At 41.1% G+C, this 288,358-nt stretch overlaps 6 protein-coding genes across 19 annotated transcripts; 3 read left to right on the top strand and 3 right to left on the bottom strand.

The window, feature by feature from the left end:
• Nucleotides 1–50,650: 50,650 nt before the first annotated feature.
• Nucleotides 50,651–63,746, top strand: LOC118320385 (insulin-like growth factor-binding protein 5). Its single transcript, XM_035651084.2, has 4 exons — nucleotides 50,651–51,364; nucleotides 59,585–59,799; nucleotides 60,013–60,132; nucleotides 60,365–63,746. The coding sequence occupies exons 1-4, from the start codon at nucleotides 51,031–51,033 to the stop codon at nucleotides 60,497–60,499; spliced, it is 804 nt and encodes a 267-aa protein (XP_035506977.1). The 5' UTR covers nucleotides 50,651–51,030; the 3' UTR covers nucleotides 60,500–63,746.
• Nucleotides 63,747–67,699: 3,953 nt separating this feature from the next.
• LOC118320384 (insulin-like growth factor-binding protein 2-B) lies at nucleotides 67,700–86,857 on the bottom strand. Its single transcript, XM_035651082.2, has 4 exons — nucleotides 86,447–86,857; nucleotides 75,155–75,306; nucleotides 72,284–72,424; nucleotides 67,700–68,164 (listed from the first exon to the last, which is right to left on the bottom strand). Exons 1-4 carry the CDS (start codon nucleotides 86,805–86,807, stop codon nucleotides 68,006–68,008), a joined length of 813 nt encoding a protein of 270 aa, XP_035506975.1. The 5' UTR covers nucleotides 86,808–86,857; the 3' UTR covers nucleotides 67,700–68,005.
• A 3,067-nt stretch (nucleotides 86,858–89,924) lies between these two features.
• Nucleotides 89,925–100,711, top strand: LOC118320386 (receptor activity-modifying protein 1). Of its 4 annotated transcripts, none has more exons than XM_035651085.2 (5): nucleotides 89,925–90,144; nucleotides 95,274–95,747; nucleotides 97,368–97,413; nucleotides 97,854–97,992; nucleotides 99,090–100,711. In XM_035651085.2, the coding sequence occupies exons 2-5, from the start codon at nucleotides 95,655–95,657 to the stop codon at nucleotides 99,313–99,315; spliced, it is 504 nt and encodes a 167-aa protein (XP_035506978.1). In that variant the 5' UTR covers nucleotides 89,925–90,144; nucleotides 95,274–95,654; the 3' UTR covers nucleotides 99,316–100,711. The 4 variants fall into 4 exon arrangements, with proteins under 4 accessions (XP_035506978.1, XP_047192969.1, XP_047192967.1 ...); XM_047337011.1 differs by having other exon boundaries at nucleotides 89,927–90,144; nucleotides 97,839–97,992; XM_047337013.1 differs by lacking the exon at nucleotides 95,274–95,747 and having other exon boundaries at nucleotides 89,926–90,144.
• A 1,096-nt stretch (nucleotides 100,712–101,807) lies between these two features.
• Nucleotides 101,808–146,747, bottom strand: slc4a3 (solute carrier family 4 member 3). 2 transcript variants are annotated; one of them, XM_035651080.2, is made up of 23 exons: nucleotides 146,596–146,747; nucleotides 138,075–138,481; nucleotides 134,468–134,636; nucleotides 129,258–129,508; nucleotides 128,844–129,031; nucleotides 127,669–127,886; nucleotides 118,840–118,982; nucleotides 117,709–117,889; nucleotides 117,011–117,146; nucleotides 113,127–113,310; nucleotides 112,352–112,457; nucleotides 111,506–111,690; nucleotides 111,166–111,385; nucleotides 110,622–110,837; nucleotides 110,375–110,523; nucleotides 110,053–110,247; nucleotides 109,674–109,865; nucleotides 108,546–108,635; nucleotides 108,279–108,445; nucleotides 107,911–108,164; nucleotides 107,230–107,399; nucleotides 105,824–105,997; nucleotides 101,808–104,550 (listed from the first exon to the last, which is right to left on the bottom strand). In XM_035651080.2, the coding sequence occupies exons 2-23, from the start codon at nucleotides 138,126–138,128 to the stop codon at nucleotides 104,473–104,475; spliced, it is 3,720 nt and encodes a 1,239-aa protein (XP_035506973.2). In that variant the 5' UTR covers nucleotides 138,129–138,481; nucleotides 146,596–146,747; the 3' UTR covers nucleotides 101,808–104,472. The 2 variants fall into 2 exon arrangements, with proteins under 2 accessions (XP_035506973.2, XP_035506974.1); XM_035651081.2 differs by lacking the exons at nucleotides 127,669–127,886; nucleotides 128,844–129,031; nucleotides 129,258–129,508; ... (1 more) ...; nucleotides 138,075–138,481; nucleotides 146,596–146,747 and adding an exon at nucleotides 123,141–123,775.
• A 22,240-nt stretch (nucleotides 146,748–168,987) lies between these two features.
• Nucleotides 168,988–205,064, top strand: col5a2a (collagen, type V, alpha 2a). The gene is made up of 54 exons (XM_035651357.2): nucleotides 168,988–169,235; nucleotides 186,143–186,364; nucleotides 186,637–186,656; nucleotides 186,776–186,808; nucleotides 186,929–186,961; nucleotides 187,215–187,268; nucleotides 188,216–188,308; nucleotides 188,699–188,770; nucleotides 189,654–189,698; nucleotides 189,825–189,878; nucleotides 190,079–190,132; nucleotides 190,615–190,668; nucleotides 190,807–190,860; nucleotides 191,037–191,090; nucleotides 191,221–191,265; nucleotides 191,456–191,509; nucleotides 191,612–191,656; nucleotides 191,883–191,936; nucleotides 192,134–192,232; nucleotides 192,447–192,491; nucleotides 192,575–192,673; nucleotides 192,770–192,823; nucleotides 193,006–193,113; nucleotides 193,501–193,554; nucleotides 193,679–193,777; nucleotides 193,878–193,931; nucleotides 194,075–194,173; nucleotides 194,270–194,323; nucleotides 194,599–194,652; nucleotides 194,838–194,891; nucleotides 195,029–195,082; nucleotides 195,240–195,284; nucleotides 195,358–195,456; nucleotides 195,544–195,651; nucleotides 195,791–195,844; nucleotides 196,086–196,139; nucleotides 196,445–196,498; nucleotides 196,612–196,665; nucleotides 196,762–196,869; nucleotides 197,106–197,159; nucleotides 197,346–197,399; nucleotides 198,283–198,444; nucleotides 199,192–199,299; nucleotides 199,507–199,614; nucleotides 199,707–199,760; nucleotides 199,837–199,944; nucleotides 200,185–200,238; nucleotides 200,463–200,570; nucleotides 201,300–201,353; nucleotides 201,494–201,601; nucleotides 201,709–202,015; nucleotides 202,454–202,635; nucleotides 202,742–202,984; nucleotides 204,083–205,064. Exons 1-54 carry the CDS (start codon nucleotides 169,139–169,141, stop codon nucleotides 204,227–204,229), a joined length of 4,491 nt encoding a protein of 1,496 aa, XP_035507250.1. The 5' UTR covers nucleotides 168,988–169,138; the 3' UTR covers nucleotides 204,230–205,064.
• Nucleotides 205,065–206,128: 1,064 nt separating this feature from the next.
• Nucleotides 206,129–287,689, bottom strand: gulp1a (GULP PTB domain containing engulfment adaptor 1a). Of its 10 annotated transcripts, none has more exons than XM_047337071.1 (13): nucleotides 287,320–287,689; nucleotides 248,235–248,320; nucleotides 229,236–229,319; nucleotides 219,217–219,278; nucleotides 215,143–215,214; nucleotides 211,883–211,981; nucleotides 211,656–211,793; nucleotides 211,440–211,556; nucleotides 210,270–210,356; nucleotides 209,386–209,616; nucleotides 209,019–209,157; nucleotides 208,773–208,867; nucleotides 206,129–207,039 (listed from the first exon to the last, which is right to left on the bottom strand). In XM_047337071.1, exons 3-13 carry the CDS (start codon nucleotides 229,261–229,263, stop codon nucleotides 206,827–206,829), a joined length of 1,281 nt encoding a protein of 426 aa, XP_047193027.1. In that variant the 5' UTR covers nucleotides 229,264–229,319; nucleotides 248,235–248,320; nucleotides 287,320–287,689; the 3' UTR covers nucleotides 206,129–206,826. The 10 variants fall into 10 exon arrangements, with proteins under 10 accessions (XP_047193027.1, XP_047193028.1, XP_035507253.2 ...); XM_035651359.2 differs by lacking the exons at nucleotides 248,235–248,320; nucleotides 287,320–287,689 and adding exons at nucleotides 207,523–207,533; nucleotides 234,545–234,894 and having other exon boundaries at nucleotides 206,818–206,975; XM_047337072.1 differs by lacking the exons at nucleotides 248,235–248,320; nucleotides 287,320–287,689 and adding an exon at nucleotides 234,541–234,905.
• Between the last annotated feature and the right edge of the window lie 669 nt (nucleotides 287,690–288,358).

The raw sequence follows: 288,358 nt of genomic DNA, 5'->3' as shown, positions 1-288,358 counted from the left end.
AAAGCTAAAAAAAAATGCAAAGTACATGCATTTCAATTAACTGGAGCGAATTAACTAGAGCAGTTTTGTCAGAAGTTGGTGAAACAGGCTGTAAAGGAACAGTAGAAGAAGAAGAGGGAGCAAACCGGAAACAAAACAACGAAGTTTGCCTTTTCCATCAACTTTTTCTAATACGAGCATAAAACTTGATGATGGAAACAACAACTGCCTTCATTTAAAGAATGTGAAAACAAATCTCAAGAATAGGCTGCAAGAAGAACACTCTGCTTTGCATCGATAAATGGGCCCCTGGCAAAATCTCAATATGATGATGCCATGGGGAAATTTTGTCCAAGTTAAGGAAGATAAAAGACAGCAGTGAATCATGCTCACTGTGTTCGTGATTATTTTCCATTTTTTGCAAAGGACATAGGTTACACAACTTATTTTAATACAATGACATTTTTCTGTGATTGTTTTAAATGATAGTGAAGTTCCTGTTTTTATTGTGGGCTGCCTTTCTAAACGCTTTGCATTGTTCCATTATATGAGCCTCATGATTTTTTTTTTGGTGAGTAACACACGCTGAAACAAATTCTAGGGGAAAACACTGCTGAGCAATAAACTTTTATTGTTTGAACCAACTTTGAGTCAGGTACTTGGTTTGTATGAGCAAATGGAATGCAGTCCTCACTTGTCCTTGGAAGTACCCTTGTTTGAGTCAGGGATCCTTAGAGCAGTTCATTTAAGTTCACCCTGCTCGGAAGAAATCTTAATCTCTCTTTTTCTTCGAGTCGGTTTCAGTGATGGCTCTTGCCTTGATCATTTTATTCTATTGCAAAGGAAGGAGGAGGGGAAGATCCTTCAACATCCTGGTCATGGATAAGCTTCAAAGTGGATGACATCATTTTCTGGGGCTTTACCCTGCTATATAGTATTGTACTGCCCCTGAATAAGGGGGAGCTCTGGCAGGGACACATGCAGTTCACGAACAATATCAGTCTGTAACAGAAAATGCCAAATCTCAAATTTTCCATTCAACATATGGGGAGTGGCCAGCAGGTTTTAAATTTATATTAATTTTCCTCAAATTACTTTGCTTCTGAAACGAAAAGATTTTCCTTATGTGTTCTAGTCTATGCTAGACTATATCTTCACTATGTCACTATTCATGGTGGTAACCATTTGGATTTGCATGGATTTCTTGATTACCAGAGGATTAGTTCCAACGTGAGTGCTGCATTTAAAAAAATTTTGGGTTAAAACTCAGCCGTTCACTTACAGATGCATCGATCCATTACTGATTAGAGAAAGTTAAGACACTCTGCTACAGTGAAAAGTTAAGTGAGTTTAAGACTAACTGAAAGGTAAAAGGCTAAAGCTGAAACATTAAAATCAACATTGAGTATTTCTGTTTTTCAGACCTTAGTATGAGGACACTGTCATTGTTAGGAAGAGCCACTTGATGCAAATCTCAAAGCTTTAGAAACACTCTGAACCCTCAAACCTTGTCCCAACAATGAGCTGCCATGAGCTCCTGATAGCAGCAGCCTAGCACTGAAAATGAAATGACAAAGCAGAAGAAGATAGCAAAAGATTTCCAGGTTTCCATTTCCTCAGTCTGTAATGTAATAAAGTACTGGCAGGAACATAACAGGAACGGGGGAGGTCAAGTTAAGGTCTGGAGGACATAAAAAAAACATTCAAGGAGAACTGCTCGTAGGATTCCTAGAAAGGCAAGTCAGACCCTCGAAGATTTATCAGGCTCTGGAGTAGTGGTGCACCGCCACACCTGCAGAAACATGGCCTTCATAGAAACCTTTGCTCTGTCCTCACAGCAATCAGACATTTGCAAAGGGGTTTGCATCTCAACAAGCCTGATGCACGACTGAATTAGAAGCCTTTTGCAGTAAAGAATGGGAAGACACTTGGCCACAAAAATAACATACATGCTGCGATACTTGCTGGGTGGGTATTAAGTATCAGACATGGATGAAATTGAAAGAGATATAAATGAAAAAGTAATCTTATTTAAAATATTAAATAAATTTAAAAACTTTTGCATACTCTGTGTGTGTGTGTGTGTAAGTAATTGGTTTCAACATGGCACCTGTGACATGCCTGTGCAAATGCATCACTTTCCCCAAACAGACAGAGATCTACAGACTTCTGCTTTCTCACTTTGGGGAGCTCGTGCATTTCACCGGAGGAAGAGCAAAAAATCAGGATATCTGCAAATTGCAGGATTAGTTTTAAGCCGCCGGTGAAGTCCTGTTGGCCAGAGCTTTGCATGTTTCACTATTTGTAGCAAGAAGTAGCTAATGAAATAACCCCTGTGAAATTATCTTTCAACCTGCAGGTCGTACTGAGTCAGGAGTTGGACTTTAGCTCTATAGCCACTGAAAGATGATGTCATTTCAGAAGTTTCAACGTTACCTTGTATTGGCATTTCGTCACATGCTCTAATGTAGTTTACAAACAAATGTTCATTCATTTACAAATTCACTTATTATGCATGACACAGGAACAATGTTGAAAAAACTCTGATATATGGCAGATCATTCCCTATGTATGTACATTTTACAGTCACTACTTCACTGAAAAAAGGTCAATATGTACACTATGTACAACCATACAGCTATGGTGCTAACACAACATTTTAGACTGAGCAACCTGATATCAGAAATATTTGTCCTCTAATCTTCATTCATATTTTTTTAAACATTAAGCAGTGACTTTGACTAAGATGGAAGAGAGAGAGACAGTTTACTTAAGCTACCAGAATGGGGAAATTACAGGGCTATGCTTCCCTCTTTTTAAGTTAGATGTTTTTTAAGATTATACTTCATGAATAATAAAGCGGGCGGCTCTTTTATGAAGTTGCGCTGTTTCTAGTCAAATCCTCTTGCGATTTGTGGATGTTTTACTCCAAAGAGAACAGTAGCAAGCACAAACTGATATAATTGTTGACATTCCGGTCAGAACCTTTCGATATTGGGCTTTAGGTTTGGCACACATTACAAACCGAACGATTCAAAATATAATCCTAAAAAATTGACAGCGTTCTTTTCATTGGCCAACACTAGAACTAGAATCCTACTGCTTGAGGATTTTTGATAGGGTTGTCACCCAAAAAATCCAAGCGCACAGCAGAAATCCGTTAGCAGACCAGTCGAGAGCGCACAGAAGAAGTTCGAGGAGAAGAGTTGAAGCTGAGAGCAGAAAATCTGTGCAAGCAACAACATAAACTAAGTGCGAGCAACAATATATTTGCGCACAACCGTACAGTTTGAGCAGAAGCAGAATAAATGTGAACGGAAGAAGAAACAATTTGAGCACAAGAAGGAGCTATTTGAGTGCGAGGGCAGATTTTGAAGGAAAGAATGACAAATCTGAACGTGAAATCACTAAGTAATGCGCACAAACCGAAAGACCACGCTCTTGAATAAAGATAGTAAAAAGACTCCATGACAGTAAAGGCACATTACACAGTAAGGCTGTTACTTGGCTGTGAACGCCTGTCCCTACTGAGAGGGTATTTTCCAATGCAGGTGACATTGTCACATCAAGCAGATCTGTGGTGTACAGAAATGTGCACATTCTCATCTTTCTTCTGAAAAAACTTGAGTAAAAATACAGTGAGTTCCATTAAAAAAGATGTTTCTTTTGTACTTTTCTTTTGTTTGTATTCGTTCATAACTACTACAATAATATACATGATTTTTTTATAGGGAGCTGCTTTTGTATTGTATGCTGCTGAGAAGACACCCCAGAAGATGGGTCAAGTATAGCTCCATCATTGTTTAAAGTAAAAAACAAACAAATATCATACGTTATGTTATGTTTAATAAATAAAATAAAAAATTTAAATCAAAGAAATTTCTCTGGCATTTCTTTTTTGTTGTATCGAAAAAACATACCAAACCGTGACGCCACTGTGTCTTATCGAACCGAACTGTGAATTTTGTGAACTGTTTCACCATGTTTATTACACTCACAATACAGCCACAATCACCCCTGGAACAAACCCAGCCCCCCGGCTTGCAAGTTTCAGCAAACTGTGACTTGACTCCATTGTGTGACCTGAGTGGGCCACTACCTGCACAATGTTGCCCTCAAAGATATGGTTTGATTCAATTCAACATTACATAGTGAGGTCAATATTACAATATTACAGGGAAAACCCAACGAATCCAACAATGAGCAAAGCACTTGGTGACGGTGGAGAGAAAAAACTCCTTTTTACAGCAAGAAATCTCTGACAGAACTGGACTCAGTTGTGCGCGGTCATCTGTCTCGACTGGTTGGGGTGAGGAGAGAAATGGGAAGGAGAGGAGAGGTGGGCAGAAAGAGGGTGAGAGGAGAGACAGTAGGAGAGCAGAGAGAGAGAGAGGACAGTTGTACAACCACCGCTTTAGTCTCTACCAGACTGATACTTTTAATTACAAACAATTACAATCATGTTGTTGTTGTTATTAGTGATAATAATAATAATAATAATAATGATAAGCCAATGCAGAGATGCTAACACTGGAGAAATATGATCTCTTTTTCTAGTTCCTGTCAGAACTAGTGCTGCTGCATTTTGGCTTAACTGGAGGCTTTTCATAGACTTTTCATAGACTTGGTTGAAAATGTCTAAAGCAGGTCAGCAAATCTTGTGAGTCAAAATCACAAGATTTGTGGTTGTATTTCTTTTCTTACTGTTTATTTTTGGGGTTAGATTTTCTAACAGAACTGATATGCATCAACCTCATATTTAAAGATTTTATTTATTTTTATTAGATGCAGTATTATGCAGATCCCAGCGAGTACAGAAGTCCCAGCAGCTGTTATAATGAATTCTGCACATGTTCAAAGAATGTCAAAAGGAATCAAATCAAAAGGAGTTCTAGGATATGATGGTTTTATATTAGGTATCAGACTTACCCCTAGTTTAAGTAGAACTTTTTTCATGCCGAGAAGTGCAACACTGCGATATGTGAAGGAGCCAAGTCAAGCCGCAAAGGCTTGTCGCTGAAACATCTGCATTCGTTTGCATATGGTTACTATTTATAACCATTTATTTGATATACCACAGTATATTTAAGGATTTGTGTTCAGCCAATTCCAGATTAATCTCTGTTTTGAAAAACACTGAGACTATGAACCTCATTCAAACAAGGGAGGGGACTTCTGGAATTGTAATTGCATATATGCAGTGCCTGACCAAAACACATAAGAACACATATAAATTTAAATTTGAGGCCCAACACATGGCAGACGATGCACTCCACTTCCAAATCTAACTTCATTAACAAATGGTCGTTGCGTTTGATTCCAGGCAGGAACAGGACAACCTGACTCTTCCAGGCTGTAGTTGCTGCATTTGGTAAATGGCTCCTGAGCTGTAAAGCGCAGCCCTGGAGACTCATATGTAACAGGTTAAAGTTGGGGCGGCAGAGTGGTAGAATGGGGGGACGGGAAAACTAAGTTCCGAGGTTGGGGAGAGAACAGAGCATCTGTGTTTGTGTGTGGGGAAAAGTACATGATGAGAGAAGTGTGTGCCTTTGTGTGTGTGTGTGTGTGTGTGTCTCTTTGTCTGTGTGTGTATGTTTAACATGAGGACTGAAAGAGCAGACAGCAGTCACTAAGGCACAAGAGGTTACAGATGTAGGGAGAGAAAGTGCACATTCAACATTTCTCAGGAAGGGGGATGAGTGGTTAGACAGTTGGAGAGTCAGAAGATGCAGGTGGTGCCGCTGAATGTGCTGGTAAGCAGCAAACCTGACAAGTCTAATCAGGTCTTATCAGGCCCTCGCACAATTTCATGGCTGTTTGAACCAAGTGGGCCATGTTCCTCAGATTTTAGGATTTTATCTGAGGGAAAAGTTTCCATAAAGCATCCTGATGCTATGTGGAGAAAAAGGGAGTCCGGTATGGCTGCAGCCCTGAAGCTCCGGACTCATGCCATCCCATCTTAAAGACAAACTAAAAATCCGTTCTATGGCTACAGCCTGAAGACTCCCATCTGATGCCATCTCTTATGGTGCCGTCCCCAAGCTACTTTTCAAAATAAAAGCTTGCATCTGGTCCACTATGTCTTCTTCGTGCTAATCATGCTAATGAATAAAATACTTTACTTTTACTTTTAAATATGTCCGTCTATAAGATAAATACAGATGGAAGATAGACTAAAAATCCATTCTGTGATCGTTATTATTTTGTATTTTCATCTGGTAGAAAGATTGTTTTAAACTCAGTATTTAATCCCACGGAGGTATCCACTGTTGTTACAGTATGTTGTTTTGCATAATTGCCGTTACTGTTTAGTTCAAAAACACCAAAGTACGAAGAACGCATAGCAGACCAGATGCAAGCTTTTATTTTGAAAAGTAGAAGCTTGGGGAAGCTTGCTTCGGGAAAACACATGGGAACTTCACCTCATCTTGAAACGATGCTGCGTTGTTGACAGACACACAGGACATTACACATATAAAAATTAATAATTTGACAGTCTGCTCTACATTGATAAATAAATACGTAAGCGATGAGTGCATTTGCAAATTCAGTACGTGACTGTAGCCACTGGGAATATCGACACGGTATGGTTACAGAGTGCGGCAATAACATGGAAAATACAAGATAAATGAAATGGATGATTACCAGTCAAGCAGAACGCATCATTTGTGAACCCTTTTGGTCTCGCTGCTTCTGTGGATCTGCTCGATCGGCTTCCTTCTTTTAAGCTTGTTTTTTCTTGTGGTCTTTGTCGTATATGCAGTTTCTGGCAAAGAAACTAACTCCGCTTCTGCGGCTAGCTACTAGCTGCGAAGACGTGAGCTTGGTCTTGGCCGAGTGAGTGAGTCTGTGCACAGGGAATGAGCAGCGCTGAGCAGGTCATACCCGGATTATTGACAGAGCAGTGAGACGCCCCCTGGCTGTGATAGGAGGTTTTTCTTCGGGCGCGGTGGATTCTGGCAAATGGCATTAAAGGCAGTAGGGGGAGATAAATTACCAAGATAAATCCTTACCAAGCCATGCACTTGGTTGGGTTCATGTTGAACAAGGCCAACCACAACACAGTATGTTTCAACACAGAACTTAAACTCAGATTAAAGCAGTATTAACACTCACATGCAACAATATAATCATATAAAGTTGATAGGGTTAAAATACTTTTTTGCATCATTATCCAGTGGACACATAACTGCATTTGGTGTCATATTTTTGGCCACCTGATGAATGTAAGTCCAGTATTCATTCTCTCTGTTTTGATCTTCACAAACACTTGATGTAAATGTCTGTCTCCTTAACTGCCCAATGGTCCACTCTCTAACTTTGTCTGTCTGCTGTTTGGTGCAGGCCAGGTTGTTTTATTCAAGCTTTTTTACTGAGAACTGATGCCTGTGAACCAGAACAGTCAAGGTCTGCAACACCAAAAGAATACGCTGAAAGATACTAAAACATCTGTCAGAGCTGAGAGGAAGTAAAGAGTTTACTGTTAATGATGATATAAAGTTAATTGGCAGGTTACATGTAGCAGGCGTTTTAATAAATTATACCTGTATGAAGTTGATAGCGATCAGTTTTGAAACAGAGGTTTTGGCTGTATGATAATTTTGAAGGCTTTGGAGGCATTTTAATTGAAAATTTCAGTGACCCAAACAAAATATTAAAAGATGACAGAACTAGGCTCCCCAGCACTTTTTAAAAAATGCCTTTAACGCTGTTAAAGACCAGAGGTCACGAACATGATCGACAACCGTGCTTCTGATCGACCGAAATCACAACAGGCAACCGAAGGGTGAACTTAGCCATCATCTCCAACTTTGAGGCAGCAACAGAAATCCCCTTCAAGACCACTGATGCAATAAAAATCTGAGCTTTTTCAACCTATTAAATTTCTGACCACTGAAAGAAAAATTGCACTCAACACAACGTGTAATTCTCTCATATTTGTTTTTTCAAACCAATTTGAACCTCCAAATGACAACTTCTTGGAATTAACTGTGTCTATCTGTCCACACACAAAGTCTTGATTCTTGGTATGGTGCGGTCAGCAAGGGGTCAGAGCAGAACCCAAGCAACCCTCCGCATTGTGTGCTCAACTGAGCACTAAAAAGACATGAATCATTTGTTCTGCATGTTTGCTTTTTTTCCACTTGATTTGACCACTTTGGATTATTGTTATGGTTTGCCTGGTCATTTTTCAAGTAGAGTGTGCACATAAACTAACCCCCAACAACATGAACTGGTTGACTTCAATTGTTCAAGGGCCTTTCATTTTTTTCCGACAAGCCACATTCATATCTGGAGGTCAGCTTAATAAATATTACACATATTCAGATACTCCCTGAACTTACCAGACGGTGGGAATTAACTGTCTGCTTGTGCAATGCTCGCCTTGCAATAAAGTATTCTGAATCTCTGATCAGTGCATAAGTGAGTGCACAAGTACTCTCCTCATGTGTTTGCACTAAAATTTCATGACCTTGCCTCCCCCATGTAATCTTCTGACAACCTTCTGACAACCTTGATAAAAGGTTCATGCGGGAATGAATGTGTCTGGACTCCAAGGCATATTTTCATTGCTGCCTCCTCCAAGTGGGACTCATATCCACACCCAAATCTATAACGATGTAAACCTAACATTCCTGGAGGCCAAGTGAAATAGAGGTGCAAGCAACAGGTGCTTCTTAGGAGAAGCATTGGGCTCCTTCTTGGGGAAATATTTAAGCAATCTTGCAATATTTCCTGACATGTCAAATAATGATGCTCCTACAACGTAGCTAAAAGCTCCCAAGACGCCCATAGAAAAGGTATGCTGTGCTCTCAGCAAAATTCTGATTTCAAAAACAAATAACTCTCTCCCTGTGCATGTTCTGCCAAAGAAAGGTTTGCTGTAATGTCACAAATCCGGTTTGGGAGAATAACACTAAAGTTATCAGAGGAAGCAATCACAATGGCCTTGGCTTTGTTCAGCTATCAGTAAAATCATAAGAAGAATCAGTAAAATCATAAGAAGAATCGCCTTCTAGTTGGTGTTGATGAGTTTCTATCAATCAACAAGACAAATACATACTTTATGTTTTTAACCTTTGTACAGGCAGGGATTCTTAAAGGGATAGTTCAGTGATTTTGAAGCAGGGTTGTATTAGTTACTTAATATGTTATCTTATGGAGATGCTGATCAGCGATTTCATTTAACGGAGTTTAGAGGTGAAGTGGAAGTAACGTAAGTCCCACTGTTGCAGAGGGGACCACCGAAAAACGTCACCTTTTTTTAGGTAAGCATTTAAAAATGTGGCGAAAAATACGTATTTTTTTCCGGTGGACCCCTCTCCAACAGTGGGACTCTGACTTACGCTACTTCCACTTCACCTCCAAACTCCGTTAAAGGACATCGCTGATCACCATCTCGATAAGGTAACATATTAACTATTCATAAGTAACTCATACAACCCCACTTCCAAATCACTGAACTATCTCTTTAAGCCTGAAGAATCCCTGCCTGTACCCAAGCGTTGAGCATCTCATCATGGGTACACTGTAATTGTCATAGCTGTGGATACCAAGCCCTCCAGAACTGTGCTTGGCTCCCAGGTATTTGTGGCCTAAAGTGCCTTATTCCTTAGACATTGTTACAACAGAAACAGCTGTAAATTAATACAAATGAGCCAAGTTCAAGTTTGATTGGTCAGAGTACAACAAAGTTAAATACCCCTGCAATTTTTCAAAGAAAAACTGCCTAAGTGAAACTAAAATTAGTCTTCATTCTTATTATTAGACGATATACAGATATGTATCCTATAGCTGATACATGTGGAGATGTGGTCAACATAATGAATCTTGTACATGCTGTTATTTTTCAGAACTGCTTTTGTGCCGTCTGTTTTTTAACCACCTCATCCTATAAACTTTGATGACACAGCTACATTCTCCTGAATACTGTGCTCTAATTAAACAGAGCAGGAAAAATATCTGTTATGGGAGGGTAACGATAAATAATACACAATGTTGGTGGTCTCTTTTTAATCCAAATTTGTGTGATCTCTGCTTTGTAAAACCTTCAAACCCCAACAATCAGCCCTGTTTATGAAGGTGACATCATTATGTAACTCATTAATTCCAGCAAACCGCAGGATGTACCAATAAGGACAGGACATGTTTTACAAGGCAAAGGAGGGAGGGCTGCAAAGCCTGTTAATAAAATGTGACTTGTCCAGATAAGTAATTGCTGCTGATTTTGCCAATGTCACAACACAATAAACACAGCATCCAAATTAAATTCACACACACACACACACACACACACACACACACACACACACAGGGCGGCTGTGGCTCAGGAGGTAGAGTTGAAGGTTTGTGGTTCGATCCCAGCTTCCGCCAGTCCACATGCCGTTGTCTTTGGCAAGACACTTAACCCTAAATTGCCTCTGATGACTCTTCCGACAGTGTATGAATGTGTATGATTTTGACAAAAAAATGCGCGGTAAATAGCAGCGCTGTATGAATGTGTGTCAATGGGTGAATGTGACTTTCCTGTAGTGCTTTGAGTGGTCTATATGACTAAAAAAGCGCTATATAAATACAGTCCAGTCCATTTACACACACACATCACCCCCCTAAAAATATGAAAAAGTAAAATCTTTGTTTGCAGGACTTTAATACATACACAAGGTGGTAATAAATGCAAGAATAGTTAATGCATTTGTGGTACCAGCCCATTCTCTTCAATCTGCATATGTATAACACAACTTTACACTTTGAAGGCTTAATTCCAATTCATGTTCATGTGACACATTTTGGACGAGCCTCAGTTTTACTCCGTCAGTTATTTTAAATAATATGTATGGGAACATAGGACTATAGGAACCCAGTCAACTGACAACCTGCGCATGACAGGGCCTTCAGGTGGCTCCTTATTCCTTGATGTTGTGCGCCACTGTCAAAAGCTTTCTTTACTGTAATAGTTCCGCTGCTACTGTGATTACATTGATTCAAAATGAGTTTGTGTTTTATCATGTCACAGCAAATTTGGACCAATGTCATATCCCAACAGGGAAGGCTGTGCATATTTCACAAAAAGGGAAAGGAATGGGTTCTTAATGGGGACCCAGAAGCTCACTTCTGGCAAATCACCCCATTCATATATTAGTTTTGCGCCTGCCAGCTTCAAAACATTAAGGACGATTGCAACTTGCTTTTGACTAAGCAAGTTGTTACATTGTAATTAGAGTAAATAAGTAGATGCCAACAGTAATTTGGATCATTAAGTACCTCAAACTGTCATACACTTGTCCTTAAGAGCATATTATATAATTTATTTATATTATGCACTTAGCAACATGGATGGTTTAAGCATTGGGAGTTCAATGTATACTGTAAGTCCTGTCTCTGTACACAGTTAATCTATCTCGGATCTGGCCACTGTACGCATGACACTGCTGAGATGTTCCTACTGTATGTCAAAATGTTAATAGCTGCACTAAACCTCTGTGTGAACACTGATACACTTGTGCTACTCAAAAAGAGATAAGATAATTAATGGGGCAATACATTTCTCTTAAACTTGGTGTGTTTTTTGTGTTCTAGAAGAGGAATATTCACTTGGTTTTATAGAGCTTAGAAAAAAATTGATTAACTGTCTCATCTACTTCACTGTCTCTCATTTCTCATCTATACAATATGTAGAAAATAGCTTTTACAGACCAAAACTCACATGCTGTTATCTGCTGCCATTAATCTGTCAGTTTCAATTCAGAGCCTTATCATCAACCCTGGGCCTTATCATCAATTCAGAAGAGTTTTACGAAGTAGCTGATGATGGATGGGAGCAAACAGCAGAAATGGACAAAATAACCTCATGCTGCAGTCCGTTTCTAGTAAAAGTTTTATGTGCGAATCTTCTCCCCCCATTGATGTCATGTCCAGTGCTGCGACACAAAAACTAAAAAACTGAAATCAGTCATGTGACACCTATGAAAGGAAGTGGCCTAGGCTCTGAAGCTGACAGGTTGACATATATGCAAAAATGGGGGGGGGGGGGGGGGGGGGGGAATCATGGTGGAGATTGATGCTACACAGATTACATTTCACGAGCGGTCTGGGAAATATCAGTTGGGTTTTTCATTCCAAGAAAAGGAAGAAAAAACAAAAGAAAATGACCCACATCTGTATTTTTTGTTATGGCAGCGTTGTGTTATATGAACAGCTGGGGGAAAAGGAAAACAAACCAGCAATTCAATAAATGAAAATGAATTATCTTTTCAGTAAACATTTCAATGGAAAATTTGACATCAGTATTAACGTGTGGACTAACAAGCACAAAACAAGAGTAAAAAAAAAATTGGGACATAACCAATGTTTATCGGGAATCATGCAGTTTTAGTAATTCAGGACCTTTTCATTCAGGTTCACCTTTTGTTTGTGTGGATTATAAAGGAACAACTGTTTCCTGGTTGGCTTGTGCCATGCAGGGATGTCTCATTGTCGGAATTCAAAGAACTTCTCCTGCTTTTCTCGAGCTGGCAAAGTTTAAGAATTTTCCATGTGTGTCTAAGTCTGATTCCAAATTAGTGGGAAGCTGTATATTAACACAGAAGGGTGGATCAGAAGGCCTACATAGCCATGTCCTCACCACACAGCAAATCCAGACTTAAAACTGTGACAACACATCACTGGTTTCACTAAAGTCTCGAGAAGCTGTGAGAGCTTTCAGAGTCCAAGTGGTCTTGACATGGTCCCCGGTTAGAAGCGATGGATGACGTGCAGAATATTTGACTTCGTCACTCCCCTGCTGTCCCTAGGCTTTGTGTTGTCCAACCCCTGCTTCAGCAAGAGCTTGTTAATTCTTGCAGGTTGGTTCCACATGATGCCACACCATCGGTCCAACATAAAAACAGTCAGGTTTTGTTCTATCCGACGGCATTTTAGGAAGTCTGTGTGTGGGCTGGTTAGCTATCTCAGTGCACTGCTCTTTCTTTAACCATTTACAAATCATCAGCAACATTTTTACAACCAGGCTTCATTGTGTCCATTATCTTTTGTATTGCAGCTTGTAAAGAAAAGCAATGCCATGACGTTGCCTTAATGACCAAATTGTAGCCTTGGCCTTTGCTGGTGGCTTTGTTCGGCTCCTTTGCCACATTGTGGTGAGTATAAATGACTAACAATAGCCCTTTTTTCAATCACATCCCCAGAATTGTAAACCTATGAATCACTGTGGCTTTTTCTTGTGCTTCAACGAGAGACATTTGGGTACAAGGAATTCAGGCCTTGGCAGCTCATGTTGTTGTTTTATTTTCCTACTTTTTTAACAAAAGCCGACACTTCAGTGAAGGTTGCCATTCGTGCTCATCACAATGCTACCCTCCCAAAGCATCCCCAAACCTTCATCAGTGCTTGATAATGATGATCTTGTCTTCACCTGTTTATCTTTGCTCCATCACTTGATTTGCTCTCAGTCTGGTATGCACAATGGTTCGTTGTGCACACACAGAGACAGGCAATCATGACACAGCCTCTATCCAGCGATGCCAAGACAAATTCCCACTCAAAGATGTCAGCTCGAAAATTGTATTTACTGCCTGTTATTCCAATGACACATACCCATGGCTTTTTGGCTTCTTTTCAAGGATTTGCACTATGTATAGGCAGTTCACATAGAAATTAAGGAAAAATGTGGTCATACATATTGTTTGCATAGAAATCCTCCAAACTGATAGTCATTTAAAATGTGCATGTGTCTTTTACTTATCTTAACTTGCCTCTTACCAAATTTACACTGACACCATAACTGATGACTGTGCAGACACTATTAACTCCTCCTACCTGTAAGCATGTAGACAAAGTTACAGCTATATCTTATTACTATAGGGCTCCAATAATGAGCCACGTCATCATTCTCATGGTCGGCACAGAGGTGCAGTGGTTAGCACTCTTACTTCATTTGTTAATGCCTTGGTTTGAACCTACCAGTTGGCCTTGGCCTTTTTGTGTCAAGTTTGCATGTTTTTTTCAGATTGGCGACCTGATCTGGGTGTACACTGTCTCTAGCCCAGTGGCAACTGGGTCCCCACATCAACTTCAAAACATGAGCGGTACAGCTAATAGATGGATGGATATCAATCTCATATAAACCGTTCAGATACCGTTAACAGTAGCACCAAATTTGTATTAATCGGCAGCTGATAATAGTTCCACTTTTGCTAAAAATACAGAACCCATCGGTTTCAGGGAGTGACTGAGCCTTTTTTATATTTGGGACCTATTTTTTAAAGTTATGGTTTTTAAGTCAGAACCAATGAGTTCACATACACATAATTTCTCACTAACTCATAACTAATTCACGTTTGGCACAACTTAAGTTGAATCTTACCAAAAATACAGAATAAACATTATACGTTTAGAACTGCACAGAGGCTATCCTCACACTGTCACGCACGCAGAGAATGGACCCACAAATGCACAACTCAGGTACGTAAAATACAATGATTTATTAGCAAGCTAATAAAGCAAGGCAACAGTGTCCAGTAAGCGGCAGGCAAAAGGGAAATCCAGGAAAACAGGCAATGGTCAAAATCCAAGGGAAGACTCGGATAACAGGGCAAACCACTTGAAGGCTGAACACAGGGAAGCAGACAATCTCGCGCTGGGGTAAAGGGAAGACAGAACTTAAATACACAAGACAATGAGACACAGGTGCAACACATTAGGGCAGAGACAGGTAATCACACAGTTGGGTAAATATAAGACAGGAAGTAAAACAAGACATCATATGGGAGAACAGAGAAGCTACAAAATAAAACAGGAAATGTAAAAGCTAACAGAAAACATGAAACAAACTAAAAACAGAAACTTGACAAAGGAACGAGACATGACACACGTGGTCTGGAATTACATCAACCCCCTTCCAGCTGCCTTGTTTAAAAACTTTTAGTTGGGACAAATGTTTCTAAAAGCATTGATTCAAATGATCACACTGTGATTCTCATCAAACGCACTCACACTTTTTCATATTTATGCTCGTGCACAGCCTGTTCTGCATGACTTCCAACATGGACTTATGCAGAGAGTATAACCATTTCAAGACGGCATTTTCAAAGTAACGGCTAAAATCGCATGGCATGAAAGGTCTTCTTTTGTTCATCCTACAGTACTATGTACTCTTGTTTTTTGGGAAATGTGATTGCAGCGGAATTAACTAAATCACATTTGCTAAAATCCTTAAGGGAAACGATGAGTCTTGGCTCTGTGTTTTGAAGCTGTTTCCCCCCCAGGGAAGAGATGTGAGAACGCCCAACTTGACTTCAAGGAAAGACAACATAGTTACTCACCCCGCTTCGGCGAGATGCACACGCATGCTCTCCTAAAACAATACAGAGGAGCAGTCAGCTTCATTTACCGTGATGAAGGAAAACACAGCTTTTTCTCTTATGGTGGGTGAGCAATTTTCTGAGAATGTGGTAGTAGATGTTTTCACTCAGTGTTTCCGTTATTAGTTATAATGACTAACAGTGGTTCAAGGGTGTCAGTGTTGTCATCTACTTGGAACTGACAAAGACTGGGCCTTATCACCACGCTACTTTGACTCTACGTTGTCCAAATATCCATTCCTCTCCTACTACATCTTTTTGTTTTTCACTCGTCACGATGTTTCCTTGTCTGCCTTCGGCCTTCATCATCTCCTATACTGTGTCTCTGCTCGTCATTGTACCCACAGGAAGTATCAGGCTTCTAACCTCATTGAGGTGGAACTTCTCCCTGAACCAAGAAAATCCTGCGTCTGTCAGGACACAAAAGTGTTAGAGTCATAAACATAAACCTTAAAATGAGTAAGCCCTTGGATCAGGGTTGTGGAATGTGCTGCCTCCAGGCGGTATATGGCTCGAAACAGCTTGATCTAGGTCGCAAAATTTTTTTATAAGGAAAAAAGGCAACTCAGAAATGCAAAAGATCTCATGACAGCAATACATTTTTGAAGCTGTTACGTTTCATCACTGACAGGCATCATGGGTTAAAGAAAAGGAAAGTATGCGGAATGTTGCACTTTTCAAGAGAAATGGACAAATTATTTTATTGTTGTTGTTGAATTGTTGAAAGTCAAAACACTGTGTTTAGGTTATGGAGACACACTTGCAGTGATGGAAAAAAGGGTTGAGAAACAATCTCAAGTGTCCTTACAGAGGGGAAACACGGAACTTAAGTGGATGAGTTGAGAGGACTAATGCTTTTGGATAAAGTTAATGCTCTTTGGCGGAGTTTGTGTGACCAACAAGCAGCTTTCACAAGATCACATTCTGACAATGTAACACACACATTTTCTGTTATTTTGGCCAAAACCAGCAGTGAGTAGCATTATCATCATCACTACCATCTGACATCAGCCACCTTGCATTTCCAAACATCGAGTCAGAGAGGTTAGTGTGATGTGTTCAATTATTTAGTATGGCCCTGGAAGGATAAATATAAAAACTTAAATGGCCCGTGATAGGATAAAAGGTTCCCCACCCCTGCCTTAGATCATGATATAATTAGTTGACTGTTTTCTCTACGATTAAGAGCCAAGAAATTGCAACCATCCTCAGAGTTTTGAACTTCCTTTATTCAATTTAGAATCCCTCAATCTGTCACTTAAAAGTTGCAGTTTCATCATTCATGTCTGCCTTGTGAACTTACTCACTCACTAACCATATTCCAAAGGTCATTATTATTGTTGGTTTGTAAACTCTATCCAGAAGTTTTCTGTTACCAGAATGACTATTAGATTTTAGATCTTCAGATAGTAGCAAGCCTTTGATAATGCTAATAAAAAAACTCTCTTGTGTGCTGTTAAAGAGAAGGCCCAGTGATGTTCTATGTTGTTTTTTTATTGCCAAAAAATCCCATTGATTCCCAAGTATTGCCTGCAAAGCCTGATACCGCAGTGTTCAATCCAATTCAGTTAGACACAGTGTTTACATTTTTACTACAGTTCGAGAAAGGGTCGCTAAAACCTACAGTGAAACAAGGCTATTTATTGAAATCACAGAGCCTTTTAAAAAATGTAGCTTTGAGAGATTACTGTCCCCAGTACGAATCGATTGGCTTGATGTTAAGTTCTGCAGATAAAGTAGAGGAATGTTAAAAAGTATTGTGCGTCAGACTAACACATTTGGTTTTGAGTTGTCTAAAATTTGGTTTTGTGTCTCTCCACTGGATATGTTGACAATAACAAAAGCTCTGTAGTATATGGTAAGTGGGACAGCAAACCCAAGGATCATGATGCTGCACTGAGACACAATACTTCCCTGAACAGCCTGGAGGCTGAAGATGAACTAAAACAAAAAACAACTAAAGGTGCAAAGAGTTCTCTGTACTTTTACAGCAGTATCCCCCTTTAAACAGACATAGACTTAATGCTAACGTTTAAACATGAATTTAAATATGGTTCAAATATATTACACATCAAATGTTTAATTGTTAAAAACTAAACTGTTTAAGAAAGCTGGTTAAGGCTGCTTTTATGCGTATATTGTGATTGTTTGTTGTGTTTTGTCCTTCAGAAAAGGTTTCACGATTGCTCTGAGATAGTTTGTTGTATGTCTCACATAAACTAGAATTTTGTTTCAAATACTCCCCCAAAAAGGGCCTAATGTGGGCAACAGTAGTGTCTGAAAGGTATTTAAAGCTTTTAGATGGCTTTTCAAGTTACAGGATTTGTCTAACCCCAAGTTATATTTGATGGCCAATGAAAACATGGACTGAAAAATACATATTTTCTCCTTACACTTTCAACCACATTCAAATGTCCATTCAATTTACAGGTGTCTTTCATCTAAAAAGCTGGAAAAAACTGTATTTTCATTAATTTTTTTTCGACATTTTGCTAGTGGGGCTTTATTTATTTATTTATCTACATATTTTTCCTAGTGTCTACTTTTGGATCAATGTGTTACATTTAACATGAATCAGAATCTAACAGCATCCTCATCAAAATTAAAAATTCAATTACAGTACTGGCCTCAATATGAGACACTCATTATAATACATCATTATAATACATCGTTATTAGAACCACTTCATGTTTCTAATAAATTCTCCCCTCTCGACACACCCGCTGAGGAAACAACTCTGATCATTGGTGACTCTGTTTTGAGGAACGTGAAGTTAGCGAAAGCAGCAACCACAGTCTGTATCCCAGGGGCCAGAGCAGGCGACGTTGAATCCCACCTAAAACTGCTGGCTAAGGATAAATGTAGATATGGTAAAATTATTATTCACGTCGGCAGTAACGACACCCGATTACGCCAATCGGAGGTCATGAAGATGAATATTGATTCGGTGTGTACTTATGCAAGAGCAATGTCGGACTCTGTAGATTTCTCTGGACCCCTGCCCAATTTGAACAGTGATGACATGTATAGCCGTACATCATCACTAAACCGCTGGTTATCGAGGTGGTGTCCAGATAACAATGTGGGCTTCATAGGTAACTGGCGCACCTTTTGGAGAATTCCTGGTCTGATGCGGAGAGACGGCATTCATCCAACTTTGGATGGAGCAGCTCTCATTTGTAGAAACCTGACTCGGTTACCTAGACGGTCAAACCCATGACATTTCAGAGTTGGGACCAGGAAGCAGAGTTGCAGTCTTACACGCTTCTCTGCGCTTCTTTTACACCAGACGCCCCCACAAAACCCCATAGAAACTATTTATGCCCCATGACCACTTCAACTATCTAAACCAAAGGTAAATAAAAGAGGTGTAATTCACACAAATCTCATAAAGATCAACACAAAGCCAATAAATGAACCTAAGAATAGAACAATAAAAAGTGGATTATTTAATATTAGGTCACTCCCATCTAAATCTTTGTTAGTCAATGATCTGATAACTGATCAGCACGTTGATTTATTCTGTATGACTGAAACCTGGCTACAGCCAGAAGAATATGTTGGTCACGTAGGTTAGAAAGGAAGTGGCGTTCCAGTAGTCTAGATGATTCTCACCTAGACTGGAAAAATAGTTTAATTACATATAAGAAAGCCCTCCGAAATACCAGAACCAATTATTATTCTTCACTAATAGAGGAAAATAAAAACAACCCCAGGTTCCTCTTCAGCACTGTAGCCAGGCTGACAGAGAGTAAAAGCTCTACTGAACAGTCTATTCCTCCAACTCTAAGTAGCAATGATTTCATGAGCTTCTTTACTAATAAGATTATTACCATCGGAGAAAAAATGTACCAGCTTCTTCCCACTAATAGCACAGACACACTGTCCAGTACAGTAGCTTCTGAACCAATAGTATGGCTTAATTTATATTTAGAATGCTTCTCCTCTATAGATCTGGCTGAGCTGACTTCACTTCATCCAAGCCATCAACCTGTCTTTTAGATCCTATTCCATCAAGGCTATTTAAGGATGTATTACCTTTAATTAATAATTCCATATTAGATCAGATCAATTTATCTATATTAACAGGCTATGTATCAAAGGTGGCAGTAGTTAAACCTCTGCTCAAAAAACCGACTCTAGGCCCAGATATCTTAGCTAACTATAGACCCATATCAAACCTCCCCTTTATCTCTAAAATCCTTGAAAAAACTGTTGCTAACCAGTTATGTGACTATTTACACAGGAATAGTCTGCTTGAAGACTTTCAGTCAGGGTTTAGAAAACATCATAATACAGAAACAGCTCTACTGAAGGTTACCAACGACCTTCTCATGGCCTAAGACAGTGGACATGTTTCTATTCTCGTCCTTTTAGATCTTAGTGCTGCATTTGATACCATCGATCACAACATTCTTTTACAGAGACTAGAACACATTGGGATTAAAGGAACAGCACTAGAGTGGTTTAAGTCCTACTTATCTGATAGATTTCAGTTTGTTAACGTTAATAACAAAGCTTCCATTCATACAAAAGTGAGACATGGAGTACCACAAGGTTCTATACTTTTCACTTCATATATGCTTCCTTTAGGCAATATTATAAGAAAACACCACATCAATTTCCTTTGCTACGCTGATGATACCCAGCTGTATTTATCTATAAAGCCAGGTGAAACTAATCAGGTAGACAAACTTCAGGACTGTCTTAAAGACATAAATGCCTGGATGACATAATTTTTTACTTCTAAATTCAGAAAAAACTGAGGTCATTATACTCGGCCCTAAACACCTCAGAGAAACATTATCTGATCATATAGTTACCTTGGATGGCATTACCTTGGCCTCCAGCTCTACTGTGAGAAACCTTGGAGTTACCTTTGACCAGGACAAAACACGTCTTTAGGACAGCCTTCTTTCACCTGCGCAATATAAAGAACATTAGAAACATCCTATCTCAAAAGGATGCTGAAAAACTAGTCCATGCATTTGTTACTTCTAGACTGGACTACTGTAATTCAATACTGCTAGGATGCCCCAATAAGCCTGTGAAAGCCTCCAGTTGATCCACAATGCCGCAGCACGAGTTCTGACAGGAACTAGAAAAAGAGATCATATTTCTCCAGTGTTAGAATCTCTGCATTGGCTTCCTGTAAAATTCAGAATATAATTCAAAATACTGCTCCTAACCTACCAAGCCCTTAATAATCAAGCTCCATATTATCTTACAGAGCTCATAGTTTCATATTATCCCAATAGATCACTTCGCTCTGTAAATGCAGGACTACTTGTGGTTCCCAGAGTCTGTAAAAGTAGAATGGGAGGCAGAGCCTTCAGCAACCAGGCTCCTCTCCTCTGGAACCAGCCCCCAGTTTGTGTCAGGGAGGCAGATACCCTCTCTGCATTTAAAGTTAAATTAAAAACCTCTTTGATAAAGTTAGAGCTGCTCAGGTGTTTAATAAACCATTTCTTTATTATGCTGCTATAGGCCTAGACTGCTGGGGGATCTTATATCATGAGCATCTTTCTCCCTCTCCCATTCTCTCCTTCTCCCTCTGTCTCTCTTTATCTCTCTCTCCTTCTCCCACTTTTTCGATCTCTCTCTCTCTGTCTCTCTGCCCCCATGTATCTACATTACATGTCACTAACTCTGTTTTCTCTCTCTCCTAGTAGATCTGACCCCAGAGCTGCAGGATCCAAACCTGTCATTATTATTTTTATTATTACTATTATTATTATTATCAATAACATCATTGTATTTATAAGTGTCAGGTTTCACAAATTATAAGTATCAGTCTGGTAAAAATTAAAGCAACTGTTATACAACCCCCCTATCCCCCGATATGTTTACAGTACATGTCACTAACCCTGTTTGTGTTTTCTATCTCTCCTAGTGTATCTCTGACCCCAGAGCTGCAGGACCCAAACCCGTCATTATTATTATTATTAATATTAATATCTCACTAATAATAACAACATCATTTTATTTTTTTACTTATAAGTATCACTCTCGAGAGATTAAAGCGGCGGTTGTACAACTGTCCTCTCTCTCTCTCTTCTCTCCTACTGTCTCTCCTCCCAACCTCTTTCTGCCCACTTCTCCTCTCTTCCCCATTTCTCTCCTCACCCCAACCAGTCGAGACAGATGACCGCCCACAACTGAGTCTGGTTCTGTCAGAGAGTTCTTCCTGTTAAAAGGGAGTTTTTTCTCCTCACCGTCGCCAAGTGCTTTGCTCATTGTGGGATTTGTTGGGTTTTCCCTGTAATATTGTAATATTGACATCACTATGTAAAGTGCCTTGAGACAATGTATGTTGTGATATGGCACTATACAAATCACCCTCACTCTTTCCACACCCTGTTTTAAGCAAACTACTTAATGAGATATACAGCACACTTTCATGTTGGGAAAGGTACTATTCATCTGAGGCAAAGATAGTTCTCATCTGTAAAGCATTTTCTTCACATTTATGGAGCTTGCCTCTCCTGTCAGAATCTTGGAAAGGGTTCAAAATTATGTTTTCTGGCAGTAAGCAGCAGTTAGCGTTTTTTTGAGCATCTCATTATGTGACAGAAGTGATTTTGAGCAGCTTGACAGATATTCCATTTTTCCATTAAAGGCTTGGTGAGACACTTAAGATAATTTTTTACTGATCATGCATTTATTTCGTCTGTGAGAGCAAAACCTCTTGCAAGTGGTTAAACTGGCCTAACAAAACCCTTTTAGGGCTGACTAACACTTAAAACTATTAGTTCCTGGAACTACTCTTCCAGGAACTAAAAGGATCCTGTGGCCCCTTGTTGTCGGTGTTTCCAACGCAGCCTGAAATTTATGCAAATCAGGCAGATGACGTATTTTTCGTTTGGTGTCGCCGTTTCGAACTCCCACTGGATCGAACAGAGTTCCTCCTTTAGTTCCTAGGTATAGTTCCTGCGGTGGAAATGAGGTCTCAAAGACCTGCTGTAAACATAGCTGAAAAAATTTGCTGGCCTAGCAACATTGAAGCTACACACAGACCATAATGCTTTGCTCTGTAGGAGCCAGTGTTACAGTCTCCATTAAAAAAAAAAAAGATCTACCATTATGAACATGGGACACTATAGAAGCAATCACCCATCACCACATGTAATCGGGTTCAAAGCAGCACTGCTCCTTTAAGCACACCAGTTTTTGTGGATGGGAAGCCAGTGGGAGATTGTGAACTGTACACTGCATCAGGATTTCTATACAGGAGGACCTCACTAGGATGTTGTGTCTCACGTGGTGTGTCTAAGAGGGTAGCATTAAAGTCCATGAGCATAATAAAGTCTGGTTGAAGTCCCTGACTGGTTTCCCATTGTGACTGTGACAACATTAAAACCAGTTATAATATTATGACTGGTCAGTATGAGTAAAAAAGTCTTGACCATTTTTACTAAATCAAAAAACGTTATTTGTAGATTGGAGTGAAATAGTGCAGTGTATCTTGTGTTTTTGGATTACCCATACCTCTATTTTTAAATCACACATCAATCTTAATGTGTCAATCTTTCAACTTATTGCACAGAATGAGTTTTCGTAAACCTGGCCATGTGTCTGACAAAACACAACAATAATATGGGGGGGCAGAGAGAAAAAGAAAACCTTTGTCTTGCGATGTTGTGTTCCCACTCACTACAATGTGTATCATGTTCTTGCATGATTGTGACATTTAGCGCCACACAATGAAAGATTGATTTGCGTAGACAGATTTGCCCTCAGACTCAGAAATACAATCCGGGAATGTCTGACCAAGAGAAAGGAGCAAGAGACAGAAAATGTAAAAAGAAAAGAAAAAGAAAAAAGTATTGTATTTAACTTCAGGTTATACTTCGAATAATGTAAGTTTTTTCCCGAATCTGCAGGACAAGATCTTCCTTGGCTTGTCTGTGTTACCAATAAACGTGACGGTAAACATGATGTTCTATTCCGGGTGTGTTTGTGTATAACTATACTCTGATACGGAAAAAGGGAGTGCAGTCTCGGACAACATGTTTTACCTTTTTTATGATTAGTTGCACGGTACATGAGCATTATCAGATTGAGATTACTATCCACCGCCAACTGTTCCCTTTCACACTGGCCCCCGCATCCCCCTTACTATCATTTTTACTGCCACCGACCATCCCATTCCTCTCTGTTCTTTGTCTTAACTGAAAAGCAGAGAAGCAGAAAGGCCCAGTGTTGTCAGCAATGTGTTGCTTATTCTCATGGCTTAATCGCACTATTCTTACATCACAGCACAAAGATGGTATCCAGAGCGTGTTTAAGCCTGTTCCTTACATTTTACTAGAAAAGATGGAAGGATACACATTGAGGCCGTTTTCACACCTATAGTTTGTCTGCTCGGGGCTGATTTAATGAATCAGTTTGTGAACTTGAAACACTTTTTCTTTTGATTTTGTTTTCTTTATACACAATCCAAGTGAACCAAACCAACCATTGCGACAAACCAGGTAAGAATTGTTATTCTGCTTATTTGTCAGAGGCCGGTTGCACCAAATGGTATTTACTAAGACTGGTCTTAACTAAATCTGTCTTAGTTAAGACCAGTCTTTAGATTGGACTTGATGTTGGTTGCACCAACCGAACTTACGACTCATCTTATATACGCCTGGTCCTAGTGATGCATTTTCAAGTGAATGCCCAATTTTTTGTTGATAGACAAGGATCACCGTGACTGATGATGGTCAGAGAGATCGGCGTTGGCTATTAATTAATATTGAATTGTATTTGCCCCGTCACACATGCCAACGTCACTGACTGCACACGTTGTCTCCTCTGATACAGAAACAGTGCATAAGAGGTACAGCATATGTCTTTGTCTTAGCCTGTTGGTTTTAGAAATAAAATTAAAACATTTAAATTAAAATTATCCTCTTGAAGAAACAAGGGGAAAGACAACGAGAGAGCACTGCAGTCCTTAATCAGCTTCTCTTTAATGCTGCAGTCGGCAGGATTGAGAGAACTGTGGAGAACTTAGTCTCAGAATTCAAAATCCCACGACTCCTGCTCCCTCCCCCTCCCCAGCACTTTGGTTCTGCCTCCACAGCTCCTCCCAGCCCATCGTGCCTGTGCAGGCTACCAAGGCAACTGAAGCCAGGCAAGGTACATAACATGATGTTCCCACCGGTAAGAAGCTAACACGCACTACTGTTGACATTGTAGACTATAACACTTTTTTAGTTACCTCACATCATTACCTGTGACTTTTTGTGAAAACAACATTGTCAGTGTTTTTGAACGTAGGCTACTGTAAATCAGTTTGTATTAGCTCGTTTACCTACCTAGCATTAGCTAGCACGTTAGCTACTACACATTGTTACATGGTAGGCCTGTAAATTAACAGCTTTATCTTCACATACATCATTTGTTGCTTTGGATTACTGACGCTTTTCATCTGTATTTTATAACATTAAAGGGCCCATATTATGCCCCCTTTTACACAAGTTACACTGGTTTTCAGGTGTGTGCACTACATGTCTTTGCCATTCCATGTCAAAACACCTCAAGGATCAAGCCACACAGCACCCTCCTCTTTCTGTATAAACAGCCCTGTGAGACTATGGTCGATTCCAGCGCTTTCCTGCTTACTCCTCGCCCCACTCCCTTCGTGTTCCGCAAAGCTCCGCCTCGCTCCTTTCCGGGTCTGCTGCGCAACTACGGCGTTGCGCTGCCATGACAACAGTCGCACGTGACAAGGCACAAACACGACGTAGAGACCCTGGAGGCACAGCGAACACGTTCTCCACAGAGCACGAGGGGCTGGGAGATTGAACGTTAACGATATCCCGGCCGGCCGCGAGCCTAGCTACGCCGGCCGGCTGTGAGTCTAGCTTGGCCATGCCCGTGGTCGTCGTTCGCTTGCAGGGAGAAAATTATGGCGTAGACGCGATCTGTTTTTCCGCACTTCAAGGGGGGAGGTGCTGCTCAGGTTGGGGGCGTGGTTGCCCCAGTAGCAGGAGTCAACTTACGTCACTTGACGGCCGGGCTGTGAATGACTCGTTTACAGACCGTCTACACGGCAGACCCAAACCACGAATAAACGACTCATTGTTTTCTGTTCATTCTCCGTGGGCTGGCAGACACCCCAGATAACCAAATATACCTGGAGGCAGGCATGCCTGGAGCATAATATGGGCCCTTTAATAGAGCTTTGAGACTGGTACACTGGACTCCGATGAGGCGTTCACACCCATGGCTGCATCGACAAGCAGTCGAGCGAGGGGAAGAGGGAGTCGCCTGCGAGGCGCACCGGGCATGGGCCGTGGGGAAACGGGGCAAAGGTTGGTGTTTTGTCCCGACAACTGAGGACCTGGGAGCCAAAGACATAGCTGATCTTCATGTGATGAGCCTGTTAGTACCTGCTGCTTCCACTGGTTTCATTCAAAGATGGTGTAGCTTCAGATGTCTTTGCTAGATGTAAATAGTGTGCTGTGCAAATGTTTTAAATTTATTTCCAAGTTATATTTTAATATTCATGCAACGTCAGTATTTGCCTTGCAATGAGGTGTATTTTTTGAAAGTGATTGGTTTCTCATTGCATAAATATATAACAATGTGAACAATGCTTCAGGAAAACACACAGGAACTTCACCTCATCTTGAAACGCTGCTGCGTTATTGATAGACACGCATGAGATTACACATATAAAAATAAAGAATTTGACAGTCTGGTCTACAGTGATAAATAAATACATAAGTAATGAGTGCATATTCAGTAGGCCTACGTGAACGTGACTGTAGCCGGGAATATCAACACATTCTTAGCATTTAGCATAGCACGGGATGCTACGTTTGGTGATAAATAGTGATGCTAACTAAACAGTACGACACTGATGGGGGAAGATTTAGCCGCGAAAGCACAGGCAACAACACACACACGTCTGAAAAACTGTCAAAACCAATTAGACCTCTTGGTCTAAACACCCCTTACCAATAGCCATAGCACTGTGAACCTAGCAACTAGCAGTCTGATAAACAGCACAATAGCATACAGTATGGTTACAGAATATTACAATAACATGGAAAATAAAAGATACATGAAACAGGGATAATTACCGATCAAGCAGAATGCATCGTTTGTGAATCCTTTCGGTCTCACAGCTCGGTCGTCTGTGGAACGGTGATGTTTACATCTGCTCGATCTGCTTCCTTCTTTTTAGCTTGTTTTTGCTCGTGGTGTTTGTCGTATATGCAGTTTTTGGCAAAGGAGGTGGTCATTTTTTTCGATGCTTGATGTTCTCTGCCACGTGTTTTCAAACTAACTCCGCTTCGCAAGTTTGTGTGTGAAGTATCCAAAAATGGAAAGCAAACCTGGTTACAGGTGTCATTTAGTTCACATTTGTGGAATACACCTGGTATTTGGATCGGATCAAAGTTGGTTTGTGTTTTCAGAGGGAACAAGATGCTCCTGAGATTTTCAAGGTGTTTATGCAGTTGTTTTGGTCCGCAACTGAGGGCAGTTACTCTGCCCAAACCTCCACACATCAAATTATCACATGCCATCTCGTCCTATTGAGGGAGATGAGGCTTACAGTCATGTTTAGTAATTGATAGATAATCTACATTCACAGCTTTGATTGGACACATCAATTCTCCTGTTGCAGACATACTAGCACACAACAATGCCGTTCATTTTCAGTACAATGGGTTTCAACACATTTTTTGTCTTCAAATCCTGTCAGCTAACTATTTCTAACATACAGCATTGGGGAAACTGCTGACCTTGGCAATTAGTTCTCCACCACTTTGTTTGAGATAAACTTACATGGTTGTTGACATGGAGAAGAAAAACAGCTGTTTCTGTGTTTCTCAAAGGATTGAGAACAAGGACAAATGGTTGTTTTGTGGGCTGTTGCCTCCATGTGTCAGGGGTGATTTGCATAAAGTAGATCCTTTCTTAAGACTTTGGAGTCTTGAATTGTCGTGGGCATCACCAGGATGTTATTTGGAGGCTCAATTCACAATGAATGGCGAAATGTCGTACCCCTAGAGTTTTAATACAATTGTCTGAACACAGTGTTGCCGTTTTCCCATAATTATAGTTATATCTCACTCTGAGACCATTAAACTGAGAAAAGCCCAGAAAACATTGGATTGGCCCGTTATTCCTTATCTATGTGAGAAGGAGTTCTGGAGGTCTCTGTAGTGGAAAATAGGGAGCTACGCATGGAGAGGAAAATCGTTATTAGTCAGTTGACTTTAAGTGTCTTTCAACCCTCACCTATGGTGATGAGCTTTAAATAATGACCATAAGAAGGAGATTGCGGATAATAATTTGTTCAAGTTTTTTCCGTTCTTTGCTGTATGTCCATTTATGTACATTGAGAGCAATATTAAACCTGAGTTGAATTCATTGGGTGTCTACATGTACCAATAAAGGCAATTCTGATTCTAAGATTAATTACCCCGGCAGGGTGATAAGCCTTGCCCTAAGGGACACAAGGTAGAGTAGATGGGACATACAGAGGGACCTTGTAGTTATACTGTTGCTCCTTGAATGTAACCAAAGAAGGTGGTTTGGATATCGGTTTTGGAAGCCCCATAGGCGCTTCTACGTGGAGTTATTTCAGGGTATATCCAACTGTAAGGATACCCTGGGGTGGGCCCAGTGCATGTTAGAGGAATTATCCATCTGACCTGGGAATACTTTGGGATCCATGCAGCAGAAGCTGGAGGAAGTAGTTAAGGCAATCTGGCATCTGGACTGTGTTTGCTTCGCTTGCTACATCACAACCCAGACAAACTACAGAAATAGTTGAATGAATGGACAGTATAACACGTTTCATGAACACCAACAAGACTTGTCAGCTCAACAAATGACTTAACCTACGAGTCAAATAAATAACAAAACTCTGAGACTCTCATTTTTGGATTTCTGCCATGGCAGCATACGTGAAGTCCATTTCACCAGGGTACTACCACCAAAATACGTCCCCAGTGGTTTGGATCATAATATGATCCAATTTGTTCAAGTTTATCAAGCACGGTTGAAGAGAGAGAATGGCTGTCTCAAAATGGATGCTGTTGAACCAGGTGAATATGTCAGGTAAGTTGACAAACACTGGTTGCTCCAATCATATGTTGAGACATAAGGGAAAAATAGGAATGTTAAATAAGGAGAAGAGCGCATTAAGCATAACAGCAGTGCAGTTAATACAAATAATTGTATCGATATGAATAAATCAGCATGTTGTGAAAAAGTGACATGCATGCTCAACATACCCTCAAAAATCAAAATACATTTTGATTTTTTTTGTTACAAATTAAATTATGAGGCTTTGCATCATGCTTGTAAAACTTTTACTGCATGCATCACATCATCCAATAGCTACCTGGCAAGTATGTTGAGCTTAACCAGAAAACCAGAGAGGCTTTGGTTACTGTTAGTACCGAAAGAGAAATAAAGCACACACTCCGCTTCAAACGCGTTTTGAAATAATTGTTTATTAAAACATGATTTTAGCCAAATGGAAAACAAATCAGATTATTCTCGGGGCAATCTCTTCAAGTATGATTAGCACGTCATTGCGATACGCCTCCCGTACCTGTGCATCATTGCACTTGATGAAAGGCCTTTATGAAACTTCCAACACATGGAACATTTTACCATAAAGACGCCATCAGCAAAGACAGTGTAATATGCTTATACTTAGCAGAAATACAATACTGGTATTACCTCATGCTGGCTTTCACACACACAAGCACAGCACACATTACAAATGCACAATCTCTCACACAGATACAGATTGTACATACACCAAGATATCAATTAAATAAACTTTATTTAAGCCGACTTTTTTATTTATTTATTTATTTTTAAATTATTTATTGAATCTGTAAACTTCAAAGCTTTATTTAATTCAATTAAACTCAATTTTATTTGTATAGCAGCAAATCACAACATACATTGTCTCAAGGCACATTACAAGGTAAGGTCAAAATTAAAATATTATGGGGAAAGGAGAAAAAAATCCCTTTTAACAGGAAGAAATCTCCAACTGAACCGGACTCAGTTGTGGGCGCCCATCTGTCTCGACCGGTTGTGGAGAGATGAAAGGTGGGCAGGAAGAGGGGGATAGAAGAGAGAAAGAGAGAACAGCTGTACAACCACCATTTTAATTTCTACCAGACTGTTACTTATAATTACAGAAATAATACTGGCAACTATAAATGCAATGATTATATTATTATTATTATTAATAATAATAATAATAATAATAATAATAATAATAATAATAATAATGACGGGTTTGGATCCTGCAGCTCTGGAGTCAGGGAGATACACTAGGAGAGAGAGGAAACACAGATTAAATTGCTGCAGCATTTTTCCTAACAGTAAGGAATAAGAGGAGTCCAGTCTAGAAGAGACAAATACATGGACTAGATTTTCAGCATCCTTTCTAATGTTCTTGATATTGAGCAGGTGAAAGAAGGCTGTCCTAGAGACTTGTTTGATGTGCGAGTCAAAGGACATGTCCTGGTCAAAAATAACTCCAAGGTTCATCACAGTAGAGCTGGAGGCCAAGGTTATGCCATCTAACGTAACTCAGATAATGTTTGTCTGAGGTGTTTAGGGCCAAGTACAATGACCTCAGTTTTGTCTGAATTTAGAAGTAAAAAATAATAAGTCATCCAGGCATTTATGTCTTTTAAGAAAAACCTGAAGTTTTTCTACCTGATTAGTTTAATCTGGCTTTATAGATAAATACAGATGGGTATCATCCGCATAACAATGGAAATGTATGTGGTGCTTTCTTATAATATTGCCTAAAGGAAGCATTTTTCAAGTAAAACGTACCCGTCCCAGCCCAGAACCTTGTGGAACTCCATGACTAACTTTTGTATGAATGGAAGATGTGTTGTTAACATTTACAAAATGAAATCTATCAGATAAGTAAGACCTTAACCATTCTAATGATGTTCCTTTAATCCCAATATATTCTAGTCTCTGTAATAGAATCTTGTGATCAATGGTGTCAAATGCAGCACTAAGATTTAAAAGGACGAGAATAGAAACATGTCCACTGTCTGAGGCCATGAGAAGGTTGTTGGTAACCTTCAGTAGTGCTCTTTCTGTACTATGATGTTTTTTCTAAATCCTGACTGAAAATCTTCAAGTAAACTATTCCTGTGTAAATAGTCACATAACTGGTGAGCAACAGATTTTTCAAGGATTTTATAGATAAAGGGGAGGTTTGATATGAGTCTATAGTTAGCTAAGATATCTGGGTGTAGAGTGTTTTTTTTGAGCAGAGGTTTGACTACTGCCACCTTAAAGGCCTTTGGTACATAGCCTGTTAATAGAGATACATTGATCTGATCTAATATCAAACTGCTGATTAGAGGTAATACATCATTAAATAGCCTTGATGGAGTAGGATCTAAAAGACAGGTTGATGGCTTGGATTAAGTGACCAGTGAAGTCAGCTCAGCCAGATCTATCAGGGAAAAGCAGTCTAAATATAAATTAGGCAATACTGAGGGTACTGTATTAGACAGTGTGTCTGTGCTATTAGTGGGAAGAAGCGTATTAATTTTTTCTCTGATGGTAATAATCTTATTAGTAAAGAAGCCCATGAAATCATTGCTACTAGGAGTTGGAAGAATAGACTGTTCAGTAGAGCTTTTACTCTCTGTCAGCCTGGCTACAGTGCTGAAGAGAAACCTGGGGTTGTTTTTATTTTCCTCTATTAGTGAAGAATAATATGTGGTTGTGGCATTTCAAAGTTTTTTGTTTTTTGTAATTAAACTATTTTTCCGGTCTAAGTGCAAATCATCTTGATTATTGGAACGACGCTCCTTTTCTAACCTACGTGACATCTGTTTTAAAGCATGAGTTTGTGCATTAAACCATGGAGCTATCCTCCTGTTTGTCCTGTCTCGAGTATTGAAGGTGGCTGCTGCACAATCAACATCATCAATCTTCATCTATGAACAACTGAAAAATATATTTTTTAAACTAATGAACAGATGGACAGGTTGGTCAGAAAACTCAATGCTTAATATCATTAATGACATTTGATTAGGCTCCATTGCTGTGGACCTGAATGCTCTGAAAGAGACAAATTCAAGTGTATCAGCAGTTTTTGTGAGAATGGCTCAGCACTTCTTGTTGTGGCTTGCCAACATTGCAGTGCCTAAGGTGCAATGAGTCTGTCACGAGAGGAGAAGATAGTGGCTCACATGTGTAACTGGATCTGAGTACTGCTCCAACTGCTGCTACTGCTGCTGGTTGAAAACATGCATCTGCAATAGCAGATTTGCTAGGAAGGACAATGTAATATCTATTTTTACATGTATTTTTAATGAATAAAGTTCAAACAGGTTTAACAGGTCTAGTCAAATCTGAAAAAGAACCTCTTACCTGTCGTGATAATGGAGCATTTATTTAGCATCTGTTTCTTATATGTGAGGGGTGCAATTTGTGATTTCATTTATACATACCAATGCTTCTTTGCATCACCAACCAAATATATGTCAATATCTGTTAAAATATTGCCTGAAGATTTATAGGCAAGCGCTCTGTATCTACTTAGGCATAGCACATCTGGATCATATAAAACAATAGTAACTCTACATTTGAAGATTGCATTAAGTGCAAATTCATAAATGTCACTCCTTAAATGCAAAGCAAAGAAAAAATAGGGAAAACTTATTCTTCACTCAAGACAAAGAGCCAACTTTGTGACTTCGCAGGACAAGGTTGCCATACATCATCCAGAGCTCAGATTACCAAAACCAAAACAATAGTTTTACAGTGCAAGATGAGCAGTCCTTATCAACTTATAAGTTGATAAGTTATATAAACTTATAAAGTTAAAGAAAGTCCGGGCGGGTCGCAGCAGCCTTCAACCGGGATACCGGGGTTTTTGTGTGTATCCTTGGGGATACAGAAAGTGAGGATTTCAGCTCGGCCAGCGAGTGGAGATCCTTTAAAGCCAAATTACTGTGCACGTGGTAACTTCTGCTAAGAAGATACGGGTCCTTCTGTCTACAATGGTCCAACTACTTACAGTCTTCTCACGGTTCAAAAGGGCTGAATGAGAGTCCGTTCTTCGCTTATATGGTTGGCCTTAGAGGACCCCGCCCACCGGTGAGCTGGGGGTTTACGGCAGTCCTGTACTTGGGCTGTGCCGGGCATTATGGATAATGCAGTCTTTGCCTCTGATTTTGGACAATGTTCTGTGCTTTGTTAGAGAAGAGGCTTTCTCTGGTCAGAGTCTGTATGGTGAGGCACAACGGGTATCACAGAGCTTGTCTCAGGTTCACCACTTAACATTTGTACCAGATGTTTTTGGGCACAATCCAAGACAGCGCGAGTTTTCAGACTTGTGAAGGACCGGCAGGATGATGCTAAGGTGAATCGTCTCATTCAATTAAGACGTATTGTACAGGTTCAGCACACAGGCCTTAATGTTTTTAGGCTACACCTCCAATGGCCCTTACTACATAATTGAAACAGGACGTCTCTACAGAAATGGCTGCAAAATGATTGTTGTCTAAGCCAAACAGAAACCAGTACACAGAGATGTCTTTTACATTTAAAAGGTTAATACTGCAAGCTTCTTTCTCTGCCAAAAGAAGGTTGCATTTTTAGTTTGTAAAAAGCAGCTTTTCTTTTCCAAAGTCAATGTCACAGCAGTATTTTACTGAGCAAGAAGGTGCATAACCACTGAGGGATGTGCTAAATATTTACTGATAAATTATCTGCACACCCACTCCTGTGTTTTTAATTACTTAAGGATGATTAGACCTGTTCAGGTTGAAAATGGGTGAAGCAGCAGTGGGAAATTTATGATTTTACAAATAGGGTGTACCAAATAACAACGATGACGGGTAAACAAGTCATCCCGCCCAACCGGTTTCAGTCAAATCCTGTTTGTCCACTCTCACATAGTCCTGAGAAGAGGTGAAATCAGACAATGCCTCAGAACACCTATAGTCCACCGAGGCTTCAACACAAAACAGAGCACAATGCTCCTCAGTCACAGTCACATTATGATTAATGCAGCCGTCCAGTTAGCAGATGTGCTAATAAGGACCAACAGTGTGCATTCAGACTGCATTAAAGCACGGTAACTTACATATGATATGTGGATTCCATACGATTATACTGCATATATCATTCATTCATTCATCGTCTACCGCTTTATCCATTTAAGGGTCGCGGGGGGTCGCTGGAGCCAATCCCAGCTAATATAGGGCGAGAGGCGGGGTACACCCTGGACAGGTCGCCAGCCTATCACAGGGCCACATACAGAGACGGACAAACATTCACTCTCACATTCACACCTACGGTCAATTTAGAGTCTTCAATGAACCTAACCCCTACTGCATATATGTTACATGAAAAAAAATTGTTGAATTCGATTTTGTGCAGAAGATAAACCAAAAGAAAAGCCACACTTTTATTATCATTATGATTTTTTCTAAGATAACATACCATCTTTATATGACACACCACCTGCCATCATAACATCAGTGCTTCAGTGTCTTCCTGTATTTATTACCTTATTCGTTGTTGGTTTAAGTGTTTTTGTGGGGTTTGTTGACAATAAGAAAAATCTCCAGAATTTCTCCAGCCTTATCTTTACAGTAAAATATCCATTGGCCCATTCACACTGGTGACGATTAGGTACACATGTGAGAATGTTTCTACTCTATACCCTCCAACATAAAGAATGGACAAACAAATTCCACATTTTGAATAAATTATACCGTCATCATATGAACTGTAGTGTGCCTCCAGCCAAGGCTCTATGAAAGCATCCACTGGTCAATTAAAACTTTGAACAGATGGAAAAAAGACAAAGATGATCCACAGCTGGGGGGAAAAAAACTGATTAGTGAGCATCTACCACTCACGCACACCTATACACACTGCATTGCGTTACTCAAAAAGCAAAAGCTCTGAAAAATGCTGTTCTTTTCATAAAAAACTTCACTGAAAATAGATGAATTGCTACTGTAGATTGAAGCAAGTACAAGTACCATGCAGACCAACATGATATAAGAACACTAGTTGTGTGCAAATGCATTTGCAACATGAGAACACAATGAATTTTTGCCATTCATTTGTCAATTAGGAACCATTTAAACTGGTTTTCAATGTCTGTTTAAAGACAGAATTTGAATAAATACTGTGTGCACATTGTGCACGGGACATAAATCACATCTAAATCTACATTTTGCACCTCAAACGCAGCTTCATCTGGTCTTTTCCCCCAATTTGCCCTCTAAAGGAAAGATAGATTTTTCTGATAAAGCAGTACCTACTGCCAACTCACTCCCTTACTGCTGATCTATGCTCTGCTCCAGGCCACAGAAACAGATGTTCTACAGTTTGCCCCTGTGCTGAATGGGTCCTATTGTTAGGGATTCAAACTGAGCAAGTGTCCACACCAGGTCAAAGGTCGGGTTGGGCAAAAGGCACCAGGTTTCACAAATCTTCACCTTTTAAATGAGTGCAATGTGATACAATGCACGGGTCAGCAGTCACATGCTGAAAGCAGGCCCACATGTTGATGGAGACCCTCTGACCCTACTGCCTCAGTCCAGCCCCTGCCACAGCCATGACGTGTGGCAACTAGGACTTACTGGGATAACAAACCCCTGAGGCTTCTGGGTAATTAGGAGACCCAATTAAGCAAGCCCGGGACCTGGAACTTGGATTGTAAGGAGACTAATTTTAGCCAGGGGCTTCTTGGTCATCTCTGATTTTTATAATGGTAATATACTTGCTGTATTTATACTATTCAGTTTATAAAAGAGAATGTACTTTACCAATCCATACTCATTTAACAAAAAAAGTCCAAGGCGCAATTGAGCTATACAACTACTGCCCTGCAAACATAATTTCATAATATACCTACGCTAGGTTTTGACAAAACCTAATGATATTTCATTAGAGAGGCCACAGGCTCTCTCACTTGTTGTAATATATTATCCCCGGTTGTAAATTCTATGGTTGCTTGGTTGAGAATACAAAACTTCCCTTCTCAATTGGGCGGGAATGACATTTACCACTAATTGGGGACTGTGTGATGACGTATGATGAATTTTTTGGTACCCTGTGACATATCTATTGCGTTGGTTTAACGCTGAAGTAGTGCAGATGCACTGTGGACAGTCCAGAATAGCCACACCACACTGGAGGCATTTCTGCCTTAATAATGTCAACACCAGGGCCCACGCAAAACCAGATGGAGCCACTTTATTTTTTGGACTGATTGCACCTACTCAAGTTTATTGCCAGCCGTTGCACGAGGGGAGAGAGGTCTGGTCCAGTCAGTGCTGCAATTTATGAAGTGCCTTTAAACCCACAACGCTCCTTGTAACAAAGCGCATTAATGCAAGATAACAACATCAGAGGACACTGCATACATTTTAACATATGCGGCCACATATTTTCCTCCTCCTCTCTCTGTCTCTTGCTCTGAATGGAAACACATGAAAGAATAACTATTAACATGCAGAAAGATCAAGGAGAGGCTGATTCAGTATGTTTTCACCAAGAATGAAAGTAATATTTCTTATATTGTACTTTACACTTTTCACTACATTTAGCTGACAGTGGTGCCAGTTGCCAGTAAATTAAGATGGAGCAATCTTACAAAATGCAATGCAAATCATACACTACTTACAGCTCGTTATGTTTATTGAGTTGTTAGCAGTTCCACCTAAACGACATTAACAACTCCTCACATGGTTTCATTTAAACAGTTGTTTGAGGTACAAGGATGGGAAATTATTCAATATTTTTTTTTTAAATCGCAAAGATTAGATATATTTTTTTAAGAGATCCCCCTTTTTTGTTTTTTTTGTTTTGTTTTTCTTCCTCCTCTTGCGTTCGTCATCTCACAATCCCTCAGATTTATTGGGTGACCTTTTGGAAGACTCTGACTCTCTAGGTTGGGAAACAGTAGACCAAAATGTGCATGAAATAGTTTAAATCCGCGGCACCTGGAACAGCTACAACAGAAAAATGCAAGTTGCATTTAAGCTAACAATCTAATAATGAGATAAATTATTAGTTATTAGTCACAGGAGCCAAGCATTTACCCTTTGAAGCTACATTTATCTGACCAGCATTATGTACTCTTTCTTCTAGTACACATTTGAAAGCAGGATGTTTACTTATAACGAGAAGTTTTACTATGCAATTCTGGTACTATACTTTTCCAGAACTAAAGGTTTTGAGTTTGTCTGATATGTGAGTTCTGAGAATCGGAGAGAGATCAAAGAGCAATATACACATTTTTTGATGAATCTAAGCTGACTCAAAGAAAGTCAATGGTAAAGCTAATGAGAGCGTGATATCATGCATTGCAAAGGGGAGAGTGGGACTCACTTTCAACTCATAAAGAAATGTAGACCGGCCTGTCAACATAGGGGGAGTCAGGGAAAATATTTGTGTGCAATAGGAGGGGAGAACATGCTCCTACTCATTTGAAGTATTGTGATGAAAGCCAACACAATGTAAAATGGAATCTGGTTAAAACCCTTACTTTGAAATTAGACAGACATCCTGCTTTAAGAAAGAGTAGAACTAGGTAGGAAGGTAGGTCTCTGTACGGGCAGGAGAGTACCAAACTGGACATCCTCGCCATGAGAGTAAGCCGCTGTTCCACCTGGTATTAGCATCCCTCCGTGAGACCAGATCTCAAGTGGACAGCTCTAGGTACGTCAGTTCACACCTGACAGCAGATAGAGTCTCTGCACACGTCTCCAGTGACCACTTGTGATTGGGTCTCATTTCCCTGCTCTTTATGCAAATACACACCATGTTATTTCTGTTCCTGAAGACCAAACAATGTTGTTGTTATTAGCCAGTCCAATTGTACAGATGTTTCCCGTTGCAAATGAATGCTCTGCACGCGGCTTTAAAAGACAATCAATATGTGTCGGTCAATGTTGATATTGTGGCGGTGGCCACTAATAAATCAATTCTGTGTGAATCATTGAGAAATGCTAAAAAAAACCCGTTCCATTCATTATGAAACTGTAGTTGGTCATTGGATGTCAGCTTCGCAGGCTGTCCTTCATCTGTGGCCAAGGACACAATTGCATTCACACACAAAAAATTTGGCTACATGTGTCCCAGACCCCTCTTAATGTGGTCTGAACAGGGCCTGAGACTCAGGTAAAGAGAAAATTAGGTTGTGTTTCAGGGAGAGAATATGTTAAGTCAACCTCAGGAAAGCTGGCAATGTGATAATGAATACATAATTCTGTTTCCTCACAAAATCTGCAAATTAACTAATTACAGTAGGGTTTCTAAAACTGACTAGACGGTGAATGAAAAGTGAAAATTATAACAAAGATCAGAATGAAAATAACAGGTTAACTGAGTCAAGGCATTACACAGGATTTAATCCCCATTCAGCAGAGGCGTTGTTAGGATCTTGAAACATCAGGGGAAACATCTTTAGATTCTTGATATTTCAGAGTAAAATGTATATAAGGTGAGACACTGCTCATTTTGAACTGTGATTAATTGTTTTGAAACTGTGTCTATTCTCTGTCTGATGCTCACCTCTTGTTCAATTGTAGTGGCTCTCTCTCTCTTCATCTGACCGACACTCTCCTCTGCTCTGCTCTCTCCTCTTGTTCACCTCTCATCTCTCCTGTCCTGCTCAAAATAAGGATCAGAGCAGCATTTTCCACCTAAAACTCCCATTTTTTTCAACATATTCAATTTATTATTGTATTTTACACAAATATTTATCTGTTGAACATACTAACCAATATCAGACGATGCAAAGTGAACCATTAATGCACAAGTCTACAAACAACACAGCAACACAACTAGATGTCAGTTAGGAGCAGATAATCAAACAGATGTAGATCAATCAGTATTACATTTCTATTTACTACTCAGTGAAGTGTAATCAGTGGATTCTGTGCTCTGATAATATCTATCTTCCTTTACATCATCTAACTCTGTCTCTGTTACATCCCTTAGCATTGTTGGTCTTCTCTTCCATTGTACAATGGTGTGTCTACTCAATCTAAGTCATGATTAATTACATACGATATTTACGAACGAGCTTGTGACAAAAAAGGAGAACACTGAGCTAGCAACAGGAGAAAACGCTTCAACCACCTCCTCCAGCTTCACCTGCACCTGTTGCCTCAAAAACGCTTCTTATATCCACAGACTTCAAGTCTTGCCTCAGTGAATTAGCTCACTAGTTACCTCCAAATGCAAACAATTTCTGCATGGTCTCTCTCCATCTCTCTCTCTCTCTGTGGCTGGGAATACCCAGGACTAATGATGCCTGTGCCGTCCAATACATATGCTTCTGTTTGTGAACTTTGTTGCTCTAGTATCTCACCATGAGAAATAGGGCGAACTTAGCAGGATGCAGGAGCAAAGCATAGACTGTATGTAAAGATGGACGACGTGACAGCTAACCTAACCCAGAAGTGAGGACATATCATCTTGATCGCCCCCTGGTGGCTGGCTGCAGTATGGCTAATAAAACCCGCCTTCGCCATGTTAGCAGACGGGACATGGACCAAACTTAAAAAACCAAAGTTCACTTTAAATAAAATTTTCTCAAAGAAGGTTTCTGCCATTATAGGTAGTTCTCATCCCACGGATGTTCAAGTGTTCAATTTTGTGGTAAGTTTGGTTTTAATAAGTTTTTGATGCTATAAAAATTCAGTAAAACGTCATGTTTGACAGCTGAGGCTTCCTGTTCCCCAAATCTCCATGCTTTATGCTAAGCTAAGCTAACCATCTAACTCCAGACAGTACTCATCACACTGTCAATGTATTACCTTCAATCTTGATCTGATAAACCTGAGCTTTATAGTATCTTTCCACTTTCCACCCTTCACCATCACCCTTCACACCCATAAAGAAAGGTCCACAAGCCCAATTAATGCAAGGAAGAAAAATGTAACTAAGCAGTAGAGGTTGTCTCAAAGGTCAGACATTACAAGTATAACCACAGACCCTGAATTCTCAGAGGCATATGATGAACTTCTTATGCTGTCTATGAACAATATCCTAACGCATGCATCATATTTCAGCAATGGGCCTCGAAAACCAGTAATTCCATCATGCCTTAATTATCGCATTAGAGGATGTTCCACTTGTAGAGGTATGCTCAACTCTTCACAAGTCGGTTGTGGTTTGTATTAAGTTTTGAAGACACAAGATCAATGGGATATTTTATGCTAACACACCAGTTGGCGTTGGTTACAACAAATCAAAGTCATGGCCCAACCCTTCACAGTCATATGTTTCCCTCTCTCTCTGTCATCACTGAGTTCCTACTTTCACGTTTACAGTGAGCATCTTGCTGTGTGAAATACACTTGTTGTTAAAATTTTCTCAAGTCAGGGGTAATATGAATTAATCAGAATTATCATGCTGGGCCACAATGGTTCGACCAGTGTAATTTCACAAAAAAACTAATAACCGTTTCTGTGCATGATCAGCGAAAAGGGTCTCTAATATGTAAAGTGAGACAGAGAGGGACACGGCTAACAGAGGCAATACAAAGTCACAATATCATGAGAGTCTTTGAGATTTAGAGATTCCTGACCAATCCCTGGCTGGCATGAACAATGTCACTGGTCACATCCAATAGGGATGCGATGTCCAGCAAAGGCCAGATGTTACATACTTTTTTTGATAACCATACTTTGTTATTAAATAACTACAATGAAAACTGATCTGGTAGTCTGATGCACAGGTGATTGTAACAACACCAAAACAGCATTGTCCGTAATGGAAATATTAATACAAGGCTAAGAACACAAATATACACATTCAACAGCTAAGAAGAATATTAAAGTGATGGCCTTACAACACTCCAAGACAACATATTTTCTTGCTCTTTTGTGTAAAGAGTTTGGAGAGTGGCTGAGGAGAGGGAATCAGAAGGCGGGCAGCTGTTGGGAAGAAGTTGCTCTAAGTGAATATGTGTGCAGACAGCTCCTAGCTTGACCATTTCTGTCAAGGAGTGAAGTGAAGTTTCCTTTTGTCTTACATGTGTCTATGAAGGTACAGAGGTGACATCGGGGCAGAGACCCCTGCCGCCAGCAGTGCCAGTGTAGCTGCAACAGCAGCTCTTAAAGGCTGCTGGTTGTTTGCTGTTCATTTCAGTCTAATCTTTCTGTGTCCTCCACAAGGTCTTTGAATGTAAATGTGGTTCGACGTTTCACATCTCTTTTGCGCAACCAAATGTCCTAAACAGCCGATGTGAAACTGTCGAAATGCATCGCACCTCAAGATATGCCGATGTGATCCTAAACACTCACTCCTTTACCACCCATTGGTCCCTCCAGCTGATATTCACTTTATATTTATTGACAATGCTTAACTAAGGCCACATGCAAAAATTTGCAAAGCTTCATTCTTCTTTACAAAAACAATAAACCACTTCCAGCATACATCGAAGGTCTCCTTTTTAAAAAAAACACAAAAAAACAGTTTGGCTCTGTGCTGTCGGAGGCTTCCTTGTAAGCTGGTTTTGAAAATGAATGCCTTTATGTTTTGGTTTGGACCCACTGAATAATTTACTATGTAATTACATACTCTGCAAAAGCCTCTGTGTCCACTCGGGCCCGTTTGGGATTCTCTGCAGCAATGCAGTCACAACCAGAGCCTTGACCAAATCAAAATTCAAACCCACCCTCTAATCAAAAAACTGGAAAACTCACATCCAGAGGCAAAGTTTTATGTCTGCAGTTTGCTAAATACCCTTACACCAACAAATGGGGTGTAATTTCTGATTTGCAGCTTGGCCAAATGTTTTTTTTTCTTCTTTTTTTTCATTTGAGCCACTGCAAAATAGCCCTCGTCTGAAACGCTGCACTCTCTGCTGCACTCGTGCAAACCTTGTCCCATCATTATGGTTGGCAGTGGTTCACTGAGAAAAAATGACAATACATTGCAGAATGGACACCACTGTGGCTGTCGGGGGAAGAGTTGGATAATTTTGAAAAAAAGGGAAATGGTCACTGGCACAGATTTTCGAAAAATTATTTCAGATCAGGGGAGCCGTAAATATTATCCAGCGACTGATTCTTCCTCTTGAAAGCATCTCTGTCATTAATACTGGTTCTACTATTAATTGGAGTCACAACGGAAACAGTTGTGTAGAACTGCCCACAGCTGGTGTACACTTGTCTACTGGTGTGTGAATTTTCTTTAACTCTAATTCTCAGCCATCTTTAAAAAAAAATAAAAATAAAGGACTTTGTACATCCAGCATAACACGCAGCAATTGGTAATTATCTCTAAACCTGCACAAAAATTGGTTAAGACGAAACACTACAGGTGAATTGAAGTAATACTGAAGTGGAGATTTCTGGCTCAGATTATGAGAAAAACATTTTTTTGTATGTATTGAATGTACCAATTGTAATTTACATCTACTGACACCAACAGACAAAGTGAAGTGAAATGTGTATTTGCGTTGTTTTCTTAGCTGTAATCTGACAGAAGACAAAAAAAATACAATATCTCAAAATTGAAAAATTGACCAGTGCCTGTAGTGTCTTGCTAAGAATGAAAGAATTAAGAAATAGCCCTACTCTTGATTGCAGGTCAAAGGGGTTACCATGTAGTAATTAACCTACTGACCCCTCAACCCCTTTCTCTCCTGTGCAAACCAGCGAGTTAATGTGTTGTGCTGTGTGTGTATGTGCTGCTATTTTGGAGTTGCACCTGGCCTGCAGATCCCAGTCTAATCACAAGCCAAGGACAGCGGATGTAAAAATTAACCAAACAGTTGCGTTTTGCACGGCTACTACTTGATTATACTTTGACCGATTGTATAACACCTGACATGGCTGCGGCCGTGTTATATATTCACCTCAGTTTTTGGCAGCTGATAGGTGGTTTAAATAAAATTTTAAAAAGTGTTGTAACCTCTCAAACCCGCTGACCCGTTGCAGGGTCAATCATTACAGACTCATGCCGTGCAGCCAAAACTTTGCTCAAACTCACAAACCTTTATTTTAAAAAATCAAGTGTGAAATCCCAGAGTTCTCAAAGATCCGAATCATGCCAGGGTGAATTTCAGTCAAGTGTGAATTAATTGATGCAGACGACAACATGGATATTTTCATTTGATGGAATAGTGCAGTCATCAGCCAACATCTTGGGGTCTCGGGTTAGAACTATTCCCATGGTGTACACAACATTCCCATGGTGTACACAACATTCCCATGGTGTACACAACCTAGTTGGAGTTGGAACGAGCTAATTCGGAATATATACTGTTGGAATGATGTTGTGTAAATAATATTTTCAACTTTATAGCTATGCAAGGGGAAGTGAAAATAGCAGTTTATTTTCAGGGATCAAAACGTGTAGTGCCCCCTTTGTCTTTCTAGTGATGTCATTGTCTAATGCTAACTGCTACGAGAGATGTCAGATAAAACAAAAATAACGCTCAGGCCCTCACCCAGTGACATCCAATCAAACCAACGGCTGTCCCTTCAAACAAAGAAGGAAAATTACTCAAATAATTTGTGGTCTGTAGCAGAGCAGGACGTTTAATCCATATTTTTATTTGTTTGTTTTTATTGTTTGTCCGAGATCCCTTGCTGTGATTTGGAAAGCTGCCGTGTAAAGGACACAACACAAAGAATAGGTTGATTTAATTATAACAGTAATATCAGACTCAATTATTCCTTATTTAGACTCACTGAAAAGGAAAACAACAACCATCCTCCTGTTCAACAAAGAATCACAGTTTGGATTTTATTTAGTCTCAAAATTTGCGCATATAAGTGCACAGAATGGTATTTGGGGAAAACCATATTTGCGACGGAGTATTTCGACTCTGCAAGCGAACAAAACTAGCCTGGCTTAGCCACACTAATACTAAAATATGTATTAGTCTGGAACGTCTTGGTTCCTTTTCGATTTCCAAGAGGCGTTACCAACGGCAAAATGCCCAAAAATTGGATAGCAACGAATCATGAGATGTCTGTTGAGCAATGCGAAAATGTCAACAGACTAGAGCTTACCGAGAGGAGATGCCTGTGAAGATGATTCCACAATGTCTGTGAAGGAGTGTTGCCCGGTTTTGTTGGAGACGTGAAAATATCAGGTACTTTGTCAAATGTCGTTCATCAGCGGCAGCTTTAGTTGTTAACAAAAGTCAGTTCTGTCTGTGTCATGTTATAAACCCCACCCATTGTCAGATAATCGGTTGTTATTGGACCGGCAAGTTCCATCCAGACCGCAGAGCAAATTTAAATGAGCTCCCTGGGTCCCAGTCTAGAACAGAGCAGTATCTGCGAGCAGACTCACTCACAAGCATTTTGGCCCCAGCCACTGTCGACGCCTCCAAAGTCTCAAAATTCAACTTTACGAGCGGGGGACTGACATAGGGAATCTCTCGTCTCGGCCCCGAGCAGAGCAGAAATGGTCGCTCACACTGGATGTGATTGGTTTATCGCATGCTACACCCAAAACACACCCATAATTAAGTACAACTCTTTTGAACCATGTCCTTAGCAAGGCAACATTTTTTTCTGTTGTTGAGCTAGCAAACATGGATTTTTTTGGACACCATGCACATAAAATGTTCGTTGTTGAAATTGTTGTTCCATAATGTAATTTAGATTTCCTTTTTTCTGGCCCCTAATTCACACACAAGGCCTGACATTAATGTGTTTCTGTCCTGGCACTAAGGTTTAGCCTCTGGCAGATTGTCTCTTACTGTCCAAAAGGCCAATCATGTATAAAGGTTGGCACATACTGTACCTGAGCTGAGTTTTTCCCCCGGAGCTATTACTGTACCATGCAGCATCTGGCACTGAAAGGGGCATGTTGGCATGGCCTAGGTAAAAGTAGTAGGCACAAGCATTGGCCCCAAAATGGTATGACAAGAACACATTGAAAATGTCTTATTTTCCCCCGTTTATTCAAATGGTTTATATAAATTATATTTATTCATCTGTGTCTGTCATTTGCCGATAGCTAATCTTTTTTTTTCTTTTTCTCCAATTAATTTTGGCATTGCACTTCTTTAATACTGATGATAAATGAGGATTTATTCTTGTTTGTTTTACTGTGTCGCTGTTCAATGTTCCGTGCTTACTTGAAATATTGACAGTGAAGGAATTTGCTTTAATTTATAGCCGAGAAGTATAATGTTGATCTTAGGTTAGGACATTCTGGATCTGCAGCATTAGTTGAATACCTACAATGAAAACTTAAAGACATTGTTTGAAAGTGTTTAAAGAAAACTTGAGGCATACTTGATATAAAAAAAAAAATTCAAATATCTGTGAGCATATTTGTAAGAGCCTTTTGACCTGGCCTGTGGCCCTCAACACACACACACACACACACACACACACACAAACACACTAACATTAAAAAACCTGACATTTCTTTTGTCAGGTTGATTGCGTGAGGTGGCTTATCACTTACAAGCATGACGAATGAGATAGTAAAATATGCGGGAGGTGAAGAGAAATAAAGGTTTAGGTGAATCATCCTTAGGGCTGAAGAGCTGACACAGCACGGAGGAGAAACCACAAATACATCACCTTTTAACAAATCCTGGTGTTAGCCATTTCAAGCTAAATGTTTGGCCAAGGACCAGGCCATGAAGCAAAACCATCCCGCGGTGCCCCCGCGTGCCCCGCCTCCTCAGCCTCTCCTTGGTTCCATGCACATGTTTGAATGGGCTTTGTTTTGGAAATGTTTTAGGCCAACCATACCTTAAGAGACTATAAAAGGACTGCCACTTGTGCAAGGTTTTACATTTAACAGCCAGCTTATCTTGATCTGCGGAGTTTCCATTGCCATCTCGCACCATCTCGTGTTACGACACCATGCAGGTCCCCTCATGGTCACATTGAGCCGATTTGACGTTAATGGAAACCCACAGGGCGCACGACACCACAAAGTTCACCACGCTGCTGACAGGGCCACCGTGGCAACACCGTCGAGATACTGTATCAGTATTTAGTGAGTTAAAAGCTTTGTGCACATTTCCAAGTGATCTGGTGTTTTTACAAAATAAACCACATTTGTGAGACTTATTCATTTCTACCAGAAATTAGTTGGGAATTTGCTTTCGGTCGAGCCAACGCACATATACAGCTAAAACCACTGACTTCTCTTTCCAGTCATTTGCAAAATGAGATCTAGTCTGGTAATGTGGATTTAAAAATGTTGCAAAGCTGATTGAGATATCAGTGTTTTTGCACTGGGGCTATCAATACCTCATATTTTGCACAGATATCCAATACGGTTCATTAAAATATGACCATATTGATGCACTAAGTCAATATTTTTATTATTGACCGCAAACAGCATTTCTACCATAATAATATATCAAAGGTCTCCAGTGAAACCCAGACAAATGAAATCATTTTAGGAGCTCTTTGCAGCACAAAGATCCAATGTTTTCACGTTGTATAAAACCACCCATGCCATTTATTTCTGTAAATGGATCAACACACTTGGCAGTGTGTTGATCCAATATTAGTCTTCCGCACTTTGAATCATGCACACTCACATTTGCACGTCCATGTGTCTTTTCGGACACTTTTATAGACGTCACTGACTCTGCCGCCTGTCGTTTTATTCCATAGTTTCAATGACACAATGCAGACCACTAACAGGTTTATTCCTGGAACTGTCTGGTCTTAAACAGATACACACAACAACACCTTTCTGTATGTCCTTGGAAATGGGACTGTTTGTGAGCCCCGGAGTGTTTGTGTATCACGCACTTCTCTTGTGTATATGAAGAGTGATGACTTGACAAAGTGGAACAGGAAAAATAACAGGCGGCATTCTCTGGCATTCGTTATTTTCCATCTGTTGGGGAAGGCAAGGACATTAAAAACACAAATACACCTGAACACACAAACCGTTTACAGCACATTGGAACACATAAACACAAAAGTGCCATTTGTTTCACACACAAATAAACACGCAATTAAAACCATACCGATGCATATAGTAAGTATTCACGCGTTTACACAAAGTTTTGCTCTCTGAGCACACCTGGTGTGAGAGTCAGGCATGGTTGCTGTATGAGGCTGACATTATGGTCAGTAGTTTCAAATTTGTTGTTTTTGTGCTCGCTAAACTGTGTTGGTCTGAAAAACCTCTGGATTACACCCACACTTTTCAAAAACTGCATCTACAGTCATGAAAACAAATCCAGCAACCAAATTATTTGCTTTTGGTGATTTTTGGAATACTGATTCTATAATCAGTTTGTTGCATGAGCCAAAGGGATAACATTCTTTTGGGAGATGGTGAAGCCGCTGATGTGCGAGATTTGCATAAAAAAACATGGCTGAACTATTCGTGAACCGATCCTAGGTAACTTTTAAACAAACTAACAGCCCACGGTCTGGGGGATTATTTTCTTACTGGACACCTGTGTCGTGACTTATGTCCAGTAGCAACATCCGGTGCCACTGCAGGAAGCAGTTTCCCTTTCATGCAACAAGGGGGAAAGCAATGTCCTGGACAATGGGCTCAAGAATAGACGTATGTGAGGCAGGTTCCCGATGTCTTGCTGGATAAAAATAATTTTGCCCTGTCTCAGACCAACAGTTTACATTTGCCAGTTTGTGCAATGCAACTAAGTACATTTACTCAGCTATGTCAACTTTGTGCCACTATACTTCTACTTTACTACAATTGAGACAAATGTTGCCCTTTGATCGCGTTGAACTACCCAACGTGATCTAACAGTTAATATTAGCTTTCCTCAACCAAATCCAAAAATGTAACTACACTTACACATTAATACATCAGTAATAACAATCTAATTATAAAATTGCATACATTAATTAAGTATTAATTAATAATTGCAGAGTGGTTTTGTTCTGTTCTGACAACTTTTAAGTATGATATATCTATATTTGTCAATAATTCTAATTTCTTCAATACTGTGTGATACGGTGTGAAGGTGGCACTAATGTAAGTCAAGTCTTGCAGAATAGTCCAGTATCCAGGTTCTGTCTATACTGATGGATGTTGATTGGATGTCAAGAGTGAAGCCAGGCTGGCCATCAAAGATATCGCAAACTTAAAATCAGAAACTGTGAGATGCTAGTTATTAGAACTGTCAACTTTTTTGTCAGATGATATTTCAGTTTTCCACCAGACTGATGTCACGCTGCAGCATGTCACGCAATAACTTTTTGTTATGTGAACAATTCAACCACTAGATGGCAACAAATGCAGGATTTCTATAAAGCTGTGACCTTTACTGACCCTGACTTGTTTCCAGTTGGAACTGCAACAACAATGATAGAACTAAATATATTGAAATCAATTTTGATTTCAGAACAACATCTCTGGTATATCCTGTCATAAAATCACAAAAAATCATGTTGTTGGAACACTGACTTGTACTAGGGAGAATGTTGCCTCTGTTGTGCACTCGGCGCCTCAAACACCTGTTCTTGCACTTCAAAACTTTCGCAAACGGGTACGATCTTCTGTGGCGAGTGCGTTAGTTAGCGGCTTCTGGAATCTGACCACGCAAGTTCAAAAGTAATGCTGAACTGTAGAAACGTTTTATACATTTTTTAAAAACACTTCAAAGTCAGTGAAAACCTTTGTACATCTTTGATATTCAGCGAGGAGAAGAAGAATTCTAAACCAATGTTGGCGTGTCCGAGCTCTGGTCAAGCAATTGATTGACTTTGTTTTCTCTACATTAAAACCACTTAACTACTTTGACTCTGAGCCCAGAATTAATTACTATGTGTGAACGCAGAGGCCAAGTAGTCCAAGTGATGTTCACCCAGTTTTCAGTTTTAACATTTGCACTTGGTGCATCACAAACTGTTGTTATTGTTCCTTTAAGTCAGATTGATGCATGGACAGAGAGGAGGGTGAGCCCAGAGGGAGGAGCAGATGGATGGATACAGATCTTTGAGTAATTGATATTTGCATTGCACAAAATATGTGTCAACAACATATATAATGCACATCTTATACATCCTTATGTGAACCTTGTCCTAGGAGCATATCCTCCTAGTTGTTGTCAGCCTGACTTGTCATCCACCGTCTCTTGCCCAGCTGAGATTTGGTGGATGCACCATTAATCCGTGCCGCTTTACTGTCTTAATCCCATTCATTATTGCTGCTCGGGTTTGGCCGAAGCAGCCCAGATTTATGTCTTAGCTCGCTCTTGCAGGGTTTCGCCGCTCCTGTTGGTTTTGGAGGGAACACTGACTCACCGCAGCTCTTCGCTCAGGAGCTGGCCGGTGAGACGTTGAGCCATCATTGTTCACTCTGTCCAGTTTCTGTGGCTGCTGAATTAATGTGTGACCTCTTTTTTTAATAATTTGTCCATGTGTGTCAAAACTTTATGCCCGTTCCAGATGTTTACAGTCCAATGCAAAAGATGGGATGTGATAGCATGGATGGAGGTAAGTAAGGGAAATCAGAGAGGGAAAAAAGCCATGGGGAAAGAAAACAGTCCAGATATGTAAACAGTGGTTATGGAAGCCTTCAACATCCTCTGTAAACCGAGTTTTAAACAATCATGGCTGAATTGAAGTAATGGAAACACTAAACATGTGCCATACGAAATTCTGTGTTGAATCACAATTTTTTCAGAGCCATGCCAAAGAAAATTTAGAAATGCCCATTTGAATTTGATTTCATATAAGTGAGATTGTGTGTGTTTTTGGTATGAAATAAACACTTCAGCAGCTCTATTTTTAGACTCCTGTGTACACCATCCAATAGCTGCTAATACTCTTTGAGTCCACGGGACAGAGTTGAGCACTGCACCACAGACAGTTTTCTGGTAAAGGTGTCTTTAACGTGTTAAATTCTTTGCTTTCTAACGTGCATATCCAGAGGTCACGAGGATGAGCGCCTCAATAGTTTACCATTGTTAACAGCGCCTTCCAGTGGTCGTCGGCTGAACCAGCGTGAGTAAATCACCTCTCCAAAACATGAGGGAAGGCAACTGATAGATAAAAATGATAGCCACGTTTAGGATATGAGTTTTTGCAGTTTATCAAGCAGTGAATGGATATGGTAAGGAAATCCGATACCACTGTCTGACACTCTGCTGTTACCGAAGGAAGGGGAGAAAAAAAAAATATCAGCCTTCAAACCTGCAGAGATGGAAAGAGCAGAACCCTGACTGCCGCTGATTTAGAGCACATATGTGGCGCAAGAAGAAGCACACGCTGAAACAATCAGGCGTTATTCTGCGTGCAGGCTATAAAATAATAGAGCCCAGTTGCACTTAAGTTGTCAGGCCGTTGCCTCAAATCCCAGAGTTCGTGACATATTTCCCTTCTTTTTTTCTCCCCCCCTCTCCGTCTCCCCTTTTTTTTTCCTGCACATGACGTTCTATTTTTCAGTGTGTGTGTGTGTGTGTGTGTGTGTGTGTGCGTGCGTGCGTGCGTTTGTGTGTGTGAGAGAGAGAGAGAGAGAGAGCAGGCGGTGGATTCCCCTTCCGGCTACATTTGGAACAAACATTATTGTCCAATGGCAGCAACAGGTGCAACAGGTGACTTGCAGACTGGAGCAGGTATCACTGCGACTGGCGTGTGACCCAAACGTTTCAGCGTGCATCGCTTTGAACTGGACCAAATGTCAATCCAGTCTTTATTTCATCGTCGAGTCATATCTGTATGTATTTATTCTGTTCCCACCGTGTGCGCAGAGCAGCGCAGCACCACTTTTCTTTACTAAGGCTGTTCCATTCAAGCAGTGGGAATGAGACACTTTACGACGTGTGTGCGCGCGCCCGCGCGCGCGTGTGTGGGTGTCCTTACATTGTACATTGTTGTGTACAATGTAAGTGATATAAGGAATAGTTTTTCATTCAGATCCAAACAAATGTTTCGAAAGGTTTTCGAAATGTGATCCAGTGAAGTGTCAGAGCGGGAGAGACGAGGCGCGCGTTATTTTAAGACTCTTCTTGAATTTGTGAGAAGGCTTTTTAATCTTCAACGATTTGTTTCTATGGGTGTCCGGGGCAATTATCTCACCCACTGTAAAATGAATTTTTAAAAAAAGGAGGTTGTGTGACGTCAGATTGAGATTGTACTGCTGAATATGAGTGTGGATGACTTGTTGGTCGTGTTTTTGCAGCCTCTTGTACCTCGGCATCGGCTCAGCATTCGGGGTGAAAGAGCGATCCTCCTCCTGCCGCCGCTGCTGCTGAAGGAGAAGAAGAAGAAAAAAATGTTTGGCCGCCTGCAAGCCGTGGAACAAGTGCGCCCCCCCCCCCCCCCCCCCCCCCTTCCCTGCTGTTTAGCGTATTCATAGTTAGGGGTTTGGGCTCGGCTGTTTTTAAAAAGGCAAGGCAGCTCTCAAGTTGATCAGTCTGCTCAGGAAAACCTCTGGTGGAGAAAGTATTGGAGTCCAAGCTGAAGGGGAGAGAACATTGAGATTTTGTGCAAAGAATTATTTTTGCTCCTGCAGAGGACAGTATATCTCGGGGGGAAAGAGCACATGTATATTTGAAATTGGTCATTTTGACTCTTTTTTGCACGGTGCACAGATCTTTTTTTTTTTTTTATAGATAGCAACACTCCTGGATAAAGACTCTTGGCTTTAGCTTTAAAAAATCGGATTATCTGACTGAGGCATTGTGTTCATTAGACCAGTCTACTTTTCCCCCCCCTCCTCTTCGCATTTCAGGTTTTTATGCCATAACTGCAGAGAACACCCAACAATGATTCTGAGTTTTTGCCTCCTGGTGACATTTATCTTGGGGCTCTCCGGGTGCTTGGGCTCATACGTGCCGTGCGAGCCGTGCGACCAGAAGGCGCTGTCCATGTGCCCTCCGGTGCCGGTCGGCTGCCAGCTGGTCAAGGAGCCGGGCTGCGGCTGCTGCCTAACGTGCGCCCTGTCCGAGGGGCAGGCGTGCGGCGTTTACACCGGGACGTGCACCCAGGGCTTCCGCTGCTTGCCGCGGAGCGGGGAGGAGAAGCCCCTGCACGCCCTTCTCCACGGCAGGGGAATGTGCACCAACGAGAAAGGATACAAGCCCGCTCACCCGCCCATAGGTAAGAGCCGCGCCGGCCGCCCGGCTGGCTGCACGCATGCTGGGGAACAAAACGGATGAGTTGGAAACGAGTGCAGTTGTAAACGCATCAGTGCAAACACATCGGCCGTGGGTCCGTGTTTAGTAACACCTTGTCCCATGTGGGAATCTGCTGTGTGCTTCTGTGCGGGGTGCTAAATAAAAAATAAATAAAAATAAACGCTAAATAGAATAATTTTCACCATAAATCGGTTTTCAGTTAAATAGATCTTTTTTTTCTACCTCGTTATTTTTCCTCGCATACCCTGTGCGGTTCTCTTCCATCACCACAACACGCACTGTTGTGGAGCATGTGTGCGGCGCCAGTGCTCTCTGACAGACCGTTTGTTTGACAGATGGTTTGAGGTGCCATCTGATTAACTTCTATCCACTGCCGCGATTAAACTGGCTGCAGGAGCTTACTCCTCTCCCGTCGGCTCTCTGCGGAGATGTACACTGAGCGCACCTTGATGGTCGCACGCACCTTGCTGCGCAATATGGTTGACGCTCCGCTGCGGTCAACGCGCACAGCGTGTCCCCGCGTGCTGGAGTTTTTTCGTGCGGGACGGTGCTGTCAAGCTGCGGTTCAGCAGGACCCAGAAGGGGTAGACATGGATCCAAGCAGCCCCACCCCCTTCTCAATTTCAAAATCTCTACACATTTGAAGGCAGCGTGGTTTATTACACGCAATTTATTTTGAAGGATTTCTCTGTTGATCTTGGTAGCAAACGGCTTCAAGCGTGAAGCAAACTTTTATCAAGAAAGTGGTCTTTCTATTAAAGTGAGGTGCGCGGAGCGAGGGCGAACGTGGATCCTGTTCTGCAAATTGACGCCTTTAATAATCCAGCGCTTTAACAAGTGCCTGTCAAGCGCGTAGAGCGCATTAGTCCTCTGCACCTTTCGTTTCCAATCCCGTTCGCACCTATAACCATACTTGATATGTAAAAATTAATCCAGGCGCAGGGGGGAGAGAGCAAAGCCCCGCGTTTATGCACTGAAGGAATGAGGTGCCGCTCCACAAACTGTGCTTCCAGTTAAGCAGAATTTGGATAGATTTAGGTCTTCGGGCTGCCCCAAGGGTGGCGTTTAGAGTCGGATTACCACTTAATCTGTAGCCCCTGCGTGAGAGAGAGAGAGAGAGAGAGAAGGGGAGGGAGGGAGAGAGACAGAGGCTGTGAACAGAGGGAGAGAGAGAGAGACAGAGTGACGGCGGGAAGGAGAGGCGCGCCGAGCCAGAAGCCCTGGGTGATTTAAGACATTTCCCGGTGCAGCAGATAGGTCCACTGTCACTCAGAGGCTTTAGCAGCTTGTCAACAACTAGATAAGTAGGTGGCAACCACAAAGGTTTTGGCCACACGCCCCATTCTGTAAAACAGGCTACAACCACCGGGCTCATTTTGGCTGCTGACAGAATCATTAGGCCGTTTTGCAGACAGTGGGCCGCCCTCACCTCTCCTCTGCTCCTGGTGATGTTGGAGCAGAATGTGTTCTGTTTCTGAAGAATAACCATTGATCACTGACTGTGTGTGTGTGTATGTGTGTGTGTGTGTGTGTGTGTTTCAATATTATGTGTCTGTTTGCTCTCAGGTATGCCTGGGCGGGGCTATGTGGGTGTCTGGGTGTGCATTGTGTGTGATTGTTGTGAGTGATGGCACCTGAGGCAGTTTTGTCTCACTCTGGCTTTGCACACACACACTCACGCACACAGAAACACACACACTCACACACACAGAGAGCGAGAGCCTAACTTCTTTGTTGGCCCACAGAGGTAATCGGAGCATCTTTTGCTGCCGCAGTGCACTCACTCACTCACTGCATGGGCGCTCAGTCACAACGCAGTGATTCAGCAGAATGCCTCCGGCTCCCTCTTTCCTCTGAAGGGCCTTCTGTCAAACAGCTCGACGGATGGGAACTGTTGAGGTGAACTCGCTGGCTTCCTGTGGTGTGGGGTTGCAGCTGTCTGTGTGCTCCACCAGCTGAGCAAGGCAAACACAGGGAGGAGGAGCTCATGTGTCCGCCACACTCAGGAGGCCATGAGAGCTCCAGCCTACTAAATATTGACTGGGGCAACCAAACAATGGGAGAGAAGAATCTTCGCTATCCTGCTGCCCCCCACCCCGAAAAAAAAAAAAAAGGAATCCTGGTCGTCACTGCATCTGGCCTCATGTCCCAGCAGTGCATTCATTCATGTTTTTGCTAGTGCGTTGATCCCAGGAGTTACGTGGATTGTAAGGCACAGGAGGTGGTATTTGCTTTGGGGGGCACTTTTTGATTTTGTTCGTGAGTGAATCAGACCCCGGAAAGCTTGCCAAAAGATATGACTTCATGGCCTTCAAGCTTCTGAAGGGGCCTTATGTTTGAACAGATTGCTCTTTGCCAAGAAACAAAAGATGATTAGGGAGTGGCTCCAAATCCAGAAATACTCCACTCTCACATGGACAGAAATGCTGTGCTGCTCATTAGCATAGCAACAGGAAACCACGGTGCCTTTACCGAACACTTGAATTCTTTACATTTGTCTTGGCTCTTCAGATACAGTTTTAACCTGTTCCCAGACAGTTTCGGAGCTATTTCTCAATACTTTGTGTTTTTTTGTGTCATGAATATTTACAATCATCGGTAAGTCAGTGCTTGCCAGCGAGTGTATGGTAACACTGTTGCGGTCACATACAGAATTATTTGTCCTCGCATACTTCTAGAAATTCAACTTTGAGAGTCACCATCTGCTTTTCCCATGTCCACAGCTGGTTTACTGGGTCGCCACCGAGAAACCGAGGCTCTGACCATACACTTTTGTCTAATGACAACCAGCCACCGTACTCCTGCTGCTGCGGCCGTTTGCGTGCTTATACAGACATGCCACGTTCGATATAGCTCCAGTCACGTGCGTGTGTGTGTGTGTTCCCTGCTGCCTGACAGCTTCATGATGGGCTCATGTGAAAGGAAAGAGTGTATGTGGGCTTTCCAACCCGTCTCACCTTGAACATCTGAGACAGCGCAGTGAAAGCTTAGCATGCAGCAACTGATCTGTTGCAGGTGCTGGGGAGAATTAGTGGAAAGGTCATTTTGTCAACATATCACACAAGGACTTTTTGAGGAAAAAGCACACAATTCATGGGGAAGGAGTTGCAGGAACAAATAGGTAGACAACATGTTTCTTAGATGTCACAATGACACTTTATTTTGAAGCACAATCAGATTTTGGGGGTCACTCTGCAGCATTGCAACTGCCTAGCGAGCAAATAACCTCTTTGGCACGCTTGCCTGATTTCTCCCTATAAAAATTTTAAGAGTGATATTTGTAAAGCTCATTGGTCTCCGACACCTAAGGCTGCTGGAGGCAACAGCTGTGAAAGAAATCAACGCTCACTGCAGTTGTTCTATACCACAAGCATGCGATTTTAAACAAATTAAAAAAATTAAAGTGGCAGGGATGACTGCATGCTGGTCTCTAAAATGATGTCACATGTGTTCAGACATGACCAGTGCACTGTGATCTCACCACTGACACCTGGTTACAGGCCAGTATGGCACAAGAGAGGGCTCCACGGGGAGTTGCTGAAAACTCTAATCTCTAGCAGGACTAAAACAGATTCTGAGGATTTGAAAAAGCAACGGCGGCTCCTGCAGTGACTCCTCTGACACATTGGTGCTGCTCAGAATGTGAGAAAGGTTAACATTTCTCTGTGCCTCCCAGCCAGAAAACACATCTTACTAGTGCGTCCTCCTAAATGCTAAATGATTACTGGAATTGTATAATTTTTTATTCTAAGTTGTGGTTACCTCAAATGGTGTAGGTGTTATCTGCTGATATTTTTGGGCGTGCTTGGTATCACCATCATACTGTAAATCCAACCCCCAAAAAAGTGTGAGTGTTAAATGCAAACTAAACTTGAAGCCAGCTTTTTCACCCACTGTGATGTTTCGCTTTCTGCTTCTTGGAGATCTGCCTTGTTACAGTGCGCTCGACACTCGCCAAAATAGCATGCTTCAGCCGCCTCGGGGCAAGAACATCGTCACACCCAGCAATTGTGTTGTGGTGATGGTGACCCAAAAAGAGATTGCCTCCGTCCGCGCGGCTCGTTAAAAAAACCCAAACTCAGATGTGGGATGAGACCTCAGACCAAAATTAGGAATGTACAGTAAAAGGGCCATGCGCCTTACTCTGATAATGTACTTTTCACATGACCGCTTGCTGCATGAGCCGAGTTTTTGTTGACACTGTGGAAGTTGTAAACAGCTCAGAAAGTTTGCTTACCTATAGGAGCGTTTCCCACGGTGGAGGATTTTGCATTGCCCTCATAAATCCTGTTATGTGATTTATATTCCTTGAATTGTTCTTGTCGCTATTTATACTGTGCATTCAGAAAAGCAGGAAACTTTTTGATTGCAACCAACATATTCTTTGTGCACAATACCATGGGAAGAGTTATTTCCTGTACGTTCAGGAGCGGATTGAGAGCGTGCACGGTGCCGAACAACTTGAAATTCCACTGAAACAACAGGACACAGGGGTCAAAACATAATTCCATTTGATATAGTCCATATTTTCTTTCTATATACAACACGTTTGGAATGAAGCCATTTTCAGTCATCAGTCTCATGTGACCGGGCTTTGTGCAATGCTGGCAAGTCTTGTTTGCAGAGCATGTAACGTAATGGCTTTTTGGATGAAAAGCACTGTCACCTTACGAAGGTGCTACTGACTAACCATGCTATTTTTTTAGTCAAAGTTTGCTTTACTCCAACAATACTGACTCTGTCACTTCAACTGCAAATTCTTTTGCCACCGAAACGGTCTAGTGGTGGTAACTGGGCCACAAATTTCAAAAGCGTCTCAGACCCATTTCTTTAGGTCATCCTCAGTGCCTTACACATCTCCACTGGGTTGTTCACACCTCCCTTTCTGCTCTAGAAACAGCGGGGTTATCAGGCCATGGCCTTCTTTCAAATATTAAGTAGCTGAGGTTGAAGGATGGTTTACTAACGTCTTGCTTTATAAGGCGCAGGCCCTCGGCTCATTTATCCTCACAATTATCTTGTCATACCCCCCGTTGAAATTAAACAGCACCCCTATTCTCTACCCTCTTACATCTTGTAAAGATGTAATTTCAGAGGCGGCACAGAGACTGACTCGATCAAAGGCCCGGCCGAAACATAGGTGATGTAATGCTCGGAAATCCAACGAAAGGTGGGAGAATCTATTGTCCAGTCTTTTTGTTCTTCCTTTTGCTATCTAAATGGTATTATTATAGTCTTAAAGATCCAGTGGAAAGAAAAATCCAAAGAAGGGTTAGCTTATCTTTCATGCTTTGGACTGCTGCCTGTAAGAAACTTGGGATATTCATGAAGCATAATTGTGTGCAGATGTTAATTTTTAAACAGAGAAGTATCAGGTGCACCTCCTTTGGCTCCTCTGCTCCTCTTGTCTTAATGAAATGTTTAGCTCGAGGAGAGGGGGAGAGAGATAGCGGCGCGGCTTTGGGCTCGGCTGAATGGAAGAGCTGCACATGACTTGGCTCACTTGGCTCCAGTCCAGCGTCTTGGCTGAGTTTCAGGAGTTAAACACAGACCCTCTAAGCCTCCTTTACAAGCTGGATACCGTGAGCATGGAAAAACTGAGTTTTTGTGGCTGCACTGAAGAGCCCACTTCAGAAGAGATGATTTTAGAGATTTTGCGAGTGGAGGAGAAAAGAAGTCCGACTCTATTGTCTTGACAAAAGCTACACAAAATTTCAAATAGCAGATTGCAAAACCTTTTCTAGTTTCTCACAATGGTCTCAAAAGACAGATATATCCAGAAAGTGACTGACTTGTGAGGTGAGCATAATTGATGAGCAATGGCTCAAACCTTTCTTTGTCTTAGCCATTTGTATGCCCAAATGAGATTACACATGAAACAAGAATGTATTTTTTTTTTAAGTCAGTTTTTTTCAACAGCGTATTCCTTTGCCAAATATGCGGCATTTTAAATGAAGTGCCCTGAGAAATCCAAAAATTGGACTGAACTGCAAAAATGAAGAGTTTTTCCACAGTGGTCATATGCGTGGTGTACATAGGAATGCTTGTTTGACATATTTATTTATAGCAAGTAATAGCTTCGGAGTCTGAGCAGAGAGACACAAGGACATATCTAAACACAAACCAAGGCCTGCCAAGTCATGAGTTGTGAGATTAATTTCAAAGAGACGGCAGTGCAGCACAGAAGCCAAAGACCCAATTCTGGTAATCACCCTGCCCCCACCCCGCTCCCCTCCCAGAGACTCCAGACGCTCATGCTGTGTCAGGCTCTTCTAACATCAGTTTCTCGGTGCTTGTGTCCTTGTTACATCTCAGTGCCTTTCTCCATGGTGGCTGTGTCAGACATGCCAGTCGGCGAAGTTATGGCAACTCGTTAAATCATATTTTTTCCAACGCACTCTCTATGCAAGCACACAAGTATGGAAGTTGATTTGGCTTCCGACAGCAGTTGGCTTGTAGGCCGCAGCCAACATTCCTCTCTAGTTCACTGCGTCTGGCCCTGTGCACCACGGCGGGTTTCCTTGTCAGATAAATATAACCAGGGTCATCCACTGGCACCATCACTTCAGCCAGTTGGGGCCTGCCAAAGTCCCCACAATAACTCTGTACTTATGGTACAGCTAAGCCAAATGGTGGTGGGGGGCAGAGGCCTTCTTTCTGTGGCCTCAAAGAACCTCTGGCTGGGGGTCCAGGCTTAAGAGGCTGAGTCCCAAAGATAGGAGAGCGGGGGTGGGGAAGGGCAAGGTTGAGGATAAAGGACCTCAACCTGTGAGTATCCTATCAAGAGGGACATCCAGATTTCTGAGACTTGAGTGCCCCCTGGGGGAGATGAAACCACGTCTGAGGACTGCATAAAATGTGACAGAAATGTACAAGCATTTATACGAGTCACAGGGCAACTGGATTTTCCTTAGCTTGACATTTCCATCAGTTTAATGTGGGACACGTTGCTGTAAAAACTCAGTCCCTGTTGCTGTTTAGCAGTCCAGATAATGTGTTTGCACAGTTTTCCCCAAGTGAACGAGGTCTTTACACTCACACATACCCCGTGTGAGTGCATCAGTAAATATGTCTATTGTCAACTGATTGTAAGGTAAACATTTCTCACTGATAAGGATCTTTAGAGATATTGGAGGAGGTGTTTGTAGATTACCTAATTACAAATATCTGGAGTGTTTCATGTGCTTATGGATGCAGATCAGTTATAATTTGACGTCTCAGTAACTGTTAAAAGAGAATTTGGGGACTGGAAGGCGGTGGTGGGTGAGAAAAGACGAGTTAAGCGTGAGTTTTACTGAAGCTGTTCATCAGCTGTTGAGGGGAGGCCGGACCCCTCCCCTGTAAACAAATGTTAGGCAACATGTGGTGGCACAAACCCTGGGAAAGGCACCTGGTATTGCATTCATGTTGGTAGGACTAATAAGCTGCAGAAATTTTACAATTTGCGATCATGGATCCATAATGACTGTATTGGCCTTTGTGGAAATGTTGTTCATTCCTGAATCTTCAATTCTGTTTAAAGGAAAATAAAAAATACCCCTGGGGATTAAATAAAACATGTACTTTTCAGAAACAACTACTTTTTTTTGAGAGCTGCGGTGGTGAAATTCCTGTTAAAGCTACACTTTATATTAACAATGGATCAATGAGAAATGTGAAACGGGAGGAACTATATAAACTTTGCAGCTCCCCTCAGCTCTGTGGGCCGTTTAAGCGCCTCAATAGTTTTGTTTGAGTCACACGCCTCCAGCTGTGGAACATTGTTCGCAGTGAAAATGCTCTGATGAAATCCAGTATGTTGCACACCAGAACCAAGCGACAGACAGACAGACAAAAATAGATGCGAGCCTGTGACCATAATAGATCATTTAGCAGCCAAAGTGCTAGTTGATAGAGACAAAAATAGAGCTAGAAAGAGAGTGGACATTTGACTTACATCCACCAAGTGGACAGAACAAGTCTAATGTCAATATTATATGTGCACCACGACAAGGGAAAAATGTAAAAAAAAAAACTGTTTCAGACACGTCCTCATATGTTATATTTTGTTTTATGATATGTAAGCTCTCAGTGTTGCTTACACATTTTAGATGCCAGTACATGAACCCATGGCTGCATCTTTGCTATACTGAAGGTTTAAGCGTGTGATATTAATCAACCCTCTTGTGTTCATACGGTATAGATCGAGACTCTCGAGAGCAAGAGGACACCATCACCACAGAGATCACAGAGGAGTTCCAGCCAGCCAAAGTGCCACTCCTTCCTAAAGACATTGTGAACAGTAAAAAAGTCCATGCACTGCGCAAGGAGCAAAAGAGGAAGCAGGGCAAGCAGCGCTTCATCGGCTCTCCCATGGACTACTCCCCTCTCCCCATCGACAAGCATGAGCCAGAATTTGTAAGTATTCAACATTGCTTTCATCTTGAAAGCCAACTGAGTGTTGAACATTTATGACTCTGGGAACTCCTGTAAGGCAATGTTAAAGACAACTGCTCCCTTGTAACCACTACCTACATTGCGGCATCTTAATTCATGTTTATTTGGAGAGCGATGTGAGTGGAGAATGGTAGTGCTGCTTGATCGTAACCCTGTGATGTCTTCTCTCCAAAGGGTCCATGCAGAAGAAAATTGGATGGCATCATTCAGGGGATGAAGGACACTTCTCGCGTAATGGCTCTCTCTTTGTACCTTCCCAACTGTGACAGAAAAGGCTTCTTCAAGCGCAAGCAGGTGAGTTTGCACAAAAAAAAAGCTAAACATTTTTCAAAGCCTTCCAAATGCTGTATCTTGTATTTCGGCCTCGCCGTTTTCTCCTTTCCCCCTCATTCCATGTACTTAAACCTTCGAGTCACTCTAGAATTGAAAATGGCAAAAATTGTCAAAGTCCACTGATATCAGTGGAATATCAATTGATATCAATCACCACCCTCTGTAACCCATTTACCTGTCCTCTGCCCCACAGTGTAAGCCATCTCGTGGCCGCAAACGAGGCATCTGCTGGTGTGTGGACAAGTATGGCGTTCAGCTCCCCGGCACAGACTACAGTGGAGGGGACATTCAGTGTAAAGACCTGGAGAGCAGCAACAACAACGAGTGAAAAGGGGAGGAACACCGACCCCTATTCCCCACCCCCTAACCACCACGTGACCCAGGGTCCACGCCTCCTCTCTGAATCACACCTGTATGCTTCGCCCTCCGTTCACTTCAAGATTTTTGTTTTTTCAAATAGGAAAAAAAGGAGAGAAAAAAATCCAAACGAAAGAACAGGCTGAAAAAAGGACACCTGTAATTTCTTTCTTCTTTTCTGTTGTTGACCAAGCACTCATCTACGAATGAGGGAACATGTCCCAGAAGATTTAATAGATCCCTTGACTATTGCTCATGGGACCCCTTGAGCCGGGTGCCCTGATTGCAGATCCATGAAAATATATGCACACAATGGATATATTTTTATAGAAGCTGGGGGTTTCAGTGCAACACTTTGTAAAATTGTAAAATTGACACAAAATCATTTTTAAGACAGAAAAAGCATGAGGCACATTGATTTGAAAACATTTAGGCTGTGGAACACGATGCTTCTGTGGAACTGACAATTGGCTGTTGAGTAATCTTTTTTTGGTCTCTTTTCCAAAAGAAAAAAAAAAGAAACAAGCAATAGGGATATGCTGTAACAGTTGACTCTATCTGGGTATGTGGTCTGTCAGAGCACTTATAAATAGGGGAACCTGCTATGTGTTAGATAACTTCACAAAACGATGCATGCATGAATGTGTGTATGTATGTATACAGTGTGAGTGCATGGTATGTATCAGCCTATATGTTGGCGAATGATGGAGTGAGCCTTTTACAAAAAAAAGAATGTCCTAATGTCCTAATCTCTCTCTCTCTCTCTCTCTTTCGTTTGATTTGTCACGACGAGTATTGCTAGCGCTTGAAGTGGTCTTGGGGGCTGGCCTTCTCTTTATTGTAAAGTATGTCTCTGGACACAGAGCGTTCACAAACAAAAGAGTGAGCAGATCGTCTCAGATGAACCTATGTAAGTGGCTCTCCGACGATGTAGCTAGCCTGATATGCCAACTGTGCCTATTTGAACGGACAATGCCATGCAGGGCGACACAGAGCTTAGAGAGCGCTGACTCTACTGGGGAGGTAAAGATTTCCAGCTGCAGCGACGGCACTCAAGTTTAACTTCCGACCTTTTTTTGAGTTCGGTGCGCAGGTCAAACTTGCCAGTCGGGCCGCTTGCTTCTCCGACCCAGTTGTGTGAAGTGTAGTTTTGTATGGTTTTTGTTTGTGCTGTTTTCTTTGCCTTCAGTGAAGTAAAGACCGCCCACTTTTGAGCCATGTTCCTTTACCAAGTGGTTTCCCCTCAGTACTGCTACTACAGTGTAACCATGGTGTATTACATTACTTTTAAATATAGTTATTGAATGTTGATTTTTTTTTCCTGTAGAAACAAAGTATGACAACAATGTAATTGTGCTTGGGGGGGAAAAAAAAAAGATTTTTAGCCTGTAAAGAATTTGAATAGGACCTTGTAGCCTGTCAGGAGACAGTTATTTGACTACAGGGCAGTCAAAGAAGCTAACCCTCTGGAACCCTTCTGCTTATATGCCTCCAGGAAAAGGTTATCTACCGACGTCTAATGGAAGCGTGACGGAAACGAAAACGTTACAGGTTATAACAGGGTCATTTAATAGAGTCATTCTCTCTCTGTGTGCAAATCACAGTGCCTTCCTACATGCAAATACATTAAATAGTGACGTGAAAGTGACATGGATATCACACGGGGCAATTGACTTTGTCGGACTGCCCCCCGCCAGGGCTGATACTTGATACGACGATGGAGAGGTTTAGTTCTGATTAAGAGGAGAACAAAAGAATGTGGTAGGTTCTGTAAATGGTGTCAGCGACGCATTGCAAATCTGTGTGTAATATCTGCATGTACCTCGGGGGCTATTCTGGACAAGAACGATGTGTGAGGAACCGCTACGTAACCGCAGCCAGTTAGACCTCTGTCTTTGACAACCAATAAGCTAGGATTCTCGCTTTCTCATGTGAATGCCAATGTATATGATTGCCAGAGAGTGGAAGCCCGTTTGGACGTAATTCAACCATTTCCTTTGCTGCAACAAAAAGGGAAAATGATATGTGCATCCTAAATGGCTTCTGGTTGTATACTATCAAGGTTTCTTGCCCCTCTTGCAACACCAAATCCCCACTAACACTTTCGAAAAAAAAAAAGCAGCTTGCACTTATTTCAGTTACTCACTATTGATATTGACACACAACGACGTCCTAAGATGTGGTGTCATGAAGTTAGTGGAACAGATGAAAAAAAAAAAAAAACAGCCACAAAAGCTAATTGTTGTGATTTCTGGTGCTTACCTTGTAAAGGTGGTGCTTTGAGGTAATGTTTGTCGACAGGGGCTGTGCAGCCCATGCCTGGGCCCTCCAGTACACAAACCTATTTTAGAAAAACATAGATTGACAAAGTAACATGCAGCTAGAGATGTTCTCATGGCGTATTTCTGAGAGGAGAGAGACGGAGGGGAGAGGAAGAGCGAGCGCCATGTGCGGTGGTCATAATCAGGGCCTATCCACTTCCCCGCTACAGGGGTCACCAACTGCATGATCTTACAGTAGATACAGCTAGCAAGACAGTTATCAGGTCTCAGAGTCACTGAAATCTGGGGAATACAATACTGCAACCAGGAGTAGAGTACCAAGTTCCTCTTTGATTGGGGAGTCTCTCAAGTTGTTGAAATATAACATATCTGATATCTGGGATCATTTAATGTCTGGATCAGTCAAGGTTGTGAATACTTAAATATTCCAGTTATTTGTTTCTTTGTGTGGATTGCAGGTTGAGGTTCAGGATTTAAAATACAACAACAACTCTATCCTTTGTTTTGTCAGCAGCTCCCTGTTTCCCCACACCTGCTTGCGAGTAGTGACTTCCTCAGTTTTCTCATCTCCTACTTGGTTTGAATTCATATTCACATTTCATACTTCAGTAGTACAGTAATGACAGTACAGCTTTTTTTCCTGAATACATAACACTTTTTGGATGTAATGAGTCAACACAATTGATCTTCATAATTTGGTGTTCACTGGCTTGTGAAATAGACCCATCGGTGGCAGGAGGATTGTGGGAAATAAAATGGTCAGTATTTGGAACTACATAAGGCAAATAAAAAAAAATAAAGACAAAAAAACTCAAATTATTAAAGTGAATATCACTGTGTAATATTTATTCAACTTGTAATTTATGTACTCTTTTAACCTTTGTCTTTTTTGTTATGACAAAGCATTTATTTAAATAAAGTTATGTATTCATTTAAGCATCCTGGTGAGGTTTTCATTTCCGCCGTTGCATTTTTCGAGAGGATCGAGTGGCCACGAAAGTTGGCTTGAAATGTGCAGTTTGAAGTGGAATCACCCTGATAGTAAACTCCGACTAATCTCCAGGGCACGAGCTGATAAACCTCTTAGACATAAGTCTGAGACACCCAGGGAAGCCCATGGGATCTAATGCAGCATGCAGGATGTGACTTTATAAGGCCTCGCCCAAGGGCAAGTCACCTGGTTTTCAACACCACAGTGAAAAAGATTGCACAGGATTTTGAACTTCAAGGGGGGGGGCAAGATGGACCAGATCACTATTCAAATGACTGGGAAGAGGATATTCATAGGCTGGAGGAAGCTTCATCGTGTTATGGAAAACCTACATTTATTACCACTCCAAGGGAGAATGGACTTCCATGAGACACACCCATTAACAAAGACATCCACATGCTGCGAGAACACAAGTGCACACACAGACACAAGATGTGGACAGAATGCATAGTAAAAAAAATGTTGAAGGGGGGGGTCTAAGGATCTGTGTATGTCTCCCATGAGGGGTGTCTGGTCATTTTTATCCCCTCATGGATTCCAGGAAGCGACAGAATGGGACTATTTTCTTTTTGGGGGGCCACCAAAATCTTTCCCTGGAGACCTCTGGGCTTTGACCAACTGCAGATGTGGGTAGATTTGAAGCAGGGCATGAAAGGGGTGGAAGGCCCAGCAGTTCCTGTATGGCAGATCAAGGATGCCATAAAGGTTTTGTGTGTGTGTGTGTGTGTGTGTGTGTGTGTGTGTGTGTGTGTGTGTGTGTGTGTGTGTGTGTGGGTGGGTGTGTGTGTGCGTGCCTGTGTGTTTGACTTCAAGGAGGAGGGAACACGTGTTCAAGATTTGATTTGTGAGGCAGTGAACATGACAATTACTTTTTGCCTTCAAAGAAACTGACAACTGCACTTAAGACTTCAAAGCATTTATGCCCCTTTTATTACATAATTAGGCCAACAACGTTGGATGGCTTCATCTAACGTCAACTCACGCACCTCACCCCATCCCAAACGCAGTCCAACTGCTGTGTGGAGCACTTCTGTAATTCTCAGACCTCGAAGCTCTGCAGCAAGGTTGGATTCTCTTCCTCTCTGCACGTCTGTGTACACAGTAATGTGATTAAACAAATGATCAGCGCTTTAAAATCACAAACAACAGCCCCAGAGAAGCTCTCAGTCGCCTGTGCATCGATTTGCCCGTGGTTGATTATCATTAGAAGTGACTTTCAGAAATGATAATGGGGCTTATTTAAAGACAAATGCTTACAAATGGCATGCAGATGTTTACACTGCATAATTGGGATCTGTGCAAATCACCACTTGTGCTCTGATATAATGCTATCTCTCTTTTCATCGCCGGGGCAGAGATGAAAGGAGATTTTGAAAGAATTTACAGCCGTTGGGAGAAAATCACATGACTCAGGAGGGGAATCCTCCGATGCTGGTGGTAGAAGACGGCAGACAAGTGTCTGCTGGTTTTCATCCAAGCCCTTTCATCAAAGACGGACTTAGACCCGTAATCCCAAATGACGGGTTCCACAGCGCGGATCGGATGTGACTGTGAGAATCACAACTGCATGTTAAGTAAACTAACCTAGAGACGGATATTTTTCATCCTACGAGCTAAAAGGAGCATTTTCAGGCACCGTCAGAGAGCCTCTGTTATGGCTGCCTTATACTGGACACTTCTCTGGCTTGGTTCTAAGAACTTCGTACTCACCAAAGTAATTTAAAAACATGACTATGGAGTAATGAGAGTAATTAGAATGCAGCTACATCACTAAAAATACTTCAAACTAGAGTACAAACTCAAGCGGTGAAGACACACTGTGAATAAATCCTAGGTTAGGCCAAATTATTTGTTAGAGAAGATGAAATTTCCATCTCAGATTACAGGCCAACCTTCTGAAATAACTTTGAGCCACATCTTAGGTGCGCTTCTCTTTGGGTTTTACCTACTTTTCAAAATGTGTGGCGTTTTTTGTTTCCCCATTGAGGCTATTTTAAGCAATGTTACAGTGCTTTGAAATCCATGCTATTTCCATGCTGGGTACAACATTTTTTTAACTAATGGCCAGGATAATTAAAGTCAAACCCAAATCATAATAATCCGCAATTTTCAAGGTTTTTATCTTCAAATCAGTCTCTGCATGTACTTAACCACATAACCACATCTGCACATATTCGCTGCACTGTTACACTCTTAGTATATAAAGTTGTTACATTACCTACGGGTTAGCTTGAGCTCCGTTGCACCCGTTTCCAAATGAAGGTTTTTCTTTCTGCGATGGTGACACATAATAGTTTGCATTTTTTATTTTTTTTTAAATTTTCAATGATAAATATCTCTATTGTTGCACTTCCTGCTAACATTGCAGCACCATGTCATTTCAACAAAGAGAAAACAACAATTATTTTGTTAACATTCCACAAGTACAGCTTCCGTGAGTCTTAGACACAGACCGACCATCAACATTTCAACGGAAGTTGTTGAATGCTAATCCAAAGAAATATAAGTCTGAATGTAGGGTGGAAGCACACACACACACACACATATGCATACACAAACAGAGAGACACATTCACTCAAGCAGATACTCACCCCTACTACTATTCCCACTGCTAAACTACACTCCTCCACCCATTGTGCCTGATCCACTAAACCCAAGACAAAAGACACTTGTTTTGATTTGTTCTCAGGAAAAGGGCAGCCTCAAATTACCAAAGACACCCAGGATCCATGTATGTTTCCAAGCCAAGCTGTCAACATTTTTAAAGCCAACCTCTTGCCAAAAAAACCCAGCCATTAATAAGACAAAAACAAAAAGAAATTAGAATGAAAAACAACAACAATGTGTCACAAAAAGCTGTAGCTTCTGTAGTGTTCATATTTTGCACATAATGATTAATTGCACGCATGCACTGGTGCTCAGCCTGGCATGTATATTAGGTTACGAGGCCAAAGCCAGTTACGAGCGGTTTCATATGATGCACTGCTGGTCACGACCTTGAAGAAAGTCTTTCTTTACACACAGGGCTTGAATCATTCTGACGGCAAATCAGTGTTGACTTTTGTTGGGGCTTGGCACAGACGGTTCTCTGTAATACAGACTTTACATCGTCTTAAGTCTTCCACAACATCTATTAGAAATACTATTTCATATATTTTCAAGATTACCTTAATACAGGACTCGCATGCTCCATATGTACTCTGAAAGAGTTATGGGTAAATGTAATCATTCTGCTCTTCCATCCTGTATGTGAAGTGATATGAAGTGGGCATCTTCTGACTGCAGGTTTTCTGCCTATTTCGTCTCCCAGCAACAAACCTCCCTGTGACGACGGTTATATACCCTTCCACCTCAACTCAACAGGGAAACACTGTGTATAGGGGATTCCGTGTAAAAATGTCAGAGAATAGTGTGAATTGTGAGTCCAAGATGACACATTACGTGTGTCTGAGTGTGTGTCTCTGTGTGCTCAGGTTGGTTGGTTTATTCATAGACACCTTTACCACTAAGTATCACATTTGTCAATGTCAGCCCTCCATTCTAATCCCTCCTCATGTCAACACTTCATTAGTAACCCCAGCAACACGCGCGCACACACACACACACACACACACACGCAAAGCAGGGATAGGAATAGTGATGCCACCTAGCAGTTTCCAGTGTTACAACTCTCAGTGTAATTTAACTTTACTGACACATTTGGAATTGATGTGATGTGTTGAAAACGGCTCACAAATAACAACTCTCTACAGCTTTTCAAACTGGTATGTGTGGGTTCATCGGAGCAACGTGACACTTTTACTCTGAATTGTCATAAAAAATTACAATAAAAAAAACGAGCGATTTTAGACCTGTTTTTCACTGAATGTCAAAGTAAAATACACAATCAGTGAAAACATGGGTTTGATAAAACCTTTAATTATCTACTTGCAAAGAATCATGAAAACAAGGCTACATCAAGCCACTGAACATTTAATGAGAAATGACACTTTATATTTGTTCCTCTTTTTTTTTTTTAAGTGTACATTTTTGGTATAGAATGAATGGGATTGGGTCAGAGTCCCGCAGACAAAGTAGGGAAGTCACTAGTCATTGATAGATGGACTAATTGTCATTCCCTTTTTTTTTTACATGTTGATAGAACCATCCAATCAATAGAAGTTGGAAGAAAACCCAAATCTGTCCCGATGTTTGCTGAGCTGTGCTAGAGTGATGTGGCTGCAGTGGGCATTTCTCTGAACTCCTCTTGAAACTGGTTACAGTTGGGGTCCCCTCTGACTTTAGGTGACGCTGGTATCTGGACCCCAGTTAAGGGGTTAACGCACCAGCACTCGCCCCGCTGGCCGTGGGTGGACATGTTGCACTGGAGAGAGAGAGAGAAGAAAAACACAAACTCTAAAAGTTGGAAAACACTGGAAAAAAACGAGGGAGGGGTAAGGATGCACAGTGGGAAGCAGGGGGTGCACTAATGAGGCATGGCGTATGGTGGCTCAAGATGTGTTTGTGTGTGTGTGTGTGTGTGTGTGTGGCTTCCGGTGGCAGGGGGCCATTGGATGAAAGTGAGGGCTATGGTTAGGGTGGGACAACACTCACCCAATAACAGCCCATCGTCAGGTCATGCCCCCAACGCACAGCCCATCCACTGCCACACATGCTATCACAGACACACACACACACACACACACACACACAAACACACAGACATGCCAGTAGACCAGCCCCCCCGCAGAGCCCCCCTCTACTCAGAAATTAGGTCGTAATTGAAGTGGACACAGTTTACGCTGCGCACACGGGGCAGCTGAGTAGGGGACGGCGGAAAGAACGAAGAACTGGGGGTAGAGAAAAGACTTTCCATTTTCTTCCTTCGCTGAAAAAGAACAAAAAAAGTGACAGTTACAGTAATTACCGCGCAACGAGGAGGGAAAACTCCAAAAAGGAGCCGAGTGTTGAGGAGGTACAGTGTTCCTCCCTGGGAACCGAAGACTCCAGTGCGAAGACAATGCTGTTGTTTGTGACCAGTGATGAAAATTGGCTGAGTGGTTGAGAGCCCTGCTTTAAGAAACTGTGGCACCTATTCAAGTCTTCTTTACTGCTCTACTATCCCCATAAGACAACACTAGATATGTGACCTTGTTTGTCCAGAATTCAGACTCACGCCTCCAGTCGGAAGCTCGGTTCGTTCCTCAGCTTAACAAAAGTCTTCCCATGAAGTACGCCACACATTTTATTGCCTTGTAACCTTGAGCTCAGAAACTTGTTGCCTCATTCTCGATGACAACATCTCTCACGCATGTGTGTGTGTGTGTGTGTGTGTGTGTGTGTGTGCGCTTCTAAGAGCACACTGCTAAGGATGATGAGGAGGAGGGTGTGTGAATTTATGAAAAAAGAGGGAGGGGTACTTGTGTGGAGAGTGGTGGCAGGAAGGGGGGGTGTATATTTTGCCAATTTATGTGTGTGTGTGTGTGTGTGTGAGTGTATGTGTGAGCATGTGTGAGTCAGACGTCAGACTATGAAAGAACGGAGAGGGGAAATCCACGGAAGAACTGCAACAAATGATATGTACAGTCTGTGTTAGTGTGTGGGAGAGACAAGCACAGAGAGAGGTCAGGAAAGGAAAAAGAAAAAGGTGAAAAACAAAGAATGGGGGGAAAAAAAAAGAAAGATCAAACTGGGCCAAAACGCAAATGTGTTACACGTGTTGGCATAATAATTCTCAATGCTACTGCTCACACCAAAATGTTTTTTCTTTCATCGGAGTGACTGGTCACAATAATTCTACTCACAACAACTACCAGAACAACCTGATGACATCTGCAACCACTTGAGTCTCTCCGTGCTCTTGTGTTACACTTCATAATGAAACAGTAAGTGGCCAATGGATTGCGTGGAGCAGAAAACTGCCGCTGCGCTGCTCTCTACGGGCCGTGGCTGTCAAACACCAAGCAGCCGGGGCCAAATCCTAATGAGTGATGTCACAGCAGGTGTTTTGTCTTTGACAGTGGATGGAAAACACCTGCTGTGACATCACGTACTACGGGTGTGGCCAGCATTGTGGCATTTGTTAAGGTTCCCACTGTAATGGTAAATTTGATACCTTATATGCACATATCTATGTATTCTGCCAAATCAACCAGAATGGAAAAGTACCAGACGGCATGTACCCTTTCACCTCCTGACCTCTGCTTGTATGTCTGTATATTTTGATCTAGACAGCTGTCATCTGAAAGTTCCGTTTCCCCTCTGTACCAGACAGATGCTGTCTGAAAACATCCAACTAAGAATCCAACAAACTTCCTGTTTTGTGCGCCTTCTCTGCTCCATAAAGCTCGATGTGAGACAACTCACTTTTGAACACTTTTGCAGACCATCTTGATGCTCTGTAAAACGTGTTCCTTCTACTTGCAAGAGAATATAAACACAAAGACAAAACTCGACTCTGAACAATCTTTATTTTGCTTCTCCACCGGACACTCACGAAACTGTCCACAACACCACCCATAGAGAGAAAGTTTTGTTGGTTCTTGGTGAGTCTTAGTTCATTTTTATTTGGAGAACCAAAAAAATGCTTTGCAGAGAATGTGATATGGATAATCCATCATATGAGCTGAATTTCAATAAGCTAGTCCATTTTTTCACTATCAGGAGGCGAATGTTTATATATTTTTATTTGTGCCCCATCTTGTTTTAAAGTGTCTCTGGAAATTAGGTTAGGAAGTGTAGCCAATAGCTCAAGTGAGACGACCACAAGGAAGAAATTTCATTTCCTCTGCGACTGACAATACGGTACTGTCAACACGATGAGAATGAAGTCGTTCATTGGATCACCACTTGCAAATTTAATTCAATTCAACTCAATTTTATTTGCATTGCGCCAAATCACAACATTCATTATCTCAAGGCAATTTGCATTGTATGGTCGAGACCTCACAATATTACAGAGAATACTAAAGATGGCAGACAATCGACATAACATTCCATGCATTTACCGTGATTTTATATCAATTTTAATGCTGTCGGCTTAGGGTAAGGGTCAGGTTAAGGGTTTGTTGTAGTTGCAGACCGCAGTGATCATCAAGCGACAACTTTTCTACCAACTGACAAAAATTTAATTCAATTCAACTCAATTTTATTTGCATTGCGCCAAATCACAACATTCATTATCTCAAGGCAATTTGCATTGTATGGTCGAGACCTCACAATATTACAGAGAATACTAAAGATGGCAGACAATCGACATAACATTCCATGCATTTACCGTGATTTTATATCAATTTTAATGCTGTCGGCTTAGGGTAAGGGTCAGGTTAAGGGTTTGTTGTAGTTGCAGACCGCAGTGAACATCAAGCGACAACTTTTCTACCAACTGACAAAATTAAGAATATATTGGTTTCAAAAACAATCACTAAATCTTTATAACGTCATCAGAGGTACCTCTCTTCTTTTGCTTTTCCACCATATCTAAATGTCTGCCACTGCAGAGACAACAGAAATACGAATCCACTGTACAACCAATCACATTGCGATCTTTGCCTCACAACACAGCCGCAACCATAGCTCACTTTGCGAGTTGATAAGAAAATTACAAACACTGCCGGCATTCCACAGATTCTAAGATTCTAAGGTAAGGGAAGGTGGAATAAATAAAATATATTTTTTTTTCTGTTATTAGTTTTATCAATCAGTCCCCCCAATGTGGTGTGATGCTATGATTCCTTTAAGCCTTTAGTTGTTACTTACTGTTGGGTGTTGATTTCTAGTCAGAGTATAGCCACAGTACTTAATGGTCTTCCCTTTTAGACACTAGGACTCGTGAACTTTTAAACTCTATGAGGTGACTCTAACCCTTTAATTTTTATGTTAATCGACAACAGTTCTTGGTTGCAAGTCTTGTGAGGTCCTTTTGTTTCGAGGTGGTGATGGCTCACACCATCAGATGCTTTTTGACATTTGAATCCAAGTGTCCTTCACCACACCTCCAGCTGTGATGTTTTCATCGTGATGTATTCAGTATGGACAAGAGCAACATGAATGATTTGTGTCTGTTTTTTCAGTATCGTAACACACTTGAATACCTGACTAGATTAATGGAAAAATGTATACATGTAGATAAAGGACAGGTTCATGTACTTCTTTCTTGCCAAGTTACATATGTTTATAGGCCGCAATGTGATTACATTATGCAGACCATAACACTCCTGTGGATGCACTGTAAACATATCAACCATAACAAACAGACATTGATTGGGACATGGTGGAGGGGTTAACATGATGTGGGAAAGATGGATAAATGGTGTCTTCAACATCTTTCTTGATTTATTTCCTAAAAAATAAATTTCTCAATACACCAAATACTAGATTTTTCTCCATTTTAGGGGCACATTTGTGTTTCTACTGCAGCCCCTTTAAAACAGCTAACCCGACGAACAAAGTTAACATTTGTGTAAATGAGTGCGTTGAGACCAGGGCTATGTCCGGGGCTCACCTGTTTGAGGTTGTACAATCCATGTCTCTCACAGTTTGGAAATTTGAGCCCGTACAGGTTCTCCAGTGGGCCTCTGTTATCCTCAGAGGTCATTTTGGAGATCTCCTCTAAGGCATGGTCCAGCTCCTGCTCACAGACACCCTGAAAGAATAGGAAATGAAGGTTACAGTTATTCATACCGATGATGATAATTCACACGAATGATGACAACAACAACAACTACTGTAACTCAACCAGATTCACAAAAACATTTACAGGGCAGTGTTAGGGGAGGAGACAAGAAATACAGTAAGGGTACATACAGTAAGTTAGAGTTGGAATTTCAGGCCAGAATGTGCTCTGTCCAAGAAAAAGAATGGCAGGAGTAAAATACTGTACTTCTGTGAGTCCAGTAAAAATGTCACAAACACGAACATTTATAGCTAACGTTTTTTACGAGGTGCAATTAGGAAAGCAGAAAGTTCGGCCAATATTATTGATGTGAGTCTGGTGGAGTGGAGCATGAGTGGCTAGACTGCGCGACTCAGCAGGTGGGCACGGCCACACACACACACACACACACACACACAGTATATCAGGCTGCCAGTGGGATCAAAGGGGTACAGTCTCATGATTAGTTGGCTGAGGATGAGAGAGAAAAGCAGGAGGAGGCACAGTCTGCCACAAACCTTATCAGACATCTGAACATATGGATGAAAAGTATTCTCTCGTGCGCGCGGACTCTTTCACGCTTTCTCATACAGTCTTTGACTCCATGCTCCTCTCTGTCTCTCATATTAAAGACACATTACTGTAATCCAATCCTCAGTATTTGCACACGCAGTTTCGCTGTTGCCTACTTGCTCCCATGTATTCAAAGTTGGCAACATCAAAAGAGTTATTGGGTGCTGTTTTCATTCCTCCTTCTGGCCTTAAAGAGATCCCTTTACGATGCCACTAGAGCGTTTCATTGCTGATTGTTTGCTGGATGTAGCCTATGTTAGATTTGGCTACATGTGTATTTAGTGTTCTATCTCTAATAGTGCAGTCTACAATTCTCACCATGCATAATACAATGTGATCTCACCTTGAGAAAGAAAATCGCGACGCTCTGCAGGTAAAGTGGCTCCCTAGCCAACATAAAACAAACCAGTAGCTGGTGTGCAGGATGGTAAATTAGCTCCACCATCACCTGCATGACGCTATTATGCAACTGTATCTTTACATTAAATTGTTTTTTGCAGTTATATTATTGTTTAAAACTGTATAACGCTCAAGGTTCTCTGCTTTAAATAGAATCTGCTGTCTAAGAACAAAGAAAATACAATGCTTGGATTTCGCTTGATTACCATGTAGACATATGCAATTGTCAAAAAAAGTTTGAGGAGGCCAATGGGGAAGATTATATTTAAACTTAAAGTCAGGACAACTGAAATAACAGCATCTTTACATGGAAACATCAATGTAAATCAAAAAGAGGCTTATGATTATCTGAAAAAAATCTGTATAGATTTAAGGCATTTGTGTTACAAATCTGACATGACCCCAGCTCTGACAGCAAGGTATGCATTCTGTGTACAGTATTTGACCTCGTATGGCCACCCACAATGAAGTGCATCCATGCTTGACACCAGCTGTCTGGAATCCCTCCCCCTGCCCTGCTGCACGACTCCTTTTGCTGCATTCTCTCTTTTGTTGCTTCTAATGATCTTTACTATTGTTTTGTATCCTGCGGCCTATGATTTTTTTTTCTTGTTTTGTTTTGTTTTGCTGCAACTGAGTGAGGTAAGTGAGGGAGAAAATGAGCAAATGCATATCATTGTTCACCAAGCTGAGATGTATGTGGGCCTCCCTTGCGCCCAAGCTCATTTGCATGAAACAGAAAGAATATCCGTTTTTGTACGCCACCCCATTAAGGGTGTTCCAGGAACTGTTTTTATTTTTGTGAAGCTGCCTTTGAGACTGTGAAATGTTGGGTGAATGTTAGAGAATGAGGGCCTATAATCTACTGTATAGATTTGCGTTAAACTGCCAGCAAGCATCCCACTGTGGAGAGCAAAACAACATCACTTTACATCATGAAGATGCTCATTATGTGCAGTTACTGAAGCTAAGACGAATACCGGTTGAATGCAGCGCATCTTCCTCCTGGATGCCTACATAATTAGAAACTTGCCAATAAATGCACAGTGTGTGTGTGTGTGTGTGTGTGTGTGTGTGTGTGTTTAGAAGCTGTAACCTTCCTATGTGGCATTTTCAGAATCTGACTCATTATATCCACTGATTTGAGCATAGTTGCATGTTTATTGTTATTTTCACAAATTCTTGCATTTCAGACTCACAGTTGGATGCATTAACATATACATTTTGTATACAGTTGTAAGTCGGCGCATAAGTTTGTGCTATGTCAAACTTGGCTTTTGCTCAAAATGAGGGTTGAGTTGGGGTATGATTTGGATAAGCAGTGGGTATTATTAAGGTGAGGCTACAGTAAGTCTCCAAAAAGTCCATGGATTGTCAATAAGATAAGACAAGAAGATAAGATCATGATAAGAAGCGCGTGTGTGTGCACATGAACGTGCTTGTTTGATTGAAAGAGTACCCAGAGGAGGGCAGTGTTGTAGCAGACACTGTTGGCACATTATTGACCTTTTGTGATGCTTTCCATATGCAGACTGAGCATTTCACTGCACTTTACCATGTACTGTAAAACTGCAGTGTATGAATAAATAAAAGTTGGAATCCTGCTGTTGGGGAAAGATTAACAATTTTTAGATAGCAACCGGGGTCCAAGTCCATTTTCACCTTATTTAGCTACTTACAATGTGTAATAAGTTGTTGAGGAAATCAATCCTAAATTGTCACTGGTGGTTCAAAGGTTTTAGTCCTGACCTGAGGCATTTTGGGGGTCCGTGGGTCCTCCAGTTGGTTTGTCTTCATCTTGGTTTTGCGCTCGTTCAAGTGCTGCTTCCTGGCAGACTCTTGCCAAAGCCAAGAATCAATGGCAGGTCTCTTGGTGAGTGGATTCTCCGTCCCATGCACCTCTGCAGCGAATAAACACACAAATGAAAGTCAGGCATGCAAAACATCTGCCTGTGCATCCTCGGAAACAAACTTTATGACTGGGTCCAAAGAAAGCTTTTCAAAGCTAATTCAGCATTTCTGGTTTTAATCCCAGTGTGACATTTGATAATTGTAGGTTCCTAGAAGTCCTTTTCAAGAGACAGTTTTTTGAGCCTGACAATCTGTATCGGACTTTTAGGTCTGTATTTAGTATTTAATTGGCAGATGTTACACACAAACACACACACACACACACACACATACACCTCCACCACCAAGCACACACACATTATCTAGATTTACCTATTCTTTAATCACAAGCTGCTATTAAAAGTAAATATTTTTCTAATAACAGACCTTTTTCTTTTTACGAGTCATCTTAATCCTGGAATTAGAAGACTAAGTCACTCCGTATCCTCAAGGCATCCTGTGTCCATTATTATGACTGATGCTATGCTGGACAGTCAGGCGTTGAATGGCTGTAATTACTATGGTGACTGTGTGAACAGACCTGCTAAGATCTTTTCTGTGAAATAGCGATGTGCTACATCCGCACCATTTAGGTTTATAAACCTGGGCTAATGGCACAGGTCTGCTCAGTGGGCTCACTCTCTGCTTTTCCTGCCGCTTGTTGTAACAAAGTATGTTCAGTATTTGGTGGAGAGAGCAGAGACAGAACACAAAAAAGTTGAGGTTAAGAAATCAATTCAGAGCAGAAGCAGTCACAGTACGACGCAAATGGATTCAGAAGGGTCACCGTGCCACCGATGATTGTAATTGTGAAACATAAATACACGGAGGGCTACACACGCACAATTATCTGCATTATCTGTATTGCGAAACAGGATTCTGAAGTGTTAAGTTTCCTATGAAGCTGGTTCACTTGTTACCAGGGTAAATAAATACATAGGCTAATAAATATCATAGCTGCACTCAAATTCAACAGAGATTATTTGATTGCAGAGAGTGTTGATAATTTTACTGCAAATAGAAATAATACGCTTAAAAAAAAATTCCTGTGCTTATTGACAGGATGTCAAACAATAATTAAAATCATTTCTAGAGTTTCTTTTGTAGTTATGTGAACTTAATTAAGAGTTCCCTCTGTTGAATTTCACTTTTGGATCTTGCAACAACCAGCTTGACTGGCAGGTATCAGCGCTTCTTCTCATATCATATCAAAAACTTTATTCCCGGTTCTGATCATCCATCCATCATCTATACCGCTTTATCCATAAAGGGCTGCGGGGGGGGGGCTGGAGTCAATCCCAGCTGACGTTGGGTGAAAGTTGTGGTACACTCTGGACAGGTTGCCAACTTATCACAGGGCCAACATACAGAGACAAACAAGCCTTCACTCTCACATCTAGGGTCAATTTTAGAATCTCAAATCCACTCTCACCCCAATTTGTCTTTGGACTGTGGGAAGATGTCGGAAAACCTAGAGAGAAACAACACATACACGGGGAGAACATGCAAACTCCTCACAGAAAGACCCTGTATGGGTTGTTTGAACCGGGATGGAAACCCAGAACTTTCTTGCTGTCAGGTGACAGCACTACACCACCGTGCAGCCACCGGTTCTGGTGATGTTGCTCCACATGAACACATTCGTAACCGTATATGAAAACCCAGTGTTGACTGAGACAGTTGATAGCCAGCTTCATAGTACAGGTTACTGGGACGGCTGATGTTAGGTTCAGTGGCGCTAGATATAAAAAAAAGATATCCTGAATATGTTTAGCTTGTTTCTTAGAACAGGCCCCAGGTGTTACTCATGTCAACAGGAGGCAAAAAGCCGTTAAAGAGCATAATCTGACTACCAGTCACAGGAGGTGAGTCCAGACTCGTGATGAAGCACTTCTGATGAAAGCTTTTTTCTTGCTGAGCAAGGATTTATTTTTGGAGGGGTGGGCGTGGGGAAATAACCTACCTGCCAGAGGCTTCGTGTGTGTGTGTGTGTGTGTGTATGCGTGTGTGTGTATAATAAGCGCTGTCAAAACCAGAGAACTCGAAGGTTGTAAATCTCGCCTTAGAGAGAAAGGCCCCGCGGCAAATCTTTAGAGCTCCATACACATGCTATGACGCTGTCTGAAATACTCACACAATAAGTGCGTGTTAATGCGCGTCTGTGCACGTGAATATCAGTGCGCGTCCTGCCAGGTGTTAAGACCAAGTAAGTGTGGCTTCGACACTGCAACAAAAAAAATTGTCTCACAAGTCATGTTAAGCCTTTAACACAATTACTTCTCAGCATTGCCAAAGAGTTGAGAAAATGTATGTGTTGTCGGTGGAATTATGATCATTTCGAGAAATTTGGCCACAGGAGGGGTTATTGTTAGTATTTTACAGGAAATAAATATTTTAGTAATCAATGATAAAAAAAATGTCATTTTAGCAATGTACCCATCAAACAGTATGCCTACCTCATCTATCTGTGATGTCACATTTTGCTAACCACATACATCGGTGATGTCACAGTATGCTAACCTCACATACAACTGTGATGTCACCGTATGCTTACCAAAACCAAATGTGACACAGTGTGCAAACATCATCATAGATTGGTAACCCATATCGGTTAGGTTCCATTATGTGCACATTATGACAGTAGACATAGGTACTGGATTCAGATATGTCAGCAGTTTAACTCTGTCAACCTACTGTTTGGACTAGATAAAAAGATTAGTTGTACGATACGTTGAACGATACGTTGTACAATACGTTGTACGATACGTTGAACGATACGTTGTACAATACGTTGTACGATACGTTGTACGATACGTTGTACGATACGTTTCCGATACGTTGTACGATACATTGTACGATATGTTGCTCAATGGTTCCATTGGACAAACTGATTGTCAAAATGTACCATCCCCAAGCTGACTAACCATAACAACAGTCCTGTTTTTTAGTGACTATAGCCACACAGGGAAATCTTACAATGAAGCAGAAAGGCCACGGGCAGAGAGTTGAAACTTTGTAGCCACAGAAGTCACACTATAGTCACAACAGTGTTTCTGCGATAAATTCCAGCCTCTGGCCATTTACACAAGCAAAGAATTATGATCCATCCAAGTCCTGTTGAAATATCCCCTCATACATAAACAATGGAAGAATCTCTCATATGAAGAGTCAATATGCAAGAGAGAGCTTGACTTTTTAATTTTTTTTTAATGTTAGTCTGGCTAATGTTCCTTTCCCTTCAGAGGTATGTGCTAGTAAAGTATATTACATGGAAAAGTGTATGTATGATAAGGCGATGGTGAATGGAGGTGCGCTGTATTGTTGTCAAGCTAACTGAGGCGTAAATATAGACAGGTAATAAAGGTTTTTCTATAGTTGTGTTTCAGACCTTGTTTTCTATAGACACTTAGAAAAACCCATGACAGCATGTTCCGTGGAGAAGAAAAAACATGTCTTAAGCCAACAGCTGTCATCTACATACTGTGTTGTTGATTCTGTCTTCAGTGCCATAGAAACTACCTGTCTCGAGCTGTTGGGAGTGTTGGCTTTTAGTATATTGCCTTTGAGCAATGCTTTCACAGTTCTCTTGCAGCACAGAATGAGTAATGTATTTCCACAGTTGCTTAGCATTAATGTATTTGCCCTGTTATCTTACATGCTGGAGCTGTGCCTCAAACAATCCACTGAACCTCCATGGCCGAGAGAGAGCGAGTGGCCTCACAGTACTTCAAACCATTGTCAGTGCAAACGGTTCCTCTCAAAGGCTCGACCACTTCAAACACTTTATACTGCTGGCAACCGACAGAAAGAAATTGAATAATGAAGAAGATTTTAGCCAGAGATTCCCCTCAAACCTTCTCACTGTTTGTGGCTGTGTTTGTGTGTGTGTCATTCGAACAAAATGAAGTGGCCTTTGTAGTTTAAAGGAACAAATGTTGCCAGTTGGCACTGCTACAGTGTTTGTCAGACTTGAAAAACAGTAAGTGTACTCTAAGGTCAAGGTGAATTATTTATAAAAGAATAAATAGAATTATTTACTCACTATTAAAATAATTTGTCTTTTCAAGTTTTATTTCTACATAAATAAATGATATGTGCTGATGCATTAACACCGATTAAAATGTTTGATGTAGAAAAGGTGGCTGAGATGGAATTTATCTGTGCATTTATGAGGTTTCCTCTCAATATGTTAAGTTTTAAATGTTGATATTATATATACATAATCTTTATCTGAATCTACCTAACTGTTAATCATTGTGGCGAAAATGTATTGTATTTAAAAGTGGAATATTTCCTTCTGAAATGTAGCACAAAGTGATCCTCAAGTTTGTCAGAATGGCACAGATTAAATGTCCTTTATGCATTCTTTCCCCATTCTGATTTTACATTGTAATCATAGTATAAAACATGTGACTCTACATTTAACCATTGGACTTCCTACTTACACCTCAGGGGGAGGAAATTTCTAAGAATTGTAGGCGCTAACATGCAGCTCCTACCTCGAGTGAACTCTTATGGCTTCACTTTTTCAGGTGGATGTGTGATGCCCACATACTATGTGCACTGACATCTACATAAAGTAATTAAAGACATTAGGGGGCGAATAAAGGAGGGAGAACAAGTCTCAGCTAGGAATCACCTGCAGGGTAAAAAATGGACAAAAGTGCAAAAAGGATTATACAGGAGAGTGATATGGTAGTTTTGATTTTTTTGCATAAGAAATTTATTGACAAACCACATGACAGTGGTTTTAGAATATGTTCACGCAAAATACAACATTAATAATTGCTTTAATGACAAATAAAGAGCCAATATGCTCCTTGTATGCATGCTCATAAGCAAATAGTAAATGGTAGATAGATACGTGATGCCAAAATTCAATGAGAGAACATTCTAAACGAGAAAAGTCATTCTGCCTTGGTCTCTACAGTGTCCACATCTTTAACCCTGGTCAGGAGGCAAGACACATCTGGAACACCACCGAGAATCATGTCAAACACTGTCAGGAGGTTAAGTGTTGGAGATACCAAAAGCCACAAAATAAAAGATAACAATATTTCAGCTTGTGTGGAGGGTTTTGACCTTCAGTGCCCACATTCCTACAGCAATAAGACGGACCCAGAGGAAGTCACACACACTCAGGAGCTTCAGAGAAGTGAGAGCGCTGCTTCAACAGAACAACCAACAGATCCCACAAGAGAGCGCTCATGCTCCACAGATAGCAGAGCATCCAGCAGCCAGAACCGGACTGGAGCACAGAGCTGAGGGATTGGCTATAGGTAGAGAGTCGCAGACAGTTTTCGTAAGAGAAGGCAGAGGTCAACAGAAAAATGGCTTCACCGCAGCTTCAAAGAGAGAAGCCTTGGCACCTGGGGAACACCAGCAGTGGGCCCAGCATCTGCAAATAGGATATCAGAGAGACAGTTGTCAAAAGCCAGCAGCAGCAGCAGCAGCAGCAGCAGTATTGGTGGAAAGAAACAAAGAGAGAGATGGAGTCCATGCTGGCTGCTGACTTGAGTCTGCCCTCCTCTTCCTCCTCTGATCCCTCTGACAAGGGAAAAGAGGAAGAACTGGAGGGGTGGATGGTGAATATGACTTAATGCAAGTGAAGAAGCACATGCAGGCTTATTGTAACATAGTCTTATCTGAATTATTGTTAGTTTTTTTATACCTTATTTAGTGGACCCAATTGTAGCCCACAATGCAGCGCAAAAATTAGTGTACAACCGATGGTCGCTAAACGGAGCAATTTATACCATCATGCATTGCGCTCGGGGTGCTGAAAACAAAATTGTCCAAGTTTCCCTAAGAGAATTCAGATGATGTGTGTGTCCACAAGTCTTTTCTTATTTTGCAGATGAGTTCACCATATAGTCCACTTCACAGATTAGTGAGCAGGGGGGAGTAAATGAATGATCGATTTCCGACACAACCTTGGATTTCTGTGCAAATATTGCATCAGCCATTAAAAGAAAGGCAATATGGATTTGCGAAGTTAGAATATGTTCTTTTACATTTTGAAATGAATTGTATGATGGTATCTTCCTATTCAACAACATGGGTGCCGCTCACTCTGTATTAAAAACCTTTTTAGTAAAAATCTTGCAGAAAATGAGACTTTATCTTTTGTCAGATTTGCAGTCCGAGTAGTCCTCCCAATAACGGCTTAACACCTACTTTCAAAATAAAAAACATTTCTTCAATGACTTCATGTTTGGGGGAACATGGCTAATATTGGTTTCAATATTCATGGAAGTTACAATGCAGTGATGTATGGTGTCTGGAAGAAAGGAAAAGTCAAGTTTTCACCTCTACTTTTTTTATTAGCTCCACCAAAGAGGTTATGTTTTCACCCCTGTCTGTTGTTTTTCCATTTGTTGGTTTGTTTATCAGCAGGATTTCGCAAAAACTACCAATCGGATTTCCACAAAAACTTGGTTGAAGGATGGGAGATGGGCCAAGAAAGAATCCGTTGATGATCCAAAGGGGTGGATCCAAGAATAGTTTTTTTTCTTTCATAACAATGATTTTCACAGATTTCCCAGGAGATTATATATGAAAAAAATCAGTCATAAATAGAGGACTGGTCTACGAGCGTGAGCAAACAAATAATAACTGAATAATAATTCAAGTCCTCTAGCTCATAGTACAAACTATGTCATATGTGGTGAAAACTACCAATGTTGACCGTTTCCTAAAATAACGCTTCTAGGCCACAAATATTTTTTCACCTTAAGAGCATTGTGGCTTTTCAGCACATGGTTAATGAGCTTGTAAAGGTAAGGGTGATGGTTAGGGTTAGGGTGACATAGCAGAGAATCAGCACAATTATAGAATATAAGAAAAATTTATTTAGTATACAAACTTGACGGACATACCAGGTCCACTGCTGACCTCTAGTGGTCATTTGCATAACTACCGCTAGAGGTCTGGTGTCTTTAAAACGACCACGTACTTTGTAATACGCAGTTTCAAAACTCTGATTTAAAGTTGATGATGATTTTTACTTTTGTCATTGCTGTTCCTGATTCAATTTTATGGAATGTTTTCCTTTCTGTTTAAATTTATTTGTGTAGATAAAAAAAAACCAGAATGCTTTTGAAAGGCTCAGTTATTATTCCCTTGAACTCTGTTCGGGTTCAGGCAGAAATATGCGTCCCTCTAGACAGGACGTAGACTCCGGTTTCCTGCATGAAAATCTGACTCACTCCAAACCCCATCCACACAGACTTCCACAACCTTACGTTTTGCCTCAATACATAGAGGGCAGACACCTTCCTGAATCAGTATCCAACTGAATATAGGTGCTGGATTTGTATGCAATTCCCTGATAGACTAGTTTGATTTGCAGAGTTTCAGACTCCTCCTTAATCGTTTCATTCACCCATTCATTCATTCCATTTGTTGGAGTGCACGGTACATGTTCGGATTGTGTTGTCGCCTCTGACCCTGCCACTTGTCTCTCACTTGCTCACGTTTCCCATTCCCTCATTAGCCCCCACTAGTATATACCTGCTCCATTTCCACTTGCTCTCTGCCACATTGTCTTTGTGCCATGTGCACCTTTGCTCTTCGCCTGCCTGTTTCCTGGATCTTGTAGAGTACAGACTGGCTGACTTTAACTTGCACCTCCTGAGTCGAGCTCTTGGCTCCCTTTTCTGAGAACCGTGGCACATCGTGGATCAAGTGCCAGATTGGCTTTGGACTGTGAACTTTTAACATGTCAACTCGCTAAAGTCACTGTCAAACCGCTCCCAGTCCGTGATTCAATGGTAACATTCCATGGTCATCATTAAAAAAAATCATTTGAGTCTAGACTTCCTGAGCTTGAGAATTTAACCTTAAGTCTGGCTACTAAAGTTTGCGATTCCCACACACTTAAACACCTTCACTGCAGTCTTTTTTCACAGTGAACACTTGGATATGTTGAAGTTGGAATATAACAAGTAAATTATAAAATGAAATGGATTCAGCTACTTCAGTTTCAGGGTTCTAAAAATGTCACACAGAGATACTTAAATTTAACAGAACCATCAGTAATGTTATTTCTAACACTTGTTTCCGGACTATGCCAAGTCAAAATGCTTCGAAATAGGCTAAATTTGTGTTAGCAATATTTCTTATTTAGTTACAGCAACCTCTGGCCGTTGTGGAGTGTAACTGCGTATAAAGTTAAAAAAAACAAACAGGAGTAAACAGAAATATCTGAAGGAGAAAAATGTTATGGTTTTTTTTTAAGGAAACTCTCTTGGTGATATACAGTGGAGACCACTGGCTCTGAGAGTGATCAGACTCATATCTGTTATTCAAAGTGCGAGTCACTCCTTCACTAACGGTGGATTAAGCCCAATATATAAACGGAAATGATATATTTGTTTGTATACAGCACATATTTTTTCCCCCATATTTTGCTTACTTGTCAAGAGGCAGCAAGAGCTGAAGACATTTTATGTTTAAGTCCCTTGCACACTTTTCCTGACCTTGAAACAGAGTTTTAGTTCAAATAAAAAAGTGTTTAAGTCTGGACAGAGGGTATTGGAGACTTTTGGGGAACGATGATGATAACTACCGGCAGTGACTGCAACATGTATGACGAAATATAAATGTTGCAAACCCGAACTATTCTCAACAGTTTCACCTTGTCGTCAGTTCAAGAAAAGAAATCCCTGGTCTTACTTTTCACCTTTGCTGTTGCTTATTTATCATTTTTATGCAACTAACTACTACAAACTACACAAACGTCCCGTTATATGCGTCTTCCGGCGTGTTAGTATGGATGGAGATAATTCTGATGCTGAGCCTAAATACTCGTCTGGACAGTGATCATTTTTTTTTTTAAAGGTATTAGCGTGGACGTAGCCCAAGTTTAGCCCAACCGCTGCTTTGTCCAGGATTCGAAGGAAGGGAAATGTTTTTGGATTCATTTGGGGATTGAAGCTAACTCTAGACATGTGTGGACCATGACTGCGAGTCCACTCCCATTACAAAAATAGCTGTAATGGAATCACTGACGATGGTGTGTGATTTAAAATATTACATGCGATTGGAAGATATCAAACTATGGATTTCAAACATCAGTGTTACCATTTTCGGTCACCTTTGCCATGTGGAAATTGGTAAAATTACAGGAGGTGGAGCAGGAACGCAGGTGGTAAATGCTACATTGATGACATCAGCAGTATTAAAAGCACAAAATAATGGCAACATTTTAGAGAGGATATAAAGTGTGTAAAAGCTGCAGAGGTTTGTATGAACTCTGGACTGTTTACTCTGGCTGCCGTGGTGTTTACTTCAGTTTAGTGAAGAATATTTCCATCTGAACTCAGAATCACACCAAATAACCACAACTGAAGTCCTATAGTACAATCACAATGTTCATTTTACAAAAGAGACAGATGTTGACGTCTGACAGCCAGCAGTTACTCATGCTTGAAAAGCCAAGCACAACACAGTGAACTAAGGGTGAACCACAGTCCCAACTGACACTCATTCTCCATTTTTTCTTTATGTGTTCTAACTGGTTTAAACACCGAAGGCGGTAAATCTCAGCAGAGAGCACAGACAAGTCCATCAGACCGAGCTTAAGTTACAGAGGATGGAATTAGGTTTGTTTTCACTAGCCTCTCCCACCAAAAGTCTGTGTTTACTCAAACCAAATGCAAGGGAAAACAGAAAATCACCTCTGCTCAGTCTTCTCTTGTCAGAAAATAATTCGGTATTTCGAGCGCATTCCTCATGGAGTTGGTATGAGATGTGAACGAAAAGAGCCCGATTGACAAATCAGACGGCACCTGTTGCCATGGAGATCTGTAACTTTTCTCAACACACTTCTCAGGAGAGTCTGCATGTGTGTGCATCTTCCATAATAATTGCATGTTGAGACTGCAACATTTAAGTGTTAAAGTTAATTTTAATTGCCTGTCTCAAGTACCACAAACATAATCCTACATCAAAATGACAGGCTCCCAATGGGAGAGCTTTGAGGATATAGACATGTTACGGGTTCATCGCACGGGTACTGCTTGTTTGCGATCACAGATGTGGGCCTCCCACCTCCTGCCAAACAAATTGGATATGTCAACATTCAGTTTCAGGAATCAATAGTAACCTTTTGTCCCTAATAACTATTATGTGGGAGAGAGAAGCATAAAATGTCTATGTCCCCACAGAATTTCTGGGTCATTTCTTTTTGGTACTTGGTTGTGATCGAATTGCATTTGATGTAGAGGTGTTTTTTCTTTATCTGGCATAATAAGAGGCCTTCTGTGAAAAATAATGTTTTGACTCAGTGGGCAGCTTTTCATGAATATCCCTTATTCAGAGGTTTGAATAATTTTGCATGGTATTCAATTGTTTGAACATCATGCCCAGCTTTGGTGACACGTCAAAACTAGCTGTTTGGCTGATGCTGGTAGAGAACTATTAATCAATATGTTCCCTGACAACCATGGAAGAGTCTATATTAAATTACAGTAAGCAAGTACGTGGCAGAGGACCAATCTAACAATCTAAAAAACAAGTTGATACAGATCCTAAACATATACACTATTCTAGTACTATATCACTTTTATGCTATGGCTTTTATATGCTGTATCATCATCCAAAAATTAATACTTCTTGAAACAAGCTTTGGTGCTCATCCTTTCATCAAAAAGTTACAGACTTCCAATCTAACTGAAATAAGTAGCAATGTCTACAAGAGAGTCAAGGCATTGATTCAGCTGTTACATAGCATTCAAAGGTTTGGTCATAAGTTTTTTTTTATCTTAGTTCTATCCACAGTTTGCATGTGTATTAAACTTTAAGGCAAGTGATCCAACAATAATAAAAGCCTACTTGCATCTTGACCCTGACCAGTCTTGTTTCTGGCTCTCTGTTAGTCACATGTTTGTTGTCCTTTTAGCTCTGTTTTGGTCTCCACCAACTTCCGAGGAAAATAGCTTGCTCTATTGTTGCCAAATGCGGTTCATGAAGCCAATAAACTAAAAGAGACTAAAATGGTTAGAAGAGCTGAGGGAAATGCAGAGTTGGGAGACACATGTTATACAACACATGGTAATTTGACCAACTGCTAATATAAAATAAAAAACACGAGCAGCTTAAATACTCCCTTTTCTCTACCTCTCTGTAGTTTTCCCTCAGGAAACTTACCATTTGTTGCTTGGTGATCCAGACTTGTCGATACGTCTAATTCCACTTTTTGCCCACATCGACCTAAACCCTGGATGAGCTGCTGCAAAGGGAATTCAGCCCCTGTGCTTGGGTAGCACCTCAGGCCACTGGAGCACCTCGGCGTGTAAACCCCGCAGAGCTGCCCCTCCAATCTGGCACACATGGGACAGCAACCACAGCCCGGCTCCCTCACTATTTCTACACATTCGGCTGTGACTTTGGGGCACGTAGCCAAGTGCTCAGCGGTGCAACTCGGACATCGGAAAGCTAAATTTCCAAGTAAGATTCCAGGAAATGCCATGCATGCAAACAGCAACCCGTATGTAAAATATATGACCATTCTAACAAGCGCTCGGTTTAGTAGTGACCGAAATCCGAAATGACCCTTGGAAGGCAAGTCTGACTGTGTTTGGGTAAACATTATGATTCCAAAGGCAGGGTCCTATCTGCTGCCATGTTACGCGCTGAATCAGAGACAGGAGACTACTCTCCATCCGGAAATACTGATTGATTTTGATTCGGTTTATTTGAGTGTTTCACTTAAAAATACATGTGAGTTTAAAATACTTTTGGAAGATGTGCAGTGGAATCAGAAAAAGTAACTAAGGTTGATATTCAGTGTTATTTTCATTCTTTATTACACCCATACTGTATACTTCATGCTTCCAATTCCTATATTCTGTTAATAGAAGAAGGTAGATTGTACGATGAGCTAAAATGACAAACTGACTCAGCACCATACACTGTACCATCGAATAAATTGGCTTTACTTAAAAAAAAGAAATAAACTCGTTGCCTCAAAAAAATTAAGTAAAGTAAACTTAAGATGGTTAGCAAAAAAACCTTTTTTATTCTGAGTGTGCAACCCTCTTGTTGTGATTTTCCTGCTCTGGCCTTGCTTGGAAGCCAGGTCCTTAGTGTGGGAGACCGACCTGCAAACCACTAGGCCAAAGCTGCGGCATGCATGTCCCGCCAGCATGTCTCTTAAGGTGTAGACGAGCGATTGACTGCACACAGTGAGCCATTTGTTTTGTTTTCGATTTACAGAACCAAGGCTCAGCCGAAAACCCGGATATTTTTTTCTGTGCACACAGAATCGACAGCTAGAGGACCTCGAGGAAATATTTGCTGATTTTTACAAAACATGTTTAAGCTGTAATGATATGTAATGCAATGAAATATAGGCTACTTTAGCATGAGAGTAAATGTACTTAGTTACACTGAAAAAGGCACTTTTTCTAAGGACTTCTAAGTGAATCCAACTCGAGCATACCAAGTAAACAAGCCTTTTCAACCCAAAGTTACAGTTAACTTGTTTAAACCAAGTGTTTAGAACAGGTTGATAAAACTGAGTGAGGTACACTTATTATGTCTTATTAAAGCTGCTGTTGGTAGGATTTGCAAAAAGAACTTTTTTTCATATTTGCTGAAACTGTCGCTATATGCTGGTAGTAAAATGTGAGACAGATCGTCTGTGACAGACTCTGGGTCATTCAGCTCCCCCTACTGCCTTTAATGCCATTTGCCAGAATCCACGCGCCCGAGCAAAAATGTCCAATCACAGCCAGGGGGGCGTCTCTCCGCTCTGTCAGTCATCCGGGTATGAGGCTCAGCGCTGCAGAACCTGTGCACAGCCTCACTCGCTCGGTCACGACCAAGCTCACGTCTTCACAACGAGGAGCTCGCAGCAGAAGTGGAGTTAGTTTGAAAACACCGCGGCAGAGACACGCCAAGCATCGACAAAACTGCCCGGCTCCTTTGCCAGAAACTGCATATACGACAAAGACCACAAGCAAAAACGAGCTAAAAAGAAGGAAACAGATCGAGCAGATGCAAACATCGGAGCAGCTCCACAGAAGCAACGACACCGACAGAGTTCACAAACGATGCGTTCGGCTTGACCGGTAATTATCTCTGTTTCATTCATCTTTTATTTTCCATGGTAGTCGCACTCTGTGACCGTGTGCTACTGTGCTGTTGTGATCAGGCTGCTAGTTCTAATCAGGCTGCTAGTTGCTAGGCCCACAGTGCTACGGCTATTGGTTAGCGGTGTTTGTAGCATAATAGCTGAAAATATGTTCGTGTCCAAGCGGTCTAATCTGTTTTTGAGAGTTTTCCAGACGTGTGTGTGTCGTTGTCTGTGTTCTCACGGCCAAATGTTCCCCCGTCTGTTTCTGACTGTTTAGTTAGCTTCACTATTTTATCGACAACGCAGCATCCCGTGCAATGCTAAATGCTAAGATGCGTGATACATTTGTGAGGAGGAATATTTTTTCCTGGATCAGTTTCACATACTCATGTTGATACTCATGTTGCTTTTCTCCACAGATGCTGACTTTGCTGGGGGGGACAGCTGAGGAAGGAATATTCAACACAACTACTGTATTTTATTCATGCAAAATAAAGCTTGACAATAATACATCATTGTACTTTGATAAATGTTTTATGCTTTTCTTTGAGCTACTGCATCGGTAGTACTGAACCAGTGAATCTGATTACCCCAAATTAATATATTTGTAATGCCTTGAATTGATTGAAAAAGTATATTGATAGTAGTAAGTAATCTTCCCATTGTTGTATATTTATGCAATGAGAAACCAATCACTTTCAAAATACACTTCATTGCAAAGCAAATACTGAGGTTGCAAACATATTTAAATATAACTTTGAAATAAATAAATGAAATGAAAATAATATATTGCACAGTATTTACACATAGCACAGTCTTTGAAGCAAAACCATCTTGAGATGAAACCAGTGTAAGCGGCAGGGACCAACTGGCTCATCACATGAAGATCATCTGTGTCTTCGGCTCCCAGGTCCTCGGGTGTCGGGCCACACGACGACCTCTGCCCCGTCTCCCACGGCCGCTGCCCGGTGCGCCTCGTATGCGACTCCCTCTTCTCCTCGCTTGACTGCTTGTCGAAGCAGCCGTGTTCACTTCCTCATCGGAGTCCAGTGTACCAGTCTCAAAGCTCTAATAATGTTATAAAATATAGATGAAAGTGTCAGTCATCTTGCAAAGCAACAAATGATGTATGTGAAGATAAAGCTGTTCACTTACAGGCTTAGCATGTAACACTGCAGTAGCTTATGTGCTAGCTAACATGCTAGCTAACACTAGGTACGTAAACAAGCTAATATAAACTGATTTAAGGTTAACTACGTTCAAAAACACTGACGATGTTATTTTCAAAAAAGTCACAGGTAATAATGTGAGGCAACCATAACTAAAAAAACGTCTTATAGTCTATCAATGTGAACGGTAGTCCGTCTTAGCTTCAGGTTAGCTTCTTAACGGTGGGAACGTCATGTTACGTACTTTGCCTGGCTTCGGTTGCCATGGTAGCGCGCACGGGCACGGCGGGCTGGGAGGAGCTGTGGAGGCAGAACCGAAGTGCAGCGGAGGGGGAGGGGGAGGGGGAGGGAGCAGGAGTCGTTGGGTTTTGAATTCTGAGACTATGTCCACACTTCTCTCAATCCTACCGACAGCAGCTTTAAACCAAATGTGTGTATTTACAGTTTACACACGCCATTATGTATGGTGGAAAAAAAAAGTTCAACTTAAAGCAAATCATAGAAAACCAGATCTTTCCTTGGGAGTATTGAAGTCTGTGCTGAGTGTCAGTGACATGGCCCACTTCATTTGCTGCGTGGGAGTTGGCTCTCAGTGAGAGGTGAGGCCGGGGGGGTAATAATTACTCTGCTTTTCTACTTACCCCAATTATTTTACCTTGTGGTGTTAGTCAACATAATGTTTTGTGTCGCCACATGCATCTGGAAAACCAAGTGATTATGGCCTGATGTACCGCAGCAAAAGTCACTGTTGACTTACACTATGACGTAAGGCTGACCTCACTGTGGTGTTTGCTTTCCCATGCTTTATTTATTCAGTTCAGCTGGTGTTGTTGTTTTTTCCATTCTTTCGACAAAAGATACAAGAATTATAGCCATGTTGCATTTTTACGTTGACTAGCAGTCCAGTTGCTCCTGATTCAACACCCTGGTGTATACCAGAGTCAGTTAGTGATCTACCCCTTCCTCTCAATTCCCTGTATTTAAACTTTTGTTTTACGAGCTGCAGCAAAGCAAAGACTCTTTGTATATTCAGGAAAAAGCTACCGTAACCATGGATTCAGTGCCAGTGATAACAAGTTAATGATTTCCATCCCCTGTAAACAGAGCACTGTGTTATCTTTCTGTTGCTTACTGGTGAAAAGTCTTTCAATTTCGCCAAATTAATCTCATTGCCATGGAACTACAAAAGTTATATAATATAAATAAAATAATAATTTTATAATTTTAAAAGGCACCACGTCGCTGTACCTTCTTGAGGAATAGGACCTGCATGATTATTGTAAAGGTACTAAATGTTAGAAAATCTATCTTTTAACATGTTTGTGTGCTTACTTGAGTGTGAAAAATGTATATTTATAGCAAACATATTGCAATCGCTAAAAAAGGCTTTACTGTAACTTTCTTGACCATGAGTATCAATGTGATGTACACAAATAATTTGAGTTGCATAGATGTTCACATAACATGGTGGGAACGATTTCTTTTCTGAAAGAAATAAGAATATCCACATTGAAATCAGATTATACACTTATCAAAATAATCATGAAAGATAATTCTTGACCTTGGAAATATAGTTTGACACAACATTCCCATCTCAAGTTTCCCTGACTAGTCTCCAGTATTATAGGATTTAACTTTCAGTACTGTCAGACCCATAGGTGCATGTAAGGGTTTCCAGCCCTGTGGTGCAGGTCCACTGTGAGTTCAGTGTAGCAGCTATATAAGATGCTTCAACTTAGATGGTCTGAGACTATAAAGTCAGGGCCGTCAATCCTCACTTTGCCTGATTCTGCCACTGCACAAGGTTTCTGGATTGAAAAAAAACAGTTTGCTACAGAACCAATGTTGGGGGAAAAAAGAAAAGCTTCTGTTTGGTAATGTTTTTGTAGGGATTGAACTGACAAGACTGCATTCTATAAGTCCAGATCCATGAGATAATTTTCTGAAAAATGAAACTGAAATCTCTGAATGCCACGCCTAAAAAAAAAGTTGACTTAAGTTAAAATCTTTTATTATGAAGCCCCAAAGCTAGTAAGGCATTCTCCTCATTAATGTCACAGATAATTGTCCTTCTCTCCCGTCTCTGTTTAGAGCTGTAGTGTGCACAGTATGTGTCCCTGCTCTGTTATGTGTTTAGGGATTCATATGGATAAAATTTTAATGAAATAGATGAATGTCAGAAAAAAACAGCCCGTGCTCATAATATATAATTGTTACAGAATCATTGTAAGGAATAGTGTTTTGGCAATAGTGTTTTGGCAAATGGTGCTTATTTGGTTGTGATTCAGTGTTGAGCTGGATCGGCCAACCTGTTAAGTAGCAAGGCAGGATCTGAAACTACACCTATTACAACCCTAAAACTTACTATTAATTATGTTTTTGTTTACTTTTATTTTTTGCAAATATTGGCCAGATACAACATCTGTCAGGTCAATGTGATGCCAGGATGTCACTATGAAGAGCTGCTGTTTGCCTACATTTCTCCGCAAAGCAGATTTCAAATGTATAAGAAATGTAACCTGAAAAGTGGAGATTCTCAGTTTGCAGGCGGGGTTACCCCAAAATAGTCCAACTGTGACATCAGAGTGGGAGAGAAATCTGAACCAGTTGTTCAGAGCCAGGCTGTATAAGGTTTAGCCAGCCCACAAACTTTGAAAAAAGACCACCCTGTCGTTTTTTTGCTGACAGGCACACATTTATGTGCACAATGAAATTTTGCATAATATATCACCTTTAATATTTTTCATATTTATTGCATTTGAAACTTGGACACTATATTTAAGTTACTAAAAGTTTGCTCTGTTTACTTACCTGAAAAGAGTAGGGGTGTAACAATTCTGAATCTAAAGCCGCATTTCCACCAAAATACCTGGAACTACTCCTCCAGGAACGAAAAAGGATCCTGTGGCACATTGTTGTCTGCGTTTCCACCGCGGCCTGAGGTCTTGGTAAGCTTATACAAATCAGGCCGACGACCTATGAAAAAGGAGTTTTGTTTTGCATCGCCGTTTCCAAATCCCGCTGGATATCGGCTAAAAAAGTTACTCTTTAAGCATGTTGGCTTTTCTGTAAATACACAGATGATGGTGGTGATCTGCATGGTGGAAAAGCAATGACTGTAAATGGAGCTGTGTGTGTGTGTGTGCAAGAGAGGGAGAGAGAGAGAGAGAGAAGGGAGCGTGTGTGATGACTCGCATATTTTATTTTAAGATTTTATTTAAACACTGGCCTTGAAAGTTGGTTTAATTTAAGACTACGGGGCAAAAGTGCTCTGCTTTATGTGTTCTGCAACATTAAATTTGTCTCTTTTATTTTTTTGTTGTTCATCCAAAAAAAGATCTGGCTGGAGAGGCATGGTTCACAGATAAACAGAGACAAAAAACCATTCACTGTCACAATCACACCTATGGTTAATTTCCAACAACATCTAGACTCTCCATGTCTTTGGACTGTGGGAGGAACCCAGAGAGAAGCCACGCAGACACGGGGAGAACAGGAAGACCCTGGGTGGTTCGAACCAGGATTTTGTCCCATGAACCTTCTTGCTGTTAGGCGACAGTATTAACCACTACACCAACATACAGCCTACTCTACGCATGTCAGAAACTAGTTATTTTATCAAAAAGGAGCTTTAGCTGTATATTTTATAAATATTACACTTTATTAAACTTATTTTATGGCCAACTACATGTGTCACGTGACACACATTTGTAAACTACCCCCACAGAGTGGATTATGTCCACCTTTGTGAGGCCAGTGTTTACAGAGCATGGCCTCCTATTTCAGCTCTTGTTCCTAGCTGAGAAAATATTTTCCATTACTAAACCGAGAGACACTGTCCAGACAGCACGTGCATTGACTCTCTCAGAGGATCAGCATTCACTAACTGTCTATCTGTCATGTACTTTGTTTGCTCTTATACTATTATGCCTTTAGAGAAATGGAATTGTTTCCTATGACCACACCTCAAAATGTCTCCGCTCAGAAATGCCTTATGATTTTATGATGTGTATGTGTTGATTAGCAACGCCAAATGAATGGGCACCAGCTGTAAATGTTCAAAGGTTTAATTTGACCCTAAAGTAGAACAACTTGATAGCTCTGCACTCTGAGATGTTTTAACTAGGTTCCTGAAAGATCCATCTTTCAAAGTCATTTAGTCGACATGAATGGAATACCACAAAGAGGTGGTCACATTTTCCAGTCTGTCATTTTCCTCTGTCATAGGTGTGAATCAAAGGAGAGACGGGAAGAGAAAGACTCTATTTGAGATTCCACCACTTACCGCTGTAATAGGAGATTTAGGAGATTTGTAAAGAAACAGCAGGATTGTTTTTTAAAAACATTGTTTTTTTTGTACAGTTTAACTTAATATGTGTGATTGTTAAAAGACCAGGTTTGTACATCCCTATAAAACAATTAGAATTAGGAACATTCCTGTTTTATCGCTAATCACAAATATTAAAGAATAATATAGCTAGATACAGATACACATATACACACAAAAACCTTTTGTTCTTAAGAGTTTGCATAATCTTGAAAAATGTGGCTGTTTGTAGTAAATATATACAATGCATAGATCATTATAGAAATACTTTTGATATTCTGAGAATGACAAGCAAATGATTGTTAATGCCAGTGGTATTGTTGGTTATAAAATAACCCCCTAAAAGGACGATGAAGTAATAATACAAAATTATGAGAAAATTGCAAATTAGCTTCTTTTTTTTTGCCTGTTACCTTTAGTTATGGGGTCGTAATGCCCGGTAGCACTCTTACGAAGGTGTTGTAACATACAATACGTACAGTTGTCAAAAAATGACAACCTTAATCCTTGAACCTAATGTGAAATATCACCTGACTATGTATTCCCCCTTAGTGTGGATTGTTTTAGCATCTTTCAGCATTGTTTTGGTTTTTGACTTTACTTATTGCCACTCACGGTCTGTGCTGCAGGTAATGAAAAAAAAGAGACTAAAGCAGAGCTAAGAGAAGTGTGAATATTGAAATTACAGAAACACAACTCCAGATGAGTGCTACCTTGCACCTGCTAAATGTGTAAATTCGCAAGTGATTACAAACACATTCGCTAAAACAACATATTAAGGTGACAATATTTCAGTGTTATTGTTCACAAGTTGTTCTAGTGACCCAACATGGCCAAAAACTGAATTACTGCTGCTTTTAGTCATGAGGATGTAGCCTATTGATTATGTTTGTGATGAACTAACTGCGATCTGCCTGTCATCAGCAATAATGTTATTTTGACTTCAAGATGTTTTCCAAGGGCCTTTGAGGCCCACCTTTACAGTCCTGACCCACCAGGATAATCAGTCTGGTGCGAGTGTCTGATCAGATGTCTGATGTTTCTCTGCACCGTAGTCAGCCATGCCATAATTCTTAGCCTTATGATTCAATTGGGCTCAAATTTGGCGGTTATATGTGACAAAATACACAAAGTAAAAGTCTTTGGATTTGGATTTATGCGTGGTATAGTGTCTGAACTTCAGTTGCCTGTTTTGCATTTGGGAATAAAATCAATTTGGTTTCATTCCAGTTGCATTTAGCATCTCTAAATGATTTCTAACTCGAATTGGGTCAAATACAAGTAGACCCAGACTTGTGTGTATGTATTCATGTTCACATGTGAAAATGTGCATGTATAGTCAGTGGTGCAAGTGCTGAGTGTGGCTAGAAACATTGAAGTCTCTGTCTGTTTCCTTTACAGGAGGATCATATGATGTGGAAATGGCCCCTGGTTGTTGTTTTGTAATAAGAGCCTGGCAACCCTCTGCTGAGTGTGTGCTGGGATTGCATTATATAGACCATTCCTCTGATCCTGAATAGGAACAGGGGGTAAGAAAATCACACCAGCAATGTTAAATATATATTTGAGATACCACCATACAGGCTTGTTGACACTGAGGCCTCTTAGTTCAAGTGTGTCTCTGGGGGGGAGCATGGGGAAGCATGGGAACAGCCAGGCTTAGTCTGGGAAAGGAAGCAAGCTGTCTGTTTCTGTTACACAATCCAATTATCTCTAAGTTGCACCAATGAGAAACTGGACCAGATCACCACAGAAGCTTTTTGTGACCATGCAGTTGTGCACATGTTAGTTGGCTGGTGCGCAAGCACAGGTTCCATTCAAGACATTAACCAGGGATCTAAAAGGGAAAATAAAAGCAGTTGCCAAAAAGCTGAGGTATGTACCTGCAGAGCATTTTCCTCTCAGTTTTGGAGATTTGTATTGTACATTTTTTATAGTTATGTATTGAGTTAAATATCTGATTTTTTTATTAGTGTAAATAATGAATACATAAAACACATTTGTTTCAGGCAGCCTGCTAACATTTCAAATGTTTAATATGGATCTGTAACTGTAACATCATAGAATCATCAACAATACACATTACATGACTAAATGGGGGCAGTGTCTTCCTGCCGCATACCTGTGTGGCATCTGTTTTCAGGCCACGAGATAAATGCATTAATTTGTGGGAATGTTGGGAAGCAGATGGCCATCACGTCCGTTTCACGCTGAACTTATTGTTATTGTTAAATATTTATTCTTTTTCAAAATGTGAGGCTGGACTTGCAGTTGAAAAGGTTTAAAAAGTGTTGGGTATTATTTTTCATAATTTTACATTCAAGGAGAGGTTGTATGAGCAAGAAGGCCTTCTCGTTCAGTCTAAACATGAGTCCCTTTTCTCTCTCACTCTAATTGTGTATCAGCACTATAGCAAGACATCTTGCATTATTTATGTGATTTGGTTATGCATTCGATTATTGCACACTCGCCAGTGTGGGTGGGAGGACACTGATAAAATTATATTTTTGAGTGTGCCTGTTAGCCAAGGACATGACCGATACTCCCAAACAAGAAATATTTTGCAGGATTAGTTTGTTTACATAGGCGGTGAATAGAACTCATTCTATCCCTTGTAACTCTTTAGTTATTGTTGATTCCCTGGCTGTATTATTTCTTGTGTATCTGTTATATTAGTTTCTTGATCCCTGGGTTGTTGGTTCGTTTTATTCTGTAGTTTCCGTTGTGTCTAGGTGTTAGTTAAGTTACCCTTGTTATCCCCTGCGTTTATCCCAGGGTGTTGTTCATATGCAACGGTAATTTACATGATGACGTGCGTCTCTTTTCATATTCATACTCTTCTACTTCATCTACTTCTACTTTGGATTGAATCGTTTACTTATTAAATATCCCTGCCGCAATGAATTATGGGGCGTCAGTATCTCTTTTCCTTTCGCTAGACATAATCCAATCGCATAAAATAATATTTATTTTATGCTAAAGGAGATAGGAAAGGAAGCATTGAAGCTCCTTTCCTATGCATTTAGAGAATCCGAACAGCTCTTATAATGTTTGCTAATCAAATACTTCAAGATTTAGGAAACTTCCCAAGCCAATTTGACAATTCGACCTCACCCTCTGTGTCAGTTCATCTGTTGATTTTCCCACCCAATCTGTTTCCTTTGAGTTTGCGTCTGTTTCCAGCCTGTTCTCTGAGGTTTGAGTTTTGCATACCAAGCTGTTCATTTGCCTTTTTGTTTGGATTGAATTTGTTGCACTCTGCATTTGGGTCCCTTTCTCTTAACATCCCTCACACAATTACCAACTCATTTAACTTCTTTTTATTAGTAACCCCCCACCGTGCGCTGCTGGTTAAGAACATGCACACTATTTATCACTGCTTTTTTGCAGAATTGTGATGTCATGAATTCATTTCAAAAATATGTACAAAAAAAAACATGGATTAAAAATTCATAAATTTATCAATTTTCATCGCAATTGTTTTTTTGCAACCAGATGGTGTTGACGGCATGTTTGTTGGCTCTTGTCTTCATGTGGACAGGTAAGCCATAGCACTGACAGTCAGTTTCATATTCCACTGAGGCTCAGCGAAATCAGTCATGTGTTTGCTGGGTCAATGGGTAGCTTTTATTATACAGTACACAGGAAAATTACCTTTTTATGCTAATTAAGCTGAGAACATATGTTGTTAACCGAACCGAGACTGTGCGGCTTTTGTAGTTTGTATTAAGTACGATACCGTTCTCTTCTAAATGTGATCACATTATACTAATGAGACGCAATACCATTGGCAAATATGACCTTTTAATTTACCATTTTCCACAAACAATTTCTTTGATATACTAACCACACAAACATGAACACCATTGTGATTTCTAATTCGAGAGAGCTTTGTCATTTTTTGGATTGTTATCTAACCGACATTGAGCAACCAATGATCATGATGGCTAAACCCTCTCTTTCAAGTGTCGTCTTCTCCAGGAATGGCTGCAAAATCTGTTTCTCCACCATGTGACCAGCACATGTTTGATAGCGATGTTGACAACTGCCTGTCAGAGTTCAACAACAGCATGGACACAAGTAGCTATCGGGACAGTTGCCCATGGCCTACTGTAAAACAGTAAGTTTTAGATTCTTTTATCATTGAGCTAATGTAGTTTTCCTTCCCTGAGAACAGGTCTGACTCACAGTAGTTGCGGTTGATTGGACAAGTAATCCACACAACACAACTGAAATGATAAATCTTGTGCGATCAGCAAACACATGCAACTGTTTTGTAAATGCTTGTGGCATCCATGTGTCTGTGTCAGTGGTTGCTGCTCGAGCCACAGCATGCTGCTGTTCCTGAGCTCGACGTTGCAGCGCACAGTGAGTGAAAACACAGGGAGGGCTGTGTAAAGTGGCACATTACACACTTTTTATGGGATTTTCAGTTAAGATATATGACATTTAGTCTCGGGAAAGTCACATATTTTCCCAGTTCCTGGCTACATTTGGTGCAGGTCAAAGTTCCAGCCAATTAGTCGCCAGTTAATGAATGGTGCTAGACTGGTGCACCTGGGCTCATATTTCCAGATGGCAGCTGTTTGTGGAGCCTTTCGCTCTTGCCGTGCTGCCTATGGTGGGCTTTAATTATGGCTGTAATAATCCATATTTTACTGTTAACACGGTTTGAGGCTGTGCTCTCATACAGCTCAATTTTTGTGCGAGGGTGGAGCATGTATATCAGGCTTCCAGCTGTCCCGCTCAATTGATTCGGTTTCGTGTTTTCTACCCTGACATCGAGATTTGTGCTTGTTCAGTGAGGCTATGGTGGTTTTCCCTGCACATATGGCGTGACCAATCAAAACTGAACAGTGAAACATAAGCTGCCTCCTGAACATCAGTGGGTGATTGTTCCATTCATAAAAACCTCAGAGTCACCATTGCTAGATGATTTTGACTGATGTCACTTTCATCTCAAAGTGGGCAGCCTATATGATCTGCCTCTACTGAAGTTGCCGAAATGTAAAGCCGGATTGTGCCACTTTAAAGAACTGTGCTGGCCTTTTTGTTTTCTACTCCATTTGTTTTCATATGAATTTAACCTCCCAGTTGCATGGAAATTCAGTTGCAGTAGCTGTAAGGTCAATATTTGCACTGCTTCATGCAACTGTAATGACTTACTCCTGAGCAATTATGAGACACTGCCCTTTGACTTATTGTCCTCCTTTACAGCATCTACAACCAACTGAAGTTTTGTGTGGACGACTTGGCCAAAGTGTCTTGGTGCAAGAGTCAGACGTTTCTGGAAGACAAGGTCTTCTTGGGGGTCCACCAGACGTACTTTTCACTGTGTGGTCAGGTCCAAGACCCCCCACTCACCACTCTTATCATGTTAATAACACCTGCTATCATTTTCACACTCTCTCTGCCTCTTTTGTGTATCCATCTCACCACCTGACGCTTTTCAAAAAAGAACATAAAGGTACCCTCCAGGATTAACCTAGCTTAACTTTATTGGCTAATCAAACTAGCTACTTGCTTTAAATATTTGTCTTTGCTACATGTTACTGTCGATTCACTGTTGTGTGTTTGTCAGAACAGCCACAATTAAAAATATAAAACGTGAAAAGTACACATATATATAAAACACACCAATATACAATATACCACCATCAAAGAGCCCATTTATAGGCAGCATTTGGTGAACCATATCTTAATCTACATAAGTTTTTCAGCGTTTTTTTGGCCCTCTTGTCCTTCAAGATTTCAACCTAGAAGCTTCATTCAAATATCAAAACGTTCAGCTCAATTAGGACATTCTGGCTTTTTCGCAAATTTCATACTTTCCGAAATATTCAATGTTTTTGTGATCGTTCTATTAATTACAAACACTGCCCATTTCCTACTCTTCATCCAAATTCAAGCCAGCAATCCAGTTTAGTGTTGGCCTTTCAGCAGCCATCATTCACACTGCAATTTCTTCACAAATTGCCTTCTCTGGTTTTTATTATTACCCAATGTTCAAATCTTCAAAAGAGCACCGCATGATACCGCTGATATTTCTTCTACAGCAACTGTCAAGCTATTATTGTTGTAGTAGTATTTATTTTTCTTCTTAAATTTCAAATGTTCCCTCATGTCTGGCTGTGCCATGCTCTGTAAATCAAAATGTTCTTAGCATAGACGTAAAAGATTTAGCTTGACTGTCTAAGTACACTGCTGTGAATGTATGATCTTTCTGGCTGTCATTATTTTGTTTTCCAGTTAATCCTACCTATCCGACGACGATACAGCAAGTATACAAAACCAAACTTTTAAGATTTACTGCAATGTTTATTACCAATTTCAAAAAAACGTATATGATAAAAAAAATGTACATAACATTTTAAAGATGACAAAAAATTAGGATTCTGTTTGTATTTGAAACGCATAATAAATATTTATTTCAGACAAAAAAATAACATTTTACAGTTTTTTGAAAACCTCTTCACAACAATAGCAAGCTGCTTTTCGAGTGCCGTGTCAGCCTGTGCATGAACAAACTGCATTTCATAATTTTGTACGAATCAGTTGATTGTAGTGTAGATCTCATGATGGCCAATCTGTCATCAAAACAGTGCAAAGCACAACTAAGCAGTGTGTTTAACTGTAACATAGCATATTGAGGTGTGTTGCCGTGTTTGTTGAAGAATGGCTGTCTGTGCTTATTGCTGCTTAAACAGTGTTTTGAGATGAATACTAATATTTCATGAAAACTAACTATTGATAATTGGTGTGGATGTTAAAACTTAAAATATTATTGTGGCATCTTTACAATTGTCAAAATAATGATAACAATAAAATCATAAAATATATAAGGACTTAGTTTTTTATTTACATCATAGATGACCGACAATGAAAACAAAAATAAGGACACTAAACCTAATATTGAACTAGTGCAATTGAAGAAAAAATGGCATTCCCGTGGTTTAATTCTTTTGGTCTTGAGAAATATCAGCAGAACATCTAATTTCTAGTCAAATAATGGCTGAACCTTCTACACCATTCCACATGACAGAACTCCAGAAGTTGTCTTCACTCAAGCCAATGAAGTTAAATTAAGAGGTTCAAAACTAACAGAACCTTAGATTTGGGTGGCTGGTCTGTCCTACTACCGTGGTCGTATAACGTGACGAAATGTTGTGAACTCAGAACATTGACAAGGGAAAACATTTCAAGGGTAAAAACACCAACCTATTTTTCTTTTCATATCACATGTTCCAACATCCTGCGGCCAGAAAGGGTCGAGTGGCAGCGCCACACCTTTTATTATCTGAAATAATACCCACAATTCCAACTTCTTCCCTTGTGTAAATACTGAAAGGATGTTTAGCTAAGTGTACTCCGGCCGGCTCAATCTGGGCTATGGCCTACTCCAACACACCGAAGCACTTGGACGTGTTGAACAGTCTAAGCAGGCTTGTATTCTCTAAAAACAAAGGACACGGACCCTTGTGACTCCTTCACTCGGCTGGATTGTGATGGTAGCAACTACAGTCTTAAAAGTTAACGGTCTGTAGGCACAAAGCAGATGTTAATGGGGTTTAATCTAGAATCAGTTAAGAAAAAATAACGCCTGCACAATTATTCTACCCTTAATTCAATAAATAAGATTTATTTCAATTGTGTGAGCCATATCGTATCAAAAGGGTTTTGACCAAAATATGGTTCTCATAACACTACATTTGTAAGTGTTTATCCCTGGAAGTTAATTCATGTTATATTACAGGTTCATTCCAAGGGACTGCTTATTCAAGACCTGAAGTTTAGTTAACATTTTCAAATTTAGTGTTAAATTCTGCATAGTTGCATTTTATAAGCTGATACCAATGTTTTTTTTTTATACTCTTTTTGGACCAAAATCTAAATTAAATTCCTGTTGAAGGAAAAAAAATTAAAAAAAATTAGGGATATTGTGACAGACGTTTTTAATGAATTAATACAAAAAACAAAAAAACCCCACCAAAATTAATTAAACTTGTGACAATCTTCATATTCATTCATTCCTATTATTTGAACATTTGATAGAGCATGTTTTTGGCAGCCTTCGGCTGGCCAGTTTTTCTTTTATCGACACGTAATCCTTCTAGTGTGCTCGAAGCATCTTTAACCCTGAAAGGTTGCTTCAATTTGTTGGGGGTCACCCAGTTGCTTTTTCGTAAAGACTTCCATAAATTGGAATCAGCTTTGCTAAATCTGACAAGGAAAATCATGTGCCTGAAAACATAGGCAGCCATGCATTAGCATTCAAAATGTCAAAAATACAGTGGGGCCAAATATAATGGGAAAAAAATTCCTTGCTTTGTAAAAGCATAAACAGAAACACGTGGTTGAAAAGCTCAATCAACAGCAAGGCCAATTCTAAACGAAACTGCTACAGAGCGCTAATGTAAAGCACATTCAGCAACTCATTAACTTTTTGAGCAGCAGAATTAAATACAGACTCCGGCAGGTGGATGCGTCACATCAGTGAGGCCTAATTTACATTTAAATTCCATGTAAATGGACTGGACTATATTTATATAGCCAGTCCACATGTCACTTCAGCGGAGTAAACACATTCTCTTTTCTCCACCTTTTTTTCTTTCTTTTGTGCAACACAAAATCCTGGAACGTATGCCCCTTATTTTCACATTGCACATGTTGGATTGCCTTGACTGCGCTATGTACACAAAAGAAAACAACAAACTTAAGGCTGGGAAGCAATATTTACAGATCAAAGGTCAGTTTCCCCTGAGACACAGTTCTTGCATGGCTTGTAATGAAGGACATGGTTATGTGAAATGACATATACTAAGTCTTAGTATACATAAATCCATATATAATAAATTCACTGCTACACTTTTACTTTTAGAATGTCACAATCAGTGCTTCACTTTTAAGCACCTCAGTGTTTGTTTTTTAATTTTAGTTGGTTGTGAACAAAACCATCTGCTGAATAGACAAATGTAGCTATTTATAGAAACCCCTGCAGCTGCCACACAGTGTCAGAAGTCAACCTGAACAAAAATGGAAGCTGTTTGAAGCTTGAGGAATTCTGCACACAATTTCCTCAGACATTTTAGTTTGTCGACTGAATATGTTCATCAGAAGAGTGACAGAGAAGTACAAAAGGCTTCTTTCCCTTTGAATTTTCTAATCCTTTGTGTCCGGTCTTTAATCTGATAACATTCTTGGGATGCCCTTCCAACATGAAGTGTTTTGAGTGTTGAGAATGTCAGAACATACTGGTCTCAGTAAAACCACATATATTTTCAAAACGCCTTATTAAAAACTTAAGAACAGTAGCTCTTACAAAACGGGGCTCGCTGTGTGGCAGACGTAGGGTTTCAGAGAATCATTTCAGTTCTGTAATGGGTTCGCAGATTGGGAGGTGTAAACTAAATCTCATGGTATTTCAAAACAACTCTGAGCACAGACGGTACATTATAATTCCAAGTTCACAGTCTTACTGTACAAAGCATCATTCATAAATTCTGCCGACACTCAACTGTTCCCCATCAATTTTAGCACTTCAGTATGTTTGCTGAGTTTCTATACTTTTTCCAGTCAAGTGTGTTATTTTAAAATGCACAACACTGTTGAGAGAAGATGAAAGAATGGATGAATCATTAACTATTTTTCTGTTTGAGCACGTCAGTCTACACAGTGTTATTTTAATTTTTATCTTAACTCTTATAGCGGTTGAAGCTATCTGGAGTATACACATTACTGAGGATCAATGACCAGTGGACACAAAATAAATAATAAATAGGAAAAAGTAGAAAAATAAGGTTGAGACCATGTTAGCTATTTAGTTATACTTCCAGGGTCAAAATAATAAGGTCAGTGGACTGGTATGTAGGGTATTAAACACCTGACAGAGTACAGTATACCCCTAGAAGGCTTGCAGTCTCTGCAGAGCTTTTATTTCCAGGGGAGACTTCAGAGACAACAAAAGTGCTCATTACTAAAATTCTGCAGAGAAAGGAACATTGACTACTTAACTCCTTGTTTGCACTTCATTGCAACCTAAAATAAACTAAGAAGGCAGTGTGATTTTTTTTTTTTTTCAGTTTAGAGTCACATCACCTGAACAATAATACATTTTGATGAACGTCCACTTCCTGAAATGAGAGGAAATTGACCAGATATCCCACATTCAGTGGCAAAACTAGCCTAAATCATCCTGCTGCAGTCCCAAGAGGTCACCATCATCATTGCACTTATGCCCACAACCTGCGCAGTAGTTAAAGTGATAGACAGGGGTCAAAAGTTGGATTAGTGTTAATGTTAGTTAGGTGTTTTCATCTTCCACTTCAGCTAGGGTGTACAGAGCAACTCACTGGTCTCTGACAGAACATCTTCAGGGAGGTTAACACAACACCACTACTACGACCACCACCAAATAGATCTAACATTAGGTGTGCTCTTTAAAAAAAAAATGGAAATAAACAAAGCTAAGAAGTATAATCCAGCTATAGCTTTTGCATTTTTGTTTTACAAACTCCTCTCTCTGCGGTTTCCAAAGAGGTTCTCTCTGATTGTTCAGGGCTGCAGGATGCAGGACGTCCGGTCGACTGGGTCCAATTTGAATTCACACAAGCATGTGGATCTCGTTGTACTCGTCTCGTCCGTCTTCATCAAAGTTGGGGGAATCTTCGTCACAGTCCAGCTGTAAAAAGACAAATGATCTTCGATCAGTTTTATAAAAAAGGTCAAACTTTCGGACACTGAGCATTTGAAACAGGTCCCAGCGAACCTGTTTGTTTTTTTGGTGTTTGGCTGCGAACTGAACTCTGTTAACTAAATATCAGATCGAGACCATTTGAAGAATTTGGCCTGTCAACTTCAAGGCAAACTTTTTGCAAAAATGTAATGACAGTTGATATGTTATTTTAGCAGGAATTCAACAGAGAAACGACAATGTTAAAATCTGCCACTAATGAAAGTGGCAATATTCTGGGTGTAGAATCTGTGTGTAGTAGCAATTTGTTTTTACTTGTTTCCACCTTTTTAACATTTTCTCCCAATCTTTCAGGTTGATAGTCTGTAAGGAGCGTCGCCTTGTTCAGTTCAGCATCTTAGAGATACACTTATTTGCTTTCTTGCCAACAATGAATTGAGGTAACAGCTAGCGTGGCTCTACTACACACAATCCACCTATCAGCACTTTGAAAGCTAACTAATTAACACGTTATATCTCGTGTTTAATTCAACCAAAAAACAATAAATAGATATCTTATACACAGGGTTTAGGTGCTGGCAGTCGCTACATAGTCAGCATACATAGAGTTTTATACTGACATACATCCTATATTTATGCAAAAGAAGATAAAAAGAACAACAATGTATCCAAATGAACAGTGGGTAGGTGCCAAATAATAAAACAACCAACCAAGGAATTAAATAACAAAACTGATATATGCCATATACAGAGTTGTGTATATAAGAACTAAGTTCAGAGGGTTGAGGGATCTAACTTCATGGAGGTCCAATAATAGGATATTTTCAAGTTTAACTAAATTTCTTGGTGGTTTGGACAAACTCAACGGTGCTTTGGGTCCACATGACCTTTGGATGAACACAACACGCATGGTGGTCAAGCTGAGAACAAAGCTGTTGATATAATCTCATGAAAAAAGTGGAGGTTTGAATTTGACAGTGATGACACGTGGTTTTAGGGGATCCGACCAGGAAAACAGGAGCCACGGCTTCATGATGGGCCGTGGGTCTTTTCCTGGTAAGAACCCAGCGCAAAAAGAAATATTAGCATATCACTTGAAAACATTTGGATGAGGAAGCTGTCCCTGATCACACAGGAGAAAATCTTCAGGAATATCAAGTAAATGCCCACGTCTGTCTAATGTTAAATTTGCAGTAAAAATAAGTTTGAGCTGTCAGAGCAGATTATTGTGGCCCTGGAAGGCCTCTGCTGCCCAACTTACCGCCTGGAGCTCACGCTCCTCAAAGATCCTAGAGAGGACGAGGCGGCGCAGTGGCACCGTCATGATGAGGACGAAGGGGAATGCCAGGGAGGCCACAGTCGACTTCACTACCCACAGAGCCACGATGCACAACAGCTGGATGATGGTGAACAAGTTCATCCGCCATGTCTTCACCTGAAGCGGCACACGTGTGGTTGGTTAATCAGTAGAAAACCAAAAGACCATAGACCATAGCACACTCACATGGGCATACACTCAGATCCCCAAAGACGTATGACACACGTTCCCAAACTGCTCCCCTGCAGAATGAAAACCTTACAAGGTTTCGGCTCCATCTAGTGGTAATTCCTGCATCGAATCATTTCTGTAAACTGTTCCGAGACTAACTTTTTTTTTGGCAAATAAATGAATACATTTAATATCTTCATCCTGCTATGTCAAATTATGTAAGTCATTATTATATGTTGTATCTCAATTGTATAATAATAAACCCACACTTTTACTCATCAATGGTCTAGTTTTCTCCCTTAAACTAAGCCTAATTCTGATCTTGAACATATAGCTGTCCGGATTTGTGTGGTATAGGTTAGTGGGTTACACCGCTGTCTTTGGTCGATTCAAGGTCAACCCATGCCACCTGCCTCGATGATTGTAAGTCGCTTTGGACAAAAGCATCTGCAAAATGAATGTTATTTTTATATTCGATTTTTTGTATTTTAATTTTAATTGTTGATTTATCTTGGTATTAGTTGTGTGACTTATCACGTTATCCTGGTTTCAGAAAGAAGATTTAGCCTTTGTTCCAGTAAATACAAATATACTAGTATTTAATACTACCAATGAACAAACACCATATCCCGATTTTTGTCCATTCTTTTGCATGTGTGCCGGTGAGCCATCAACTCAAGTTAGATATTAAGTCGGTAAAACATGAATTCAAGGACATGGACTGAAACTTTTTCATTAGTAAAGATGCAGCAGTGGCCAGGCAGCAACAACCTCAACTGGTATCTTGAACATTTGAATGATGTCTTTAAAATATGGCAATTTCTTTTATTACTGTGTACATTACTCCTCTCAGGATGCCAGTTTTTTAATGTTTTATTTTATTTTTCTATGATTTATAGATAATGACAATGCATTTTTGTTTGTTTTGTAAACGCTGAATATGCCAAATGTATTTTATGTGTTGTGAATGTTTCCGATGATTATACTGTGTTAAAGATTCATTTCTGGAACACAAAATTTTGTGGTTGCGTAACTCAAAAGTTAGGGATGAAGCCCCTTTGGTCTGTGGCTGCCTGGACGCTGCAGCAGCAGACACTCTGCTGGGTCTGGCTTCTCCGCATCATCATAAATAATGCAAGACGAGGGTTACTGTTAACATTCAACGCTGCTTGTGTCACCTTGGTGACGTAGATGTGGTCAGGGTGATGCTTGGCGGGCGTGACCATTAGAGTGATGCGTTCGTACAGCTGGATGCCCGTCAGAGAGGTGACCCCCATGTACAGGAAGATACCAAAGAGCACAGCCAGGGGGATGAGGCGGAGCACATCCGTCATCACCATGGACATACCTAAAGGACAGAGACGGGTTAAAAGTGAGCTTTTGAACTGATATTTGGGTTATCGAAACACACACGTGCACAATAATTTGCAGGTGCTGAGAGTCATTGGACAAGGGAGAAGCCCTTGTGACAAACACACTGCCAGTGCTGTTTATTTGAAACACATCCACTGTTCAGATGCCTTGGTTAAGACTCAAACAACAACAATCCAAACGACTGCTGCCTCATCCAAACGTCATTTCAATCAAAGTTAAGCTCACCAATCAAACTTTCAGAACTGAAAACAAGATATTCAGATTTCCATGAAACCTGGTGGAAGAATGGTACATGGGCTAAAAAGAAACCATTTTTAGTGCAGGTCCAGACAAAGGGGCAGCTCCAGGATTATTTTTTAACTTTAACTTTTGTCAAACATGTGTAGAAGTCCTGCATGCCAAGCTAGGTTCACTCTGCTATGATTGGACATTTGACAGTGGTCAACAGGCACGCCCATCCTTACCACCTTCCCCTTTCCTCTTACCGACAAGCACGGCCACGAGAAGCCCGGTCAGCCTCTGCTCTTTCACCTCCTGGATCATGGGCTTTTCGCCAGGCGCCGTGGCCTTGCTCATGACCGTGAGTGCATTGACATGAGTGACGGAGCGAACAGTGGCCGCAGTGAGCCACGGCAGGCCGAAGAGGGGGCAGATGGCACCCAGGATGACGATGAGCAGCAGATCCAGGTGGAAACCTGAGCCTTTAACCAGGCGACGCTCCTTCTTACAGACTATCAACCTGAAAGATTGGGAGAAAATGTTAAAAAGGTGGAAACAAGTAAAAACAAATTGCTACTACACACAGATTCTACACCCAGAATATTGCCACTGTAGTTAATCACACTGTACGTACGAAGTAATCTGCGTTTCCATGAAGATGAGGATAAAGACAAGAAGGGCAGGTCCGATACTTGCTACCATCATCCAGGTTGGAAAAGGCCGCTTATCACCTAGGGGACTGATGACCCAACCTCTCTTGTCAGGGGACGTGACCGAAAAGCCTGATGGCACATTGAGTTTCTGAAAATCAGAATAAAGTTATGTTTAAGTGGCCAGAAAAGACACTGACTTTTTACAAGTTTTAAAATAATGTGGCTGAAGTGATTGACAGTGCAGTTACCTGTGTGTACGTATTAGTAATGGAGTAATCCACCAACACTGAAACCAAAATTGAGATAGGGATGCCGAAGTCACCGATGATTCTTCTGGCCTGGGGACAATGAGAAAGTAAACATAAGTTAAAGGTGCTAGATGTAAGTAAGTTTTCTCTTCCACAGATTATGGTGATGGTCGCTTGCCAACAGCATCAGCCATCGTTGAGTTCACGTTGAGTTTACAAGGATACAATATTCCCCACAGTGACTTGCTGAGAAGGTAACAAGGTGGGATGACCAGGCCTTAACTTCAGTAAAAGCAGTGACTGTATATAAAGATGGACATAACAACTCCCCAAATGTGAAGCCATAACATCTGGGTCACACACTGGTGGCTGGCTACAGTACAGCTCATAACCCCCGCCTCTGCATGATAGTCGATTACACATGGGCCAAACTAAAATTTTTAATTTTAGTTGGTACACACTGGTGTATGTTCAAGTGTTCATTTCTCTGAATGATAATTTGACGCTATATAAATTGACAGCTGAGTCAGTGTATATGAAGGTATAGTGGCATTAAAATGTAAGAGAGGCACAACCTTTTTTTTCTCTCTCTCTGAGAGCTAGCCCCTCCCCCGCAGCTGCCTACTTTTTCCACTGGCTTGCTGCTCCATATCTCCGTGGAATGCCATGATTAGCAGGTAGTCCAAAACCGAATTTGTTCAGGAGTCAGTTTGGTACACCATTCAATAAAACAATTATAGTGGTTTTACAGAAGTTCACATTAGGGCTATATAACTGCCAAATTATATCAGTATCGTAATGTTTTTATTCCCTAATATTGGTATTGGTATCAGCCCCCAAAAATCCACATCAGTCTGGCTCTACTATGTAGTGATTGCAAATACAACATGTATTCTTTGAATCAAGTCATGTTCAGCACAGCTTTATTAAAAGCTCATCTTCATTTAACACACCGTCTTAAATACAACCTTCAAGTTCTTCAATAAAACCAAAATTGTGAATTATATTATTGACATGCTCACTTTTCCTCTACATAGCATCATATTTCCAGAAGAAAGCTCGACTGGTTACTATTAAAATGTACATGAGAAATACAGTGTAAGTTAAAGTTTTTTTTTAAACGCTTACCTTGCCACCTAAAAAGCGACTGTTCCTGAACTTCCTGAGGAAGAAAGCGACCAAGAAAGTGCCGATCATGAGAACCAGAGAGAGAAGAGCAGTGTTGGGCTGGTTGATGATGTGATCATCGGCATGTCCAGGCCCAGTAACTGGGTTGGGGCCACTGGGGTATATTGCCAACAGTGGATGTTCCTTGAACACCTGGAAACAAGATGGGAGTCACATTTTATCCTCCACAGCATCAGCAATAGAAATCCTAAAAAATGAATAGTTGAGGAAATATTCGGGCGTATATCTTTCTCATGGAGGGAGCATGCATATATAGACTCTTATGCTGTACAAAAATCTTATGGCGCTCAGTCAGCCGTGTGATGTTGCTGGAGATAACCTTGATTAGCTTGGAGAAGGTCTCATAGATGAAGATGAGGGAAATGAGGAAAGCGAAAATCTCCTGGGTAAAGGGCGAGATGTAGCGGACGAGGAAGCTGCCCTCCGCCGCCACCATCACCAGGACGATTGCAATGAGCCAGAAACCAATCCACACCCGACCGGTCAGGTACTCAAAGTCGTAAGACTGACAGAACTGAGAGGGAAGATGCAGACATTAGTTACCTGTTCAGGCTACTACAGTCACTGAAGTGTGTGATTATATACTGTATGGATGCTATTGTAGGTTGAAAATATACAAATTATTTCTAATGGCTAAGTACCTTGTAGTAGGCTTCTTCAAACACCAGTAAGGGTCCTGAAAAGCCAATGATGAGGAGGGGCTGACCAGCAAGCAGCGAGAATATGACTCCAAGAGTTGCGGTCGAAACAATAAGCTCAGTCACTCCCATCATCCCCTCTGTTTTCTCTCCTGCGTGGGGAAAAAAAAAGCACATTGGAAAAATGCAGCTGTATTCATCAAAAGGGACAAATCCAATTTTCCTCATGTTGCTAAGAGTTTCAGGTTACCCAGCAGGCCGCCAAAGGTTATGGTGGGCGACAGTGCCGCAAAGTAGATGAAGATGACGGCCGCGACGCACTGTATGTCAAGGGAATCTTTCAAATCACTGACATAGTGAGGGTAGCGACGGCGGATGTCATGGATCAGGCCTCCGAATGGGATCCCTGAGCGCTTTAGCGGGTCCACCTCCTGGTCTCCCTCTCCACCCTCCTCTGGGCTCACCTCTAGGGGGTTTGTTACAGTCTCCGTTACATAAAGAAGCTATGACTAATAACAACAACAATAATAATAATAATAAAATAATAACAATATACAAGTCAAAAGTGATCATTAAAGGCACAATCTGTGATGCAAAGCAAACACCAAAATCTAAAAGTTGAGACTGCACCTTACTATCACAATATGAGAAACATTGGCAAATGTATATATTTATATTTTTCTTATTTTCAACAAAGTGTGTGTGTGTGTGTGTGTGTGTGTTCAAAGCCTCATCTCATTCCTTTGTGCCTGGCTGTAACTGGAGGTGTGGTGTGGAAAGACTTGACCGAGCACCTTTGTGTTTCGGCACCATTCCGCACGTGGAGAGTTTCTTGTTTAGCTCTCGCTCCTTCCGCTTGGCAAGCATCTGCTTCTGGAAGTCAGCCACCGTGTTCAGGAGGTCTTTGCCCTCCACGTCCGAGGGTGGAATGACGATGCTGCAGTCCAAGAACTCGTTGATACCGTTAAGGAGGTCCTGTCTGTCGTCGGCAAAGTAGGCCACCTCATGGAAGTTCTGCAACAAAATGTTAACAGATGTCAGCAGCGGAATGCCAAAGGATGGATATTCAAAATACACGTGATTGATAAAATAAAATATCCCTTGTGGGCAGTGGTTTTTTTCATTTTTATCTACCTTGTCAGACATTAGAGTAGCGAAAGAACGGCCAATCTCATGATAGTCCATGTTGGACTGAGTGGGACCAAGCAAGACGAAAATAAAGCGAACAGGGACGGGGACCTCCAGCACTGACTCCAATAGAGTAGCCTCGTCCAGCCTGACGAAGGCCATTGCTGGCTGCTCCAGAAACTCCACACAGCCTGGAAGGAAAAAAAGGAAAGAAAAAGAATAAAATCACTTTTTCAGTGTTGTGTAGTGTGCACATAAATGTTTTTTTTTAGTTAACTTAACCTTACAGCCTGGCTCGGAAAAACTGGTTCAGATTTCTCTCCCACTGTGATGTCACAGTTGGACTCATTTGGGGTAACATCGCCTGCAATCTGAGAATCTCCACTTTTTCTGGTTAAGGTGCGTGACATTTCCTTCACATTTTGAAAGAGGTTGACCAATCACAACAGACTGGACCAGCTGGCTAATCAGAGCAGACTGGGGTTTATCTGGAGGCGGGGCTAGAATAAATCCAGGCGTTTCAGACAGCGGTTGAAAAGAGGAGCTGCAGGAATGGGCAGTATGAGAACACTGATGCCTTTTCTGAACATTAGAGCATGAAAACCTTTTCAAGTGGTGACATAATGTCAACTTTAAGAGTTTTCCATGTCCACGGGGAGTGTTAAATTACATTACATTAACAGCAGTGGAACACTACAATTACCGCAAAGCTGATCAGAATGTGAAGGACACCAGGATACCATTAGTGGTGAAATGATTACGGTATTATTCTGAAGTAATTTGATACATTTGCTTTACATTTGTGGCCTAACCGAATGGTGAATTTTACAATAAACACATTACCAAGCTTACCAACTAAAACAATGACAGCTTCAGCATCTTTGGGAATCTTGGCGAGCAGTTTCATGGATCGGGCTGCGAGTGGATGGCTCTCGGAAGGCAGAGGGTGGAGAGATTTCTTGGAGAAAGACCAGTACAGAGATTATCCTCATGATTGTTCCGACCAGTGTGATACGACATCATGATGAGGGTATAAATCATGAGGTTTCAACAATATAGCAATACTGCTTCTTCGTGTATAAAATATAATTTTGTCGATAGGCTTAGGTTTAGGAACATTAGGTTTTCAGTTAATGCATCAAGAAGTTTTCAGTAGAAACATCTCTAAGATGACTGACAACATAACTCAACATGTGACCCAGGGAGAGTGGCCCCCTCTGACTTTTAAGACCTACCTACGCCACTTCTGACCTCATGGAGGTTTGTTCCAAAGAACAGCGCGAGAGCCACAGGCCTCACATCATGACTTTGTGCTCCTATCTATGCTTACTGACGATTCTTAGAGCTTAATGCAAACCATATACTTGAGCAAGACAGCTCAGAGTTGCTTTTATCTCTGCCTGTTTGGATAGCTGAGCTCAGTTATCCACGTGGGTTCTTGTCAAAAGTAGTTACTCATTTTGGCTTTGGGAAATTGTATATAGTGTAGTGTGTGCCCTGCACTGTTACAACTACATCACATCATCTGTCATCACCCAGACCTTGGATCTCTGTCACATGTCTCATATTGGATAAGGACTGCTTTACAGCAAAGTACAAAAAAATGTCAATTACAAAAACAACTTACTAACAGGCTGAAAAACACTTCTTGTTTGGGGTCGTATATCGGCCCTTTGTTATCCGGTTGTTCATCGTGCTCCTCAGCCACTGGTGGCAGATTGGTGTCATGGCCGTGGTTGTGATTGAAGCTGCCATGAAGACTGCTGGATGAGTGGTGGCGGTGAAAACGAGGTTTGAAATCACTTGGATGGCTGTGGGGGGGAAAAAAAGTTCAAAAATGTAAAAAAAAAAAGAGTACAGCCATACTAGAAACTTTGTAAACAACCAAGGCTGCCGCTGATGAATGAGCAATTGACTAAAAGTACCGGATATTTTCAAATTTCTCCCACAAAAACGGCAACACTGGTTCACAGACTTTGTGGAATCATCATCACAGGTATCTCCCCTCTGTATGCTCTAGTCTGTTGACATTTTTGCATGACTAAACAGTCACATGATATCTCTGCGTCCGTTGGTAACGCCTCTTGGAAATTGAAATTGAACCGAGAGGTTCCAGACTAAAACGCATTTGAGTATTAGTCTGACTACCCCAGGCTACCAAAGGGGAACATAATAAGAATTGTCCAGACATATTTTTTTGATCCAATGTCAACGGGTGGCGCTAGAGAAAATGTCACAATTACATTATTTGTGTCCACCTTCTGGTGCCAGTCCATCTTGTGCATGTTGAGATTCTTCAAGGATGATTGAAAACTTTGATCTGCTGCTGACATATGCGAATGACACAAATTTCCAATGATGCGACGGAAATAATGAAAAGACGTAAAAATTTGCATCTACTTGGGTCTTGCAATGACTTAGTATGCAACCTCATCGCAAGGAAAATCCACCTGGCATTTGGTGAGAATGCACCATTACACTCCGATCAAAGCAACATGCTGCTAACACGTGCTTCTGCAACTGTTTGACAATATATGACTTTACTTCATTGACATTTCAACACATACAGTATATGTTCCTGTATATCTAAAAGTACGCTCGCTAGCATTTTTCTGAGCTTTCAATCGAAACTGAGTTTTCATCTGTGAAAGGAGTTTGCTCACTTGTCATGGAGTTGGTTCAGTTGCTATTAAAAGTAAATGAAGTAAAGTTTACAACAGTCAAGAATGAACAGTCAAGCTTTTTTTTCCCTCAACAATATCAGAAAATGGAGAGACAACCACCCGTTATCTTCCCAGATGGAGGATGCTGATGATTATGATTACAATATAATGACATGTTGCAATTGTCACTTTTTTGAGAGAACTCTGGAGGATACTTTGGATTCTGCAAATACCCAGCCCGACTGTGATTCTTGGTCCCTTAATCCACCGTTTCCATTCGACATGTTGAAAAGCTTTACTTCATGCAGCAGAAATGCAGCTAGTGAATTTACATAAGTCATCAGCAAAATCCTCCCAATTCTAAACCATTTTTTCAGGTCAAGCTAATTTTAAAAGCTGGTGTGAGTAAAATCAGAGTTGACCTGGTCCCAGTGTGACATTTGCATTCAAACATCACTGAAACAGCCGGAGGTGAATTTGTGGAGCCTCACTATCAGTTCATTTTCTCCATCTGAAAGAGAGCAACTCAGTGTGTTACACAAGCCAAGGTTTTAAACACAGCTTCATCATATCACTACACAAGCCACTGGTGACATCACCTCACTCATTACGCCCGCATGGGCCAATAAGACGGCACCCAAATTGGACGCGAAAGTACACCGAGACAAAAGAACTAGGTGTGATGCCAAACTGGATGTGCTTGACATGTTTCCAGAGAATCTTAAAGCGATGAGGTCAATTTAAGCAGCACTTCAGTGTGTTTCTTTTCACCCCATAAATCTGTTATCTCCAACTGGTGACGACTCTTTTGTCCTGTGGGTTTTTTTTTCCTGTGGAAGCAGCCAGTTGCTGGGAATTTATGGATGTGGAAGATAGAAGGAATGCATAATGGCCTGCTGCTATAAGAGGCTGGCCAGCAGAACTCATATGCATCTGTTGTGTCACTTTGTCAGTAAATATACACATAATCCAACATGAGGTTTCAGCGAAATGGCATATCTGGTGACCATAATATTAGTAATATAAATGTATTTGCTGCAATCACCAAAACGCAGCATTGTTGATGCAAGATTACTGTTACTCCTGTACCACTTTGGCTTGACAAAGGGTTAGACAGACAGAGCTGCACACAGACACAGAAGGACAGGATGAATTTCTGGGTTTATTTTTCACCTTGAAAACAGCAGCTGACCAAAAAACAAAACATCACACTCCAAAGCCCATGTATTCGCTCTTCTGAATCTTTCAATCTAATCACACAACAAAGGTGAGGAACTTTTAAGCAAACATGAATGAGGAGACATTCAAGAAAAATGAACAGTGCTACAACACTTTTTCTATCGAACATCATTCATACACGTTACACTTTGGCACGCGGACTGGAGGAGCCAGGGATCGAACCATTGACCCCACTGGTTAGTGGACGACCCGCTCTAGCTCCTGAGCCACAGCCGCCCATAATCTATCAATTTATCTCTCCTCTGGTAATTCAGTCTGACAGCCGACATTTAGTGAACTTGTCATTTTTCATTATGTAACTCTGAAGAATCTATAATGCTGGATGTGTAGCGCACTGTTCCATTGGCCATGTGTTACGTTGGTTTAGCTGTTGTGTCAATACAAGTGCCAATCAATAAGTTGGGAAAGCTAGATATAGAGCCCATGATATTTATTCGATGTATATTTAGCTGTGCACATGATCTGATTAACTAATCCCTGTGGTGTTTTGTGAAGAAAAAAAAAAAAAAATTAAGGACCCACTGTGGAGATTTGTGTCTGTGAAGAGGTCAGGTGGGCGAGTTGTGGTGTACCGTGGTGTAACCCTCTCCAAACCAACTCAAATCCACTCCCACTGGTTTAAAGCATCACACCCAATAGCACCACTCACTAACTGGGTCGTCTGGAAACAACCTGCTCATGTGGGGGAAAAAAAACAAAGCACCAAAAATCTGTTGGCAAGAAGTTAACTTTTGGAAAGAACAGTTTTTTCTGTCTTTTTCCGAGTCTTATTAAATGTTTGTTTTTGGAAATTCCCCTCACAGTCACCACAACAGAACAATGATTGATGAGGAGGAGGAAGAAAGCCGAGGTGTGCTTCCACTTGCTGCCATACTTATGATCCATGATCAACATGTAAACAAAGCTTCATCCACACTAGAATGCACTGACGGGCTAACAGGGTCAAGGCTTAGTTACAACCTTTTCTGTCATGGTAACTAGCACAATCTGAGTCTGTTTACTAGGCTAAGAGATCAGATCAGTAAAATGTGTAAAAGAAGCACATCCAAATCAACCAACTGTGAAGCTGAAAACACAATGCTCTCGCAGCGTGGGAACCCGTCACACAACTAAACCTGACTGCACCAATAGAAAGCGTTGTGTTGTTGGGCGCCAACTGGAAGTGAAATGTGCTGCCAGCCTGGAACTAGGATGGTGGCATGAAGTGTCACGAGGCGGCACATTGACACAAGAGTGTACATTAAAATCCTGTTGTGACATGCTGTGTTTACAATCTAGTAGTAAGACTTTCCATGATTTTATATGAATCAATGAATTCCACTTGCTTGATTAGGCAGCATTAGCTACTGTAAACGATTTGGTTTGGATTTAGAGTTGTCATGTTGTAAACACGGAATAAAAGGGCCTGTCCTATCAATTCTGAGCATCTAAGATGAGCACATACGCAGTTTTCCACCTGTTCCTAAATAAATGTTATAGATTTGGCTTTTTAAATCCCCATACCTTCTCCTGTCCCGGGGTGCCAGGACAAAATGTTCTGTTTGGGGAAAGAACGTGAAATTAGATGTCTCCTAAATGATTACGTTTTGTCCGAGACTGATTTACTGACCTGTGTTTGAGGAGCAGAGCCCGTAGGACGCTGGGTCTGTCCTCAGCTCTGATCTGATCAGAGATGATCATCGTCTCCACCACCAGATGAGCAATGCCAGGCAGAGTGTTCTGCTCGAGGTCCAGAAGGATGGCACCTGGGGAATGCACAAGAAGACAAGAGGTGAAAATGGCTGCAAAGACAAGTTTGCCTAAAAAGTCCTTCAGTGCAAAGAGGATTTACCTGCATGCCTGCTCCACCTGTTCCCTGACTGGGGCCCGTGGTTGTGCTACGCGGAGTTCTGAGTGTTTGCGAGGTGACCCTTGTCCACCTCCCTGGGCCCTGTCTAGCCTTCCATTATTGATAACTATTATTGTTATGATCAATGGTATTCTATTTTTTTTTTTTTTACAATTTTAGTATTAACATTACAGTAGGCACTGTTATTGATTTACGCTATAATTAGCACTATGCCCTGCTATCTTTTCTCTTCATTCTCTCCCCCACCCATTTCCAATAATTATTTAATTTAATTGAATTCTTTCGTAATAACAAACATTAACAACATATCACCAATACTTTATTCTTTTTTTAAAAGTCCTTCAGTGCTTGTTTTGTTGCTTTTGTTTTGCGGTCTATGTGAAGCTGCATGTGGAAACAAAACATATCACTGGCCCCGTGAGCATCTGCATTGCCATATTCATGCGGGAGCTTTTTACCGTGCGTGATGGTGCGACGAAGCTCCAGCAAGCTGCGGAAGGAGAGCGAGGCCACGTGAGGTTTGCCCCATCGCTCAGTCTCCTCCTCCACATCCTCTTCAAACTTGATCCAGCGAGCCCGCTCCTTCCAACGCATTTCATGATCCTTCTCCACGATCAGCTCGTTCAGCTCCACGAACAACTGGAGAGGAAACAGGACACAAACAAAAGCATTATACACAAGATAGGCTGCTTTTCACCCAATATGTAGTTGTCAGATATTACTTTTGGGGATACGTTCACCAACTGAATATCATTAATATCCAACATGTCTCTCCTACTTCTTTCAATGCAGCTTGTTTTTTCTTTTCTTTCTTATTCTTACGAATCCAACACAGTTGGCACAAGTTTGTGGGGCCTGACTATGCATAACCACATGGTTTGGAGGGAAGTTGTTCAATTTTTAACAAAGAAATAATTTGAAGCAGACGAACTCATAGCAACACAAAATGACTGATTTTGGGGGTGAAATGATGAACAATATGATGGTTTCCTCTGGTCTGGTGAGTGGCCTTCAGGTCCATGAGGAGGAACCAGCATAAACTCAGATTACAATCTGAGAGCTTTGGAGTTAGGTTTTGATAAAACAGTGAACAAGAATGACTGCTGTAATGTGGAAGAGGTTGTTTGTGGTGCAATATATGCCGAATTATCACACAAATCTACAGTTCCACGCTTTAGCATTTATTAGCTCTATTTTTTCATTTTATGAGCTTTTTGGTTTTTAATCTTGCCACCTTCATCCTCCTTGTTTCCAGCAGCTGTTTTCAGCAAAAAAACACTGATAAAGCCACTGCCTACAAACCAGAGCAATTAGCTAGTGATAATAGAGGAGCATTTAGCAGCTATAGAGCCTGACCCAACCAGGAGACAAGCAAGGGTGAATATTGAACATAAATCTCACTTTGAATCAAAAAGAATGTTGCTCGATGTGCAAATAGGTAATGTTTAGCAATCTCAGCCATTATAATGACTTTATAAAGTGATCTATAACAAAAGAAACTTGTTTAAATTGTATGTTTCCTACAAATTGAAGTATTCATCCAGTGGTTAATATGTAGATTAATGGAGATGGGTGACTGTGCTGCAAACCTCATGAGTTTTCTTTTCGGCTCTCTTCCTCTTCTTCAGGCTGGATAGCGGCGTGGTGCTGTTGCTGGTGCGGGTCACCTGACTTCGGGACGACTTCTTCACCAGGTGTCGTCTTACCCCGGGGTTGTCCTCAAGTCTGTGGCCTGGGAGCAGAAGGTCAACATGGCTGTGATGAGGTCTAGATGTGATGAGGCATTCAGAAACCTAACCTACCAGGGAGCATTTTATAGGCAGTAGAATGTGAATGCTTTTTATTCAGAAAATGTCCTCCATGTTTGCCAGCAGACAGAATCCTCCACCCAGCAACAGAAACGTCATGGATGAATGATTCTCTACGTGTGCCATGGGAAACTACAGAGGTGGTTCTACCTCCACATTCCCTTGACCTGCAAATCATATTTTATTGATGAAACATAATTAGTAAACTAATAATAAATAATCTTCTCATCACAGCGAGGACCTGTCTACCATCTGGGAAACTTGAGTGGTCAATTATTTTGAATAGAGGAACTGGAAAATGAAAAAGGTCAAGACCAACCACCTGGGTGGAAACATGTTTAGAGAAGGATTTTTGGTGATGCAATAATTTTGAAAAAATTATATCTAACTTATTTATATGAGGTCCAGTATTTTTTTTGTAAAGAAAGGACTAATTAGGGGTATTTGGTGACATTTAAATATAATAAGCATAATTTAACAATTACATTTGAGACTATTAGAGGAAAATACACGACCAGTGTCATTTCATATTTATATAACTATAAACTATTTTCTAAAGTGTTTAGATTAATTTCTCACTTTCCAGGCAGACAAATTAGTTGATGCTCATCCAACTTGTAAGGCCTACAAATGCATGATCCAATGCAATAAAGAATTATTTTCTTGGCATCAATTTAATTATGATCTTTTTTAGAAGGCGATGCTGATGCCCTAGGGATTATTCTAAAATCTCACCCTTCTGATATTTCCATCGAGGCCCTTAGCTTCAGGATGGGAGAGTGGAAGTGTTTAGAATATTATCTGTAACTATTACACTGCAGCATACACAAACACACATGTGGACAGTGTGCTCAAGTTCAGGGAAAAGCTCCTGGCACAGTTCAGATACCTACATTCCTATTCAGTGAGGAGCTGCTGCCAACCATTAATTTCTTATTAAATAAACACTGACTTTTTCCACCTTATACACAAGCACACAGAGGCAAGCAAGGTGAGGCGATAGAGAGAGACAGGGAGTGAGTGAGAAAGAGAAAGAGAAAGAGAGGGAGAGAGAGTGAGAGAGGTCGATAGATTCTGCCGAGTCATGCCTTCCACAGGGAAGCGAAGAGAAATGGAACTGAAGATTAAATCAGGCTGTATTTCATTTTGTCAAGACTCCCAGGGGGAAAGCTTTAAAGGTTGTCCTTGAATCAACTTGATTTGGACGCTCCCCTTTTTTTTCCACCACAGGGAATGACAGGGTAAACAACTGTGGGTAAAGGGAAACAGATTCCTGCTTTAAAAGGCAAAGCCAAGTCCCGGATTTCAAACAAAATTTCATGTTTATATTATATTAATGTCTGACCATAGCTCACTGTGGCACAATAATAAACCTTTTGTAGTGAGCTGAAAGACAAACCCTCAGCTCTTTTCCATGGGGGGACGTTTGCAGCCTCATGCCCACTCTTGATTGTGCACTTGGGCCAATGATAAGATACCACATGTACATGATTATACTTATTCTAAGGAAAATGAAAGTCAGCTAAATAATCCCTTTGTAACCGACCATCTCATTTTCATAAATACTTATCTATGTGCATTATTGAAATCCCTTCAATATCAAAAATCACAATGCAATATATTTGCTTGTCAGGTACCATGCTGTCCACATATCTGTTTTTCTATTTCTTTTGGCCTGAGTGAAATTCAATTGTTGCACAAATCTGATGTACCACATTTGTAATCAAAACTCTGGCTTCATTTTACTTAAAACAATAGGGATCCCAACATTTTTTTTACGTAAAATAAAATTTTATTTAATGTATTTGGTTGCCGCAATCTGCAAGACCCCAAAAAACAAATGAATGTTGAAAAGGATTGAGCTTGTGAACAAAATTAAATGGGAAGAGACAGCCATTCAGAACCTCTGAATTTAAGGGGTAGTGCTCGAAAGCGGTGTTTTTTTAATTCTTATTTTGTTTTCTTACATCATAGCAATATATGAATTATATCAATTTTCATCATCTTTCTCATAATTGCACAGAACGTCAATGGAACTAACACGAAAACGGGCACTGTGATAATGATCGGTGTGCATTGGTTAAAGTGCATTTAGGGCATGTCCAGAACCACTTTTAAAGTTTAGCAGTGGGGGAAAAAGTTTTCTACCCCAGGCGTATGGTTTAAAAGGCTTGTAATTAGTCTCTTAGTTTGTCATGTTTTTTTGGGTGGAGAGAGACATGCAATTAACCAATCAGAGTGCCATCGCCCATCCTCTTTTAATCCTATGGGTGCACTTGCACGTTGGTGGGTTAAGGGCGGATTAGCCAGATAATAAGAAAGATTGCTTTTCTGCATGGGAAACATTCATTTAGTGCACAGGCAGGTCATCTGTGTGTGTAACAAGCAGAGTGTCAGTGTATCATGCACCTTCCTATTTGAGATTATAACAGGCCAGGGTTAGGGTCAAAAACACAGTCGCTTTCCACTGCCTCAAGATGGCTATGCACTAACAATACCCTGACCACATTTCACATTAACACCATTATTCCCATGGATACTCATTGTGCATTTGCTATTAAAACAACACGGCTGATAGGAAGATGACAACTGCATCAGTCTCAAACATAGACTGTATATAACAATGGACGTAGTCACCGGGACCAGACTAGAAGCCAATAAGGAAGTGCCTAAAGCCTGCATTCTCTGGAATCACCAGCAGTTTGCAAATATTAGTCAATTTCTATAGAAGTCTATGAGGAAATGACTCTACTTCTCATTTGGTTTATAATGTCAGTAATCATTTTCCTGGAGAGTTTATGGTTCAATCTCTACCTTCAAGTCTTCTTCAATACAGCATGATGCTCAATTTGTAAATTAAGGTCTCATTTAGAGTAAAATAGACAATAAAGCACTGTACTGTTGATACAGCGTGATTGTGCTGGTCAAAATGCTAAACTCAAGGGTTAAAAACGGCAGCTCCCAAACCAATGGGTGACGTCACGGTGTGACCCTGGGTAGAGCACCCACTCACTCACCATGATTCTTGCAGAGATTTTCCTGCTCTAAATTTTACCAGGTCTGAATGAAGCTATAGGTATAAATTGTGGGGAATCATAAACACTGTATCTCTATACAAAATTAAGTGCCAAAGACTACTAGATGTGGAGATACTTCATGCGCCAATTTAAAACCTTTGGGGGGTTCTAGATGAAATGTCACCAGAGAGATTAGGATTCGTTGTCTTTGAATGTCTACCAAATTTCTGGGCAATTCATCTAGCAGTCAACATGACACAAAACCTCAACCACAAAAACATCAAACTCAAGGTTGTACTAAAGAAAATGCAAGAGGGTCACCAAGTCATGACGATTCATCCTCTGGGGACCACAAATCTTCCTGTGAAAAAAACCTAACAGCAATCCATTCAACATGAAAATGTTATACTGCTGGTTTACTGGTTCAACTGGCCAACATCACCACCCCGAGTTCCAAAAATTAGACTTCAAATGTAATCATCAATAAGTTCATGTTATTAGTTTGATATACAACCAATAATACATTTCTAACGTTTTATTAAAAAACTCAGAAGAAAGTGTAAAGTTATAATCAGATACTTTTATAATTACAGTATCTAGGTGTACTCTTATTAACCCAGTTGAGTGCGAGTTGTTTTCAGCTAAAATTTAACCTGAACCATCAATTAGGTATAAAAATAGCAGAACCACACATGGTTTGTCAATGAAATGTCTTTCTGCTCTAGCTGTGGCCAAATGGGTGCCACTGGATCAATAAAAAAGCAGGAAACAGCACCAGTTGAGCACTGTGTCAATTCGCTCAATACTGTGGACAACCTTGTCCTGTTTGTGGCCATGAATGAGCCCCTTATTGCCATTAATTAAGCTAGCAGTGGGCTACAATCAATGGATATTCATGAACTCCCATCCATTGAATAACTGTGTAAAATGTGAAAAATATGAATTTTTTGAACTTCTTTCTGATATGCACGATTTAAAGCCCTTCTCTAAATGGGTGGAAACGTAATGCTACGCAGCAAGAGGTGGAGGTGAATCTCCACAGACACACAGCCACACAGGACTTACGGATCGGCTCGAGTGGTGACCCCAGCTGAGTGTGGATTGACTCAAGCAAGTCATAGTCATCAAAATCCAAAACAAACTCCTCAAACTCCCCACTTCCTTCCACATTGGACAGAGAGCTATGGTGTTCGTGTTGGTGCTGCCGTGGAGTGCCAAAGCCTTTTTGGACGCTGCTCCGACGATCAGGTCCATGGTGGTCAGTGGCACGCTTTTTGTCAGAGGACTCGTGCCCCCGGTTCTCCTGTCCCTCAATGTCTGTCATCTCCACGGGCGGTACCTCCTCCTATCCTCCTCTTTCCGAGCGGACACACTGCTCATCCAGGGCTTCCAACCGTTGAACGCCGTTGCTCACCCTGGGTCACTGTTCCAGAGAGCCTGGGTCCAACAGCGTGCTTCTTTGTACTGGTTGTGCTAAAGAACGTTCGTCCAAACTAACTAGTGCCTCAGGAGCACCCCAGGCAACCAAGAGAGATGAAGAACCTGTGATTGGGTACTTCAACTTCTGAATATTAAATTGTATGAAGGAGAAATCACAACATCCCCAAAAAAAGATTTGTCTTTGTCAGAGGATGGAATATGTTCCCCTTACAGTCCAAATATTTACATCACAAGATCGTCAAAATCACAAAAACTATTTTCCCTTAAGACAAAGGCAAACCACAAAGTTGGAGCTACACCCTAAGGCAGATTTCCCCTGCTGGATCCAAGATCAGAAATAGGCTGAAATGGTACAAATATTCCCTGCAACTCTTAAAGCAAATATTGCAAAAGGGATGGTCTACTTTGTGGGACACGCCTGTCAGCTGAACAGTGGCACCGCCCATTTTTATTGACATCCACAGCCCATTGATCCTCTGGGCTTTTGGGAAACCAACATAGAGTGGAGTTGATGCCTTCTGTTTCCATAGTACCACCATCACTCCCTTATCATGTGATACGTAGGGGGACTTAGAGTCAGGATTCAAAGGTTGGCATCTCTACCCAAATTGCATAACATAAAAAATTAAAAACTTTGACACCATCTGGACACATGCATGAAAATATATACTGAGTACTGAACCGAAATTAAACCTAGAGAGAACAATGCCCAGGAGTCAGCTTACGCACAAACGTCTAGAGAGATATCGCATCGGTCATTATCACAGCATGGAAACCATGTGTGGCCTGAGGTGTTGTGGTCTGACTTGCCTCCAACAGGTGCCCCAGTGTGAGCCACACAGGATCCCCCTAACACCTGCTCAACAGGCAGCACTAGAATATTGTGCATCTGAATTGCATCTTTCATGTGCTGCAACAAAAAAAAACTGCAAGCGCATTTTGTTTTAACGGATGAACCAATGATAACATGAAGCCTTTGCTAAGAGCACAGACAAAGAACAGAATAACCAGAATGGAACAAAGGGACATACAGCAGTGATATACACAGCCTGTCAATGTTCACTCTCTACAAATCCGATAGCTGGTATGGAGCGACTCTGGGTGCCCTGTTTTGTGTTTCCAGATCCTAAAGAGTCAATGATTACTCTGCTCTGGTAAAGCAGGAAAGGCCAGGGGCAGGGTCGCCGCTGAAGGGGAATCGACTGCAGCCGCTGTCAATTAATGCCCCTGGATGCTGGGGGAGAGAGTTTTTCTCCGACCACACAGGCTTTTGACTCATTTTTTTTTTCTTTAAATTTTACGCTTCCCTTTCTTGTCATTCTTACTTTTTAATTGTTTTGTTTTTTTAAATTAATGTGGCAGATCAACAGTTATAACCTTGCAAAAACATGATACTTCTGACTGCCACTTGGTAAGATAAAGTCTTTATGTGTAGAATTACATTTTCGAAGAGGAGATGAGAACAGAAACTAAATGTAGCTGACATTCACTGACCTAATGGTGCCACTAATCACCTTATTAACATTCACAGCTGCAGTGGGCTAAGTGGCAATACACCGTTATGAAGCATTTGATGCATTTAGATATAAATTTAGACTTTGTGATAAACTTCGTTTTTTAATCTTTGTTAAAAATCTAGCAAATTCAAGTAGATGGCTCGATCCACGTCCTTCCAAAATGTATATTAGTATCACAACAGTTAGCAAAGTGCTGTTTTAAACAAACAACTCAATGTCTCTTTCTCTTTTAACAGGACAAAACAACAAATTGTTCTAAGTCAAATGATAAAACACAGTAAGCATTAGAAAACAGTAAGTATCTATGTTTTAGATTCTTTATATTAAATAGCGAATTGGTCCTACCTTGCAGGCTTACAGGGAGCTGCTTAGTCATGATCAGACAGGATAACAGGCAGCCAACTGATTTAAATAAAAATAAAAGAAAAGCCTGTGTGTGTGTTTAAGAGGTCGTCTTTTAATACATATATGCCAAACATGTCCAAAAGAAGACATGGATTTAGGTTCAAAAAGCTGCAATTTTTCAGTTGTAATATTCTATAAACCAAGACTAGACAACTGTGTGGTGATACTTTTTACTGCCAGTAGAGGGAACTGAACTGTATCTACAAAAACACCAGCACAAAAACAAAAACATCATGTGTTATATCTCGATATATTTAGCCACTCAAATTGTGTGTAATAGTTTTTTTCTTCTTTTTTTCTTGATTAATTGTCTGAAAAGAATCCAATATCAACTGATCAATTTAATCTTGCTTTAATTTATCATTCCTCAGTTATGAATTAAGTCTGTAAGCATAAAATGTTCAAATGAATACATATACTAATAGAATACATGTAGTAATGATTAAATTAAAGACGATATGAGCCTGTGAGATTTGGGGAAATAAATAACCTGCCTAAAAACACACAGGCTGGACAACATGAAAACATGTTTTAATGCATGACTGCCTTAGCTTTCTATAGAGACTTGGCAGTTACATCATAAATACTGCAGCAACCCCTTTCAGGCACTGTAATGGAGGTCTGAAGGGGAACTGGTAGAGCTCCGTCACTGATACATAACAACTAGGCTAGAAAAAGTCATCCCACAAAGATCCCCCCACAGCGTTGTTGAGGCGTGGGTGAAAAGTAAAACTGAGTGAGTCATTTCAGAAGGACAGAGAAACTCACGCTGCTCTGAGGCCTTTGTAAAGGTGGTTTCTCAGTCAACTGGAAACAGTAAAGTTCCTCTTTGAAGTCACTACTTTGTTGCACACAAGAGCATCACAAGACAGCACCTGATTCATACCAAAAGCCTTAGTATATTTGTAGACAGCGAAAAACCAAAACAATGTCTCTGTTCCACACAGGGCCCATGCTGTTCATCAGCTTTCTTTCCTTAACACACATGGAGGCACGACAACGTTAAAAAGAACACAATGGTACATCTCCAATAGCAACAACCTTGGGTACCTCAGTGCACATGGTACTGTATATATTTCACTGCAGGCAGCTATAGCAACAGTACTTTGATTTCATGCCATGTTACATTGCAGGTTGAGAGGAACATGCACCTGCCACAGCTAAACAAAACATGTTATCTAGTTAACTGTGTTTACACAGAGTACTGTATATGCAGCTAATCCACATCTAGATGTCTGAAATGCTACCCAAAGTGTTTTTCCCTCACTGAATTACATCCTGGTTGGAAAGACAACTGAGCAAAGAGCTTCTGAGGCTTGATTAAGAACTGGCACATGGCCTAGAAACAGAAAATTGGCCACGAAAATTGCAAGTGTGGATAAGATCAACACGGCTGTGCAGGTTGTTTTAAGTTGACTTTACAGATACGACTTGAGTTCTCAAGTCAACAAATCTGACAGCAGCATGCACCGAATCAGGTGCTTCCCAGTTCGAGGACAGAAAAACGGGAATGGAGCACACTGATCACTGACACCAATGTCTTTAAACCCGAAAAGTTGACAAATACATGAGGCAAATGATAGTTTAGTCACAATAGACAGGTGTACAATTGTCGCTGGATAGTTGGTTTATCAGGATTTCATATCTACTGCATAATGTATCTAATTGTGATGGAATTGTTAGCAGCCGAATTCTGTATATTGACTGTATGTCACCTGTATATCATCCTATCAATGGACATTCCCTGTCATTGTTGCATATGTGAAAATGTTATCTATCACTCAAAATAGAGCTGCAACCAACGATTATTTCAACTATCAATTAATCTGTAGATCAATAAGTCTCACTTTTTGGATTCATTGTTGAATCTAAACACTGTCAGAAAACAATGAAAAATGCCCCTCACAACTCGGGCAAATGAGACAATTGGTGGAAACCCCCAAATACTTTCATTACTTTTAGTTATATTATCAAATAAGTCAAAACAACTAAATCTCATAAATGAGAGTTCAGCATTTTGCCAGAAAAATAACTTAAAGGTATTAAAATATCAATAGTTTCCACTAATTTTCTGTTGAGGGACTAATTGTTTTATCGATTAGTATTAACTGATTCAGCTATGCTTACCGCTGATTGTTTAGGTAAATATATGTATATATATATTGATGGCCTGTTGACCTGTCAAATGAACCAAAGAAATAAACAATATCTTATTTAGTGCCCCTCCTTACTTTTCATGTCATCCAGATCGGCGCTGACCAACATCTGGGCCTCAGCCTCATCAGTGGGCACCTGCTGGTAGATGGCGGACCCCTGAGCGGTCATACTGCCAATGCAGATCCGCTCTCGCAGGTCGTAGTTGCTCCGCTGGGTGCCCGTCAGGCGATGGTGGACAGGCTTCCTGCGGAACCAGCCGCAGGGCACAGTTGAACTTGATCCTGAGGGAACACTTACAGGGAGCAAAGGGAGAGATATTGTTGAGAGACATGAACAACACAAGAATATCAAATGTTGCCATGATGAGCTCCTCGGGACATTAGCAAATAATGCCAGTGTTGCAAACTACATTGCTCTGTGGTGTGCCTCTTGGTTGTAGTTCCATAAGTTCACCAGCAGAGGACTTCATAACACAGCAGCAGGCCAGGATCTCCTCAGAGAGAGACTGAGTCATGCCCGACTTTTTTTCACCCACAGCTGAGCGGTATCACACGGCACAGGCATGATGGTGTTTTCTGCGATTTTCTCAACCAGGCATTAGCAGACACAAATACCTGAATCACCATGGTGACCCTGACCTCCCAGCTGCAAACGCCATGCATAATTCAAAGCATCACCAAATAATTCATATTGTGATGGTTCTGCCAGATGGGTCTCCTAATCTCTGGGATTCATCAGGCCATTAGTGGATCATAAGTACCTTAAGAACTCTACATATTGATTGTTTGCTTGCTTGTTGTTGCTCCTGTTCATAATGAAACACCAGAGTTGCTAATGTAAAGTTCACATAGTGTATCTCTAAAAGGTATAGCATATGCAAGTAATGAGAACGGAAACAACTGCTGCTCTATTCTTTTTCATGCTGTTTGTAATCTTTGCTCCTAGGAGAAGCATGTACCTTGGTAAAATGTGATGGACCTGAATGTGATATGCGCATGCACAAAATTAAGCTGTGAGGACCAGTCCAGGTCTGGGCGTAATGGCAATGATTAGCTTGTCTCTCAGTCAAAGTATAGTTACAAATAAATAAATTTAGTTATTTTTTAAAAAATTTTATTAAAGTTGTCAATTGTGTAATATAACTTAAATTTGAATAAACTTTATTAATTAGTTTGTTTCCCAATTGGGTCCAATTATTTTCTCATTTCAGTGCACAAACAGAACAACCTGATATGTTGTTATGCCTTACCTGTTGCAATCTGCCTCTTCCCCATCCAACTCTTTATTCGGTTCAAGAACAGCGATTCCCCTACTATGAGCTGCCCCCTTTATTAACGCACGCGCAACCTCCCCCGACGATGGATGATCTTCGTTTTCTGTGTGGTAGGTAGTCGGTGGAAGGGGCTCCTCCAAGTCCTCTTGGCTCCCCAAACTAAACTGAGAGGAAAAGGAAGATCAGTGAGAGGAGAGGAATGTGCTTACATGTAGCTGAGCCCAGTAGGCTGTCAACACCATTGTGAACAATTATGTGGTGGCCGTTAGTGTAAGCACTCCTGCACCAGTACACTTATTTAGTGATCTCAACAACAGCCCATCAAGCAACTCAATTTGACAAATTTAGTGTGTCATCTTATTACTGTAGAGATACTTATTCTTATTTTACCTGTGGTTGGATGTCAGGTAGTTCTGTGGGCGTGGCAGCCACCCTCAGTCCGTCTGTCTCAGACTCCACCTCCTCTTCATCTACCTCGTGGATGGTGGGTGTAACATCAGACGGGGGCAGGGAGGTCTTTTTTTTCTTCCGTTTCTTTTTGCGTCTTCTGTCCGCGCTGTGCACCCTCTTGCGTAAACGCTGTGGCAGGGGCAGGTGGGTGGACAAGGGGTGGTGCGTATGGTGAAATGTGTGTCTGTGATCTGTGTTGAGAACATTTAAAAAAAATGCATCATGATGTAAATTCAGTCAGCAAACTGTTTCAAATGTTTATTACAGCTGAAGAACATTGTTAGCGTTTGGCTTGTAGGCTCCGGCCTCTGACTTATAGGTTTAAAGATATTTTCTTAGGCACAGGCTCCATTAAGTACAAAAAAGGGGAGGGGGGGTTCTCTCCTCAGATAAGATGCTCCCTCTCAAACACTTAAAAAAGACAACAAGCTCTAGATTTAAAGGTCAGTGTATGTTTTGGTCATTGGATTTTCTTTTCAGAAACAGGTATTAAAAAAAACTAAACTATTTGATTTTCGTTTTACAATACAGAAATGAAAATGGAATTTCAAGGCTTTTTTTCATGGTGAGGACGGGATGAGCGAAATTTAAAAAATGGTTTGATTTTCATTTTCTATTTTGAATAACAAAAAATAAAGTCACTATTAAAACAGAAACCAAAAAAGCCCTGTTTTCTCATATTTTCAGACCGGATGTGGTAATTTACAAGGCAAGAGACAATGCTGAAGTTAGCTACCAATTCGCAACTTGTGATTTGGCAGTCAAGGGGAAAGTTACCTTATAATGCTCAGCGACCTATCCTACTTATTGGACCTGAGCTTGTACTACGAAGCAGGATTTGTGGTTATCGAGGTAACTTCAGGTTTAACTCTGGGTTTTCTGTCCTAAGAAACCTGGGTAAATGACTAACTTATGTTGAACGGCTAACCTGCTCCAGAGCAGGTGAAGTTCTAGAAATCAAAGCGATCAAAGCCAGTCACCAGTCCAAATTACTGACCAATCAGATCACTGGAAAACCAGTCATCATTCTACAGGATCCTGACTAGGACAAACGAGTTTACAGTAGCCTAACATGACAAATAATAAGCGTAACAGATAATGAGCTCAACAGTTACCACCCACACTTTCGAGGATACGCCTTTTATCAATCCAATACCAATCATGATACTATCACCTGGTGCCAATGAACCTGTTTCCCTGTGGAATGTTCCAAACAGGTGTTTTTGCCAACGAGTCCTCAAACTCATACGAAGAACTGTTGTATGTGGTAAATACCAGTCTATATATACTTGTGACATACATCATCTTGTGATGCAACTGGACACATCATAAGTGATGTTACCTGGGGTCATTGGATGTTTCAGGTCTTTTAAAAAATCAGACAATTTCACCCAGGCGACTCTACCCCACCCACGGTTCTCCTCATGATCCACAGCCACCTTGACGCAACTTCTGCCTCGGTGGCAAACTTCATGGCCCTTCGCCTACTGGTCCCTGTGATGCCCAACATATTATAGGCCCTTCAGAGGGACTGCTCGCCACCCGTTGCTTAGGCACTCCTCCACCAGCTTGGTGTACACTTTGCACTCTTTCTATCGTTGGCCTCCTCAATTCTGCCGTCCAAAGGTACAGTAAGTTCAAAGAGGATGACCTGCTTGGAGGCTTCGGAAATCAGTACAATGTCTAGCCTAAGCGTTGTTGTGGCAACAGCTTCTGGGAACTTTAATTGTTTCCCTGGTTCAACTTTCAGCTCCCAGTATGTTGCTAACAGGCCAGAGGAGGTGGTCCTGGCAGCTGCTTCTCCTCAGCTCTGATGAAAGCAATGGTCTTCTTCTCTGGGCGGAGGCACTTCCACTGGCTAATCCCACTGCAGATGTTGTCCGCTATGGCCATCAGGACTTGGTCATGGTGCCAGGGGTAGCGCCCCTCGCCCAGGGCTTTTGGACAGCAGCTGAGGATGTGCTCCAGGCACAGAGGGCAAGCTGGTGACTCCAACTTCTCCCAGTAAAATAGCTTGGATGGGTTTGGTAGCACATCGTAGACAGCCTCGATCAAGAACTTAATTCGATGAGGTTTGGCTGCCACATTTCAACCGTCCTACTGACCTCAACTGAAGCTGGTCCCTCATCCTCAATCAGCGACGTGCAAAACCGAATTTGTTAACTTTAAATATGCTCTGACAATCCAGTCCAGATTTGACAAGTCTAGGTATAGTGGTTTTCTATCTGGACCCAATGTGGCTGTTGTGCACGAGCACCATGGGTATATGACAACTTCGGCCTACATGTTATCCCAGAAGCCTGATCGCATGGTCTTCTGAAGAAAGGGACGCCAAGACCCCTGGACCCCCACAGCGACCTGCGGCGACCCTGCATCGCCCACCTGGGGGCGTGGTTTGGACACAGCCCAACTCGCATCCCTCATTGGCAGAGACCCGCACGGCACTGCAAGGGCTCGCTCGACGTCACAGACTCTATAAAACAATGCAATGCCCACCGCTCATCGCTCTCCAGGAAAGAAACCCACTTTGCTCAGGTGGGTTCCTCTGACCTACAAAGGAGGCAACCACTTCTAACTTAGACTTCGTCCACCACGACAATTACTCTAGAAACCAGAGCAAGTGACCGTGCATGCAGCTGAACCAGGCCCCAGGATTCCCGACTTCGCTGGACGAACCGAACTTTTTTTTTCTCTTCCCTGTGCGCGTTTGGAAAAGCACACAGAACCGGTATCTAGACAAGAGCCGTCGAGATGGAACACTCTGTGTATTGATCCCTGCAGAAGGAAAGATCTGAACCCACATTCTTTCAACCAAGTCGACCGCCGGTTCGATCCGAACCCGGAGGACTGCGCCCCTAGTTGTACCCTCCAGGGTACCAGAGTCACTTTAAATGTTACTTCCTGCTTTTCTGTATTTTTGCATGATTAGACTTTGCCAGCAGCTTCCAGACAGCATGAACTAGTGTTTATTTAGAAATAATAGGAACAATTATTACATAACTCCCGAGTAGGGCTTGGCACGTTAGCAGACCTGCCACCGAAGCTCATGTCCTACAACCGCCATGATCCATCCACTAAACTAACCCTTGAAAACTAGACCGTGTTCTTAACGGCCCCCCAAGGAGACCCGTAAACTTTGTCGTCCATCACCTCAGCCTCGACCGTCGACATGGGAGTGAGATCATGGACGCATTCAGAGGTCAAAACCTCACCACCGACGACACCCTTCAAAGACAGCATCCAGCTGAAGGCACCAAATTGGGAAACTAGGTCTCAAAGCGACTAGAGTAGCCATGAAGTTACTAGTATCCTAGTATGTCGTCAGTTTTCCAAAACACCAAGTCAGTTTGTCTTTTTAGTGGTTGAATTATCACGGCAGTTGCGGCACACATCACATGCAGACACGCAAAACACCTCAGGCCAGACTGGACTCCTCGTTCAAACACCAGTCTGCGCCATTCCACTGGCTAACTCCACGGAGCTAGCGTATTAACCATTAACAACCCTTCCTGTTTCTTTTTCCTTCTCAGTTTGTTTTGTGCCATCACCGATGACCAAACGAGAAAGGGAATGGTTATGGTTAATATTTTATCTTATTTTTTGATTTGTGTGATGTTTGAATGCAACTAGGCTTAGTTAGTAAACTCTGCCCAGACTTTGCCTCAGGTAACAGCACAGACTTTGTCCGTTAACTGCCCAGACGCAAAGCCTCTCTGAACTGTATGAACTGCATAGACTGTTTGACTCTCTCCCATTCTCAGAAATACATGGACTGTAACCCTCAGGTTACAGCTTCTTTCCCACAGATGCTCAGCCCTTGAGTTGCTATGAACACTGTGAACTGCATCCCACTATTCAAAGCAAAAGGGGGATTGTTGTGCACGAGCACCATGGGTATATGACAACTTTGGCCTACATGTTATCCCAGAAGCCTGACCGCATGGTCTTCTGAAGAAAGGGTGGCCAAGACCCCTGGAGCGACCCCGCATCTCCCACCTGGGGGCATGGTTTGGACACAGCCCAACTTGCATCCCTCATTGGCAGAGACCCGCATGGCACTGCAAGGGGTCGCGTGACGTCACAGACTCTATAAAACAATGCTATGCCCACCGCTCATCGCTCTCCGGGAAAGAAACCCACTTTAATCAGGTGGGTTCCTCTGACCTACAAAGGAGATAACCACTTCTAACTTAGACTTCATCCACCGCGACGATTACTCTAGATACCAGAACAATGCAGCTGAACCAGGCCCCAGGATTCCCGAATTCGCTGGACAAACCGGAATCCGCCTTTTTTTTCTCTTCCTTGTGCGCAAGGAAACGCACACAGAACCGATACAGAGACAAGGGCCGTCGAGACGGAACACGCTGTCTATTGATCCCTGCAGAAGGAAAGATCTGAACCCACAGTATTTCAACCAAGTCGACCGCCGGTTCGATCTGAACCCGGAGGACCGCGCACCCCGCCGCCAAACACTAGGAAGCACCGTGCATTGCCGCGCATCGCCGCATCTGAGGACGGACCACACACGCTTCTTCCCCTGCAAAGGAGTACAGTAAGGGGCTTTAGCTCTGGGCAGAACATAGGCTATTCATGTGTGTTTCAGTAAGTTAACTTACTGTGTATTGTTGTGAAGTTTGTACCGGACCACTGTGTCCCATTTATTGCTGCTATAATAACTGCATTATTATCAGTGTTGCTTGACTGTGATTTGTGTCCGACCATGTCGGACTATTGTGTGTTGCTCTGCCATCGTGTCAGAACTCAGCAAGCTGTCATCTGTTTAAAGACCAGAGACGCGCCGGCTCACCAGCTGAGCCGCTGCGCCCCTGCGTCACAGACCAGGTGCTGAATTACAATATGATAAAATAACAAGAAGAAAGTATCTTATTGTTTTACATCATTGTAGAAATACATGACTCATATAAGCCTCTGAGAGGCTAAGAGTTGGGTATAGCAGTGCTTTGAGCAAAATGCTCATGTTGTGTTTAGCATGCATAATTCTTACCATGTTGACCCTCTTACTTTGGTGTTAGCATGCTAACATTTGCAAGTTTTTTTTTCAACCTCCTCTTTTCAATATTCTACCTAATTAAAGTGACACTTGATGCATAATTGTAGGTGTAATGTGGACATGCTACTTTTTTTACACTCAAAGTCTTTCTCTGTGTAGTGTCGACCCATCCGGTCTCCACTGGTAGATGCAGAGTCATCGATAATGTCTTTGAAGCGTTCCACTGACAGCGCCTTCTCCCAGTTCCCTTCCTCTTCCTCGGCTTCCTGTTCCCCCAGAGATCCTTCCTCATCTTCCTCGTCCACCTGGAGAAGAATGGGATAGAGGAAAACACTTTGAATTTGACCTTCTGGTTGGTCGTCCACCAACCCATAGGTTGACGGTTCGATCCTAGCTTCTGCCAGTCCGCATGCCGATGTGTCCTTGGGCAAGACACTTGACCCTAAAGTGCCTCTGACGGCTTTTACGGCAGTGCATGAATGTATGTTTGTATTTACAAACGGTAGAAATGTCACAATGTATTTTAGGTTTAGTCCTCGGGATAGGCTCATTGTCTCTGTATTTCTTCAACTTCATGTGTGGAGAATATCAAGTCAATACGACAAAGTGCAAAGCTGAAAAGAGCTAATGCACTAGACTGCCCCTGGAGACTGTCGTGACTGAGGGGAGTGTCCTCCCAGAGCCATGTGGTGTCTCTGATAGGTCAAATTACTGGGACAGGCCGCTTTGTCTGCCTCACATTGGTGCTGGCATGGTAAGCACTCTGGCTACAGCTCTGTGGTCTCCAATTTCTCTGTGCCAGGGCTCCATTACTTCCTAATTACCAGTGGGTTGAAGGGACAGGATACGTTTAATGATTTCGACTACCTATATGGGCCGAAGGCGTTTCAAGGCAAACTGAATATAAAAGATAGGATTTATATTGAGAGAGAAGAAAAAAGCCTGGTTTCAACTGGATAAACCAAACCATTTTTTCTGATTAATTTCAACCCCTCCTCTGACATCCTGACCCCCATGGAAGACCCAGACTTTCATTGTTTTGATATCGTGAAAGAGGGGATGATCCCACCTGAAGCAGCTATTTGTCTTCCAAACCTCTGACTCAAAACTCTATCATCTCAGCTTTGAAGTCAGTCGGAGTGGAGGGACTAGGGAGGGGAACAACCCCAGCCCAGGTGGTGCAGGAACATTGTGAATAGGTACAATATGACATACAATGGAGAACAGTGATTTTTAAATACAGTTTTATCTTATCGACAGTAGCTTAGTGAACACAGATCAGATACGAAGCACAATTGAGTCAACCTCTTTATCAGCTACCCCAGAGATTATGGGGACCTCCCTTGCTAAATTACACGTGTACTGCTGATTGTACCTGCCTACTAATTTTAAAATGAGAAATCACTGTATCCGACTAAATTATTTTAGTCAGATACATGATCAACAAAAGTTGATAGCAACCAAATTTGAGACAATTAAAAGATTGATTTTGAAGTTTTAAGTATTTTTTTTTTAACCCCCCCAAAAAATGCTGACTCAAACAGAAGTTTAGCAACAGAAGAAAAACATTTTCCACTTGGTTGAGTATTGAACCTGGGTAGAATAAACCTGGGTGAGAACAAATCTATATAATACTAATATGTAATACGCTTTATTTGTATAGCACTTTTCTTAACAAAGTAACAGAGTGCTTCACAAAAGGATAAAACAACTATATATTTAAATAAAAATGAAAATAACGGAGATGGAGGCTCAATTACAAAATGTAGGTTAATTAGAAGAGGAGGAAGTGAACGACAACACATGCAATTGCATCTCTTTCCAGGAGGACACTTGGCCTTTAGACTTTAAGACTACAACAGTCAGGAACACCGGCGATCTAAATGACGTCAATGGCGTTGGGAACAGAGGTTGAATATCTGGGTCTCCCTACCTGTTAGTCAGAACTGAGGAAGCCTCCTCGATGAGAGGTGAAACGTCCTGAAGCATCTCCTGAAGTATAAATAGTACTATTTTCCTGGATAACGCTGACTGACAATCTTCGCAGACATTCAAATATTCCATTTTAGTCCATTTAGTCCCGAGTCAATTTTAAATGTTAAACATATTCTTTACTAATCATCTAACATAGCAACACATTACATATGCTACTCATTGTTTGCCTCTGCAGAGTATTATGCTTTCTGCCGCTTCCTCCTCCTTTTCTTCAGCAGTGTTGTGAACTGCTTTCTACTATTTTCATCCTGGTCTCTTTGAAGGTGCTGAAAAGACAACACAATCAAAAACAGAAAAACACAGTTTTCTGATGCATTACCACCACCTATAGATCTGAAGAATAATTTAAAACAATTGGCAGGATTGTGTCACCTGTGAACACTGAGCCCCATTGACCACTACAGTTTACTGTCAAAACCCAAGACTTTTTATTTCAATTTAAAAAAAGAAACCTCTAACCTGCAGCTGATGTGAGCTGGTCACAGCTGGTGATGCTTCTGTGGCAACCCAGACTCAGCTGGACCAGAGGAGTGCTTAATATCCTCCATACACACGTACCCTCAAACCAAACCACCTTAAACAAATGAGTTAATCTGTCATCGTCCTTAGTGGCATCATTAAGCTATGGGTGGTAATGGTGCAAAGAAGTTGTTCTGTATGGATGCTGTATACATGTGTGTTTATTTAAAGCACATAGTGCACAAGTAATTGAGGGTAGGAAATTGAGGGGTCCACTTATGTAGCAATCAGCCTATTATTTCCTTCAAACCAGTGGCACAATATGCTATGCACACTGTGGATGACACTGTCTCTCCATTGTGCATAATAACACATCACCTACTTAGCTGACAGAGCATATTATCCCTGAGAACACAGGCTAATCTGTTTCACTTGAATAACAGCTAGAAAGCCCTCAGCTATGCATGACACAAGCATTTTCCACAGACCCACGTGTGACTCATGCCTGTGCTGAGACACTGGAGGGACACAATTTGGTCTTGTGAGACATCCCAGTGGACTTTTCATTCCATATAGTCATTATGTCTTTGCGTGACGGAATTCTATCCCTATAAAATCCTTCTTCATATTTAAAAAGTGACATTTAATGGCAAGATCAAATAATTGTAATGGAAAATCTGGTATTTGTGGATTTGCTTAAAGGGGTGAAAGATTATGTTGAGTTTAACTTTGTTGATCCCTGACATACAAGATTGCTCTGGTCACCACTGGCAAACTGTGTTGACAGTGCTGACCTTGGAGGGAGTAGAAAGTCCGGCTTTCCTTGTCTCGGCTATAAACTGCTCTACTGAGGAAACATGGTTTGTAGGCCATTATGAGGTTAGAGTTAATGGTATTGTACAAAGGTGTCTTTGTTGAAATTGACAGATAGCAAAGTATCAAGCTGGTAGAGGTATAATAGTGCAAGCAAATTTTGGGCTGCTAGCAGATTATCAATGAGCTAACCAGCTGGTATAGCTTTGTTGGTTAAATGGCTAACTTTGGTACAGAAAGTTGGGGTTCAATTCCAGGTCATCCCAGCGTGGGACCCATTTATAAATAATATTATATATATATATATATATATATATATATATATATATTAATTTACAATTAATATATATTTTTTTCATTTTAACACCCTGTGCCATAAAGCATCAGAGTGTGGGTTAATCAAAGGGTATCTGTTTTATATCTGTTTCATTTTTTTTTTTAAATATTCATACTAAATGAATCTTAATAATTCTTACCTGTTGTAGGTTGATCAACACATCTATCTCAGGGGCATGACCTCCTGTAGCCATGGGGCCTGGTGTGCAGCCAGACGGTAAAGAGCAGATCTGAAGAGGGCAGGGGACTGCAGGGTAAGTCTTAGTGTGTGACTAGTGTGGCCAAAATAAAAAGTAAGATGAGGAAGTAAGTATGGCGTTGAGGAGGTGGTATGACTGGACAAAAAGTCCTGAGGGAGTGGATGATGACAGGAGGCCAGGTGTGGGTGTGGGAGTCAGGAGGGGCTAGTAAGGTTGGGAGAGGGGAATAATCATTAGAGGGATGAAGGGGAAGGTGGGGTGCCAAAAAGAGGAAATCTGGGGGAAAATGGAGCTTAGCCCTTCTCTTTCACGGCTGGGGATCCAGGAGGCCTTTGGGGTGGCATAACCTGCAGAACGGAGAGGAGACACTATATTACTAGTATGAATAAATATGTAATATATTTGCAGTACAGCATACATAATGTACTCCAAACCCTCTTAATGATCATACACCTACCAACACAGTTTGAAGCATATTAAATCCATACGCCTTTGGTTACATTACAGATAATTTCTCAAAATTAGGTAAATTTTGACTAAATAAATAATCAGTGCGTTACTTTAATATATATTCCACAGTATGCGACTTGTTAACCAAGCACCTAACTCTAACACATCTTGACATTTGATTGCTGCTTTCATCCATAATATGGTGTTTGTGACTTCTTATGAATGAAGTCATGATCTGTGTGATATCAGCAGCCATGCACCTCTACAGTTCCCTATTTAAAATGATAAACCTAGCCTTAGAATAAATAAATAGATAAATAAATAAAGATGTCAATTAATTTTTTGGGGGAGGGGGTTGCTGTTTGCCAGACTATAGCTGCTTTCAAACAGGCACTCAAGTCCGGGCAATTCCCAGTGGCTATATGTGAGAATGCAAATGCCGCTCCAGATAGAATGTGTGAGTGAGCCCATGTGAGAATACAGCAGGAAAATCTCCAGAAAATACCCAGCGAGTGAGTGGGAGAGTTGATGACTGATTACTACAGCTAAGTTAGCATCATGTCCTGCCTCTTGCATACTCTACCCAGACGTCACAGGAGATTGCTCCTGCTGTTGTGAACGCGTCTGACTCGGACAATCTCCCGCTGAATTCATATCTGAAATCAGCTTATGTCTTGGGAGTCCCTGCTGTATGTCTGGTAACATTGTGCTGACAAAAAAACTTTTATGGATTAAACAAACAAGATATAAGAGGTATTAGATGTGTTAGTGTGCAGATTTTGTTCACTTACATGTATGAAAGAAAACAAGAGAGGTCACCTTAGGGCAGCTTCATTATGCTGATGATGCCAAAATAGACGCTGCTGATTATTCTGGTTATAACATGGGAGGAAAACAGGTGCCTCTTATCCATGTAAACATGCCAGGGATTGTTGGTCTGTAATTATTGTTGGCAGTGTAGGAGAGGGCCAGCCAGCAGATGCAATCCCCATTTACTCCACCAAACATCCCCAGTTTCTACTCATTCTACAGCGCTTGTGCCCCTCAGCTGGAACCGACAGATCAGCATATACCAGAATGTGCATAATCCCTCTCTGATGTACAGGTATTACTTGGTTGTTATACAATTCACACTCACTACACTGGACATGAAGAAGTCATGGGAACTGCTAGAATATAGCTGATGAATCCCAAATGGCCCTGCACTGTTTGGAGCCGTTGTTTTCCCTCTGTCACAAACGGGAGGCTCGACATCTGCCTCAGTTTAATTCCGCTGACTCATTCTCTCCCTCTGAGACATTTCTAGCTGTCTCGTGGGCCGAATGATGCACAAGGCAGTGCACAAATAAAATTGCCCTGTTGAGATGAGTATGCAGGATATTTTGGAAGTGACCTCTTGAGTCCTTAGGGCAATTATTGTGCACAACACAACCCTAAAGACAAGCTACAGTGGAGTTTCTGGAGCTGATTTGGCATCTTTTTAGCGTTCAAAATATGTATTCTGTCCATTGATGAATCATGCATGCACATGTCATTTGTAGTTAAATGAAAGTCTTTACATGCAAGGGGCTGCAAAAACACTATTACTTTCATTACTGATTGATCAGCTTAGTTGTTTTCCTAATCCCAGCTAACAGATTAACCATTTGGTCTATAAAAATTCAGAAAAAAAACCCATAACTTCCTAAAGCTCAACGTAATGACATCAAATATCTGCCATGATTCTGCCCCATGAAGACTCTGAACTGTAGTTTCTAGTGGACTTTGATTTATTTGATTTGAAGATAAACTTTTCCTATATGACTTTGTCTCATCACATTGGAAACAAATACACACTATAAATTAAATATAATAATGAGATTCCACTTGCATGGCAATTTTGAACTAAAGATAAGACTGACCTAATAATCAGTGCACATATCCAGGAGACTGCTCAGTTACAATACATAGGTTTGTTGTAAATCATTTAATCAAAGCAACCACAGTGCCTAATGGCTTTAGTTGCATTCTTGGTTTCGGCTTTTAAATGTTTACCCAAATGCATCTACCGATTTGTTTCTTTAAAGGACTAGTGAAGAGTAATTCAATTTTTCCTGTGGTTGAATCAACAGTGGTATATCTAAATCAATTTTAAAAACAGATTCTTAAAATGATCACTAAACATGCCCTTGTATATTTACATTTTTTTCTCTACTATTTCCTGTATATTCTTTTATCAGGGTTCCTACACATTTTCCCCAATTCAAAATTGCATACTTTTTCCAGTGTTAAGGGGTTTGCAGGAACAGGGCCCAAATGCAGAGTGCGGGGGAAAAGGCTGATTTAATAAACAGTAACCAAAAAACAGACTTACTTTAGGGGAAAACAAACACAATCCAAACTCAGGTAAAAAACTCAAAAAGTGGAACAAATTAAAATCCAAAATCCACAAGGAAAAAACAGGAACAAAACAGGCCGGAATCATAACAGACTGGGAACAGGAACACACTGGACAGGACATGTGGGAGCAATAATCACAGCAGACTGGGAGCACACCGACTAAATTCCCAAGGGAAGATTGAACACAGGTGAGACACATTAGGAACCGGTGTGGACAATCACTGGGAAAACGTCAGGTGACAGACAAGAGACAGGGAAACAGGAAGTGTAGAGACAGAAGGAAAATGACTTCAAAATAAAACGGAAAATAACAACTCGAGATAAACAATCACAGGGGATAACAAATGTAACTTAACTATACGGAAGAGGATTAGGGCCACACGTGAATTTTTTGTTTTGTTCTGACTTTAAACTTGGAATTCTGTGAATAAAGTCAGAATTCCGAGTTTATTCCGAGAGTCAGAATTGCAATCTGCAATCACAGTAACAGAATAGTCCACAACCAAATTACTTTGAAGTTCAAGCGTTCGTGGGGGCAGAATCATGACAAATTTCCAGACTTCTCTGTGGATTTTTCAGACGATATTTGACATCCGAATACAAATAGCTAGATGTTTATTAGGTAAATATTATTATATAAATGAATATTATCAGTTATTTTATATAGTATTATTATAAAAGGAAATACTATGTAATTATTTTAAAATCCAACAGTTAACATATTACATTCTGACTGTGTCAGCCATTATGTTTCACTCCATACACAGAAAGTCTTACTACTACTGGATACTTTCAACTCCGACGTAACCTCCTTCTAGGACTGATTCTCAAACTAAAAGATTGATATTCAAGCTCAGTAATTTGAGGTAAATGTGTATTTGATCATCAACAAGGGAAAAACAGTACAAAGTAACTAGCTATTACCAGGATAGTCTTAATAATTGCCCAGTTGATAGGAACTACTTATCCTTCTGCCTGTCATAGTCATATGTGAACTACAGATCTGTAGAAACCGTAGTGGCAGTGGCAGGTACAGAGAGTGTGTAGCAACGTTTATCACTGACCATCGGAAAATGATTACCCAAACTTGAGGGCTTGAAATTAAAAAATATCAGGTGGGGATGACACCCCTAAAACTCCTTCTCCATTAAATGTTTCACCAGCAGCCCTGCATTTAAATACATGATACTCTGATTACAAGATGTTTATTTTCATATAACTTGTAATATCTAGGAATTATTACTGCATGAAAGAAACCTGAGTGTCCTAACTTTGATCAAAGACTGTACAAGAATTTGTCTTGTCAGTGCATAGACATCTTTCAGATTTTCATAGTACATTCTGACAAACGTTGACACAGTTTCACAGTGCAGAGGGAGAGTGTAAGATCTGCCGCAAACCACAAGTAACCTGTTAAACCACACATAACAGCCTGCAGCACGACTAAGACTAACAACGAACAGGCAGCACTGCTAAAATGTCGTCCATTGCATGCCATCACACAAAGGCTCTTCTCTTAGTTAGAAAGTCTAAGGTCTGAACAGTGACCACCAGCAGAGTGGCCATTCTCCCAAACTACTTCCTCCAATCCTCCACAGTACCGTGTCAGTGCTGAAGAATGTTCTGGCTGCAACCACCATCCTTCTGCTACAGAACACTCTGGCCTGTTTGTATTTCTTAAACCAGTCCCTATCATCTTGGACAGCGCTAAATAGTGTCAGCAGGGAGATTGTTTTGGTGAAAACATTAGCAGGTGTGGAGGTGAGTGCTGCTGATTCAAACTGTTTTTTTTATGGATCTTTACAACAATTAACTTGAAAAACCCAACAGGTCTGTCATATTGCAATAATTTGTACGGTTTGGTAGAGCAGGACCCAACATGTTGGATGGGGAAAGGTATTTAATAAAAGGAAAACAAAAACAGACATCCAGTCTAATAAACAAAGAACCAAAAATCAGAAGGCCAAAACTTCAACACAGGTGCGTGGACAAAAAAGCACTGACGTGATGCATGGCATGGCTTAACAGAGAAAAAGTGGAGTGGGGAGTGACGATCCCCAGTGAGGCTGTGCAGATCGGCGTGGGGGGCGACGGACCGAGAACGAGAGAGGAGGCGTTGTGGGATCCACGGGGTTGAAGCGCCCTGTGCAGGACTCAGTTCTCAGAGTTCTTAAGGCCCGCTGATGCACTAACTAACAGCAGTTCACCTGTTTATTTAGAGTTCGGTGAAGCTCGACTCAGGCACCCAGTCATAATTTGGCCTAGGGCACCAAAATCTTCTGTTATGTAATACCAAGGGCTGAGGGGAATTAAAGGAGGGCATGTTGAACCACTAATGAAATGCAGCGCAGCAAACACAAGAAACGTGAAGAACCAGACACAGGAGCACAGAAAGTAAATTACAAAATAAAACCGGAAATACAATACTCAAGATGAACAAAACACAAGTGATCACAAGAACGTAACTTTGCATAAACCGAGACACACAAGGGATCACAGAAATCATAAACAATAAGAAGGTCCATGAAGAAACAAAGGTCTATGAAGAGTTCACAAAGTTCACAAGAGTCTCAGCAAGGTCCACAAAAAAGAGAAGTCTTGGTCCTAGCTAACTATGACAATAATAATCCAATTCCACGTCAATTGCCATTTTCCGTGTGTGGTGCGATCTCCGAGGTTGGTGTTGTTTCTCATAGCAAAGGGTATTTTGAAAATGGTCAAATAGTGGAAGTGGAGGAGCGTGCCAGTGGCAGGCTTACACCAGCGGCCTACATCAGGTGAGTCAGACTATGACACTCCAGGCACAGCTGCAAGCTATTTTTGATGTCTCACTATATTTAGAGACAAGTGGGCAGCAAAGAGTGGCTCGTAGTTCTACAAAGGACTCAAACTTCAACGCTGTGATGTTGCTGAAGATGTGCATCACTAAAATAAGCTTCAAAGAACAAAGTATACTGTAGATGAACAAAATATCTCCACATGACTAACTAAATGATAAATAATTTATTCAGTCATTCAGACAACTATTTATTATTTTCCGTAGTTATTTAAAAAAAGTTGAAATTGTATTTATCCTAGACTCATTACACGTAATCTAGCATTTTAACCTTTTTTTTAAATTATAATTTCAATAATTACGACTGCATCATTTATGTATTATAGACCTGTTTAATTATGCCTGTATCATTTCTGTATTATAGACCTGTATCTCTCGGTCTAATTCAAAGCCAATTCAAGAACTTGGAAGAGCTTCACAAGAAGTGGACTTCGGCTGGAGTCAAGGGCTAACACACACACAGACGTCTTCAAGAAATCGGCCAAAACTGTCGCATCCCTCGTATCAATTCACTCCTCAACCAGAGACAACATCAGAAGCGTCTTATCTGGGCTATTAAGAAAAAGAACTGGACAATTGCTCAGTGGTCCAATGTCCTCTTTTTTTTTAGATGAAAGCCTTTCATTTGGAAATCAAGGTAAAGAAAAAATGGAAAAGCACAGAATCTAAGTTTAGCTTTAATTCCAGTGAGAAGTTTCCGCACTCTGTGATGATTTGGGGTGCCATGCCATCTGCTGGTGTTGGTCCACTGTGTTTATCAAGTTCAAAGTCAACGCAACCATCTACCAGGAGATTTTTACAGCACTTCATAATTCTGTCTGCTAATAAGCTTTATGGAGATGCCGATTTCCTTTTCCAGCAGGACTTTCCTGCCCAAAGTTTTAAAACTACTACTAACTGGTTTTCTGACCATACTGTGTTCCATTGGCCAGCCAACTCGCCTGACCTGAACCCCATAGATTCTCATCTTTCACTTGACATAGATTCTCTATGGGATATTGTCAAGAGGAAGATGAGTAACACCCGACCCAACCATACGGACTAGGGCTTCAAGAACGCATCAACAGTGCCCCAGGCTGATCCACTAAATGCCTCGCCACACTGATGCAGCAATTCATGTTAAAGGAGACCCGGCCAAGTATTGAGGGCATAAATGTTTAATTGATCTTAGGAAATATTCTAATATTTTGAGGAAATGGATTATTGATTTACATGAGCTGTATGCCGTAATAACTCAAATTTGGTTTTGAGCTGTTTGAGCACCCTAATTAGGGTGAACAACCCCTTTAATCACTTAATAAGTAAGTCTAGTTTATTTAGTTATACACTTCAGGGCGGCTGTGGCACAGGACGTAGGGTCGTTCGTCCACCAACCTGAAGGTGGCAGTTCGATCCCAGCTTCCGCCAGTCCACTTGCCGTTGTGTCCTTGGGCAAGACACTTAACCCTAACTTGCCTCTGATGGCTTTTCCGTGTATGGGTATGAATACAGAAAAATGCGCGGTAAATAGCAGCGCTATATGAATGGGTGAATGGGTGAATGTGACTTTCCTGTTAAGCACTTTGAGTGGTCTATAGGACTAGAAAAGTGCTATATAAATACAGTCCATTTACCTTGGTGTTAAAATAATACTGCAAAAATATAGATGGCGTTAGGGATCAAATGTCTTGCAAGGTGTTGTGTCTGGAATCTTCAGTTGATTCATGAGGATAAACACCCCTTCTGGAGGCATGCCATTCACGCGGAGTTCAGATTTTGAAATCCCACACTCCGCTGCCTCTTGTACAGACACAAGTGGTGCAGTAATCAATACTTGCACTCAATTTTACAATTCCTTATTTATAAAACATTAGAGGCTTTTGGGGAGTCACGTTACCACTGTAGTGTGTTTTTGTCAATATATGGAACGTTCTTCCTCTGGGATGTCAAGTTAGGGGGCTTCCTGTTAACCCCTGACGTTTCCTTTAACCCCTCTTTTGTTTGACTTCTACATAAGATAATCCAAGGAAACATGTACTTTTTCTTTAGATAACAACGGACCTATATAAGTGTAAACTCGAAGCAGTGTCCTTTTGGCCGGACACTCTCCAAGTTCTGCAGTGCTTGAATTGATGCTGGTCTTTTTGTAATAAACCTTTATACACAATGAAGACGGTGTCGGCGGACTTCTCTTCAATACATCTTCACATCATCGCTACTTAGTATACAACACCACAGACAATCTGACGGGGAGTCCCGTGAAGCACCTCCACTCTCCTCCGCAGACGACGGCTGCTGAGTCACTATACTGTGCGTGACCTTATCCGCCTCCAGCCTCCGGATCACACCGCAGACTGCGTGCGTGTGCGAACTTTGAATCGCAGGTGACCTACGAGGCAGCACATGTTACGTCGTGTGTACGGGCGAGACACTGCAGGACAACAACAACAACCACAACAACAACAACGACGACGACGACGACTATCAACATACTCCAAAATGAGTAAGCCACCGCCTCCGGAGCAGTGATGCTCCACCTGCACACGAGAAGGACGCATCTGCTTCTCGGTGCCGCCGTGCGTGGACCATCTCCACAGCCTCGATTCACATGGTTGGAAAAAAAATACAAAATACAAAATAAAAAACTTCAGCCCCGGACAGTCATTTCCCACGCCCTGGCACATGCATGTCTTTGTTGCATATCAAGTACGCGGGGCAGCGACTCGGCAAAAAAAAATTTTCTTCCGACGCCACCTATAAAGACGCGCGCCGCTGCAACCGTCGCCACGAGTTCGAACGCCGCGTTCGCCGACTCACCTGCGATTGCGGAGAGCGCTGCGGGGAGATGCTTGCGAACCGCACACGGCGGCGGCGGTCGAGCTGGCCAGTAAAACCGTAATAACGTGGTGAAGACGCGGTCCGCCGCCCGGGTCTGCGAAGGATGCGCAGCGTGACCACGTGACCCTGGAGGCACAACCTGCCCGCCCGGCGTCACTGACGCGCGGACAGCGACAACATGTTGGCCCAACAGGTAACATACAGTCAGCTCCAACAACGACTATATAGACCACATGCATATTCACCCCGCCCCCAACGTTTTTTTTCTTTTTGAAGATTAGGTTTCCATATGTTTCTGTAATTATCTATGCATCTATCTCATGTATTTAAATAGTTACATTTGGCCTACATTAATGATGGAGAACAAGAAAAAAGTGAGCACTGAGCACATTATTAGGAACACCACATTGTGCGGTTCCTACCTCCTTGATCGGAATACAGCCTCAGTGTTCTTGACATGGGTTGTTCTTATTTATAGTTAAATTATCAAAACTCATCAAAACATTGAAGCCGAACAGGTACTGAGACTGACTATTTCTGTCCTCCTAGTACATTTTTGAGTCAACATCTGGAAAAGTTCATCTGGACTCTGATGCACGGACAGCAACAACATGTTGTCCAAACAGGTCACATACAGTAAGCTACAACAACAACTACCAGTACTGCTTCTACTATATAGACCACATGCATATTCACCCCGCCCCCAACGTTTTTTTGTTTTTTTTGAAGATTAGGTTTCCATATGTTTCTGTAATTATCTATGCATCTATCTCATGTATTTAAATAGTTACATTTGGCCTACATTAATAATGGAGAACAAGAAAAAATTGAGCACTGAGCACATTATTAGGAACACCACATTGTGCGGTTCCTCCCCCTTGATCGGAATACAGCCTCAGTGTTCTTGACATGGGTTGTTCTTTCCTGTGAGATTCTGCCCATATGTTGGCACGACTGCATCAGTTCATTTCTGAAGATTGGTCCGCTGCACATTCATGCTGCCAATCTCCTGGTGAAGCATTGCTTGCCAAGTAAAAAAAAAGAAAAAAAGAAGAAGGAAACCAGAATTTTACAATTGTACAATTGCATAAAAAAAAATAAAAAATCTGTGCAAGTATCAGAGATACAGCTGGCAGCTGAAGGAAATCTGGAACATCTTTAGCAGCAGATCATCAGCCTGAGCAGAGTCCAGATGAACTTTTCCAGATGTTGACTCAAAATGTACTAGGAGGACAGAAATAGTCAGTCTCAGTACCTGTTCAGCCTCAATGTTTTGATGAGTTGTACATTCATTTGACAATGTGCAATATGGATATCACTCCACTAGAGGGTGGACTAACTTTAAAGATACCACTTGGAAATGATGCAATGTATCTCAACATAATAACCATCTGTTAAGCTGATCATAAGTCTATGATGCTATAGTAATAAAGGGAAACACCACAGGAAACAGAAACACTATTGACTCTTAATCTTTATTCAGTCTCAATGTTTTGATTGTGTCCCAAAGCTTATTTTCCTCCCTGTGATTCTGATTAACATATTTAACCATCGTGGCAACAGAGAGGTGTGCACAAAATAGACGCAAGTGTACAAAGACACAATTCTTGAATGCATTTTGCAAGGCATTGTTTACAAAGAACACACTTTGAAACAAAGGGAAGATGATCTGCACAGTCTTTGCATGTGCCAATGTTCACTATGGATGGCGCCCACTAGAGGGAGCCCGAACGTTAAAGATAGATCTCAACATGATTAGTTGATAAAGTTGAAAAGTTGATTAAACATTTATGATGCTATACAAATGAAATTAATCACCTTAGGAATTTGTAAAGGAACAGGAAGAGAAAGGTCTGCTATTTCATAGGAAACAAGCTATAATTCATTTTTACATTCAATAAAATTTGTTGAATCAACATTCTGTTGCATTGCTCTTCAGATGAATTCATGGCAAGTGGTTGCAACACATTATCCTCAAGACAGGAAAAGACTATTCATGTGACAGACTTTATGCAGGTGGCAGAACACTCTGTTAATGTTTACACATTAAATATGTGTGAACCTGCAACACAGACGGTTCACAGCTGGATGATCCTCTAGATGGAACTGTTTCCACTCTCATTGTTTGCTAAAAAGAAAAGAAAAAAGCGTGTAATGTTGTTATTGAGCTTGGGTTTGCATTCAGGCGATGAAGATGATGCCATTTCTCTCCACCCTCCCCTTCTTTTTACAGATTTCAGAGGCAAAGGAGGAACAGTGTTCAAAGTAGAGATTGGTTGTTGCTTAAGAGAGGATTCGACTTTGCAAAATGCCGCATGTACAAAGAAAATAGGGCTGTCTCACATTTGAATGAATTTGCAGAGGATGCAGTCACTTGCTTTTCCTCAGACAGATTTCTGCTTTTACAGGATGTTTCATTTGGCTGCGTTAGTACCCGCTGCTCGGATCTCGCGGCCCTGGGGCAAGGCTGTTGGTCAAAAGATTACAGGTCTCCCAATGGGAAATGACACCTCAAGATGACCAGCCATTCATTTCTCTCTGTTCAAACACCTTTCTTCTTCTGACGTACAGTGACAACACAGTCTCCACGCTGTACTGTAATACACTGCCACAAGCCTGTGACTGCTTTACATTTATCTTACATATTTTTAATTTGCTAGCTGCACTAATCAGTGTTAGTGTATTTCAGGTGATTTTTTTATTTTTTATTTGATGAATATTGGACTGACCTTTGCATGTTGCCAAAAACTTCACAATTCACAATGTGTAAAACAAAACAGCAACGTTTTGATGTTTGCTCGTTGTTTGCATGCTAAAAAGGAGAAATGAAAGCTAATTACTGGCTGCTTGTGATAAGCCATTTAAAGATTGCTCTATACAGACTCTATATGTTTGCTTTTAAAATCTATAACTGTTATCTTGCTTGAGTGGCATATACAGTAAGTATTTTGATCCTTTACTTAAGAAAGTGTCTGCGACACACTTTAAAAGAAAAATGATTATTAGTCCTTAATAAGTTTAATTATCCGCAATGTGTAAATATAATAATTATGATTAAAATATCAACAAAAAAAAATATTTAAAAATGTATATTGTTTCCTCCTAATTGTAGTGCAGTAGAAGTATTAAATTATCATGAAAATGAAATACTCAAGTCAAAGTTTCTCAAAAGTGTACTCTAACATATTTGAGTAAATGTACTTGTATTCCACCTCAAAATTTCCCAATCCCTAAATTTCGCCGTTGTAAAGGTTTATCATCTATTATCTAAAATGCAACTGGATAAATTGAACACAATGCTTTGTGGTTAAATTGAATAGATCACAACCAAGGAAAGGGCATAATCTTTAAAAATCTGTCTGTCGGATAAGCAAGTCAGAGCCTGTTCCTCCACTTCCCTCTGTGCCAGTTGCCAAACTGCCTCTTGCTGTGTCTTTGCATCTGAAGGTGTGAAAATATTAATGATTTTTTATTTTATTTTTTTAAGTTGTAATATTACACTCATTACGCTAATGACTTATCACTTTCAGGTTTTGATGCTTGTGCAGGGGGTTGGGTTGAGACTGTTATGTTATTAGTAACATGGCTCTCCTCTCATATGATCGCGATCAATCAATACATGGTTATCATTCTTTTAGGGTATTGTGTGCTGGAAAATGGCGCTCGGTGAAGCCAAAGCAGACATTTTGCAAGGAAGTTGGCAGGGCTGGGACTGCAAGAGTGCCGATGATGAAAAACATGCCCCTCGGGAGCCCGCTTCAACAGAGCAGAACATCTTAAAGAAACAGTCCAACAGATCTTCGAAAGTGAGTCCAAAGTATTATCTTAGAAAAATTTCTAGTGTGTACTAGAAACAGACAAAGACTTTGTGGGTAAAAATGCAATCAAAGTAGACCAAAAAAAGGAAAAGAAAACTGTGCTAAGAAGAAGCTTGTCAAAAAGAGACTACGTACAACAAGCAGAGGACAGGCTCCCCGTGAGAAAGGGGAATACTGTGGTGAGCCCCACAATGTGAGGAGTAGAACAGTCGAAGAGCCGTAACATGACACACAACATCTGTGTTGCCTCAGCTTCCACAAAGACCCAGAGGGTTTTAATGTAACAACAGAACAACCGTTGATTTCAACGGGCTACCTTAGTTATTAGCAAAGCAAGTCTAAGACAATATGAAACCCCACTTTTCTCTGCGGAGATGTTCCCAAAAGTCATTCAAGTATTCCTCTTTCCACAGTTCTTTCTTCCCTGTGTGTTGAAACAATAACACACTAAAGTGAAGGAGTGAAAGAAAAATTACGCAGATCACCAACAAAATTACCAGAAATTCCTGTGCAAAGATTAAACAATTCACAGCACACTGTCATTGCTGGGTTTAACATTCAGCTCGTCATTTACCACCAATTAATATTTCTTGCTAACATCTACAATGTTATAAGAGGAAAAAAAAGACACCAGGTCAGGGTGCAGAATTTGCTTTTTGCTCTTATCTGAAAAAAATGTAGTGTATTCCTCGGGTTGTGTTGTGGGTCCTTGTGTTATCACTGACATGACTGAACAAGCCACAACCCCTCGCTCATTATTTTTTGAGCTGTGATTTGTAGCCAGTAAACGTCAAGGGCTTATTGGAAATCATGTACATTAGAGGCCACCAAAAAACATACATATTGCAGTAACAACAGAAGCTGTTTAAAAAAACAAAAAACTATTCCCCTTACCTGGATATTGCTAATACAGTTGAAAAGACAGGCCCTTTCACAATGCTGTATTTCAGTTATTAGAGTAGTTGCATATGGATTTAAACAGTAAAATTCACCCAGAATTTATATGGTCCTGTAAAAAAATGCATGTTGCATCTTTTCACTATCTCTTTAACTCACTCCAGGTTTAGAAAGAAACATCTGTTGACCTTTGTGTATTTTTTGATTGACCCCAAATTGTAGGGCACGACGATGAAAAATGCTGAATGCCACTTTAAAGTGCAACTTTGTGCCCACATGTGAGCCATACATCAAGGCGTCTGCCGGATTTTGACATTTTTTATTGGGATGGCAGTATACATGCCAACTCCTGCATAAACACAAACCCCAGACACATCTGCATAAAGGGAAACATGGCCTGCTGTCTGAGAGGAAACTGTGTAATCAAGGAGTTGAATTACTAGCCTGTCTAAAATCTACAACACAGTGTAGAAGGGAAGAAATATTATAACGCTGCTCGTAGGTCACATTAAATTGCAGGAAATGGAGCCACGCACTGTTGCCAGTTGCTGGACTTTATACTACATCCTCCACATGCAGCACACATGCCACTCTAGCACCAAACACCGCGGCAGCACATGTTGTGGTAGTACTGGTACATTTGTGTCCCCTGTGCCTTTGTACCATTGCCCTCTCCAAAGAATGTATCTCAGCAATTAGAAGCTACTTTATAGGGGGCAAACTGATTCAACCTTCACCAGACTGGGGGCAGTCCAGCCCGGGCCCCAAGAAACAAGAATAATTTGCTCAGTCTTTCCAGTCTAATGTGGTGAACAGACCTCAGCAATGAGGTCATCCTAAGGCACACATATCAGACTGGGGGGGGGCTTTTTCTCTCTCTCTCTCCGAATCCTTACTCCCTGTGTGTGTGTGTGTGTGTGTGTGTGTGTGTGTGTGTGACTTTCAAAAACATTTTTTGGTTAAAAAAAATGAAAGCATGAATTGAAGTATGATCTGCATTTATAATTTTACAGCAACAAAAAAAATATATGCAGGTATGTACAGTATGTTGAAGGGAGAAAAAAAAGCTTCTCATGTGTTTGGGGTGAAAGCCTACCATGCCTGTCAAGGGATTAAATGAAATACTGAAATATGACTCATCTTGGAAAACAAATAACTCCCACCGTACATTTTGATGGCATGAGAATATGTAATACTCAAGCTGTCCAGGCCCAAAAAAGGCAGATACTTATGGGATTAGAGGAACAGTGGACATCTGAAAGAAAAGACTGCCTCCAGGTATAATGAGGCACACATATCAAACAGGTCAAAAGAAGCACACTGTATTTTTCCAGTGTGACAGCCGACTGGCCAGTTGTTGGTTCTGTAAACCACAAATGATGTGTCATTTCAGAGTTGTAATTTTTTTATAGTATATACACCAAAGTGCAGCAGTCTTAGTAGTGAATGATGAAGCTGTATGATTCTGTTTTTTATAGTCATAAAAAAACAGCTACAAAAGAGGAATCTTTTATGTATTTGATTTTAGCTTATTGGTCCAAATTAAAGTCTGCTCCTCAAACACGCTGTTTCCCAGAAAGGACTCTACTGAGGAGAAGCTGGACTATTCTCCATGACTTCTTCTTATGCATCATCTTATACACAGCCTGACATATTTTGTATCTTTTGGAACTTTTGGCAGATTTATATTTGCACAGGGGCTTCTCCGTAGTGCATGCACACATGCATGTAAATGTGAATGTAACCATGTACTGTACACGTGTAGATTACTGTGGGTGTTTTGGTGCATGCAGTCTGCATGTCAGTAGGCACGGTGGGCAGATCTCAACATGTCAGCCTTGCAGGTCGACTTTAGTCCAAACTCACTGCAGCAGAACTCATATCACTCTGGAACACATTGACAACTCAAATGTTGGCTTACATAACAATATGAGTTAAGAATACACTACGGCTTTTAACACTGGCATACATGCAGCAATGTTTAAGCATACTTTTAAGTAAAAAAAAACAAAACAAGAAAAAGATAATATATCCAGTGTAAACCAGAAAAAAATAAAGAAAAGAAATATCCAAACAGGAAGCACACAGATTTGATTTGGTTAATATTCACACAAGATAAAAACAACCTGCGGGAGCTCCTCTTATTTGGTTAGCTTTACAAGTCAGTACAAGATGAGGAAGGTGTACTCCATGAATTATTGGCAAGGAAACTCAACACATTGTCAAGTCCTCACTGTAAAAAAAAAGATGACAAGAGACGCACAGGCAGATCAGTGCGGGCGGGGTCCAGCGGCATAGTGAATGCTCCCTACCTGTACCAACCACAGCCTGACATGGTTGAATGAATAACCTTTTGAAGAGCTGCCATTACTCAGCCATCAGCTATTTGTAACATTACCTGCCTTAGGTCAGCCTCCCTTCTCCATCACTCAGCTCTCTTAGCGAAGGCAAGTCTTTTCTGCGTTAAGGCTTCTGAATACATTACGGGGGTGTCTGCACAGGCATGCAGCAGGCATGTAGCAAAGAACACTTTAAGGCAAACAGAATCTGTTGTTATAGGAGTCCAGGGAGGCTGAGGTGATAACTTTTGTGCCGCCGCTGGTCGGAATAGCTTGCTCTCTTTTACAACCATGGTCTGCGAACAGTCGTTGACTGAGAGGTGGTTTCAAGTTTCCATTCCATTTTCTCTTGTTTGTTACAAATCAGATTTTTTTAAATGATTTAATTGTTGTTGTACAATGGTCCCTTCAAGACTTTTCACAGTGAAATGCTTTAAATGGATTTCGTAAACCATGGTTCTTTTTCCTTTCCAAAGGGAAATATACTTCTTCTTTCCGTTTGACTCTCAGACCTCAGAGTGATAAATCACTCTGGTACATTCCAGTTTGGGCTGCAGGAGACCCCCACTCACCAGACCCACATGGGTGGTTTACCCATCTGTAGAAGCAACTGGAATATGAGGGCCATGACTCCCGTCCTACCCCCCATCCCCACCCGGCCATGGAAAGAAAGGGGTCTCACACCATCCTTATAACAGTGTGACATCACCAGAGTACGCGCATTTGTTTTATACCTAGTGATTATACCTCTGTTGTGGACTATAACTTTCTCTTAAGAACAGAGGCTCCACTTACTTTCCTTTGACTCGAACTCTTCTGTCTTGAATTAAATGAAAATATCTCAGATCACAACCATGGTTTCCTCACTCACACACATTTTCAAAAAGTGTGTAGATTTCTTTGTTGCATGCAAATGAAAAAAAGTGATGAAGGGGGGTTGTAGTCAAATGCATAATTTTAGCCGAAAGTGTTATTTCTATTACACTTCCAAGACATTTTCCTATATTCACGTCATAGGGACTATGAGGTTAATTTGACCTCATCCTCAGTGCAGTGTAAGGAGAGATGGATCAAAATCACTCAGGCTCAAAGAGGCCTGGATGTTTTCTGCCTACGTATGCACAATTGCTCCCCAGCTTGTGGTCACATGGGCTTGGATGAAGATGGCTTCTGCTATTACACAAAATTCTTCTAATTGGACCAGTGCTCTGCGCAAACTGAGGTTGAAAATGGAAGTAAAAGGTTCAAGTAGCTCATATTGCTGAGATGAAATGGAATGTATGATCATGTCAAACCAGATCTAGTGGTTAAGAGGTTGGTAACACTGTAAGGGATAGTTGGGATGGTTATATGATTATAACATCATGCTGTGTCACCAGAGGGGGCATGTCTCCTAGTGACAAACGTATGACACATGACATTTAGCTTTGTCGTGGAGAAGGGTGTTTGGAACATACTGAACACAAAGTCACCAGTGGAGTAGATGAAGATATAAAGTACCCTATGCTGCAGGCATGATTTGAAAAGTGTACAAACATTTTCTTTGAGGTGAATTTGGTTCAGTATTGGAGTCCAATTTAACTGCTGTGACTATGCACTTTGATCTTTATGATCATAAGCTTTAGGTCATGAGGAATACAATAAGATCACATACACAAGCAACCAAAATAGATATCCTTTGCAAGGTGTCCGACATCTAGAGGGAACTCAATGTAAAACTGTTTCTCCTTCTAATCCACAGAAGGGATGAGCTAAGGGAAGCAGGAAGAGTTATCTTGGCTACTTAGTTTAGCACAACCACCGCAACAAGTTTAAGAAAATGGATGGATTGATAAGGTAATACGAATTCTACTGACTGATTGTGAGTCTCAAGTCCTAATTTAGAAACTGAAGGTTTTAGGTCGTAGATGTTATCATGAAAAATCAGGCTAAAGCAAAAGCCGCCTATCGACCAAAAGTATGTGGAACTTTTAGTCCCAAGAACTTTTGTCAAGGAACTAAAAGGTTCCTGCAGTTCAGCAATGCAACCTCCATACCAAAGGTTCCTGTAGTTTCGCAATGTACTACCTACCTCAGCAGGGACGTCTGTGGGGTAAGAAAAGTATTTTGGGGGTAAAAAGGTTCCTCGTTCCTGGGGAAAGTTCCTGCAGTGGAAACGCAGCCTAAGGGGTCTTTCACTGGAGCTCTCTTTTACTCTTTCCTTATCCTGCAAATTGTTGTCAACTTGTATCTTGCTATCTCACAATTTCATTCCACAGTCTTGCTGTCTTGTATCCTGCACCACAAAAAAATGGATCAACCCCAAGGACTCTCGTAACCCAGCACTACTTTTACCCATAGGTGCTTGGTGTACTATCAAAAAAAAGTCAGTCATTGTAACTGACATGCACTTATAAAACAAATTATATGGCGAAATTAGCCAATCAAAATAAACCAATAACCAAAATAAGACTGCCTATGCCATTTCATGACTGCTATTATTTTGCTCAAATCATTCTTTCATGGTATGTGCATCTTTTGAATGTCAATCTGAGAACCAATCAGTTTTACTGGGTGAGGATAGATGAGCTCTGCTGAAAGGACAAGGGAACCTGCATATGTGATCATATTAGTACTTCTTGAGCCTGAAAATGGCGATCTGAAGAAGTGCCTTGCTGCAAGGAGTTTCCCTAATCTTCTGTAACATTCTCTCATTGTTGCAACTCTCGCTGCATGGCTAAAGTCTTCATGCCTCTAGGACATATTGTGTCAGAGCTGAGCTGAGAAGTACCGAGTATTTCTTTGTATCTTCCAATCCAGTCTGAGCCCCCATCGAACATCAGCACACATACAGCCAAGTTCTTGCCAGCTTCCAAACATTTTGACAACTGAGCTGCAAAACCCTGAGGCCATTCAAAGTGCTTTAAGATTATATAAAGCCTCTGCTATGCTCACAAACATTCAAGTTCAGTCCTGCTCCGCATTAAAAGCTTTCAGTGGTATACTTTGGCTGGGAAGGTTAAAGCTTTGCAATTTCTGATTTAGCTTTTGATATTTCTTAGACTCAAGAGGAACGTTTGCAATAGAGACCATGAAAAAGCAAAAACCACAATAATGGATTATCTGGAGATCATGAAAACCCACACCCAAACCAAGCCAGTAGCTCCCAAGACATCTCATATCGGATGAATGGTCAAAGCTTAATCAATCAAAAGTGTACTCTCCTAATCATGAATGTGTAGCAATTGTCAATATGCAATGTTCTGGACATAGTGTTGGTCCTTCTAACTAATGGTAATCTGTCATTCATCACCAGCAGGTCAACAGTATGTATTACGTTTTAATGGTTAAAGTGTTCATTATCATGCTTGTCATGTAGATTAGGAAACAACCAAATGAATGCTTTGGAATTACCTACAGTTATGTACAAATTTAAAATATGGTCAGGTCTTCATCTTAGTCATGAAACAAACAGAGTCTATATTAACGAATGACTCAAATTGTTGTTGTTGAATGATCAATTCAAACATTCACAGTATAGGTAGCAAATGTGGACTCCTAGGCTAAGTTAAACAGAATCCATATTTGGGCAGAAGCGAGATATTTTGGCTGAGCTGAGGTGGACCATATACTGTGGGGCAGCAACACTAAAGAATGATGTTCATAGGCTCAGATTCATATCAATTAAACAAACATAACATATCATGACTCTACTCAAAAGACAGGAACTGGTAAATCTCTTTGTGAGTAACACTTTAAATTATACAGACTGAGATTCAACAAAAGTTTGCATGGTCCTTGTAAAACTTGAGGTTGGTCACAGTGAGCAGTCCACACATCTCAGGAGAGGTAGGGAGATATAGTCATAATTTCCCTGGCCGCGTATTGCCTCTCTTTCAGACACTAAGATGAGTAGCCATGATCTCATGGGAACTCCGACCACAGAGACAATCAGCTCTTTGAAAACATCTAAATCTAAATGAATGGTTACATAAATTCAGGTAATGATACCCCCTTAATTTGCACGATAACTTTTTACTTTAATTTCTGTCAAATGTGCAGACAGCCGAAGAATTTTAGCCCCATTTTGAAAGATTGTGTAAATTCGAAAGAACCCCTGCAATGTCACAAATCATAAGCTCTTTTATTTGTAGGTACATTGCATCACTTGTAACAGTGAAATGTGTGAAGTTACATTTCTGCCCACCATTTTCCCCTTCTTGTGCCTCTCAACTGCTCTGTCTAGAAAGTAAACAAATGTCTGAGTCCGGCACTCAAAGGCAGGACTTCCATCCCCCTAAGAGATAGCTGGCCAATGACTCATGCTCAGTCGCCTCAGTCCTCCTCACATTTTCCACAAGGTGCAAATCATTTCCCCACAACCATGAAAAACCAAATGTACATGTGGTTAGGCATTAGGCCGCTCCAAAAAACCTTTATACCACTTATTTGCTCTGGTCGTTCAAGTTCCCTGGTTGTTCCTGCTCATTTAAAGGAGCAAAGCACCGAATAGCTGAAGGCCGTCAGCATGAGTGCAACATCCCATCCTATTTGAAGCTAGAACATTTACATTAGTAGGCAAAAATTGCTAGTGTGTAATTAGTGTCAGAGTGTATCAGGATTTAAAAGAGACATAATAAGCTTTTTCAGTTTTCCCTTGCCTCGAATGTGGTATATAGTTTTTTGTGTATGTAAAAGGTCTGCAAAGTTAAAAAGCCCAAAGTCTGCGCTTAAGGGAGCTCCACTCCCTGACAGAAAACACTGCTCCTGAATCTCCTGAAACGGCTCGTCAGTCCCACCGATGCTTCTGTAACATCGTGATATAACCATGTTACGGAAGTGCATAAGGAACGCCTAGTCTGATACGCCCCCAAAGCCAGATAAAGCAAGAGCAGAGGCCGACACTTCCTACACATGCTGGAAGCCATTGACCAATCACAACAGAGTGGACCAGCTGCCCAATCAGTGCAGACTGGAGGAGGGCCTTGAGGAAAATCCAGTGTTATAGACAGAGGCTGGAAAGAGGAGTTGCAGGAATGAACAGGAAACTGATGACTGAACATCAGAACATGTAAACCCTTTTAAGTAGGCCTAATTGCCCAAATTAAGATCATGAACCTTAATAAAAGCATAATATGTGATCAGAGCCCACCATAAACTTTAGCACATTCAGTTTAGTAAGTTTAGATAACAATAAAAAACAATAGAAATAGACACACAACAGGTTTCTTCACTATATTTCAATGTTACACAAGAACTTTTTGCATTAATGCTCTACAGGACATTGTGAAATGCACCCAGATACTGACATCTACAAGAAAATGGGCCTATTTTTCCATAATACTATCCACTTAAGTTAATTTAATAAAAATGTATAAAACTTCACTTACTTACTATTTTAGTCCTGCAACATTACTGAGGAATTCCCTTCCCAAGAGTACCTGCTGTCTGCCTGAGGGAGCTTGTGAGACAGTGACTGATGGCTGTTGTGTTATGGCTTTGTTTCTTCATTTGTCAGCCGACATTCCTCGTGGATGCTCTGTTTGATAAGTTTGTGGAGACTTGTTCTGATGGCTCCTGGACAATCCATTTGAGAGAATTCATCGCCATTAACAGGTCAGCACTGCTGTTGTCAGAAGAAATGGGTAGTGAAAGGTAAATAGACACAGTGTTCACAAATCTCCCTGAAGGGATTACACAACGCTGCCCACTCCCACTCCCTCCCCACACTGATCAAAAGTTTGTTAACAACTTCTTTAACAGAACTTAAAAAGTCTACATTTTATGTGGACAGTGGCATGTAATAACAAAACCAAAAGAGTAGTATAAAAAGTATATCCCAAATCTGCTCTCACACCCAGCTCTACCAAATTGTTTAAGCCTTCTTTTACTCGCTGCTCTCTTTTACAAATTCAGTTCTCATCAACCGCATTTCTAACCACAACAGACGGAGATTTCAAGTGAAAAAGCACATATAAATCCACTGTATGCTGACTGCCCCACAGTCAAGGTTAAGCCACTAGCTGGTTAACACAGTGGAGTATCTAGTAAGGTAACCAAATGTCTTGGGGATTGTTGGAGGTCAGAATAGAACCAAAGAGAGCATGAACAGGGTCTAAGGTCCATCAGGTGGCCAGAAAGACAACTCAAAATGAATAATAAGCCAAATGTTGCGCTGGCAGGATGTATAAAGAGGAACCTGTTTTCTAAAAAGTCCATCCATACTTTTATTTGTTAAAGTGTCAGCCGGACCAATTGCTCCAGGTGGCCAAATATTAGTTAATGAGATGTTAGATGCAGCAGAGAAGATGAATATGATAAGAAAGAATTCTAATCTGAATTCATGACACTGGTTCATAGACATACTTTTTTACAGTACATGAAACATAAGGAGTAATTGAGAGAAAAATAAAGTATAATCGCAATTCCCACTACATATCATTTTAGTTTCTTGCAAGTTTTTCTATTGCACATCACACAACTGTTCGCTTACTACACTCAGCATTCCAGACAGAACAGCAGGCAGCTGTTTTCAGAAAATAATAATAATAAAAAATGTTTTACTGACTACACGCTATCTTTCCAGCACCAAATGACAGTCAGTTAAAAGCTGCTAGCTGGTTAGCATAGAGGAGCATTTACCAGCTACTGAGCCTGAACTTTCTTTCAGGAGTTGGTGGAGATCAAAACAAAGCAAAAACACAAACATGGCTCCAAAAATAAATGTTAATATTGTGCTCCATGGCTGCTGGTACCTTCAGTTTATGAATTTCATAGTATGATAATTGTGGGTCCCAAAGTGGAGAGGAGATATCTATTAATCTTGCTTTAATGTTATTCTAAAGCACATTCAATCATTTGTCTAAAATATATAGCATTGTGAAGATTCTTATCATACTTGAATATATATACCATACAAAATAATATATCTCATGGCAAAAGGATTTATTTGGCCTGTTCTTAAGGGTGCTGTGCTATTGCATGAAGAGTTCACAGGAAGTCTGAGGAAACAATTAATTTCTCTTTGGGGTAAAGGATGTTGACCCTTGGTCAACAGCATGCAGTGTTCACGAGGGCACCGGGGAGGGCCCCTGGTGTAGGTTACAAAGTTTCCTGCGCTTATACCTGACGGAAATGTGATACATGCTAAAGACAACATACCCCTACAGGCCAGATGACTCTTGGATTACATGATCAAAGAAGATAATTATGGTGAGAAGGGTTTAATCCTCAATTACATGAACCTTACGGGTATTTGTTGAGGCCAAAAAGCCAAAGTGGGGGGTGTGAAATTGTAAAAACTCTGCAATGTTTCAATACAGCTTTTGTAAGACATAAAGACTTTGTGCCTCATTAATCCCACAAAAAACTAATGTCTGATTTACATTGCAACAAATATATTATATAATTTATGGCTGTAGTTCCACCAGAACATATATATATATATATACATTTATTTATATTGGGTTAATATTGTTTGGGTTCGACATTTTGTAATGGGCATTTTCCTCTCTGTTAATGAAATCAGACGTTCCAGTTTCCAGTGGTCTCCTGTGTTTATCTCTATTTTGTTGGCCTCAAATGTCTTCTGGGTTTCGAGTGGGGGGGATGGGGGGATGGGGCGAGATGACTTTTGCAGATGCCAGGACCGTGAAACTACATGTTGGGTTTTTTTGAAGAGGGGGGAGTCATCACAGTCTTGGCAGCCATCGATTCAGGCTTAATTTCAGGACAAGTAGGAGATAGCACAGGGGAGTTGTTTCTGCTGTAGCAAAACCACTAACAGCTTACACTGCCAAAATTCATTCTGTCACTGCTTTCTGCCTGTCCGCTCAGCTCTTTTAATTCAGTTTCATACAAAAAAAGGTTTTGTGGGATTTTAGGTAAAACTGGGACCAAAAAACAGCAAGAAACTCTAGGTCAAAACACAAACTTTATCCATGATAATATATGTATCCAAAATCCAATATTGCTGCTTTGTTTTCTCTGGTATTAGCAAAACCCACTGGTCCCAAACAGCAATCAGGTTCTTATCAGAGGCCAAAGATAGACAGGTTTTCAACCGAATTAAGAATTTGTTTTATGACATTTTTTTCTAATCATATATTAGTGGTCAATGGCTCAACTCCAACCTACATTTTGGACTTATACTCAAGAATGTACCCTCAAGCCTGCCAATAAGTTTCTTCTTGAAGTCCTCAAATACATGTATTTATACATTTGTGGTCAGAGCCTCTAGACTCTAGAACAGTCTGCTTGAATCAATAACACTATCAAAGGCAGAGTTTTCCTTTTTTTCATAGGATTACTTCATTAGACAGCCAACAGTAGAGATGAGAAGACATGCGGGGGGCGGGGGGCAGTCTTTCTTGGAAGAGTTTCATCGTATTGTACTCATGAAAAGTTTGCTCACATTAAAAGTGAGCCAGAACCCTCAATGCTTTCTTATCTCCACACAGCTGGCCAGTTGTGGTGTGCTGAGGGTGTGAAGTTCTAACGCAAGCAGTTCTGATGAGGCATACTGACACTAACATGAAAAATATATAAAAATGTTGGCATTGAACATAATGGGAGGTGCAGGGATTTGCTCTATGGGTAATTGCGACTGCTACAATGTTAATGGTCAGTATATGTCCCTTGAACACCAGGGCTCACCGATGTTGCTTTTAAATCGTGCTGAAAAGTCACTATAAATATTTTTTTTATTTTCAAAACTTATTCTGTTATAGTATCTAATACTATTCGTTCAAATGTATGCTTTTTTATTTAGAAAAGTGCTTTATAAATAAAATTAGTATTGATATAATTGTTATAATGCACCTGTGTCAGGTATTTAGAAAAATCTAAGTAATCTACTGGTTTCTTTTCATCTCTGTGTGATTGTTTGTCAGGATCATATATTCTCAGATACAACATTGAGTTCCCATTTAACAATAGGCACCATGTGCACTCCATCTGCTCCAACATTCTTCCTGTCAAGTCCAATAGCTTAGTTTACAAGACAACAGCAGGAGTAAAAGGAATTCTGTTTTGTGGATTAAAATGTGATCTTTGAAAATCCGTGGTTGAAACAATGGTAGTTGATGGTAATGGACAGTTACTTTCTGAGGAATAGTAAGCTTTCTGGTGGTGTGTGAGCTCTGTCTGCAGTCTGTTTATTGCAATATTTTGGCAAGCGTAGACTTGGTGACTTAGACCTTGCTAATTATTTCCTTTCTCTGGTTAAAGTTAAAAAAAGCTCCCCTGCTACGTCTGTCAATACCATCTGATCGATGTGCACCTAGAATGTCTGTAAGGGGAGCACAGAATATACAGTCATTGCATATTTTGTTTGCAGAAAAATATTGAGACCACAAACCAAAAATTGCCTATTCATATTAATTTATGTCAATATAGTATAGGGGGAGGAGAATGTGTGACATATGCAGTTGCACAGTTTCGGCACAGTTATAGGACCTAGGGCTTTGGTTGGCCATCATGGGATACCATCTCACTCTACAGATGCTACTCTTCATCACAAGGGAAAAAAATTAATTAAACAGGAGGAGTTTATTTCTAAGGGAGGAGACGGTAGAGTGAAATGAAGGATGAAGCCAGTTTTTCTTAACTACTTCCTTCTACAACGGCCTTGTCCTACATAATGTTCTTGGATGAAAATCAAGGTCTGCCTCCTTGAAATGCTGCAAACCCAGTACAATGCAACCTGACCCCAACCCTGCCTCACACTAGAATAACAGCAGAAGTTGTTGTTGCATGTGTTTTGCTTGGAACAATAACAGGAGTGTAACCAACGGAAATCAATATCAGGGTTTCAACTAATTGTCTAACAAACTATACATCGTGTCTATTATTTGATTCATTGTATGAGCAACAGTTACTATGGATTAGTCTGTGGGCTTCCAGACATCTATGTTGTCACCAGTGTCTCAGAAAAAGTTGTGTAAGCAAAGCTTATGTGATGCTAATGAAAAGGCATATGTGTTTGGTATCTCATGGCTATTGAATATGCTGATGTTTCATAAAATGTGTGAATAAATCCATACTTTGAAATTAATATACAATGCCTGTGTAGCCACTCGCTCAGAGATCTTGAAACTGGTCAAGTATATATCGCAAAGAAAAACAAATACTGTATATTCATCAACTGTAATTCAAGCTTGGAGCTTGGCTACAACACAAACAAGGAGCCCTTCTTTATCCCTGGTGGGACTACACTTAAAGAGTTACATCTGGGTTGAGAAGAACACAAATATCTGCCCCTACAACTGGCGTCAGGTTGTGGGAAAGCAGGAGGCCCCTTCAAAATATATAAAGACAGCAAATACGCCAATGTTTTTCTGCAATGTTGGCAAAAGTCCGCAAAATATTTAGAAAAAATGAATAGCTTAGATACCGAATATTGGAAGACGGGGAGAGAGGAACGTTAAATTTATGGAGGCTGTTTTCACATTAGACATTTCGACATGTAAGAGTAGGAAAAGCACAGGTTAAAGTAAAGTATTGATTCTAATTAATTGTTAATGTTAGTTACACATTTTCCTACTATGAGTATGAAAAAGTACTGCTGAAAATGTCTTAGCTACTTGCTGAATAAGAGGAAGAGTGTTTTATTTCATTTTACAGTATATATTTCATTCTACTTTATTTTGAAGGTTGGTGTCATTTTAAATGTAAATCAGAAATGTTTTGTCATTAGTTTGAGCTCAGAAGCTGCATCTGTACCATAATGTCAGCAGACCTTAATGCTAACTTAATTTTAACCAAGGGTTTCGTTAGCTTACATTGAGAGACAATAGACCATTTTCACGGCAGAGGTAGCGCTTTGAATAAAGTGAGTAACACCTGTGTTTACTTACTACTTCATGTCAAAATGTCTGCTGTGAAAAAAGGTCTGTTTGCTAGCATAAGGTTCTGTGTGCCTTGCTAACGTTAAGTGCCCCTTTGCTAATTTAGCAATTTTTCCAGCGTTAACATTGTTGTAGTGTTTGCCACACAACGAAAATTTGCAGTGTTGCTGCGACAGAGACAACGAGGAACCAGTCTGCCAGTTGATGGAGGCTTGTTGGAAGGAGTACACTGCAGTTAAGGTAGGGAATTACTTTTTTCCTGCCAATGTCTTCTGCTCCTCAAAGATTATATTAGGTACATTGGGCTATTGTCATATCAGTCCGCTGCCAAGGCTAAGTTAAGTTTTTAGTGTAAAAACAATAATACCAGTGCAAGCAAATAAATCCTCTTATTGAGAGCTGACAACTAACTTAATGAGCTAAATGTAAATGAATAAATCAAAACTAAGAAAAATCAAGCACAAGCCTCAAAGCAGAAAATTAACATGCTGGTAAACGAGTCATGGCAATAAAAGGATATATGCTTAATAGAGGGAAGAGGAGATCATGTTGTAAACTGTGCCTCTATCATTCTGCTATATCTTTTACCATGCATATGCACATGTAGTTTTATGTTTCTACACCACAGATATAACATGTATGTTAATGATTTACTAATCAAGAAGAATGGATAGAGCAAGAAAACTGTGGCCTCAAACCAAGTAGGCCATATATTTACTTATGCACTGGGATAAATCAGTTCTTTTTCCATGTTCCATGTCGAAAAAGACGAAGATATAATGTTACACCTGCCAATGCCAAGTCTCCATTCTGGCCACATTATTTATAACCTTGACCTGATTGATATCCTGCAGCCTATCCAACCTGCACCATTTCATTCTGTATGAACAAAGGAGAGGAAAGTCAAGCGTATAAGGCAGGAAGCAGTGTTGGATAGCAATCTCCAAAACTCCTGAAATCTGAAATTGTAATAATCCTTCTTTTTTTTATGTGACTGTTAGTGCTGACAGGATAATGATAGTACCTGACATTTGTTCATGACTCTGTGCATTTATGTAAAAAGAACCCTGATTTGTAGATTGATGCCTGTTGGACAGCAAGGCCTCTGACAAGAAGTAGGGTAGATGTACAGTGTGCATGCAAAAGCTTCATATTATGAACAATGGAAAAAACTACAAGCGTCAACAGATTAAGTTTGCAGCAAGTTTTAGAAATTGACCAAATGTGCATATATGTTTATAGCTATTTATAGCCACAGAAGTAAAGATCGTTGTCACCAGAATATGTAGTTTTTCATAATGTACACTTCTATTTTTTGGGTGTTAGGGCCAGTTTGTCACGGTTAGACTGATACCCGAAAATTCTTGTTGTACTACTTTTAAAATCTAAACTAGATAACTTCTTGCCAGCTAGTTTGAATTTAACATAAGGCTCGGCATATTCTACATTTTCCTAGGGCCAATGAAATCCCTTAATTTAGTCTTTGTGGTCACATAATTTGTCTGATGTTATTCAGGTTTTTCATTAATGGATTGTCTATTTCATCTTTTTAGAGCAATTATAAATGAAGATAAAAATTAAACCTGACAATTATTTTGAAATTATTCTGTTCAACTGCAACACGAATTATATCATTCACAATGTATTCATGTGGGCCTACCTGCTAAACGTCATTGCATGATGGCCAGGGGAGAACACAACTGCTTTGTGCTGCAAAATATTGCAGTTGGCATGCGTCTTGTGAAGGGCACTCATGGTGACAGTTGGACAGTTTGACCTATCAGTTGTTATTTTTCCCCATGCAAGCTATTTTCAGATAATTTTCATAAGATTCTTGTTCATTTGTTTGTAAATTCTTGAATATTTATAGGAACTATTGCAAAAACCAAATTATTAAAAACGAGAAGATGTTTATTAAGAAATGCCACCAAACAAGCTTGAGAGTAACCATGGTTATGAAAAGCTTCTGTTTCTGCTGTAGAAAGCAAAGTGTCATCTTGAAGCTCGCTGCTGTACTTGTACCCTACACCTCAAAGGAGGGTGTTACACTGTGTGACAGAGCGGCAGTGGGAAGGGTCCAGTTTGAGGAAGGCCCAACATGTCAGCTCTGTGACAGAGTGGTGACCTTTCCAGGGTCTCACCCAGTGTCAGCAGGGACTGGCTCCATCCCACCTGAGACCCTCAAAGGATAAGCAGTAATGGTTAGATGAAGGGATGGACTTCTGTTTGCTAGAAACAATAGTTCCCAGCTGTTTCAGGAACTTATTTAACCTGCACTTCAAAAGACAGTTGGAACCTGTTTTTAACGATTTACTTAAAGTAGAAAGAAATGGTCTTGGGGCTGACAGTCACACGAGAAAATTAAACAACTTTAAACTGTAAATAGTTTAATTGTAAATTAATGCAATGATTCCCTGGTAAAAAAAGTACAAGTAGAAAGGCACCCAGATCTGAATGCAGCTTAATGTTGTTTACTTTTGGCAAAATCAGTTGCAAAGCAATCGTGTATTGTCACCACAGGGGACTAACCATGATTTACACTAACTGATTCCCAGAGCACCTACACTCCCTTTGGCTACAGTCTCTGCAATGACAAAATCTTTGGCAAACAGGCTGCAACCGGCAGTGTTAGCCAGTGGCTAACTTCATCTGCCAGTTTTCGGAGAAAATGTTTTGTGTGAGTCCTGCAGCAGAGGGACCCTGAATTGGCTGACCTGGTTTGTGGGCAGGGCCGACAAGAAAACAGCTGTCTTTCTCATTAGCTCTGCTGTAGTCTCTTACACCCCCCCCCCCCCCCCCCCCCCCCCCCCCCTCTACACACACTCACACAAACACACTGTCTGATGGAAAGTCAATCACCTGACGCTTTTAGCACCTTTTGAACATGACACACAGCTGTTTCCTGTCACACAGTTCAGAGTGTGTGGCGAAGCTCAGGCAAGAAACTTTGGTGCCATTGCAATTAGTTGTGTATAAATGTGAACTTAACATAAGGCTCGGCATATTCTAAATTTTCCTAGGGCCAATGAAATCCCTTAATTTAGTCTTAGTGGTCACATAATTTGTCTGATGTTATTCAGATTTTTCATTACTGGTTGTCTATTTCATCTTTTTAGAGCAATTATAAATGTGACTTTATTTCAACAGGCAGATAGATTCAGATGTGTATTCAATATTAATATATTTATTTAACCACATGAGTTTGTTTGGCCTGATTTATATCTACACTATTAAAAATTGGTTGTGCTGACGTGGCTCCTCTGTTGAGATGACTGAGTTGTTGTTTAAAATACATACATTTGTGTACATAGTAACATCCTGTTTGTGTCCAGATTACTTATTGTTCCTAATCAGGATTCACCATATAAGAATGAGGACGTGAAAAAATTGTTCCACAGGGAAACCCCACCGCCTTCCCCCCCCTTCTTTTTATTTTCCCAAAGATGAATCAATGCTAATTCTTTATGAGCCATTTCAATGACTTGCAGAGCTGAACTACTACGAAATCCCTCGATGTCACTGAGTAGGGAAAAGGAATAGCTTTTCATTCCAAGTAGTCCCATTTGACAGATGCAGGATCAATCGGTCTCTGGCTTGTTTGTATACAAGCTACATATTAGATGTACACTGGAATTTGGCATGATTTGTACCTCTATTATGGTACTGTAGGTTAAGGTATCATTAACCTACAGTTAAGGTACCATTAACCTAAAGCTTTAAAGTTTATATAAGTTAAATTTTACACTTTAATCAGATTAAAACTTGCACTGACGCCATGGCTGGTTTCCATGTTCTCGCCCAGAACATGGAATGAGTCAAATTAGTCAAGAGGTGCTGACCTCAGATTTCTCTCTAAATTTACACTCAGGATTCTTTGGGATGACCACCTACAGTCACGACCACCCAAAGTGACTGTCACACAGTTTCAGACTGCCTTCTGCACTTTTCTTTTTGTCACTCAGGACAGTCCATTCAGGACAGTCTAACTAAACAAGTTGTCTAGCAGTCTTGGGTGCTCCAAATTCTTGACTGAAATTTCTCATCAGAAAATAACAAGAGTTATAAAACTCTATTCTTGCGTATAATTGCCCCGTATTCTCAGCTTTCTGTGTGTCTTGTTTGGTGCCCCACAGACTGCAATAAAACAGCTCTTTTATTATCTTGCTTAGCAACCACCTCTGGAGAGAGGCAAAAAAATCATTGACATCTAAGCAAACAAGCAAAGTCATGTTGTTGTTGTTTTTTTTACCCCTTATCTGTTCACCGGCATCTCTTTTTTTCACCTGTGAGTCCAAGTGTAGAAGATTTCACTTTGAAGTACAGCGACACGAGACAGAAAGAATCACTGGAAAGTATGAGAACTTGTGAACATGGGTGTAGTTCTCCCACAGCCACAAAAGCCTGTGAGAGGATGGTTAAGGGAGAGGGCTGAAAAAAGGGGGAGGAAAATTAGGCCCGCCAGCATTCTTCTCATTTAAAGCTGTAACTACACAAAAAAAAAGCACTCACGCAGTCTGGGCTGGGTCTGCTTGCTGCTTACAAGGAGAGGCACTCTTGTATCCATGGTGGTGCAGTGATAACCTGAGCAATTTTTTTTCTTTTTCTTTTTTCTCTGCACACAAGGGAGGCTCATGTCTTTCTAATGGACATGATGAGCTTTGTGCATTTAAGGACTTTCCTTTTTCTGGTGTTCTCCGTAGCTCAGGTTTTGATTGTTACATGTCAAGACGCGACCAGTGGTAAGTGAACCCCTCTTCTGTTTTCTTTGACACATAATTGCTGTTGGGTATGTGTGAAGTTGGCTGACCTTCAAAAATTTGCTTTTGACTTTTTTAGTCTGCTCCTCATTAAGGAAGAAGTTACTTTACTTAAGTCAGATACTGTTCATTTCCTACATTGTTAGTTGGTTAAGTTGTGCCAAAGTGAATTCTCCTTGTACATGGTGACTTGAATTTTGTTCTATTGCTTTGTTAAGAACTGACCTTTTTTTCCTAGTGAATAGCAGCTGAATACATAACATGATTGATATTGTCCTTACTATTTGAAGAGTATGTGTAGCTCAGAGAAAAGTCATAAAAGACGAGAGTAGCTCCACTGTGGATTATCTGCAATTGGCAAATGAGCCCTGTGTGTCAGGAAACAGTCCTGTGGACATCTGTCAGTGATTGCAAAGTGATGTCACCGTCAGGCACTGAAAATGTGCAGAGGAGGGAAATGAGCACCTTTGCGGTTTTACATCCACTCACGCACCACCCCACCACTTTGGAACATTCATTAAGTGTTACCAACCCCCCCCCCCCCCCCCAACATCCATTCAGTCTACATTGTACATCTGCAAAAAGAATTTCAGTTCATGTGCCTCTCAGGGAACACAGACTGCACTTTAATTCAGGGCAGATGTGAGGAGACATGAGAAGCAGAGATGCTATTGGATTCTCTGAGTCACTGAGATGTGTGCGGCTGCAGATTTCTTCAGCTGGAAAACACAGAGAGCTGGAACACCTGAGTGTTCTTGTTTTACTTGAACTGTGCTTCCCCCAATTTTTTTTCCTCGGCTGGAGTGCTTGATTTCTTTTGTCGTCACGGGGACTGTGTTGATTCTACATATGATGTCATCATGGCCCACACTGAGCTGTGGAAAGTTCATTTGATGGGGCCCCTGTGGGAGTTTGGCATTGAGCAGTACAGCAGACAGCATTGTTTATTGGTTTAAACTGCCATTCCCCATTTAAGTTTTTCTTTCATTATATCATTAACTAAAAGAGGTCTTCAAGTAAAATGCTTTTTAAGTTCAGTTCCCCAATATGCAGAGACAGTCCTGTGATAGCGTGGGGACCAGATAGAGCACCACCTTGTGGTGAATGCAGCACAGACCACGAAATATGTCTCATACCGTTTGTGTGCAGTTAAACTGGGTTGAAGAAATGATCTTATTTAACACATAATACTGCCATTTGAAGAATGGGGAAACACTGCAGTGATTTAAAAAGGGAATATGTTACATGACCATGAATTAAGTTACAGCTTTACCAAACTTTACTGCTCCGACATGACCCCGGGGGAAACGCCTGTGAATTAATTTATGTTTGTCTCAAGTAGTTCTTGGAGGCTGTGTTTAAATCAGCCCCTCCACCCCTGTTGAGAAACTGACTCTGTCCATATTTGTTCATGTGAAACTACACAGTGATCTTGCGGGCTTCTTTCCATGGAATAGTGGTGGGTGAGGTGATTGCATTTCGACCAAATAAAAACAGTGGAAAGTTCATGGATTGTGTAGACTGTAGACTAAAGGGAAAATGTGATTTGCCAGCGTCTCGAAACAACGTATGTGTGTGAGAGAGAAGGGGGGGGGGGCAGATTTCATTGGTATTGAAAGCTGACTTTGGCACAAAAAGTTGGGGGGTTTGATTCCTGGTCATTCCAGTGTGGGCCCTTAATGCTACCTGCCTTGGTGATTGTAAGTCGCGTTGGACAAAAACGACAGCAAAATTAATGTGATGTAATATAGCTAGACATTCCCAGAACAATCCCCCAATAAACTTTATTACGTACTTTTAGCGTGACGAACACAGACCTGAGGTGCAGTATTGTTCGTGGTCATGGCTTCACTTACCGGTGTCACGCTATTTAATTTGCACTTTTATATGGCATTTTGCAATCTCAAATTAAGTATTGCTGAATGTTAATGAAACGACATAATCATAGGTAGATTCATACTCTCAGAAAAGTCTATAAGCACAACATTTTTCAGTCAGTTCAGAAATTAATCTACGTAGGTCTCTGAGATTGTTGGAAAGATTTCTGAGGGCTCTGACTGGAATTTGGAAATCGAACATATACTGCCTCGAGACTGAAAACATGTTTAAAGCAAATGTTGCAAATTTTGGTCAATACAGTTATACAGCTCCCGATGGAAGCCTTATGCCTGCACATGTGCGTTAAGTTTGCTTTGTAGAAGAATATAAGTTGGCAAATAAGATCAAGGAGCAGACTTTAAGCTCACAATTGGAAATGGTGACGCCAGCACAGATCACGGGATCAAAAATATAGTATAGCCCTCGGACAAAACCTCCAGCCTACAGTATAATGGGAGAAGCAGAGGTGTTCAAATAATATTTGGAGTAAGGTTTAAAGACATGAACATGGAAAAGGGGGGGGGGGGGGGAAACAGCAACTGACTCCAATAACAAAAAGCAGGACTCTGCGCCCAGAGTTGAACCAGAGAGAATCAGGCCCTTGTGTGTGTGCATGTTTAAACATTATTCCTCCCAGACGCTGACTTAGCTGTAAAACATCTTCAAAGATGCCACTTAGCGCCTTACATCAAAGAGACCAAACACTTTGTGAGACCAATGGTGTACTTTAGTATGTTGGCAGAGTTACGTATATTTGGTTGTCACCAGGTTTTTGATAGCCACCACGACCATAAAGCGAATCAACCTGAAAAAGTTTTCCCTCACCGAGCGAAGCACCGAAACTGAATGCAAAAAATAAATAAAAAATCTGCTATTCCAAATTAACAAAAACCTCACACCGTCCTCTAAATTTGCTTCCAGTTGTTGTTGCCACATCACTGACATTGCAACAAATGGGCTGTTTTCTAGCAAAGCTGAAATGTCCAAACATGTGAATTCAACCAGGTCCACAGACGGCTTTGATCATAAACACATGCTGCATTTCTGAGCTATGACTTGATTACACGCCCCTTTTCTTCCAGAGTTTAAGGGGGTCGCGCTCACGGGATTGTACATCGTCTCGGGTTGGAGGAGGACCAGGTTGAATCAGTTGTCTGATGTGTGGTGTCTGGCTCTGAACCTGGGATCTCTTGGTGGCACAGACGATGGAGCTGATAAGAGTTTTAATGCTGGCTGTGCCTAGAAGAACAGCTCCATGGGAACTGCTTATAAACCAAATTATTGCAGTCAGCAAATGGAGGCGTGGGTTGGGGGGGATGACTTCCAGATGTTAAAATAGTCGCTTTGGCAGTAGTCGGAAAATATCTTTCCTTTTTTTCCCCCTTTTTTTTTTGTCTTAGCCTGAGAGATAATTAGAAAGGGGAGGATGGCTGATGAAAGACATCACGTGTCAATATTGCTTTAGTGTGACTTGAGCATGGAGAGATGTGGTCCTCGCTCGCTCTTGGCTTGCCCAAACACCCTGAGAGCATACAGTATAATCTCCCTCATCTCAACACTGGACACCTCCACAGGTTCAAGTTAAAGTAACTATTTGTTCAAAAGCCATGCAATTATGCCTCCTCCCGGCAGGTTTCCCACTGCTTGATTGGCACTTACTCACCAGTCTCCCCTGTGATCCTTTCAGCCTGTCCGTGTGGGAGGATGACAGGACAACGCAAACACAGAACGGGCTGGGTTTCCCCGAGTGCTGTAATCGTCTGAATTTCATTCTGATTAAAAATATGCCAGAGCTGCTATACTTATACTAATCACAGAGCAAGTGGTTGGCCGGTAACTTTGCACGTGAAATAAATTAAACCAATTCCAGTTGATTTTTGTACAGTTCATGGGTACACAAGTCTATGTTGTCCTATGTCGGGAAAAAAAAAGTTGAAAATGAAGGGGGTGCTACACCGATTCTCCACCAAAGGTTCAATTTACTTAGTTAGAAAAGTAAATACCTACAAAAAGTAAATAATACAATAAAATAGGACAATTTCAGTGCCAATCAGTCATCAGGGGTGCAGGGTCTGGAGACCCCCGGCAACCAAGTGGATGACATCACATGGGTTTGCCAAGGTAGCGGAGGGCAGTGTAGTATGAATATGTGAGCTGCAGAAGCGTTCTGTCCTGCAGTCCCGACAGCCATGATAGCCGTTGATGGCGGCGGCAATTTGATCCTGATATATCTTCCAGTGGCCATGTGTGAAACACAAAACTCACACTCCCAGAGGCCCCTCTGATTCCTCACTCAGGCTGTGGGCTCGTCCATCTTATCGTCCGGCCATCTCACGTTACCCATGATGAAAGAAGGGAGATGCTCTCTTTTCCATCAGTCACAGCTCTCTTCCACTCGAAAAATGCTTTCCTAAGTTAGAAAAAACTAAATCTTGATAGTCAAGTCAATTTCACAAAAACTGGCAATGTTAAGATTATTAGAAGTCAGCAAATAGCAGACAGGGAGGGGCTATAGATGCTAATCAGTTGCATTATGGGAAAGGCCTTAAATGATATCTCACCCTCTGCCTCCACAGTTTATTCTGCCTCTTGTCACTCCTCACACTTCATGGAAGTGCCTTTAATTGTTCACAAAAGTAATGATTGTTAGCTGACATCTCACACAGGCTCACATTATTTCTTCCCACAATTAAGAAGTAATATTGTCCATCCACGAATACCAGGAAAGCAATCATGACCGTCAAGTTAATACTTCCGAGAAGTCGGCCATCGCTGGTGCACAGTGAAGTTTGCCTGAGCAGTGTTTGTACAGCTGGTTGTCGTTTCTTTCCGGGAGATCGGGATGACTTTTGCCCTCCGGAGCTTTCTGTAGGTTGGCAGGTCTCAGTGTTATATGGCACTTGCCTTCGTACATGTTCTCTGTCTCTCCCCTGGTGACAATTTTCAAAGAGCGCTGTAATTGCTCTTAATCTTCCAATTTTATGTCCCATCTGGGAAGCTCTCTCTCCCCGTGGTGAAGAGTTTCATTGTCAGTAATTAAAAATTATTGTCATTATAGGTAATGTGTGTATGTGTCGGATGTAGCTTTACTCTGTCTTGCCGTAAAACTGATAATGTCTTTCAATTAAGTGGAACAAATATTTTTGATGTGGCTTTCTGATGTCTGTATCGTTCTTAAACGTTACGCTGACACCTACTTGTTTAAATGCCACAAAATGGCGACCGTCGGCCATAATTGCGGGTTGTGGTTTGGCCTAAACTCTTAAGTTGTAGCTCGGTTGCATGTTACAGCTTCTGAGGGTGAACCAGTGGTGCCCCATGGCCGCTGGTGGGTGACGAGGGTTAGCAATGTGGCCAAAGATATGTTTAGGCCCTTAACAACTTGTTGGACAGCTGATTGACTTAACAGTGAAATGCCTCATGTTAGTGCGGCAAAGTACTTCTGAGTCCAGGTGGTCCTCCACTCTAGCAATGCTTGCATTTCTGCAGTGTGTTAAATGTAATGATACTTTTAATTCACTGCTCAGTGTCGAGGCTTGTATGCCTGCTCTCATGTGCTTAATATTTCTATACCAGTAAGTCTTAAAGCGGTGATGATCTCAGACAAAATGAATCATTAAAATGAATGTTCCAAGGACTTTAATTATACAAACAATGGATATTCACTACGAGCCTTGCGTTCAGGGGGGAAAATATTAGGCTTAGTAGAGATCCAGCACACACTGTGCTGGTGTCTCCACTGCACAGCACTGCCAAATCTCAGCCGAGGGTATGGGGTTTCTTCATATGTCATCTGCAATCACACTCATACGGTGTGTGAGGCGAATATGTGTGTTAGCTGGGAGCGGCGTCAAGTGTGATTCACTGGTGTCCTGCGAAGAAGAAATCAGAGGTGATGAAAATGTGAGTGAGATGAGTGAGAAAGTAGAGCTGAGGAGATTCTAGGTATTAAAGGGGCAGTAAGCGATTCCAAAGCAATAGATGTTTTGTAAGAATCTGTAAATATTTCTTCGAAAAAAACAAAAACATGGTGCGGAACGCACAAACAGTTTGAGTTTGAGCTTCACTCTCCGACACCTTAAGAGACAAGCTAGTGATGTCGCTACGACTCAGGACTCGCCAGTCTCCCGTATTGGGGGTCGAAGCTCCCTCAGTGCAGAAAAATCACAACAACAACAAAGGGAGAGACAAACTTTTTGCAAAATCGCTTATTGCCCCTTTTAGAGACATTTTAAAAATGTCATCATCATTACAAAATGGCATTGGACATCTACAAAGGTTTTGTGACAGCTTTAAAACACATCCAGTAGGAAAGTCAGTTGTTCAGGGGAAAAAAAGGGGCACATTCTTGTGACACAATGTGAGTCTGTGCTGTCCCTTACCCACTGGCTGCAATGTCCAGTCAGTGTTTTTGCCCAAACAGACACTTCTCACATTGAACCAGACCCATTAAATGTGGAAATGTCTACTCCTAGCCGGTGACTCATGGCCACCGTTCAACCTCCATGATTTCACCAATGGGATAAAGTGCTGCTGCGGAGACGTGTCCCAAAACGGGGCCTTTTCGGGAAGACATCTCTGAGGCTTTGTGAGAAATGAGTTTGCAAAAGCTCGAGATGATTTAGTTTGAATTGAAGTCACAAGCAGGGCCTTTACTCACCAGTCTTCACAAGCATCCCTACCGCTCAAATTTGAGTTGTTTATTGTATGTGGAAAGAAACAAATCTGGTAAATAACAGCTCACTATTTAAAATTATATCCTAAGGACTCGCACTGAGAACTTTGTAAATATACTTCAGAATGAACGGAAAGCCACATGGGATTTGCCTAAAGAAACAGTATCCGGCAGAAATAACCTTGTATTGCTTTGTTGTATTGACATTTTCACCCTGGCTACATACCAGTTCCACACCAGCAACATTAGCTCTGGTTTACACAGCTTGAACTATGTTGTGGACCATGCCAGTCTCTATTTACCTGGGCTAAATCCGAGCACTGAGTACAGGCTCTGAGGCTTGATTTCTATTTAACCTTACACTCCTTCTTGTTTGTAAGTCTTACAAACTGTTATGGCCTGGAATTAGCTCTAAACACACGATGAGACTGAAGGAGGACAACAACATTTCGTCAAAAGGTTTTAACTTTTAATCTGGGCGTAGGTGACGAAGGAAAAAGCAGTTGAAGATCAGAGTGGGAAAAAGACATGGGTGTAAGAGAACGTTGGAGGAGGAGGAGGAGGAGGAGAGTAGTCAAGGCAGGGACAGTGGATAAGAGCTGGAATCTATAATGAGAGAAAAACTAGACTGAGAATGTGAAAGGGTGTGGAGGAAGGGGCGACGAGGGAAGCCCAGAGGGCTGTTTGATAGCTGTCTACAATGGAAAAAAAAACCCTCTCTCTCTGTTCGTGGCAACAGACTGCTCTTACTCCAGCACAGGAAGTCATGTCAAACTGGAATTTCCTCTGAAACTGCACATGTTCAGGCTCGGGTCATTGTTAGTCAGAAGATAAGAGAGACGTTGGAATAAAACATTATGTGATGTTATTATTCCTGGCTTTTTGTGCATCCATAAACAATTAAAAGCACGTTAAGGACAAACAAAAAAAAGAAGGGCACGTAGAAACATGTTAACTTTGCTTTCTCACTTTTCAATCAAAATGAGGTCAGCTGTCGATTTGTTAGCTCTTCAGCTCGACTTCAACAGTCGACTAAGACATGCAGCCTGTTCCTGGGGCCTTTTCGGGAAGACATCTCTGAGGCTCCCGCAGCTGTCGATGACATGTTGGATAAAGTATGCAGCTTTTACTGATGGAAGGGAGGAGTTACAGCAAACATACTGCAACGGATCTGCCAAGATATTACCCCCTGCCGGGCACTGATGACACTGCAAGAACGCTCTCAAATGTTTTACTGCTTTCTTGACATAATGTCACAAGGACATGGGTTTGAATATATATAAATATTTTTCATACATCCTTTGCAATTTACATATTTAACATTATATTAAGTTTTGTAAAAAAATAAATCATATCAGCACGTATCAGATTACGTGTACACCAATTTGAAAATACTGTTTCTGTGATAGGCCAACATATGTGTATATATCAAAATTGGCTGGGTTCCATTCCTCAAATTTGGACCTAATTTCCTACAAAACCTGAAACTAACGGTAACATGATATTTCATCGTTTCATCACCTAGTGATGAAAAAACTAGTGCCACATATAGCATTTTTTTTTACAAGAGGTTCTTTTGTTGGGAAGACATTCGTTTGAGAAAGACCTAAATTACATGCAGCTGCATCCCAGCCTGTATGATTCAGACTCTGTTGATCCACCCACTTGAAGCAATAAAATCAATGCAGCAAAATCTGACTCGCAATAGGCCTTAAAGTGGTGAAGTCCAGTGCAACTTACACCTCCTTTTAAGTTGCACTTACAGTCTACATATGGTAGACTGTATGTGTTAGCAACACATTACAGTGTGTAACTGTGTGTACAATTGCATCGATGTTTGTTGTCTGCCGTAGATGAGCTCTGTTGGGATTTTGAGCCTGACTGATAATGATAATTGGACTTGAGAGATTTAAAAGAAAAAACCTGACAAAGATGAACCTTTGATCACATAAATAAACTGTGAACCAAATGTGTAGCGAGCAAATGTAAATTTGTCGGTGCTCTCTAGTGGACAGATGACATAATGGAGGCTCTAAACTTAACTAACTCAAACATCTTCGTATATCTTTGCTGCAATGTCATTAATCTGTCAAAGTACACAGAAGTTTTGCACGTCTTTGATAGTCTAATATTTCGTTAGCAGACGATGCGTTTCACACGCGCAACCTTGGCCACTCCAGGCCTCACTGACCTCCCACGACTACACTGCATCACAACAGTGCACCACTTCTGACCCAGTCACCTCTCTGTCTCTGTCTCCAGCATTTTACAAAAATACAGGCTCCACTAAACTTCAAGGGCCCCATTGAGCGATAAAGGGAAAGTGATAAATTCTGTGTCCCCCGGGGGCCTCTGCCTGAGTGATGTCACCACAGGGCAGAGGGGCCCCCGCAGTGCTGTCTGCCTTTCAGGCTCTCCTCTCTGCTCAGATATTAAGCACAGCTAACGCTGGATACTGGCCAGCAGAGCCTCTGCACTTTGTCTTCATATAAAAATGTTGAGGGTCCCAGGTGCTCTGTACTTGCAGAGAGGCAGTCACTGGAAACTACCCGAGCCATGCCCCTGTGCTTTTATTTGAGCTAAGTAATGACAGATAGACTCTAGGAGAACAGTTGATGTAGTTCACCTGGAATTAAGTCATAGTTTCCATTTTAGACATGATACTGCGCTGTTGCCAAATAAAGCATATCTGAAAATGTTTGGACCTAAAACCTCTGCTCAGACACTGTTTTCTCTACAGATTCAATCTCTGCTCACAAAAGCCTCTGCTTTGTGTTTGAGTGTTGGGACTGTGGCACATTTGGGAAAATTGCATTTCTATAAATCACGTCACGCAAACTTTCCAAAAAGTGTCTTGAATTTTTTTCAAGATGCAATTGTTTGCATTAGAAAACGTTTGCAGGGTGTTGTAGCTCTAAGCCCTGGATCCAACCTGTTAAGGAATAAGAAGTGACAGAAATAATAGGTTTTATTCTTCTTGACAGTGTTCTCTTTGGATTGGAGTGGTTAAGCTCTTATCTTGAGGGATATTATTAAATGAACCTGTAGATTATATTAAGGGGTGATAGAAGATTTTCTTTGAATTTACCTTCACCTATTTTCTTCTATATGAGAGAAACGACTAAATCTCACAAACTAAAGCGAATATAAATAATGGCAAGCGTATGGCCTTGCAATGTGCAGTCCAGTTGAAAATGTAAATATTTATGGAAAACATCCTCTGCCTGAGGCGTCGTTCATATGATAGAGCGTATGCTGGTGTCACGACTGAGCAGCTGCATCATTTCTCTGAGTTTTTACAATAACACAGTGGAGGCAGAGGCATTGATAATACTCTATCATCGAGAGATAGGTACAAACTAAAGATAGGTAGGAGAGGAAAAGAAAAAGAAAGAGGAGGGAGCAGGAAGAGGGAAGAAAGAGAGGAGCGTGAGGGTGAAGTCCAAATGGTGACTGTGTGCTTTGACAGGGATCAGGACAAAGAAAGGAGGATGGGAGAGCTTTGACGAGGATATGAGCAAACACAGGCTAATGTGAAAGAAAAAGTGGGATCTAAAAAAGAGCCTCCGGCAGCCATCTGCTTCGAGGAGGGGATGCAGCATCCTTAAATTGCCGTAGCATGGAGGTCAGACAAAATGTGGAGGTAATAAATCTCTCGGGCCTTTGGGCCGTTGCTCCTCACCACCAATAGGACGCTTCATAAAACGACTCAAAACCCTTCCCCACCCGAGGAAGGACAATGGCTGAACATGTGTGTTCCATCTTTGGACTTTTACAGGTCAGCCTGTCGGTCGTAACAGTGGAACATTTTGAAATGAGAAATGTCCCCTTAACCTTTAAGTTGTGACTGTGTGCTACAACGTCAATACTGTGTGTAAAGTATATTGGTAATGTGTGTTCCTGAATTTCTGAGCTTTGATATGTCATTTTGTGCACAACAGAGTGTTGTCGTCGTCGAATTGATTTAGAAACGTGTCAAAGTGCGAGAGTGAAAAAGCCACAACCCTGCACCCAGGAAATTGTTACAGTATCAAGATGTTACATGAATACAACCTCCTTAATCATCAACCATCTGTGATTAGGTTCATGTATTCCCACATGATCACAGTGAGATCACACACAGAGAGAGAGCGAGAGACAGAGAGAGAGAGATTGTGCACAAAAAATGCAAACAGATGGGTTGAGCATTCTCAACACCCCCAACAAAAAAATTAAAAATAACATATTTTCTCACTTAACCCTAACCCCCTAGTGGTAGCCAGCCATGCAAACAATTTCAGAACATTGTTTGCTGTGTCTACGGTAGTGAGCGGGACCCTTCTACCCCGGATAAGCAGTTTTCAAAGGCTTTCTGATTTTGGAGACAGATACATGAAACTTTTGTAGTTCCGTCCAAATTAATCTCACAGGGGGTTCAATGAGATATGTCATTTCTTGTAACTGACCCTTTCACCGCTACACTAGCCTCCTTCGTGTCCCTGTGTTTCGACGTGTGCAGCTAGAACATATTGTGCTGGAAACGACTTTCCTCCGAGTTCCTCGTGTGTACACAATCCACAGTTTATCTTTCACATCTGTCTGTGTGCGCAGTTGATGTAAAACACCAGGGAGCTCCGACCCCTTGTATACATTAACGCTCTGCTCTGATCAACTGGAATGTTTGACGTCACCCATTTTCCCCTGCTGCATACCTGCTTTCACACAAACCAGCCGAATGCACAATTGTTTAACCATATCAAGGCATCGGACAGGTTTATTGGAACTTCACAAATGTAACAGTAGTGATTATACACATTTTGCACTGATTATGTGCATGGATTATTTTTGCAGTTACACAAACTTCTCTTGTGTGTTAAGTTGTGTGTTTTAAGTTTGATTATGTGGTCGGACCCGATGGACAGGTACATGCACCAGGTGTTGTTTGTTAAGTTAAGGTACAATTAAAGGACCTTTCACAGAGAAATATCGTAATGTCTTCACAGATTAGGCTGACCAAAAATCACTAGACAAGCGCGTGTACTTTACTGTAGCTGCTCAAGCTTTAAGAAGTGGAACATACAGCAGGAATATGATGATTTAAACTTAATTGTTTACAATCCAAGTGAGTTATGATAAAAAAACTGGTTGATGACATTCACAGCTTTGTTGGAAACATTCAGAGTCAGATGGCGGCACCATGTTTAATGCAGAGAAAACAAAACAAACCTAAAGAACATGTGGTCACATTACGTCGACAGAAATGGACATAAAGCCACAGAGTATAAAACAAAGACAGACCAGAAGAATAACCCTCATGAAGACCCTGACCTTGGTGAGAGTCTCAGGCAGGACCAAATAGAATTTGGCCTTTGGCATTTGTTGCGAAGAACCTTCGCCGCCTACTAGCTCACATGCAACAGCTTGTGTTTTCTAATTCTATCATTACAGCATATTAGAGCATGCCATCTGTCGTTTGAGCATCACGAGTACACTCACATGCTGTAAAGATCATTTTCCATATGGATCCCCCAGTGAAGGATGATGACAACATGTGGCTACATGTGGCTACATGAATAATCCATCTTTTAGAAGCTAATTCAATCGTTATTCATCTTGCAGGCAATTTTAACATGCAGGTTTGTACAAACACATTTAGCAGCTCTACTGGAAGTTAATGAAATCCAAGGCAAGAGAAAGTGAAGAGTCCATCAGCAGAATTGAGGTGAGGGGGGGGGTTGGGGGGAGTACTGTGATATATCAGGACCACAATCCTCCTTGAACCGAGCATGTGATGGGAACAGTTCATAACTGTGGTCGCCACTTTAAAGGAAGACCCATTGGAGATGCGGCCTGTTGCTGGAAAAGCCCAGACATGCAATCAGAGAGCTACTTACTCATTTCAACTTTCCTGGCAAGAGATTCCCTACCCCTCCCTCAAGATACTGAGCTTTGTTTGTGGAAGCCAAGGCGAAGAGCGTGCTGAAACTAGTTTGTTCTTTTAGATTTCAAGCCCTGTCGACATAACACAGCAAATCCTCAATGCTTCAGACTATTGAACAGACGGGATGGTTTATTTTGACTAATTTAAATAACTCATTCAAGGAACTAATAGTGTGCGGGCTAATGGAAGGGTGTAGATTCACTTTGAAGGGCGACACGGTGTCGACGTGTTAGCCAAGAGGTGGCTGTCGTTGTTTTTGACCCATCACAGCTCAGGCTCTAGGCTAATAAGGTAAAAGGCATCGTCTGATGTTTGTGGAGCGGCTTGTTTTATGGTCAGCTTTATCAGTGGGCCCGTCAGTGTGTTAACGGTCCTTTTACATGGGGATGATTTATGTTTGGCCCAGGACACCAAGGGTTTTAGAGCAGGAAAGAGCCGCTGCTGCAGAGCCACTCCTAAGCAGCTGTAAGTCATCTGCATCTGGACGAGGAATCAGGCCGCGCTGCTCACGGCATTAAGCATGTTTTTTGGACAAGGTTACTCTCACTGGCATGAAGATCTTGTTCAAAAGAACAATGGCAGCATGAGTTACATTCAGTTTGATTCCATAACCTTACCATGCGATGGGCACTATCTTTCTGAAAATGAGACAAAAGGAGGCAGTCGGTTTTGGGACTGCACTGGTCCAACACATCTTTTTTTCGTCTTTTATTTTTTTTGCTAAAGGAAATGAGAGATCCAGTTTAAGATGACTCATTGTTTCCATAAAGTCATTTTCTAACCCCTCGACTTCTGGCTGCAATATATTCTCCCCAAACACTGTTTTAGTATTTCCATATTAGCCAAGGAAAATCCATAAACTACCTCCTTTTTTTCTTTTCTTTTTGGCTCCCTCACATCTGCCAGCTTCATCACACTTGCGGCAGTGCAACAGTACACGTTCCCTCATGGCTGAGTTCTTGCTGACTTCAGAGAGGAGGCTGGCTTCTTCGTTATCTGCCTGACGTCTGATGAACTGTGCTAAATGATAGGTACAGAGCAGACACATGAGTCATGTCGAAGAGCTCCAGACTCCATGTTTTAAAACCATGGAGAGGAAACTGTCTGCACTCCGAGCTGACTGGTGGAAAATCCAAATCAAGCAGTCAGAAGGGAGAATGCCTTTTCACCGCTGTCACGATTGAACTGCGCCGCTAAAGCGTCTGTGGAAAAGTGTGGAGCCTGCAATGAATTAACCCAGAGGAGGGGAAAAAGTGAACGTCCCTCTCCCTCCACCCCCCCAAGGCTTGCGGTGGGGCTTTTAAGGCTGCTCCAGAAAACCACACTTCTCTTCCAGTAAATTTCAAACTCTGCCAACACGCAGCATTTGAAAGCCCTCAAAGTCCGTCAGGAGAAATCGTTCTGCAGCTGAGGAGCACGGAAGTAACACATTTCACATCCTCCTCCAACACTCTGAGGCCAAATAAACATTAATAAAACAGTTTAACAGGAATTCAAGGTTTGTCAGTCCTAGGTATACCTGTGGTATTTCTATGGAACGGCTGAGAAGAAAATCTTTGTGATTCTAAGTGTCCTCTCAAAGGCAGCGAAATTGTTCCATTTGGAGCTCTGGTTCACATTAGACCACAACTCAAACAGTCGGATGTTACTGGACGTTAAAATGGCAGGGAATTTCTCTGCTGGAATACGTTGTGTTTCCAGAGTCGTAAAATACTTTGCGGCTGACAGAACAAGGATGGCTGAGAAAGCATACCTTCAGGTTGCTAGTTACAGTGCTGATCTTCTAAAGTACACACAGACAAAAAGCTGTAGTCGTTCTCAGCCAACACAGCCGCACGAGAGAAGCAGGACGATAAAAGAGTCTCTGGCTCTGTTTTATGTCAAATGGGCATTTACAGTTGTGGCATCCTGTGTGTGGGTGGATGCGACTTTGTGTTCATACTTATTTTAATGTGAGTCAAAACGAAGGCTAGATAATAATACCAGAATGCTTTGAATCTCAATATATGGAGACCTTTCTGGGATGGACAGTTTCCCAAACAAGTATCAATAGGCATTTTTATTTCAGTTAAAAAACTAGATTTATACTTCTGGTCTTGGTTTGAATCCTGGTTTGGCCAGAACCTTTCCATCTAGAGTTTGTATGTTCTCCCCTTGTATGCGTGGGTTTTCTTCCTCCCACAGTCCATAGACATGCCGATTGGGCTGAGGCAAATCAGAGACTAAACTAACCATGGTTGTGAATGGTTGTTTGTCTCTGTATGTTGGCACGGTGATCGGATAGTGACATGTCCAGGGTGTAGACTCTCTCGCCCAGTGTCAGCTGGGATTTTCCAGTCCACCCGCATAAGGGGTTTAGAGAAAAGATGGGTGGATGGATTTCCTTAATATTCTTCTTGCAATAGATATATTTGGGCATGAATGAGAGAGGAGGAAAGAAAACTGAATTAACAACAATAAGTAGGAAAAAGAAATGTTGTCTTTGGGTTTTACCTAAATCACTGCCAACCATTTTTGTGAGATTAGATGTAATGATCTTAAAAGTGTCTGATAACATGGTGCTTTCTTAAAAAATCCAAGCCTCGAGTTTCCTTTAATTAGACGACGTCCCAATGAGGTCTTGTTTAAATGTGATTTAACACTCATCCTTTATCTGCATTGATTTTTTTCTGATGCTGTACCGTCTTGATGTTTCTTGTCAGATTCATCAGGTTTTACACCTTGACATCATTACTGCACATTAGGCCTATGGATACCATTGAAATGAACAGCCCAAGTGTCCATGGCTGATATTTTATTGTATTTTATTTAGAAATCAATCAGTTCATTAAAGATTCAGTGGGGTGTGGAGGGCACATTACTGTCTACCACACCATATTTTTGTACCAACGGTGGGCACAAAAGTTGTCTAAATTAAGTAAATTATCAATGATCTATACAAAACTGTTAACCTCGAAATAATGTCTCAGTTATATTATATGAACGCTTGTTTGCTCACACTTGACACTATAACTTCTTTTTACTGGGTAAAAATACTTTCTGTCTCATGCTTGTTTAAAATAAATATGAATATGGAATTGGGTCATGTTACAACATGAAATCTTGATGCGGCCGCATCAGCAAATCTGCACTTTTACCTGACAGTTGCTGTGAAGTTGACTTTTCCTTGGAAGTGTTCACTGTAGACTTAGGTGTCGTGCAGCCATTTTTCTCCACAGGTGTGAGACTATATTCTCCTACGCCTTGATGTGAATACAACATTATATCAACCGTCATCAGATGTCAGGTTTCGCTCTGCAACTTTTTGCTTTCAGTAGCTGACCAACCTGACTCACCTGTGGTCTTAGGCTCAGAGGTGCCACCTGCTGTTCATAATATGAACAGGTAGAGGTGTCAGAGTCTCCTCTCTGCAGGCCAGACAGATGTGCGCTCACATCATAAAACACTAGGATCCCATTTAATAGCCTGACCCCCCCCCCCCCCCCCCCCCCCCCAACCACACACACAAACTGGGGGTCTCCCACTACAATCACGTGTCATATATATGCATTTATATAAGAAGTGGAATAAAATAAACATAATTTTAGCATTTATGATTATCTTCCCACTTGTTTTAATTTTTGAATGTTTTGGTCTGCTTAAAGTTAAAGGCACCATGGGCCATATTATGTTCAGTTATATCAGTATAAAGTCAACTTTCAAACCAAAGTGTTCAACGAGACACCTGGGAAAGACAGTCGCTTCGTTGGTGGGTGCAGGTTTTGTCTTTTGAACATGTGTCAAGATTTAGAGACACTTCCTGTGGAGGAAATGATCTCATATCTAATGGGTGGAGACTCCAGACCTGTTTTCTCTGGGTCTTTGTGCAGAATATTACACTCTGAAATGCATGGTGCATACAGAGTGTACATGTTGTTGTTGTTTGGCTGTTTGCTGTATACAGCCTTGCATGTCTATTGTAAAACCCTGCAGTGTTACCGCACAGGATAATAGCTCAGCAGCTGATCCTCCTGAGGCAGCTGCTCCAAGGAAAAATAAATAGTTTAATTTCCTGAGGCTGATGGGATATGTTGGGGCTGACATCAGCCCCCTTTCCCCCTTGATGGAAAACAGGGCTATTAGAAGATGGGTGGAAGATTGGTTACTTTTTATTTGCCTGTTTAAATGATTAAAAAACATTGTGGTTTGTTCTTTGTGATCTGTATGGACTCAAAAGGTACATTTTGACTTATCTTGGTTAATGTCTTGGTTTAATAGTGTATTCCTCAAAAGGATGATAATTGAGAACAGGTTTTCTTGGCGGAACCCTTTGTGGGAATGAAATTCCAATCCATTAGTTGTTTTTTTTTTCCTTTTTCTTTTAATTGAACTGACTGATAAACTGATAAACTAAAAAGTGTCCACTGTGTTTTCCAGGAGATGACGTGAGCTGTACGGCCGATGGCCAGGTGTACACAAACAGGGACATCTGGAAGCCAGAGCCATGCCGGATCTGCGTTTGTGACAACGGTCAGGTGCTGTGCGATGAAATCCAGTGCGATGAGCTGACCAATTGTGAGAAGGTGGTCATCCCAGACGGCGAGTGCTGCCCCATCTGCCAGACTGATTCATCCACTGGTGGCGGGACGGGCACTTTCGGTGAGTGAGCGGTCGCCCTCGGCGGTTTACCCAAGGGAACGGACGTCAATTGACAACTTCATTTGCTCACACACCCTCATTAAAACACAACGGTTCAGAGCAAAGTCAAGAGCATGACCCTGAAAACACTTTGTCAAAAACAATGAACAAACGTCTGCCATTATCAGGCTGAGTGACATCAGATCAATTGCGTTAATTGACTTGTATGTCTATGTTTCCCTTGTCTGATCTCCATAATGATGACAAACTTCTATGCTTTTTCCTCAATGTAGGTGGAGACAGGATCTACAAGGTTGGTCACAGTTTTATGACATTTGGATATTTCTGCTTTATCATATTTTTCAGCGATGTCATTACAACCTTGTGATATATGTTTAAAAAGGGTCTCTATATTTCTGTCTGTTTATCCAGGGTCAGAAGGGTGAACCTGGGGATGTCCCACTTGTGAGTGCCTGCTAATTCCTCACTTTTGACACTGGCTTTTGATTAATTAGAAAAAAAAGGCTGGAGGATCTAACTGTTTCTTTTGTTGTTGTTGTTGTTTTTTTAATCATTTCCCTGCAGGTCACTGGTATTAGAGGCCGCCCTGGACCTATGGTGAGACTCTCCATCTTGTCAGGATATCAGCAGTTTTTTAAAAACGCTTCCCAGTTTCAGGATGAACGTTCAACTACCTGAACTGACACTAGATGGCATAAGAGGACAGTTACCTCCTGCGTAACTTCACCTTGAGAGACGTCTACACATCTGTGCAGTCGTCTAAACCACTGTGACATTTGAAGCAGCACTGTGACAAACAGTATATTGTAATGGTGTGATCGCAATGTCTTATTTTTATTGTTTACAATAGGGACCTCCCGGCTCTCCAGGAGACAGAGGACCGCGTGGAAACAAAGGAAGGCCTGTATGTCACATCCACAATTCTCCGCAGAAACAAAAAGCAGAACAGAAAGTGTCAGTGGATAAAATGACTTCCTATTGCCAAAGTAGGCTGATCAAATGGTAAACTTTACTATGGGGTATTTAGAGGACATATGTCCGGTACACAACGTGATAACCCATACTATTTTTGGAGAGTGCTGAGTTTAATGGCCTAATTTATAGTGCAATCATGAACTTGTCCTGAAATCTCTGTGTAGTTAATTTCAGCAGTAATATTGGCTATTACGTTTCTTGGCCCTGTCACTTAATAATGCAGACTGACATAAGCATAATTGTATATATTAAATGAACAAATGTAAAGGGTAAATATAGCCTCATGTCCCTATCGACCTTCTGAAACTCCCTCAATGCTCTTAGTTTGAGCTTTTCACATGACATCTGGACTCTTGAATATACTGAGGTCATGAGAATGACGGTTACTCCTCAGACTGGTCAAACTAAAAAAACAATGATGAATAAAAAAATACGTATTTTCAGCTGAAGGGCAAGAGGCTAACAGTCAGAATGTAATGTGATCTGGGAAGTTGATGTGTAATGTGCTTACTAAGCAAAAATGTAGCAGGTTGATGAATGATCGTGCCCCTCCAGAGTCGCAATCCGGTTGAGGGAAGCATTTTAGTGTGATTTATTAATACATAACCGTTGGTTTCCCTCCTGCACAGCTACAGAAGTTAATCAGCATCATTTGTATCAAACTGGATCCGCCATACATCACAACTAAAGCAACTGACTGATTAATCAAATCTATATTTTCAGTTCTTAAACTCACAAAATAAAAAATAACAAATGTATTCATTAATACAACAGAAACAGAAAATAAGTACCACAAAACAATGATTCTGTGTTAGACAAAGCATAGTAATGAAATGGTTTGTGACTCAGCAGTGATTCTCTCCCTCGACTCTCTAGGGCCTGCGGGGTTCTGCGGGTTATGATGGAGAGCCTGGTGTGCCGGGTCAGCCTGGCGAAGCAGGACCTCCAGGACATCCAGCACACCCAGGAGTGAGTTGTGCAGGGAGTTGTGCACTTTACCTACAGTTCATGCATGCAAGGAGAGTCAACAGAAGAAACAATGATCCCAAAGGATGTCGGATTATTACTCACATTCACACCTCAGAACAAACATAAGAAGCCTCCACTACCATTCCAATGATGCTATCCACCACTGTGCATGTTGGGATTATGGGTAAATCATGCACAATACACAAGGGGCCATATTCATATACTAAAGGATAACTCTACATTATTTTTAATTAATTAACTATGTGTATAGTGTATTATATAATTATTGTTGTATGTCATTTGCACCCAGGTTTGCTTTTCATTTACTCCTGTTTGTCTCACTGGTGAATGGCAAACACATGAGCTAAAGGCTGTCTGCTTCACCTGCAGGGTCTGGGGTCCCAGATGGCTTCAGGTTTTGATGGGAAATCGGCACCACAAGGCATGTTAACTGGCTCAAGGGTAAGACGATGTCAACACAATATGAACCAACCTGATTTGTCAGTGTCTTTTAATCCACTTGTCCAAGCACTGCACATCTTGTCAAATTAGCTTTTTATTCTGTGTTGGAAAATGTATCTTTTTTTCTTTCCTTTTGAAGCTTGGGTAAAGAAGTGTGGCAATTAAGAACATCCTGAGTGTTACAAATGTGTGCACTGACTGCCAGCAGTGGCAGAAGAGGGGGTTTAATATGTTGTTCAGGTTGTAAAACATTTTGACAACCAGCATTTTGTAATTTCGATTTTTTTAAATATATCATCAAGATCAAAAGTACGAGACAATTAGCAAATCACACTTTATAAGACGCAAAACAGATTCTAAGCCTAAATATGTCACATGTTGAAATTTGTGGAATTTCATTCTCTGCATTTATGGTAGAGCATGTATTGATTGAACAGAGCATTTATGTTGAAAAGCTGAGAATATTTTTTTAATTCATATCTTTTTTGGGGGGGGGGGAATTCAGCATTTAAGTGAATAATACAAGTGTGGCAAATACATATTCATCTTAGTTTGGCAGTTTTTTTTTTGCACTAAATATTATTATTAAATTGTTATATCAGATACAGAGAAAAAAAGCAAAAGCATAATATCAGCCATTGGCCGCGGTGCTCTCTAAATATTGGCATTAGCATCAGTCGGCCACTAATACACAACCACACTGCTTTGTCAGACATTTGAAACCAGTCCACGCCTCTGTATCTGAGTCACTGTGAAGCAGAGGAAGTAGAGTAGAGTAGACTATTTATTTGTCTCTGTGCAAACACATTTATTTATTTTGTCTTCTTAGGAAGATTAGGTTGAATTGTTTTCCTTGTTTGATTTTGCTTCATGTTTGTTTTAGGGAGAATCAGGAGCGCGAGGACCTCCCGGACCTAGCGGCTCGCCTGTAAGTCCACAAAATCTTCAACTTGTTCAGACACAATAACTGCTCATTATACTCCAGCGACAGCTTATCATCACGTCATTTGCTCGCTGTTTTGAAATGTTTTATTGTTTCCTTCCCTCCTGTAAGGGTCAAGCTGGACAACAGGGGCCACCTGGAGAGGTTGGAGATCCAGGACATATGGTATAACATTATTCTTCCTTAATTATGATCAAATCTGATACACTTGTACATTTGCAATATTCTTCATGTGATTTGCATGATTTTGGTCTGCTCCCTGCTTGGAAGTGCAAAAGCGAACTTGCTATATAGATGATATTTGGATTACACTGAATATAGATTTTATTACTGTGAGTTTTGGTAATGGTGTTTGTGTGTTTCAGGGTCAATCTGGCCAAAGGGGACCTGAGGGCCCTCCAGGGAAACCAGGTGAAGATGTAAGTCAGCACTGGCCTCTTGGTCTGTCATGACATGTTAAACTCGGGGAGACAAATTTATACAACTTAAAGAGGAGGATGCCGCATCTGCAATGAGCTGAGCTTTAGCAAAACAAGATAAAAGACTCCATGTTGATGGCAGCGTCATGGAAACTGCGTAATGAAAGGATTTGGTCCCTAAAAGAAGCCAAAAATGGTGTTGGTGTTTCAAAACACTAAAAAGCTGCGGGAAGCAAACAGACTGTTCTTTATGTAAAGTACATAAAGAACAGTTTTGATTATATGTTTTTCATCTGTTTAAACAAGAGGCCAAAACCCCTCTGCAGTACATCCAGCTCTGCACCTTCTCCTGAATACCCGGAGCAGGAGGCTTTGTGGTCAACACCCTGCTTTAATAACACAAAGAGAAGAAAGTGATTTGGTGGTGGCATTAATTTCACTTTTACAGCAGCCAAATAAATGTGTCTCATATCCTCAAACAGGGAGAAGCAGGCAAACCAGGAAACTCTGGAGAAGTTGGATTCCCTGGATCGGCGGTAAGCTTCTCTGCCGCTACACACAAGCATCACACAACTGCACAAACTTGCATCACCACAGACATGTACAGTAGTTTAAATGCTTCTTGTGTATGAATCCTCAGCAGATATAACTGATGTTCATGTCACATGTTGTAGGGTGCTAGAGGATTTCCTGGTACTCCTGGGCCTCCTGGACTGAAGGGTCACAGAGTGAGTACAAGTTGTCTGACACATTCATGGATAATTTCTAGAATACACTTTATTTCACAATTAAATATTTCATTTTGCTTCAACGTGCTGGTTAAGAATACATATCAGTATCACTTAGCTCAGCTCTGCATTCACAGCCAAAAGAACAGGTTTGTTTTTCTTCTTCTCGTCAATAGGGCCACGGTGGAATAATTGGGCAAAAAGGTGAAACTGGAACTGTCGGATCCAAGGTATAAATAAAATAAAATAAAAATGTTTGTCTTTTTCAGTCAGTTTGACAGGGCCTGTAAAGTGTTGTATGATGTAGGATTGCTGTCTTACTGTAACTGAACTAATGTGTTTTCTCTGGGGGTTTTTTAGGGCGCCACAGGGCCCCCTGGTTCAATGGGAGGACCCGGACCAATGGTAGGTTATACTCTGAAAGTTAACGTTCCCCATGCTTTATTTTGTAAGGTATCCATAGACACATAATTTGCCTGGGGCAGCCCATATGGATGACACAGTTATCTTAAATGAGACAAGACTGTATCCAGAGTACTGTAAATAACCTTCTGAACCGGGCAAGCTGTAATGTATTACTGTCTGTCTGTCACAGGGTCCTGCTGGGATGCCAGGTGAGAGAGGACGCTCTGGACCCGGCGGTATAGCGGTAAGGATGACATCACTATGCTACAGTGACAGTTTTTCTCTTAAATGTCGCGAATATCCATGTGGTTGGCTATTTGTAAAAAAAGACTTCATTGTCTTTCAGGGTAAACGTGGGCCACCTGGGAATATTGGAAAACCTGGTCCGATGGTAAGTCAGCATTCACACTGTCGCAGATTTATTTTACACTTCGATGACAGTGTGTTACTGAAAATATTTAATCATTATACTGGCCCAGCCATGTAAATTCCACATGAGGTTGTGATGCTCACAAGGCAGCTGGACTCTCCTACTCTCTTGTCCCTGGACAAACAGTATGTTTGTAGACTTATGGTTCATTATTAAAGTCAGACTTTCTCTGCTGTTTCTTTAACAGGGTCCCCTGGGTCTCAATGGCCCCGCGGGATATCCAGGAACACCAGGAATGAAGGCAAGTACAGAGAAACCGTCTTTCACTTTCTGCTTTAATTATCTAACAATAAAGAGTAAATAATTGGTTGTCTGTGTTCTATGACTTGTATGACTCATTACCAGAAGCATATAAAAAGACTGTCAATAAATTCAAAGCCAAACGTGTCAGTGTCACATTTCTGTCTGTTCATTGTACCTGGTGATTGTTTTCCAAAGGGACAACCTGGCCCCACAGGAGTCCGGGGACCCGAAGGCCCACAGGGACAGAGAGGAGAGACGGGTCATCTGGGTCGAGCTGGTCCAGTTGGCCTCCAGGTTAATTTCTTACCTTGTTCATACTGACACATCACATACAGCAACATCATTGGAACGATTTTTTTTAATGAAGAAACTTTTTGATCTGCTGTGATGGTGGATTGGTAATTGTTTCACAGCGTAGCTCGTCTAGCTTGACTCAGAACTAAACATCTCGCCACACTGCTCAGTGCACTAATGTCATGATCTAACAAGAGAACTTTTGTGCCCAAAGGGACCCATGGGTACGGATGGTGGCCCAGGTGCCAAAGGACCAGTGGTGTGTACTCGATTTAAACATAGCATATATTTTTATGATACGAATGCGTTAAGGTCACATGTAACATGAGAAACTATTCACAGGGTAATCTTGGACCACAAGGTCCAGGCGGCCATGCTGGACCTTTTGGCCCACCAGGACCTCAGGGGAGCACCGGTCAGCCTGGTATCAAAGGACAACTGGTAAACTGGCTATGAATTTTTTAAAAGCTCTTGCTATCCACCACTGGAATTTTTGAAAATCCTTACTAAACATTTATTTTCATGTTTGTGTTACAGGGAGATGTTGGTGTAGCAGGATTTAAAGGAGAGGCTGGACCCAAAGGGGAACTTGTAAGCTCCAAATCTGCTCTATGAGACAAAGTATCATTTGTATGAGTTATAAATACAAGTCAAATCAAATACTTTTGGGGAATAGACCTCTTTATACAATGTTATACATTATTAGGAAGCCTATGTGTAAGACTCAACCTTTTGGTTTCAAGCATATTCTGGCTGGTGTGTCAATTTTCTAGGGTCCACCAGGCTCCCAGGGTGTGCTTGGACCTCAGGGTGAGGAAGGAAAGCGAGGAACACGTGGAGACTCCGGGTCTGTCGGACCTTCTGGTCCAGTTGGTGAGAGAGTAAGTCAGTATCCTGCCTCGTACTGTAACATTCATCAGTGACAAAGCTGCACTTTGGGGGCAGCACTGTAGTGTGTGACATTGGAAATTAGTCCGACATTGGAAATCAGTCCAACAATTAGGCTAACTGGAGAGTCTGAATCTGCCATAGACTGTGACTGCCCTCACAATTAACCTGCACAAAAAAAAGCTAGTGTAAAAGACAAATGGTTTTCCATGATGCATTCCACAGGATTAGTTTTCTACACACATTTAGATGCAATAATTTCTACTTAGGGAAGATCTTTTCTCCGCTGATCCACGTTAAATACAGTTGTGACTTACCTTTTACGTGAGGCTCCAACTATAGATATGATGCAGACTGTAACTTGTTGACGTTTTTCACAGGGATCTCCCGGTAACAGAGGATTCCCTGGTGCTGACGGGCTCCCAGGACCTAAGGTACAATACGTTTTAGACTTACGGTTTTTAGAATTTCAGTATGGAAAAATATGTATGTAACAAGAACAAATGATCAAACATTAACAAAAAATGGTATTTACTATCTATATTATTTTTTCTAAAGGGTGCTCAAGGAGATCGTGGCACATCTGGACCTGGAGGGCCAAAAGGTTCTCTAGGAGACCCTGGCCGTACAGGAGAACCTGGTCTGCCAGGTGCAAGGGTAACACTGCATTTTATTTTTGAGCGAGAATATCTGTTAATTCATTATATCCGTCATTATACTCATTACTTACATTTTTTTTCAATCTTTTTTTCTCAAGGGTCTTACTGGTACTCCTGGAGTCCAGGGGGCAGAGGGCAAGCCAGGACCGCTGGTAGGTCACAGTGCTTAAACACAAATTAGTCGTTGGACATGGAATGTACAATGTGTTGTAATAACATCACTTCAAGTTAGCTATAAGCTTATGACAAATAATCAGTGATGGTTAAGTCAAAGTATGGTTTGCTTCTCATTAAGGGTGCCCCAGGTGAGGACGGTCGTCCAGGCCCTGCAGGGTCCATTGGAAACCGAGGCCCCGCAGGAATCATGGGAGTCCCAGGCCCCAAGGGCTTCAATGTAAGGCGGAGAGTCACCGAAAACTTTGAATATACAGTCAGTGTGATAATCAGTCACTTTATCGTCCTCATTCTAAAATACCTTTTACTTTAAAAGGGTGACCCAGGAAAGACAGGTGAACAAGGATCTGCAGGAGTGGCAGGTCAAAGAGTGAGTACTGTTAATCAATGAAAAAATTGTTTGCTACACTTTTCAATCTTTCATATGTGAGAGCATGAGAACAGCAAAGATATAGTTTATAACTACAAACTGATGGCATGTTCTGTCTCTTCAACTGGCTTCAATAAAGTTGTAATTATTACATTTCTTATTCCTTTTTTATACTATCATTCTTTTATCTAGATTCTACAAAAAAATGGTGACACCATTATGGGATCAAGCAGTATGTGCAGTGGGCAGGTTTTTGACAGTCACTTTGTTTTCAGGGTCCTCCAGGAAAAGATGGAGAAGTTGGCCCTGCTGGTCCCCCCGGGCCATCTGTAAGTGTCTGCTTTCTCTTTTACATTAATTGCATTTTTAATTTTATTTCTGCTAGTACAAGTGACTGAGAAATTCAGTTTGAGATTGCTTTTAGCAATGAAAAGTGCTCTATAAATGAAATGTATTATTATTATTATTATTATTATTATTATTAATAATAAAAATGAATGTTTTTTTCTCACAGGGTGTTGCAGGAGACAGAGGAGAGCAAGGACCTCCAGGTGTGAATGGTTTCCAGGTACGCAATTGTGTTTGGCTTGTAATAACAATATGCGAAAGTTGCAAAACAAGCTCATGAACACAGACCTGACCTGGCTAAAAAAAAAATATTTAAAAATGATTAGATTGTGTTTAACTGTCTTATGTGTCCTTTAGGGTCTGCCTGGAAACCAAGGCCCCCCTGGAGAATCTGGAAAACCAGGAGATCTTGTGAGTGAGCCAGACGCTTTAAATCCTGCTTTGAGCATCATCACATATCACTACATTAATACATTAATGGTGCTCAATTGTCCCAGCCCATGTTGAATCGTTTGATTTCATATATGATAGGGATCAGGACTCATACCACTGTTTTTTTGACTTTCAGGGTATTCCCGGAGAGCTCGGTGCTGTGGGTCAAACTGGACCGAGGGTACGTGGCTTTCTACAATCTCACGAAGATGGTGACTCTGAACTTCCCGAGACTGATGATATTATTTCTACAGGGGGAGCGTGGAATTCCTGGGGAGAGAGGAGACTTGGGCTCAACTGGTCTCCAGGGACCTAAAGGAATCCCTGGTGCACCTGGTCCAGATGGGCCAAAGGTACTATTACAGTAGCACAACCATTGACTAACCCCCCAAAAAACCCCAAAAAAACTAAAGACTAACCTTTGGTGTTTGTCACTGAAGGGAAGCCCGGGTCCCCCTGGTGCACTTGGTGATGCAGGTCCTCCAGGTCTTCAGGGAATGCCTGGAGAGAGGGGCATCTCTGGCCCTCCAGGGCCTAAAGGTGACAGAGTAAGTTTGTCATCATCCACTTCTTATGTTGTTAATTCTTACATGTAATATATGCTTCATAGACAGCATACAAAATAACATTACAAAAGATATCTTGAATGAAAATGTTTTGAAAATGTCTTTTTGCACGTGTCTATAGGGAGCAGTTGGTGAGAAAGGATCAGAGGGTACACCTGGAAATGACGGCGCAAGGGTAAGAAAAACATCTTTCACTCACTAACACACACAGACACACACACACACAGTCTCAGCTTAACCATAAACAATGGAGTTCAATTAACATTTGTAAGGCTAAAAAAATCCACAACTGAAGATGTGTCAGCAATAAGTCGAGACTTGTCACAGCTTGTTCGAAGAAATGTGTCCCCTGACATGAACGTACAGGTTAAATGCAATGAGCCACACCTCCAACCACATTTCTTTTCTGTCACCAGGGGGCCCCAGGTCCTGTCGGCCCGGTAGGATCTGCAGGACCCAGTGGAGAGAAGGTACAGATTTTCCTTCTCTTTTTTATGCGCTTCACAGAAGCTGCTATTCACATTAAAATTGATTCAAGGTTATGGCTGCAGGATGTGATGTTGTTTTCAGGAAAGTGTTCAGGTTCCCAGGATGACCACTGAGCCGCTCATCCTTGTTATTTTCTTATGTTCTTGGCTGTATCGGAAAGCGTCTGCCAGCTTGAAGCACAGTCTTTGCTTTTTCACAAACATAAAAATACTGGTTTTATGAAAGACCACAGTTTCACTAAATTATTGTAGAAAATTTAGTCAGTAAACCTGTGACATCTTTGCAGGGAGAGCCTGGACCCAAAGGACCAGCTGGACCTCTAGGATCCAGAGGAGGGCCTGTGAGTTGACGTGGCTTTTGTCATAAACTTGTACATTAAGTCTGTTTTGGCCTTGTTTATTTGCGCTGCATTGTATAAAGTATTAATTCTTATCTATAAATCTTATACAACAGGGAGGAAGAGGTGACCCTGGCCCGATTGGTTCTGTTGGTTTTGCTGGACCCCCTGTAAGTTGTTAAAAACGCTCTCAGCTTTAAAACGGTTTATTTCAGGCTTATCTATTGAATTTTATCTATTTTCCCAACATTACCTACACTTTACAGGGTCCCGACGGTCAACCTGGAGTCAAGGGGGAGCCTGGAGAACCAGGCCAGAAAGGAGATGCTGGATCACCAGGACCTCAAGGGTTGTCCGGAGCTCACGGACCTCCTGTGAGTAGTATAAAAATACATATACAGAGTATATAAAGAAAACTCTCAGCAAATTATGTTAAAAGTGGTTGTTCTTTCACATTTTTTTACAGTTAGCAATTTGATATCCTAAAAAAATGTCATTAGTCGTCTTTATGCTTCTGTTTGGTCCATTTTTAAAGTTTTTGGTGTTAGCTTTCAGGATTTGTGTACATGCTGCTGATAAGTGCGTCTCTGATCAAGTGTTGTTGTTTCAGGGGCCCGTTGGTGTTGCTGGACTGAAAGGTGGAAGAGGAACACAGGGTGCACCAGTAAGATAATTTCATAATTACGGGTGAATTATTACAAGGTGAAATTAGATGAGCACAGGAAGAGCATCACTCATCTTCACTTCATCTTATGAAGATTTGACTGATTGTCAAACAGTAGCTGTTGCTTTCTGTAATAAAACGTACAAATCAGTATCTGAGCACCATGTGTCATGTCTCTGCTCCCAGGGTCCCACTGGCTTCCCTGGATCTGCAGGACGAGTCGGACCACCAGGCCCAACTGTAAGTGCCGTTCTCTCTGTGAATGAAAACACATTCAGCGATCATATTAATCCAAACATAGATAAATAACTGATGTCCATGCACTGCACGGGAACTGATAGTGAAGTAAAACCATGTGTGGACAGAAATTTTCAGTAAAATATAGGATATGAAAATAAGCTTTGAACTGTTGTCTTTACTGTAAACAACAGCAGTTACTAACATGAATACTGACTTATTGACGTTTTCTTAAGAGAATCTAAAGGAGATATCATCGCTCTGCACTGTTGTGTGTCTCTTTTAAAATAAGAACACAAACATTGTTCAGTTGAAGCTTATGAAAAAATAGGGACAGATACCTTACTGGAGAACGAAAAGACCTGTCTCACAATATATCATCTTTTATAGGTTTTAAGAAACATTCGACTACAGCATAATTGACTATTTGCCAAATAAATGATTATATTGACCAACTAGGAAAAAAACAACCTTATTGAAGTCTTCACACTTAACTGATATTTGTCATGGTGCACATAAGATCCTGGATCCCAAGAAACGTGGGCCTCTTCACAACATCTGTGATGCATTAGCATGATGATTTTCTCATTCCTCAGTTACTCACATTCCAACACACACAGAGCTAAAAACTACTTTCTGAAAGCCCATAGTAATCATGAGAGGAACTGATAATAAGACAAGAAATGACAAGAACTGACTCATAATTGTTTAACTTTCACAGGTTTCAGACCTGTATCAACAAATAACATTGTTATTTACTGTAGCTACCTTAAAGTATAGTCTGAGTCTTAAAAAAATTAAACAATGAGCTGTGTACAGTGCCTACATGTATTTGTTCTGAATGCGATGTGACTGCATGTCTCATAACTGTAACCCCTCCTGCCAGGGTCCAGTTGGAGAAGCCGGACCCCTTGGTCCTCCAGGAAAAGAGGGACCTCATGGTCTTCGTGGAGACCATGGATCCCCTGGAAGACAAGGAGAGCGAGGTCCGTCTGGACCACCTGGCAGCCCAGGAGACAAAGGAGACTCTGGGGAGGACGGACCCACGGTAAACCCAATGAGACCACACATTACAATTTCTAAATTGGAATATTGTGAGATAAAAAGTCTTACTAAGAATATTTGAATTGATGGAACGCAGATTTCACTCTCTGCTGCTGCTGCAGTAAAATAGTAAATTACGTTTTTATTGATTTGAGCACACTGTTTTTATTTTAAGTGCCTGATCATTACTGTGGGGCATATTGATCACTCCAAAAACAAATTAATTTGAAATTCGATTGGCTCTCAGTGGAGCGCATATCTCTACCAAGGCCAAACAATCCTGCACACGCCTCTCTAGCTCTTATAATCGAGAAACGTCATCTCATAATCTGCACCAAATTGTACAAAGTCAGATCTCCACACCATACATATGTCTGATTTTTACATCAATTTGTGGCAAATGCGGAAAAACGCTGTCCCAATTTAAAAACCATGATGAAAAATACTAACACCAAAAATGTATTGTTTTCTTCCTTTGTCCAAGTCCCATCCCTCCAAAAGGTTTGCTGCAGATTGGTTCTGGACGTTTTGCTTAATTTTGCTGACAATTACATAAACAAATCAACAAACAGTCTCTAGTGGGGATATACGTTTCTTGGCGGAGCCTATAATTTGTGTGGTTGTTGGTTTTAGTGCCAAGTAGACATATCAAGTTGGGAGACACAAGTTGACTCAGTACCAAAGCTGTAACAAGTGAATTCTGTCAGTGTTTGATCTAAATGTTGTGTGTGTGTGCTGATCTTTGCTTCAGGGTCCTGACGGTCCTCCAGGCCCAGCTGGAACCACTGGCCAGAGAGGCATTGTGGGTCTTCCAGGTCAGAGAGGAGAGCGTGGAATGCCAGGCCTTCCAGGACCAGGGGTCGGTATCTCCGATGTCCTCATTCTACCGCACACAAGCTTCTGTCTTCATGACATACACAACACTGAGTTGAACATGTAGCCTGCCAGTTCATGTCAATGCCCCGACAATCTATAGCCTATACGAAATGTGTCTTTTGATAAGTTTGCGGTGGGTGGAATGGTTCTCAAAGTGCTGCGTCTAGAGTTTCCCGTTTGTTTTTCTCAGGGTCCACCAGGAAAACAGGGATCCACGGGACCATCTGGAGAGAAAGGCCCCCCAGGTCCAGTTGGTTCTCCTGGTGCTAATGGACCTCGTGGTGATCCTGGTCCTGATGTAAGTGCAAGTTTTAAATCGGCCATGATTCACACGTTACCCCCATTAAGTTCTTCTCTAACGTTGTCGTGTTGTTTTCGTGTGCTCTTCAGGGCCCTTCTGGATCTGACGGCCCACCAGGCAAGGATGGTCTTCTTGGACAAAGAGTAAGTGACAAGGAAAATTGAACGCTACGTAACTGTTTTTCATATTTCAAGTGACTAACGGGTGTAAAATCTCTAGGGAGCCCAAGGAGATTCTGGTCCAGAAGGCTTGATCGGTCCACAGGGACTCCCGGGCCCCCCAGGTCCTGTGGGTGCATCGGGTGATGCTGGAAGGCGAGGAGATGCTGTAAGTGGACATCTTTGTCTCTCTCTGTGTTTATGAGCCTGTGTCACTGCCCACCAGGAAGAGAGTGATAACAGATTAACGTACATGAGTGCATTCTGAAGAGACGCTTGATTTTGTTAGAAACGTGACTGGACTTAATATGAAGTGATAGGAATGGTGTGTTTGGGTATAATGAGGAGTTGGAAATCCTCGCCGCTGGTTTTTCCCTGAGGGCCTGATCATGATCTGACTCATTTGCAGGGCTCGAGAGGACCTGTCGGCCCACCTGGCTCTGCTGGAAAGAGAGGATTAGTGGTGAGTATCCAATATCCAACTCCGAACATCTTGATCGTGTGAAATATGGTCTCTATTTTTCTCGCCTGTTGAATCCTCTTGTTGTATTGTTTGTTTTTCTAAATTACATTTTTTTTCTGATATATTTAAGATGAACATTAACAGCTGATTTTCTCCCAGGACAAAAAGGAAAACGTGGCCCTTTCAAAGCAAATACCAAATGTGTTGGATCTTTCTCAATTTAGGGACCCCAAGGACCAAGAGGAGATAATGGTGACCTGGGTGATCATGGAGAGCGAGGACAGAAGGGGCATCGAGGTTTCACTGGTTTGCAGGGTCTTCCCGGACCTCCGGTAAGTCAGAGCGATGCTCAGTGATGAGAGCATGTTGTCAGAAGCTTCAACCAACACACCCAGTGCTTGTACTGCAGTCACAAAATCTCTCCATTGATCACATTGAATGCCAACACAGGAGCAGGCAACAAGTGATTTCAGCCGAGAATTATCTTCTGCCAACACTGATCTCGGGTTTGTTCCTCGTAGAGAAATCTGTCTCTGCTGTGTTGGTCCATTCACTGTGTGACAATAGGAAGATTGACTGATGGCACATTTAAAGGGACACACTAGAGAGTCACCTGCAGTGCACTGTGTCATAAAGGTGCAGTAGTGTGTGAACCTAAGGTGCAGCCCAACATTGTAACAGTATCATACTGGAAATGTTTCATCAGAACAGTGCAGTAGTTCAGGACATACTCCAATACAGTGATTAAAGCAGTAAACAACTCAGTAACAACTCAAGTATTGTTGCTAGTACACAACATATTGCATTTATATGTGTTATTATAGTTCAGAATTTATACAAAGTTATTATACGTTAAGAATTTGACCCTCAAAATGTCAGGAAGTTAACATGTGGAGTATTCATTTCCTCTCTTGCAAATTAGAAAGCAGTTAAGCATATTCCTTTTGTTGCATCTGAACAGTGGAAAGAAATGCTTTGAACGGAGTACACAGATATCTGATTGTATTTACAGCTGTTGTATTTACAGCAGAAAGAGACTGAAGAATATTTATTTCTCTAAGGGAACAACAGGTGAACAAGGAACTTCTGGAATTGTTGGACCAAGCGGTGCAAGGGTAAAATTCCTACATTTATGAGTTATGATAATATAATGTTATTATATGCACTTCTTGATTTCCTGCTGAGATTCATTTTGGAATCAAACTCCTAATAATGAGGAAAAAAGCTAACGAGTCGTAATTATGATGTGACTCAGGGGCCTCCTGGACCTGTTGGGCCTCCTGGAAAGGAAGGATACATTGGACAGCCGGGGCCCATGGGACCTCCAGGAACACGTGGACTCGGTGGAGAAATCGGGCCAGAGGTATCGTGTCATTATACAATGCACAGAGAAGGATCTTACTGTATGCATAGTATGTTGACGTGATGAAAGACAGTTGAGTTAGTAAAAAAAAAAAAATTAATTCACAGGGCCCTCCGGGAGAGCCCGGACCTGCAGGTCCTCCCGGTCCACCAGGACCTCCCACGGCCGCCATGGACGACCTGTACGGCCCTCAGGATTACGACTCCGGCCCTCCCCCTCCCCCTGAGTTCAGTGAGGACGAGGCTCTGCCCAACAGCAACTCCACCGCCTCATTTGCTGTGGACCCCAGCGTCCAGGCCACGCTGAAGGCCCTCAACAGTCAGCTTGGCAGCATGAAGAGCCCAGACGGCAGCAGGAAACACCCCGCCAGGACCTGCGATGACCTGAAGCGATGCTACCCCATGAAGAAGAGTGGTGAGTTGATGGTGGTGGTGATTTTCAAACTGCTCTGAAAGGTCTGTCTGTCCCACTTTGAATTTGTTGAGCATGACAGACAGGTTCTTGTTTTCTACACGAAACAAAACTGCAGTACACAGAGAATGACAAAGAAGTCTCACTGTGTAATATACATTTAAATTCCAACCTTCTTCTCCACCCTTTTCCTCTAGTTTATGATATTATAATCTCATCTTCTTCCTACTGCTTCTTTCTGATACGATTAATGTAGAATCTTGTCAGGGCACAATGTCTCCGAGCTGTGAAATTAAGCTGCTAGCATGTAATGTAGCATGTAATATCACTGGTTTATTTTACCACAGCGGCTGTAGAACGAATCAACACTGTGGCTCAAATCGTCTGCTACATGTTCCACAGTTCAGAGTCTTACTTCCTCCTGATTGTTCCGTTATGCAGGCGAGTACTGGGTGGATCCAAACCAAGGCAGTGCTGAGGACGCCATCAAAGTGCACTGCAACATGGACACGGGAGAGACCTGCATCTCCGCCAACCCATCCAACATACCTCGTAAAGCGTGGTGGAGCTCTTCAAGGAACAAGCCTGTGTGGTTCGGAGCGGACATCAACAGGGGAACGCATGTGAGCACTTACATTCTGATGGCGGGAGAGCGAGAGTTGCAGGGAAGTGAATGTAAAAGCTGTCAAAGACTTTATATTGTACTGATTGTTTCATTTTTGTCCCCAGTTCATGTACGGCAACAAAGATCAGCCAGCGAACTCCGTCACAGTGCAGATGACCTTCATCCGCCTCCTGTCCAAAGAGGCATCCCAGACCATCACCTACCACTGCAAGAACTCTGTGGGCTATAAGGACGAGAAGATGGGCAACCTCAAGAAAGCTGTGATCCTCAAAGGCTCCAACGATCTGGAGCTGAAGGCAGAGGGCAACAACCGCTTCAGATACACAGTGGTGGAGGACTCCTGCTCTGTAAGTTCCCACGTTTTACTCATGGCATTTCTCTTGTTACACACAGATAAAGCTGGTCGATTCTATATTTCTCTTTCCCCCCCCTATTTAGCCCATGAAATGAACCAATTCAGCATTAGTTAGTCTGTCTCTCAATAAAAAGTGTCATAATGTATCATGATTAAATGTTTATTCCTCGGGGATTCAAATATCTGGGAAGTGTAGTTTGCAGATTTCATTTTAAGCTGCTGTCATCAATAGTTTTATTTAAACAACAGATCAAATTGAAATGATCCCTCAACTCTGCAGTTCCCCTTTTACGTTATTGTCTTTCACCTCATTGATTGATTGGTTTGATTGATTGATTGTTTCAGAAAGCCCGACTCTACTGTGCTGGTTCAGTCTTAATGCTCTCTGATGGTCACGGACACATAGTAACAATTATCTGACACTACATACATTTTTATCTGAGTCAATGATTGAACATTGCGTGTGAAACACCATCATCATTGACCATCAAAGAGGACAGATGTTTTCCTCAGGAGTTAGTGGAGATCAAAAAAAGCTGAAAGAATAGGGAATGCTGGATTTTCAGGTTGACGCGAATGACTCAAGTCCAAATAAATGCTAACGTTACTCAGTGAACTCCATGCTAGCATGCTACAAGCATCCATCTTAGCTAACATCTCGATAATGCGTCCATGTTGTGTTGCCCCGAATGGCCAAGAAACGTATTCACTCAGGTTTATGTTGCATTTTATAAACACTTTTTTAGCCACAGATTAATACGCACTTGCTGCATTAATGAGAAACTTTGACGGGAGTACTGGATCCAAATAAACTTTAGTGTGTGTGTCCATGGTAAAGGAGTAACATCAGTAAGCCAGTGCAACAGTCCGGCTCACTGTGCAGGCCGTCATTGGAGAGCTCAGACAGGTTTTGTTCGACTCGTCCACATGAGATTAATCTTCGTCAGATGCAGTAAAGCAGCATCCAGCTCCACGAAAAACGGACATAAAAGTAGTTCCGCATTTTATTGAGATGTTTTGCTCTTTACTGAAGAAAGAAACCGAACGACTGAGACACTGACTTGAGTTTGTGTTTGTCTCCCCTCCACAGCAAGCCAATGGCAACTGGGGCAAGACAGTGTTTGAGTACAGGACACAGAAAACAGCAAGACTTCCTATTGTGGATCTTGCCCCCGTGGACATTGGAGGCCCCGATCAAGAGTTCGGCATCGACATCGGGCCCGTGTGCTTCTTGTAAGAGCGATAGCTGGGATGCGTCGAGGACAATCCTGAGACTGTTGAACTGACAGCTGACACGCTCAGCCACGTTGTACATACAAGTACTGAGAACTACTCCGGCCCTGTGGCAAGATATTTATTATGCCTTTTTGACCAAGTTCAAGACATCGACGATTTGTAAGTTAGAAGAATGTTTGGAATTGATATAAAACAATTTGGGTAAAAATCAGAATCATTCCTCTGTCTTTTTGTGTATGTTTGACTTTAAGCTTCATGCATGGCCTCATTGGGTCCAATGATCGTATTTTTTGACTATTTTTTCACAATTCACATTGCCAAAAGATTTAGGAATATAAAAGCTTTAACGTTTTAATTGTAACTGCTGTTTATAGGCCCAGAAAAACCCCACTGAAGCTATGTCAGATGTCCCGCCATGACTAGTTTTTACAGATTTTTTCTTTTTTCATTTTAAATGTCCGAATATGAAAACAATTTTGTGGTGCTATTGAGGAAACACAAACAGCTGATGATGCACTCGCCAGCTTGGCTATTTTCTCAAGACAGTTTTAATGGAACCACTGTCTGTATCCAGTTATTTTAAACTCTGTACCGATCACGTAGGACATTAAAGACGCATTAAGACTGTCGATTCCTCAGTGTTAGCTACCTCGTCACCGTAACTGAGAAAACGATGACACTACGTGTAAATCTTTTTTTTTTTAATTTTAATTTTCACAGGTGCTTTTCTGTAAGTGGTGTGATCTTTGTGCACGTCTCCCGGCTGCGCGGTACAGGGCAGGGTTTGGGGGATGCCAATAAAGATCTTTCTGTCATCGATGGAGAGATGAATGAGGTGTCGAGTGACTGGTGTGTGGTGATTTGTAACATTTTCCCTTTCCCTCAACATTATATCGAACAGTTAAAGGTAGCACAGAATATTATATTTTTATGCATGACAGTTCCCCCTTTGCAGTATCCTGGACTTATATGCTTTTTTTTCTCTTTAATAATAGGTTTTATAGAATACGGTGGCTGTGAGTGCCTGTTTGCTTTGTATTTCTTGCTATGCAACAAATTAAACAGAATGCTTGTAAATCCCCCCAAGCTCTTGTCATATTAATTCAGGTATAGTTAGGTCCTCTCATTTTTAGACATATTTTTGTCATTTAAAACAGTAAATGTATTTGACGTAGTTACTCAGTTGTTTCTTATGTAAGCGGTTTGTTTTTTAGATTTTTTATTAATGCGCCTTTAAGCAATTCCATTTTGACCACTTGGCTTGCACTTGAGGATATTTATTATAGATTTGTGACACTTTGCAAGGCTTGACTGCCTGCTACCACCCAAGAGGCAGATTGCACAAGGATGAGGAAGAGGAGTAGGATGTAGCTTTCCACACTGGAAGCATGATACTTTTTTCCTTGGGAAATTAATACTGAAAATAGATTCTTCCGATTCTTCTTGTTTGAGGAGAGTTCGTTTGGTCCTTTAGAAGAAAATGTTGCAACTTTACATAGAATAGCTTGGGCCTAAGGAGGGAGCAGACAGAGAAGCCAGGGCACAGGAGTAAAACTGTTACTGAGACTAAATGAAAGGACTGACGAAAGCCAAATGCTCTCAGCTCTGTGTTGAGCTCAAGGCTAATGTTAGCATGCTGATATGCTTTTCCATTGTCATGTAGCATGTTAGCATGCTAATGGGAATGTTGCTGGTTCCACAGGTATTTGGTCGTAAGCCAAAGTCTGAACGAAATGTTAAAGCGATCCATCCAATAGTTTTGTTATATATCTGTATAACAAAATATACATTGTCTTGACCCGATGGCCGACACTGCGCGAAATGACCCAATGACGAAAAAATTCTGAATTTCGAACAACAGCTGAATGAAATCACCCAAGAATATCATGAAATGACAGAATCAATTAAAAGTTTTTTTTATTTCAGTAAGATTTTCTTTAATAAGTGTAACAGCGAAGTCAATGCAACCAAAAGTAAAATAATGGGGATAATACTGCATGTATGGACAGAGTCTGCCCCAAAAAAGTGCCTTCTGGTGCAAGACGAGAGGAGGGTAAAAATGACGACGCGTAAATACTGAAATGCAAACTCATAATTGTGAGGAAAAAAAAACAACAACAATAAAATATCCACAATGTCAAAAACAAAAGGTGGAAAATGTCAGTAAGCAACATCCATTTCCAACTGGATTAATGAGCTACATAATGTGTGACTTCATGTTGAGTAAAAGAAGCTACTTAATATGTGATGTTATGGGCCAGATGAAGGTTTGTGTTAAATATACAGGTTGCATTCATTTTCTCTCGCCAGCTTGTGTTTGGCTTACAAACAGGAATGTGTCAACAATACAGAATTCAAATGGTGCGTACACACAAAACGGTGTCATATGAAAATTCTCCCACAGGCCGTACCGTTCAACGTATTCCACTATTTACATCTCTCATTACCTGCACAAGCAAAGGTAATCAAAACCATTCCTTTCATTTGTTTTTTTATTCTTACAAAAATAGTTCTTTTCTATAATGGATCTGAGTTCACCTTGAAATATCGAAAAAACCAATCTAAATGTAAATGCATATAAACGTGTGACATCTTGACTCAGCGGTGGAGTGGATTTTGGCACTTCTTCATAACAAACGAGATAAAAGTACGCGGCGGGGAGCGTCCTCTTGGCATCAGCAGCGGCTGTCGAGCGGGTCCAGGGAGAAGACGGTGCCCTCCAAGGTTAGTCCCATTTTGAACCCCTCCTGGAAGACAAGTCAGGCAACAGCTGTGACACTCGCCAGCCGCGCACAACAACATGGGCCCGGTCTGAAGGAGGGTTAGATTAGAGCCGACAGTGAGGTTAGGGAAAAGAATGAAAAGCTCAACAACACTGCTGCTCCCTCATGCTTGGCCATGCACTTTACAAAAGATCATAAATTCAAGGGGAAACAAAGAGGCATATGCATCCTGATGGAGGAGACACCAGAAAAACTCAATTTTTATCTAAGGGAAAAGGTGAATGTAGCCAAGCTGGACAAAGCGGAACAAAAGAATGTTATTCATTACCGTAACGAAAAACTAACTGATGACGCACCTCTCACATTTTTATGTGCACAATAAACATTTTTCTGGTCACATTAGTTAATAATCCACAGACTGTGTTCTCGTATGTTAAACAGATGAAAGAAGCTCGTGGACCACAGAGCAGGAGAGCTGATTGGTGACACAGCCACACATGCACTGTGCAGGTGAGAAAAAGAAAAATACAAACAGAGTTACGGCACAGACAAGCGAGCAAAGAGTACAAACCATCTCTGACGCTGCGTTTGGAAAGGGGAAAGAGATAAGAGGTGAAATCAGATGTTAATAGTTCAGGAGAGGAGGAAGGCGAAGGAAAAGTTTGCACTAAAATGAGTAAGAAAGAAAAAAATGGAAATCAGAGCAACATCACCTCCTACTGGCAATACACGGCTACAACACCAGCAGTTAGTTTGCAAGCAGAAAAGTTGAGGCTGATCATTATTTTATGATCAGGCTGTGCCTTAAAAACCTTTGTGTGTATCACAGACAGCAACTGGCTGCTGGGAGAAGACATGAACTGTGTCTGTGTCTGTGTGTGTGTTACGATGGCCTGACCACGTGGAAACTCAAACTAAAGTGACGCTGCTCAAACCTTTTCTCAGGTGGCTGGAACATTGGAACACACACATGAAATATCAGATAGGCATTTAGTGGTAGTTAACTTATTTAAGTCAGTGAGTTTGATTTTTCCTTTCAAGACTTTTCTTTATCGAACTTTTTCTTGTCTTGTGACTGTGAACACTGAGCTGAGCTGTGTTTACAAACCGTATCTCAGTAAAAGAAGTTTCTACAGATGCCTCGTTTCATTTTCAAGGGAGCAGACATGATGACAATTTGCTGTTTGTCTTTACTGCATGCCAAGTTCCTCAGATGATGAAATGAAAAGTATTGAGCCAGTATCCCGCCTCCTGAAGCGAACTTGGACGAACTAGTCTGGGAGGACGTCCGTTCTTAACAGTGTAGAAAGTGAGTCAATTTGACTGTTATTTTAATATTATACCAAGTTAAACCACTCTTCTTTGTTTGTTTGGAATTCAATGTTAAACTCAGCTGTTTCATTACCTGCTCCACCAGACCACAGATACAGATACATACAAATCGAAACAGAGGAAACAGAGCTGGATGATAAAAAGACGTTCGACTGCTGTCACATCCTTAATAAATCCAAATAAAGAAGTCAGTCACAGAAAGTCAGTCGGCTGAGGAACGTCATTAAAAATATATTTTTGAGTTCAGTGTGTTTCTAAATCTAATTTAACAATATAGAATTGATTACTTTCTCTTTCACTTCTGTTTATGTTGCACCATGAGGCAAAAAAGACCTTTGTTCATATAAACCAGAGGGAGGATTTTTAATCTTCAAAGTGCTGATGCTGATCATAAGAAAGACAGGATCCTCTCCATAAGCGCGCACGCATGCACACGCACACGCACACGCACACACACACACACACACACACACACACACAGACAGTCACCTGCATCTCATCCAGCTTCGACTGGATATCTGGAGGGAAGTCAGCTGCCCCGCAGGTGAACGGATCGAAAGGCTCCGCACCGAACAAGTCCTTCCCTACAGACGCAGACAACACATAAACATGTCACACGTATCTTTGACAGGCGGTGATTTAATATTTCCTTTTCCTACTGCTGCTGATAACATTTCAGAAGCAAGAGAGCTAATTACAACATGTCAATCTTGGAATCTGAAACATGTCGCTCACGTATATCTGGTGGCAATGTGGTTGGCGGTGGTGGGGGGCAGCCGTTACTGGCCACCGTGGGCACCAGCGGTGTCACAGGGGAGAAGGGAACCATGTCGAAAACGTCTGTGGACTGAGGTTTCATGGAGATGCTGCCTGCCTGTATTGAGAGTCACGGCAAGGGACATGGTCAGGGCAAGGTCAGACTTGCGTGAAGGGGTGCACATACACAAACTGCAAAGGCCATGCTTGCACAAAAGCACGAGAAATAGCAAAAAAAGAAGGGAAAAAAGAGGAGAGGAGACAGATGCAGGGGATAAAAAGGCTTCAGGGACAGCGACAAAGCACAGAACAGAAAGAGCGAGAGAGAGCGTAGGATGTTTTTTACGCGGGGCCGTGGGATGCTGCATCCCTCAGCTGGCTTAGGAGGAAGGAGAGCAGATTTGGCAGGCGGAGGAGTTAGTAGCCCGGAGGATAAGTTGGACTCCGGCGAGCTCATAGGAGTGAGCGTGACAGAGGAGATTTCCAGACAGGACAACGACTTGATGCTGTGACACCAGAAGAGGGACGAGGGCCTCTGCAGCATGTACGCCTCATTGGACGCGTTAATGTGCAGCGGCTGAGACAGAAAATGACCAGAGAGGGACAAATGTTATTTAGTGTGTGCGCGACTGCAACTCGCAGGCAGCGGTCATGAGAAGCTGGTATTTGAACCGCTGAGATGGAGGATGTATCGCATTCCACATCAGACCAATCGGGTGTGTGACCGCCTCGCCTCAGACTCAGCTTCGCGCCCCCCCCCCCCCCCCCCCCCACAGGAAGACTGGGTCGCTCCAAACCTGAGGCTGAGCGTTCAATCACAGGGGCAATATCAGCAAACCCAGCTGTCCTTGAAAATAGGTTGGAAACTTGCGAGATTACGTTTCGTCAACTTTTATAATTGAAGGTTGTCGGTTTTTTGCCTGATGGGGAACATTTGAATCCCAAATGAACTGACTGAGACTAGGAGTGAATGTGTAGTTAACACTGCAGTTAAAGCTGTGGACTGTGGAACAGTAGATGCTCAGCTGGTCTGGTCTGACCAGAAGCTTTCAGGTGTCTAACGTGAAGCCAGTCTGGTACCTTCATAACTTATCTCTACTTGTATTACAGTTACCTACATTTCAGCATCTAACATCCTTCTTACTGTCAGAAAACGTAACGTCAGCTCACTCGAACATTAGGACCCAGATTTCGTTTAGACTCTGAACTGAAGCGGTCGTGCGTCCTCACCGGTGGCACGTGAGCAATCATCAGCTGCTCTTCAAGATCTTGGAGCTGTTGCTTCAGCTCAGAGTTTTCTGTTTCCAGTTCTTGAATCTGCGAATCAAAGAAGTGTTTTTGTGGTTGTCAAAATTTAAGCACTTCAAAAATCCAAAAGAACTGTAGTCTGTGACACCTGACACAGATAAACTCTGGTCATGATGCCTAGTGAAAACAAAACACAAAAAGTCCACCTATGAAGGAACACGTCATCCTTCATCTTCCTGAACATAGATAAACAGCAGGTGTCTGCTATTGATTGTATTAAAAACAGGGAAAACAAAAAAAATCTATGGTTTTCTTCCCATTTATGCATAAAAAACCTGAGATGAAGTCAAAGAGTAGAACCATTTACAATGTCTACATACAGAATATTTGTCATGATTCTAGTTTGACACAACCTTTTCTAATTCAGAGCCATTCACTTTCCTCCTGGCTTTTAACTTCGCCAATTGTTCTTCATCACATTTGATTAAAGCTTGTCCCTGTGTTGGAAGTCCTAATGGTATAGAAGAAACCACAGCAGCTACTGAGCTGACATGGTGGCATCAGTTTAATTTCCATGACAACTGAGCAAATCGTGCCTTTCAAGACTGTCGAAGGCTTTTGAAAAGCAAGTGAGTGAAAATTGAGTTGGGACTGTTTTGTCAAAGTAGGCAAAATCTCCCCCCCCCCCCCTTCTTTGTGTAATTTTTACCTCTGACTATGTTAAGTTAATGTGAATGTTCAGATGGTGTGGAACTTGGTGAAAAGCTGATTTCAGAACCTACAGTACATTAACCTTAATAACGGAACGTGTCACACTGGTGTTTCAATACCACATCATTCAAATTCATACAAATGTCTGAATAAATAACCATTTAAATAAAACCCCTGATAAGCCACACTTATACAGCAGGATGCTCAGTAATTCAATTACACACCGACTCTGTGACAACAGAACGTTGAGATTTACATTCATTACTGGCACTTTCCCATCAACCCAGCTTGACTGTCCACACCAGATGATTTACAACAATCAACACAGATGAGCTCTGCATTAATTGAATAAAGATATCACTGTGTCAGCGCGCTGGAGCGAGTCAATTAAAGTCAATGTGCGAGCAAACAAGCTAAAACCATCATGGACGTGAGACGCACTCTTTTCTGAAGGCTCCCGATCTGCTTCCTGGTTTCCACGTCTTTGCCTCCAGACTCGAGGAACTTCTTGTAGGCCAAGTCGAAGGCCTGGCCAATCGTTAGAGTGATCTCCTCCGCCTGCATCATGTAAGGAACAGAGACACGTGAAGTGATCACTACATCTTAACAACAAATTGTGTTTTCATTTAAAAAGACAAGGAGACAGGGAACACTTACACACTTCTCACTGTCAAACACGTAGCACAGGTGTTTGTTGGACTCTGAGTCTTTGCAAATAAAAGTAAATATCCTTTTATCTGTTTTGTCATCCGCACAGAAGGATATCCTGTGTAACTGACAGTTATGCTGCACATCCTGGAAAACAAGACAGGAAGCAAAATTATCATTTTTGACCATGAATTACTTCCTTCTGTGTGGAGCCATCAACCTTACTTTGGACTCACTTTTGTCTTCGGGTCTAATATTTTCACGCCGTAAATGGAGATCTGCAATTCAGCTTTGGGAGTCTTCTGTCCCTCTGACTTCTTGATATGCCTCTGAAACTGCACATGAGAGAAATTCCACACAGGGAAAAAAAAACACTGATTAGTCTAAAATATATGACACGTAACCCTACACATTTATATCCAGTAAAAATATAGAAACCCTGTAAACACCTTTAAAGCTGTTTCATTACATTTTCTGCCACTAGGGGCAGCAGAACAAGCTGAAATACAAAAACATCAAGTCAAACAGTTGATCAGATCAACAGGCTTGCAACAAATTGCTAATTTACACATTGGGCAGACACAGACAATTAAGCACTGATTCAAAGTCATGTTTCTGGCCACCTGGTGAATGTGAGCGCAGAAGTTACTCTCATTTTTAACTCCTGGGAAAAAAAATGTGTTTGCTGCTGAATGCCCCACTGTTCATTAGGTGCTTGGTGCTGGGTAGTTGGAGAACAGTGGGTTTCGTCAGAGATGGCTAACGAGAGCGACGAGACCATAAAACCAAAACAATGAACAAACTGACCGACATGCTTGGAAGTAACATCGGGAAAAGAAAAATCAGTGGCAGCACATTTAAATAGTTAAATAGCAATGCAAATTAAATCATTAAGGCGTTTTACGGAAGTCACGAGAATAAATCTGTCTAATGGGTCACTCTTTAGAAGTCTTTCACACTTTTATAGCCGAGGGCTTTAAATGCCAACAGACCCTGGCATTGAGTTCAGGTCAATAACCAATGAAAGTGTCAGTTAAAAGGGGGAGTGAACACTCTCACTTGAGCACACACTGTGTCATTGTATGAAGGGAAACTTATGGGAAGCCGATAACAGCTCATGATTATTTCCAGTTTTATTATTTAAAAAATGGAGATAAATCTTTATGAAGTTTCTACTATGGCATTTAAAATCAAAGACCATCAAATCTGTGCCTAAAACCTTTTGAACAATTCCTCTTTTTGAGGAGAGACGTGAGTGATAATGTGTGTGCCAATAATTTAGTGCTGAGGATTTATAGTCTGTACTGTAACGCTTGTGGTCAAATGATATCAAGCCCTCGTGAGGCCTTGAGTTCAGCTTCTAATATGGAGGACATTTGAGGCCTTTTGAACAGACCTGGAGAGAAAAAAAAAAGTAAACAGTTTTACAGCGAGATTTTATCTTGAGCAAAGACACATAAGTTCTTATTCATATGCATCACAGTAATTGACAGCAGCCATGGACACATGGCTTCCAGGGCTGTCTATCAATCTTTAGTTTTGCAACACATTTTCCCCTCTCCACAGGATCTGTGGAAATATAACAGCATGTCCAGATCCTCCGTGCCTCTGGCAGAGCAACCTTGGTCTTCAAACAGTCTTTCAGGATCAAATGTAATGTAAAAATAAATAAAAAAATGTAACAATAGAGTTGTGGGCTTGGGAAAAAAAGGCTCCCCCTTACAAGTGGCCTCACAGATTCAACTCTTGGCAGGAGAGCGGGGAGCTGTGAGAGAGGAGAGATGCCCTGGCTTTGGCAGTTCCCATGCTTACAGGCTAACACTGCGAGTTTAGACTTCACCGATATCTTGTAGTGTGTGTCCTGGAGGATCTCACTGGGGAAGGTCAATGAAACTGTGTCCTGATCACATTAGGAGAAACCCTAAATAACAAGTAAGAAATGTGTCCCAGAGGTCCAACATGATAAACTGAGCAGTTTGTTGGGCATTTGCCTGGTGTGTGGAAACCTCAGATTACTTAGGGAAAGTTCTGTCTTAATCAAATTAAACCAACATTTACTATTGGTGATATAAAGGGACATGAGGTCTTAAGCTGCACAGATCAATATGTTTTGCAATGACTGTATATAAAGATGGACGACATGGCAGGTCCCAAGAAGCCTGGCGTAGCCAGACTACTCAAATGCGTATTAGTCTGGGACCTCTCGGTTCGATGCGAAAACAGACTAGAGTGTGCAGAGAGGAGAATTCTCTGATGATGATTTCATAATATCTGTGAACAAGTGTTGCCGTGTTTGTGGGAGAAATGGGAAAATATCAGGTACTTCTATTCAAAAGCTCGTTCATCAGCGGGAGCCTTGGTTGTTCACAAAAGTCGCTTCTCTCCACATCATGGTATAAACCCTGCCCATTATCAGATGATCGCTTGTGATTGGACTGCCGGAAGAAATTGGTTCCCAATGGAGGAAATCCAGACCGTAATTTGGCAAAACAAATGACACAAGCTTCCAGAATTCGTCATGGTTCCCAGGCTAGCTCCCAATTGTGATGTCATAACATCTCCATTGCCCCCTGGTGGCTGACTGCAGCATTGGTCATAAACCCCACCTCTTCCATGTTAGCAGATGGGACATGGACCAAACTAAAAAGTATACATTAATGAATTTTTCCTCTCCAAGATAGTTTCTGTCATTTAAGGTAATTCTATAAAAACAGGGTGAAACATCATGATTGACAGCTGAGGTTATGGCTCTACTCTGCGACCACTACTATGCAGACTTTGGCTCCAAATGATGTCAAAAGCACAAGATGGCAGCACCTGTATCTGGGATTCTTTGGCCTTATTTTTGTACAATGGGTGAAAGTGGAGATGCGTCGTCCGTCTTCATTAACAGTCTATGAAACAATGGATCAGAGAGCTATGATCCAACTCTGCAGGGTCCCTCACATCTACATCTATGTCTTTAGGTACTTTCATCTTATTGCTCTGGTTTTCACAGCCTACAACATCATTGGTTTGATTCAGTCTCATTGCTCTCAGACAATTTAGTCCATAGCATCTAATCACATCACCTAATTCATATGCGGAGATTAAGTTCTTATCAATTGTCACTGAGTTGTGACAGTGTATATTACTTTAGTGATTTATAAAGACCACCAGTGTGTTAGTATATCAAGTTAAAAATGTCACAGTTGAAGGATCTATGCTCAATATCTTGAAACAAGAGTTTTTAATGGCAGCTAAATATCTCATTTATTGAATTTGATGAATACCTGGGGAAGATTGACATAGCTAAGTGCTGTGCTAATGAAGCAGTTACAGGCATCCGCACTTGGGAGCTGTAGAACTCCAAGGGCACCTTGATGGGGAGCAGTGAGGGAGGGGGGCATGTGCCGCCAACTCCCACCCCCCCTGTGCTCTGAGTCCCCTGTCCAATCTGGTCACTGATAAACACTCTTCTGAGCTTCATACACTTTATCCCAAGGACAGGCTTTACCTTTAGCTTTCTGACTGCATCCTTCACAACCTCTGTGCCTTTTGGGGCTTCAACCTCTGTGTTTCCAAGGAACTGGAAAGACAAGAGAGAGTTGTACATTGAAGATATGACAGAAAAGAAGGAAGGAAAGAAAAAATACACTGTGGAAAAGGTCTTTTGTACATAAACTCTAGCAGAGCATATATCGACCTACATAACGAGCGAACCCTTTTAAATTATCATAACACTCAGAGGTAACATTAATCATCTGGTAAAACATGTTTTATATCAAATGACAACATGTGTCAAACACACACACACACACGCACACACACACACACACACACACACACACACAAACACACACACACACACAGCATTTCTGCCATTCTCCAACAGATGGAGACATTAACCTTTGTGCCTGGACATGGTGCTTTCCATCTGGCAGGAGCAGCGGTAATCGTTCCAGTCACACACAAACACACACGCACACACACACTCGCGGTGTGCTTCAGTGCCTCCTGAGCTTAATGTGTGGAGCCTGTTCCAATATCAGACTTCATAAACACCAGCATTGGCCTCTCAAAGGTTGACAAAAACAAAATAACAATGTCTCCCGTGGGAATGGAGCACACAGGCGCAAACAGACATGGATTGTCTTTACAGCACAATAGAATCTGTGTGAAGCTTCCCGTGACTCGGCTCTGCTGATGTCCATATAACTCCGGAGTTTATGCTGCAGGTGGGACAATGCTGGTGTCCATATGTGGTTTGTTTTGTCGTGTTGGTTCTATAAAAAGAAATCCTTTTCTCCTCTGTTACCAACAATGCATTTAGCAGTTGGTTATTATTGTAAGTAAATTTGTGCTTGTGAGAGTTGTAAAAAAATAATTAATATAGCAATATAAAAACAAATGACGGGAGCTCCTATATTATGCAAGTAATTAAACCTGCAGCATATTTGTTCTGTGTCCACACGGAGCCTTCAATTTCTTCTCCACATTTCTAAAACCTGTAAGACGGGAGAATCAATGCCACAGTGGCACCTATCAAAAAAGCCAGAAAACAGATTGCCGCTTCGAACAAAAGTGTCAGCGCTGTGACAGACACACCCCTGTATGACAAATGAACTGCACACACTTAAGGACATTGTGAGAGTGCCGCTGACAGATGCCCAGAATAGAGTGGAGACGCAGTTGTGCCTGACCAGTGCAATCTGGGCTGCGGCTGGGGAGGTTTTTCACGAGGTAGTCCGAGTTCGGAGGCTCATCCATCACCTGGCGCACGCAGCTGAAAAACGAGACCCATCACCCTGCCCCTTGTTCCCGGTAAGGATTCACACCTCAGCTAGGCACCCGTAAATGAAAGGAATTAGACAAAATGCACACAGACCATACAGAGATTTCACAGAGATCAACAATGACTTGACCATACAGCTCACTCCACCCGATGCTCCCATTTTCTTTTTTCCTCTGGACAAACTTTTAAAAAAGGCCAGGATCTGTGGCATGTGCTTGTTGACGTCAGATCTCAGCAGCTCAAGATATTAACCTCTTGACATTTTCTTTCTTCCTGTGGTCCAGAAGTCAATAACCAAAGCCGCGGGTAGAACGGTTGAAAACATAAAGACGTGCGGGAGCACAGAAACAGATGGGCTGTTGAAGGAGATGACAGTCACTAATGTCACCAAGAGAGAACATAACGCTAATTAAATCCAAATCAGGAAAACACCACCTGCACTGACACGTTCTGTTTGGAGTTGTTCCACTTCCTCATGACGGGGTAACGATTCACAACAAACACGTGGCCCCTTAAGTATCCATCAGAGAACAGGAGAGCGTTTCGGTTGGAAAAACGGCTTGAATGATTTGTCAGTAACCAAAATGACCTGCAAAACATGCCAATGACAAGTCTGTCAGTTGACTAGTCATCACACTTGTAGCATCACTGAAACCACAGCGGGGCACCTGGACAAGGTCAAAGAGAAATACTGAGGCAGTGTTGGAGACATTCAAACCCAAACTCTCCCACAGCTCTTTATTTATTGGTGTTTCATATTTAATTTATTCAGTAAGCTGTTCGATAATGTTTTTTCTGCAAGTCTTAATTAATAATAAGCAGTCCTCTGAAAGAAATGTCTCACGGAAAAGTCCATAGCTTTGATTTATTCTAACAGCTGCATTTCTATTTTCTCACAGAATTTCATGTTCGTCCCTGGGAAACGTCCATGGAAGTTATTGAGATGGGACCGACCGGCATTGAAAAACATTTGATTTACTGTCAGAAAAATCCTTTGTTGTTTGAATAACAAATTCAGTCATTTCTTAGGCACAAATGCCAATTGCTCTGTTCTGGTCGCAGCTTCTTTGGTGTGATTTGCTGTTGTTTACAGTTGATTGAATATAGTTTAATTGGCATAGTTCACTGCTTTCCTTATAGCATAATATAATAAAATAAATTACTGCCGTCCTAAAATCATTAGCATTTAATTTTCCCAACACTATGATCTAAATGGTGTTTATATGACTTAAATGACTTAGTTTTTCTTATTTTGCTGGTGTCAGAAGTGGTTAAAAGTTACAAATTCTCACTCTAAAAAATGATTTAATCTTATTAAATAATACTCACAATTTGCATGTTTTAACTGCAGATTGTAAACCTCTCAAATCACCAAAATAACACAGAAAGTGTGAGCTGACGTTTCTCATCAGCTCTGCCACGACTGTGTCAGGACACGAATCACACTGATCATCTCAGGGTGAGTTTCAAAGAGCCTGGAGGGAAACAAAGGAGTGACAAAATAACTCCGATAGTTTGGTAGTGCCATTAAATCAAAGACTTCTATGACCTAGTTGAATCAACATATGGAAAAAATTTAAAACTTTTTTTGCTTTTCCAGAGGCAGAAAAATGAGCCCTTCTCTGTTTGAATAAGCCCGATGCCTTGGATCAACTGTTCCTAGGGCTTAAACCTGCAAGAACAGGCCAAACACTTTCTCAGCATTTTAGGCATCTCATTCCCTCCAATTCTTTCAGCGATGACTGGTGAGCTCAGATCTGAGCAAATCTAGCCCGACAGGCAGCTCGTCAGAGGAAAGCTGACAATATGTAGACATTATGAAAACTGACAAACATGCTTTGATTGTACAGATCTGTCTTCGGCCAGTAAACGCTGCGTCTCTGCTGCACGCTGCGAGGGGAGCTTCGGCAGTTTGGATGAATGTGGTAGTTTCAGAGTTCCACCCCAGGTCCAAGCAGAGACCCAGTCTGACAGAGGGCCGCTCCCCGAGCGAAACACTGCCTCCATCAACAGTGTTTTGTAACAGAACGTGTTTCCAGTCAGGATTGCGTGTGCCGCCATTAAGTTATTCTTGCGTCAGGATCAGGAGCTCTGGCTGGTTTTGACGGAAGCATGAGTCACATTTACATAACCCCCCCCCCCCCCCACCCCCACCCCCCCCCCCGAAGTGACACGCTAATTAAAAAAATAAACAAATCAAGAAGGCTAAAACACAGAGAGACTCTTTCAAATTAAAGTTTGACGAGAATTTTCCCTCCTTGCTGCACCGAGGGAAAACAGCTGCTCGGAAAAAGATAAATAAGAGCAAATCCACTTTTTGACACTGGCTCGAGGTGAGCCAGAATGAAAATAAAACCGAAAAAAAAAAAATCCAAATGATCACTGCTGAGTATGTCGGTTATGATAGAGAAATTAAATGGGTTAAGGATGTTGTGGGCTGTGCTGGTGGCTTCATCTTGCGCCCACTGAGAACACTTTATGCAGTGCCTGAGACAACAAATCCAGAGACATTACCGCACACAGAGAAATGCTGTCCTCAATGAAAGGCCTGGTGGTCTCAGGAGTAATGCAGCAGGAGACACCTGGATTTAAGCGTCAGTTTGAAAGGTGAAACTAACGGGAGCAAATAAAAAGAGGTGGAAGCAACAAAAAGAAGGACTCGGTTTTACTTTCTTACTCTGTTCCTTTCTTTTTAAAAGCCTCTAAGCGCTGTTTAATATCAGAATGCCCCTTTTTTCACTTTAACTGCAATACAGTTACAGTGCTCACATCAAGGATTCTAACTGTAACACATACCTTGGCATTGTAGGGTATGTAATGCTTGGCCAGTGCCTCCGGGGTGTGCATCCATGATTTATCTGAAACAACACAAACAGCTCACTCAGTCTCAGTGTGGCGGAGGCACATTCAGCTACGCAAGCAGGTAAATCTCGTTACACAAGTGAAGGAAGGCGCGAGGACAAAATATTTAGCAACAAAGCACGTAAACAGAAAAAAGCAGGAGCTGAACCTGTGGACAGAAATATTCATGAAGTCGGGAGGTTACACTGAGTGCAATTGCTTCTTTTCCAGTTACTGCTTCTCTTCTTGATACAGTGATGTAATGGAAAGATTTATGAAGTTGAAGTCGATAGACAGGCAACCGGAGACTGTGGATGTCTTAGGCACAAGTGTTTATTCAGATACCCAATGTGTTGAGGAGATGGACACATGTCACAGGCGGACAGTGCAGAGGCATCTCAAAATCCGACCCTGTCCTGAGAGGACTGTCACCCTGTGGTGTCTTCTGTATATATTGAAACCCTCCATGTAGTCCCATCATTGGCTGTCATTAACTATAAACTATACTAGAAGACATCCACACCTCTAGCCTATATCCTGACCTACGTGTGCCAAAAGGTCCTCCACTATAAGATAACCCCCAGCTCAGCTACTGACTGTCTTCACAAGTTGATGGAGACAGAGACCTATCTCTTTACAGCCTCAGTCAGCAGGGCAGAACATTTCTCTAACAAGTCACACACAGTCACACCTGAGAGTTTCCCATTACATCCGCAATCCACCACAACAGATGTGTTGGTCACAAAGCAGCTCCGCTGGAACTGTTGGGGGGGTTAAAGACCCTGTTCAAGGGCAAACCAATGGTGGCAATTAGGAAAGGGGGACGCCGTAGTTCCAGTTTCCGACCCTAATTTGTCCTGAAAGACAGGTACCTGAAGCAGTGGCTGACTGGCCACAAGCCCATCTCTCTGAAGGCGTGCTCACACTGAACGTGAAGTTTTTTGAGGCAGTGCATTGCATTGCAAATGAAAGAAGAGACATGATGTAAACAGATGTGCCTCCGTGCTCTAGGCGGGAGAAATTAAAAAGGTGAGGGTGCATCGTTGCATGTCAAGAATATTTGAACATTAGTGAAACGTCTGTGCTTGTAACTGAAGCTCCATGATTCAGAGTGTATGGTGTCAAGATGACAACGCAAGGAGTTTGGGAGAGTTTGCACTGTCTCACGAACACACACACACACACACACACACACACACGGCGGCACAGGTTGCTTGATAGTGCCACCTGACATCTGTGGCAAACATTTCACAGCCATTTTTGAATGAATAATATCCTGTAACAATTAACATAAGTAAATGGTTTTGGAAACCATTTTGATGCTGTATTATGTCTTTACAGTGTCACTGTGTGATGTAAACTTCTCATCTGAACAGTTGTATGATGCTGCAACTAGTCAGTGAACTGATGCCTTTTATGGAGATCAGATGTACCAAGAGTCAGTAGACCCATGATTTGATTGGGAGATAATCTAAGAGGGGACAACCAGTTGGAAAAACTAAATTGGGACATTTGTCAGTATAAAACACATAAAAGGAGAATGTGCTTTTCCTGGGGACCTAAAAAGACATTTTCCTCTCAAAAACTGAAACGGTAGGAACAATTTGTTAATATCCAATTGAAGACTCAGAATTAAAAAAAAAAAGAAAGTTGTTTCTATGAGCAGAAAGCTTGTAGAATAATCTCCCTGCTTGCCCCCCAAACAGTCTTTAAAGATTAAACCGCGGTTCAGAGATCATTACAGGTCACCGATGGCACAATGAGAGACGTCCCATTATGCTGTTTTTTTTAACATTCCTTAATCATCCACTGATTAAAGAGCCTTCTCATTCTTCATTTCCCATTCATAAATGGCTTATCGCCCCGATAATGGATCTTGTGACAAAAGAAGCATGACGGTGACCTTGGGGCACTCAACCTGTGGACTGATTGCATTAATCAAGACATCGAAAGGTGCAAATGATGTCAAAATCCACTTCACCGTGTCCTCTGGTGCCGAAGTCTGCAATCACTCGGTTCACATTGTTGTTGTTGGCTGAGTGGCTTGATGAATTCTGAGTCTACTATAATTAGTGGTAATTAAGAGTGCGTTGGTTTAATTTTGAATGCTTATGTTTGCTAATCCACTTTATTATTGCCAAGGAAACCAACAAGCAGATTCTTGACTTGTAAAGGAGATTATGTTTAATTTTTCTGGTATCCTTCTGATGACAAAAAAATAAACAAAGACACAGGAAAACACACGCACGCACGCACGCACGCACGCACGCGCACACAGACACACACACACACACACACACACACACACACACACACACACAGGGCTTCTCTGTGAAGTTGGTTTCACCTCTCAGACACTGCATTGTTAACTCGGACTCTCTTTCCTCTACTGAACTTGTCCCCCCCCTCTAACAGCTGTGCAATGAGATTATCCCTGCACGTCCCTTACATCCGTCTCCCCCAAAGTGCAATCAATTTCCTCGCGGGACTCTTCAGTGACAGTTGATAGAGGGATGATGTATCTCCTCCTTTCATGCACAGCTAAGGAGGCTAAGAAACAGTAAATTCCAGGAGAGAGGAGGGGGAGGAGGAGGAGGAGGAGGAGGGGGGGGGAAGCTGAGGCAGCGGCATGGCAGGTAGCCTGATGTTTTTTTTCTTCTTCAAGTAGTCAGCACACCCCGTTCTGATTAAAGGAGGGGAGGTGTGCTGTGGGGGGCTGACTGACTTCTTTTCTAACCCTTCGCTGCATTAAATGTCATTCAAGTGAACACACCAAAAAGTAGGAAAAGTTACACGTCTGTTTTGTCCAGGTGGTCAAAAAAAAGAAGATTAACTGTTGGGGGCGTAAGGATAAGTCATCGTGTCTGAAGGTCATTCTGTGAGGTTGAGCTGTCAGATGCTGGATGAAGATGCGCGAAAAAATGCAAGGGGAGACAGCCTGAAGAGTGTCAATGCATCACTGTCACGCTGTGGTGTACTCTCTCTGGAGACGAGTACTGCACCGCTTCTCTCTTCTTCCTGCTTTCCTGACGAACCACTTGGGGATGTGTGAAAGTATAAAGGTCACAAGTCCTTCATGCATGTTACACTCCAGTAACTACTTCTATTAGCAACAGCTGCTGTCATGTTTTTGCTGTCGCATCACAAGGTTTTTGAAAAACGGGTCTTTTACGAGGATAGATAGTGATAAAATAGTCACGGTGATACTCACTGGTCTTTTATACATTGTATGTTAGTCTGTGCATCACTGAGAATGTTCTATAATTTGCTGTGGTCCACAAATCCATTATTGCCAGATGTTTGAGAGAATCTATGCTGAACTCTATTTACCACTTTACTTCAATCATTTGTATTGAAACAAGCACTTTAAAGGGTAAACTGCTTTGAAATGCGGTGGTGAACGGTCCATACAAACAGAACCTTTCAGTTTTAAATTAATTCAGCCACTGGTGGTAGAACTGCCCTCAGGACTTTCATTATTAAGTTAACAAGAAACTTTACAGAGCAGAACAGAATTATTGCCTCCACCAACCAGTCAAGTTGGTCGATTTACGGTGTTGCAAAAGTGTTTTTGCAGGATATTATCTTGTAACAATGAAGTTTAACTTTTGGCCTTTTGGATACAAAAGGTAAATGTACAGTACGTCCAGTTACTAGTCTACAAAATACAGTAAGCTCTGTCTGATATCTGCCTGGTCCTGGCTACAAAGCAGATTGCACTCATGACACTTTACAGGATAAGTCAGGGCCCAATACGCTGGTAGCTTCCTCAATTTCAGTCTTGATAAGTTATCGGAAAATGCTAAACAAGAAACACCCAAGTTATCTGCAATTTAGCAAATTTAGCATCCATTCCTCATCAGCCACAGCCAGTCCCAAAACATGGGCCGTCAGGTCTTTGGAAGGAAAAACATTTTTAATCAATGATTTTATTTTCAAGCAAAATGCTGATTGTTTTTTCTTAACTGGAACTTGGTTAGATCAAAATAACAGTGCTGCTGCTCTCAACTTCAGTTTTATGAGTGAATCTAGAGTGCATAAAAAAGGAGGTGGAGTGGCTGTTTTGTTCCATCATTCCCTCCAATGTAAGAAGATATCTTATGGAAACTTTGCCTCCTTTAAATATGTGGCTCTTCAGTTGAATTCCTCCTCCCCATTATTGTTCCTTTATATCTACAGACCACCTCAATACCGTGCAACCCTTTTTGATGACTTTTCTGAACTACTGTCTATAACCTGTATTGACTTTGACTGTGTAATTATTGTTAGTGATTTTAACATTCATGTTGACAAACCCCTGAACAAAGGGACTAAATTAGAACTGTGTTGTGTCCTTGACAACTATGGACTGACTCAGCATGTGATGGAGCCCACACATAACAAAGGTCAGACTCTGGACCTAATCATGTCCAAGGGTGGGAACATTTCTGAGGTTGTGGAGCTTGGTGTTGCTCTCTCTGATCATTCCTGTGTTTTCTTCAAGAGTGCTATCCCTGTGCCGACAAATGTTCAAAGAAAAGTAATTACAAAACTGTATATCACCGAAAATACCAGTGACATTTTTATTCCGGGGCTCTCCTCCACACCCACGAACACTGTGTTTTCAGTAAATGAGCTTGTTGATAACCTCAATGTTAAAATTGCAAATGTTTTTGATGCCATTGCACCCACTTAGTTGAAAGTTGTCTGTGGTAAAAAAAAATATCTCCACGGAGAAATGCCACGTTGGTAAGAACAGAAAAAAGAGTGTCAAAAAGCAAATCTCCAGGTTCACTAAGGCATCTACAAAGAAAGACTACGGATCTACAACTTGATGAGAAATGAAAGCCAATCCTTCTTCTCTGACATCATTGCGAAAAACAAAAATGATGCACGTGCCTTGTTTAATACTTTCCACAAGCTAACAAAAACCCTCCTGTGTCAGTAGCCCCTGAACTTCTTTCCACCAGGGCCTGCAATGAATTTGCCTCCTTCACTGACAAAATTCTGAAAATTAGGCAAATAGTCAGTGCCTCCACATCAGATGCAGGACTTGTGTTGACCTTGTGTCCACTTACAATCTATTTAATTACCATGACACAATTTTATCCGATCAACCATAAAAACTTGGAGGACATTATACAACATACGACATAAAAACATCCAGCCATGGCTGTTGCCATGGAGGCATAAAAATTGCATCATAGCCCTAACACACATTTGTACCGTCACACATTGGAGGAAAAGAGTCCTGCACACTGTGTTCAATTGTGGATTTTATTGATAGTTTGATCTATTAGACCTTTGTCCCAAAAAATCTCTTCTTATCTACAAGCTTACAGCTGTATTTCGCTTTATCTCACACTTCTCTATCTCCCGTTTTAGGGTTAATCCAGGCACTGGTATGATAAAGAGTATTTGTCTCAATGAGCTATGCTTGCAAAGGCAACAACAAGAACTCAAGTTTTCTAAAGTCTTCCACTTTACAAAAACATTATTATTTGTGATTTTCACCTTTAGGGATTCTGCATGTGAGTTCAAGGACAATATTTCACTGAGAAGAACACAGAAAACATGTACAAAGGATCAGTCTTGCACTAGTCCTGTTATGTGTAAACTTAACCTTCAGTAAACTCAAAATGTTCGGTGTTGGGATTGCTCCTCTTTAACATTCTCAGGGCTTAGCTCTTTAACTTTTAAAGCTTTAAGTGCACCGTGTTTCTATAGGCCACAAGAAGTGGGCAAGGCAACAGCCTAATTCACTGCAGTGCTCAATCAATGACACACTGTGTACTTGCTGGGTGTGCACAGTTCTCTATCATGCAGAGAGACACCTTCCACGCAGCGAGGAACTAAGCCGCACTTCTTCTGAGGCCCAGTAGGACGGTGCAACTTTGAGATAAAGCATTTCAAACTGTACGAGCAACTGGCCCCATTCATTCAATAGTGTTTGACACACAGTGTGAAGCCAAAGTTAAGGTACAAGTCCATGCTACAATGGTAAAATGGACTGAATCTATATAGCGCTTTTATCGACCACTCAAAACACTTTCCAGTCACATTCACCCATTCATACACTGCTAGCATCTATTTAGGGTTAAGTGTCTTGCCCAATGACACTTAGGCATGTGGACCGGGGGTGAGCAGGGATCAAACCGCCAACTTTCTGGTTAGTGGATGACTGTCTCTACCTCCCGGGACACAGCCGCCCAATGAGTGTATCTCCTTTGAGAGAATCTCAATTGAGGTTTTGTCTCTGCTACAATTCAGAGAGAGAGAGAGAGAGAGTGGCAGCTGAAAACTAGACGGTTCAAATTGGTACTTCATACCGCAGTGCTCATGTATTGGATGGAATCATATTGTAAAAGTCATAATGCTCTTGTATAAAAGACCCTGTGCATTCATGTAAAATCCCTTCCCCACTCTTCTGAAATGGTTTGGAAAGAGTTTACTCAAATTAAAGGGAGATCAAGTGCAGCAAATACCGCTGGCTGGAAGAAATCACGGGCCCATTCCAGGCTAATGCGGATTATACAGAGCCAAAAAAGGAAATGCTTATGGATCATAGGTCTGGTCAGATGGCTTCATGAACCATCATGGTAAGAGCAAGCATTCGGGCAATAGCCCATACAGCTCCAGATTATAGTACATGGCAATCAGACATTCATAAATTACATTTATGAAACAAAAAAAATTACATTCTGGTCTCATGTCATAGTTTCGGGGCTCATATTAGAGCCAAGCCAAAATTATATTGGTATTTATATTTTCCACCACTTAGCAGTGAGAAGATTAACAGCCATGTATCCTCTGCATCTCCTTCTCTGTATGGATGCTTTTTGTTGATTCCATCAAAATGATGGATAGAGGATATCTGACCTAACAATAGAAAAAACAGCTTAACAATGATTTGAATATCACAGTTCTGTGACTGTGTGTGTTTAAAGCCGGAATTCTCCACCCAACCACTTTAGTTGGTTTAATTTCACAGCTATCATTTAGAAAGGGGGGGGGGGGGGGACCGTTTTCATATCAAGGGCCATTTCAATTTTTATAACATCCTTCCTTAGGGCCATTCTAAATTATTGAACTCATACATCACACTAACCTCTCTAATGCGATGGCTGGAACTGCTTCTCCTTGGCCACTTGTCGAACATTGCCTTGTTTAGCCTTAAGTAACGACAGCTCATAAAGTGATGACTGTCATTATGTTCAGCCTGTCAAAAATAAAACGCTGACTTTTTAAATGAATATTTTCACACCCTTGGTGTGTCACTTTGTTACCCAAGTGAAATTACTGCTTGCACAACACCAACTGCCAAATATCTAGTATTGTGGCATCCCTGCGAGGGGTATTGTTTTCACCTGTGTGTGTTTGTGTGTGTGCGTGTGTGTGTACAAAATAGCCCAAAAATGCATGAACGGATCTTCACCAAACTTAAGGTCAGCAAAAACATGTATACTCATATTGATCAGTCAATGAATCCCCACTAAATAATATCATATAATCATGATTACATGAATAAGTCACAATGAAGTCAGAAAGTGACGCCATCATAGTTCCAAAAGGAAATTTTCACGCTATCTCTCTGCATCTCATAGTACAATAGACACGACCTAATGCTTATACAGACTCTTTCAAGTCAGAATTTGATGTCATATAATTGAACAATGCAATAACGTTGGCAACTAACAAAATCACACAGACACATTAGCAGAGACATAATCTACAGCTTATGAAGGTTAAGCCAATCATTTGCCATCATATGGTTTAAATTATATCATGATGATGTCATGATGAAATGGCATTACAATTAAAAAAAAAAAAAAAACACAGTTTAATGCAGGGTTAACATCAGCTGTCCAATGCTTTTCAAATTGTCAAAGGTTTTCAAATTTGCTGCTCTGCGTCTTACCAGACGGTCCACATGAACTGTGTGGAGTCAAACTACTCAGTGCAAGTCACGTCCAAGAGCACGGGGCAATAAACATCGGAGATAAAAATGATCAAGATCCCTGCTGGCATTACCTCCTCGACGTGATCAAGTCCAAAAACACAGCCAGACGCAAAGATAAAGGGGGTAGGTAGGTAAATCAGTGGAGTGGATCTGCCGCCAGAGCCAGCCTTCACTCCCTCAGCCAAAAAAGGCAGCAGGGGCGGGGTGCAAAGAGTTATTCATAAATAACAGCTGTTGGACATTTATGCACATGTAGGCCTGTATGTTGACTATTCTGATTGGATTTTGAAGCACAACTTCTACCAGCAAAGATGTGAACAGGAACAGTGAGAGACAAACTGTAAGTATCTTGTAGACTTTTGTCTTAACCACCTGTGAAAAATTAATAAATCCATGAAAAATGTTAAGTTGTAAAACAAAAATATCACATCGTAATGGAGTGGCATTCACAGCAACATCAACACAAAGCAACTTTTAGAAAAAAGTCCTTATATGTAACATTTAATATAAAACTTACATACAGATAATTAAAAAGGGACTAAAATAATTTACTCTATAGTGAAATCTTGTTTTATCTTCCGTATCATCAGATTTTCATCAAGAACACTTTGAGATACTGTACCAGCTCATTCACAACAGCAATTTAAACATTATAGCAATGTCTTCGTTCAGATTGTTATATGAAAATATTTGGAAGATAAACATCAACAGTTTGTTCTGCAACAGGCAACTTGGACTATTAAGGCCCACCGGGCCTGCATGCAAGTAGCAAAATGTACTGTGCATATTCACAAATTGTTCCAAGTCGTTTGTATATTGAGATTCACGATCTCAAAGAAAAAAATCCTCACCTCTCTGAGAGGGAAAAACTTTTATTACGGAAGCTGTCGGTGACCTTTTGGCATCATTCACCAGAGACTGACTGTAACAAATGTTGTAGGAATTAAATCTAGAGAAAAGCCCAAGAGTCACGGTTGTGCTGGTGTTCAGAGGTAAAAGCGCATGGCAGAGGTCAGGAAACTGCTGTCGCTGTCTTAGTGAAAAAGGCTTTCACACACCATTGTGGCCGATGGATGAATGGCCCCTTAGCAGCTTCACACAGCTGCAAAGAAGAGGACATAGCCTAAATCCCGGCTAAAATGAGAGGCACGGAGCTGCCCTGCAGAAATCCAACAGAAATTAAATGTGAGCAGAATGCTTGCCCTCCCTGATAACCATCTTAAAGTAGAGGAGGTAATGGGAAGAAGTGAATTATAACACCCAAATATCATTTAAGCCCAGTGCACCACCTGAGCCCCCGACACTTTCCCCAACACTGTCCAAGGCGTGTCTGGATCTGTTGCTGCACACCAGAGGGAGTGGGACAGATGGTGGTAAACACATTAAACTGGAGTCCCACATACCCCCTCCTCTGCTTTTTGGCCAGGGTCACCTCAAGACTCTGAGGTGTTGTGCAACCCCCTTAGTTGTTTAACACTTACGCAAAGGCATATTATGATGTACGATATATGTTGTTATGACTGTTTGACCATTTTAATTTTTACCAGCTATGCTTGTATCAACAGTTTTGAGGTATGAATACATTTACGTTTGGGTTTATTTATTGCAGCCTCTGTTGGCCAAACAGCCTTTCAAGTTGCATCATGCCTGAGTTTTTCTTCATGGTCCTACAAATGAATGACCTATCTGAAGTAATTGATTAAAATTATTGGTTAATTGTTTTTAAACATGATTCAGAAATAAAGTGAAACATCTTGATGTACATAAACTCAAAATAGGAACAGTGAGGACTTATCTCTTGTCATGACGTGCAGACAAATTATTAAAAAAAAGAAGAAGAAGAAGATCACATTTCTACTTGACGTAGACTGACACTCAGATGCCATGACACGCTGAAGATGCTTTAACACGCCCAGTGTGTGATAGAATCAGTATTCCTCTGTCAACCCTCTGAGAGATGGGGTCTGTGGCATGGTTAAAGCTAAAATAGGCTCAGCAAAATTCCATAAGCTTTATTAAGTTTATTTTTGCTCACCTTTTTTCCTGTTGAAGGCGCGGTTCATAGTGGAAAAAATGTGCGTCTCCAAAGGTCCCTCCTGTGTTACTGCCAATATTCCACCTGGAAAAGCAGCAGGAAGAAGGGAGTTAAAAATGTCTTCGACCTCCAAAACTTCACTGTAAAAGGCAGAAAGTCTAAAAACCAAATTCTGACATTTTCTTCTGTTTACCACTGGGCCACATCACATTCAGCATCTGTGGAGTCTGCACTCCTGACCTTGTAGTGTTTTACAGCATGGGGCTTGTCTGAGGCGGGTGATTTCTATCAACGTTATAGTTATAATTCTGCAGAGTAAAACGTGTCTTTGTTTACCATCCCCTCTTTCAGTCAGCAGCCTTACGGGACTAAAGCAATAGTTTCTCTCAAAGTTCAATCCTTCAAAAACACATTCAGCTGCACACTCAGCATTCAGAGGCTACAGACTCCAATTCCATGAAGTTGAGTTATGACAAGATTGAACTTCAGTGTGTTGTTTCTAATCATTTCCAGATATATGACACTGATAACATTATTATATACATACATTATACATTATTATTCCACTAGCACTGACTTAGTCAGGATGAAGTGAAATACGAACATGACCAGTGTTTTTTCCCTCTCTGTAACTTACAGTACAGTAGCAGTGCAGCCTTGACAAGCCCTGACACAGAAACCGGTACAGTCGGCCCGCACTGTGCTGCACCACAGAAAAAATGGAGCAATTTCTCTTCCAAATGCAAAATGTCCGCCCCCCACGGCGCGTGTCAAAATGTGACTCCTTGCCTTGGCTGCTTTCAGGCCTTTGCATCAGTTCCTCATGAGAGCTCAGCAAATCTTGCGGACTTCAAGGACAAAGTGTCCAAGGCGAGAGGGCCGTCAGCGAGCTCCACAATCAATATCCTTTCTACTCTTTTTATTATGGCAAAATATGCGAGACACGCTCCATAACAGCTATTTCAATCTGTGCCTTTTCAAAACAAACTAACTTGCGACTGGGCAATTAAGGAAATGAATTGCATTTTTCCGACTATGCCATTTTCAATATATCAAGAAAAGTCATTCTACATTTCCGGTGAATTGACCGGATGGCGACTCATGCCAAAGGACAAAACTGCCAACATGTTGGACCAGGAGAGTCATAACATTTATATACAGTATAAAAGACTCAAGTAATGATTTATGTCTACAGCCATGAGTTGATATAGGCTGGATATGTTTTTTTTTATTTAATTATGTTAAATTGAGAAACTGCTGTAGCAAACTGGTAAATTCAACATCTAGTTGGTTTAAAAACGCACAAGGCACACAGGGATCTTCATGGCTTAAAAATAGTCAAACCTCAATCAAATAAAACTACAGTATGAATTATTTGACCTGACACACACACACATGCCCAAACGTTTGTAAGAGTAATTTTTCCTGAGATATACAGTTCACACATTTTCTCTCCCATCAGAAAACCCATCTCTCTCCTGTGATGACTCTAACACACCACATGGTCCGACGACCTCAGAGCTACTCAGTTTTTTTAGTTTTTAGAGTTATTGATGGAATGTACTTGGTCAGAAGAAGTCCACTATGAGTAAATAACATCAGTGACAGTGCTTTGTTGAAGAATCTCAAGCCCGGGTGCATCTCTGCCTGTTCTGTGGGGTCAGGTGTAAGTGGAAGGATTTTACCAGTGTGTGGAAGTGGAGGTTATATAAGGTCTGGTTGTGTTCAGCCAAAAATCCCGTTGTTTCAGACCTTGCGGCCACCGGTGAGTTTGTTTGATTTATTGAACTCATTTTATGTCCTTGTTTCATATTTTACATCCTAATTCAATGCATGCTCTTTTCTTACTAGTTGCTAATAGCCCCTACAATATGGCGATGATTGATTATATCTGTATGTATGTATTGCAAACTAGCTACATTTACAAAAAGCATATTTTATTCTGTGATTGTGTATTTACATTGCTACAATGACCTCAGATGATTTGTTAACCTTTGTGGATGCATAAAATATGAGCGCAAACTTATGTTTATTTTATTCATTTTTTTATTGTTGGCAATATTGTTTTATATTTTTTATTGTACAGATAAATCCCTCATTTATGTGCTCAATGAATGGTAAAATGGCTCTTGGATCCAGACCAGCTAGAAAGTTTTGTGATGCAGTCACCTTTAGACTTTATTTAACAATACATCCTTATTCAATATATTCAGGACACATTTATATGTTATAGTCATGTCTTTCATTCTTGCTGCAATAAAAATATAATTACATAATTATTAAATTGATTTGGGTTGCGTTTAAAAATGAGACAACAATTTAGCTGTTTTTTTCACTTCTCAAAATATGTTTATGCTGTGTAGTGTGTCGTATGATGCACAGACACTATTGATGGGTTTGACAGAAACAAAGCCACTCAGAAAAAAGGGCCTTTATGTACCAGGCATCATCAAGCAATAGTCCTTGGGGCCCGAGAAATAAAATAAAAACTTAAGTATGTGAAGAGAAATTGATCACTGTAACACTGGAGGGTAATGGATCATTAGTTTTGACTGAGAAGCAGTATGATGCCCGTACAAAATGATATTCAGTCTATTGAGTCAAACATATTGCTGCTGGGAGGAGCTGGTGATAAACAAACCATCCTTAAAAACACACCTAAGACAGACGCTCCAATTATTTCTTAATTTGGATTAAACTGGCTCTGCCATGATTAAGAAAACTGTCTCGTTAGTCTGGAAAATGAGAAGCGATGAGCGGCGCCTGGTTTAGAATTGAGGCCAAACGGTTCAATCTTGATTTCATCAGACCAGACAATGTTGTTTCTCACAGTCTGAGAGTGCTTCAGGTGCTTTCATTTGTGTTTCACCGATGAGAGGCTTCTCTCTGGACACTGCCGTGAACCCAACGTCAGTGGAGTGCTGCAGTGATAGCAGGAAGTGTTTCACCATCTCCCCTGATTGCTCAGTTTGGACGGGGGGTCGGCTCTAACAAGAGACCTATTTGTTTCATGTCAGAATTATGGACACCACTGTGGCTCTGAGGAACATTTATTACAGCGGCTTTTGTTGTAGCCTTCCCCAGATCTGTGCCTGGCATCAATCCTGTGTTTGAGCTCTTCAGGCAGTTCCCTTGACCTCGTTGATTGTTTTTTGTTCTGATATACATCGTCAGTTGTATATAGACCGACATGTCCCTGTCTAAATCATGTCCAATCAATTCTGACTCCAGTCAAGGTGTCGAAACATGTCGAGGTTGATCAAGAGAAATCAGGAGGCAGCTGATTTCAACTTCAAGTGTCTGAATTCAATATGTCAATGCCATCTTTCGTTGTTTTCCTTTTAAATAAGTTGGAAGAAATTTCAAAAATTCTGTTTTCAATTAATCATTTTGTGGTACAGATTATAGACTGATGAGGAGAATAATTAAATGATTACAGCATCAGGCTTAAATATAGTGGCGGGGGGGGTCTGAATATTTAATTATTGCTCTGCTCTGATATGGCATATAGCTGGGGCAAATACAAATGCAATGTAAGTCGGCTCCCACTGAAAGGGGATATTTTCCTGCAGCACGGGCCCTGGAACGGGCAAGTAGAACGTTTTAAATGGAACAAGCTTAAGGGTGGAGACTGAGACATTCCTGAGTCTGCCAAAGCATAGTATCTCTACTGCTAAGGAAATTTACAGGTCTAACATACAGTAACTGCTGCTCAAAGCTTTGCATGCGCAGATGAACAAGGTATGGTATGTTTGACAGCTGGAATTCGCAGAGTAAAAGAGGTGACAACAAACAAAGGCTGGCAGCTGATCAGGGATTTTTTTTTTTTAACCCCCAGTACTGATTGATTAAAGACAGAACTTAATTGGCCCCAGTCCTGATCCTCTGTATTTGCTGAGAATAAAAAAAAATCACTATTAAGAGCTTTAAGTTTAGAGAGGGCCGGCCTCATTTTGACAACCTACAGAGTCTGGCTGTACCTTTTTGTTTTGTTTGTGGTACATACTGTGATGTAACACAACGCCACGCCTGGCACCTGAATGTGATGTCACTCACGCATGATAGACAGACCGCAGTGTTTCGGCCTGTTTTAACAGCTTCCTGTCTGGTGATTCAACAGCACACCCTTGGGAGAAGTGCTGACCCCAGGACACACACACACACCCACACACACACACACACACACACACACACAAACTTTTCACAGAGCTGCAAACTTCCTCTGTCTCCTTTCAGTGTTTACTCGCTGCAGTGGGAGTCGGGTCTGCTGGATTCTTCACCAGAACACCGCGTGTACACACTTACAACTAGGCTCACAGAACACTAAGCTGACCTAACATCACATGTATCCCCCGTTACTATGAATGCTACAACTTGATCAGGTCTAATCACAACTGTAATTGGACACAAACCACGATTAAATGGTAATTAAAAAACCACAACATGCAGTTGCCGCATACAAACATCTAAGACGATACTGAATCACAGGAAATCATTTGAACTAAAAGAAGAAATCACCAAAAGGTATATAACCCCTCACATTTACAAAATATGTAGTATGAGCGGAACAGATGGGTATGTAGCTTTAACTTCTTAAGTTTTAGTGGAAAATAAATTCCACTTCATTCTCTTAAAACATCACCAAAAGGCACAGCAGTAAACATGTCCAGAGTCTGAACAATTCACCTTCAGTGACTCAAATATTTGGAATTTGGGAAAGACTTTCTGGAAGTGAGCGCGACCTACTTTGACCCTGTCAAGTCGTCTCCTCAGCCCATGCAACGATTTAGAGAAGAGAATGAATCCACATGAACAAGTTTAAAGAGAAAAAAGAAAGAAAGAAAGAAGTTAACATCCCATTTCTAAACGCCTCTCAGCCACACACTAATCTGACCCATATGCACTAAACAGGCAGCGGGCTGTTAACACTGTGGCTCCAACATAATGCCTCAGAAAAGACAAATCAACTTTGTTTTTCTTCACTTTGCCCATCACCAGCCCTGGAATCTTGCTGGATAAGAGTAAAGCACTAAACACATCGCGGCTGCAATCTGTTTGTGAATTTCGTCCCAGAATTCCTCAGTTGAATCAACCGTGGAGTCTTGGTGTCTGATCTAAACGCCAGGCTCGCTCTGTCACAGTCTGGCACTCAAAACTCCTGCGGATCAAACGCGGCAAACTGATGTTACGCTAGCCTTTACGGGGAGAAGGCAACAACAACAAAAACACACACACACACACACACACAAAGATCCATGTAGAGAAACATGCAAACAACAGCAGAGCTGAGATAAAAGCGACTTACGTGCCTTCAAACTGGGGAAGAATAGTGAGGAGGAAGTTCCAGCAGATCTTAATAGTTTTCAGCTGTGGGCCAGATGGTGGTACACTAAGGACCGCAGCAAGGAGAGATGATGGGGTTTGCAAACTCAACAAGAAGCTTTTGCCTTGACACATGATACTTGACATTCAAGCCCAACTTCCTCCGCCCACCGTTTGTCCGGAATGGATTCTTTTGGAAGTTTTGCGTGTGCAAAAAAAGTAGACCCCTTTCGTCAGGAACCGCTCCGCTGCGATTGCGCCTTCACATACCAGAGGTGACCTATAAAAGCCGTCATGCCAGAGGTTGCAGTCCGACCCTTTTTTTTTGCTGCAGTATGTGATTCATCATCTCAATTCGTGCACTGGCAACAGCCTCAGGACAAGATCTTTGACATCAATCAAAAGAGCGGGACAGTCAAAACAATATGAAATAAAAAAAAATAAAAATAAAACAGCCTCCCTGTGAGATGGTGTCAATTTAAAAAAAATCCATTTGCTTTCCCTCTGGACTCCAGAACGAGTGAAGGTTGAAAAGTGTGTGTCCTGGCACTGGGAAAGTGTGCACTACTTTAAAATCTGACACTTGGTTTCCCTTTTCAGTCAAATAGAGATAACCGGCTCCTCAAAGAGAGGAGCAGGGGGCAGGGCCAAAAACAAATAGCTAAGATTTCTTTTTCTTTTTTATATCTCCCCATCTAAAACTTAACATAAATGTTCTCTCCCCGGGGTCTGATCAGGAAACCGTCTGTCTGACGCATCCTTCATAGCCTTTGGAGTGACTCAGTGAAGTGCAACTACTTTAGGAAGGCGACTGCCCACTTTTCAAGAGTTAGGCAGATATTTCTAAGTGCATTATGGACATTTTCAACAAAAAGAGACAATACAGAAGACCACATTTGGGGAAAAGGTCAAGTTTCATTAAGGAAGGTTAAAAGGGAAGCTAAAATAATATCCACTTTACTTAATATATTAATGGATCACGTGTCTTCATTAAAATGCTGGAGATGCACAGCTGTCTGTGGTCAAGAGCTAAAACGGAATTTTCAAAATTGGGCGTTAGCGGGATTCCCCAACAATGGAGACATTCATCCAAATATAATGAGCATGCTTTGGACTTACAGTACATGAATTCATTGATCTGAATAAATGGGTGCCAAGTGTGTTGTGTATTTTGTACATGAGCTTTAAGGAGCTGTGATAAAATGTTGTGTAGGTGAAATTAGGTAACTAGGAGGAAAAATAGCTTTTCTTTCAAAAGACAAATCAAAGGTCAAAAACTGTTTCCAGCCAGTCACTCAAAGCAAAGTTGGGGATTTCTTGTTCTGGTTAGATATTCAGCTTGGTCAGGGCCTTGGGTGGTGGGGGTAGTGGTGGTGGTGGTGTGTTCTTGCTGGCCAGCAGAGCTTTGGCATGTGCCTGAGTGAGCATTTAAAACAGGGAGGGTCTCGGGATTTGGGCTGTTGACACTTTATTTTTCTAGGGGGTTTTCTCTGCTCTGCCCTCTATCATTTCATGTTAGCGTCTTGTATGAACAGCTGTGGTGGGGTAAGGGAAGTGGCCGGACCAGACACTTTCCGGGAAAGTGGGGCCCTTTATGCTACGCAGACAGAGACACAGACTCACATGCACACGCACACACACATAGAAAACTGGTGGAAAAGGATGAGAAAAAAATGCTTCATTATACAGATGAAGTTGAAAAAATTAGTTGTAATGACATGTTACAACGTTTCCCTTATTTCTCCATTTATAGATGCATACATACATGTATACTGTATATATATTGCTGCCTATGCTACAGTGCACATTATTCTCTGAGAAGCAAACACATTCAGTCAAAACAGCAGCATAGAAGCAAAAGACACAACATCTCAAATGCATCTAGGTCAACAGTTGAAAACAATATCACTGAGTCACATTTTCATACTTTTGTTTGATAACTGGGCTACAGCAACAAACATGTCCCTGTATTTAATGTTCAGCACCGAAATGCACAAGGAGCAAAATCAAGTTGGAACATATAGCAAAAATAAATAACAAATTAATACCCAGATTTGATGCATCTTCATTCTGCTACCAACTCATTCAGCACTAATGTCAGCAATTCTTATGGTTTACAGATTTCTACAAGTTCAGAGTCTAATTATCTCATTTCGGTTGTTTGTGTGTGTGTGTGTGGGAGTGAAGTGGGAGGAGAAGCAGGAATGTGCGTCTCAATGAGAAGCATCTCAGTGGATTCTCATTGAGATTTACAGCCTCCACATGATTTGTGTTTCATCCAAAAACGTAATGCAAAGAAGCAGTGTGTTATACCTGCGATGTGTTGGCGGGAAAACGTCCCCGCGCCCCTCACTGTGCCAAAAATGATCACGACTGTGGCCCAAAAGTGAAAGTAATAATTTTCATCCATTGCCGCCCTACATTACACCATCTCAACAACATTGAGAAAATTATGCTTTGAAAATATTTACATCCAACCCACTTTTGAACATGAATCCAGCAGTTCTTCAAATTCTTTCTAATTCAGACATAAGAGATTGAGGCACTGTTCTCTGACACGAGTCAGTGTCAACACAGGCTCTTTATCTTTGGAATCAGACGGCATAGAAAAACCCAACTTTTATCTCTGAATAAGTGTTTTCACAAAGGTCTTTTGTCAGGTAATCCTGCAAAGCCTTAGGTTTTCAAACACAAATATTAACTGTAGGATTTGTAACTAACTGCCAAAAGAGTAATATGTATTACTATAAAACTATACAGTCTAATGGGCTGTGCAGTGGTTAGCACGTTCGCCTCACAGCAAGAAGATTCTGGGTTCGAATCCCGGTTCAAACCTTTCTGTGTGGAGTTTGCATGTTCTCCCTGTGTATGCGTGGGTTATCTCTGGCTTCCTCCCACAGTCCAAAGACATGCAGAATGGAGTTAGGTAAATTGAAGACTCTGAATTCAGGTGTGAATGTGAGAGCCTTGGGTTGTGTTTCTCTGTATGTGGCCCTGCGATAGGCTGGCGACCTGTACAGGGTGTACCCCGCCTCTCGCCCAATGTTAGCTGGGATTGGCTCGAGCCAGTCTAATATCAACTCTTTGAGGCTGTATGTGAGAACGCAGATGTCAGCATATGTCACTTCTGACACTTTCTGGTAATTAGTATTCCAGCTTCTTGGTCAAATTTCCAGAAAATGTCAGAGGTAGCCCATGTCAGAATACAGCAGGAAAATCTCCGGAAAAAAAACTGTAAACAAAAACACAGCTTTCCGCAGTGGTGTTATTGACATGTACTGCCTCCTGCATGCTCTAAGAGAAATGAGAAAGGCAAAACTCCAGAGAATCTCCATGCACAATTTTCCCGACATTTTCCATAGTACAGCTGAAGCTGATGATAATGTTTTTAGTTATCTGGTGGTAGTATCTGGTAGTAATATATATAGTAAGTATTGGATGATTACGCCTAATATAAATATACCAAATATAAAGGAAATCCATCCAATAGTTGTTGTGATACTGCAGCCTGGACCAAAGTTGACAAACCAACTTAGAAACACTGTCGTCCCCGAAGCCACGCCACAAGCATTGCTATAGACGGTATCTAATATTTATGTTCTCTCTATGTGCAAAGTATTGTTGTGAACATAAATTAAAGGGGCAGTAAGAGATTCTAAAGCAATACACGTCTTGTAAAAATCAGCGAATATTTTTCTCATGGGTTTTCGGCACAGCCCTGGATCTGTAAGTTGAAAACAAAACAAATGGCTCGGGTCTCACCACACAACACTGCAAGTGCAGTTTTGTAAACATCAAGCGTCGACACGATAAGACACATACTAGCGGGCACACACCATTCAGGGCTTTTGGCCTAGTGGTTAGCTAGTCGGTCTCCCATACCCGAGGTCACGGGTTCGACGCTTAGCCCTGGCAGTTAAAACACAACAACAACAAAAAGAGAGACAAGTTTTCACAAAAAACACTTACTGCCCCTTTAATCTCCCGATTACAAATGGTTCAAACTGCAGCTGCTACACTTCTAAATGGTTTTTAAAAAACGGCAATACATCACCCCTCTGGTAAACTTGCACTGGCTATCAGTTAAATACAGAATTGATTAAATATGTTTACTACTTATTGGGCTTTCTCTGCTCTGGAAAAGTCTTCCCTCCTACATTAGGTCTGGTCTTTTCAAACGAATTTAGTGTCCTTGTCGTGCTTTTAACTCAGCCAGATTCTGTCTTGCTGTTCTGGTAATGTATGTCATTATTATATCTTATTTACTACTTTACTGCATTTTTCTCTACTTATTCTCGTTGTTGTTTTTACTTTCTTTTCATCCATATTATTGGTTTTACTTCGCCATGATTTTAAAGCACTTTGACTATAATGCTTTAGTCAGCCTATAAAGTCTTGCAGGGGGGAAAAAAGCCATTGATAACTATATAATAGGTTTATCCCAATATTCTACAGCAGCAGTCACCCTCAGACTCTGTGGATGTATTTAAGTTCACTAACTTGAAGGTAGTAAATAACATTCATCATTTGTTATTATAGTCATCTCATCTCAGCTGCCTGCTGTTGAAAGCTTTATGGGCAAACTGCAAACTACCGATATTACATCTCTCTGCAGAATATAACGTCTCACATGAACAGTTTAATAACTATAGGAACAAAGCACTCCGGTGAACTGTGGCCTATTCTCACAGCACAGCAATATATGGAGAAAATCCTCACAATTGAGGAGCTGGGATGATGCAAATCTTAGGCTTTCTGCCTGAAAAAAGAAAAAAACAACACGATTAATCAAAAATATTTAATTAGTTATAGTAGTTCTATATTCTATTCATTCCATATATGTGATATTCTGCTTTTGTCCATGTTTTTTTCTATTCATAAACTAATAAATACGTTGGCAGTACCAAAATGTGATGTGTGCACAAGCAGCAACAACACAGCAACTCATACGAATAACAACATTAGTGAAACGTCAAATTGTGCAAACAAATAAAGCCCATCTACAAAAGTGAAGGAATCATGATAATTTAGAATCTTAATCTGTGAATCATTACAAATAAAGTTATCTTAACTTGAATTTGATAAGTTCAAGTTTGAATTGTTTAATAATCTCTTTCACAACTACTAGTGAAGAGTACAGTCAAAAATATGTCAGATGGATTGTTTACTTAACTCATCGATTTAAGTAATTCAGAAACAATGTTAGCTAATTTGAATGTACTTCACAGCATGCATCGCACTGAGGTGAAAATTCCCCCAAAATCCGTCTTTCTTTTTACATGAAAAAAGATGCATATAGAGGCTGTTATGTGTCTTTTCAGATGTCTATTCAAGTTGATAGTCTTCTCTCTGGTCAGAAGTAAACTAGTGCAAACCATGATGAAGACAAGTCTACACTTTACAAATCGTGATTAATAGCTAAACACAAAAAAGGTGTCATCAGGGCTACAGAAAAGCAAAAAGTCCTCCAACTCATATGACTTATGTCGACGGTTCCTTAAAATAGTGCCTCTACCTGTGACAGGCGGTATGACACAAATACCTGTTTTTTACCTCAGAGCATCATGGGTTTTAAACACACGGTTAATGAGCTTGTAAAGGTAATGGTGATGGTTAGGGTCACATGTCAGAGAATCAGTACATTTACTTTACAGAATATAAGAAAATCCATTTACATACACAAACTTGAAGGACTTACCAGGTCCACTGCTGACCTCTAGCAGCCGTGTACATAACTACCACTAGAGCAAGGGTGGGGTACCTCAGGCCTCCGGGCCGTATACGGCCCGTGAGACCGTAGAGACCCTCTACGGCCCGGAGGGTGAGCTGGAGTTCGATGGAGATGTGGTTTACCATTGTGAGGTGCGGTGGCTAAGTCGTGGAAATATGTTTGCGCGGTTCTACAACTTGAGGGAAGAACTTAAACAGTTCATGGAGATGAAAGGGAAACAAGTTGTGGATCTCAGTGACAGCAAGTGGCTGTGTGATTTGGCCTTCATGGTGGACATTACCAAGTACCTTTCAGAGCTGAATGTCCATCTCCAAGGTCCTAACCAGCTTCTCAGCTCTCTTTTTTCAATTGTGAAATAATTTGAAGCTAAGCTAAAGCTGTGGCAAGCGCAACTGGAAAGGGTAATCACTGTGCACTTTCCCACTGCAAGAACAAAAGCCAGCTGTGACTTCTGAATATGCTGATAAATGTGCAAAACTCCTTCAGCGCCATTGGAGAGGTTCCAGGACTTTAAAAGTAAACAAAAGGAACTGAACATATTTGCAACAGCGTTCAATGTGGAACCAGTGGATGTGCCAGACAATCTACAGCTCGAAATTGAGCTGCAAGCTGCTTGTAACTGTAGTTAGCATGCTAACTAGCTTGCTTCTCTAAGAGTGCATTGTATTGCATTGTCATTTAAATGCAACAATGACTGAAGCTCTCTGCAGGCAATCATCACTACCACCTGCTCCAAGCAAGACACCACTACCACATCAGAGAAACACTTTATTGAAGTCTGTTGACTAAAATGTGTACTTTTCCAAACTTGTTTTATTGTGCACATCAGCTGAGCATTGAAGCAGCTCCAGGAAGTGCCTGTAGTCCCTCTGGCAGCCACTATATGATTACAACAATATCTTACTGAAGTCATTGGGAAAACACCCCACTTAGTATATATAAAGTTTTTATTTAAAAAAAAATCTGAAAAGTTTCAACAAAATCTTATTTTGTACTTCATTGAACCAACTCACGACAAGAATATTGACTCAAGCTGGATCTCATATATATTCCAATAAGACCATCAAGGGGCTGTCAATCTCAAAATCTACACAGCAGAGTTCTTGTACACACTGACATTTGAGTTAAAACTATGAGAAATTCTTAAATAAGTACTCAGAAATCAGTCTCACTTTCTTGAAGTCAATGTTTTAACAATGATCTATCATAATAACATAAAAGTAGAAACGCTTTACCTGCGGAAATTAGATGTGTGAATGCCCAGGATCGACTGTCGCGAAAAGCACAGGGAAGCACTTTTTTGCTGTGACAGATCATGTGAACCTGGATTCCAACCAACAGTCTTCTAGCTGGGAGTCATTTTGCATTTATACAGAATGACTCAGCACTCACACATAAGAAAGAAAGAAAGAATGAAGTAAAGAATGAAAGAAATACTAAGAAAAGAGAAAAAAAACTAAAAAACAGACATTAGTGATATGGACGGGGATTTGAACCAACAGTCTTCTAACTGAGAGGTGATCTCGAAAGACAATTGTCATTTTGTCAATCAAAAAAGAAGCAGCATTCATGACTCAGCATTCACACATAAGAAAGAAAGAAAGAAGTAAAGACAGAAAGAAAGAAGGAAGGAAATACGAAAAAAAAAGAAAAAACTAAAATCAGACATTAGTGATATGGACCGGGATTCGAACGAACAGTCTTCTTGGTGGGAAGCAGGAGCACAGACCACTGTGCCAAAGTGAACTCGCTAGATAAGTGTCATTTTGTCAATGAAAAAAGAATCAGCATTCATACAGAATGCCTCAGAATTCCCACATAAAAAAATAAGTAAATATATAAAATCACTGACATACGATAGAGCTGAGAAAAGTAATAGCTGAGTATCGACCGCTGCGATGCACAGTAAGGCAAAGAAAGAGAGAGAAAAAAGACAAATTCAAAGAAAAGAGAAAAAAGAAGAAAATAAATGCCACTAGTGGTTCAATTGATATTTTCAAATCGAAATGTCAAAGAAAAAAGAATTGCAGCAATCGCAGCTTCGTTGTTCCCCTTCAGGCCGATTTTTGCTTAAATGTTCATGTTTAAAAATTATTATAAAATCACTGAAATATGACAGAGCTTAGAAAAGTAATAGCAATCAAATTTTTGGGATGTGAAAACGGTGTATGTAACTCAAACGGAGATAGCTACTACGGAAGAATAAGCGAGTTAAATAATAAAGATTCGAAAATTTAGATGTGTGAATGCACTCATGCATTCACAACTAATAATATCTTTTTTAAACTACACATACCACAAGTGTGATTTTCCATGGACCCAGCTGCCTTTATTGCTCACATAGCTGCTCTGGTAAAGTTTAGAAATACAATATGATTTTATAATCATATTATAAGAATAATAATATTTTCTACACTTAAACACTAGAGGTTAGTCATTGGTAAATAGGCAACGGACCACCTCAAAGCACATTAACATTCTTTGTTTTGTTAAAGGTACATTTCACATTGTAATCAAATCACCTCCAAACTGTACAGCAGGAAACTTTTGTTGCTGATTCTACACTTGGAAGCTAATTAAAATTGACCAGCCATACAACATCATGAGGTACAAGGTCACAGCAGGACGGCCTCTTCAATTAATGTCCCTCTTGTCACTGCACACCTGCATGTTTGCTCTTGACAGCTTGAAAGGTCATGTAATGTTTGCTGTTAGGCTGTACGATTGGTGCAAATAAATTACCTTTAACGCCACTCTTTCCTTTTTCCACCTGCAGCAGGAATGTGGAAAAGACATATTCCACTCCATGGCACAAAAAGGACCTCATCTGCCTTTTAAGTTGTCACCAACCCTGAAGTTTACAGATTCATTTTAATTCTCACCTGATTTATTCTGTATCATTAGTAGCCAAACAGTATTTTCTTTATGGAGATTAATCTCCAGCACAACAAGTTGTCTCTGATTTAACACCCTCGTGAATAATTATGACCTGCATAAATGAGAATCTCCACAGACTTCCAGCATAATGCAACTATATGGATTGAATTTTCATTTAGAATGACTCAAAATGTGACTGGTGAATTCACCTGTTACAGGCAAATTCACAACAGTCAATACTATAATTACTGCCATGTGGTTGTACTGTACACCTCCGTCAACCAGTCAGGTTGCAGTTTACATCCAGGTCTGCCCATACTCATATACTGTACTATGTGCAGTGACGAGGTAAGGCAAAAAAAAAAAATGCTTTGTGAGGCCACAGTGACCTTTGACAAACACATTTTAATAAGTTCATCCTTGAGTCCAAGTGAACATTTGTGCAAACCTGCTTTCACAACAATGGGATGGACAGACAACTCAAAAACTTAATCCATAATGGCCCAAAACATCATGCAATGTGAAGCAATAATAATCCCAGAGGCTCTAAATATGGTGTAGCAAAAGTCATAAAAAAATTATACTGCACTCAATAATTTATGTTTAACTGTGCAAGAGAGGATACAGCCCATATAACCAGTTATCTCCAAATTAAGCCGTTAGAGGGTAATTAATTCTACCAAATACCTCTTGACTGGATCTAGCTGCTTTCTCTAACTGTGTAATCCCTGATGGAAAAAATACTTCTTGAGGATAGAATGTGACAGAGGGAAAAAATACATAACAAAATGTTATGACATAGTGAATGGATGCTGCTTGCAGCTTCAGTAGGTTGTGAGTCAGTATGGTCGCCAGTAGTTTTTTGTTATTTTTAAGTGTTTGTGACTGCAGCTCTCTGGTAAATGACACGTCTCATCAAAGATGGCAGCACTTTAGTTAGAAGGTTCTCTTGATGGGAAAAATATTTCTTTCAATGGTCTGTATGCAATGTGTTTTTGCCTGTTATACCTGATCGGAACTGATGGTAGTGTCACTTCTTTGCAAATAGTTATTTTCAACCTATGCTTTAAAAAGTCAATATGTAAAGTAAAGAAAATCAAATCTTTTGACAAAAAGGTAGTGCTGGGGGCTGGACTTGCAACACACAAGAAGCACGCTCTCGTGTGGACAGTCCACCCTCCACCAGGACAAAATCCAGTTAGCTTACATCGAGGCTGAGCAACAAATCATCACGAAAAGAGAGATTATGTGCTAGGAAGTTGGTTCTTCGTTTTGCCCTCTGAAGTTAAAAATCATTTCGTATCTACACTGATCACATAAATGGCCTCTTTGGAATCTAATTGACAGAAATAAGTTCTCACCCCTAATACAATAAAGGGTGAGAACTGAACACAAGAATCATGAACAAAGTGTGTCCAGCACTGTGAAAAATATCCTACTGCATGTACACACAGAGCACCAATCAGGGAGTACTGACTGTATTGAATTTAAAATATAGTCATGTGCTCTTTTCTCCTTTACCTTTTTTGGCATTTGGTAGTCATTACGACAGCATAAGCATGAGAGTTGCATATCAAATTAAGTTTTTGAACAGCCATATTGGTTAGCTTCGAAAGAATTTCAGGGAAGAAACAATATATTTGGATTTAGGCATTGGAGTTGAAAGTGAGAATCGTTGGTGAACGCTTCTATTCGCCTAAAACCATTGGTGGGTACACGTTTGAATATTATTTGGACAAGGCCAAGCTGGTCATTTCCCTCTGCTTCCAGTCTTTATGAAACACTAAGCTTACCACATCCTGACCCCAGCTCTGGAAACAGCTGACCAAGCAGAACATATCTGGAGGGGCGTGATGGCAGCTCCCCCAAAGTGTTAGGATAAAAATTGTACAGAGGGCCTTCGTCTAAAGCCATGATGAATGGATGCTTACACTGTATCTGAGACAACAAGTGTGTCCTCCACCAGCCAATCTTTACTTCTTTCATCTTGCCTCTAATACACCATTTCTGACTTCCCATGACTCTTTAAATGAAATGAGATTTCATGTTGTACACAAGGTCATTTTGAGAAAAAAAAAATCTTGGTAGAAAGGAGTCAGAAACCAATAGTGTGTAATACACTGCATGGTAGCATGTAGCCATTACACTTGCCTCAGGAGTGCGGTTATGTTTCACGGAGGATAAAAATAGCACTTTAACTGATGTGACACACTCATAAATCTTAAAGAAGGATTACATTGGCCCATTTATGAGAAAAAACTACCTCAATAATTTACTTCTAATCCACACCCCTGTTTCTGCATGATAGGACACTTCTCCAGCTTCAACACAAAGTCATTTATACATGGCCATATTTTACTGTCAGCAACTGTTTTAAATAAATGTACTGCTTACATTGGAGAGACTGGCATGCTCTGTTTCAGAATTATATATGGAGAGATTTTTTAGGCTTTGTTTACTCTCATTGACACTCAAACTGTACAAGGAGTTAATAAGGAGAAGACAAGTCCCCTGGGTCAACAGAAGCTCCAATGGGATGGACACGATAAAAGACCTGCTGCAACTGTACAAACTGTCCTCCTTTAAACGGTGAGCGAGGTGTGGCATTCTCAGTGCAAGAAAACATCAAAGCTTCACCTTTATAGTATAACGCTCTCTTTCTCTGTGCTTCTATAGAATTCTTTGTCCTCACTGTGCCTCTGAGATAATGCCTCAAATTGAAGAGGACACACTGCGCTATCTTCTAGTTTGGACTCGGGTTTGAAAGCTATGAACTGGGTGATGGAGGATAAAGAAGCTAGGCTCATCACTTATTTACTGATCAAATGCACACATGCACATATACACCCAGTCTGCACAAATGCACCTATATTTTACCATGCTTATTGTCTATGCGCACCAAATACAATATATGCACAGCTTATATGTTCCTATAAGTTAAAATCATGGGTATTAACAAAGCAGTCACTGTGCATTATCACTGTATAAGGCACATTACTTGTAACAAATTGCACATAAATGCACTGATATTATGTACTTTCCTTACTTGTTTTATTTTGCAGTTCTGTTTTCTTTTACATTTGTACTTATTTCTTTTATATTTTGTAAGGTGTGTCGTGTGTCTGATACCGGCTACTGTAACACTGGAATTTCTCAGTTTGGGATCAATAAAGTAAAACTATCTATCTATCTATCTATCTATCTATCTATCTATCTATCTATCTATCTATCTATATAATTATTTATTATTATTTATTATTAGATTTACTGTACAAAATGTCAATCATACCACCACATTAAAGAACAAACACTAACACACATTATACAAAAGTATTGAAATTGATGAAGTTAGCAATAAACATTGAACATACAATATTAAACCCTTAAATAAGAAAGGAGCTAAATGTGGCAATGACAGCTCACAGCTGCTCTTTGTCATGAGCACACAACACAGGTTTACCAAATGAACAGCAAGTCTAAAATAGTGACTGTCGGAAATATTTGTCACTGTAAATAGAGCTCAAAGAAATGCTTACACATCTTGGCCCTAAACACAGAGGGAGATGACTGAAACTGAGATGTCAGTGAGAGCTGGACTGATATGGTTATTTAGGGTCTGATGCCAATTACAATATTAGGGAGTAAATTTATATTTCCGATACCGATTTATCCGCCTATTATTATGTATTTAGGCAGTGATTCCTAAGATGTCATCTAACTGTTATGATGAAGAAATATAATTGAGGCTTGATATTTTACACTTTGACCATAAATTGTATCCATGATTTACAGTAACTATAAATAAAAAGAAAACACTAATACAAGCAAATATACATAACTTAAATTGAGAAAAAACTTTTAAACATAAAATGTAATCATAAAACATATGTACATCTTTTCTGCATTCTTAAATAAAGATTAATAAAATAAAGCTTCTCATTACAGTTCATATTGGCAAACGTTGCTGCCAATACAGTATGACTGAGAAAGGCCACTCGATCGGTCAAGCTGTAATCTAGTTCCATTTAAACTAAGAGAGGCAATGCATGATGCCATATGTGAAAATGTCAGAATGAAAAAAACACATTCTTTATCAAATTAGCATATTTTATTATTATTTATAGTTTTTTTTAACTTATATATTTATATTTGAATCTGCACAGCAAACATGACAAACAAATGAGTTGATTTACAACAGACCCATATTACTTTACTTAAAGTGATAACTGACATCTTTTCCACTAGGGGTGCACCAATTGCAATTTTCTTGGCCGATCCCGATTTTGTAGAGTCTAAACTGCCCCCCCCCCCCCCCCCCCCCCCCCCATTAGAACTACAATTCATAGCATACACAAACATTCTTGAAACTTTTCTTTCTTTTATGAAACCAAACTATAAAACATAACATGTATAAAACAAATTTGTATAAATATTGGCAAAATTTACTTTTAAAAATATAACAAATGAGATAGTCTAAATTACATAACAGATTAACAACCCTCGGGACACCCCTATTGTCCACCAAGCTTTTTCAGGTATGACTAATCTCTCCTGTCTGAGGATCACAATTTTTTCCTCTTTTTTTATCGCTCTCCTTCACTCGCCTTCTCTGACTACCGTTTTTTCTTTTTTTCTTTTGGTGGGTAGAGTTTCCATAGTTGCTCTGGCTATTCCGCCGTCCATCATTTCCACTAGAAAAAAGTACTGTCCTCTTTCAGTTTTGGCTCTGCAGTGGCAGGAGTACGTCTTTGTACCATTAATCCAGCCTTCATTTTCGGAAACAAATTCTGTACCAGTGGCAGACAGAACTGCATCATGAAAGCAAAGCTTATAAGGTACTATCCTAAATGCAGATGGCCTCATATGCTATAGCCATTTGAATGTGAAATCGACACTTAAACTAAAAGTTAAACCCAAAAGCTGTATGTTTGAGTGCTGCCACATTGACTGCATTTTTCCCCAAAAATCAAAGTGAATTTCAATGATCAGAACAATAAGCATGTGCATTAAGAAGATAAGTAATGATAACCCTTCAGATAGTTGTAAAGGAAGCAGATAAGGAGTCTTACTGTCACTGCGGACTCTTGATGTTCAGGTTTCTTTGCTGTTCCTCACTCATCTAAAGGCGGATGGGCGCTCATTGGTGCTGCAGCTCCTTAAGGCAGGAAGAGAAGAAAAAAACAATTAAGAATCAAGCTTATAGAGATGAACGAGCAAGGCTGCAACTGCTGAAGTGATTACATTTCGGATATTTATTAAAATCTATGTAGTTATTTTATCTGACAGAAGCTATTTATTAAATCCATTTCATGTAGCCGTTGCAGATGCAACAAGTGCATATGGATCAGACATCACAAAGTACAAATGACTGTGGACACAAGGAACAGGTCTGCATGAATAAAAATATAATCGCAATAAATAAAAATACTATCAGAGCATATATTCGACCATATATATTATTTTAGCGTGCGTTTGACAACCGAGGTGCTGACTCAGCTCTTTCCATTGGTAGCCCTGAAGGAATGTTTTTGTCTAAGCTTTACCTTCTGTCCAATACTATGAAGCTTTTTTTATTCATTTAAGCTATATGATTTATGGCACAGCTCAGCGATGGAGATTTGTGAGCTCTCAGTATTTATTAATGGTTTAAAGAAAGCGTAACTAACATATTGATCAATCACTCTCAAAACCAGAAAATAAAAATAACATTTATGAAATGCCTATGGCAAATCTGAAATCGCCACAAATGCCATAAGACCATAACTAGAATGATATTTGTTTTGTCTTCCAAACCTGTCCGTTTCTTCCTGCATGATTCCTGGTGTAACTCTTTTGTGATTTAGTTGTCTCTCTGGCCTCTATGATCTTCGAGTATGCCCAAGTTCAAATCAGTAATTTATAAAGCACTCACTCTTTTTATGATTAAACTGGGTTGTTTATGCACTTGAGAAATGAGGAACCAAAGTTTTGTTCTACAGTATTATATGTTACCCTGCAGCGCAGCCAGTGTCTGCGGAATTTGTGAGAAATGATGCCCATAGATGTAAAGGGCAGAGTGTTCATAAAAGTGGAAGGTCTTGCATTCACAACAGTTGAGCGATTACTGTATGAAATATTTTCCTGGTATATGCTGCTGCAGATCATTTCAACATGCACTGGTTTTGAATTTTATCACCAACATTTTGAGTACATCATGTTTATTGCTTCGCTCTGCAAGTTCATGATCCTACCACTGTCAAATACATCAAAAATATGATGCCCAGGAAGAAAAATGGCCTGAAAAAGGAATTTATAAAAACAGACAGCTGTCACAACTCTGTTTAATAAACCTGAGCTTACTTTTGTGTTTTAGTATCTTTGCCTTTATTTAGATAGTCAGTGACAGGTAACAGCGTCAAAGAGTAAGGGAGAGACGTGCAGTAAACAAACCAAGTATATGCTGCTCAAGGCATATGCGCGGATGGGGTAAACTTTCATAGACTGTACATAAAGATGGATGACGTGTCTCCTCTTCCTCCTGTTGTATAAAAATGAAGCTAAAATATCCCGGATATTGGCGCTGCCATTTAGTGCTCTTGTCATCATTTGGAGCCTCAATCTAAGCAGAAGTGATTAAGGTGAAGAGCTGTGGTACCGAGGTGCCGCCGATACGCGACCTCGACCAATCACAAGTCAGTCTTAGCTGTCAATCATGATGTTCCACCCCATTTTTATAGCATCGAATTACTAATCAAAATCAAACTTAGCAGAAACGCACACCATACATCAGTGTGATAAGAACTACCTAAGATGAGAGATAACATTTATTAAACATTCATTTAACGTATTCTTTGATTTTCTCATTTGTCCCATGTCCTATCAACTTACATGGAGGATGTGGGGTTTATTACCTACACTGCCCCCAGCCACCAGGGGGACCTGAAAGTTATTGCAAACAATACCTACAGGTGTCCCCCAATTTGTTACAAAGCCTCTGTCTGGCAGTGTTTGACCAAAGTGTGCTGCTACAGCCGTTAATGAATAATTAGGACAATACTGCAGTGCAGGAAGTAGTACTGTACTCTAAATTGTCCCTGTTACATTAGAAAAAATGTACGGGCAGATGGCAGGAGTTCACAATACTTTTCAGTTGAAATTAATTTATCCTGCTCCTTCAGCAGCAAATCACTCAAAGATCATAACTAAAATGTACTGGCAATGACAAGGTTTAGGTCCAAAGGGCAGGGGAGGGTTTCTTGTTGGAATGTTTAGTGGATTAATCCTCTTAGGCTAGTTTTGACAGCTAGATAGGAAGTCAATTTCAAAACAAACTTGGAAAAAACTAAAAAACAACCAAAGTGAAGTTATTTTATATCCTCCCATATTGAACATGACTAAAAAAACATCAGCCCAGCCCACGGTCTTGAAGAATGACATGCTCGTCAGACTGCACGGGCTGCAGTAAGCGAAGGAGCCAAAATTGTAATTACAAAATAAGATACTTGGTGCAGAAAATTGGATTATAATCCAAAAACGGGGCTATAATATGTTGAATACAAATGTAGAAAATCCAATACAGTGAATTGCATCTAATAAAGTGATGCCAAGAAATGTGTAAATATAATACCGTATACTAATTCTCGTTAAAATCATTTCATAAATATCTTTTTTTCCTCCCTTTGAGCTCCGAAGCATGACGTTCCTGATAACAAGACACCATCACGTGGGCTGTAGCACAGATCCAGAATGCTTGAAGTGGCAGATAAAAGACAGGGGACATACAGATCGTGCCATACACCTCTGGACCATCATACTCCTTGAGGGGTATGATCATCTGGAAACCTACGGCGCTGTGACCTGCGCACAGAAACGACACACAGTCAAAATGCATCTGCTTTGAAACATTTGGGGAAGAAGGAATTGCTGTAATAGTAGAGACTTCGTGACTTCCAAAATAGCTCATCCTTCACAGCAAATTAGTGTCCCCACAGAATTAAAGACAATTGGAAAAGATTATGATTGTGTGTTTTAAATAAGACCACCGTGAAATATACAGTCTATCAAGTGGCGCTCTGCAGGAGGAATCTTGTAATGGAAATTTCAACCTTATTATAATTTTAAAACTTTGACTACTAGATCACTGCTGATCCAGGTAATGGAAATTGATTTTAATTTTTTTACAACCTGGATCTTATTTTTTTTTTCAAACTGAGTCGTGATTCATTTTGGTTATGACAGGGTTCAATTTCCCGTTTCACAGCCTGAAGTCTGGGCACAAGGTGATTACTGGAGGAGATGTGCGACGAGGTCCAGTAGAACAAGAAATAGAAGTGGTCACACAATCAGATGTCCCCAGTTTGACTTGTATTATTAAAAGCTACAGTGTGTAACATTTAGAAGAACGTATTTACAGAAATTTAATATATTCTTCATAACTATGTGTTCATATATGTATAATCACCTGCAACAAAGAACCAAGTTTTTTTTGTCAACTTTGAATGAGTTAAATATCGTAACCTTAGGTGGACCCGACTTCCCTGTAAGTCACCATGTTTGCTACGTCATGTTGAATATGGTTGCACAAAACAGTCCAGAATACTCGCATTTGCGTTGAATTTTCAGCGTTGCCAGAAACCAGGAATGGAATTAGCGGTGCGCCACTATAAAGTGTCCCTGTTGGTGCAACGTTACCCCCAGATGCTGCCAGAAAAGTACAAAAATTACACACTGGGGATTTAAAGCACTAAATTGGAAGCAAAAACTAAAGTGAGAACACCTCAAATGGCGAGGAGTGCAATGTGTGCAAGAGGCCAAGGTTTTTGTCTTGATGCAACAACCACAGCTTCTTATTAGACATTATCTTGTGCAGAAAAAATGGAACTACAAAGAGGAAATCCTGAATGAAGATCATGACAAAAGACTGGAACTTCCAGGAAAGTATTCCATATATTGTGAGATACTCTAACCCATATGCAGGCATGTGTGTGTTCGGAAAACATTATTCCAGAGAACATTTTCTGCATATTTAAATTTGCAGATAATATACATACCACATAAACTAAAACCCCTACAGACACACATGCATCTGTTGACCAAGATGTCCCTGGGTGTATACATGCTTTAAAGGGTGAACCCACAGTCAACATGTGGTCTGAGAAGACTCGTGCTTTAAGAAGCACAATATAGGTTGATTGTCACTGTGTAGTGGTTTTAAAATTATTTCTTTTTATTTTTTGTTTTTAGTCTCCATCGCCACATCTGAGGAATGAACTGATAGAGTAAAATGTCCCAAGAAAGATGGAAAATACTTCAAAAATGAGATCCAGGAGGTAAAGAAAAAGAATCACAAAGGTGGAGAAAATTGAGTTGGACATCTAATGCATAAAGTCTGTTGAAAAGCTGAGAAATGTATAAGAGGGCACATCAAGTACTGCATCTTGGAAGACACACACACACAAACACACCAGAGTATTTTGAAGAAAGGGCGCTTACAGCAGCTTCATTGTACAACCTGACCCAGTTAAAACACTAACTGATATTCCACGTCAACTTCACTCAAGCTAGGTTGAACTTTAATTCCACGTGAGCGGAGCAGACTTAATCAGCCCCCCCCCCCACCCAATGTGCACACAGTGAGACGGCTGGATGACGAGCATATGCAACAAGGGGATTTGTATTATTGATAAAACGTTTCTTCGTGCACCTTCTTGATTTGAAATAAATATTGCAAGCACTCCACATCTCTCGTTCTGTGAGTCGGGCTTGCATCTGCAATAAACTCTTTGTTTTTTGTTTTTCTCGACGTCTGAGTGAATTCCAGTGTTTTCCCATACGGTTTCCGGGTTATGAAAAGACAACAAATGGCCCCAGCTGAGCGTTACACAAAAAGCAGCAGGGAGATTCTCTCAGTTTGTCTCAGCGTTTACATACCTGACCTTTTTACTTTAGTTTTTACCTGAGCAAGTCAAACCAACAGACAATGCAACAAAAAGTTGTTTCGCTGCTGAATATAAAAATAAGATATTTGATTAATCTTTCTATCTTTGGACATTTATTTTGAAACGTGGAAAAAGAAGAAAAAAAAGAGAAAATAATTTTCTGTTCACACTAATTGTTAACAGACATAGGGGAGAAGTGACTCACATCTCAACTTGCTTTAGATTGGCCGATAGTGAAATTTATGTCACCCTTTGGTCATGTCTCACATTGACACCAATACGAAATTATGCTCACACACACACCCATATGCACATTGGTTGCTTGCTGGTTTGTTAATGGTCTGATTGTTTGTTTGCTCCGCTGCTCTTATTTATAGCTTCAGTGTCACTTGTGATTGGACCACTAACCAACCTCCGAGTCCAGCATCAGGGCTGAGCCTCGACCCACTGAGTGTCTTATCAAGGACCTCCCAAGATGACAGCTGTGAGGTCTCTTAACACCCACGTAGGTGCTTCGCAGCCTCACTCTTGTATTGCTCCTTTTTCCTTGAGACGGTTCCCTCAGAGGAATTTATGGGCAACAGTAGTGAAGAGTAAGAGAAAGATTGTCAAGACCCAAGAACCTGGAGACAATAAATGCTTTCCCCAGCCTTGATGGGGCTCAGGCAAAGGGCAAGCAGGGCCAAAAAATGAAGCACCAGGGATGGAAATTCCTTCCAACTTCCCAAGGATATGTGTATTACAATCTTGGTTGTGGTTGAGCTTTTTACAGTTCTTAAAAGACATCCTACCCAGGTTCAGCACCTTTGATTCGCTGACTATAGTTGGCGATTCAAAGGTGATTGCCTTTAGGGATTCAAAAAATAGGCAACATCAAAAATGTATACATTTCCTTTCAGGGATTTCAGTACGTGCTCATTGACAGTTATTTAACTTGTTGGCAAAATCAGTATTTGTCTCTCAATGCAAAACAGTCAAACAAATGGTGTATGAAATAAGACAAAATGGCCACAAGCATAAGCCTAAGAATACATGGATACAGGTTAACTTGCAGAAAACCACAACTCTGAAATCAACACATTTTTTTGATCAACACATGAAACGCTGAAAGCTCCAATATGCCACTACTGCTAACAGTCAATTAAATGTCACACAGAACGATGCAATGAAAATGAAATGGAAAGTCAGTCAGATTATCAGGCTAATGATAACATTCACCCAATTACTCTAAATTTAATGGCTCATGTGGATACTAACAATCAAGGGCTCAGGGAAATCAGTAGAGCTCCAAAAATATATATGAGGAAACTGGCAGAGACACTTCTGAACCTGGAAAACCTCTTTAAATTTATTTCAGCCAACTCCTAGCCAGTAGTGGCTGGGAGATTTCAGCCCTCTTTGTGGTGGATGCAGAGAACATGTGAACATAAATTCTTCTCTAGTAGGTTAGACAACTGTAATATCCTCCCCACCGGTCTGTCTGAAAAAGACTGGGTGATGGTAAATTCAGAATGTCACGGCCAGAGTTTAAACAGGGAGGAGAATTCCACATCTGCGGACATAAAAATGGTCTTGGCTGCCATGGTGACCTTAGAGCTGATCACAAAACTGGACTTATTGTCCAAAAAACGCCCTTCATTACTACACAATAACACTGACAGACCTCTGAGAAATGAGTCAGACCTCCTGGGTCTTCTGGTACAAGATTTCTCGAGTGTTCAGAAGGTTACGTCAAAAGCCAGTGATGCAGCTTTTAGGTTTTATGCTTCTAGTTGTGGGTGTACTCTGCCAGATTAGATGTGAATCATATTCATTATGTGTATCAGATGCTCTCCAATGTTACCATAGCTTCAAAGCTCAAATCAATTTAAAGCTTTTTCCTCAAGGCTTTTTTTACTTTTGTTTTTTGGGGAATGTGTTGTTTTTGTTGCATTCGGTTGTATTAATTGTCATGAAAAAGGCCCCAACACAGTCAGTTCATTTTTTTTCTGAGAAACTGTGTTTCCCTTGAAACAAAGTCTGCTATGTAAGTGCAGTTTTGCTCGTCTGCTGTTGGTCACGGTCACACACAAACTTGTTTTAACAAATTCTTTTTTGACTAAATTGACTGAAAATAGTACATCTAGCCTGCTGTTACACACTGCCTTCCTTTAAATCAAAGTCTCTCTATTTCCTCACACACCTCCTGGGGCCCAGTTGCCAATCCAGCACCACAGGGTTTCTACTCTGCTCATCCATGCTTCCTGACAGGGAAGCGTCATGAAAACCCTCTTATCTCAACTCACAAACAACCCTCTGCAGCACTCCCAGCCTCACATGTTTCACTGAAGGTTTTTACATTATAGTTTTTCTTTTCTTTTTTTAAGGAAAAAATAACCAACATGTGTGTCTGTTCTTTAGCCTTCCTTTAATGATATAAATGGGGCTGCCAAATAATTAAAACATCTATTTGTGTAACACATTACAATTCAACAGCATCAGAAACTGCAGCCTCTACAATAATCATAAAGTTGAATCAATACTCCCAGAGACAATTTATACACACTGACTCAATACATACCTACTGTAAATAGAATAATTATTTTCACTTCAAGAATTAAAGGAAAATTAGTTCCTAAGACTCAAATCAGTCCCATATACCTGTACATGTCAGAGAACTGAAAAAATCCCCTTCAGAGAGTGAATCAGCACAGTGTCACCGAGAAAGTAAGCTGAATTTTTTTATTAAACCCTCACATTATTCAGTCAGAAGACTTACAGTCAGAGAATCTTCTTGAAGTTAAACTCTGCTGTGCCTTTTTACTCTGAATGTGTCTAAATCTATTCTGGGCAAAGCGACCTTTTCAATCTGTTGACCTTTGTAAGCATCACAGTAGCTGGGATGTGTTGACAGCTGACTTCAGTTCTGATTTTGAATTTGACGAGAATGTGGTGGATGATAAGTCTAAGCCACTGTGATGGGGAGTCATCAGTTTTCATTATCTCTATTGTCGCCTCTGGAGTGTGGGACACTGTGTAACACTGTAAAGATGACAATGAGTAACTTTAGGCTGAGCAACCTCGTATATGGCTGGACCGTGTACACTCATTGTCCCCAAATTGAGGACATAGTTGAAAACTGTTGTGGAACCGTTGTTCCAATTGAAAGTAGCTGAAGCCTCCTGGAAAACTTGTTCATTTTTGCTAGATGAAGTAATACACCAATTAGCGTATTCATGATGTCATCATGTCAGCCGGTTTCAGCCCATAACTGCTCTCTGTGCTCACATGTACACTGTAAATTATTTCCAGGATTTCAGCAAGTATAACTATAAATTTCAAAGTAAATCACTCCACATTTTTTGTGTTTTATAGTGCAATTCGTGTAGGCCTGGCTATTACAGGAAACCAGGGTGAAGACCGGCTTTTTAAGGTTAATTAAAGGTTTTTGGATTTTTTTACGTATTAGTAAGTTTTTAGGGTAACGTTGTAATTTTGCAAGCAGGGCCTCAGTGTTAGCAGGAGCTCTGTTTTTTGCACTCAGTCTGAATGAATATACAGAACTACTAAGGGATTATTTACAGGCTTGTTTGTTCATGTAACCCAACATGTATCATGAATAATCTTCACACAACAGTCATATTTTTATGAATAATAATTTATTCATAAAAAATGGGGGGAAAATTCCGAATTTTCTAAATATATTAACAAAACTCAATGACCTGGATGAAAGTCTTGACATAGACCAAGTGTTCCACCATGTTCATTTGCAGTGACAGTCCCAAAGACAATTCTTCTCCTTTATTTACGGACATTGCCATTGCTTGGTGAATCCTTCATCCCAGTGTCAGCAGCGTACTCTCTTCGTCTTCACAGTGAAATGTGAGATCATATCCTTGCGTATATCCACTAAGGTGGTACACAGAAGTCCTCTTGGCTGGGACCCTATATTTGGTGGACTCGAATCACCTGAGGATGGTCTCTTCTGAGCAGTCAAAGGGCTCCTTGATGGCACTGTCTGTGTTACTGGGCTCCCATTGCCTGAAGAAGGTTGTCCTCTTTGGTGTGTTGACAGTTGTGTTCACCAGGATGAGAGAGGATGTTAGTTGTGCCTGGAACAGTCTCCTGTTCAGTATCTCTTTCCTAGGAATGTTGAGAGCTTTGCAGTCCCACTTGTAGAGGAGCCAGATGTAAACCACGGCGAGGATGATAGTGCGCCAGAAGATGAAAATGTACCAGCGCCGCAATGTCATGGGGAACTTGTATTTGACTACAAATTAGTCCAAAGCAATCGACATCTCCCTTGTATTTATTGTAGGCACCCACAATGTAAGGCCCCTCAACATTAATGTAGGTTTTGGTGGCTTTGTCCCATCGCTGAATCAACATCACCTGACAATCCAAGTTCTGATTTGGCTCGTACTCCGTTGACACTTCAAAGTGACGGATCATGTCAGAGATTTTAGTTTTTTACCACAATTAGAACCCCCGTGGGTGTGGCTGGCCTTCCATGTATTGTTGGGTTTAGATGTATTTCCCCTTGAAAGGAATCATAGAGTTGTGCTATTCGGGTACCACTTGCAGCCTATTCGCACCTGTCCTTGAACAAAGCAACAACCATCCCCCAGAGCACTTAGATCCCAACATTCCAGAGCATTTTAAAACCTGTTTCTCCCTAATGCAACAAGCAATGATTTGGGCAAACAAACAAACCCCAGAAAAAAGCCCGGGATCATTGAATTCGATTTTTTAACTGATAAGATACAGATGCAACTTCAAATTCTGCTACAGAGTTTCACCCAGAAATTGTATGAACTAAAATTACATTGTAAGAAGATACATTTAGAATTTAGGAATAATCAAAAGGAATATATTTATATTTGTATTTTTTCCATATGTGAACATGTGAGAAGTGCAATGTCCCCAGGTAATGTGTAAGGTGCACAGGCTACTTTGACTACCACTCTCATCCAGTGTTGTAAAATTGCAACATGGACATAACAAGCTCAAACTCTAATTTGATTAATATATTCCACAGTAACTTGGTATCTACCTGTTCTAGACATTGTAATAAACAAACCAAAAAATATTCCAGGCGTTTTATTTACTTCAGTGTTGATTTATAAAATCCAATAAAACAAGGAGATGAGCTTCAAGGAAAGTCTGCATGTTGTGTAAGTTCATGGCCATGTGGCCAGACCTGTATGCACATTTACCACCCAATAACAATGTGAGGCTAAACAAAAGGAATCATTGACTATGTTCATTTGGTCTTTAGGGAAAAAAAAAACATTTTCAGATATATTTTTAGGACAGCTAAAAGTGATTTTGCAAAATTGCAACAGTGGGCTTTACAGAGTTAATCTGCAGTGCCGGTTGAAGTCTGTCTCACTGTAATAAATTCCGCAGTGCCTTAAGTTTAAAGAAGACGTCTCGGTGCGTCAGAGGGAGACGGCTCTTCCCGACTACAGTCCGGTCTAGATGTCTAGCACGAAAAGACCAACACCGACTGCTGAAACAGTGACTGAGATGCAGTTTATTAGGATGACATGTTAACCAGCAGTCACTTCCAAATAATCTCCAAACTGCTGCTCGAGTACTGCTAAAACCCTCATTATATAACTGCAACTAACAATATCATCAGACATTAGTTAAAGGGATAGTTCAGTGATTTTGAAGTGCGGTTGTATGAGTAACTTATGCATAGTTAATACTGTATGTTACCTTATGGAGATGGTGATCAGCGATGTCATTTCACGGAGTTTGGAGGGTAAATGGAAGGAGCGTAAGTCACAGTCCCACTGTTCCAAAGGGAACCACCGAAAAACGTCTTTTTGACACATTTTAAAACGTTACCTAAAAAAATATATATATATATATATCCATTCAAATATACGCTAAAGCATGAATTTTTTGCACTGCTTCAGTTTTCCGCCAGACAGACGTTTAAGTTTGCACTTTTTTTCAAGTGTACTTCGGCCATGTATTACTGCGCCAACTCACGCCAGCAGAGTATCAATTCGCAAATCAGCTGTTTGACTCAAAGCTTCTGCGTTGAGTTGGCTGAACTATCCCTTTAAGGACAAGCTATGATAAAAAAAAACAAGCTACGTTAACATCGGTCAGATATTATGAAGCTGTTAAAAGCCCAACCTCACGCTTGCGGGGTAATATTGGCGACTCTCTTCTATGGAGAATAACTACGGTTTGTCCAAAAAGTCGCAAAATTTGCCACTAGGTGCTGTTTTTGAGGAGAAAGAAACTGAAGTCAAAGGGATCTGTCAAGTCATTAAATCTAGCGACCAAGGCACAAAATTGGCAACACTGCCTGTAAATGCCCACCTGGACAACACAATTGTATCCGTTTGTGCCAATTCATTTTGTAAGACTTGTAGCCAGTGATGTCACTTCATCACCTAGTCAGTCAGGGACATTTGTGTTTCTGCAGGTGGTGTTTGGGACTAAATAAAATGTCTAATATTTTGGGTTACACTGCTTGGAAGTGGGGCCTGGTGATAATTGTAGAGACAATTTTATTTTTAGGTTACCGACAAGATTTGTTCTGACAGTAATTATACTGAACAATTCATAAAAAAAACATTGGTTTTCTATGTATTGTTCACATATTCAGTATGCACCCTTTGTCATTGTAGCTTGCCCCTGTAAGGTGACATCTTTTCTGGAGGAGGGTCAATATGTTTCTGCCCAGTGGTACATGTTAGACTCATGACATGAACATCACTTGAAATTCCACCAACACAAAGAAAGACAGACCTCATGCCAGCTTTAAAGTTCAATCTATGTTTGGGCTAGTGGCCAAACCAATCTCCTGAGGGGCGATTCCTTTCCATCAAGTGTACAGAGGAGCTGTGACAGAGAATAGCCTTGAGGGTAACTAAGCATGCGAAACACAACTTCAAACTTCTCCCAGCTCATCTTGATTTAGTGGGTCAACTCAAAAGTCAGGAATCCTCAGTTCTTAAAGAGCTCAAACTCCATGTGGGGTCAAATAAAAGAGAAAAGGTAATTTTGTTAAATGTTAAATACACTACTGAGCTCCAACTTGGAAAAACATTTTTAACTCTTACATTACCATAACTAAATCATTGTAGTACATAATATTTATCACACTACTGGTAATTTTGGAGTCTAACAACAATTGTCTAACTAACACTGAAGCTAAGATCTGGGGGAAAAAAAAGGTCCTTCCACAAAGTGTAACCTCCCTTCTGGGCTTTTTAGGTGAGAAGCTTTTTTAATGTACTTATCAATCACTGCCATCACAGTCAGCAGCAGAGTTTCTTGATTCCTTGCCGGGAGCGAGTGAGGGTGATTGTCACATGCCAAGGGCTTCAGCCATTGTTGAATTTAAAGGAGAATAGGTTATAATGAGCCCTCTAAGCAGCAGCACTTCTTCAGTGCAGACTGGACACAACAGTGACTTTGGTTGACTTTAGGCTGGCTAGTTAGCAAGCTACCTTCAGTAGAAGCATAGAGGTGATAGGAATAGAAGCAAAACAAGAGTTGACTCTGGTGTTGCTCTCACTGCTGGAGAGTAAAGGAATGAAGGTTAAACTTGCAACATTTCTTCTAGAAAACATCTATTAATGCTAATGTTGACTATGTAGCAATAGCAAAACTCACAAAGATCCTTTAAGTCTGCAGGTCATGTTATTGTCACATGGGCGTTGGGTATGTATGATATACACATAATACATGTAACTGGAAATGTTTCTATAGACTTGAATCTGTTCTAAATGTGACTTTTAACTCAAGAATCAATACAACATTTTACAATGATGTACACTTCACTGGCCATTCAACCATGTCATTACCCGACTGAAAGAACTCCAGATCTCTGGACTCCTGAAGACAGACATGATATTGTAACTGTGACATAATTGACAAACTGGATCATTTCTGAACTGAATACATCATAGCTAACCCAAATTCCAATGTATGGGACATAACATCAATATACTTCACAGATCCACAATATACCACGGTCCACTGTGGGCAGGTCAATTGTTGAGGGGAATATTCAGGAGACTGTAATTCTCAAACGCAGGGCTCAGATTTTGAGAATTTTATCATCATCAGGTTTCCAAAAAATAAAAAGGGAAACTAATAATAATAATTCCAAACATTTTTTTGTTAAGCATGTTCCTCTGCGTTATTGACATTCTATGTTGGGATGCATCTTAGCTTAGTGTATGCAAAAAATGTAAACAATTCGCTTAATACTAGGGATCGGCGTGAGTGATCGATTCCTCGAGTAGTCCTCGTTTGAAATGAACTCGATTGGTGAACAATGGCACTTTTTTGTGTGTGCGTGCGCGCAGCACTCCTTGCTTCAGCGCTTGACCCGAGACACAAACACCATAGATTTTTGGAACTAGCACTTAGCCTCACCATCCGAGTGTATTTGTCCTACCTACACGATGGGGTTACTGTGCAAGACATGCACGGGACCGCATCATCCCAAGAGCGGAGGCACTGGACAGCCGGCACCTGCAGAGTGCGTCTTCTCCGCAGCGGGACTGATCATAAACAGAATGCATTCTCGCCTTTGTCCCGCACACGTTGACATGCACGTTTTCCTGATCAAGACTTAAATAAATTTTAGGTTTTCAGAAAAGCTTTTTTTTTTACTGTATAATGTTGAGCCGCAGTTTGATGGGTTTTTTTTTACAGTTACATGCCGACAGCGTTTGTTTGACCTTAACTACAGTAAAGTGTGACCCTCGAATTTAATCACTTTTTCTGGTAGTGAAAAATAAATTCTTAAAATGTAACTGTGACTGTTTTGATTGAGAATAAGCATTACGTGTTGGGTATGGCTGTATTGCTGCGCATCATTATTCCTGCGGAAAGGATTGGCCCTCAAGGAATTGATGCGATCCCTCGATCTTGGAATTTACTACTCGTGCCCATCCATAGTTAATACATTTATCAAGGCGCAGAAAACCTATTGACAACTTTGTACTTAGGTAAAATATCAAATATTCCAGCTTCCAAATTATGTTAATGTGCTGCTTTTATTGTCTTGTGTCACAGTAGAGTCAATGTCTTTGTCAGTTGCATTTTTATACTGGGGTTCAGAACCCAAAACAAGAAAAGGGTCTCGGAACTCACCACAACACAGAAGAAATCATTTTGTCTTTGAGAGTAAAACTTCAGTTGCCTTCAATTTACTACTTTTAGACATCCATCCATTACCCATACGGCTTATCACAGGGGGCAGGAGCCAATCCCAGCTGACATTGGGCGACAGGCAGTGTACACCATGAATTGGTGGCCAGTCTATCACGGGACTGACATCCACGCTCATATTCACAACTATTTTATAACCAATTGAGAGTCTCCAATTAACCTGATGCATGTCTATGTACTGTATGAGGCAGCCAGAGTAACCCACGCAGGCCTGGGGACAACATGCAAACTCCGCAAAGAAAGGCCCTGATTGGCCAGCTGGTTCAAACGAAGAATATTCTTGCTTTACGACGACAGTGCTAACCACTGTAACCCCCGTGCCGCCCACTTAAACCACTGTGAGTTGGAATATTTCTAACAAGTTTCTGGAAAAACCTTAGCGATCTGACATCATTAGAAGGCTAATGTTCTCCTCCCAGGGCTGCCATGTGAGTGATTCTCATCAATATTTAATTCCTTGAAATGTTTTCTGACAAAGAAAGTGAGCAACTCATTACTGAAAATGGATTTCAGGATTGCAAACCTCACAGAAACATTCATTCAATACTGCACTGACTGGGAGTGTGAAACAAGCCTGCTTCTATCCATGATTTCTGTAAAATGAATTCAACAACAAAGCTAATGTTCAAATTAATTTTAAAGTACAAAACATCTTTCAATAAGTGAATATGCAGGAACAAAAACACATGGATACGTATATAAAATGTCAAGTTCAATGACTACTGCATCAGTCTGGAGTTGACTATAGTTAGTACAGGAACATAGCGGTGGCAACGGTGATAGAAATGAGGAGAGCAGCTCATTTATTCCGAGGCTAGAGGAGGGAAGCCTGGGCTGAGCTTGTAGGAGAGGCTTCGGGGTGGATGGGCACACAGGAAAAGTGATTAGCATCCATCACTGTCTGTTCCTCTCAGACAGCGAGAGGGGCTGTGACAGATAAAAGGGGACACAATTAGGGGCGAAAACAACAAAGCCTGTCAGAAGAAAGAAGCCTGGGAGGGAAGAGGATGAGCCCGGTCCGCTGAAACGAATGACAAAGTTGGGACATCAGCTTTTAAAGGTCACGATAAGGATTGGGGGGGGGGGGGGGGGGGGGGGGGGGCGTCCTAGCTCTATGAGTTGCATTAGTAAAACTGTAAACTACACCGCAGGTAAAATATTAATACAGACCTACTATGAAAAACTGTCATTGAAGACAAATATGCAGATAGAGTCTGTGGCGCATTCCCACATCTTAGCACATGCTACAAAACTAGATGAAGATGAAAGAACAGGCTGTTTCTTATAAATGAAACCAATATGAAAAGACAAAGCTGCAAGAACTCCATTTGTTACCGCTGGCAATTTTTTATTACCCTGAAACCTGCTGCTCTGCCAACAGTAGAAAATTCGAACTCAAAATATGAGTATATTAATGTCTGCCGGTTGCTTACAGATTGTTTATTCTGACCAAAATATTCCTGGCATATAATGTCATCTCACTAACTACAAGATAAAAAACTTAACATAGATATTACCTCTGCATATGTTGGCTGCCATTCCTTTATCCAAATTGGTTTTAACCTATTCTTTATACAGGTGCAACAATTATCTTTATGCTCTTCATGATCTTCTTTGCAGAATACATTTGTTGTCTCTTTCCTAGTCTGACAAAGATTATTTTCTTCATCTGGAATGTGACATTTTCTGTTTATTTTTACTATGTCCATTTGGTCTTGGCCTATTATCATCTTCACTTGAATGCAACATTGTTTCCAAATTGAGTGGTTACTTTAATTCGTCAATTAGTCAAATAACATAAATTAAAATGGCATTGGTAAACTCCACACTACACTCCGATTGTCAACCCATAGTCAAATGCTCAAAACAAACCAGCTCATATGACAAACAATCTCACATTGTCTGAAGGAAACATTGTTTTAGTTATTGTTTTCAATTTCGATTCTTCAGGTCACAATTCGATTCGATTCGATATCGATTCGATTCGCTATTGACACAATATGCTTCAATATTGATATAGTAATACGTGTAGATGACAAAAATACCCAAATAAGTCATTAGAATACCTTTTAATATTTGTTAAATAACAATGTGTGCATAATTGTATTGGTTCAGAACATAATGATTGGTTGAATGATTCATTTGTAGTTACGTACTAGATGTGCACATGTAGAAGTTCATCTATCTATCTATCTATCTATCTATCTATCTAAAAGTCAAATTCAAGTCAAAGCAGCGATGGGGCAGAATGTAATAACTAAAGTGCATCAGTGCACAACATCTAACAGCATGTTAAAGACCTTTACTGGAGGAACTGGTGCTGATCAGCAGACTGACAGTCACACTCTGAGGCTGGACATCAAACAGTGTAGCTACACTGCTCCAAATCAATGTCGTACTGCCTGAAATGTTTGTCCAGATTTGAGGTGCGACCCGACTTGCAGCTAATAAATGCCCGCATTTACTGCACTTGTCACCCCTTTCTCTGTAAAAAAAATACAGCCAGACTTTTGACTGGCTGTATTTTTGTAATTTAAATGTAAACCACCAAACTAAAAAACTTTCATCAGTTTCACAACGTCACTGGGAACCACCAGTACAGTGGGCTGTACTTTGAGAATGTGAAAGAGAAATCTCAGTGATGACAGACAGCACATCTCCCGTACAAAGAACATAGACATTTTGGCGCGCACAACATAAAATGTAAAACGTTACATTTTTCATGCTTTCAAAGGATTCCATATTCTGTAGATGCAACCACCTGTATTTGTAGCCACCACGCATGGTGGCTACAAATAGCCACCATGCATGGCTATTTGGTTCATGTTTCTCTCTGTGGCTTGGATATTAGCATGCATGCTAATTGTAGCTAGCATCAAAACAAAGGCACCGTTACGTTGATGCAATCTTTTAGGGAGAGAAGATGGTGATGGTGATGCAGAATATTGTGAATTCAACTCAGACCTGTTTAAATTGAAAGAAATGTGAAAATAACTCTTGGTACAGCCGCTGAGTTTGAGGAAAGACACTTCCTTCATACAAAATTTAACTTCTTCTCACGGGTACCCGGTAACCCTACTTTGTTATTTTTTGAATAAACAACATACGTTGTTTGGTCATGTATGGCCTCTGAACACAACAGCAACCCCCACAATGACCCACAATGATTTTCTTAATAGATATTGGAAAATATATATATTGCAATGCATTGATGACTTGATTTTTTTTACCCAGGCCTAATGTTCAAACTGTCTCTTCCAAGCAAATTTGCAGTGTTGCAATCGTTTGTACAAATAAAAGGTGTGAAGAGTGAAAAAAGGATCTAATGAGAGTCAGAAACCCCTGCCCACTTACTCACTGCCAATCAGTGAGCTTCTTGTTAGTCTGTTAGATTTGTAAAGAAATTGTCAAATCCACTCTTCCCAATTCTATAGTCGCAGAGATGTGGTGGGAGAGTTCAGACAGTTTGAGGCAAAGTAACACCTTATATTTGACATTTAGTGATCTGGGACAGACAGGATGCAGATGAAGACCACAAGCAGTGGTTCAGTGATTAATGTGTTTGTGTTGTCCTTTGTCATATCAACTTGACAATGTCTGAAAAAGATCTATGTTTGATAGAAACATTGTTGTGTGCAATTCAATTTGCTGGGAAACCTTTTTTGCCTTCATTTTATGACCTGACCATGTCATCCAGATTGGCAGTATTTTACTATGTTATGTGCCTGTGGTTCATTCTTATTCTCATCTGTAAATATATACATATATTATTATTTTCTTATGAATACTGACCATTATCAAAAAGGTTTGTCCTTTAAAATGCCTCACAAAGTGCCCAACTGCTCACACCAGATTTTCATTGTCAGAGAAATATCCTCCCGGTCATAGCTCCATTAGAGAGTCCTGGCACATACCAGAGCTTTTCTCCTGTGACTGCTGAAACTGCTGACATGTGAAAAGTCAATCACAATGAATAGCAAAGGATGTTGTAACAGCATCTGGTTCACATGTAGTTTAGCTGACTTGGCTAACATTCCGCAGCACTGCATGAGCGAGTGAGAGCAGCAGACAGTAGCAGTGAGCCATGCCCTCTGTTTCCATCACCTTTCTCTCTCATCCATAAATACAGACTGATTTTTATCATAGATAAACATATCAACCCAATAAACAGAATTTTTGATTTGAGGTCTAGATTCTTCAAACAGCGATGCTACCATCGCGCATACGACCTGCAAATATGCAGACTTTTTTTTTGGTTTTCGGAGTGAGTTCGCACTCCACCAGTGTAGACCAATGTGTGTGAGAGGGGGATGAGTCCGGGAGTGATTAGTCAACTGCGGGGGTCACGTCAACTACACTTGCCGGTGCGTCTTTGCGTCGACGCAGGAATTAAAGTTCTCAGTCGCTACGATTTCCATCAATTAGATTCCAGAGAGGCCAAGCATTAAATCAGTGTAGATCCACCTCCGCTGCCGATGGGGCGGCTCCCAGATTACGCGTGCATGCAGTTGTCCCAACTCACCTCCCGCACCATGGCCAACCCGGTTTAACCGGAAGGCCGTCTGCGGCCCCGTTCAGACTGGACGTCTGGGTGTCGCCCTTCTCCTCTCCTCTCCTCTCCTCCCCTCCACTCAAAGCATCGCACCTCACTGGCCTGTTCAGAGGGCTTGACAGACCTGATGTCGGTGCGCTCGCGGAGGCATTACAGAACAGCAGCAATGTGTGGGTTGGTGCCTAAATATAACAATTTCACTTATTTAGTGAAAGGGTCAAAGGTGTGTACACACTATCCATCCTTTTACATGAAAACCTATGTGAAGCGACCGCAAGGTTCATGGAAAAAAGTGGCCTCTAAAAGGTAGATGGTGAAAATGACTTGAAAATAAATAAATCAGTCAGATTCAATTTTCTTTTCAGTAATACCTGCTACCGTCTCCCTCAACAATGGCAAAATATAACCATTGACCCTTTTTCCTCATTCAATTCAATTCAATTTTGACATTATAAACTTAAAATAAAACAGCACATTGTAATTTCTGTAAGTCTTCTTTTCATTACCAAAGCATTTATCAGTAATGAAGTTAAAATGGGCGAAATGTGGATGATTGTGTTGCAGGCCGATTGAAGGTGTGCCCCTAAAATTTTCCTTACGGGGCTACAGAGCTCCTAGTAAAAAAAAGTTAGTGGCCCTGCAATGATATCAATTTTGATCCAAATGTGGAAAATGTAGAATATTGTGGTTAACAAAGTTGGATGAACCCTGAAATATTGCCAAGTAAGTCATCTTAACAAAAACTTGACAAATAACATGTACCTGAGCTTCCACAGATGTTGTCTGTTAGTGATAGTAAAGACGTCAGCCTGAAAGTTTGATCTGACCATTTTCGTACAGTGTGGAAACCAAATTATAAACCTGTAAACACTAGTGTTACCAATGACAGAACAAGCAGACAGGAATTACGCTAGGGCTCACTATCTGTTGCGCTCTAACTTTGAAGCGTTAACATTAAATTTTGCTGTGGGCAGCCTCACTCTTAGGGTGCAGTTGAATTGTGAGCAGGGTTTCCAATTAATTATCTTCACTATGGCGGCGCTGTAATCTACTATGTCCCAAAAAAGTTTCACAACTATCCGATTTGCTTTTTACACTTCTCATAATGACTTAAGTAACTTAGTATTTCATGCTGTTGCTTCATCTTAGAGCTGTGTGTAGCACTCAACTCCCCACTCTCTCTCTCTTTGGTTCTCTACCTCTCTATCGCTCAAACACATTTTTAATATAATACATATCAAAACAAACAGTGGAATTTGCCAACTCTTATGGTGCTGTGTCAATTTGCATAATAAATGGTGTTGAGGCCTATTTGGGTGAGAAAGTCCAGGGTCTTTTTTTAGTCCCAGTCCGTCCCTGCACACCACCCTATGACGATGGCACTCTACAATGGCAGGAAAATGGCGTCTCGCCACACCACAAAAATTGCTCCGAAAGGAACATGACAGAGAGTCCTTGGCATTGACATGGCCTTCTAACTTCCCAGATCCCAATCTGAATCCACTGCAGGTGCTAAACTCCGCATTAGGAAGGAGATTTAATTTAGTGACCTATCAGTGTGAGAGGGTCAAAATGTATGAAGTATGTACAAATGTACTTATGTGAAAGGTATATGTTTTATTTTATTGTAGGCCCAGGATACATTATGTCCTGGTAGGGCCAATAACTTGAATTTGAGTGCAGAGTATGATGGAGATAGAAGTACAGAAACTAAAAGGAGAGAAGTAATGATATCTTGAGTAATGAGTGTGAGGAAAGCACTTCATATAATTCAGCAACAATTAATAACTCTTCCTGATGAATGATCTTAGCTGCTGTGGCAGTGGGCCAGAGAGACTTTACAGTATCCAACCGTGCTCGCATCAACAGTCTCTGAGGAGTCTCCCTCCAGGACTGTATCTCGGCCCCTGCACAAAGAGCTAACCCGGACCGCTGTCAGTGCTGCAATTACACACCAGATTTCCTCACTGGCCTCATTTCTGGTCTCACTGCCAGGCAAGCTTTCTAAACAACCACCAGCCAAGCTGGTGAGCTAGATAAAGCAAAGAAACAATGAACAGAAGACTGAAAATATTTAACATTTCTGCCAGCTCTGAAATTTTGATGTTTTTGAGTTCTTTTCATTATTTTTAATTATTTGTATATATATGCATTTGTGATTAGAGATGTGAATTCCTTAATAAATCATTTTATATATTATCAGTGGTTCGAATGACTGTATAATGTTACAGAGAACTATGAGCAGTTCTACAGATCTTGGAGGCTCATTGTTAAAGTTTTAAGAGCCCACAACCTTTGGCACACTCTCATCAGCAGTGATTTTTTCAACTGCTGGAGGCACTCGTTTTCAATGCAAACAGGTTGTGAGACCCACTAGAATATCGGCTGTTCATCAGGCCTTCAAACAGAGTAGAGGACAAGACAGAGAGCAGCGAAGATCTGCTCAACCTTATGAAGCAGTATACTAGTGGAGAGCCCAGGAAGCTGGTAAGGAGCTGTCTCCATATGGAACATGAGCGTGGTTTATATGAAGCCAGACGTTTTTTGGATGAACATTTCGGGAATGCCTACAAGTGCAGTGGCATATGTCAACAAGGCTCTGAACTGGCCAATGATAAAGTCAGACGAAGAAGAAGTTCTCAATTTTTTTGGCCTCCATCTCACAGGATGTCGTAGTGCTATGACTGATGTGGAGTACATGGAAGCGTTAGACTATGCAGCTACCCTGCATGCTATATATATATATATATATTGCACAAGTGAGGATGTACTATCAGAGTCAGCTGCAACTGGGTTCGTCAGTACAGACTCTGTGACCTGCGGGGCAACAAATGCTGAGAACACAGAAAGCATATTCAATTTTCACGGGCAGAAAGACACATCCTTCTAAAGACCATGGGGGAGAAAAGGATTGTTAACAGTCAAATTGTATCCAGCTTGGAAGTGAGCAGCCTAGACTGCAATGATTTTCTGGGCTTCCATATACATTCTCCCAACCAAACGTAACATTCCTCTACAAGAGAGTGTAGTCAAGTGGCCTCATCTTCAGCAGTTCTTCCTTCCAAAAATAGATGCAGAGGTAAGCGTGCTTATTGGGACTAATGAACCCATGGCTTTTGAACCCTGGAAAGTCATTGCCAGTGTAGAGGACGGTCCATATGCTGTAGATACAATGCTTGGCCGGACCATGAATAGACTCCTCCGGAAAGCCATCGTCCACAGTACAGCAAGTGGGTCAATACAGGTTTCAGCGAACCGTATAGCAAGTCACAAGACTGGATGAACTCTGGAGTCAGCAGTTGAAGTGTGACTTCCCTGAGTACGAGCAAGATGACTTGACATGGCCTCACTGTCAGCTAGAATTGAAGAATGACATTACAGTATTGCCCTGCCACTGAGGAACAAGGACGTAAAGATGCACAACAATAGAAAGGTAGCTGAACACCCTGCTCTGAATCTCAGAAGGAAGCTTTTCAAGAATCCAACATTTTACGTAGATTACACCGCTTTCTTGATTGGCACCATTGAAAAGGGCTACGCCAGTAGCCTGTACATAGCAAAGACTTAAGCCAAGTTGATGGTTGAGTGTGGTTTCTGCCACACCACAGGGTTTATCACCCCAAGAGGCAGAAGCTCTGAGTGGTATTTGGCTGTGGAGCATCCTATCAAGGCACTAGTCTGAATGATAAGCTGCTCCACGGACCAAATCTCACCAGCACTATCATTGGCGTCATCACCAGATTCAGGCAAGAGGACGTAGAAGCAATATTCTACCAGGGGAAGGTGTCAGATGAAGACTCCAACCTTTTGAGGTTACTCTGGTGGATCTCAGGTGACGTGTAGGAGACAACAGACATCAGTCCAACATTCAAGCAGTCAACAGTGTGCTTCACAACTTCTATGTGGACTACTGTCTTAAATCAGTCCAGTCAGAAGAAGAGGCAGTGTCATTATACTACACCATGCAAGATATATGTGGAAAGGATGGATGGCACCAGATGTGCTCACAGCTAAGAGAATGCTGCACGTCCTCTGTTGACTGAAGATAGGCTGGGATATTCTGATACCTGATGAGTTTGCTGAGGAGTGGTCTACTTAGAAGACAGTGCTTCACCTGTCCCTAGGCCTCACCTGTCCCTAGGTGTTTCAAGCCGACAGGCTTCGGAGAATCGGTATTCTTTGCTGAGGCTAGTGAAGACGGTAATGGAAAAGTTAGCTACTTGCTACAAAAGAACAACAACAACCAAGTTCACTGTGCGCTTGTAATGGGGAAGGCTAGAGTGACTCCACTCAAGCCCATAACTATACCATGCATGGAGCTCACCACAGCCACCATGGTTGCCCACATCTCTGGCAAGATGTTGAAATTGGAACTGCAGCTGCAATGAAATAGACAAGCAGTTTCGTACTTTTGTCGCCAACCGAGTGGAGATCATTTTGGAGGATGTTAATACCTCACTGAACCCAGCAGACGAGGGGACTCAAGTCAGAGAAATTCTTCCAAAGCCACACCTGGTTACAGGGGCCGAATTTTCTCACCAAGCCCAGTAAAGACTAGCCCAAGAACCTATCAAACCCTGTGGACCTAACCACAGAGGATCCGGAGGTGAGGAGGTAAGGAGCATCGTGGTCAGTGCTACTGTAGTTGAAGATCAAAGAGATGCAGTTGTGGAGTCTCTCAAGAGCACACTCTCGTAACCTCAAGGTGGAGGATGCAGAGCAGGAGATCCTTCCCTATAGTCAAGGAAAGTTGTTTTTCAAGGAGATTGCTGCACTTCAAAAAGGTTAAGGTGTAAAGAGAATCGGCAGCCTTTTCAAGCCTAGCCCAGTCCTCCAGGAAGGCATCCTCAGAGTTGGGGGAAGACTTACCAGGGCTGCTCTGTGTCGAGAGTTGTACCTCAAAAAAAAAATCACAAGAACTAGGGTCACAGAGGTCGCAATCATGTGCTCTCCAAGTTGTGGTCCACACAGCTTTCTAGCCATAGTATAAGGATGGTCATGCAGAGGAATGAAAGTGTCCCTCTGTTCCTGACTATGCAACAATACTAATCTGTTTAGAAGCACAAATGCACAAATACAAATGCTGTTACAGGTTTTTATTGAAAAATATAATTTGTTCAGCTATGTTAGGGCTTAACCGGCTCCTTTAAATGAGTTTGCATGAAACAGATCTGGCAGTAAGTGCCAGATATTAACTGGCAGTTAGTATGAAGGGGAAGATACACAGCCTCATGGGCCTGCCATTACAGGTCTGCCCGAGGGAGTTATCCAGTATTGAGGTACCTCTTTACTTGTACAGTGGCATCAGCTTTGAAACTATGCTGCTGACTTTTCTGATGAGGAATACTTGGTTTTGGATAGACCTGTAAGGATTAGGGTTAGGGTTAGGGTTAGGATTTACAAACTTGTATATATATATATATATATATATATATATATATATATACATTTTATTAATTTTTTTATTTATATCATTTGTATCCTCTTGTTGTTTTGCTCTTGTTGTTTTAAAAAAAATGTTTCCATTTCAACCAACAAATGGCAATTTCAAGATTTTGTCCAATTTAAAACGTTCCTTTTTTTATGGCAAAATTAAAATGGGCATAAAATACGTGGATGGACACCCAACTGATGTCTTTCATTCCTGACCATACTGTGCCATTTGCACCATTTTTTCTTTTCTTGATGGTTGGCTTTGGGTACATGCCAGATTTTGTATAGCAGATTAGAAAAGAAGTGTCTGGTTGGGTTCATCAAAAATACTGGATAAATGGACCCTGACAGTTTTCATCGTTACTGCTTTCTGAAAAAGTACAATTGACAGGACAGGAGAGTCATATTCCAGCATAGAATGAGTTTGTTTCTTTACCTTTTCAGAGAAGTGGTTATTTATTTTCACCCTTTTTTTTTTACTTCATTTAGGTTTGAAACTGACATGATAATATAAATATATATATATATATACATCAAAGTGATGAAGTGGCTTGTGTTGTGATCATCTCAGGGCTACAAACAACGGTAGAACACTAAAAGTCCTGGCTGTGTATTCACAGGGAGGTGGCACTGTAATGAGCCCAAATAAATCTCATTAGTTTAAATGTGAATGATTTTTTATGGAGGAAGCTTCCACACTGATAGTGTAGGAGAAAATAAATAATACACTTGAGAAGTAAAAGTATTTACTCCAGACTACAGCCCTGGCAAAACATCCACAACACATAAATAGCCATTCAGGCCTGTGAGGATGAGATATGAAGTCTACTCAAGAGAGTGAGCAGAGAAACCAGTCTACTATCTAAAGTGCTAAACATTTCCAATAAAAAAACATAATTTAGCCCAACTCATTACCAGAAGGAGGATAATGGTGGATACAAAATGCCAGTTGCAAAGCACTCAGGCCTGCCCCTTTGAAATTAATGGTACTCATTAAGAATTAAAAGAGCCATAAAAAGCAGTCCGTTTTGCTCTTTAAGGGTTGACTTCTTGAGTTAACTCTGGACGTCTTAGACAGGCGTATGTCAGGGATTTCTTTTGGGCTGGACCAAGAAGACATGCGTTATAAAGCCTCAGCCAAATTGAAACACCAGTGGTGACAGCGTTAGTCTGTCTGCTTGTCTCATTTGCTCAGAGCCATCAGCTCTAAACACTGTTTGTCAGCTCCATAAATGCTGAGCAGAATCTGTGAGGGTATGATGAAATGCAGATATCCAAAGCCTTTATAATGCAGTGCACAGTTCTTTTCAGTAATGTGACTTAACAAGAGATACAAGGCAGTACATGGAAGGGCATAGTTGTCCCTAATTTCGGACTGGGATACCCAGATCTCCAGGTCCTCCTCCAACAAATGAGAAACATTAGTATAAAATGTATCTGCAACACTTAATCCAACCAGTTCACTGGAGTTGCATGTTCCTTTGCATTCCCATCATGCAACATTTAACACTGGCCCACTGATAGAAGAAAGAGCAGAATATCAAGATATATTCAAATGTATATACTCACATTGATATTTAAAGGGCCCATATTATGCCCCCTTTTACACAAGTTACATTGGTTTTCAGGTGTGTGCACAACATGTCTTTGCCATTCCATGTCAAAAAAAACCTCAAGGATCAAGCCACACAGCACCCTCCTCTTTCTGTATAAACAGCCCTGTGAGACTATGGTGGATTCCAGCGCTTTCCTGCTCACATCTCGCCCCCCTCCCTTCGTGTACCGCTAAGCCCCGCCTCGCTCCGCCTCGCTCCGCCTCGCTCCGCCTCGCTCCGACTCACTCCGCCTCGCTCCTTCCCGGGTCTGAAGCGCAACCACGGCGTTGCGCTGCCATGACAACAGTCGCACGTGACAAGGCACAAACACGACGTAGAGACCCGGGAGGCACAGCGAACACGTTCTCCATAATTACACACAGAGCACAATTTAGGGCTGGGCGATAGAACGGTAACGATATGTATCGCGATAGACACGTTATCAATAGAAAATGCGTTCGATAGAGCGTTTCGATAATTTTTTTGTCCTCGTTGGAAGAAACCAGAGCAAAAGTCTAGCTACCCCGGCCGGCCGCGAGTCTAGCTACGCCGGCCGGCGTGCCGGGGTAGTAAGTGTATCACTTATATCGTGATACAGTTTTCAGCCAGCCCTAGAGCACATACAATATTGAAAACGTACATTTGCCTCCTCCGGAGGACAACTTATCCGACAAAGAGTGCTTGTCACAAACCCAAAGGTTTTTACCAACTGTGGCTGGAACATTTCCATCAACAATGAATGCAGTCCACTCAGCTCTTGCGTCCTCTGATGCTGGGAGACGATGTACAGACTTATGTTGGTCTGTACATCCAACAACAGAGCAAACATTATTATATCTTTTGGCCATGCCCGCGGTCGTCGTTCGCTTGCGGGGAGAAAATTATGGTGCAGACGCGATCTGTTTTTCCGCACTTCAAGGGTGGAGGTGCTGCTCAGGTTGGGGGCGTGGTCACCCCAGTAGCAGGAGTCAACTTACGTCACTTGACGCCCGGGCTGTGAATGGCTCGTTTACAGACTGTCTGCACGGCCAACCCAAACCACGAATCAACGACTTATTGTTTTCTTTTCATTCTCCGTGGGCTGGCAGACACACCAGATAACCAAATATATGTGGAGGCAGCCTGAAAAGGTGCCTGGAGCATAATATGGGCCCTTCAAACATAAAATATGTCAGAGCTGATGGACAGAATATGTGAATGTCGCACAGATTCTGAAAGCATTTATTTGACAGGCTGTTATACTGCACATGGCCATTACAATATGTTTGTGAAGAACAAAAGCACAGATGCAAACAAAACAAAGGAAAACAGACAACACTGAAGCTGCCGTCTGTTATATGACGGTGAGAACACAGGAACAGCAATGGAAAGCATTAATCTCAATTTCGTTTCAACTCTGTTGCTCAACTTCTGAAAGCTGAACATTGCAGCCATATGCTTTTATTCTAGTTGAGTGATAGCCCAATCAGATTAAAGTGAAGGCACCCCCTCTTGGCTTGGCCCCACTCAGTGTTGTAATACAGTCTTCAAACAGATCAACATTTTTACTTTAACTTGAATAATTTTGAGTTTGAATTGAATTAAAGTTTTTGGAACAGGTGATGAATTCCATTATTTAAGTAGTAAAGCATTATTTCGGTAAGGATTCCTACGACCCCTGGTGCCATCCCCTATACTAAAATCGTTAAAATCAAATGGATGGGAGATATCCTGTATTCATGTAGTAGTGCAAGCCTTGCTTTTCTGATGGATTAGCAAGTCCTGCATATTATTCTGCCTCCTTCGTAATCACGCGGAGAACAATCTTAACTTGTCAGTGGATGTCTCACAGTTCATGACAGGGTCCTTACAGTTCAAATCAACAGAAGCCTCCAGACTGAAGACCTTGGACTGGCTTCATACTTCATATAAATTATTTAATTGTGCTCAACAACTTGTGCTGCAATGTTTGACGAGTTTCTGACAGAAATCCAAAAGCCTGACCATGATAAATAAGTGTTGCTAAAATATTGGAAAGTTCCGTGTGTCATTACTTTTTAACTATTCAGGCTTGACATTTTCAGGGTTTGTTGGACACCAACAGGTGTCTTTAATGTCTTTGTTAAGTTATGGTTTTCTGAAAACTGATTTAAAAACTATTACATGCTTTCTAACCCACTATATCTTCAAACTGAACCCCATCAGATCTTTTAGTTGTTTTAAAAAATATATATAATACGCATGTTATAGTATTTTCTTTGGGACTAGGAGCATGTCTGAAAGAAATCAAATGTCTTATCTTTGAGGCATTAAAAATGAAAAAGTATAAAAGTACATAGTGCCTATGTATGACAAAGTCTACCCTAGAAACCATTATATCACTGGAAGGAGCTGGGTGTTTTAATTAAGTTCATACCTTTAAGCAAAACTATATTTGTTAATGTGTCAAACATGGTTTTCACTGGTTTGGGTGTTTGTTTTCTTCCTTGGTAGCCATGGATTTCTGTTCTTTATTGTGTAGGTTTTTCTGTTTATTAGCTGGTCATTGTCCGACTTTCTCTTCACCTGTTCCTCGTTGTGTTTAACCACTGACGTTTCCCCAGTTTGGTTCTCATTGTGTATTTAATTATTTACTCTTGATGTGACATGGAATCATCCAGTAGTCCTGCAGATGTTATGTGCAGCCCCTTCCGTTTTAATTGGTTTCAACAAACTTTTTCGAAATGCATTTTATTTTAGCCAGTTGGTTGTTTTTTTTCATTGAGTGTTTGAGCAAGGGAATTGAGGCTTTAATGTCTGAGTGGATAGCTTAATCTGCACTACACCGTGGGTAAGCCATGAGTCAAATAAGCTTCCATGGGGTATTGATCGAGCACAGAGCTGTAGGAATTTTTGACCAAAACAGGCAGACACAGGAGTGTACTAGCTTTGATTTCCACAGCAAATTAACGGGCATCTCCTGTTAATGTGTCAGAGCTCGCTGCTGTGATAAGGACAAAGATGCAAAACGTCAAAACTGCAAACTAATTTAGGATTCAGTGCATGTCTGCTGTGTTTATTTATAGTAACCATCACTATTAAATGTTGATTGCTTTGACTGCTAATTGTGAGAAGCGATGTATCCCATCCCATCGGCACATCTACAAAGGTGGAAGCATGTTCATCAGGAAATGACATTGCAGGGACACTTTCGTTAATCAAAATGTATAACCTAATATGTCCATTCTATGACAAGCAATCTTCATTGACATTCAGTCATGACCCAGTTTTGAATAACACAAGCATGTGTAACAGGTTAACACGGACCCCCATTCCTAAAAATAAACCTTAAAATCAAGACAAATTAATAATTAAACATCTGCAACTGTATGACTAAGTGCGGTATATATGGGCTTTATGGATGCCACACTGGATTCAGACAGAAAGTATGACACAGCACACATCATGCAGTGCTGCTCACAGAGCCACAGATTCATGCAGACCACATCAAATCAAATCAGTCCCTGTGAATTGCCTCGAATCACAGCAAGTCTGAGGTCACATTTTGAAAGCAATAATGTAATGAGGCTGATGGGGAGCCTTCTTCTCAAAAGCCCGCCTGCTCATTTTTCTCCATCACTGGCTTCCCTTGTCTAAGCTGTGATTTGCTTACAATCTGGCATATCCCAAAGACATTTCCTCCAAATGTCAATGGGCAACAGATGGTTATGAATACAAAAGCACTCTTTGTATTAATGCACTTTCTCGTGTGTGTTTAAAGGTTTAAAGGGCTATAGTTAGAGATTATAGACACAAAGGGCCCTATCTTGCACATGGCGCAAAACAGTACCAAGTGCCACCCAAGTGTCTTTACAAGTTTCAGACCATTACAGTTGTTTTTTTACAGTCAAACCCATTCATCTATCCATTATCTATACTGCTTATCCTTTGAGGGTCGCGGGGGGCTAGAGCCAATCCCCGCAGATGTTGGGCGAGAGGCGGAGTATATCCTGGAAAGGTCACCAGCGTATATCTCAGAGCTGCCATCCAAATAATATTGTTTAAATAGCAAATACACTTTTGCCCATCTGAGCATGTTGGTTTTAAGATGAGGTGTGGTCAGGCACATTGTTGGCCCGTTTTTATCTAGAGGCAGCGATTGACCAATTGAAGGCAGTAAGTCACCGTTATTTTAAGGGTGCAATGTGTGCTTTCATAGATGGGTTCATAACATGTGTACACTCTTCTTGTTTCACAAAGGGAAACCATTTTCTCTCCAGAGAAACATTCTCTCTTACTAAATGCCAAATCCGCCCAGTCGCCACTCAGGCCAACGTGGAGGCATGAAAATATTACAGCTATAATGTTACAAGATGAAATGTGTTAAATAAGCATTAAAAGATTGACTTTCAAACTTTAATATCATTAGAGAACTGTTCAGAGTCACACCACAAGATATTGTTTATCAATGAAGTGTTGGACACCTCATCACATTATCATCAAACTACTATCAACTATCAAAATTCAGTTTTACCCCCAGCATATTTTAAGACCGACAGGGCTCCAGACTAACTTTTTCTACTAGGAGCTCTGTAGCCCATAATGAAAATTTTAGGGGCACAAGCAGAAAATATAGGGGCACACCTTTAATCGGCCTGCAACACAATAATCAACATTTTCTGGCCAAGTCATTTTCATTTACCTTTTTAGAGGCCACATTTTTCCAGAGGGGAGGGGAATGAGGAGGGGGCGACACCGAGACGTCCGGTCTGGACGGGGCCAGTGAAAGGGATAAAAGAGTGCGCTGTTCCGATTAAACCACACCAGACCAGCTGGGAGGCAGACCACGGGAGCAAGAGAACACTGAAGGTGAGTCGGGGTATCCGTGCTCACGAGTAATCCGCCCCATCTCTGCTGCCTGGAATCTAATTGACTGAAATTGTAGCAACTGAGAACTTTAATTCCTGCGTAGACGTGAAGACACACCGACGAGTCACCCTCGAAGTTGACTAATCACTCCCGGACTCTGCCCTCTCTCACACACATTGGCCTATACTGGCGGTGTGCGGACTCACTCCCTCATTTGTTTGTTTTCCTGCACATTTGCAGGTCGCACGTGTGTGAGTAGTTGTAAAAGTACTCTCAAAAATGGTCGCAATCTGGAGCCCTGACTGACTATATTTGCAGTTGACTTTGACCTGCACAAGCAGGTGCCCGTGAAGAAAATGTTAAACTCGTCCTGTGTGATTTTCAAACTACATCAGATCTTAAGACTAAAAACATGTCACAATCTTGGGAGAAGTACTATACAAAACTAAATGCTGATCCTGTTTGGTCACCTTGAGCCATTTCTATTCTGGTCTGTAACGTGGCATCCAAAGAGCAAGGCCAGAAAGATGGTTCATCTATCACAATGAAGGTTTTCATTAGTACTTTGTTTCGTTCACTTATTTGGCAGATTTATTCACCCTTGACTCTTTCGGCTTTTTAATCAGGAAAGTCCAACAGTCTGTCCAGTCAGGAAAATGTCCATGACACAGGCTTTCTTAATTCTGTCTTTTAGGTCTTCTATGTTTTATGTAGTACCACTTTCTGTCATTAGTCATGATTCTATTACATCACTCTCTACACACCTTTTACTGAGTTAACAGGCAGCGGTCAGGGTCCACACAAACCCCTGTTTAAATGTTAATGTTTCACTGTTCCGTGTGGGGGATAAAAATCATAATTAATTCAGAACCAGTTTTAAACACCTACAGAAGCATTGTCACTAACAATGTTTAAAGCATGACTAAAACTTGGATTGGTCGATGTTGAACTAGCAGCCCATGTTCCCACCTCAAACAACTATACAGTAAAACCTACCCACTCTACTCCACTATACTGGAGTCTAAACATTTTACATAATTTGGTCAGTAAAATGTCCAAAATGTGAAAAAATTAAATAAATCACGACCTTCAAATTATATGATTTGCAGTTGTCACTTAATGAATCCTATATTCAAGGTCTGGATTGGCCCTGACACGCACATAAGATTTGTTTGGGCAGCCTGTTCGCAACCCAAGAATGCTAATTTGTTTTATATTACTGGATTTTGGCATTGAGGTACAAATACTTTCACAATTTTGCATAGGCATACTACGCTCTTACCTCTATTGGGAATCATGAGAAGGCTTCAGAGCAAGAGAGCCAGAGAATGTCCCAACAACCTTAGTAACATAGTAATGAGGGCAGAGACTCTGTGCTGCTCTGTCTTCAGAGACTATTCACTGTTATCATTCTCCTTTCATGACACAAAGTCATCAGTAATGCAGTGACTCCTAACAGGGTGAGTAAATGTGTCAAGTGTATTATTTGCATTGTGCAATTATTCTTTTGATTTGTGGACATCATGTGGATCCACGCTATTAGGTTAGATAGTGTAAATTTGATAACATGTCACGATCTCCACAATTCGCTTGAAAAGTCTTTAAGATCAGACACAATAAAAAATCATCTGATAGCCCAGCCGTAATTTCTGCTGCAGACATTAGCATAAAAGTATTTTTCCAGCTCAAACATCAAAGCACTGAATGTAAATTATACGTTTTTAAGTGGCTGGGACTTTCTCTTTGTCCATCTTAATATACTTACAGAGTGGCACATCATATGAACAAAAAAAGACCCATTAGCACTTGAAAGGAGCCTCTAGTTAATGAAACAATACGTCTCATCCGAGAAAAATTGAGACAAAGGAAACAGGACACTAGTATGAACAGGCAGCAGCATGGATGGACCTGAGGCTCCCTCTGCTCTCATTTGTCAAAGCCCATGACTGATTCATTGAGATGTATGATAACTGCTGAGTAGATTAATTCAATCACAGAGATGGTGAGACAGAAGGCTTTGACATTTGTGAGTGTCAACACACAAAAATATAAATTATCTTGAATCAAACAAGTGACTGGTTTGGTTTTAGCCTATAAGTAGGATTTTGTTTTGGCAAAGACATGATGAGGATAGAAATGGTATTAAACTAATGAGTAGCAATGTCTAGGGCTTCTCAATTAATCATATTTCAAATTTGAATACGATTATGGCTTCCAAAGATTATGAAAAGAAAGTAATAGAAAATGATTGTTATGCCGCATTCCGTTTCGCAATGAGGCTCTTGTTTTGTCTTGCCTTCTAAATCCAGTGCACCTCTTTCCGTACCATGCCCCTCCCTAAAAGCCCAAACTCGCTCTCAGTCGTGCTTCGCCATGCGTGGTGTCATTCTTAGCCCTGAGTTCCGACAGCCGAGGTCCAATTTTTGTAAAGTCGCTTACAAATATTGGTTGTCGCAGGTTGCAGTTTTTTGAGCTTGTTCCCTGTCAGTCCTGTCTCTTTCCCTCTCTCTACTGACGATGTCTATCCGTCCGTTATGGCTCGGGCACACTACATGAATTACAAAGTCGTAAAAGATCGCTTTAGAGTTCATACTACATTACTTGCCGTCTTATAATCGCAGGCTTTCAGTCGTGACTCATCTGCGACAGGGGGAATCACACACAACACGATACTTCACCAGGAGAAATGTATCAAAAACACACGCGAGAAGTAACATGGGAAAATATGCCATTCTCTACAGTCACTTTCACGATCGACGTCCAACAGAAGCTGTGCAATATATTGCAGGATACTCTTATGTTGAAAGGTCAGAAACAGGAAGTAGTTTGAGTGGGCGCTCTGTGTGTTGTGAGGATGGAGAGAAATAACTTCACTCGTTAATATGTGGTTCCGCATTAAAGTCGGTTTGAGGTTACTCTCATCATCTGTTGCAGTGAAAACGCACAACTTGACAGAAAAAGCCCCGCTAATAATAGTTTTCAGAAACACGGAAATGCAGAGAATATGGGTAAAGTGTGTTGTTGTGCTCCAGCTCCTCCCCCAGGTTTCCAGATTACTGCAATCACTGCCTGTCACATCGCAGCTCATGCTACAGGAGATGGGGTCCCCGACTTGTCCAGATATTTAGTCTGCTAGATGTTGACCAAATAAATTGTGATCATGATTTTTGCCATAATAGAGCAGTCCTAGCACTGTCAACCTTCTGTTCTGTTGTGATTCCGGAGGTGCAATAGTCATAGTCATATAGAAAGTCATATCTGATGGTCCGCTTTCCAACAGCTCTGGGTGGAACGATGAACTTTTTGTCAGAGGGTTTTTAATGACAGTGAGGAATGAGAAGCGAGGGCTGATAGTAATGATGTCATCAGTCACTGAGGGATCTTGCACCGATGCCTGAAGGGTCTGCTGATGCTGCTGAATGCAGGCAGTGAGTGGCAAAACATGAGTGCTGTCAACATTACTGTAGCAATACACTGATTTTTTTTAAATACCTACTGAATGTGCCAAGATGTGGCAATTTCTCAGATGTGATGAATCAATATGTTAACATCAAACTGTAATCAGAATCCCTTTCATCTGCCAAATCAAAATGTCTTTTGATATATTGCCTTGTACAGTATACTGACAGACAAGGACCACATACTGAACAGAACAGGGGTGGGGAACCTCCAGCCTCCAGGCAGTATACAACCAGGGAGAAAGTTACGAAAAAATAGATACACAATCAAAATTCACTCATTCTGTGATTTTAAAAAAAACAAAAAAAAAAACATAAAATACTAGAATAACATGTCCTTCAGGCTCGTCCCCCTCTTGCTGTTTGCCTGTCAGGTCCCTGTCAGCATGAGGGAAACAACTAACTGTCAAGTGTCATCGCTGACAACTATCAGGGCGACTGTCAAGAAAAGAAAAGTAGATGCAGAATGTTGTGCTTTCAAAATGGACAAACAGTTGTTTTTGTTTGTGAATTAAAAGATAAGCCAGTGTGTGTGGTTTGTGGAGACACGGTCGTAGTGATGAAAATGGTCAATCTCGAGCATCATTACAGCAGGAGACATGCAGCTGAATTGGACGAGTTACAAGGACAAATGGTCCTGGATAAAGTTATAGCTCTTCGGTGGAGTTTGTGTGACCAACAAGCAGCTTTCACAAGACGACATTCCAACAGAGACAATGTCGCGCTGACGTTTTAGCTTTTAGCTCACTCACTTGAAAATTTGCCATTCTCCAGGAGAATTTGTGAGGGAGCCGTGTTGCTGCTGTAAAGCTGACAGAACCAGACAGAGTAAAATTGTTCCAAAGTGTCAGTTTGTCCTGAAGAACCGTCGCGGAGCAGGTTATGAATATGGAGCAAGATACTGAAAAAAAACAACGAAGGACACAACATTTATAGTTTATCTCTCTGCTCTGTGATGAAACAACAAACAACTAGACATTGGTATGCAGGGGATCACTGAATTATTGGCATGTATGGCACTGCCAACCAAAAGTGAGCATTTGTTTCAGCAAATTGTTATGGCTAAAACCAGCTCTGAATAGCATCAGCATCATCTGCATTTACATTCTTTTTGCTATTCTGGTTTGGAAAATGACTGAAAGATGTATCAATTATCAAAGCAGAGGCCGATTATATTCAAACTAATAATTGCTAGCTGGATATTAGGCTTATTAGGCTTGGGAAAAAAGGAACACCAAGCAGAGGCACGATGTCACACAGTTTGAGCCGTCTTACAGTAACAACACTGATAACAAGGACCTGTCAGGACAAGTCTGATTCCGCTCAGCGGGTGACTGATTGTACTGACCCAACTCCACTGACCAATTTCCTCACGGAAATTCTGCTGCAAGTGACTTAAAGCCAGTGTCTGAATATGTGGTTGCTGGTGTTAAATGCACTGTGTAAATTGAACACACTGAACCTGTTACATTTCACTTTGAATCAAAACCCACACACCCTCTCCTCAGGGTGGAGTACGAACACACGTGCACCGAGGTAAGATAAGATAAGATATACCTTGATTTGTCCCACAACGGGGAATTTTGGTCGTTACAGCAGCACAGTGGACAGAATAAAGCAGAAACCTATACTACTGGCATTATGACTTTTTTTTTGGAGGGCAGATCCGGTCGCCTATCGGGCCCGCCCCCTTTCTCTCCGGAACCACTTACCCAGCGCCGTAGCGGTGCCTCTGCCCTAGGCTGCCGCGCTGCACGCCCGCCGGGTACCCAACTCTCCCTTCTCCTCTAGAGAGCGGGAGGGGGATTTAATGTCTCCCACCCCGCTCTGCCGCCGCCACTGCACCTCCGACGACTTCTCGCTGGCCCCGGCCGGCTTAGTTGTGGGTGGCGGTGGACGGAGCGCCTGGTGGGTTTTTGTCTTTCTCCTTTTTCTCCAAACCCTTTGCCTCGTGGAAATTTACTTTTTAATCTCGGGGGGCCCCCGCCGACAGACGGGCGCGAGGCCCGTGGTTGCTGTTTTACGCATCCTCCACGTCCTCGTGCTCTCTCTGCTCGTCGGCTGGCTCTTCTCCTCCCGTACCCTCCTTCTCTTCCCCGCTTTTCCCCTCTCTGCTTCGGCAGGCTGGGACTGGCGGCGCCCCCCGTCGGGCCCTCCACAGAGTCGGGCGCGGCTGCCAGTGGACTTTTTTAGTCTCCGCGCTGACCGCGCCGCAGGCTTTGCGAACGGGATCCCGTTCGCAAGCGGACGAGTCCCGGTGCGTTGGGAACGCCCGAGATGCTCCAGAGTGACATGAGCCTCGTCTCCCTCTACCCAGGGAGGCGAGCCACGGCCTTGGCCATAACCCCACTTTGACTAAGACTCAGATCAGACGAGACAACCCGCTGAATTTAATTCTATTTAACTATTAAATTGAGGGAGCAAAAGTAGTATCGGCTCCAAATATCGGCTCAAGAAAATCGGCTAAGGCTAATGAAAAAAAAATCGGTATCGGCCCTAAAACATCTGTATCGGTCGATCCTTAGTACAGACGTTGAAGTTGAAGTTGGTGAAGGATAAAATATGTTGAGGAAAGGTACAATATTATGAAATATAGTATATTTCATAAGATGTATATGCATTTATTTATATTCAAAAACAGTATGTAGTTTAAGTGGATTAAATATGAAGATACTGAGGTCGAGGTTGTTTGTTGGATTGGTGGAGTTAATGTATTGTTGGTTTTTCCCAGTTGATGTGTTTTTTTTTGGCACTTTTTCCTCACTCTAGTCGAGGGTTAGGGACAGAGGATGTTGCACTGTGTACTGATTGTTTCTTAAGTCCTATGATGCAAATTGTGATTTGTGAATATTGGCTGTAGGCTGGTTGGTAATATCAATTGAAGCCTATATAACTAGAAATCTAAATAAAAAGTTAGCAGTTTGTTGTACATTCATGATAACAGTATAAACACCTAAACAAAGCAAACTCCATACCTCCTGTGCATCACCCAAAGCCTCCAGTATAATCAATTAAATAAAAACACAAGACAAGTGATAGAAAATAATTAGAATAGCGATGGCATAGTATCTCCCTTCAAGATATTAATATACAGACATGTCCTATGTATTGTAAACTGCAGGTCATAAATTATTTCAAAATGTGACTTATCATCAATGGAATCTTTAAGAAAAATAAATATGTCCTAAATCCACTGACATGTCAAATGATTGCATTGATGAGGATCCTGGCTTACTCTGAAAATAACATGACACGCTAAACTTAAACCAGACTTGCCAAAAGCCTGTAAATAAATAGCAAGAGAAAAATGAGGAACAATAGCTCAGAGTTATTCATTTGACAGCGGAGTGAGCAGAGATGGACTAAAAAAAAATTGTCCTCCTTCATCTGCATGTCCTCCATTGGGATGGTTTTGTTTTCATAGAAAAAGAGTCTTGTTAATTCTGCATTGTTTTGTAAATTACAAATTCTAAACTGAATGTGATTTTTTTTCCCCTGTTTATTAAATGTGGTCGATTGCAGCTTTGCAACACAGTCAGCAGTTTCCAATGATAGGATTTGGGCCCTTTTTGGCTCAACAAGGAATTAAGAAATACCGTATAACTTCATCCAAACACAAGTGGCAGCAGGCTTGTTTACAAAAGACAATAATCACACTGCTGATTTATTTCAACCACATTTTTGGATACGTCGTGATACGGGAAAGCTCATCCAGCTCAATAAATCAAGTATAATTATAACTTGGGATGAGTCATGACTGTGATTTAATTGATATGACTTTTCTGCAGCTTTTTCTTACAATCAGATCAACATGACCACCTTGTATTAGTACCCCCCCCAGACGAATTGCAATTCATAGCAGTGTACAGGCTAATCCATGCTGATGTTCACAGCATATGCAGTGTGATCCACTTGGAGAGCAGCTATTCAATTACTGCCTCTAGTGGCTGGGATAATAAAATCCACAGCTTGTTCAGTGCATGTTACACCATCAACCACATGGGAGGGGGACTGGAGACTGCAAATGTGCATATGTGTCAAACAATGATTGTGGCTGACTTCAACAGGTTCTCTCTTCATTTCGCAAACCACACTCTTTTTTTCTTGGCGTGATTCACCAGTCAGGCAAAAAAGGAACCCGGGGCAGAACAAGAAACCACAAGTGCTACACTGACGGATCAGCTCATCCACCCTAAAAGCACTGGTTGAAACCATTGCTGAAGTTTTTTGGAGTTTGTTTGGAGTTCAATATAGCCTACCTCTCAGCACACAGTGGCAGACAACTTTGCAAAACTGACACCAGGCAGAATCCTCTGTTCTGCCGTGGAGAACAATTACGCACAGGCAGAATGTTGAGGCGAAGGGGAAGATGAAAAGGGAAAATACCTTGTTCAATCTGAGTGTCACTCGTCTCACTGTGCCTCCAGAGCAGCAAATAATACGAGCGATGCTCTCAATAATGCTCAGCCTAAACACACACACACACACACACACACGCATGCATCCATATGGAGGCTGCGCACAGTGCACAGCGCATGATGTGATGTTTGGCCACAGAGCAGAACAGACGTGGCTCACGTGCAGAGTCGTGATACGAACAGTATTTGAAGTAGAGACGTTCTCTTGTATCCCTCCATCATCATCGTCATCATCATCATCATCATACTCAACCACAGTTGACAGCAATCACGTCGCCGCCGAGGCAAAGCGACGGCGCCGGGCTGTTTTCACGCCGCAAAGAAATGGCCCCAAACGTTCACAACGAGGGTCAACACGAGGGGGAGGCGACGCACACGCACACGCACTCGTGCGGGGTCTGACTTCGAAGTGACGGAGCGGCTGAAAACTCGACGCGTCCAGCTCGGTCCACCTTGCGCCCGCGACTTGCGCGACAAAAGTTGCCCCCCCCGTTAGGGGTTTTCAATTCGGAGACGCACGCGCGTGCGGCGCGTCAACTTGGCCAACGCGGCGACGCGAAGAGTCCAAAAAACGAGAGAAAACACACGTGCGCAGCGGCGGAGTGTCCGAGTCACGCACGGGCGGAAAGTGTGCGGCGGGAAACCAACAGCGGCCGGGGAACTCGACAGCTAACTCTTGAGCAGCCGCGGGGGGAGACAGGCAGGCAGGCAGGCAGGGAGATGGAGGGAGGGAGGGAGGCGGGGGAGACCCGCTTTACTTACTCTGAAGCAAAGGCGAAGAAGTCCGAGCAGTCCCGTGGAAGTGGAAGTGGAAGACGAAGAGAAAAAGGAAAGAAAAAAAAAAAGCCCGAGGTCCGGAGCGCTGCGCACACAGTCCGAGCTCCACATCCAGCGGCTCATTCCCTCCTCCTCCTCCTCCTCCTCTCGCCTCGGCAGCGGCTGGACAAGTTTGCTGACGTCAACAAGCCCTGGCTCTCCGCTCTTTGGTCGCAACTTGAATAATGCATGGCAGAGGAGGGGAGCGACGCGACCGGAACGAGGCGGGCAGGCGCCCAGCGACCCCTTTCACCGCCGTGGCCGTGTTCCTACACACATTCAAAACGCACCAGTCAACTGCGACATCCGCGCCTCAATGAGCAGTTCGCCCCTTTTTGGCAGGTGCTTGCCTGGACTTTCTGCAACAGCATCTTTTGAGATTTCAAAAACAAAACAAAACGACAACAAAAAAACGTCACAAAAAGCATCAGTGTGACACAAACAGCAAAAAAGTAGCAAAAAAAATTAATAATAATAATTTAAATGTGGGGGGTTGTACAAGTTTAACGTGCCTGTCAAATCAGCAGGATTTGGGTCAATAAGTAGCGGAGCTAGCCGCTAGCCAATAGTTAACTCCTGTTTAAAGGGGACAAGTCATACTCATATTCAGGTTCATGGGTTATTACTTGAAAACACATCAGTTTCCTCAGACTGTCCATTCTAAAGGTGCGTTCACACCGGGCGCGATGGGGATTTTCCGCGTTGCTTTGCTCGCACGAGTTTGGTCACGAGCACACGTTTGTGCTTATTTATGTCATAAGCGCGAACGTTTGTCCGTTCTTCAGTCCACTTTCTCCGACAAACCTCATCTGAACAAACACACACACAAACACGCACAACAGGAACTGTTGAAGGAAAGAAGGCAGACCGGAATGAATGGGAAAGCCACACGCAGTGGTGAGCCCTCTGCTTCTTCACCCTGTCGCGATACAAATAGCAACCCCGGTCGGGCTGCTCACACACAGCAACAGTAGTGATCCTCCAT

Source organism: Scophthalmus maximus, chromosome 14, assembly GCF_022379125.1.
Source record: "Scophthalmus maximus strain ysfricsl-2021 chromosome 14, ASM2237912v1, whole genome shotgun sequence".
Classification (NCBI taxonomy): Eukaryota; Metazoa; Chordata; class Actinopteri; order Pleuronectiformes; family Scophthalmidae; genus Scophthalmus; species Scophthalmus maximus.
The sequence above is the reverse complement of the archived record's forward strand: the minus strand, read 5'-3'. Positions and strand labels throughout refer to the sequence as shown.

What these genes read in the sequence shown, in the direction of transcription:
- col5a2a (XM_035651357.2), top strand. Translation starts at nt 169,139, where the DNA reads ATGGACATGATGAGCTTTGTGCATTTAAGGACTTTCCTTTTTCTGGTG. An exon ending in CTGGTCCAGATGGGCCAAAG is followed by an intron (nt 195,457 to 195,543) that starts GTACTATTACAG and finishes TTGTCACTGAAG; the next exon opens with GGAAGCCCGGGTCCCCCTGG. An exon ending in TTGGTTTTGCTGGACCCCCT is followed by an intron (nt 196,666 to 196,761) that starts GTAAGTTGTTAA and finishes TACACTTTACAG; the next exon opens with GGTCCCGACGGTCAACCTGG.
- LOC118320384 (XM_035651082.2), bottom strand. Translation starts at nt 86,807, where the DNA reads ATGGTCATATATTTTACATACGGGTTGCTGTTTGCATGCATGGCATTT. An exon ending in GGATCACCAAGCAACAAATG is followed by an intron (nt 75,307 to 86,446) that starts GTAAGTTTCCTG and finishes TATTCGCTGCAG; the next exon opens with AGGTGCATGGGACGGAGAAT. An exon ending in GGACCCCCAAAATGCCTCAG is followed by an intron (nt 72,425 to 75,154) that starts GTCAGGACTAAA and finishes CTATTCTTTCAG; the next exon opens with GGTGTCTGTGAGCAGGAGCT.
- slc4a3 (XM_035651080.2), bottom strand. Translation starts at nt 138,128, where the DNA reads ATGGCTACAGGAGGTCATGCCCCTGAGATAGATGTGTTGATCAACCTA. An exon ending in ATGGAAACGCAGATTACTTC is followed by an intron (nt 108,165 to 108,278) that starts GTACGTACAGTG and finishes CCAATCTTTCAG; the next exon opens with GTTGATAGTCTGTAAGAAGG. An exon ending in TCTCGTGGCCGTGCTTGTCG is followed by an intron (nt 107,400 to 107,910) that starts GTAAGAGGAAAG and finishes TCTGTCCTTTAG; the next exon opens with GTATGTCCATGGTGATGACG.
- LOC118320386 (XM_047337011.1), top strand. Translation starts at nt 95,655, where the DNA reads ATGTTAGTTGGCTGGTGCGCAAGCACAGGTTCCATTCAAGACATTAAC. An exon ending in GCAGTTGCCAAAAAGCTGAG is followed by an intron (nt 95,748 to 97,367) that starts GTATGTACCTGC and finishes TTTTGCAACCAG; the next exon opens with ATGGTGTTGACGGCATGTTT. An exon ending in CCATGGCCTACTGTAAAACA is followed by an intron (nt 97,993 to 99,089) that starts GTAAGTTTTAGA and finishes CCTCCTTTACAG; the next exon opens with CATCTACAACCAACTGAAGT.
- LOC118320385 (XM_035651084.2), top strand. Translation starts at nt 51,031, where the DNA reads ATGATTCTGAGTTTTTGCCTCCTGGTGACATTTATCTTGGGGCTCTCC. An exon ending in ACAAGCATGAGCCAGAATTT is followed by an intron (nt 59,800 to 60,012) that starts GTAAGTATTCAA and finishes TTCTCTCCAAAG; the next exon opens with GGTCCATGCAGAAGAAAATT. An exon ending in GCTTCTTCAAGCGCAAGCAG is followed by an intron (nt 60,133 to 60,364) that starts GTGAGTTTGCAC and finishes TCTGCCCCACAG; the next exon opens with TGTAAGCCATCTCGTGGCCG.
- gulp1a (XM_035651360.2), bottom strand. Translation starts at nt 234,704, where the DNA reads ATGTCAAGTATCATGTGTCAAGGCAAAAGCTTCTTGTTGAGTTTGCAA. An exon ending in TATTCTTCCCCAGTTTGAAG is followed by an intron (nt 229,320 to 234,544) that starts GCACGTAAGTCG and finishes CTGCTTTTCCAG; the next exon opens with GTGGAATATTGGCAGTAACA. An exon ending in GCAGCATCCCACGGCCCCGC is followed by an intron (nt 209,158 to 209,385) that starts GTAAAAAACATC and finishes CTCTCAATACAG; the next exon opens with GCAGGCAGCATCTCCATGAA.